Genomic DNA, 288,358 nt, shown 5'->3' on the forward strand with positions numbered 1-288,358 from the left:
AGTTTTTTGGATCATTTAAATCAGAATGATTATAATTTGACTTTCACGAGCACTTTTCATTCCTCTACGATCACATTTTTGGATATCAGACTTAATGTCATTGAGGATATCATTCAAACTAGCACCTTTCAGAAAGATGTTGATACAAATAATTGTATAGACTACACTAGTAACCACTGCCGGAATTGGCTTGAGAATATTCCATCAGGCCAATTCAGAAGATTACGTCGCAACTGTTCATCTAGGGATGTTTTCACCACACAGGCCACCCAACTGATGGAGGTTTTCAAAAATAAAAATTATCCTGAATCTCTATTAAAGGAAGCTTGGAGATCTATGGAAGAAATTGATCGGGATATATTGTTGAAACCTTCTGTTAGAAAGAAATCTGCCTTTGCTGTAGATAAATCCAGTCTTTTTATTTCAAAATATAATAGCTGTTCGTCTCAGACACGTAAGATCTTTACTAAAAATTATAATATGTTACTTTTGGATCCACTACCGAGGAATGAATTGGAAACCAAACCCACAGTAGTGTTTAAGAAGGCTGATAATTTAAATAGAATTTTGGCCCCTAGTTATTTTCATAATAAGAGTAGGGTTTCCAGTTCACGACCTGAATCTTTAAGGTGGCTATCCAAAATTAATGGGTGCTTCAAGTGTGGGAGCACACGTTGTCTAACATGTGGACACATTAAACATAGAAGCACTTCATTTTCTTCTTCATTATCTGCTATTGAATACACTATTAGGTCTTTCATCAATTGTAAAAGCTCATATGTAATTTATATGTTACAATGTCCGTGTCATCTTAGCTGTGTAGGGAGAACAACCAGATCTCTTCAAACTAGTTTCCTGGAACATCGTAGCAATGTTTTGAATGGTTTCAGTAATCACAGTGTCTCCAGACACTTTGCATCACAACACTCCAGGGATCCCAAGTCCTTAACAGTAGTGGGTATTGAACATATTCCCCCTTCAGTTAGGGGAGGAGATAGGTTCCGCAGGTTGTGTGTACTTGAGGCCTTTTGGATACACACTCTGCGGATGTTAGTCCCGGATGGACTGAATGAAATAGTTGATCTAGATTTCTAGGTATTTTTTATGGGTCATTCTTCCTGAATGTATAGATCACTGTCTTTCATCTTTTTCCCCCTCCCTCCTTTTTTTGTATGAAACTTTGCTCTGTGACTGGATTATCGAGTGTGGTACTTATTAGTATGAAGATTGGTTAACCTTTCCCTTATTGGTAAAGGGTTTTTTTCTCCATGTTATTGATTTCTATTGCTCCTGGTAGTAATGTATTAGAAGTATTCATGTCTTAATAGGTCAATATGTGTGAGTTTAGCTATTTGTTCATTTGTTTAATAATTTATAGTATGGGGATTAATTTAATCTTGGTCTCCTTTTATTCATTTATTTATTATATTTATATATTTATATGTCTTTCTGTTTGTTTTGAATATCTGTTGCCATCAGAAATATATCTATTTATTTATTTTTCATTTTTTATTTTTTGTTTCAATATTATTATCATATATATATATATATTTTTTTAGTTTTTCGGTTCAAATAAAAAATTTTTTAATGTAGTTTATATATATTTTTTATATATATTCATTAATGCTTTTTTATTCTGAGTACCCTTACTGAGTAATTGAACCTTTGAACAAACAAACCAGCAAGTATTGTTTTATATATTCTATGTTCAGAACATAAAAAAATATTGTAAATTGATTAATTGTGTTCAGCTTGATTTGAAAGTCTGCTATTGGTAATTGTGCATTTATAATCTCCTCCCAAGAAGGAGAGATCTATCTTGCCTTTTGAAAAACCTCAGTTAATGAGGAGAAACGCGTCAAGGTGTTGACCTTTTATCCTGAACTGCTGCCTCATATCCAGACGGACCTTTGCCGCTGTGGGAGATTGAACACACTGGAGTGTGCATCCCGGATACAGACCATTGCGGACTTCGCGGCTTTCATCCTCCACCCTGCGGCTTCCCCTGCTGATAGCACCGCTTACATTTTTCAGCTGATCCCGGGTACCGGAGTTCACATCACTGCTCCTTGCCCCCTGTTGTCCGCAGGTGACAGGCATCACCTTCTTCACGGGATTCACCCTCCGACACTGTGACAACCAGCCCTGAGTCTGGAGACTCTCGCTACGGGTAGGCTGAATTCCTATTGCCGACTGTTGCCCCTGTGGAATGTCTTGTTGGCCGGGCTCCCATTAACAATTGTATATGTCCACCTGCTTAGTTGGTTCATTTGGGACATTATTATATCAGCGGTGAGTGGCCTTTCTTGCATACTGAGATACAGATAACTCTGCTACTGGGAAAAAGTACTTGCTATTTATATTGAATCATCACCTTCTTCACGGGATTCACCCTCCGACACTGTGACAACCAGCCCTGAGTCTGGAGACTCTCGCTACGGGTAGGCTGAATTCCTATTGCCGACTGTTGCCCCTGTGGAATGTCTTGTTGGCTGCACTCCCATTAACAATTGTATATGTCCACCCGCTTAGTTGGTTCATTTGGGACTTCATTATATCAGCGGTGAGTGGCCTTTCTTGCATAAGGAGATATGGATAACTCTGCTACTGGGAAAAAGTACTTGCAATTTATATTGAATCATTACACCCAGTCATCAGCATCTAGAGGAACTTTGTCATCCACTAAAGGAACTCATATATTTTATTAGCTCTTTTTATTTCATTCTTATTTTATTTAGGTGTAAGAGTGGTATATTGTATCACTGCAATTTTAAAAAATTTTATGTCCTGAGGAGCTGCAGTTCTAACAGGTTTATTGATATTGCAAATAAATATAATATATGTTACATTTCTGGTTTGTTTTTATGGTCAAGTGATTTTAGGCGCAGACACTAGAGTTTTTTCATTGTTATTTAGAAGATCGAAAGTGGCCCTGATGCCTTCCCTATGCGGTATATTGGTGTACAGGCTGGTAATATCTAAAGTACACATCCACATATTAGTTGGAAGATCATGTAGATCTTGAAGCTTATTTAGCAACATTGTAGTATCTTTAAGATAGGTATTCTCAGCCTGTACACACGGCTGAAGGTAATGATCAAGATACTCCGATATAGGACTGAGCAACGAATCCCTTGTGGTAATAATTGGATGACCAGGTGGTCTGTCCAAATTCTTATGTATCTTAGGGACACTGTAAAGTAACGGGACCCTAGGGTACTCAGTTTTAAGGAATTCACAGGTTTCACTATTAATAATTTTATTAGACACTGCTGTATTAAGAATCATGTCCAACTCTCCTTTAGATTCAATAGTAGGATTACTGTCCAGTTTGATGTACACCATCTCATCAGCTAATTGTCTCTCTATACTGGTTATGGTCCTGTATGACGAGGCCTCCGCCTTCATCTGCTGGTCGATACACAACATCCGAGTATGAACTGAAATTAGTAAGAGCACTCCGTTCCTCACATGTTAGATTATATCTAATATGACCCGTCTGGTTGTTGACAGTTTCTGTGACTTGTACATCAAGAGCTCTCATGAAACTTTGTATGGCCACATTATTAGACACCGGATCAAATTGGGATTTTTTTCTAAATCTCATGTCTTGTATATCTGGAATCATGGTGTCCATAGTTCCAAAAAATTCTTTCAATTTCAATTGTCTGCATAACAAATGTTGCTCCACCTTCCACTCAAAGCTGTCAAAAGGAGTAGTTGGTATGAAGCTAAGTCCCTTATTAAGGACCTTCATCTCAGTATCCGCGAAGATTCTAGAGGACAAGTTGAAGACTGTATTCATTTCTTGTAGGCTCTGTTCCTGCCTCTCTTGTCTATTCCAGCGGCATTGTCCACCGCGCCTAGTACTGCTCCACCTTGACCGCGTCCTGCTCGAGTATTTACCCCTAAAGGGGGTCTGCGGGAGTTTTGAGGATTACCGATGGCAGTTGATTATCATCACCAGATGAGGAGCAGGCTTCACTTGAAGATTGTGCATCCAAGTTAAAATGTTGACTGCGAGTCATGAAGTACCGAGATTTGCCCCTTTCTACATTGGATCCTGTCAACCATCTGTAGACATGTTGTTCAGAATAGTCTCTGTTGAATTTCTCAAATTTGTCCTTTTTAAAATTAACTAGATCCTTTTTGTATAGTGCTAATTGCTGGGTGAGTTTATCACACCACTGATTAGGAACATCTTTGACCAGGGTATTTAAATGCAGTTGTTCAAACTCTTTGATTTTCTGTTTATACTTGGTTAATTCACGTGCTGCTTCCTCTATGACCAATGTCATAAGGTCAAAGGCACATTTATTAAGCACGGCAACCTAACAACGGCAGAATTCATTATTAAATCTGCCAATAGTCGGTACATTTTTTACCCTGAAACCCCTTGGTATCTTTTTTTCGCGGTGATACTCAGATAATGTGATACCATGGAGTAAAAAGTTTGTTTCCTTTTTCTTTAGTTTTAACAGTGTGTGATATATTTCCTCAGGAGTGAGTTCTCCGCTCTCATCTAATAGCCTCTCGCTAAACCATACTGCCTCACTTTCACTATCAGTAAAAGATAGTGTTTCCCCTATGGGTAGATTAAGTCTATGAAAGCCTCCTGTGTCAGTATTGGCAGTGGTTTGCAACATGTTCATCAAAATGTAAAGCTGGCACTGAGATATAGTGACACAAATTCAAACAGTGAAGTTAAAAACCACTCTTCCACTGTGTATGAACACAGACAAGTTGTTAATCAGTGGTAGTATGCGTGGCACTGATGAGAGATGCAGAGTAAAACAATGTGGGGTGCTCATGCAAAGAATAAAGCATCAGGAGGTGGCAAGCCTCTGGTGCTAATATAACATACAGTTCCATGTAGTGCAGGCACTCCCAAAACAGCGTTCTCTGGCCGTGGTGCTCACTGAAGAAAATGGATAGTAATGAAAAGCAGTGTCACTCTCCGGACTTCAAAGAAAGGTCTCACTCCAGTCACTAGCAGTCAACATTTCAAGTTTTAATAACAACTCGTCATCAGGACATAAAGAAACATACAGTGTGTTCATACCTTTATACCCCTTCCCTCATCGTGCGTGCCGCCAAACTGGCCCGCTTCCGGTTCACCTCCGCACGCTCGGCAACTGCCAATGACGTCAGAGCTAGACGGAGTGTCGTTAGGGCAACTAACACAATGTCAACAAAACCACGTGTGTATGCGTATGTAGCACACACATATCATACAAATTACAAAAGTTAAAAGATACAAGTGCAATAAATATCAAACATCTCAGGCCCAGTACTTACAGCATTGTAGTAATCAGACATGCATATAATCAGTCAAATAACATAGATAAGTGATTCATCACTAATATATAAATAGCAAGTAAACAATTGATACATGTACTAGAGTATCCATCTAGGCCAGCGGCGGATTGGGCCGCCGGGACGCCGGGCTACTTCCCGCTGGGCCGGTCCCCTTGGTGGCCGGCGGCCGCCCTGCCCACCCAGCCCTCACCTTACAATTACCCAGCTGCGGCAGCGGCTCTCCCCCATTGCACTGCCGCTGCGCGATCAGTTCCGATCGGGCAGCAGCAGCTGAACTTTAACACGGCAGGCGGCAGCTGCCCGGCCCTTCCACATGCTCACGCTGGCTGGCCCGACATCCCGCGTGGACTCCTCTTCCCCGGTGCGGCAGTTCTCGCTGCCGCGATCGGAACTTGGTTCCGATCGGGCAGCTAAACAGCACAGCGCCCGCCCGGCCTGGCTGGTCCACACCTACCGCGCTTCGCTTCTCCCCATCTGTCCCACTGCCGCGATCGGAGCTAGGCTCCAATCGGGCAGCAGCAGCACGGAGTGACTGGCTTTAAAAAAAAAAGAATTAAAAAAAAATATGGCCGACGGGGGAGCTGCTGCGCATGCCCAGCAGCAGCAGCTCCTCCCATAAGCCTTTGCGGAGCTCGGGGACGTCAGTCAATTCTGACAGCCCCGCCTCCAGCCCCTCCGCAGCCTGCCTCCAGCCACAGAGAGTCAGGGAGTAGGGACACAGGAAGCAGAGGCAGCGCTGCTAAAGAAAGCAGGCGAGGAGGTGGCGACTGGGCCTGGCTTGAAAAGTTTACTGCGTCACCAGCAGAAAAATAAAAAATTAAGTAAGTTTAAGATATTATTCTAGAATCATGATATGCTATATATATATATATATATATATATATATATATATATATATAACTATATATATATAACTATATATATATATATATAACTATATATATAACTATATATATATATAAATAACTATATATATATATACATATATATATATATAAATATATATATATATATATATATATATAAAACTATATATGACATTGATATCTATATATAGATATCATATATAGTGATATATATCTATATAGTCAGAGATATACATATATATGTGTAGTTATATATATGAAAAGTAATATACTGTATAATCTATCATATATATCGTGTGTGTATATATATATATATATATATAGCTTTTCTTATCTATACCTGTATATAAATATGTATATTGAATTATATATATATTTACTTTAAATATATATATATATATATATATATATATATATATATATATATACAGGTTGAGTCTCCCATATCCAAATATTCCGAAATACGGAATATTCCGAAATACGGAATAATTTTGGCATGACTGGGATAATGAAACCTTTGATTTTTGATGGTTTAATGTACACAAACTTTGTCTAAGGGACAAATTATTAAAAATACAGTATAAAATAACCTTCAGGCTGTGTGTATAAGGTGTATATGAAACATAAATGAATTTCATGTATGTACACAAACTTTGCTTAAACCACAAAATTATTAAAAATATTGTATAAAATGACCTGCAGGCTGTGAGTATAAGGTATATATAACACATACATGCATTATGTGTGTATATTGGGGTCCTATTCCCAAGATATTTAATTATGAAATGCAAATATTCCAAAATACGGAATATTCCGTTATCCAAAATACCCCTGGTCCCAAGCATTTTGGATATGGGAGACTCAACCTGTATATATATATATATAGTCTTACAATGTGTTGCGGCACTCCTGGTACAAACAGCGGCTAATGCACAGCGTTAATGGTCAACGTTTCAAAGCCTTTTAATAGTGCTTTTTCATCAGGACAGTCCTGATGAAAAAGCACTATTAAAAGGCTTTGAAACGTTGACCATTAACGCTGTGCATTAGTCGCTGTTTGTACCAGGAGTGCCGCTACACATTGTAAGACTGTGTCCTATGCTCTTTGCGGACACCTGGTCGAGTAATGGTGTATAGGGAATGTCGGACCTGCCTGTGTGTGTGTATATATATATATATATATATATATATATATATACACAGCACAGTATTGCAGTGTTATATATATATATATATATATATATATATTATATATACATATGTACACATATTGAAGAGATGGCACTCACCAATCATTGCAGCTTATTTAATGTTCAATGTAATATAGGCTTACATATATAGCAACGTTTCAGTCCTCCAATGGACCTTTCTCAAGCAGTCAAGCCTCATAGGAAAACAATAGGTACAGGTCCCAATGTCAGAATCACGTGTATATATATTTATAGCAAGTGGATGGGCAGCACTATCCCAAAATAATCTGGCTTTGTATATAATTTTAACCATCTAAAATGCAGTACAATCATACATCCACTTATTATATGTTCCTGCTGAGCTAATTAGGAGGGCACCAGGTCATATTTAACTTAATAAATATATATAGATAGATATATATAATAGTCTCATGAGGACCATACATGGTGCGATGGTACCTTGCGATGCGACGGCATCAGACATATTGGGCGCAACGGGCGGTCCCTATACACGGTGCGATTGGGTGGCCAACCGCCCAATATGCCGGCTCCCCCCTTCCTCACCTGCATATCACTGCATGGGATCGCACATCGCATCCCCTGATCAACTAATCCTGCAGTGCGATCAGGCGATGCAATGTACGATCCCACGGGAGTGCACTCAGTCTGACATCAGGCCCATACACAAAGTGCGATATAGCAACCAAATTGTGCAAATCAGTCAGATCGGCTGCTTTATTACACCGTGTATGGCCCGCATAAGTAATAACGTACAGCACTCAGGGACTCACAAAATGTCTAGATTCACATGAGGTCTTGATAAAAGGGCACACGCCCTGAAACGTTGACTTACGATACACTGAGTCTGTTGTGAATTTTGTGAGTCCCTGAGTGCTGTCCGTTATTACCTGGACTACATACCACCAGTAAAGCGGCCCATACACTGTACGATTTTTTGCACGATGTGCACGATTTCGATCGATCGCAACGATCAATCGTGCTTATCTTGTGCTGTTTTGAAAGGTTTACGATGCCAATGCGCGTCCCCACCGTCGTATAGTTGGTTTGTACATCTTACGGAAAAACCGTAAGATTACGATCTATCAGGTAGGATATATGATGGTGTATGTATGATCGTACAGATCAATCATACACCATTTGACCACATCGTACAAAGAATTTCAAGGGCAATCGTACAACACATCTTAACACTGAAAATCGCACCTTGTATGGCTGGCATAAAAGGTGGATTGGGATCCAGATTCATCTTCGTGTTTTGGTTATGCAAAACCACCCTCCAGTGTTTTGGCTTGGATTTGGTTTTAGTTTGGTTTTGGATTCCTTTAAAAACAGGAAAAACAACAAAAATTACATCATTTTGACCTGTTTACATGCAATCCAAAAGTCCAGTTTGTTTTTTAAATCTGAGTTCCTAACCAGGGAAAGATAAGAACCACGACTCGGATTTACCCTGATTTATGAAATTCTATACACACCATACTCTGGACATTACATGTGATGCTAAACGCAGAATATAAGGTTATCAAATGATTCGTATCAGTGTGTTTGCTGTCATCAGCATCACAAAAAAAGCAAGTAAAATGTATTTAGTGTTATTTGTATAGTCCAGAATGCCACACCACTGCATTTGTATTGGTCTCTCTGTGGCGGCAACACACACAGCTGCTATTAGTCATTTGGGTTACAGGACCAGCAAAGTGTGTATCTATATATCATGACGGAATAAAATTAATCTGAGACGCCGGATTGCTTGTGTCCATGCTTTATGAAGTCCGATAAGTGTCTTTTCTGTAAATAACTGTTTAATAATTTATATATATACTGTATGCATTCTAGTGCTGGTGCCCACAAAATCTATAGTGGAGAGTGCCTCTTACAGGGGTATTCAATATGGGTGCGATAACATCGTTTTTGCGTTAATATCGGAGCTATGACGTCAGGTTTTAGTTTTACACTGTATTCAATATCAAAGACGTATCGCAGTTTTGAAAAGTATTTGATAAAAAACGGGGATAACTTTTCACCATTGAATAGGTGTCAAAAAAAAGTGCAGAATTGGGGTTTAGGGGTGCAGGCTTAAAAAAAATAGCCTGCACCCCTGGGACTGACATTTAAAAAAGAACTGTGTCAAAAAAAGTTTTAAAAAAAAATAGGGACACACCAAAAAATGAATTTAAAAATTGAGGTGATAAAAAAAAATTTTGGAAAAAATTGTTTAACAATAGGGTAATAGGTTCAGGGCTATTCTGCAAGTATGCGGCAGGTGTTTTGAAGAATAGAATTATAGCGGCAGGTGCACAAATGCAGAATTTTTAAAAACTTACTTTAGGGACATTAAAATATGTTAGTACCCATTTTCATGTACCCCAAATTTGATGGGACCACTGAAAAAAACGAAAAAATTAACCTAAGTGCTCTTCTGCTTCACTTCTTCAATGTCGGGAAAAAAACACCTGCTGCGGCTATTTAAATCCCCGACTTTCAATTAAAGGCTAAACGGGGGTACCCATAGTGTTCCCCCATGTTTTTACAACTTTAGGGGGATCTTACAATTATTTTAAGGAAAAATTCATAACTTTACGCAAATCCAACTTCGGAGTTTCCCGTTTTCGTTAATTTTATATTGAATACGGGTATAAGCGGGAGCGCGCACCATACTTTAACGCAGGAAAAAACTCCGATATGAAACGTAAACTTCGACAGTGAAGTTAAAGTTTCATATTGAATACCCCTCTTAGAATGGATCTTTATTATTATTGCTGAACCAGTATGGGCGGTATTCAATTATTTTGCCTGTTTACGCACCTGACAGGAGTTATTCAATTGTAGCTCCTGTCAGGCGTGATCAGCTGCCGGCGCTCCATTTCAGCTCGCAGCCCCAGGGGTGTGCGAGCTGAAATGGGCGAAAAGTGACCTGTTTGGACACCCAAACAGCACTTTTCACGATCGCGCCCTGCAGTTTGGTCAGGGGTAACCATTTTATGTGGCTAAACCTGACCACTTTAGCTGCAACAATTGAATAGCGCCCCGCGATCTCCCTTCACTTCAGATGGAAGATCGGGTGCGCGTAATCAATTGAATACCACCCAATGTGTTCTATTCAGAGGTGTTTGTCACGTTTGAAGTGCATATGTAATAATGTTAATATCTGTATATACTCTTTCATATCACATATTTACAGTTGGATTTGTTTACGATGGTGCTGTGACAGTTGTCAGTAGTGCAGGCATGCGGTTATGCTGGAAACATCGGTCGTTGAGCAATAATGCAAAGTCATATGATCTATGGTATCCAATCATTTCAGTGAGTTTAAATATATTATTCTTATTATTATTCGTATCATATTATTACGTTATAAGCTTTGACTATTGTGTACATAGATAAATTATATGTGACATATTTTCAGTACATGATGATGTTTGTATAGAGGGCAGTACAGATTCAGACACACACACAAAGAAGTGCATGAAAAATGTGTTGCTCATTCCTGGGTGGTGATGTCAGTGGGAGTGCTGTCAGTGGGAGTGCTTTTGGCTCTGATAGAGCCAAAAGCACTCCGGGGCTTGCGGCAGACGAGACCCTACCACAAGGGTCTTGTCGCAAACCCGATGGTCGCGATGGTCTTGACCATCACGACCATCTCTTTGGCCGCTCGCTATAGCTGTGGGTAGTCACCCACAGCTATGCAGGCGGCCAGGAGGCCGCTCTAAAAAAGAGGAGGGCCCTGATTCAGAGCGAGCGCTCTGAAAGAGTGTCCGGCTCTGAATCAGGTCCTAAATTCCTAATTTATTAATATACTAGTGGGAAAATGATTGATTGTTATAAAGAGAGAAATCGTATTAATTAATTATATTGACGTGTCAAGATTGATAATTGGTGTTTAAAATGTTTGGACCGGGGCAACATTTATTATTTTATGGCTTTCTAAATGGTGCCCATTTGCTGAAACAACTTGTAAATATGAACTGGGGCATGATTCATAGTATAATGTTAACTGACAGCACTGTGTGACTTATTGTTCTCTGCCATGCCCTCTGTATTGTATGTCAGTCTCTGTTAGGTTTTTATTGTTCAGTGGCCTCGGGAAAATAAAAGAAAAATTGGCAGCTTTTATAGATATATTTTGTATTTAGCACCTCTTTTAGCAATTTCTTTCTCATGCATAAAGACACTTCAATTTATATTAGGTAACGTTGTCTAAAGTACCCTAGCCCTTACAAAATCTTAATCCAGCTATGGGTATAGTATGTGATGTGAGACTACCCTTTTTGGGGTTGGTCCTTGCTTGATACTGCGGGTGTACACTTGGGCTTTTTCTGGTAATGGCTTGGGCTTGTTTTGGAATTCAGTTTTGCCTTTTTCCCCTCATACAGTTGGTAACACTGACCGCCAGGTGTCAACGACTCACTGGCAATGGTGAGTCAACTGATTTATTCATCTTTATCAGAAGAATATGCTTTCCTGTACATATAACACTGGCATAGATATGTCAAAATGACATTTCTTGCACGTCCATGTTTATCCTGATCCTAAGCAATGTGAAGGCAGCCATATACACAATCTTTAATCATCATTATTATGAATTAAAACTGCACATGTGCTATTAGTAACAAAAGTATATGTTAAATTTAATGTATGTCCAGCTCTGATTACGTATGGAGGTTGCTGTGCCAGACACAGCAACGTATCAGAGAAGCCAGCAGTGGATATCTTTTTATGCAAGACACCACCTGCTGCTTTTGCATATTTATGCACAGATGCTGTGTACAAAGATGCAGATGCTTTGCCATTTACATCCACATATGAATCAGGCCTAGAGACAGAGGGGGCGATTAAAATGTTTAGCAGGCGGCTGTTTTTTTAAGACGTCTGACTGAGCAATTCAATTGTTGCACCGTCAGGGCATAATAGCCGCTGGTGTCTGCATTTCTGCTCGCACCCTCGGATGGGTTTAGCAATTTTACACAACTAAACCCGGTCTCATAGGTCGGGAAGAGAGCTATAATTAATGAGCGACCAGAATAATTGAATTGCATAACTGGCCACTTATTAATTATCGCCGCCCATGGAACATTTGAATCATCCCCTACAGGCTTACAATGACAGTAGTTTAAATGGTCTATTGTTGGCTACCTTGTAATTTTTTCCAAATTACTCTGCTGCTAAATATCCACACCCTCGTACAACAGTATACACTTTACAGTACTATTATACATTGAATTAATTTTCATTGTATAAAAAAATAATTTAAAACATTTCTTTAAAGGAATCCAAGAAAGTTAAAGGGGGAGCAGAAAAAGAAAGAGAAAAGAAAAGAAGAAAATTACTAGAAGCTGCCAGTCAGTGTGTTACGTTGGATCGTTTTACTGTAAAACAACCTAGTGCTACTCAGTCTTTTCAGCCAGTAGAAGTAGATTGTGTACAGCCAGAGGAGCAACTGCCATCAATTGGCCCTGTTGCTACTTCATTGTTTGGACAGTCTGAATCTGAAACTCCAAGTAGCTCCTCATCTCTGTTGGATATCTATGTGCATCCTGATAAACCTGGCCAATCAACAGATCATAGTGACATAATGTTATCTGTAGGCTCTGCTGTGCCTGGAATGGGGAGTGGGGAGAATGTTGAAAGTTCTGCTAGGTCAGTAGAATGTGCATGTAGTGTGGATGATGTTGAGACTGTCTATAATCTCTTTGCAAGACCACAGGTGGGTGAGAGGCCATTCTTTTTTCAAAAACACCCTATTCAACCTTTTGACAGCTCCGATTTGCCATTTGCACCTAAAAAAGTGTTTAAGAGAAAAGATGGCTCACACCGTTTTTGGATTACTTATGACCAAGCTTCAAATGCTCTGTATTGTTCAGTATGTTTAGCATATAGCAAAGATACAGAAAGCAATGCATTCATTGTAGGTATGAAGTCATGGTCACATGTTTATCAAAGAATTGATGAACACGAACAATCTAAGCATCACAATAACTGTGCTGAGGCCCATATGTATAGTGTAATGCACAAAGATGTTGCACAACTGGTATTCTCTGTACAGAAAAAAAAAAATAGAGAAGAAGTTATAGGTAACAGAAAAATTGTGGAATGAGTGATTGATGTGATAAAGCTTATTGGTAAACGAGGTCTCAGCTACCGAGGTAAGACAGCAGAAGATGCGTATACATTGGATGATCCTGTTTTAGATCACGGTAACTTTCTAGAGCTAATTATTCGACTTAGTAAGTATGACACACTGCTGAAAACCCATCTAGATAAAGTTATTAGTAGCAGTCAAAAAGCTCATAATGCAGGCAGCAAAGGCAGAGGAAACCTTGTGACATTTCTGTCAAAGACCACAGTGAACCAAATCATAGTTGCTGTTTCATCTTTGATAAAACAGTTTATCTCTAATGAAGTCCAAGAAGCTGGAATATATTCCGTACAGTTAGACACTACCCAGGACATTTCTGTGAAGCACTGTGAAGTGCTCTGTGATTATTCGTTACATCACTGATCAAGTACATGAGCGTCTTCTGTCTTTGGTCAACTGCACAGACTCTTCTGGTAAAGGATTTTTGGAATTATTTAAAAAAGTCCTTGGAGAAAATGGGTTAGATATTACGAAGTGTGTGGCAAATGCAACAGATGGTGCAGCAAATATGCAGGGCATATACAAGGGGTTTTCTGCTTGGTTAGGCAAAGAGTCACCAAATCAAGTTCATGTGTAGTGTTACAGTCACATTTTAAACTTGGTTATTGGTGATGCAACTTGTTCCCCCTTAGCTGCAGCCTCACTCTTCTCCTTGCTTAATGCAGTTGGTGCCTTTTTCAGGGAGTCATATATCCGTATGGACATACTGGAAAGCTTAACAGCTGATAAAAGTGGAAACAAAATGCGATTACAGACCATAGGCCAGACACGTTGGTGGGCTAAAGATGCAGCATTATCCAAAACATTTTTACCTATAAAAACAGAGAGAAAGCACTCTTTGTTGATGTCATACTAGCCTTGACCAATGTTGAGGAGTCAGAGAAATTTGCACCTGATCTATGTGCCAAAGCCAAATCACAAAAAGAAGCCCTACTAAAATACGAAACCATCATGACTGCGTTTATGTACTTACGAATATTTCAGATAATAACACCCTTATCTAAGTATTTACAAACCAGTGGACTTGATTTGTTGAAGGCTCAACAGATGGTTACTTCTTCTCTAGAGCAACTGGTAGAGATTCAGCGAGACCTTGCAAATGTAAAGCTTGAAGTTAACAACTTTATCACAAAGGTAAAAGAAGAACTAGCTAGAAGGTTACCTAAAAACATAGTAGAACTCCAAGAGGATTTCCCTGAGAAGAGAATCAGAAGGAAAAAAAGAATGCCTGGAGAGCAAAATCTGGATGATGTCATTACTGATCCTCTGAAAGATTTTGAGGTTAGCATTTACAACAGGGTCTTAGATGCAGCAATTGAAAGTCTGAAAAGCAGGTTTGAAAAGAATAGTGCAATTTACCGGGATCTAGCTTGTTTATCTCCTACACAGTTTGATGAAGTAAAAGTACATTTACCAGATGATGCCTTAGAGAAACTTGGAGACATTCTGACACAATATGATGAGGAAACAAACAAAGCCAATCTGCAGTTTGAATTAGTCAGTTTAGCTAAAAACTGGGATCGATTAAAACTTACACTACCAGAGGAGTATCGTCTTACCAGGCTTAATGAAGAGGTAGATGAAATTGAAGAACTGCCATCCACACACAGTTCTGAAGATACTTATGATGAACAACACATTCATTGCAAGAGATGCCTAAACTGTGCTGTTTGTGTATATGACACTCTGAAACGCTACAGCTTATATTCAATGGCATACAAGAATATAGGCCTAGCTTATTAATACTTGCTAACACTCTCGGCAACACAGGTAGCTTGTGAGAGGACCTTTTCAACATAAAAGTAGTGAAAAACAGGTTACGTTCCAGTCTTGGAGCAACACATTTAGAAGCTTTTATGCTGATGGCTGTTGAGAGAGATGTTTTGATGAACAACGTGGACAGTGAAACTGTCATAGACAATTTGGCTACACAGAGAGCTTTGTTACGAAAATAATTATTTTTGGATTAAGCTAATGGAGGCCAGGTGTTATATATATTTTTGCCTGTTTTTCATCAGTGTCTAAATCCGCTGCTCAGTAAATACAGGGTTCTAAATCTGTACTTATAATGGTAAAACATTGCTGGTGAGCATATTTTCAACTGTATGCTTAAGTCTGGATACTCTGAAGTTTTCTGTCAGTTTGGGCTTCATTAAATCAGTGACATGCAATCCCACAATTAAATAGCCTAAAGCCAAAAGTGAAGCTTAGTAGGTAATAATACTTGTTTCTTTAATTTTCTACTAAATGGATGAAAACAAGTTTAACATTTTTGCACTTATTTATTAAAATTATGCTGTGTTGAAGTTTAAAATAGTATTTTTTTGTTGATTTTAATCACTATACCCAGTGTTTACATTTTTGGCACTTTATTGTAATTAAAATATTGCAGTTTTGCAGTTAATTTTTTTGGTGATTTTAGTTATTATGCACAGTGTTTACATTTTTCTGCACTTTATTATTAGTGAAATATTGCTATTTTGAAGTTTAAACTTTTTTTTTATTAATTACTATGCACAGTGCATTTTCAGTACTTTTCAATTGTTGTTTACATTGTCTGTATGTGTTATGTTATACTGGAATACAAATAAATTATTTTATCTGATATCCATATCTGGACAATATTCATAAAAAAAATATACTGTTGATGTAGATTAGAATAGCTACAGGTAAAGTTTATTGTGTACAGTCTTCCACTGAAGCACCTTACATGAGGTAACCCATATGTATCCCATCAGATTTCATAAAAACAAACAATGGCAGTTTCACTTTTGTCAAAGTTCTTGCTTCTGAGAAGAGAGAATCTTGCCTTCTCACCAGACCCCGCCCCTCAAAAGACCCCACCCCTAAACAGACCCCATCCTCATTAGGGCTGCATCCAGAAATTTCCCGGGCTGGTGTTCAGACCCAATCTGCACCTGATCTAGGCTACGGAGAATACTCACAGAGAGGAAAAAACAGTCACAGAATGAGACAAACACTAGTTAGCGGTAGGGTAATCTATGTCACCAATCATCTAATGCTATAGAGAGCCTTTCTTGTTGGCTTAGCATAACAAAAAAGTTTAACCATGTCAAAGCACTCAATACATATCTGTATGGCAGTGAATTTAAAGGTCATATATCAGAATTACAAATATATATGCTGGAGATTAAGATGAACCTAATCAAACAAATGAGGTAAGTGATAAATGGTCATTTAAACCTTTTGGCTTGAACGTATCCAACATATATATCCACCTTGCTTCCAAACACAATAGAGCATTGCGTCAATCACCCCCACGGGGGGTTTCAGGGACTTGATCAATTATCATATGTCTTAAATTAGCCATATTATGTTTGTTCTCAACAAAATGACCGGTCACAGGTTGTTCAGAAGGTCTGCCACTCAGTGCAGATCTTATAGCAGATCTATGCAAGGCCATCCGCTACTTAAATGAGCGGATGGTCTTGCCTACATAATAAAGGCCACATGGGCACTTGATTAAATATACAACATAGGAACTAGAGCAAGTTAATAGAAATCTTATATTATACTTTCTACCCATATGTGGGTGTGTGAAATATTTACCACAAATCATATGGCTACATGTGATGCAACCAGTACATTTGTGGCAACCACCACTTTTTCTTTGGATATTTCTTGATGTATTAACAAGCTCAGTAATATCAGATTTGACCAAATGGTCCCTAAGGTTTTTGCCTCTTTTGAGACACGAGAGTATCTTAGTTCGTTTGAGGCTTTTAAGTTCTCTATCTTGTTGAATAATAGGCCATAGATTCCGTGTGGTCTGATTAATGATACTATTAGCCAGCGTGTATCTGCGTGGCCAATGTATTTTTGTATCAGCATTCTCTTTGACACCCTTGCGTCGATCACCCGTGGGGGTGATCGACGCAAAGCACTATTGTGTTTGGAAGCAAGGTGGATATATATGTTGGATACGGTCAAGCCAAAAGGTTTAAATGACCATTTATCACTTACCTCATTTGTTTGATTAGGTTCATCTTAATCTCCAGCATATATATTTGTAATTCTGATATATGACCTTTAAATTCACTGCCATATAGATATGTATTGAGTGCTTTGACAAGGTTAAACTTTTTTGTTATGCTAAGCCAACAAGAAAGGCTCTCTATAGCATTAGATGATTGGTGATATAGATTACCCTACTGCTAACTAGTGTTTGTCTCATTCTGTGACTGTTTTTTCCTTTCTGTGAGTATTCTCCGTAGCCTAGATGGATACTCTAGTACATGTATCAATTGTTTACTTGCTATTTATATATTAGTGATGAATCACTTATCTATGTTTTTTGACTGATTATATGCATGTCTGATTACTACGATGCTGTAAGTACTGGGCCTGAGATGTTTGATATTTATTGCACTTGTATCTTTTAACTTTTGTAATTTGTATTATATGCGTGTGCTACATACGCATACACACGTGGTTTTGTTGACATTGTGTTGGTTGCCCTGATAACGCTCCCTCTAGCTCTGACATCATCGGCAGTTGCCGAGCGTGCGGAGGTGAGCCGGAAGCGGGCCAGTTTGGCAGCATGCGCGATGAGGGAAGGGGTATAAAGGTATGAACACACTGTATGTTTCTTTATGTCCTGATGACGAGTTGTTATTAAAACTCAAAACGTTGACTGCTAGTGACTGGAGTGAGACCTTTCTTTCAAGTCCGGAAAGTGACACTGCTTTGCATCCATTTTCTTCAGTGAGCACCACGGCCAGAGAACGCTGTTTTGGGAGTGCCTGCACTACGTGGAACTGTATATATATATATATATATATATACACATATACACATATATATATATTGTGACAGGATCACCAAAGATGGTGATAGTGAGCCATGGATTCAGGGTCTCATTCAGACCCGTTCGCAAGCGCTTGAGCGCTTGCAAGCAGGTTGATGTTGGGCTCTGCGCATGCGCAGCGGCCGCACTGCACATGCACAAGCCCCGGAGCGAGAGAGAAATTCTCTCGCTCCGAGCCTCACTAAAAAAGGCGCGGCTGTCGATGGTGATTGACAGCTCGCACCATTTTGTAGGCGGGGCAGGGTGGTGGCTAGCCAAAGGGAGGCATTCCCGATGGAATGCCTGCCATTTGGGGATGGCCCCACTGACATTACTCATAATGTCAGTGGTGAGCTTCTGGCTCTAATAGAGCCGAAAGCTCACTGGGGCTTGCGGCAGACGAGACCCTACCACAAGGGTCTCGACCATCGCGACCATCATTCTGGCCGCTTGTTAAAGCTGTGGGTGGGAACAGACTAGCGAGCGGCCAGGAGGCCAGATAATTTTTTAGATGCAACCGCCCTCATTCAGAGCGAGCGCTTGCATTTTGCGAGTGCCTCTGAATGAGGTCCTCTGTGTAGGACTGGAGGGATCTTCCCACACAGGGAAGAAAAGGCAGGTGTTAGCTCACCTATTTGCTGCCCAATGGATTCAGTCTAGGGAGGACTGAGGCAGACCAGTGTCGAAGTCAAATAATTGGTTATGATCGTTTGTAATTATTATCTGACGATCTAGTCGTTTATGGGCTGATAAAGAGTAAATCGGATGCTACTCTGCGTCGGAAGCAAGCAGATGCACACAAATGCATATATATATGTATATATATATATATATATCATTCAAGGTTTAGTCAAGTGTGTGAGAAGCAGGAGTATGTCTGTGACTAGTAATTCAAAATACACAAAGATACTTTGAGTGTTTGCATATATATTGAGAAGCTCTGCATACAGATACACTATGTCTGTGGCAATTGAAGTGTAACACAGACACTCATATGCTCAATTGAAGTGTTCTGAATGTAGAGTTAGAAACAATTGTCAGAAGCATGACTATCATTAGCAATTGTATGCCTTGTGTCCAATGCTAATATGGTTAAGAAGAACTGACAATTGTATTCTAAATAAGCTTAGGAAAGCCTTTGTTAAAGTTATCAGACTTCTTGCCAAGGCTTGCTCCACCAGTGAGTAGGAGGACAAACTTCATTTTATATGACCTTTTGTAATTAGATTCAGACAGATATAATATCAAAAAATACCAGTTACTGGATAAAGATTATATATATATATATATACATATATATATCTATATATATAGATATATATATACACATATATACAGTCAGGTGCATACATATTGGGACATTGACAGAATTTTCATATTTTGGCCTCTAGTCACCACCACAATGGCTTTAAAATGAAACAAACAAGATGTGCTTTAACTGCAGACTTTCAGATTTAATTTGAGGGTAACTATATCCATATCAGGTGAACGGTGTAGGAATTACAACGGTTTCTATATGTGCATCCCACTTTTTAAGGGGCCAAAAGTAATGGGACAAACTAAACAATCCTAAATCTAACTTTCACTTTTTAATACTTTGTTGCAAATCCTTTGCAGGCAATTACAGCCTGAAGTCTGGAATGCATAGACATCACCAGACGCTGGGTTTCATCCCTGGTGATGCTCTGCCAGGCCTCTACTGCAAATGTCTTCAGTTCCTGCTTGTTCTTGGAGCATTTTCCCTTCAGTTTTGTCTTCATCAAGTGAAATGCATGCTCAATCAGATTCAGGTCAGGGGATTGACTTGGCCATTGCATAACATTCCACTTTTTAGCCTTAAAAAAACTCTTTGGTTGCTTTTGCAGTATGCTTCAGGTCATTGTCCATCTGCACTGTGAAGCGCCGTCCAATGAGTTCTGAAGCATTTGACTGAATATGAGCATATAATATTGCCCGAAACACTTCAGAATTCATTCTGCTGCTTTTGTCAGCAGTCACATCATCAATAAATACAAGGGAACCAGTTCCATTGGCAGCCATACATGCTCACGCCATGACACTACCACCACCATGCTTCACTGATGAGGTGGTATGTTTTGGATAATGATCAGTTCCTTTCCTTCTCCATACTCTTCTCTTCCCATCACTCTGGTACAAGTTGATCTTTGTCTCATCTGTCCATAGGATGTTGTTCCAGAACTGTAATGACTTTTTTAGGTGTTGTTTGGCAAACTCTAATCTGGTCTTCCTGTTTTTGTGGCTCACCAATGGTTTACATCTTGTGGTGAACCCTCTATATTCACTCTTGTGAAGTCTTCTCTTGATTGTTGACTTTGACACATATACACCTACCTCCTGGAGAGTGTTCTTGATTTGGCCAACTGTTGTGAAGGGGTTTTTCTTCACCAGGGAAATAATTTTTCTGTCATCCACCACAGTTGTTTTCCGTAGTCTTCCATGTCTTTTGGTGTTGCTGAGCTCTCCGGTACGTTCTTTCTTTTTAAGAATGTTCCAAACAGTTGATTTGGCCACACCTAATGTTTTTGCTATCTCTCTGATGGGTTTGTTTTGATTTTTCAGCCTAATGATGGCTTGCTTCACTGATAGTGACAGCTCTTTGGATCTCATATTGAGAGTTGAGAGCAACTGATTCCAAATGCAAATGTCACACCTAGAATCAACTCCAGATCTTTTACCTTCTTAATTGATAATGAAATAATGAGGGAATAGCCCACACCTGTCCATGAAATAGCTTTTGAGTTGATAGTCCCATTACTTTTGGCCCCTTAAAAAGTGGGAGGCACATATAGAAACCGGTGTAATTCCTACACCGTTCACCTGATTTGGATGTAATTACCCTCAAATTAAATCTGAAAGTCTGCAGTTAAAGCACAACTTGTTTGTTTCATTTCAAAGCCATTGTGGTGGTGAATAGAGGCCAAAATATGAAAATTCTGTCAATGTCTCAAAATTTATGCACCTGACATGACACAAACACTAATGCACATTTGCTCACACATGCTTACACATAGACAATCGCTTGTGTATCCACAATGCAAACACATAGACGTTCTTATGCATATGCACATACCTATGAACATACCCTGTAACTATTTTAATATAAAGATGCACAATGCACAATAGCGTATGTAATATAAAATGCACAAACACACAGTGCGCAATCGTGTTGTGCATAATACATACACGCAACGCAACATTTGCTCTGTGTTCAGACGCACAAAGCATACTTATGTATTTCTGTAAATATCTCACTATTACTTATGCAAGCACATATAGAAAAGGTTTTGTTAGACAATCATTATGGTATAAAGTGTGCATATATGATATTTAAGGTATACAACATGGTAGACATGGCATGTTTGGTACTACACTGACACCCTGTTTATTTCCAGATATCTGAATCTATCAGCGAAGGAGTTGCATCTTGCGTTCGATGGTTATGGATTATAGGAAATTATTGTTTAGAATGTATACTCTGTATGTAGTGCCTTTAGCTAGTTTAAACCAGTTAAAGAAAGACAATGTGATCTCAAGAGACCGTTGAAGAATTGGGACATACCCCTAGTGACAACATATGAATTGTCCTATGTACTACAGCGTACTACAAAGACCAAGAACCAATGAAATTATGTTTGTCTGTCTACATTGTTGTTATCATGATCTGTAGGGTATATAACCGGTGTCCTGGTCCCAGTCAGCAGCCATTCTCATGGATGACCACAGACCTCAGGATTGACGACTGTATATTGGGACTGGTGCGCATGCATATGTATCAAGCTATAACTTTTGTATTTACTTGCTTCTTTGCGCTAATTGTTTAGATCAAAGCGCGTATTATCCTTTATGTGAATAATATAACTTTTGTGCTTTGGAACCACAGTTGAGCTGGAAAGCAATTATTTCTTATGCGACTTGCAGCGCTAAAAGCGGCTAGCGATTAAGGGGTATACATAGTTGGGGGCTCATAGTTTGGAGGCCAAGCTACCAAGAAGTTGCACAATATCGACCGGATCTCGATTTCGCAACAAAGGGTGGAAGGGCGCCATATGCAGGAAAGAATGCACTGTGTTTAAAACCTGCACCATTCAGTGTTGTGAAACCGATATCTGCTGTTGTGTACTTTCAAGGAGCGCTGGCTAGAACCTGGGACAGGAGAGAAAGTTTGTTTCTTTTATTGTTTGTCTCGACTCTAAAGTGCGATTCACATAATAGCATATACTTGTTTCCTGTACTGCTGCCACGTGTTTCAAACAATTGTTCTGACAGTATTGTCATATTGATAGTGATTACATTGTTTAAACCTCTGTATCATACTGCCATACTAGTGAAAAGTTTATTTTCTGCGCAAAAAACAAAGTGTGTGTGAGCAAACGTGTGCTTGTAAATTGAAAGATAGGGACTGTGGACCTCATTCAGAGTTGGTCGTTGCAGCTGCACGGTCGTAGGGGAAAGGGGCCGGATATGCAAATGAAGCGATCACAAGTTGCGGTCCTAAGATGAGATCGTTAGCTGAACGACCGAGGGTAAGAAGCGGCAGTAAGACTAAATCACGCCCCCTTCTCGATCACAACACACGTCATCTCCTGGGGTATAAGGATTAATCGCGACCATCGGGAACCATCGGAGCTGGTCATAGAGCTTAAGGTTGACCATACCCTCTCTTAAGCACTACGATCAAGTCAGTGTAAAAACCTCCCATGTCACATGTGCCATGACACTACTTTGTTAATTATGCACTCCCATTAAACGCCGTTCGCATAAGTAGGCACGCCTGCGTTTGGATCTCCACTCCCCCATTTTCAAGCACCTTCCCCTGTTACCACCCACAAACGGTTCATTCTGTCACTCAAACTAACGACCTGGCTGTGTTCAAGGAGAGAGAAATTTCTGATCGTAACAGCTAGTTAGAGCACACGCATTGCGAACTTTACGACCGACTCTGAATGAGGTCCCGTGTGTCAGGACCTATAGACGAGGTACTGTGTGTCGGGCCTAAAAGACTCAGTAGGTGTCTGACAAGGCAGAAAGCTACTGAGTATGTACACATAGCAGGTGTATTGCAGCAAGGACAGGGATTTTGTACCTTGAAGAAAACAAGGGGTTTTCAAAATCGGCCCCCAATTGTAGTCACAGAGGCCCTGATTCAGAGCTGGATGCTCTGACAGAGCGCTCGCTCTGAATCAGGGCCGGGCTTTTTTTTTTAAGAACGGCCTCCTGGCCGCTCGCATAGCTGTGGGTGACCACCCACAGCTATAGCGAGCGGCCATGATAATGGTTGCGATGGTCAAGACCATCGCGACCATTGGGCTTGCGATGCGACCCTTGTGGTAGGGTCACGTTGCCGCAAACCCCAGAGAGATTTAGGCTCTAACAGAGTCGGAATCTCTCCACTGACATCACTTGTGATGTCAGTGGGGCCGGCCCCAAACGGTAGGTGTTCTCATGGGAACGCCTCTGTCTGGGCAGCTACCCCCCCTGCCCGCCCACCAAAGGGGGCGTGCTGTCACTCAACATCGACAACACGCCTCTTTGGTGCGAGACCCAGAGCGACAGAGTGCCCGTCGCTATCCGGGTCTCGCGCATGCACACGACGGAGCCGGCTCCGTCGTGCGCATGCGCCCTGGGCCACCATCGACCCGGTTGCGAGCGCTTAGAGCCCATTGATCAGTTAGGTTCTCTGGACACTGTGACCGGACCACACAGTTGGGCAGACCGTGATTGTGGCTTGGGGGATAGTGGAGGAAATCACTGGAAAGGGTAAGTGTTATTAGAACACTTAAACTCTAACAGGAGAGAGTAGTCACAAAGGGTAAGCTAGCGGACAAGGGCTGAAAGGTGTCCGGAAAGACAGTCTAATCATATACGACGTTATTCCATACATGCCTACCCTCCCGGTTTTTGCGGGAGGCTCCTGATTTTTCGGGTGCCCCCCGCACCCCCGGAAGGGTAGGCAATTCTCCCGCATTCTGCCTACTTCCTAGTGAAGTGGGCAGAATGAGGAGAATACCCGCGGCGATCGCGGGTCTCCGTGAATGGGGCGGGGCTTAAGATGTGATTCTGCATGAATCACAGCATTTGGCCCTGCCCCCTATGTAAATTTTACCCAATCGCGGCAGTTTTGCCGTGGGGGGGCGGGGCTTAATGACACAAATCATTAACTCCCTCTCATCGGCTCCCTGCTGCTTCTCTTACCCGGGCTTCTCCCGGGAAGAGATTATTAAAGGTAGGTAAGTATGCGTTATTCTTTACCCTGATTGTGCAAGCCGTCCATAACGGTTAGCAGGCCGGCTGTGCACAACGGGATAGGAGTACGTGAACATAGCTCTATTGAATCGTTCACCGGTACACATACTAGCAAAAAGTGCTTAGCGTTTTCCCAGATGGGTGCCAGGCTGACGCTGGCAATTGTGGATGATGTGCTGCTTTTGGAAGGGCCAACAGGTTCGGCAAGGCATATAATGTAAACAAAATATGGTGCGTATGCAACTGCATACTTTGATGTATGGGTTAAGATGACCAAGGAATATGTGAAACCTTTTCCTAAAATTGGCAGTTTTGATATGGAGATGTTGAATAATGTTAGGGATGGAATCTGTATGGTGAAATCTCTAAAGAAACATGTAAAGTATAATGACTGTTTAAAATTGTGGCAGCATGAGAGGAACACGTGGTTAAGTGGAGTGCTTGCACTGCTAAGTAGCGTCGCGAGCACAACACAAAAGAGCATGCAATGCAAAACAGTGTTGCGCATGCACCACAGGGAGGCGTGCCCGCGGTGCTGGTTAGCGTCGAGTGCACGCCTCAAGGGAATGTGCATGCACCGCAAGGTAGCGGTGCACAAGGTTAGCGGTGCATTAGTGCATGCACGCCCCCACTGCCCTATGCAGTGGAAGGCAACAGTACAGCCGATACTAAAAATTATAAAAATGTAACAAGTAATTTGTACCCTATCCTGAGTAAACATAAGGAAAATGTGTATATAGATGATGAACCTGTTGAAATTTCAGCCATTGCACATGCAGTAAATCTGTTAGAGACAGCACTGAACCTAGAAAGGGAACCAACTGTATCAGCAGTAGTGACCCCACCAAATGTAGCAACAGAAATGATTCCACCAGCTGTATCAGCCATGGAAACTGATGAAGGTAATATAGTGCGCCAAAGTAGCAGATTGAACCCCCAGAGTACCAAGATAAAAGTTCCCATAAGTAACCTAAAAAATAGTAAAGTGGAAGGTATGCATCCTGTCCGGACAATAACAGTTCCCAATGGGAATCCGGATGGACATGGTGTAGTACCCACAAGGGATGTAGCAATGCATTGTCCATGGACAAGAGCAGAGCTGCATTCAATAATGACAGATTTTCCCGATCCTAGAAAAGAATTAGCTAAGTGCCAAAAATTTGTAAAAGATTTAGGTAATGCTCATGAGCCAACCCACAAAGATTGGCGAGTGTTATTACATGCATGTCTTCCAGCCAATACCGACGTGAAAAAGTTTATCACGGTTTGTGTATTGGACGGAGATGGCCCTTTAACTGATGAAAATAATCAAAGTAATATCACCCGTATAGTTACCCAATTCGCTGTATATTTCCCAGTTGTAGTGAACTGGAGTAAAATCTTTACCATTAGACAGAAAAAGAGTGAGTCTGCAGCAGAGTATTTCACCTGAGCGCTGCTGACAATCACTCAATATACAGGTATAGAAGATATAAAAGATAACACCCACCATAGGGAAGTAGCTGTCACGGTACTCATGGATGGTCTTAAAGACAATCTAAAGACCAGGGTTCAAACCTCTCAGCCTAACTGGAGGGGGATTACTGTAGAAGCCCTCAGGGAATCAACTATAGAACACAATAAAAACATCCTCAGGAAGAGAAAAATGCAAAGTAAGAAGCTTATGGCTGTTAGCATTCAAGTTTTAGAAGGATTGTACACACAGCCACAACACCCATACCTAACACAACAACAAAACACATATCAACATGCCCAGCCATAAACCCCACACAATTGGACACTATGGCAAGATCACTCCTAACGTGTTTAAGAAGTGTAGAAGCGACCGCTATTCTGGTCAATAAGAGTGAGGATGTAATATTACATTATGATATGATTCTTTATACACCACATGCTGTGTCTGCACTGCTGAATTCTGCCCAAACTCGACATGTTTCCTCAGCTAGGTTCACAAAATGGGAACTAGCTCTAATGGCACCTGCAAATATTACCATTAAATGGTGTAATACATTAAATCCAGCAACATACTTGCCATATGTGCCTAGAGATGCACAAAGGGTGGAGAGAGGTGTGTTGCTGATTGAAGGTGAGTTTTGCAGGTATAGTGACACATATGATTGTATGGAGTATTTAAATCAGACCTTAACTGCTAGACCAGATATACGTGATACACCATTAGTAAATGCAGATTTTACGTTTTACACGGATGGGAGTTGTCATAGACAAACTGACACAGGAGAATTATGCACAGGTTATGCCGTTGTAAATGATTATGATGTTGTAGAAGCCGAACCATTTGGTCCACCTCACTCAGCACAAGTGGCTGAACTGGTGGCACTAAAGAGAGTGTGTGAACTGGCGGAAGGTAAGTCAGCTAACATCTACACTGACTCCAGGTACGCCTTCGGGGTAGTAAATGATTTTGGGGCTCTATGGCATCTTTGAAATTTTATGATGGCAGCAGGTACACCAGTCGCACACTCACACCACATAAAAGGACTGTTGACAGCAATTCAGCTACCAAAAGAAGTAGCCATCATCAAATGTAAAGCCCATACATGTGAAGAAGACCCCGTGTCACTGGGCAATAGCAGGGCAGACGAAGCTGCCAAATGGCCAGCAGGGTTAAGAATTAACATGCAAATTATTAATCAAATGATGGTTTTTCATGTAATTGATATGCAGAAACTAATTGAGATGCAAAATTTGTGTTCCATTCAGGAAAAGGCAGTCTGGATATCAAAGGGATGTGGACAGGAGTCCTCTGGACTCTGGAGAGATGGACAAGGTAAGCCGGTGGTGCCCAAGGCATACTACCCAAGCTTTGCTGAGGCAGTGCACGGTCTGACTCACCTGGGAAAGCAAGGTATGTGCAAGTTGGTCAGGGCATATTGGTGTGCACCAGGTTTCTCTTCCCAAGCCAAAAAGAGGGCAATGTCCTGCTTGACATGCTTGAGGAAGAACGTTGGAAAAACAATACCAACCGAGCCATCCCACATCCCTCTGACAGACGGACCTATTCAGGTAATACAAACTGAATTCTTCCAATTACCACCCTTAAAGGAATCTAAAGTATGTATTAGTTTGTACAGATGTGTTTTCTAATTGGGAAGAGGCATATCCAGCTGCCACTAATACTGCTGCATTTACTGCTAAAAAGATTGTTCAGGAATTTGAATGCAGGTACGGTATCCCTAGAATCATAGAGAGTAATAGGGGTACTCATTTCACAGGTGATATCTTCCAGAAAATGTGTAAGTTGATGGGTATTAATAGTAAACTTCACACCCCGTATCGACCACAGGCCAGTGCGAAGGTGGAGAGAGTGAACGGTACTATTAAAAATAAACTGAGTAAGATCATGGCAGAAACTGGATTAGGATGGCCAGAAGCCTTACCGCTAGTTCTTCATAGCATCAGGAAAACTCCAAGACCCCCTTTTAATCTATACCCCTTTGAGATACTGTTTGGTAGACAATCTCATTTGATTGTAAGTCCACAGGAAGATTTGAAGAGTAATACTGTGAAGTATCTTATAACAATGAGTAAACAGTTGAAACAGCAGCAGCAGAAACTGAAATTGTTGTCACCTGATATGCTAGAAACAAACTGTCATGATGTTGAACCTGGAGAATTTGTTATGATCAGAAATTTCTTACGTTCAGGTTGTCTGACAGATTGGTGGGAAGGTCAGTATCAAGTCTTGCTGACAAGTACAACATCCTTGAAAGTGACAGAGAGAGATACCTGGGTCCATTCCACTCACTGCAGAAAGGTCAACCAAACAGTGGAGATACAAGCGGAGTCAAGGCAGATAACGCAGACCTGTCAATTGCGAGCTTGTTCCGGGAGAGTTAAAGACTGCAGTGAGATACCTGAGCTAGAGAAATTTGCAGTCCACTGTTCCAGCAATGGAATGGTGGGCTGGGTTTGCGTTCCTATTTTCTTCCAGAATTCTCATCATCCTTGTTTGGTTCAGGATGTCCTGTTTCTGTAACGGTGGGCAGATGATGGAGGGAGAGGTCAATGGTGATATCGATGGAGTGGAATCGGGAGAAGGAGCCATACATTCACAAGGTCAGTATCAGTACAGTAATTGCTAAGAGATCTGTTATCCCAGAAACTAAGAGACAGTGTGAGGGGTTATTGTCTGAGGAATACTGTATTTGTGAGTACTGTGGGTCCCTAATCAATGAGAGATGTCTCCAACGGTGCCAGCCCAAGTATAACCAGTATTGGGGTGGGCCATATCCTTTAGAGGATTATCATGCCTTGGTGGGCAAAGTCTTAAATCAGACTGAATGTTGGGTATGCTCTCACGTGCCTCAGGGACAACATTATGTAGTACTAGTACCACTCCCGTTAAATGTCTCTGAGGTCCTTGAATTACATAAAGGGGAAGAAGCTGGATGCAAAATTTATTAAGTCCAAGCCTCCAAATTTTAAGCTTCATCAGTACCAGGTGGATAGATCCCTGTTATGTTTAAACATCACCAATTCCAATAAACCAGGAAATTGGGAGGTGTCCTGGAACAATCAGACAATGACCTTTTCACACAGAGCTGATAATGAACCAGTAGATGGTGGACTTATACACAACATTACCAGTGGAAGACACTTCCGGTATAAGTATACACTTAGGGCCTGAATCAGAGCCGCTCGTAAGCGGCCGCTCGTTCACTCCGAGCGATGTTCGCACATCTGCGCATGCGTATGGGTCATAATGCACATGCGCCAACCAGTCAGTGCGGTCGGAAATCGTGTGCTCGCAAAATAGCGAATGCCTGTTAATTTGAGTGAAAAGATGAGGCGTTTGTGGGTGGTAACAGGGGAAGGTGCTTGAAAATGGGGAGTGGAGATCCGAACGCAGGTGTGCCAAACGGTCAAAACGGGCGTTTTAAGGGTGTGCATAATTAACAAAGCAGCGTCATCGACCACGTCACTTGGTTGTCTTTTAGCTTGAACTGCTCACATGATTGCGGTGGGAAAATGCTACCACAACAATAGCGAGCAGTTCATACGCCTTTCGATGTACTCGATAAATCAAGTAAATAGCGGAGATGACGTATGATGCGAGCGGCCAAGGGGCGTCTTTACATAATAGCGAGCGCATGTTTCGTTCACTCGCTCAGACATAGAGGCGTCAACAGACCGCAAAGAGCGAGCGCTCAATTTAAATAGCCAGCCCCTTTTTCTGAACGAGCGTCCGCAAATAGCATCAGGCTCTGAATCAGGCCCTTAGTTCCACCAAAGTAATGGTTGGCAGAGTGCCAGAAGGGTACTGTGCAGTTATTGTACAACCTAAAACATGTATTAGTCAAATGGGAAAATCTGGGGTAGGATTATTTGTCAGAGAATTGTGGCCGATGATAATGATGCATTCTATTCCTTATGTACTCCCAGATGATGTGTATTTTATTTATGGAAGGAAAGCGTATAAGTGGCTCTCTCCAAGTTCCAAAGGTTTATGTTATCTTGGAAGGGTACTTCCAGAGGTTATGACCTTACACATGGTGAAATGCTTGGTATCCATAAAAACACACCATCTCCATATCTTCATACGCATTATGAACACTGTGACAAAAGAAACATGATACCTGGTGACATACATGCAGCTACATAGTTGATTAGTGAAACAACTGCTTTCCAAGTTTTGGTAGCACTAGATCCCACCAGGATCGCTCGGGGTACTTTAAATTTTAGATACATCCAAGATCTTGCTAAATTAATAGATAATATCACCGAGATGTATGATGACATGTTCAGGTATACAGGTAAAGAGTTACAGGCTTATAAGAAAGAACTTGTGCAACATAGGCTAGTGTTAAATTATTTAACAGCTGTCACTGGAGGGTACTGTGTGACTTTAGCCACCCAATTTGGTGTCAAGTGTTGCACGTACATCACAAATAACACAAGTGACTCCAAGGAGGTGATAGACCGGAAGATGGATGAAATTCTGCAGCTGAAATGGGAATTTTGAAAGAACCATAATGCTTCACTAGCTGAAGTAGAGGAAAAGATAGAAAAGTGGTTCTCTTGGTTGAACCCTGTGAAATGGTTCTCCGGTCTAGGAGAGTGGGTCCAGGAACTGGTTGCTATTGTGGGTAAGCTCCTGATCCTCATATTTATTGTCATCTTAGTAATTGGCTTATGTGTCAGATGTGTTCCTAATGTATTGAAGTGTGGAAAATGTACAAGGGCAAACAGAGAAACAGAGATGATGGTAGTAAGCAATGATATTATGGATACCAAGGTCAAGGAAGAACTGTATTACAACCCTGAATTAGAGTGTACCATCAGATGATGAAATATAAAATTGTGTGGTCATGCATAGATGTATTATTAATGTTATTTGTAAACATCCTAGATAATGTAGTCTCAAATCCCAAAACTTCCTTTATAGGTTCGATGAGATCCCACATCCCACCATTGATCCCTATAGACTACCCTCTTGAAACACATTATTTAACAGTTCAGTGACTTACTTGTGTCACACCGTTTATAACCTTGAATAATACATTATTATGCATGACTACAAAAGGTTAAGATCAGAGTGTGATAGCGTATTGTTTGCTATAAAAGGATGGACTGTCGAAGTCAAATAATTGGTTATGATCGTTTGTAATTATTATCTGACGATCTAGTCGTTTATGGGCTGATAAAGAGTAAATTGGATGCTACTCTGCGTCGGAAGCAAGCCAATGCGCACAAATGCATATATATATATATCATTCAAAATTAGTCAAGTGTGTGAGAAGCAGGAGTATGTCTGTGGCAAGTAATTCAAAATACACAAAGATAATGTGAGTGTTTGCATATATATTGTGAAGCTCCGCATACAGATACAATATGTCTGTGGCAATTGAAGTGTAACACAGACACTGATATGCTCAATTGAAGTGTTCTGAATGTAGAGTTAGAATCAACTGTGAGAAGATTGACTATCGTTAGCAATTGTATGCCTTGTGTCCAATGCTGATGTGGTTAAGAAGAACTAACAATTGTATTCTAAATAAGCATAGGAAAGCCTTTGTTAAAGTTATCAGACTTCTTTCCAAGGCTTGGTCCACCTGTGAGCACAACAAACTTAATTTTATATGACCTTTTGTAATTAGATTCAGACAGATATAATATCCAAAAAAATACCAGTTACTGGCTAAAGCTATATATATATATATATATATATATATATTAATATGTATATATATAATTTTAATCCTTGACACAAACACTAATGCGCATTTGCACACACATGCATACACATAGACAATAGCATGTGCATCCACATTGCCAACACATAGACGTTCTTATGCGTATGCACATACCCACGAACATGAACATACCCTGTAACTATTTTAATATGAAAACGCACAACACACATTAGCATATGTAAGATAAAATGCACACACAGTGCATAATTGCGTTTGCATAATACATACATGCACCGCAACATTTGCGCTGTGCTCAGACGCACAACGCATACTTATGTATTTCTGTAAATATCTCACTATTACTTATGCAAGCACATATAGAAAAAGTTTTGTTAGACAATCATTATGGTATAAAGTGTGCATATATGATATTTAAGGTATACAACATGGTAGACATGGCATGTTTGGTACTATACTGACACCCTGTTTATTTCCAGATATCCGAATCTATCAGCGAAGGAGTCGCATCTTGCGTTCGATGGTTATGGATTATAGGAAATTATTGGTTAAAATGTATATTCTGTATGTAGTGCCTTTAGATAGTTTAAACCAGTTAAAGAAAGACAATGTGATCTCAAGAGATGTTTGGAGAATTGGGACATACCCCTAGTGACAACATATGAACTGTCCTATGAACTACAGTGTACTACAAAGACCAAGAACCAATGAAATTATGTTTGTTTTTATGTTACATTGTTGTTATCATGATCTGTAGGGTATATAACCTGTGTCCCGTCCCAGTCAGTAGCCATTCTCTTGGATGATCACAGACCTCAGGATTGATGATGGTATACTGGGACCGGTCCGCATGCGTATGTATCAAGCTGTACCTTTTGTATTTACTTGCTTCTTTGTGTTAATTGTTTAGATAAAGCGCGTATTATCCTTTATGTGAATAACATAACTTTTGTGCTTTGGAACCACAGTTGGGCTGGAAAGCAATTATTTCTTATGCGACTTGCAGCGCCAGTCAGGCAGTCCAGGTGGTACAGCAATTGGAGGCCACTATATATATATATATATATATATATATATATATATATATATATATATATATATATATATATATATATAATGAGTAAGCTTTAGCTCTGGTCTATGTTATAATTTGAAAAAGGGTTGTATGAGTGCTTAAGCAAGCACTATTGTAAAATGAAGACTGTTAAGCAGGAAATTTGTAGGTTTATTAATGCACTGACATTGTAGGAACTGACAATGTACTGCTAGCTTTATCTGCTGGTGAGTATGCAATATTACTTAAAGATGGGTTTTTATTAGGAATGGAGTGTGGGGTAATATTATTCAAGAGTCCTGGCATACCTTTTTAAGCATACAGTGTTGCACAATAACATTACATTATTTCTGTATTTTTATGTGAAGTGTTTTTTAGAGCATATATAACTTCTAAAGATCAACTGCACACACAGTTCTTGTTCAAAGCACATATTTCCTGTTTGTTTTCTGCAGCACCACATCCTCTAACTATTTTTTTTAAATGACTCTTAACAGATGGACCTTTCATGATAGTTTGGTATATAATTTGAGAAAAGGAACATACTGAATTTGTTAATGCTAGTAAAAAATAAAAATAAACAAAGGAAACAAAATCATTCAACTAGTACAGTACATTAATTTATTAACTGCTATTAGATATCTAAAATGATGCAAGAAGACAGTGTTTGCACAGTGACTGATATGCACACTGGTGACCAGTGCCCTTCAGTGTACACTATACCCTAACTCCATATTTCCCACTTTATCACTTTAAGGGACAATTCAATTCTTGCCAATGTGCAGCAAAGGTTGTGAAGGCACTCATTGGCAATGTATCTTTCATCACCACCTATGTCAAAATGTGCTAAAAAGCAGGGCTGCCATCAGAAATCGTGGGGCCCAGTACAAATGAAAAAGGCAGGGCCCCCCACCTCCTTGGTTCCTCCCCTCAAAGGTCCGGTGGACGCAGACGTGGTGCAGTGTTGAGCTTTGGAACTTGAAGCAAGTGCATGCAATGAGTTCCCACCACGAGATATGCGTCTTTATAATGGGTGCAAGGTGTGCGGTGCACACGGGCCCCTGGTCCAGGGGGGCCCACACCGCACACCCTGCACCCATAGGTAATCATACTTACCCCTCTGCTGATTCCCGAAGTGCTGCTCCGCAGCGCTGGACTGGCGCTGCAGAGCAGCAAACACACCCTGGGAAAATGGTGGCGGCTATTTTCCCAGTGTTCTGCGCATGCACAGAAAAGATGTCCCCGGGAAAGTAGGTGCGGGCGCCATTTTCCCGGAGACCCGCGCATGCGCTGTAGATTCTGCCGTAAAGCCAGAATCTACAGCGCTCAGTGCCGCGCTGAGCTGCTGATGGAGAGGAGGGGACCCAAATGGAGGCTGCACACAGGCCCTCTCCTCTCTTAAAATGCCCCTGCACCACGGTACTGACGTGCCTCACATGCCTCTCAGACTCACACATACACGTGCAAAATAAGAGTCCATCCACAAATGTAAAATAGACAGCAATATTTGACATGGACATGACACAGCTTACAGATGGGTATGTACTTTACTAATAAATTTATCTGATTGCATAGAAGAGAGTGCTGCTTATTCTAGGTTTATGAATGAACTCTGCTAGATAGATTATATATAAAATAAACAAATTAAGATATTTCACTTTAAAGATTACAAAGGAATAAAGGATTTTTTTAAAGTGAGAAAAGCCTAATTATAATTACATAAGACTGTGCCTACCTGCCATCCTTAGATTCGGATACTGTATGTGGCTTTGAACACAGCACAGATATGGCAAGGGGGCAGAGGCACACGTGGGGAGAGGTACACCATGGTAAAAGGGGCAGAGGTGCAAATGGGCAGAGGCCCACTTGGGTAAAGGACACAGAAACAGGAAGGGAGCAGAGTCAAAGGTAGGGAGAGGGTAGAGGCAGAGATATGTAGAGGGGCAAAGGCACAGGTATGGGGCAACAGGGGCACAGATATGGGGGGAGCAGAGACACATGTGGGAAGGGTGCAGAGTTACAGATTTTGGGAGGGAGGGAGGGACAGAAGCAGGATTCTGCAACAGTAAAAGGGGCAGATTGTATAGGGGGGAGGGGGCAGAGGCAGTATTCAGGAATAATACAGGAGACAGTGGGGCAGATTGTTTAGGGGTATGAAGGGGGCAGAGGCAAGATTAAGGAATAATACAGGGGACAGTGGGGCAGATTGTTTAGGGGGGCAGAGGCAGGATTTAGGAATAGTAAAGGAGGCAGGGGGCAGAGTCAGCTCTGTGTGTGCACCGCAGTCGCTCTCTCACATTTTCTTCTTGTCAGTGCAGTCACACAGTTACTGTCCAATGAGAGCTGGGGGAGGAGAGTAGGATTAGCTGAGGGTGGAGCAACTATCGAGGCAGCAGCTGCAGTAGTGAAGATACTAACTTATTTTGTGGGGTCCTGAGAGGGGAAACTGTCTGTGAGAGGGGGCCCAGTGCAACCAACTTTAATAGAATCTTGTCCTCCTGCAGGTGCAGCCAGACACTGGTGCCGGGTAGGTGTGTGCTTTAGCTGTGCTGCTGGCTGGAGAGTTAATGAATGACTCATCACATCACACACAGCGGTGATGACTCATTCATATCTCTGGACAGCACTAGCAGCTCAGCATGAGGGTGAATAATTAACTATTAATTAAGTCTGCAGATTGCCGGGCCCCTCAGCTGTCCGAGCCCGGTACAGGAGTACTGGCTGTCCCCCCCTGATGGCGGCCCTGCTTCAAAGTAATGTAGTGACACACATTGTCACAAATTTAATTCTCCCAATGTTTGCTTTCCATTTATTCAGTGCAACAGCTGGGAACCATTAGAATAAATTTTCACTTTTTTTTTGCTTTCTGTCCATAGCATTCCAAAAGACTATTACAGTGAGTTGCATTTCGAGATTCACAGGAAACCCTCCAACTGTCATTATGGGTGGGATGTACTAACCTTGCAGAGTACATCCAGCCATGCTTCGCATCCCTACTGATTGCATATGCACTAAAATATGCGATCAGTAGTGCAAAGGACAGCTCTTCTGATAAGAGCTGTCCTCTGCAATGTGCGCTGTGCCATGGACTTCCAGGTTTATGACCCGGTAGTCCATCTGCGCATGCGCAGAGTGGCGCGGCGGCCGCGGGGCATGTTGGGAGGGATCCGATCGGATCCCTCATAGCAGCGCAATGTGGTAGAAGACCATAGGCTTCTATAGGGTAACATCAGCAAAAGCTGGCATTACCCTCCACATCAGAGACCTGGTGGCCAGGTGATGATACATACGGAAAATGCGGTAAAAGCCCAAAAATTGGGTTTTTACTGCATTTTCCATTTAGTACATCCCACCCAATGTCACAGTATGCTGAAGACCAGCTCCTTCTTACCACGTACTGGTTCCCCTGGGGGCAGTGGTGGCTCTGCCTATCTTTTGCTAGCCTACACCTGCTGCAGTGTTGAATGCAATTTTAAATTCAGGCTGTCAACTTGCTGACAGAAAGAACAAAGGTGGCCTACATCATCTCTTTGTTGTCTGGGCAGGTCTTGGTCTGGGCCTCTTCCTTATGGTAAAGAAACAATCCTTTGGTGCACAATAGTGTGAATAACCTTGATGGCTTTAAAAAAAATTTTACAAGCCAGGACGAGTGATGTCTGCAGCTTTCGCCATTTTGCACCTCAAACAGGGGTCCGAATACTTCACGATTTCTCTTCAGTATAATTAGAGTAGATGGAAGAAAACTTCCTACTGCTACCTTTCATCATCAGATCCAATGTCTAACCTTGCAAGTTTCAGTTGTTGTAAACCCAATTATTTTGGGCCTCTCATGGGTAAGTTTACACACTTCCACCCTTGATTGGAGTAAACCCTTAATCCTGTCTTGGAGTCCTCGCTGCCAGAAGTGCTTCAAATCAGTAATTAATCGATGTTGGATTTTCAAAATATCATCATCAGTCAAGTCATCTCCTTGCCTCTACCTTACCAATCATTTATTAATGTGTTCAGCAAGAACGTGGCAGAGACCCTACCTTCCCACCAAGATTGACCTTGCCCCATTGATTTATTACCTCTGTAAATGCTTCCTCGAGGACTAGTCTTTCCTTTGTTGCCTTCTGAGACTCAAGCGATAACAAGAAAATATCAAATGAAGCTTCATCAGAGAATCAAGTCACCTGCAGGAGCTGGGCTCTTTATATCAAAAACAAAGAAGGGGGTATCAGATCCTGCATTGTAAATGCCTTTACAATGAAGGATTGATATCAGCTACATTTCATCTTTGAGATCTTTGTTCAAATTAAGGGGCCCAGAGTTTTTTCAAAGTTGGAATTACTCTGGCCTTCACTTGATAAAAATTAGGGATGAGTGGTAGATGGCATTGAACACCTGTGAAGGGTTTTAAGAATACTTTGTAATGCCACTCGAATTGTGTAATGCACCAGCAGTTATTTTCTGGGATCTTCTGCATAAATATGTGGTGGTCTACCTAGAAAAATTCAGATTTGTCTCCAAGATTTTGGCCTCTCGTTACTCGGTATTATGGTTAAAAGTAGCAGTGTCCAGCAGGATTAATAATAACCTGCAGCTTGTGCAGTCACTTGGCTGTAGTAAACTCCCATAGACAGATGGTTCCAGATTGGCTTGTCTTTAGATCATTTATATTATAAGTCTTTTCCCAGGAAAAATAATTTGTAGTGGAATGTCCAGCAATAAAAAAGGGGTCCTCTTTTTCCTCTGGTGGTCTGGATATATACTCCAAACATATATTCAATAGGTGGAATCATTAATCATGTGATAGCTATATGTTGATGTCTTAAGTTTGCTTTGCATGGAATGGGTATAATATCCCGCCTGCTGTCAATATACCGACAGCGGCATCCCAATGCTCAGGATCCGGATTAGGGTCGGGTAAGTATAGTAACCCTCCCCCCTTTTCCTCCTAACCCTGTGTTCCTACATCCTAACACTAACCCTCCCCCCACCCCATTCTAACCCTCCCTGTTAGTGTCTAAACCTAACCCCCCCCAGTGGTGCCTAACCCTAACCCACCCGCGGGGGTGCCTAACCCTAAACTGCCCCTCCCCTAGCCTAACCCCCCCAATGACGCCTAAACCTAACCCCCCCATGCGGCTAAGTCCTAACATTTACTTTCAGCATTCCAGCTGTTGGGATTCTGGCATCAGCATGACACCTACTGTCGGTTTTCTAGCGCCGGTCTTCTGGCTGGGTAGTGGCAGCCGGGTTGCTGCATGTAGATCAATTAACTACATCCTGAATTTGCATGTACTTTTCTGCATGACAGTCTTTTTAGATTGCATATGTACTTATTAAATGTTTTTTATCTTTTAAAGGATGCTCACACAGTCTTTTTTATTCATATGTTATTCCTTTGAGAGGATAGAGGTTGCAATTAGTGTACTATTAGTTATATGTGCCGTTTTGTCTATTTTTATAGTTTTTTGTGTGATAATATCCTCTGTGGTAGCTACCAAATCATATGGTAGCATTTTTTCACATATATATGTATATACTGTATATCCTTGTTTTTATCATTGTTTAGCTTACAGCTGAATTGACTCTGTATAGCGCCTCTTACTGTGCATTGTTGTACTTTCTATTTGTGTCTGAATTGTTTACTATAGCCACAATTTATGCACCTACAGGATCCAATAATGCTTTCTATGCAAATATTTATTCTCATTTACCTGACTGGTGGAGGGCGTATTCATTTTGGGGGTGAAATTAATGTCACTTTATCCCTGACTCTGGATAAATCTGGGTTATCTGATGGATATGGCAGTAATCCATTGGGTTTGATGCATAGATGCTGACTTTCTGGCAGCCCCTTCTGGGAGGGGGCTGCCAGGTCGGTCCAGCAGGGAGCGGCTGTAATGGGCAGAGCAGGGGCGTGTCCACGCATTCGTGTCATCGCAGCCCTGCCCCCGCTTTATAATGCCGATACTACTGGCAATACAAAGCAGGGGGCGAGGTTATGATGACGCGATTTAGTGCGAATCGTGCCATCATCACCCGAATCGCCCACTTTTATATGCGGTCACTGGGGGTGTTGCGGGGGTCGGCGGACAATGCGGGAGACTTGCCTCCTCTTGCAGGGTGTTGGGAGCGGCACCTAATTTTTGAGAGGCTCCCGACAGTCCCGGGAGAGTGGGCAAGTATGGTTTGACGAGGCTAGTGAATTTGCTACAATTGATAGACCCATACTTTTTAATTACATCTGCACCAATTTCACCTAGAATAGATTATTGTCTTATATCTTCTAGCATGCTTTCTAGGATACATGAATCCCATGTAGAAAATATTGTTCTGTCAGATCATGCCCCTACTTGGTTTACCCTGTCCCTTTCTATCACTAAAGATACATCTTCTAGTTGGAGATTCCCTACATATTTATTTACCTATCCTGACTTTAAAGTATACTTAGAACAACAATTTTTAAATTATACAGATGACAACATAGAGCACACCGAGCAGCTTCAAAACCGGTGCTGCGAGGACATATTATTTCCTAGGTGATTAGTAAGTGGAAGCATTGGAACCGCGCTGAATCACATCATCATGTCTCTGCCCCCTACTTCACAATGCCTTTATTTTCGTCATGGTGAGGAGTGGGTGGGGCCACAGTGACGCATTTGCGTGGCCTCGCCCCAATATGGACCCATTGTCTGGCCACGCCCCCCACTGTATGCAGGCATTCATTCCCTCCCGGAAGGAGGGAGCTGAATGTCGGCAAGTATGAACTAATCAGATTCTACTTAACATTTACCTAGCACCTTCTAAGATAATAGCTAGAATCTGATTGGTTGCTATCAACATTATCTCCACTTTCGTAAATATACCCTTAATAGGGGTATTCAATATGGGTGTGATAAGTCAGATTCTGCGAGGTTAACGCAGAAATTACGTCATTTTGGGCGATGTGACTTTTACACCGTATTCAATTTCGAGTTTACGCAAAAAAAAATGCGTAAACTTTTCGGCAATAAGGCTTTTCGGCGGGCGGTACATCTCCTATTGAAATTAATTGCTTAACACCGTTTCCGTATTCAATATGAAAAATACGTAAAAGTATCGGAGTTTTGAAGTGACTTATTGCCGGTTTTTTACGCCATTCGGAGGGTGGTGAAAATTTCGAAAACATTTTTTGGGGTGATTTTTAGCTGTGGTATTGAGGTGGTAGAGGGATTTCAGTAATGGGTGTTTTTTTTTTTTTTTTTACAAAACGAGTTTTTGGGACTCTTAAATCAGCGTTTTTAATATTACCTCACCACACTTCCTGGTTTGACCTCAGGAGTATTTCCTGTCACTGACAGGAAGTCAATCACTCCTGGGTAGGGACATTCAGGGAGAAGCAGCATCTATGCAGTCAGCTGTATCAACTTTGCGTTTTCCGACACTTTTGAGGTATTTTACTTACGAAAAGTACATTTTTTTACACCAGCTACAAAGATGGAGCAGCATACTGACACCATCTGGATGTTCATGGTCCGTGCATCAGTGGGGTCTCATCTGGCCATGGATGAAGGTGGTGATCAGGAGGCAGCTCCATCGGGTGAGTTGGTCCGTGAGTCAATTCCACACCCGTGTCAGTTTCGCACTAGACGTGAGCTGGACGGTCTCCCCGAGGTAGAAGTGATAAGGATTTATCACTTATCTAGCCCATTAATCTATGCACTGTATGATCAAATGGAGCCGGACCTGCAACCACGGAAGCGCTCAAACAAGGCAGTCAGTGGCATGTCAAAGCTGCTGGCTGCCTTGCATTTTTTTGCGTCAGGCACTTTCCAGCCGACCCTGTCCCAAGTCGCCGGTTTTTCCCAACCAACATTTTCGCGTATTTTAATGCAGGTCCTCAAGGCATTCCTCAAATTGACGACCCAGTACATAAAATTTCCTGATCACGATAGTGAATGGAGGGAGACCAAATTTTTTTTTTTTCAAATTGCTCAGTTCCCCAACATTCTGGGCGCGATAGACTGCACCCATGTGGCTGTCCAACCACGCAGACATTCGGAGGAATGTTATCGAAACCGAAAACATTTCCATTCCCTCAATGTCCAAATGGTTTGCGATGCCAACTTAAGAATTACCAATCTTTTGGTGGGCTTTCCTGGGTCGGCCCATAACTCCTTCTGGCTGGCTGTTGGGTGAGTAGCATTTATTTCATTTTTTTGGGAAAATGTCTTAAACATTGTGTCAGAAAATATTAAAAAACTGACGTTTGTGATTTGAATTTGGCACCAAATAATTTGATGTTGGTATTTTTTTTTTTGTTTTATTTTTCAAATCATGTTATGTCATTGATTACTCTAACTTTTTTTTTTCCTCCAATAAAAGCTGGTTGTTGACCCCATTATCCAATCCCCAAAGTGATGCTGAGAAAAGGTATCAGGCAGCACACATAGCATCGAGGGGTGTAATAGAAAGGACCTTCGGTGTACTTAAAAGCCGCTTTCGGTGCTTAGACTGCAGTGGCGGTGTGTTGCTTTATTCACCGGAAAAGGTTTGCAGCATTGTTAATGCATGTTGCATTTTACACAACATTTGTGTTGCAAACCGTTTTCCGGTGCATATTGATCCTGAGGTTTGCCAGGATGCTGACCTTTCCTCAGCACCGCCGGAAGGTATGGACGACGGAGTCTTTTCGCGTCAAAGACTTAATTGTAAGTATGAATTTTTTTTTAAATTAAGTGTATTTTTCCAAAATGGATTAATTTCAAAAACTAATATTGTTGTTCAAATTTTGTTTTGGTTGCTGTTTAGCTTGATGGTCCTTTGGGATTTTTTTGGTTTGGAATTATTGCCGCTCATTTTTTTGTTGATGTGGAAGAGTTGGTTTTTTTCCGCCAGTTGTGGAAGTTGTTTTTTGTTAAGGTACGTTTTGAATTTGAAAAACAAACAAAATATGTGTCTTATTGTAAAATTTATTACATTTTTCTATTTTGTAGTTCTGTTCCTGTTTCAAATTATTATTTTGGGATGGTTGGTTGCTGTCTTTGTGCGATTGGAGAAAGTATCCTGAGGCCTCTACAGTTCCCCAAGCTAACCTTATCCACTCGGCTTCCATGACTACTTGTGAATGCCTCCAAAATGTGGGTCTTCATGCTGCATGTGTGTTTCCAAGGCTCGTTGCTAAGAAGAACAAAGATGCAGCACTTTGAACATGGTGAGTTGCAGTGTTTTTTTTTTACTTTTTTTTTACTTGGTGCAAATGTAAATTTGTTGGCTAATAAAGTTTTCCTGCCTTTTTATTTTGTGGTTTGTTTTTCCCTGCTACTCCTATGTTCATCTATTTCAGTTAATCGTACTGTTATTCGAGGACCTACCCATGGAGAGTGCATTTCACCTGAGTTCAACAATGCCCAGCCTGGCTTGAGTGCATTTGGAGAAAGTATCCTGAGGCCTCTGCAGTCCCCCAAGCTAACCTTATCCACTCGGCTTCTGTGACATCCTCTTGTTTGACCATCGCAAATGAAGGTCTTCAGCCTGCATGGTTGTTTCCAAGGCTGGGTGCTAAGAAGAACTAAGAGGCAGCAGTCTTATACAGGTATGCTATAGTGTCAAATAGGTTAGATGGCTTATGTTGTAAAGCAATTTGTTATATGTTTTATCTTCATTTGTTTAATCTTTCCCCTATATTTTTTACCAAAACAAATATATTCCAGAATACACCCCTTCCTTTGAAAACCCACCCTGTGAAAGTCACACTCAGGACTTTTGAAGAATCTCATGGCAGGCAATGTTGCGTTTGGTGAATGTATGTTTAAGCCTATGCAGTCGGAAAATCCACTTTACTAACTCTGATACTGTAAGTATTTCTTGCTACACCAATCAAATAAGAGCTTGCACCCTGCTTCTATGTTTACAGGCTCAACGCTGATAGGACGTAAATCGCTGCAGAATAATGTTGGGGAGCTGAAGTCAAATAGAGGCATGGAGCTGTTGGTTTTTAGTAAATGTCCAATTTTAAACTCTAATTTGATGTATGTGTTTTTTTGTTTCTTATGGTGGAGTTTTACCTGATGTCCTATGGGATTTTTTTCCTTTTTGCTTGCTGTTTTCCTGGCCATCGCCCTTTGGACAAAGAAAGTCATTGGATTACTTGAATTATAAATTTGCCTTTTCAATTATTGCCAGTAAGTATCCTCATTCTTGTGTAGTACCGTAAAAATATCTATGCCACATCGCTTCTATGATGAATTCTCCTCTCAGTATGTAAATGAGGACCTTTAATATTTGTATGCACCATTTGTTTATGGGCTAAATTGAAGGTATTGTCATTTAATCTTATTATGGTATTTTACACTATCATTACAGTGTTAATATTTTATTTTTTTATTTTTTAACTCAGAATGGAACAAATACCTTGTGAAGATATTGACCATCAAATTGCTACTTTCAAAAACAAATCCATTTCATGTGTCATCCTCTTGGAAGAGACACTGCCTGGTTGTGAACCTTGGAAAATAGGATTTGTTAGATACAATTAAAGGTATTTTTGAAACATTTACTTTGCAAATCTTATGTGTTAACATAGTGCATGCACCAATATAGCTGTCATTGGGTTGGTTTTTTTTGGAGAAATGTTAAACTCATTTTTTTTTTGACAAAACAAATATAATAATTTTTATGTGAAGTAAATAGTCGTTACCGTTGGTAGTAGTGGCATTTTTGTTTTCCAAATATTAATAGATTTGTCAAGGCACAACATGTATGGCAGATATTAGCAGCAAGCATGGATAATTGTGTCTGTACATTGCACTAAATGGCTAAGTAGTATGTACATATGATCTAAGTAATCTCCATTTTGGCCACTGTAGTTTGCAGCTTTTGAACGTAATGTTACCCACTGTAGACATTGGATATTTCCATTTTTATCACACCAACGTAGGTTTATCCAGAAATTTGTGTTCTAAGGTCATTTTCCATCTTAAGTTCCTGGCCGTCAACATGCTGCTAAGCTGTAATTTTTGACATCCAACAAAGTATGTCAGGTTTTATTTTATAATAAAGTTTAGCAGCATAAACAGGTTCTTAATTTAAATGTGGGGATGTTTTTTGTAAAATTTTAAACCTACGCAGTAAATGGCATCGATATCAAAATAAACAATGTGGTCTATGTTTTCATCTACTTAAGATATGTAAAATAATTGATTTTGCTTACATATTATATTGTTTACTACATTTATAGTAATTTCAATATAGATAACTGAAGTTGAATTAATGCTTTTAAAATTGTTGCCTATTCACCATGCCAACGATGTAGAATTTTAAATTTTTTTGTTTTTTCCTAGACCACCTTAAACAACTGTATTGAAGAATTGGATGAAGTCACATCTGTACTGGTGTTATTTTAAAAAGAATAAAAATCTTTTTCTCTTCAATAAAGTGAACATTTTTTTTGTAATTTACATACGAAACTACAAGTTGAGCTCAATGTCCACTGTGTGTAACTTTGTGAAAATAAACCTTCAAGTTTTTTTTGGAAATTTTTGTTTGTCTTTTATTATATGAAAAAAACATATGTAGGGTTGCCATTTATCAGTTATTGTATGTATCTATTACTTAAATGTCGAATAACTTCTATAAAGGAATGTTTTAGCATTTATCTACGTGTTTTTCACAATTATGTTTTGCAGTGGAATACGCCAACAATGTTTAAAGGCAGCAGTAGCGGGTGCCACTCCAATGAACACAAACACGGACACACCGTGAGTCTAGACTAGATTCACGGTGTATCCATGTGGTTTTTGATTAACCATTTGAGTCAGTGGTCAAAGTGAGAAATATGAAGTGGGGGTATGGAGGTAGTCTGCATGTGCGCCGGGAAGGCATATGCCAAAAATGAGTTTGGATGTTTTGAGGAGAGTGGCTACTCAAAATGGGGGTGTCAGCATCCATCACTTACCCTTTGCACCCATAGGAAATAAAACGACCACAAATAAAACACAGACGGGGTGAATTCAATTGTTCAGGGTGGCGTCTATGCTAATGGGTGTCCGATTGAGCAATTCAATTGCTGCTCTGTCGGGCTCCCATTAGCTCTCGAAGACACATTTGTTCTTGCAGTATCCTGACGTGGCGAGAAGAAAAGTTTGTGGTTTGTTTGGCAAAATGGTAGTTTGGGTGTTGAAACTTTAGAGAAGTTGAGTCGTGCATATTTTGCTTCTGTGTGCTTCAAAAATAATGGGTCAGCGAAAATTTGAATTGCTCTCTTGGGCGCCTGGTACTTTAGACACCCAGAAGAAGTGAATTTCCCCCTATAGACTTTCCATAAAAGAAATGTACACATTGGCACTGATAGGAAAATATAAATATACATAGGCCACCCCTGATGGATAGGAAAATGTAGTGGGGTAGACAGAGGTAATAAGGCACACAGGAGTGATGGGATACACAGGGGTGGTGAGGGACTCAGAGGAGGCCTGGGACATGGGTGGCAGGGTACACAAGGGATGGTAGGGTACACTCTACACAAGTGTGGATTGTGGTATTAGCCACCAGTTAATTTGGTACAGACCTATGGAGGAGACTGTGTGAGCTAAGGAGGAGACTGTCTGACTATGATTGAGGCCTGTAATGGTGTGGAGTGGAGAGGTATCCATCCGGAAGATTGTGCAGGACTTGGAGGGAAGCAGGTGACAGTGGGTGGCAGCAAATACTATACTTAGAGGCCGCTGCATCAGGAATAACTCCAGGGCTCAGCCATCCGCACCAACAGTCTTAATGGGGGACCTGTATTGACCAGCTCTCCTGTCACCAGCGGTGGAAAGGCAACACAGGCGGCAATCTGGAGGGATTTGCAGCGTGGTTGAGTGAGGCACACCCGTCCGGCAGGGGAAGATGCGCAAACAGGCGGGCCACGGAACACTGCAGGAGACAGACACACAAAGGCCAGCAGCAGTATGCTACAGGTCCCGCAACATGGTAAGAGTTATTGAATAACAGCAAAGGTAGCCATATCCAGACTGTGCCGCAGTGGCCACTAACAGATGCGGTCAGGGTGGCGGGGGCCGGCCGGCACAGCAGGGCTCCAGAGCATGCCTGAGTGAAACTGAGTCTGTCAGTCTGCACTCAAGGCACGCCTCGGCACTCAGCTGTGCAATACTGACAATTGAAAAAAAAGAAACTAGTGCTGGAAGTGGCGGTATGTTATTCTGTTGCATACCGGCACACTTCAAGCACTGATTTGAGTGCCACCCACTCCTGTAGCTTGTCTGTTTATTGTATAATGGGAAGGCAGCTCCAATTACTAATATATAGGTGTTAGTGCCAAGTATTGACACTAATATATATATATATATATATATACACACATATATACACACACACATATATACACACAGACACTAACTAACAGCTCTGTAAGAAAATTATTATTTGTTGAACCCTATTAGGAAACGATAGGTTTTTAAAGGAAAAAAATTTAGAAAAAAAGCCTTACTGTATTTGCTTTTAACGTGTGATTATATATATATATATATATATATATATATACGCACACACACATAGAGATATATATATATATATATATCTCTATCTATCACAGGTTAATAGCAAGTATGCTCAGGATATTGTCAACATTATTTTTAACTCAAAATGTACACTTTCCCAAAAATCTTCTTCAAAATTTGAGTTTATTACAAAACTGTTATTGTGGGTGTATATATATATATATATATATATATATATAAATAAACACACGTTAAAAGCAAGTACGGTCATGGTTTTTTTCCAATTTATTTTCTATCAAATCCTCTTTTTTCCTAATAGGCCTCAAAAAATATTACGTTTCTTACAAAGCTGTGTGTGTGTGTGTATATATATTATACACACACACACTAGCACCATGTACACTCTGGTTATTACCAAATTTCACATTATTTAATATAGTTAACAGACTGAAAAACCAACATTTATTAATGATTTCATTTTGCAATGGGATCAGGGCATCCAGTACTGCCCATGTTCGCATTGCCAAATGTGATCATACAGGCTGAATGTACTATCCGGGACATTCAGGGATACGGGCTCCGCCGGTGGAAGGATCTAGGATATCCCTCCGCTGGCTGAAATGCGGTAGGTACCCATAGGCTACAATGGCTAATGCTATCTTCAGATGGCGTTAGATGCTGGGGACAATATCGGGAATGCTTTGCATTCCTAATATTGATACATTTTCCAGCATCGCATCCCGTATAGAAACCTATGGGGGATGCGGCTGCGGGCAGCAATGGAGGGATCACAGTAGGTTTCGGATAAACCTGCTGCGCTCCCTCTTTCATACATGCGGGGGGATACTGAAAATTTGAAGTAAACACTGGAAAACAGGTGTTTTCGGGGAAATTACATTAAAGTAACGTTAATAAGTGTGCCCCTATGTCTTGTCTACCACAAGTAAAGCACCTTAATACAACACTGTAGTTTGTGGCTGATTTTGCATACATCCCTTTAACGTTTGGAGGCACACAAGCCTCATACAAATGACCCATGTGCGCCTCAAAACAATATAAAAACTTGCAAAATCAACCACAGAATACAGTAACCTAATGTAATATACCAATACTTACAAAACACCCATAAATTACTTAAAAAAATCTATTGGAATAAATTGAAACAGAAACAGTAATGAAAAAAAAGAAGAATTTTATTTTTAAAAAAATTGTTAATGGAGCAATACGAAAAAATTTTTAGAGACGTTTAAAGATCATATTTATTAATTTTATTTCTAAACACTTTCTTGAACATGTTTTCTTTCTTGGGGGTCTGTTTTTTTTCTGAACAGCCAGTAATCTAAAAAAAACCACAAATATTATATCAGAAGATTAATTTTTAAAACATCATTTTACAAATAAACATCTGGACGAAAGACTAAAATATAATGAATATGTACATTAATACTCACCAATGTATAAATATTCTAAATGGGTGTTATCATGGAGTTCTCGCCAAATAACGTACTTGAAAGATGGTTCACTAAAAGGCTCCCGGGGAAAAAATAAAAAGGGAAAAAAAAATGTAATTATTTGTTTACAAAAATACACACAAACAATATTAACATACAATCATAGGATAAACATTTAAATTTAAAAAAATAAAAAAAGTGGGCTCAGAAAGCAAGTATATGACCATTTTGAAAATAAGTCAATATTTTGGGAGCTGTCATCATTTACCCACTTCACATACAATCCCATGTATGTATTCGAAATGCCCCAAACTCCCATTAATTATCCTGTTTTGAGGGGGGGGTATGGAAGGAAGTTACATGTTAAGTAAAATAATTACACATTAAAAAAAAAAGAAAGATACAACCTGATATTTGTTAGGAAATGTCATATCTTCATGAGGGTCCTTCATCCTCCTCTTCTGCTCTTCTGACAATTGCTCCTGGTGGGTCTGGCGTTGTTGGACAGCATGGTCGTGATGGCCGTGCCGGTGCTACCCGTTGGTAGAGATATGCTGGTGGATGAAACTGCTGGGCCTCCTGATCATGCCATGGCTGTTGCGTTGAATGGGCATAGGCTCGTGGAGCTCCATGAAACGTTGTTGTCCTGTGTGTTCCAAGGTACATCATCATGTTCTGTGTTATTTGCTGAAGAGATGTGGCGATCTTCCGGGGTTTCTTCCAATCCAGGTCCTCTTGTATTTTCTTCAGTAGTCGACTCTTCTAATTTTAACAAGGGTTACAATTAAACATAACTTGGGGTTGTAAGGGTATATAATAAAATACAGATAAACATTCAACACAAATCAGTATTAATAATATGATTTAAGATTAACTTTGCAGGATCCTCCAGGGAGACCATAAACCTTGAGCAGATCACACATTTTATTTATTAATTTTACATTTGCTCATGCAGACAAAAAAAAAAAGTCTAAAAAAAACCTTTTAATTTCCAAAGCTAAACAAACTACTCACTATTAGTAAGCAATCAACTTCTTTTTTGATAATGTTAAAATATTACCCTGAATCCTTGTGACACTTTGGGGTCTTTGCTCCACAGATTGTGTGATGGTGACATCTGTTCCTTCTTCTTCTGGACCTCTGATCCTGGCGGTCTTGTCTGCTGCGATGTGAGAAATCTTCTTTGATGGTTTTTGAGCTGTAGTTTAGTGTAAAAATTAACATTTTCATTTGAGAAAAAAAAACAAAAAACATTAGACATTACTTTTTTCAACTGTGGTCCCTCTGGGCACATCTGGAGCAATCATACTTGTCCTCCGAACTGTGGTTCCTGCTCCTGTGTCTTCTGTTGTACCTCCAGCGTTCACTTGTCTTCTTTGAGGTCTTGTCTCTATTTTTTTGGGAGTTTAAATAATCTTGTAAATACTATAAATGTATACTGAAAATCATTAAATAAATGAACAGAAAAATTACCATCCACACGAGGAGTAGCGCAGTCACAGCTATCTATTAAGCCTCCGACTCCAGAAACCATTATTGGATTCATCTGTTTCCGGATCTCTTCCTCCCATGGCAGCCAATGCATGGTGAGTTCTGGTCCACCGTTGGTTCCTCTCTGGTGCTGTCTCTGCTTCTTCATCTTCTCCTTTGTTTGGCGTTTGCAGTCTCCATATCTATAAATTAAAAGAACATTGGTTGTAAAACATTTTAGACCAAAAAATTTAACCTCAAAAAATTTTCCATGCATCATCCAAAAATTAATACTGTCAAAAAAAACATTTTACATTGGTAACAAATATATTACACATAATACATTAGAATCAGATAAAGACCAGTGATGTGTGTACATCACATTTTGTCCAATGCTACAATCGGACAATAAAATCTTTAAAAAAATTATGCTTTAAGTTTACCTCTTCTTGCACACGGCTCCATCACGTGTACGGCCAGATGTTGCTGTTACCCTGGAGGCAATCTCTTCCCAGATTGCCTTCTTCGCCCTTCCAGTGGTTCGCTGGGCTCGGTCGCCGAAGATCTTCGCGTAGTTTCGGTGCACGCCTTCAACGAGGGTGTTATTTTCCGCCTCACTGAATCGGATTTTTCTTCTTTTCACTGTTTTTTCTACAGTCTTCCTTGTCTCTTCTGCCCGGCGCTAAAACGAAAAATACAAGATTTTAATTGTGGTGATGTACATGTTCTCTAAAAAAAAATTACACAAGTAATTTTTTCTTAATAAAAAAACCATGCATTTAGTTTGTGACACCAGGAAAATTACGTTATCTGAAAACTGAGATTTCGGAAAGTATCCTTACAAACTAACATTACCGTACTTTCATAAAGCAGATTGTAATTAAAAAAAAAAAAAAAAAACAGACAAGGAAACTGTCACTTGCACCATCCAAACAGCAGGCGCACTACAGTCATTGGTGCCGCTAATTACCTAACGGGACATGCACACTCCATGCACTTTTGTAAGTGGCCATTGGGGAGTTGTTGGGACACATACTAATAGCTGGTATGTGGATTTCCACATACCACTAGCCTGTGGTGCTCGGAAATGGGGCTACCCTTTTTTGGGTAGTCTCCCATTTCCCCAAGATCACCGGCTTGCTGTGACCAACTTGGGGTGTCAAGTTTTGCACCTAGACCCCTGGTGATTGGGTCTCCGGCCTGTGTCAGTACACGGCGGTACGTTTGGGTCTGGTGCTAGTCTTTAATATAGGGGGGGACCCAACCTCTTCTTTGCCCCCTATATTTAAAACCCGCACTAGTCCCTGCAGCCTTGTGGTGCTTTCTTAAAAAACGGTCAAACACTACACATTGTGTTGCCCATTTTTTAAGAAACCACCACCGGCTGCCAAGCCTGTGGGGTTTTTTTTTTGTTGGGGGGGGGGGCGGCATAATGTCACTTTTCTTTTATTATAAATTATTTTTCAACAAATAACCCTACGGGGATAAGCGTAGGGTTATTCAATATGAAATGTAAACTTTGTTGTTGAATTTTACGTTTCATATTGTAGCTTTTTCCTAGGTTAAAAAAAAAATCGGCCGCGCCACCGCTTATCCCCGTATTCAATATGAAACCTACAAAAACGGGAGCCTGCGAAGTGGGATTTCCATTCAATTATGATATTTTCATTTAAAAAATTGTACCACCAACCCTAAAGCTGTAAAAACATGGGGGATCACTATGGATACCCCCGTTTTTAGCTTGCAAATGAAAGTCGGGGATTTAAAAAGCTGTAGCAGGTGTTTTGATTCCCAACATTGAAAAAGTGATGCAGAAGAGCACTTAGGATATTTTTTTTCGTTTTTTTTAAAGTGCTCCCATCAAATTTGGGGTACCAGAAAATGGATACTAGCATATTTTTATGTCCCTAAGGTACTTTTTAAAAAAATCCTGCAACTGTAGACCTGCCGCTATTAATCTATTCTAGAATACACCTGCTGCATATTTACAGAATAGCCCTGAACCCATTTTCCTATTTTGAAACAGCTTTTTCCTTGTTATTTTTTTTTAACCCAAAGTTGAAAACAATTTTTGGGGTGTCCCTATTTTTTGATTTTTAAATTTTTTTTGACACAGTTCTTTTTAAAATGTCATTTCCCAGGGGTGCAGGCTATTTTTTTAAAGCCTGCACCCCTAAACCCCAAATCGGCACTTTTTTTCCCCAAATATTCAGTGGTGAAAAGTTATCCCCGTTTTTTTTCAAAGACTTTTAGAACCTGTGAAAAGTGCCAAATAGAAAATAGTGTAAAAGTCAAACCTGCGATAATGACGCCATAGGTGCGATATTACCGGAAAAAAAGGAGTTATGGCTCCATATTGAATTAACCACTGAGCAACAACTCCGTTTTTGCGTTAACGCACCTATGACGTCATATTGGCAGGTTTTAGTTTTACACTGTATTCAATTTCATCGACTTTTTGCAGATTCAAAAAAAGTCTAGCAATAAAAAGGAGATAACTTGTCACCACTGATTAGTTGGGGAAAATAGTGCAGAATTGGGGATTAGGGGTGCAGGTTTAAAACAAATAGTCTGCGCTCCTGGGAATGACATTTTAAAAAGAACTGTGTCAAAAAAAATGGGACACCCCAAAAAAAATTTTACAACATTGAGGTAAAACAAAAAAACTGTTTCAAAATAGGGAAATAGGTTCAGGGCTATTCTGCAAGTATGCAGCAGGTGTATTGTAGAATAGGTTATTTGCGCAAGGTGCATAGATGCAAAATTTTTAATAAAGTACTTTAGGGACATAAAAATATGCTACTACCCATTTTCATGTACCCCAAATTTGATGGGAGCACTTACAAAAAGGGAAAAATAAAAACAAAGTGCTCTTCTGCAACACTTCATCAATGTCGGGGGAAAAAAAAACCTGCTGTGGTTATTTAAATCCCCAACTTTCATTTGCAGGCTAAAACGGGGGTACCCATAGTGATCCCCCATGTTATTACAACTTTAGGGGGGCCTACCATTTTGACAAGGAAAAAATTTAAATTTTTCACACATATCCCAATACGCACCTTCCCCTTTTCCTAGATTTGAAATCTGAATACTGGTATACAGCGGGCGCGCGCCCGTTACTTTATCCCAGAAAAAAATCCAAAATGGAACGTAAACTTCGACAGCCAAGTTTATGTTTCATATTGAATACCCATTGAATACCCCTACATGTGTGAAAAAAGAAAAATTACCTCCGAAGGCTGATCTCCACGGTCCTGTGATGTCGTCGTCCCCACCGTACCACTCTCCCTCTGTCTTGACCCATCTTCCTGTGACGCCTGCCACTCGTCACCGGTGTCCGGAGTCTGTTCAGAGGATGAGGACGAGAGGGGTACTCGGCCTCTCTTCTCCCTTGACATTTCTTCTTTTCGGTACCTGAAATGACAAACAATTATTAATATTTTTATAGTGGTCAAGGATATTATATGCAAATACATTTGTAACTGTTGCTCTTAGCCTAACGCATAAAAAACAATTTAAAAAAAAACTATAAGGGTGTACACCGAAATTTGTCAAATTATAAGTCAGTGAGCTATGGACACAAATGTAAGACATTAAAATAAAGAGGCTGAAAATAAAAATACACCCCTCCATTTTTTCAAATGGTATCAAATGTTATCATGTACAGTTAAGCTAGGCAAATTTATTTGTTGTGGTAAATGCGGCCCTGCCATTCATGTACTTACTGCGGTTTGTAACCGTCAGGGCTGTAGCTAGGCTAGTGCGGCCGGTGCCATTGCAAAGGGCACCACAGGTAAGGGGGTGTTGTTTGGGCCTGTGAAATTTCTGATTATTATCATTCTACCTTATAGCTTCCACTTATTTAATCTTCTGCATCTCCTGGCCTCCCATATCTCTTCCCTGACCCTTCCCCATAAGGCCATTCTCCATTTGTACTTTGTGCATTATGTCCCTTTAAAAATTGTGGGGTGCACCAATGATTTTTCATGCAACAGGGCACCAGAAAGTTATGGTACATACCACGTTAAACACAGCCATACCTCTACATTTTGGTAGCCTGTGTCAGATAAAAACAGACGCACCCCACAATTTTAAAATGGACTTAATGCACAAAGTACAAAGGAGAATGGCCTCATGGGGAAGGGTCAGGGAAGACATATAGGAGGCCAGGAGATGCAGAAGATTAAATAAGTGGAAGCTATAAGAGAGAATGATAATAATCAGAAATTTCACAGGCCCAAACAGCACCCCCTTACCTGTGGTGTCCTGTGCGATGGCACCGGCCGCTCTAGCCTAGCTACAGCCCTGACGGTAACAAACCGCAGTAAGTACATGAATGGCAGGCCACATTTACAACCACTAAAAAAAATATTAGCCTAACTTAACTCTACATTATAACATTTAATACCATTTAAAAAAAATAAATAAATTTACAAAGCTTTATAAACATTTTAAATACTGAAAGTGTACATATGTTTGGACGGAAAAGGGCATTATACATGTACATCACTGCATGAGTGCATGAGCCAGGTGACAGTTTGGTATTGCAGTGCATGGGCTTACAGGGGACAAGGCACTATACGCTTAATAATATGGCTTGAGTACATGGATCAAAGTTGACGTAAGTGTGCATGTGCTTAAAAGTGACTAGGGCACTTCTGTTCAATATAAAATATTACAGTCAATGGGTCAGGATGGACTTAAAGGCAAGATGTTAGTATTTATTAACGTTTATTAAAACAGTGCCAGGGTCAGGGTGCTGTTAGTGTGCATGGCTTTACATTACAAAACACTTATGGCCCTCCAGCTACTGTAGAACTACACATCACAGCATTCCCTGCAAATATTTTTAACATAACACCATGCTAACATTATAGCAGGACATCCTGGGATCTGGAGTCCTACAAAAACTGGAGGGCCATAGGTTAAAGATCCCTGCCATCTAGCATGTGGGAAGAGGGAGGGGGGGTGCTGGCTGGAGGGTGGGGGGGGGAGAGAATAGGGGGCAATTTTCTAAAACTGAAAAAAATATTAAAAAAGGGGCAAGGTGTGGCTAAGGTATGCACTATAGGGTATAGGGACAGATTGCACTTACCTAAAACAAATAGAAATATGACAGATCTCTTCCTCCACGGGCTGACTCCTCTGCTCCCAGTCACTGTATTCTCTCCTCTGGGTCCTGGATTGCTGGTCACTGCTGCTGCTGTCTCTCTTGCCAACTTTGTTCACCAACAGGTGCCTTTGTCAGCAAGCCAAATTGATCAGGGACACTGCACTCTCCACACTGCAGGCTGATCAAAATGATGGCTGACCAACAACCAATCAGAGCCTTATGTAGTCCCTGTGGAAAAGGGTGCCAGGCCAGCCCTCAGTTACCCACCCCCTTGCAAATCCTGCCTGACGTACAAGTCCCCGTCGAAAAGTCTCCACCTCCCGATTCGCGGCATTGGCTAGTTTCCGCATCTTTGGGCATTTTGACTTTTTCAAATTGAATACGGGGATAAGCGACGGTGCGCGCGTAGCTTTAACGCAATTTAAAACTGCGATGTGCGGCGTTAACTTCACCCATCAAAACGGCGAAGTTTACGATTTTATATTGAATATGGCTGTGAGTCTCTTGTCATGCTTCACTCACTGTACCAGTTACTTAACAAGAGGTTTTAAAGATAATTCAGACTCTAGCCAGGGGCTCCGATAGGGGGGGGAGTGGGTACAGATTACCTGGGCCCATATTCTGATGATGCCAAACCTGGGTAAAGGTCCTACATTAGTACAGTCATATCGACCAATATCTTTATTGAATAAGGATCGTAAGATTATATCCAAGATTGTGGCAAAGAGGCTACAAGTTCTACATCCCAAATGACTACATCCCTCAGAAATGGACTGTTGGCCTGATTCAGACCCACTCGTGAGCGCTATGCACTTGCAAGTGGGTCGATGGTGGCCCAGTGCGCATGCGCACGACGGAGCCGGCTCCATTGTGCTCATGCGCGAGACCCGGATAGTGACGGGCAATCCGTCGCTCTGGGTCTTGTACCAAAGGGGGCGTGCTGACGATGTTGAGTGACAGCACGCCCCCTTTGGTGGGTGGGCCAGGGGCGCGGCTGCCCAGATGGAGGCGTTCCCATGGGAACGCCTTCCGTCTGGGGCCAGCTCCACTGACATCACAAGTGATGTTAGTGGGTGTGCTTTCGGCTCTGTTAGGGTCTCATCGCAAGCCCAATGGTCACGATGGTCTTGACCATCGTGACCATCATCCTGGCCACTCGCATTAGCTGTGGGTGGTAACCCACAGCAATGCGAGTGGCCAGGAGGCCGCTCCATAAAAAAAAAGACGCTCTGATTCAGAGCGAGCGCTCTGAATCAGCTATGCGAGCGGCCAGGAGGCCGCTCTGAAAAACAAGAAGGATGGCCCTGACTCAGAGCGAGCGCTCTGTCAGAGCATCTGGCTCTGAATCAGGGCCTGTGTTTGTAAGGGTTGTACAAAATATGTGTCCATCCAGGGCAGGGGTAGCTGTGTCCATCAGGGGTTGCTGTATCCATTCAGAGGCAGTGGTTGCTGTGTCCATCCAGGGGCTGCTATGTCTATCCAGGGGCAGTGGCTGATGTGTCCATCTAGGGGCTTCTGTGTCCATCCAGGTCAGGGGCTTCTGATTCCATCCAGGGGTTTCTGTGTCTATAAAGGGGCAAGGGCTGCTGTGTCCATCCAGGAGCTTCTGTGCCCATGCAGGGGTTGTTGTGTCATCCAGGTTCAGGGGCTGCTGTGTCTATCCAGGGACAGTGGCTGTTGTGTCTATCCAGGGGCTGTTATGTCCATCCAGGTCAGGGGCTTCTGTGTCAATCTAGGACAGAGGTTTCTGTGTCCATCCAGGGGCTGCTGTGTCCATCCAAGGGCTGCTGTGTCCATTCAGTGGTGCTCTGTCCATCTATGGGTGTCCAGTGTAAAAAAAATGAAAGCTTATAATATAATTTAAAATATAATAAAAATATAAAAAAAATATATTTTTGTGCTGTATCCCAGTGTACTATATTGTTATTTTTTTTACTGTGATGCTGCCAGTCAGACCGCAGTGTAATATTCATACACGTATTGTGACACTAGAAGTTGTAGCCAGTGTAATATTCATACATGTATTGTGACACTGTAAGTGGAGCCGTAGTGTAGTATACACGTATTGTGAGACTGTAAGTGGTAGGGCAGTGTATTCAAAAAAATACTGTGATGCTGTAAGTGGTAGCACAGTGTTTTATTCATAAAAAATATTGTGACACTAAGTGGAAACAGTGTAATAATCAACACATACTGTATTGTGACACTGTATATCAGTGATTGGAAACCTCAGGCCCGGGGGCCGTATAATGCCCCCGGAATCATTTTGTATGGTCCTCTGAGCCTTTTTCAGCTAGCTTCATATGGCTAAAGGGTGCCTAGAATGGCATCCTGCAGCCAGAATCTATGCAGCAATGCCGCATGGAGCATCCTTAGGATGGTCACATTACTGCCCTTACAGCTCCCCAGAGCATCCTCAGGATGTTTCAGGCATTGCTGTAATCACTGGTGAATGTGGCCCCGCTCCATGTGATGTCACATGGAGGGTCGTGGCCTGCACCTGGCCCGCATATAATATATATATCAAATGGCCCTTGGCAGAAAAAAGGTTCCCCACCTCTGCTGTATATGGTAGCGCAGTGTTTTAGTCATATAAAATATTGTGACACTGTAAGTGGAAACACAGTGTAATATTCAACACGTATTGTGACACTATATGTCAAAATGTAGTGTAATATACATGTATTGTGACACTATAAGTGGAAAGGCAGTGTAATATTCATACATGCATTGTGACACTATAAGTCATAGCACAGTGTAATATCCATACATGTATTAGACACTGTAAGTGGAACCGCACTGTAATATACACATATTGCAACACTGTAAGTAGAAACGCAGTGTATTATTATTATTATTATTATAATACTTTATTTATATGGCGCCACAAGTGTTCCACAGCGCCTTACATAGTAAATAGAACTAATAGGTGAACAAGAAACAAGTAACTTACAGTACATTACAGTGCAGGACAAGGACACGACTCATATACATTGCTGAAATAGTGATTAAAGCACTCACAATAAGCTGCCAGGAGTATGCAGTCCCGTGTTAGGTCCTGTTTTAGGTGGGGAGTAGAGAGTAGAAGAAAATGTAAAAAGAAGCACATGAGGGAAGAGGACCCTGCTCATGAGAGCTTACATTCTAAGGGGAGGGGCAGACAGACAGGCGTGACACAGAAGGGGAAGATAGGAAGGAAAGAGCATGAGGTGGGTTAGGATGAGTGCTGAAAGGCCTTGATGAAGTAGTGGGTCTTGAGAGCCCGTTTGAAAATTTGTAGAGAGGTGGAGAGTCTGATAGTGAGAGGGAGAGCATTCCAAAGGTAGAGAGCATCACGGGCAAAATCTCGGATGCGGGAGTGTGAGGAAGTAATCAGTTGGCAAGAGAGGCAGCATGTATTAGTTGAGCGAAGTGGACGGGCGGGAGTGTGAAGGGAGAGATGGTCAGAAATGTATGCGGGAGAGGATTTGGTGAGGGCTTTGTAGGCGAATGTAAGAACCTTGAATTGGCATCTGAAGGGGAAGGGGAGCCAGTATAGGGCTTAAAGGAGAGGGGAAGCAGATGTAGAACGTCTGGAGAGGAAGATGAGCCGAGCAGCAGCATTGAGAACCGATTGTAGTGGAGAGAGGTGAGAGACTGGGAGGCCAGCTAGGAGAAGGTTACAGTAGTCCAATCTGGATATGACCAGTGAGTGGATGAGGGTTTTAGTGGCATCCAGGGTGAGGAAGGGTCTAATCCTGGAGATATTTTTTAGGTGAAAACTGCCGGACTGCGTGAGGTGGTGAATGTGCGGTTTAAAGCAGAGGGAGGACTCTAGGATAACTCCAAGACAGTGCACTTTGGGGCTAGAGGAGATAGTTGTGCCATCAATAGATAATGAAATTGTGGGAAGTGATGTAGTGAGAGAGGGTGGGAAGATGATCAGCTCAGTCTTAGACATGTTAAGTCTAAGAAAGCGCTGGGATATCCACGAAGATACAGCAGAGAGACAGTTACGGGTAAGGAGCGAGGGGCAGAGCTCAGGGGTGGAAAGGTAAATTTGAATACCATCAGCATAGAAATGATATTGAAGGTCAAAAGAGTTAATGAGTTTTTCTAAAGAGGATGTATATAGGGAGAAAAGGAAAGGTCCAAGAACAGAACCTTGGGGAACTCCTACTGTTAGTGGAAGTGGGGGGGAAGAGGAGTCATGAGAGGACACAGTGAAGGAATGATCAGAGAGGTAGGAGGAAAGCCAGGAGAGGGCAGTGCCATGTAAACCGAGAGAGAGGAGAGGTGTAATATTCATACACTTATTGTGACACTATAAGTCGTAGCACAGTGTAATATTCATACACATATTGTGACTGTAAGTGGAAACGCAGTGTAATATTCAACACGTATTGTGACACTGTAAGTGGTAGTGCAGTGTATTCATAAAAAATATTGTGACACTAAGTGGTAGTGCAGTGTATTATTCATATAAAATATTACTTTTAAAGTATGTACATTTATATTACCATTTTTAGACTAATTACTAATCAATCAAACCACACAGACAGAGATACTCTCAGAGGGACACAGAGGGCAGAAGACTTTCTCTCACAAGGCTGCAAAGATGCAACTTCAATCAACAGGAGGCCTGGAAATTTATCCTCTCAATCTATGCTAAGTATCAAACTATATAGAAGCATTCTAATGGATAGAAAATGGTTTAATGTCATAGCATAGTAAATATGTGAAATTTGGCTTACTTGAACATAGAGAAATAATGTAGTAGTCTGAACAGTTTTTAACTAATATGTGTGTCCGTAGTGATTTGTGTTAACATGCAGTAGATGTATAATAGATGCTATAGTGTGATTTAGGATGTTTTTGCTTTTGTAGTTGTAAAGATAGTAATGTTTGTGGGCAGCATGCATGAAATTGATTTGTAATGGAGTTTTTGGACTATTCTGTGAAACAGCACTGTGATAGTGAATAAACAGCAAGATATGTTGTTTATTGTGAAGTTCTGTAGTTGTCAATTATATTGTAATAGGCTCATAAGTACTATACACCAGGGTGGCCTACCTTTAATATTCTCTTCCCGGGAGAAGCCCGGGTAAGAGAAGCAGCAGGGGTCCGATGGGGGCGGGGCTTGATGATTCGCGTCATTAAGCCCCGCCCCCTCACGGTAAAATTGCCGCAATTGGTCACAATTTACATAGGGGGCGGGGCCAAATGCTGTGATTCATGCAGAATCACAGCTTAAGCCCCGCCCCCTTCACAGAGACCCGCGATTGCGGCGGGTATTCTCCTAATTCTGCCCACTTCACTAGGAAGGGGGTTACCCGAAAAATCGGGAGCCTCCCGCGAAAACCGGGAGGGTAGGCATGTATGCTATACACTGATAGTTTATGCCTTCTGAAATATTATATAATGTAATCTGGTTGAAATATTGTAGTCTGTAGAATGTGTATATTTCAGTTTATTATCAGGTAGTAAATATAGTTTGTTGAAAGAAAATGGTGACTGCCATGTTTCCATAAGGGGTTGTGAATTACTAGTCACATTATGATAATATTGTAAAGTTTGTATAATGTGATATACTATCAGGCTTGCCTACCCTCCTGATTTGGCCATGAGCCTCCCGAATATCGGGTGCCGCTCCTGCCCCCCGGAAAGGCAGGAAAGCCTCCTGGTGGCCGCCGACCCTCCTGACCCCACGCAGAGTAAATATAGAAATTCCCGCTGCTAGGGGTGACAACATGTGGCTTGAACGAAGGATCCATATTATCTCCCATCCCCCTTACATTTCTCTGCATATATCTATCTATATATATATATATATATATACACACACATCCCCCTTAAGTGATTTAGATGAATGTGGCCCAATAGTCATTAAATAAATATAGTATTTGTGGTATTGAAAAAGGCCTTGAAAAAGAGACTCCGTCTCGAAATGCGTTGGCTGAGAAGGGGACATTCTCATCTGGACCACTGCAACTGTGTATATACCAGAGGTAGGTGCGGAGGGTTGTGTAATTTTTCCATCTATTCACTATTGTTGGGGATCCGGACCCCCACCACCTCCACACCCACTATACCTCAGTTGCCCACAGTGCAGTTTTCCATTTCCTCTGTATATTATAATATTTGTTTGCCTCAAGTATTGTTATATTAAATTACATTTTTATGGAAAAAGAGAAATATCTACTGTCAGTTATGGAGGATTGAAAAAGATACCTTTACATGCATATAACCATTTGGAGTCCTGTGAGTACTGGTACGCTCCTTCATTTCCATGTAGCATCAAAGATACCTTTATATGTTGTGCACCACCTGATAGGACTGTAAGTTCTAGGTGTGTTTTCACACTTCACGTTGTACTAAAGATACCATGATAGGAGTATCCCCATCTCTTTGAATAGTGAGTCGGGGTATGCCTATATTTTCTCCATTCAAAACTCGGAAAAATTGTATATCACCAAATTTATTTCACATCTCACACTGACGTCATATATAATCCCTTTTCCCAATGTTCCTGGGACCTTGGGTAAAGATAAAGAAAGAACACTAGGATTGACGTTTAATACTGCATCTTAACGGATAAGTATTTTTTCTCCATTTGTTTCAATAAGCACTAAACACTAGCAGCGCCAATTTTCACTAAATGTTTATACTCCCATTAGTAGTGCCCACTGTAGTAATGCCCTCTGTATAAATGCCCCCAGTAGTAATACCCCTATAGTTGTGCCCGAAATAGTAATGCCCCCCAGTAGTAATTGGGCATGTGCCCAATAGTAATGCCCTAGTAGTAATGCCCCCTGTAAAAATTCCTCAGTAGTAATACCCATGTAGTTGTGCCCCCAATATTAATGCCCCCAGTAGTCATTCCCCCTTTAGTAGAGCCCTCTGTAGAAATGCCCCCAGTAGTAATGCCCCTCTATTAGTGCCCCCAATACTAATGCTCCCTCTCTAGTAGAGCCCCCAATAGTAATGCCCCCTGATTAATGCCCCCAGTAGTAATGCCTCCCCATCTGAGTAATGCCTCCCCCCGAGTAATGCCCCCTGTAGTAATTCCCCCCTCAGTAATGCCCCCAGTAGTAATGCCCCCCACCAGTAATGCCCCCAGTAGTAATGCCTCCCCCCTCCCCGAGTAATGCCCCAGTAGTAATGCTCCCCCCTGAGTAATGCCCCAGTAGTAATGCTGCCCCCCGAGTAATGCCACTCACCAGTAATGCCCCCAGTAGGCCGCTTGCACTTAAAAAAAATATAAAATAAAGCTCATACTTACCTGAAGATAACTTACCCGCTGCTGTCCGCTTGGCTGCTCCTCTGCACTATGGCAGAGACGTCATGACGTCTCTGCCATAGTGCACTGCGTGACCCAGGGGCTGGAGCTCACATGAGCTCAAGCCTCCGACTCCGGCTGCCGCTGCGGGGAGGGAGCCAGGCGCCCGCTGGTTACAGCGGGTGCCTGGTAAATGGAGCCTCCCTGCGGCGCCGGGGTTAGGTTGGCCGGAGGAGGTGGAACTAGTTCCGTCTCCTCCAGTCCTCTTTAATCCCGATGGGTGTGGGGGCCCTTAACATGTGGGAACCCAGGGACGATCGCCCCTGTTGCCACCCTGTTAATCCGTCCCTGTTCTGATCATTTAACTGAAATTGACAGAATACATGTACTAGAGTGAAATTCCACAGGGTGCTCAGTTTATGACTGCGATTACTGCCCCAAGCAGCTTTCACTGGAGTGGGATTACCTATGGGTAGCTCCATTCTTAGCTATGCTCCTACTTCACAAATATACATTGCACCTATATTAATGTGAGTACTACTAATCATGTTCTGTCTACCACCATTATTTTAGGTCTCAGAATATACAGTAATTTTTTTAAAAAAACCTTTCAAATAACACTTTGAGGTCATGCCTAGGAACACCTCATTACTTTACATGGCAAAGCAGTGACTTTTTTTTAAAGTCATACCTGCCAATAAGAAAAGGAGTGGAGAGGGGTGGTAATAGAAGCCAATAAGAAAGGAGAGGAGAGAGGTAGTGACAGAAGCCAATGAGAAAGGAGAAGGGAGGGACAAAGAGTTGATCAGAGAGGGATGGTGGCATAAGCCAATAAGAAAGGAGTGGACAGGGGTAAAGAGCCGATCACAGGGTAGAGAGGGGATGGAATTAAAGAGGTGAGAAGTGAATGTAATCAATCTGACAGGAAAGGGGAGGTGACAGAAGATGATCACAGAGGAGGGAGGGCCGGAGGGGAGGCAATATGGGCAGCTTGAGGGAGCATGGAACTTAGAAATGGATCTCAGATCCTTAACATATTTATTATATAGTGCAAACAAACCGAGAAAAAACTAACAGTTGGACATCATACTGTGCAGCGCCCCATGAATTCCAGTAAACTGGAAGGTGCCCTCTGTCCATTTTGGTGCCCGGAGCTCATGCTCCACTGGAACCACCCTCGCTACTCCCCTGCTAACACCCCCTCCCTGGTGCCTAAACCTAACCTCCCCCTAGTGCCCTAACCTAACCTCCCCTTCACCGCACCCTAATCCTAACCCTCTCTACCCAGTTCCTAACACTAACCCTCCCCCTAGTGCCATACTCTATCCCTGATCCCTAATGCTACTCTCCCCCTGCACTCCGATACTTACCTTCGGGATGCCGACGGTCGGGATTCTGGTGCCAGGATCCCGACCTGACGGGTTTTTGGCGCTGACTACATCCCATTTTATAATATACTATACTGTATGTGGACTTTATGAGCATCAATTTACACTTTTACTTTAGTACATTTGGTGTGCAATGTGTTATTGAAATTAAATTATCCTAATGATTTAAAAACTCCTGGGTAAAACTTTGCAAGTTAAAATAATAATTATGATCTGTTAGTAAAGAATAAATATTTGCTTCAGACATTAAAACAAGCAGCAAAGGTACAAACGAAGGGAAAAAAGGAAAAAAAAAACATAACAATGGTGCCCGAACAGATCTGTTTAAAATAGTGATTCCCACAATTAAAAAGGCAGAGAACCTGTTTTTTTTTGTTTGTTTGTACACAAGGATACCACTTGTACAATGGCGATCCAGAAATGGCTACTTTAAATGTGATTCTCAAAGTACAGTACTAGAGACCAAAATTTGTTTGTTTTAATTTTTTTACACGAGTTATTTAACAGTTTATTTCCAACAAGAGTATTTTGCAGGATTGCCAAGAAGTCACACTGAACAGCAGACTCTATTGTTGAAGAAATGCTGGCTCCTAACCATTCACCAAAAAGTATGATGGTAATACTGTATCACTCCATTTATTAGGGATTTCCCTTTTCAATCCAACCTGCAGTATATCTGCAGTGAAACTTTTGTGTTAATGACACACAACATTACACAAATTCAGCATCCACATGCACAGCCCATGACACCAGTATTTGTAACTGCACAGTGCACATTGGCACATGCACAGTGCATGTTTTAAAGTACTAGATAATTCATAATTAATTGCAGCAAACCCAAATATGAATAATAATATTTTTTATATAAATATACATTTTTCATATTTTTGAAGCAAATGAATGTAAACTGGAAATTCATTTAGTGATGGTAAAATTATTTTACCTATTAAACTGAAATGCATTGTTGGTGTGTTCCAATGTGTTGTGTGAAGATAATGTCACAAACATTAAAAATGTTATGGTTTTTTTAGAATATTCATAGAATACATTTTATGAAGTTTTTTTAGAATAATCATGATTCATACAGGAGCTGGAATTCAGCACCAATGTGAACCATTGCATTAATTACCTTCTGTTGTTTTTCTCAATGCCTGATTGCAACAAAAGGGGGGCTTATACTAGGGGTGTGCACCGGCCACTTTTCGTGTTTTGTGTTTTGGTTTTGGATCTGGATCTTTCTTCGTGTTTTGGATCTGGATTGGTTTTGCCAAAACCACCCTTCCGTGTTTTGGGTTCTGGGTTTTGTGTTTTGGATCTGTATGTTTTTTAAAAAAAGCATAAAAACAGCTAAAATCACAGAATTTGTAGGTTTTTCTGCTCCTATGCTATTATTAACCTCAATAACCTTAATTTCCACTCATTTCCAGTCTATTCTGAACACCTCACATCTCACAATAGTGTTTTTATGTCCAAAAGGTTGCACCGAGGTAGCTGGATGACTATGCTAAGCGACGCGAGTGGGCGGCACAAACACGTGACCCATCTAGGCGTGATACTGCAGTAGCAGACAGGATGGCAGTTTGAAAAACTAGGCCCTAAACTGTACATAATGCAAAGAAAAAAAAGAGGTGCAAGATGGAATTATCCTTGTGCCCTCCCACCCACCCTTATGTTGTATAAACAGGACATGCACACTTTAACAAACCAATCATTTCAGCACCAGGGTCTGCCACACAACTGTGGCTGAAATGATTGGTTCGTTTGGGCCCCCACAAAACAAGCTGGCAATTAATCTGTCCCTGCACAAACTGGCTCTACGGAGGCAAGATGTCATCCTCATCCTCCTCATCCACCGATTCCTCACCCTCTTCAGTGTGTACATCCTCATCCTCGCAAAGTATTAACTCGTCCCCACTTGAATCCACCACCACAGGTCCCTCTGTACGTTCTGGAGGCTGGTCTCCCTGGAAGAGCTGATAATTCATTTTGATGAACATCATCTTCTCCACATTCTGTGGAAGCAACCTCCTACGCCTTTCGCTGACAAGGTTCCCGGCTGCACTAAACACTCTTTCGGAGTACACACTGGAGGGGGGGCAACTCAGGTAAAATAGAGCCAGTTTGTACAGGGGCCTCCAAATTGCCTCTTTTTCCTGCCAGTACAGGTATGGACTGTCTGACATGCCTACTTGGATGCTGTCACCAATGTAATCCTCCATTCTGTCAATGGTGACAGTATCATATGCAGTGACAGTAGACATGTCAGAAATTGTTGCCAGGTCCTTCAGTCCAGACCAGATGTCCAAACTTGGTCCTGCCTGCCCTGCATCACCGCCAGCGGGTTGCTTAGGATACCTACGTTTTTTCCTGGCAGCCCCAGTTGCGGGAGAAAATGAAGAAGGAGCTGTTGACATGTCACGTTCCGCTTCAGCTGACAGTGTGTTCACCAGCAGGTCTTTGCACCTCTGCAGGCTTGTGTCGGCCGGAAAGAGAGACACCACATAGGCTTTAAACCTAGGATCGAGCACGGTGGCCAAAATGTAGTGGTCTGATTTCAACAGATTGACCACCCTGGAATCCTGGCAAAGCGAATGAAGGGCTTCATCCACAAGTCCCACATGCCGAGCGGAATCGCTCCGTCTTAGCTCCTCCTTCACTTTCTCCAGCTGCTTCTGCAAAAGCCTGATGAGGGGAATGACCTGACTCAAGCTGGCAGTGTCTGAACTGACTTCACGTGTGGCAAGTTCGAAGGGCTGGAGAACCTTGCACAACACGGAAATCATTCTCCACTGCGCTTGAGTCAGGTGTATACCCCCTCCTTTGCCTATGTCATAGGTGGATGTATAGGCTTGAATGGCCTTTTGCTGCTCCTCCATCCTCTGAAGCATATAGAGGGTTGAGTTCCACCGCGTCACAACCTCTTGCTTCAGGTGATGGCAGGGCAGGTTCAAGAGTGTTTGCTGGCGCTCCAGTCTTCGGCACGCAGTCGCTGAATGGCGAAAGTGGGCAGAAATTTTTCGGGCCACCCAAAGCGTCTCCTGCACGCCCCTGTCGCTTTTCAGAAAATTCTGCACCACCAAGTTTATTGTGTGAGCAAAACATGGGACGTGCTGGAATTTGCCCAGATGTAATGCCCGCACAATATTGGTGGCATTGTCAGATATCACAAATTCCCAGGAGAGTCTAAGTGGGGTAAGCCACTGTGCGATGATTTCCCTCAGTTTCTCTAAGAGGTTGTCGGCGGTGTGCCTCTTACTGAAACCGGTGATACACAGCATAGCCTGCCTTGGAACGAGCTGGCGTTTCTGAGATGCTGCTACTGGTGACGCTGCTGTTGTTGCTACGTAAGGTGATACATCTACCCAGTGGGCTGTCACAGTCATATAGTCCTTAGTCTGCCCTGTTCCACTTGTCCACATGTCCGTGGTTAAGTGGACACTGGGTACAACCGCATTTTTCAGGACACTGAGGACACTTTTTCTGACGTTTCTGTACAGTCTCGGTATCGCCTGCCTAGTGAAGTGGAATCTAGACGGGATTTGGAACCGGGGACACACTACCTCCATCAATTGTCTAAATCCCACTGCACTAATGGCGGATACCGGACCCACGTTTAACACCAACATAGCAGTCAAGGCCTCAGTTATACGTTTTGCTTTAGGATGACTGCTGTCGTACTTCATCCTCCTCGCTAAGGACTGTTGGAGGGTCAATTGTTTAGTAAAAGTAGTGGTGTTCCTACTTCCTCTCTGGGATGATGAACGACTCCCAGCAGCAGCAGCAGGAGGCGTAGCAATGCAGGATCCTCCGGAGGAATCCCGGATAGGAGAGTCAGTCATGCCAGTGACATGGCCTGCAGGACTACTTCCGATCCTGACTAAGGAGGAAATTGACGAGGAGGGAGTTGACGGTGTGGTTTGCAGGCGCTTGGATACAACAGGACAACGGGATTTAGGTGTCCCTGGACTGCTTACGGTCTTAGCCAAAGTTTCTGAACTTGACAGTACCTTATTATGAATGCGCTGCTGGTGCCGTATAAGGGAGGATGTTCCTAGGTGGTTAACGTCCCTACCCCTACTTATTCCACCTTTACATAAGGTACATATGGCAAGACAGTTGTTGTCCAGATTTGGATAGAAATATTGCCAGACCAAAGAGGTGGAATGTTTGGTCTTCTGCCCAGGCATGACCGTGATGGGCTTTTTCATCTCACGGACAACAACTGTCTCCCCCGGAGCCTGATTTAAACAAACCACATCACCATCAGAATCCTCCTCGCCAACTTCCTCCTCAGCGCCAGCTACACCAGTATCCTCATCCTGTTGTACTTCAACAGTGACATCTTCAATTTGCATATCAGCAAGTGGAATGTGGGTGTTCTTTTCAGCACTTGCAGGGGGCGTGCAAATGGTGGAAAGAGCCACCTCTTCCCGTCCAGTGCTGGGAAGGTCAGGCATCGCAACCGCCACCACACTTGGACTCTCCTTGGGGATTTGTGATATCTTCTTAGAACGCACAGTTCTTCGCTGTGCTTTTGCCAGCTTAACTCGTTTGATTTTTTTAGTGGGAGGAGGGCTTCCATCGTCATGTGAAGCTGAACCACTAGCCATGAACATAGGGAAAGACCTTAGCCGTTCCTTGCCACTCCGTGTCATAAATGGCATATTGGCAAGTTTACGTTTCTCTTCAGATGATTTCAATGTTTTTTTTAAGGTCATTTTCCTGAACTTTGTCATTTGGGATTGTATGTGGCTCTACTATGACATTGGGCATCGGCCTTGGCAGACGACGTTGATGGCATGTTATCGTCTATGTCATGACTAGTGGCAGCAGCTTCAGCACTAAGAGGAAGTGGTTCTTGATCTTTCTCTATTTTATTTTTATCGGAGAAAGTTTGGTCCTCCATTTATGTTATATCGATTTGATATATACGTGCGGCTAAGGCGAACACAAACACAGAAAATATTTTTTTATTTTTGCTGGAGAGTAGTGCACTTTGTGGGTTACACCACCCTTTAAGAAATGAGCCAGCCGGCTCTTTACTTATGGGACACAGGCGCACGCTTGGCGCTGCTCCTTTGTTGATGCACGTGCGGCTACTGCGCACACAATTCACAAACACAGAAAATATATATTTTTTTGGTTTGGACTGGAGTGTACTTTGGGGGTTACAGCACCCTTTAATTGTCAAGCCAGCCGGCCCTTTACTTATGACACAGGCGCACGCTTGGCACTACTTTGTTGATGCACGTGCGGCTACTGCGCACACAATTCACAAACACAGAAAATATATATTTTTTTGGTTTGGAGTGTACTTTGGGGGTTACAGCACCCTTTAACGGTCAAGCCAGCCGGCCCTTTACTTATGACACAGGCGCACGCTTGGCACTACTTTGTTGATGCACGTGCGGCTACTGCGCACACAATTCACAAACACAGAAAATATATATTTTTTTGGTTTGGAGTGTACTTTGGGGGTTACAGCACCCTTTAACGGTCAAGCCAGCCGGCCCTTTACTTATGACACAGGCGCACGCTTGGCACTACTTTGTTGATGCACGTGCGGCTACTGCGCACACAATTCACAAACACAGAAAATATTTTGTTATTTGGTTTGGAGTGTACTTTGGGGGTTACAGCACCCTTTAACGGTCAAGCCAGCCGGCCCTTTACTTATGACACAGGCGCACGCTTGGCACTACTTTGTTGATGCACGTGCGGCTACTGCGCACACAATTCACAAACACAGAAAAAATATTTTGTTATTTGTTTTGGAGTGTACTTTGGGGGTTACAGCACCCTTTAACGGTCAAGCCAGCCGGCCCTTTACTTATGACACAGGCGCACGCTTGGCACTACTTTGTTGATGCACGTGCGGCTACTGCGCACACAATTCACAAACACAGAAAAAATATAATTTTTTTAGCACTTGGGGGGAGCACCCCTGATGGACAGAGCACCCCCTGGACAACACTACAGCACACCTTAATAGGTGAGTTGCTTCTCTTGAATGAAGTTAAAAATTCATATGTGAAAGAAAGAAATGGATAAACATAGTGTGATATCGTAAAAACAAATATTCTGGCAATTTAATGAAATAAAATAGAAACAATAAAAGTAAATGGAATTCACTTGTGCCAAGATGCACAAAGTAACCACTGGTGGCAATAAAATAGCATACAATAAATATATTCAATACTGGGTGGGGTACAACGAATAATACTGATGTAAAAAAAGGTCCAGCTAAATAGTCTGGGTACTCAGTACCATGTGGCCTCCCATGATCACGTGATGTGCACGCAGAAGGATCCCAGTTCCAATCTGCGTGTTTCACTGATGTGAGTCTGTGAAGTCCAAGAGTTGTAGAATAGCAGCATTCAGTAGGTCCCATGCATTTCGAGCAATCTTGCTCTTCCGCAGGGATACTGGTGCTGCTAGATGCGTGGGTTTATATAGGTTGTCAGGATCATGTGGCCAGAACCGGAAGTCATGCGGCGCTTATCTTTCCATTATTCTGACTGCGCTGGGAGTGAGCATAATGTTAGCTAGTAATTGTAGAAAGTTGAAAAAAAATGGTGACTGCCATGTGCTTTTCCCCTTAATAATAAGGCATTGAGTCAAGTGCTTGTTTCCAAAGGGGTTATGAATTACTAGCCACATTATGATAATATTGGGAAGTTTTGTATAATGTGATATACTATCATAGATATAATCCTAGGCATTAATTGGTGTAATCGATTGAATAGTTCAAATAGGTTTGTTATAAATAATAACTGTGGGGACTGGAGTCTGCAGTTTGTTAAAATGGCCAACAACATGTGGAATGAGCAAAGGATCTATGCTGTCTCCCATCCCTAGGGGCAGGCTGGACCAGGCGGCAAGGTGCCACCTGCCCCTCAGGCTGGTACAATTGTGCAGCACTATGACCGGCACTTCACTCTGTATGGGATGGCTGAGCCAGTCCCATGCTTCCCCCTCTGGGCTGGCTCACACTGCTGCTGGCCTGGATTATGGCTACCATGATCGCAGCTCATCTGACCTCTGATCGGGAAGCGATCAGAGTCCGCTCATTCTATAGTTAAGATAAAATATATGGCTGCGGGAGGGCTGCTGCGCATGCCTAGCTGCAGCTTCTCCCATGGCCTTTACCCCATGTCGAGAGCTCTGGCAACACGTGATCCCCTCCCACCAATTTCTCCTTCCCATTCATCTCCTCCTTCCTTTTCTTTGAATCCTCTGAGAGTCAGGGTGGTGTGCAAGTCCCTGGCTCCCTTTATCGATCCTGACTGCTCCGCCTCCTGAGTCCTGCCTGTGCAACAAGAAAAAATGTGCAGAGAGGAGTGCCTGCCCTAACCAGTTAGCCCAGCATAAAGTAAGTTAAAAGAGTACTTAAAATATATAGATGGGTGATGGGCAAAAAACATATATGGGAGGTGATGAGTCTAAAATATATAAGAGAAGGAAGGTAATAGGTATAAAGAATATAAGGGTAGGGAGGGATGAGTTTAAAATATATAGCGGGATGATGGGCAAAAAACATATGTAGGAGGTGGTGAGTCTAAAATATATAAGGGTAGGGAGATGATAGGTATAAAATATATAGAGGGAGATGGGCAAAAAACATGTGGGAGGTGGTGTGTATAAAATATATAAGGGAATGGTGATGATAGGTATAAAATATATAAGGGAAGGAAGATAATAGGTATAAAATATATAAGGGATGGGAGATGATAGGTATAAAAAATATAACCAAAGGGAGATGATAGGTATAAAATATATAAGGGAAGGGAGATGATAGGTATAAAATATATAAAGGAAGGGAGATGATAGGTATAAAATATATAAGGGATGGGAGATGATAGGTATAAATATATAACCAAAGGGAGATGATAGGTATAAAATATATAAGGGAAGGGAGATGATAGGTATAAAATATATAAGGGATGGGAGATGATAGGTATAAATATATAAGGCCCTGGGTAAGCTGGTGGCAATATATAAATAAAAGAAGAATGTTTTGTGTAAAGTGTAATTCCACTTATCGGGGGCAAAGTACATTTCTTGCCAAGGGTAAACTTGGAACGTATTTAAATTTATAACTTGATCACAATGACATTTCATTGTGAGTAAGTTATGAGAAAAAAATAAATTATTAAGAAAAAAAGGGACTTCCTCTAACTCAGTGTTTCCCAACCTCGGTCCTCAAGGTACACCAGGTTTTTGCGATATCCATGCTTGAGCATAGATGGTTAAATCAAAATTACTGAGCCACTTCTAATTAAGAAACATATGCTCATGTATGCTATCCTTGCCTGGACTGTTAGTGTGTTCTAATTACTTAACATACCTTGCTGCTGTTACTGACACCTACAGACAGGCACACCACTGCCTGCAGGCAGGAGGCAGACAGAAGATACTCCCCGGCCACAATTAGGGCAGTCGACCAGCAGTCTGTCTGCCTGGCAGTTAGCTATGTCCTGTCCACACTCCGACACTCCTGTTTTTTTATTTATTTATCCTTAAGATAAGGGTGTTGAAAAAAATGTGAAAAAGTCAACCAAGTTTGCTTTTTTGTTTTGCTGCTGTAGTTCATAAAGGGTCTCAGAGGAACCTGTATAAAGGAGTATTGGCTGCGCCTGTCCTATTACAGGTGACATATGATGTGAAGTGATGTTTTCCATCTGTGCATGCATCTGAGTTCCACCGTACATAGATCCCGATGGTGTTAACACAGAGTTGCAGTACAGACAGACGCATGAAGAAGTGTATTAGAAATGTGTTGGGCATTTCTGGATGATTACAGATGGTTGGCTAAATGGATGCAGTGTAATATGGGTGTGTTATTGGAGTCAGGGCCGCAACTGGGGGGGGGGGCTAGAGGTGAACGTGCACCGGGTGCCGGAATGCAGGTGGTGAAAAAGGGTTGACTCAGCCCCTGCCCATCCCACGCAGTCTTGTAATGTGCAGTGACTTGGGGGCTGCAGATTCCATGCAGACGGCTCCATCCACATGGGCTCTGCAGAAAAATGCCATCCAAAAATGGCCGCCGCCAAGGAGAAGACAGATGCTAGAAGTCCTACTGCACCTCTATTGTGTGTTAGGCTAGCGCAATGCACAAAGCGTTCCCAGAAGTGCCAGGAACGCTGGCGCTGCTGGGAGAAGATGCAGAAGGCTGCATCTTCTCCCATGAAACCCCCTGGCAAATAGCATAAACCCCATGGAAATGAGCATGAAACCCCCTGGCAACGAGCATGAAACCCCATGACAATGAGCATGAACCCCATGAAAATGAACATAAAACCACCTGGAAACGAGCATGAAACCCCTGGCAACGAGCATGAAACCACCTGGCAATGAGCATGAAACCCCCTGGCTATGAGTATGAAACCACCTGTCAACAAGCATGAAACCCCCTGACAATGAGCATGAAACCTCCTGGTAATGAGCATGAAACCCCTTGACAACGAGCATGAAACCCCTTGACAATGAGCATGAAACCCCCGACAACGAGCATGAAAGCCCCGACAACGAGCATGAAACCCCCGACAGTGAGCATGGAACCCCTGGTAATGAGCATAAAACCCCTGAGCAGGTAATTTGAAAGTAATTAGAAGCCTTACTGTGGGGCATAAAATGGTGTCGGGCAAATATGTAAGTGGCACTTTGGTAATAGGCATTACAGTGTGTGGCATAATGTGTAATGGGCATTATGGTGTGTGGAATAATGTAAGTCACTATACCAGGGATGTCTAGTGCACTGTCTTATGGAGGAGCAAGGACAAAATCCAGGTACAGGAAGGAAGGAGGCGCAAAATGACTGCCTTGCACCGGTTGACAGAAATCCTAGTTTCAGCCCTGTTGGAGTGACACAGGTGTGTTGCTGAAAGTGATTGCATATTGAGATGTGTAATAGCTCACATTGGAAGCCATACTCAGGTTGATGATCTGCACCTATAATAGGGCAGGTGTAAGTTTTGATGGTGCGACCGATGGTGGTATCTAAAGAAAGACTAAGCGGTACTGCGTTGTCTGTAGATGCTGAAATTGGAGATGGCGTTACCTTAAAGGCGCCAAGCACCACAATGTACTAGTAGAAAAGCCAGGGCCACTTGCTTGTGTTTGACCCCCAGGCTAAAAGTTAACAGCCAGCCCTTGCCCATCCACCTTACATTTCTCTGAATATCTGTATATACACAAACACACATACACACAGCTATCCCCCCTTAAGTTTTGATAAAAAATTAGCGCCATTATTAAGATGTGTAAAATGTTAAGAAAATATTATTAATGTGGCACCTGTAAAGAAAAACTTATGATGTGTTAATATAAACATATGTTTATAGCTTCTCTTTGAGTAATTGCTTATTGGATTCCAAAACACAGTCACTGTTGTCCCGTTGTTGTAAAACCCTGACTTTCCCTACCTTTCCAGTCTCTGCCTTCCCGATGCCTGATAATATTGGACCTAAGTTTGATCAGAACTAATTTGTCAAAATATATTGATTCCATTTTACAAAATTTAGGGCCTGATTCAGACCCACTCGCGAGCGGCTGTCCGCTCGCAAGTGGGTCGATGTTATGGACTGAGCATGCGCACGACGGAGGGAGCTCCGTCGTGCGCATGCGCCAGACGCGACGAGCGAAGGAATGTCCTTCGCTCGTTGTGTCCGATCAAAGGGGGCGTGCTGTCAATGTTGATTGACAGCACGCCCCCTTTGGTAGGCGTTCCGGGGGCGTGCCTCCCTGACGGGGGCGTTCCCACGGGAACGCCTCCCGTCAAAAGCCGGCCCACTGACATCACTAGTGATGTCAGTGGGAGTGATTTTGGCTCTGATAGAGCCAAAATCACTCAGGAGCTTGGGGTTGAAAACCTCAACCGCAGGCTCCGGCTCGCAATTTCGATGGTCGAGATGGTCACGACCATCGCGGCCATCAAAATGCACGCTCGTATAGCCTGTGGGTGGTGACCCACAGCTATACGAGCGTCCAAGAGGACGCTCCATTTTAAGGTAGGAGGGCCTTAGGCCCTCATTCAGAGCCGTACGCTCTGAGCAGAGCGCATGCTCTGAATGAGGGCCGGCCTCCATGAAAATGGAGCGTCCTTCTGGACGCTCATATAGCTGTGGGTAACCACCCACAGGCTATACGAGCGTGCATTTTGATGGCCGCGATGGTCGAGACCATCGCGACCATCGAAATTGCGAGCCGGAGCCTGCGGTTGAGGTTTTCAACCGCAAGCTCCGGAGTGATTTTGGCTCTATCAGGGCCAAAATCACTCCCACTGACATCACTAGTGATGTCAATGGGCCGGCTTCTGACGGGAGGCGTTCCCGTGGGAACGCCCCCGTCAGGGAGGCACGCCCCCGACACGCCTACCAAAGGGGGCGTGCTGTCAATCAACATTGACAGCACGCCCCCTTTGATCGGACACAACGAGCGAAGAACTTTCCTTCGCTCGTCGCGTCTGGCGCATGCGCACGACGGAGCTCCCTCCGTCGTGCGCATGCTCAGTCCAGAACATCGACCCACTTGCGAGCGGACAGCCGCTCGCGAGTGGGTCAGAAGCAGGCCCTTAGTTTCTTAGCAAAGAAGTTACCTCAAATACACCATAAGCATAAGCATACTACAATATTGGAGAAGTAATCTAATATGAAATTTATTGGTGATAAAATCTACTAAAAGGAAACTTTGGATTTAATAACGATTAGGTAGGTTTATAAAGTTATAAAATTTGTATACTTTACTTAAAAAATATATACAAAAATGTAAATACGTGTATCAATTCGTTAAAACTGTATCTGAAGTGCAAACACCTAATACTGGTATACAAAACACATGAAATTACCACATGACAACATATATCACGTTAACATAAAAAATGCAACATTGGTACAACATATAAAATCTAGAAACGTATGAATAACTTTTGTGTATACTGGAATAACCCCACTTGTAATAATGTCTGTCGGGGATAATGTCCTTATGTATAAATATCAAAAATATCTGGTGGTGATACACTGAGTGCGTTTTACTCACCCCAGTAAAGGTGTCTTTATGATTTGCTCCCAATGGTAGTATTTAGAAGAAAGGGACACAGGACCTCATTCAGAGTCGGTCGAAGCGGCCGCACGGTCGTACGGGAAAAGGGGCCGGATATGCAAATGATGCACTCGCATGTTGCGTCCCTAAGATCGGATCGGCAGCTGGTCGACCAAGGGGAGGAATCAGCCGGAAGACAAAAAATACGCCCCCTTCTCGTACGCATTACACGTCATCTCTGGGCATATAAGGATTAATCGAGACCATCGGAAATGGTCGTAGAGCTTAAGGTTGACCATACCCTCTCTTAAGCTCTACGATAATGTCAGTGTAAAAACCTCCCATGTCACGTGTGCCATGACACTACTTTGTTAATTATGCACTCCCATAAAACGCCGTTCACATAATTAGGCATGCCTGCGTTCGGATCTCCACTCCCCCGTTTTCAAGCACCTTCCCCTGTTACCACCCACAAGCAGTTCAATCTGTCACTCAAACTACCGACCTGGCTGTGCTCAAGGAGAGAGAAATTTCTGATCTTAGTGGCTAGTTTGCGCACGTGCATTGCGAACTTTACACATGCGCAGTTTAGCGAACATCGATGGCATACGACCGTGCGGCTGCTTCGACCGACTCTGAATGAGGTCCAGTGTGTGGTCAGGTGCTCAATATCATGCCTCTGAAGGCTGGTCAACCTTAGTTCCCTTGGTTTCCAGGTTCTGTATGGCTACTGATGTACAGGCGCTGTGGTCACGCAGGTGTATTCAGTAAGCTGGGTGTGCATGATCTGCTATGGTGGTATGTGGAAGGGTCTGCCAGCAGACTTACCAGTGTCTCCATCTCCTGCGCATAACAGTTTATGGCGGTAGATGCGGAATCTATATGTTCCACTTGCTTCAATGTTTCACCTGATCACAGGCTTCTTCAGGAATGTAGAGTTGAACAAACCTTCTCTCCTGTACCGTCCAAATAAAACGGTCAGCGGCTATGAGTCCTTGCAGAGTCAATTCCACCCTTATGGTGCTGGTGTGGGGTTTTATCCACCCTGCCTTGTGTTAGGGAGAGTTATGCTCACCTAGCTGTTTATGGGGGTAGTGCATAGTCCTGCATTGATGGTTATATAAAATGGCATTGAATGAAACACAGTTATGTGACAAAAGACTACATATAAGACTGATCTCAGCAAAACATAAATATGTAAATTAATGCAAAAAAGGGGGGTTATTAAGAGAATAGTGGGTTTATAAAAGAATGTAGGAACATTACATACATGAATGATGGTAATGATGAAAGAATCAAGTAGTAGAAATGGTACTAATAATACTTGGGAAAAATGAGAGTTAAGAGTGTACAAAAAGTACACTCTTAACTCTCACTGTTCCCAAGTGTTACTACATCAACAAAACAAAATGAATAAATAATTTACAACAACAACCAGCATAGTTAATGTAACATTTCTTGATTTGGAGATTTATGTTAAAGAAAACGAGCTTCAGTCCAGAACACACATAAAAAAAGACAACAGAAATAACGTGCGACCAGTATCAAGCAATCATCACAGGAACTGGATTAAAAACATAACGGGAGACCAGTTTAGATGAGTAAAACTAAACTGCACGGAAGATTCAGTTTACTGTCTACAAAGTGGAGAGGTAAAAACTAATTTTAACAATAAGGGATACTAACCTAGTACTCTGGAAACTCAATTAAAAAAGTGGAACAATTGGAAGGAAAGGATCTAATCACATAGAAACAAAAGAACAAAGATGAAAAAATGGACCTCTCATTCATAACACAATGAAACAGCAATAGCAATGCCATAGAAAACCTCATGAGAAAACATTGGCACATTCTGAAGTTAGATACAGAACTGAACTTTATACTACCACAAAATCCTCATTATCTACCAGAAAATGAGGAATATGAAACAGGAATTAGTGAAAAGATTTATTCCTTTAGAAGAAAAAACTTGCTCTCTAAATAAAGGATATCATTATTGTCTTAAATGTGCAGCCTGTAAAAACTTAAAGAACAATACCACAAAACCATTACAGGAATTTAAGTCCAACCGCACTGGAAAAACATACTTCATTAAAGAATTCTTATCATGTGAAAGTGAAGAAGGAATATATTTGCTTAGTACACAATATTTAAATATTTCAATATATACATAAAAAAAACACTTAATAATTCATATATAGTGTTTCTTAGTTGAATCAATCATGAACACAAGCTCATAAATAAGTGCAAATATAAGTGCATAAAGTGCTGAGTGAATAAATCCGTAAATAATTATATGCTGGCCTCCAACCATTAATAACTAATTAAAAAAAAAGTGGATATGTGTGCTTAAAAGTTGTTTAGTAATTAAATAATAAACCCAAGGAAGTACCTTAACTAAAATAAAAGGTAATACATAATTGATAAAAAATATATATAATTTAATTCACAGACATGACACCTAAAGTAATAAAAAACATAAACGAAGTACATAAGAATATATAACAAGGTAATAATGGTTCTAGAGATAAAAAAGAGGAGGGAACTGCAATATGCTTATCTTAGGTAAGACAAATTGAAGAGTTCATGGAGATGAATTGTAGTCAGCTTCCCAACGCTTTTCGTCAACCTATGACTTCATCAAGGGGATACCTAGCTGTTAATGCCCTCCGGCTTATAAACCCCACTAATAGGGACAATTGGCACTTATTATGACCTAACTTCCTGTAAGTGACTTTGATCATTATTATTGCTTGCATATTAAAATGAATACATATGATCTATAATAACATTATGTCCATCAGTCCTGAAAGATTGTCAATTGATAGTTTGGAATTGTCAAATACAATAAATAAACTAATAGAATAGCGATGTCAACGGGCTAACATCATTTCTGCCCTGGATCTGAGTCTGAAAGTTCAGCCACTTCTGCCCTGACATACAGTCCTCATCATAGCGTGACACGTCCAGTCACGCTGATTACACTGTAGAAGTACGTACACCCGTATTCAGTGTTGGCATTTCTGCTCCTGGTCTCCAGTGCTTCCACCCATCCTGGCTTCTATCCTTCTACTCCTGCGCATGCGTGGTGCCTCCTGGCGGCGGCCATTTTTATGGATTCTATTGAAACAGATACGCTGTCTTGTAATGGTGGCCATCTTTATGGATCCTTACTAACAGTTTGTCCAGCACACGGTCGCCATATTTGAATCTCCGGGTCTCATGTAGCAACCTATGCAACTCCGGGCATTGTAATTAAAGAGTAAATGTTCAATAAAATCCATCTCTAAAAGAAAAATAAGGATTAGGATATTAATAAGCAACTATCCTAGTAAAAGAAATACCATTATTGTCTTTCAACTATATAGACACATAGGCAGCTTATACATTTTTATGGCTAATCAATGAAACAAAGTTGACACACACATGTATTACTAAATATGTATATGTGTATATGTATAAATGTATACATCAGGATAATCCACAGTTATAAGACTGATTGTACCAAAAGGATATTTTTCATACAAAAAAAGGGGGGTACTAACTAATCAAAAAATATATTTATATATTCACGCAGTTTCATAAAAAGGCATAGTGACCACAGCAGATGTCCTGAATCATAATATTTAAAACACACAAAAACCCAATATTATACTGTATAAAAAACTATATAAGAATATATATATATAAATAAGATTATCTTAAGAGCAGTATAAAACTCATGAGATTATCATTCTTCCACTTCAAAAATTATCCAAGCATGTATGAGATGTGGCCTTTCTAAGTCCTTCAATTTAATGAATGTCTCGTTCTATAACCATTTTCCTTATTCTTGGAACGACGCTCTTCCTTCATATCTTCATTCCAAATTTTACCATGGGATTCAAGGGATTATGCTTAACTGTGCACTTACTTGTCACTACAGTACCCGGTATTCCCTGGAGGTCTCCCATCCAAGTACTAACCGGGCCCATTTGGACTTAACTTCCAAGAGCAGACGAGATTGGGTGTATGGAAAATGGTTTGACTGTAGGAAAGTAGCTCATACAGTAGCATGTCCCATATCCCATGGACACTAAGTCGGAGTCAACAATCTTTTTATATAAAAGGTGCAATTTCATAGTTATCGTTGAATCCGAGTGGCGCCAATGTTCTCAATTCAAAAATCCAATACATCTCCCTTTTAGATAACTTTTATGCCAAATCTCCTCCTCTCTCTCCCAAGAGCACCCGTTCAATAGGTTTAAATGTGAGGTCCTCTGGGTTAGACTTATGGTGAAGTACTAAATGTTTCACCACAGCATGACCCTCCAGTTTATTCCGGATATTCCTTATGTGTTCTTGAATACGTAGTTTAAGAGTTCTTTTCGTCTTTCCAATGAATTTTATGCCACAAGTACACTCCAGAAGGTAGATAATAGAGGTAGAATTCCAGTTCATATGTTGTTTTATTGTGTATTCTTTAGAATTATCTGAATTCATAAAATATCTTCTTTGTGGATGAAGATATTTACATATATTGCAGCTCCCGCATTTATAACTTCCTGTACATTTTGGTAGCATATTATTGTTATTCGATGTAATATCCCATATCATACTTGGGGCTAGTGAGTCCTTAATGCTCCTGGCCTTCCTAAAGACCAACGGGGGTTTAGGTGGAAGAAAATCTTTAAGAATTGGGTCCATCAATAAGATATGCCAGTGTTTATTCAAAGTATTCTTAATTATCTTTTCCTGATCATTATACGTGGTGACAAAGGGGATGAATTTATTATCTCATGTATTTCTCTCCTTATTTTTCAGTAACTCTGATCTTTCCTTTTGGTTAGTTTTCCTTGCTGCTTCCATCAAAAGTTCTTTTGGATAATCCTTCCCCATGAACCTATCTGCATACAACCTTATTTGTTCTTCCGTTGTAACTGGATCACTACAGTTCGCTTGATCGTAGAGAACTGGGAATGTGGTATATTGTCTTTCCATTTCTTTAAATGTCAGCTATTATAATGGAGATAACTGTTTGTGTCGACTTTCTTTATATAGTTCCTAGTCACAATTCTGTTTTCTTCATGCATAAGTATTAGGTCAAGAAATTCAATGGATTCTTCACTGATGTTAAATGTGAAGTTCAAATTCATATTGTTCTTCATAATATAAGTGAAGAACATCTCAAATGACTCCCTTGTTCCATTCCACACAATTAAAATGTCATCAATATAGCTTTTAAATAAAATAATCTGTTCTTTAAAAGGGTTATTGTTATAAATATGATCTCTTTCCCAGCAGCCCATAAATAAATTGGCGAAGCTGGGCGCAAATGTTGTCCCCATTGCCGTGCCACATATCTGCCAATAAAACTACTCTAAGAATTTAAAACAATTATGGTTTAAAATAAACTTCATACGATCATAGATACAATTTCTATGTTCATTATTAATTGTTGCATCAGCCTCCAAAAATTCTTTACATGCATTTATCCCTTTGTCATGCTCAATACATGTGTATAACACCTGGACGTCTATTGTTGCCCATAAGTAATAGCTCTTCCACCTTAGGGATTCTATAATTTGAAGAACGCTTGTAGTGTCCTTTAAGTATGACTCCAGTTCCTTTACATATTTTGATATAAAAATGTCCACGTATTCCGACAGATGTGACTTAAGGGAATCTATTCCCACTATGATGGGTCTTCCCGGAGGTTCTATTAGCGATTTGTGAATCTTCGGAAGGAAATAGAAGATGAGGGTAGTGGGACTAGTCTGGAAAAGGTATTTGAATTCATCTTTCGTTAATATTTCGTTATGAAGTCCATATGCCAGGAGCTTCCTTAGTTCATCTATATAGTCATCCAAGGGGTCCTTACTCAATTTGATATATGACACTTTATCATCTAAGAGTCTATTGGCTTCTTTTATATAATAAGTCCTGTCAATGATCACTAATCCCCCCTTTATCTGCTTGTTTAATAATTATATCTGTATTCTTTTGTAGATTCTTCAATCCTTCCTTCTCTCTATTTGTTGAATTGTGTTTAACTGCTGGATGTACATCATTTTCACAAAGATCTTTCTTAACAAGTTCATAGAACATACTCAGGTAATTGCCTTTAGATTCTAGTGGGTAATACTTTGATTTACATTTGAGTCCAGATTTGGATTCCCTTTCATTAGAATTCATCACTATTGCATTGTCCTTCTTGTGACATTTGTAACAAATTTATTCAAGTCAATAAATGTCTGGAACTTGTTCATACTATTCGTTGGAGCAAAATTCAAGCCTTTACTAAGGAGAGTTAATTCCGGTTTAGTAAGGACATGTTTAGACAAATTAAAAATCCCTTTTTCTTCTGGTCTTATTGTAGGTACCTTCTTTTGTGGCTTCTCCATCCTACCGCCACATTTTCCTCTTTGTCTCTTAGGTTCCTTTTGAGAGGGGATGCTAATCTTGTCATCTCTTTGATGATCTCCCCACACCATGGGGAGATCAACCTTAAGAATAGATTTTCAACATTACAACGCATGGACTCTGGAAGTGACACTGAGAATTTTTTATCTCCGGACACAGAATTCACTATGCAAAATCCAAAGAGAACATTCTTCAAAGAGACGACAAAATTAGCATCCTCTCTCAAAAGGAACCTAAGAGATGAAGAGGAAAATGTGGCGGTAGGAGGGAGAAGCCACAGAAGAAGGTACCTACAATAAGACCAGAAGAAAAAGGGATTTTTAATTTGTCTAAACATGTCCTTACTAAACTGGAAATAACTCTCCTTAGTAAAGGCTTGAATTTTGCTCCAATGAATAGTATGAACAAGTTCCAGACATTTATTGACTTGAATAAATTTGTTAGAAATGTCACACTAAAAAGACATTTTATCAGGAAGGACAAGGCAATAGTGATGAATTCTAATGAAAAGGAATCCAAATCTGGACTCAAATGTAAATCAAAGTATTACCCACTAGAATCTAAAGGCAATCACCTGAGTATGTTCTATGAACTTGTTAAGAAAGATCTTTGTGAAAATGATGTACAACCAGCAGTTAAACCACCAGTCATTTAATGAATAGAGAAGGATTGAAGAATCTACAAAAGAATACCGATATAATTATTAAACAAGCAGATAAAGGGGGGTGATTAGTGATCATGAACAGGACTTATTATATTAAAGAAGCCAATTAACTCTTAGATGATAAAGTGTCATATATCAAATTGAGTAAGGACCCCTTGGATGACTATATAGATGAACTAAGGAAGCTCCTGGTATATAGACTGCATAACAAAATATTAATGAAAGATGAATTCCAATACCTTTTCCAGAGTAGACCCACTACCCTCATCTTCTATTTCCTTCCGAAGATTCACAAATCGCTAATAGAACCTCCGGGAAGACCCATTATAGTGGGAATAGATTCCCTTATGTCACATCTATTGGAATACGTGAACATTTTTTTATCAAAATATGTAAAGGAACTGGAGTCATACTTAAAGCACACTACAAGTGTTCTTCAAATTATAGAATCCCTAAGGTGGAAGAGCTCTTACTTATTGGCAACCATAGACATCCAGGCATTATACACATGTATTGAGCATGACAAAGGGATAAATGCATGTAAAGAATTTTTGGAGGCTGATGCAACAATTAATAATGAACATAGAAATTGTATCTGTGATCTTATGAAGTTTATTTTAAACCATAATTATTTTAAATTTTTAGAGCACTTTTATCGGCAGATGTGGCATGGCAATGGGGACAACATTTGCGCCCAGCTTCGCCAATTTATTTATGGGCTGCTCTGAAAGAGATCATATTTATAACAATAACCCTTTTAAAGAACAGATTATTTTATTTAAAAGCTATATTGATGACATTTTAATTGTGTGGAATGGAACAAGGGAGTCATTTGAGATGTTCTTCACTTATATTATGAAGAACAATATGAATTTGAACTTCACATTTAACATCAGTGAAGAATCCATTGAATTTCTTGACTAATACCAGGAATACCAGGTACTGTAGTTACAAGTAAGTGCACAGTTAAGCATAATCCCTTGAATCCCAAGGTAAAATTCGGAATGAAGATATGAAGGAAGAGCGTCATTCCAAGAATATGGAAAATGGTTATAGAACCGAGACTTTCATTAAATTGAAGGACTTAGAATGGCCACATCTCATACATGCTTGGATAATTTTTGAAGTGGAAGAATGATAATCTCCTGATTTTTATACTGCTCTTAAGATAATTTTATTTATATATATTCTTATACAGTTTTTTATACAGTATAATATTGGGTTTTTGTGTGCTTTAAATATTATGATTCAGGACATCTGCTGTGATCACTATGCCTTTTTATGAAACTGCGTGAATATTTTTTTTTTTTTGATTAGTTAGTACCCCCCTTTTTTTGAATGGAAAATATCCTTTTGGTACAATTAGTCTTATAACTGTGGATTATCCTGATGTATGTTTATACATATGCACATTAACACATTTAGTAATACATGTGTGTGTCAACATTGTTTAATTGATTAGCCATATAAATTTATAAGCTGCCTATGTGTCTATATAGTTGAAAGACAATATGGGTCTTTCTTTTACTAGGATAGTTGCTTATTAATATCCTAATCCTTCTTTTTCTTTTAGAGATGTATTTTATTGAACATTTACTCTTTAATTACAATGCCTGGAGTTGCATAGGTTGCTACATGAGACCCAGAGATTCAAATATGGCGACCGTGTGCTGGACAAACTGTTTGTAAGGATCCATAAAGATGGCCGCCATTACAAGACAGCGTATCTGTTTCAATAGAATCCATAAAGATGGCCACCACCAGGAAGCACCACGCATGCGCGGGAGTAGAAGGATTGGAAGCCAGGATGGGTGGAAGCACTGGAGACCAGGCGCGGAAATGCCAACACTAAGTACGGGTGCACGTACTTCTACAGTGTAATCAGCGTCCCTGGACGTGTCACGCTATGATGAGGACTGTATGTCAGGGCTGAAGAAGCCGGACTTTCAGACTCAGATCCAGGGCAGAAATGACGTTAGCCCATTGACATTGCTATTCTATTTAGTTTATTTATTGTATTTGATAATTCCAAAACTATAAATTGACAATCTTTCAGGACTGATGGACATAATGTTATTATAGATCATATGTATTCATTTCAATATGCAAGCAATAATAATGATCGAAATCACTTACAGGAAGTGAGGTCATAATAAGTGCCAATTGTTCCTATTAGTGGGGTTTATAAGCCGGAGGGCATTAACAGCTAGGTATCCCCTTGATGAAGTCATAGGTTGACGAAAAGCGTTGGGAAGCTGACTACAATTCATCTCCATGAACTCTTCAATTTGTCTTACCTAAGATAAGCATATTGCTGTTCTCTCCTCTTTTTTATCTCTAGAACCATTATTACCTTGTTATATATTCTTAAGTACTTCATTTATGTTTTTTTATTACTTTAGGTGTCATGTCTGTGAATTAAATTATATATATTTTTTTATCAATTATGTATTACCTTTTATTTTAGTTAAGGTATTTCCTTGGGTTTATTATTTAATTACTAAACAACTTTTTAAGCACACATATATCCACTTGTTTTTTAATTATTTGTTAATGGTTGGAGGCCAGCATATAATTATTTACGTATTTATTCACTCAGCACTTTATGCACTTATATTTGCACTTATTTATGAGCTTGTGTTCATGATTGATTCAACTAGGAAACACTATATATGAATTATTAAGTATTTTATGTATTTATTGAAATATTTAAATAATGTGTACAAAGCACTTTTGTCACTCACCTTTCAACCTCTGTGTACACTATTCTAATTTTCAGTTATGGCGGTTAGCCACCACCATTCTTTTTGTTGATAAGAGCTGACACTTATTATTATTGAGGAGTGCAATACACTGAGATCTACTATAAATATTATTATATATACCTGAAAGGGATACAAGGGTGTTAATTTTTCTCCTGTTGGCGCTGGGAACATCTACAATATCAAAGGAATATATTTGTTGGAATGCCCATGTGGGCTACAATTTGTAGGTCAAATGAAAAGAAGGTTCAATACCAGATTGGCCGAACATATTTATAATATAAAAAGAGACCTAAAAACACATAGTGTCTCGAATCACTTCTTAGAAGTTCATAACAAGAACCCAGAAGGTTTGAAGTTTACAGTAATCCAGAAAATACACAGACATTGGAGAGGTGGAAATGTAGTGAAGAATCTAAAAATGGTTGAGACAAAATGAACTGAAGACCCTACAACCTCATGGTCTTAATATAGATATTGAATTTAATGCTTTATTATGATTTTTTAACACACACTTATTTTACTATTTATGTGGCACCTTTATTATATATGAAAAAATTATTTTATTAAAATATCTTTACAATAACCTACCAATAGAGAGAATGGAAGGTAAACACATCGATACCACATTTTTATAATAATTTCCGGTCATTAACTTCTGGTTTTTAACAAAATTGAATAAAGTTGCTTAGGTATTTAAACCCCTTCTAAATGGATCTGATGCTATCCTTGACAAAGTGCCTGAAGGCACGAAATGCATTGGTGGCATTTACTCATCCAAACACTGGACACTCCAGCTATATGGCCGTTCACTCTGCCCGCCGCCACCCGTGTGACATCATCATACATGGCTGCAATTGGTGGCGTGCCAAAATACACATGGGGAGCTACAGCTGAGGCTAGGACTCTAAGCACTGGCTTCCCCATCAGCCCGAACCTGCCTGACAAGACATCAGGAAGGCAGAGACTGGAAAGGTAGGCAGTCAGGGTATTACAACAATGGGACAGCAGTAACTGTGTTTTGGAATCCAATAAGCAATTACTCAAAGAGGAGCTATAAACATGTTTATATTAACCCATCATAAGTTTTTCCTTACAGGTGCCACATTAATAATATTTTCTTAACATTTTACATATCTTAATAATAGCGCTAATTTTTTATCAAAGTCTATACATTATTTATATTGAGCTGCTTTATAATCACACAATTCAGCGCGGTAGTTGCAATTTTTACATATTCCCCCTTAAGTGTTATTTTAGATGAATGTGCCCCAACAGGCATTAAATAAATATAGTATTTGCGGTATTGTGAAAATAAGTCTTATCCCCTATAAACATACATCATTATTTCACAACATACACACACCTCCCACAATGCTTCCTAGCAACCATCTTGAATTTTCTTTCTCTTTCTCTCTCTCTCTGTAATTATCTCTGTATATCTTATATTGTATTTGACTAATACTGTTTTATGATATACTATACTGTATGCGGACTATGAGCATCAATTTGATTATATCAATACACTTTTACTTTAGTACATCTGGTGTGCAATGTTTTATTGAAATTTAACTATCCTAAAGATTTAAAGATTCCTGGGTAAATCTTTGCAAGATAAGATAATACTTATGATCTGTTAGTATATAATAAAAATGGAATATTTGCTTTAGACATTAATAGGGGTATTCAATATGGGAGCGAAAACATCGTTTTTGCATTAATATCGCACCTATGACGTCATTATCGCAGGTTTTAGTTTTACACTGTATTCAATTTCAAAGACTTTTCACAGGTTCGAAAAGTCTTTGAAAAAAAATGGGGATAACTTTTCACCACTGAATAGGTGGCGAAAAAAAGTGCAGAATTGGGGTTTAGGGGTGCAGGCTTAAAAAAAATAGCCTGCACCCCTGGGAATGACATTTAAAAGATAACTGTGTCAAAAAAAGTTTTTAAAAAAATAGGGACACCCCAAAAAATTATTGAAAAAATTGGGGTGAAAAAAAAAATGGGGAAAAATTGTTTAACAATAGGGAAATAGGTTCAGGGCTATTCTGCAAGTATGCGTCAGGTGTTTTCTAGAATAGATTTATAGCGGCAGGTGCACAAATGCAGAATTTTTAAAAACTTTCTTTAGGGACATCAAAATATGCTAGTACCCATTTTCATGTACCCCAAATTTGATGGGACCACTTAAAAAAATGAAAAATATAACCTAAGTGCTCTTCTGCAACACTTCTTCAATGTCGGGAAAAAAACACCTGCTGCGGCTATTTAAATCCCCGACTTTCATTTGCAGGCTAAAACAGGGGTTCCCATAGTGATCCCCCATGTTTTTACAACTTTAGGGGGGGTCCTACAATTTTTTTAAGGAAAATTTCATAACTTTACGCAAATCCCACTTCGCATGCTCCTGTTTTCGTTACTTTTATATTGAATACGGGGATAAGCGGGCGCGCGCCCGATACTTTATTCCAGGTAAAATCTCCGATATGAAACGTAAACTTCGACAGCGAAGTTTACGTTTCATATTGAATTCCTCTCATTAGATTAAAGCAAGCAGCAATGGTACAAACAAACAAACAAAGGAAATAAACTAAAAAAAAAACATAACAGTGACACTTTAGGTCATTGATACCGCAGTGTAATATTTAAAATTAGTACAAATTGATGTTTGTGCTGTACCCCACTTCGTTTGTTGATATGGAGAATGATCAGTTGAGCGGAAAGCAGGAACCACATACTAGAGCAGGAGATGCTGCCAGTGCCACCAGTTATGACGATACTAGTCTGTCTACGTCATCTACTAAAGCCAATACTCAAGGGCATAGAGGGCATAAATCAGGGCATCCAAAATCAAATAAGCAATCTTTTATGTTGGTAAAGAAAAAAACTTCAAAGGTAAAGTTAGCTGCAGCAAGACATAAAATTGGCAATATGCCTTTACTTATGACTGGTGGTTCTGCCTTTTATGATGATGTAAGCACAAGTAAAAACATGCTGACATAGAAATCGAGGATGCTTCTATGGAAGTGCACCAGGGTGAGGAGGATATTTGAGTAACTGACACTAATAAGGATGTTGATGATGTTGTTTGTGTAAATCAGGCACCAGTGGAAGAAACAATTGTTGCTCATGATAAGGAAAAGCCCATTGTCATGCCAGGACATAAGACAAAAAAATCCACTTTTAATGTGTGGAATTAATTCTACTCAAATCCGGACAACAATTGTCAAGCATCTGGACCCTTTGTAAAGCCAGAGTAAGTAGAGCTAGGGACCTTAAACATCTAGGAACATCTTCCCTGTTACAGCATCCATCCAAAAAGTTTTTGTAAAATTCAGAAACTTTGGCTAAAAAAGTAACAAAAATCAGTCCTGCATCAGCTAGCTCCCTTCTCTCTGCTAGATTCAAGCACCTGCCATATTCACCACCAACGCCTTCATCAGGAATATCCTCAATCATGAAGCGATTGGTTTGTTGGGGCCCCCACATGACAGCATCTCTAGGTGCACAAACTGGCTTTACAGAGGCAAGATGTTGTTACCATCATCAGTAGATTCCTCTCCCTCATCAGTGTGTACATCATCTTTCTTCACACAATATTATTTCCACCCCACTGGAATCCACAATTATAGAATCTTCTCTAATTTTTGGACATAATTGGCGGTAAAGGTCTTCATGTGGAATTTGAAGTTCATTTTGATGAACAATATCTTTTTTCACATTTTGAGGAAATAGCCTACTATGCCAATCGCTGACAAGGTTCTCGGCTGTGCTGAAAACTCTTTCTGAGTAACACACAGGAGTGTGGGTAGCTCAAGTAAACCAAAGTCAGTTTTGGCAAGGGCCTTGAAATTGCCTTTTATTCCTGCTAGTAGTCAAACGGACTGTCTAAAATGCCTATTTTGATGCTATCATTAAAAATAGTTCTCAACAATTCTTTGAATGGTGACCATATCAGATGGAGTCATGGTAGAGGTCTCATTAATTTAATTGTAGGCAATTCTTTTAGACCCAACCAAATGTAAAAACTTGGTTGTGTTGACTCATCTGCATCACCAGTGGGTCTCTTGGGAAGTTTCATGTTTCCTGCACTTGCTGGAGAAACTGAAGGAGCCATCAGTGCATCACATGCCACTTTAGCAGACAATTTGCTTACCAACATGTCTTTATATCTCTTCAGATCTGTTTCTGTTAGGAAAAAGACATAATGTATGACTTAAACCTAGGATCGAGCAAGGTCGCCAAATTGTATTGATCCGATTGGAAGGTCCTGACAACCCTTGGATTCTGGTGAAGCGAATAAAGGACTTGAGCTACAAGTCCAATGTACTTTGCAGAATCACTTTGTTTCAGCTCCTCCTTCAGTTTTTCAGGTTGCTTTTCCAACAGTCTAATTAGGGGAATTACCTGACTCAAGCTGGCAGTATCTGAACTCACTTCACAGGTGACTACTTCGAAGGGTTTCAGCATTTTGCACAATACGGAAAGTTTTTTTCACAGAGCTTGAGTAAGGTACCTCCTCTTCCTATGTCATACTTCACTGTGTAGCTTTGGATGGCTTTTTGCTGTTCCTTCATCTGCTAAAGCACATAAAGGTTGGGGTTCCATCCTGTTACTACCTCTTGGTTAAGATGGTGGCAGGGAAAATTAAACTGTTCTTGCAGGTGCTGCAATCTTCTATATGCAGCTGCTGAATGCCAAAAATGTCCCGAAATTTTCAGGGCATCAGCCAGCATCTCGTGCACCACCCTGTCATTTTTAAAAAATTCTACACCATGAATTTATTGTGTGTGCAAAACATCGGACATGTTCAAAATCACCCAGCTGTAATGCTCTCACGATATTTGTAGCATTGTCAGAAATCACAAATCCAAAGGAGAGTCCAAGCAGGGTAAGCCATTTTGCAATAATTTTTTAGTTTTTCTAAGAGGTTGACACTGGTACTCCTCTTAGTGAAGCCAGGGATACAGAGAGTAGCCTTCCTCTGAATGAGCTGGTGTTTGTTAGATGCTGCTGCTACAGGCAATAAACCAACTCATTGGGCTGTCATAGTCATGTAATCTTTAGTTTGCCCTCTTCTGCTTGTCCACATTTCTGTGGTTAAGTGGACATTGGGTACAATGGCATTTTGGAGGACAATAATTAAATTTTTTTAATGTCCCCATAAAGGCTGGGAATTGCTTTTCTAGTGAAGTAGAAGATGGGATTTGGTAGTGGGGACATAGGACCTCAATTGACTCTGTAAAACCAACTGCATTAATGGTGCATATTGTTATTCTAACTCAATCAGCATGACAGAGTGATCTACAGCCTTGTCCTCATCAACACTGGTCCTTTTGTGGCAGGGCTGAGATGCAGTGGAAATTATGTTTTTGGGATTAAGGGCCTGATTCAGACCCGCTCGTTAAGCTTTTCCAGGTGCTTATTAACTGATAGCCCTGGGTGCGGTCCTGTCTCTTTAAGGCAGGACCCAGTTTCATGTTTAAAATGTATGCAAGCTTGAGCCCAAGATGGCAGATCAAGTTCATTTATCTGAGAATCAGTGTAGGGACTGGCTAGATGGGAATGACCGTGAAGCGGTGGCCAGCTTAACAAATTATTGCAATATTTTGGAACCAACATTCCCTATGTTCAAAGGAGTTGCAGTTTGAAAAGCATGTGAGTGCCGAGTTTGTATGATATTTTTTATGTAGATGGTGTGGTCACATACCAAGGGCACCCCAGATTGTCGAGTGCCGTGGATTGAGCCTGTCGTATATATATAAAATAATTCAAGCAAGGGGGCATCAGCCAAAATTTTGCCTAGGGCACCGAATTGGCTAGGGCCGGCTCTGCCAGAACCCACCACCCAGGGGTGCAGGGGATAGCCCCAGGCTATCAGCCTAGGCCTGTGGTGCCCTGGAGAGGGGAACCCCTTTATTGGGGGAGGCACCTCCCCAGGGATCCCTGGGCTGACTAGCGGTAAGGGGTATTGCTTTGCCCAGGGAAACCAGTGAAAGGTTTTTCCTGGCTGCGGCATTACCCCCTCCACTAAAAAGAGTCCGGTGCTGGTGATGGAAATTACAGGGGACCCCTACTTGTTATGTCCCCTGTTTTTCCACAACCAGGACCGGCTCAGCAAAGCCCCATGCTGGTACTTAATATATAGAGGCCCCCTATGCATTTTGGTCCCTTTATTTTTAGAACCAGGACAGGCTGTACAGAGCCCGGGGCTGCTTATGCTTCTATGGGAGGGGGTGCATGTCATTTAAAAAAAAACACAACATATTTTCATATATACACATAGAAACATATGTATCTCATGGATATGTGCATGTTTCTGTGCTACTCTGACCTGTTCAGGATAAACTCGCTATCCTGAAGCTGGTCTATTATTTGGTGTGTTTTGGTAATCTTTTTTTGGCAAGTCTGAAACTCGCGCCATATTACATTAGGTGAGTTGTATGTTTTAAATGGGAAAACATCTGGATGCGAATTTGTACATGGTGATTTTTAGTGACGGCAAATTTTTTTTTAGTTTTAATGAACTGATATCCTATTAGATGGGTGAGTTGCAAAAAGTGTGAGTTTACCGCAAAGCTCGCAATTTCCAAAAACAGACACCCTATTACATTTGGCCCTTTATCTTTGACACTGTAAAAACCTAGAATAGACCATTTGTTCCATATGGACTGGCTAGAAATGTCCATTAACAAGAAAAGTACAGTAGAAAAGTGTTTTGACACTTGGCTTCAACATATCCACACTCTTGAATCTTCTGTGAAATATTCTCTCCGTTTAGCAGTCAATCTGACTTCTTAGTATAATTTGAAATCATGTGAGAAAGTCACCGTTTTAAATATTTAATGATTATTGTGTATTGTGTGATATGTTTTCACTATATAATGTAGGAAAGTTTTGGAATAATAGTCCAATTCCCTTCTATTGTTATGTGATTCATGTGTGGATCCCTCACTCCCAAACTATGTGTTTGTACTAGAGAGAGTACTTAATTTTACATTTTTGTATAATGTTATTATGACCTTCAGTTGGATTGGGGGTCCCTCTCCTGGGTAGAAGGACTCCTTTCTTACACACACAGCAGCCGGGAAGCAGTACACCAGTCTGGATGCGAGTACAAGCTGGTCGGCGCCAGTCTTTATTGTACAATGTCAGAAATTACATAAAGAAAACATAAACATAAATCCTAGCCCTGTCTGGGCTCTAACTTTACAAGTGATTTCCCTCACTTCAAGAACCTGGCAGGGCCTAATACCCTCACCAACAACAAAAGCACAGCATAGTCCTCACAGCTAAGTTTCCCAGGGTCTCTGAGCAGACTCCCTGTCTGCTCACCCAGGTGAGACCCTCAGCCCCAAACAAACCAAGCATTTCTTAGCCATCTCCAGCTGCAAGCCCTAATGAGCCTGTTACCAGGCTGAAAGGCCCAAAACCTGGAGTGGGCATGGGTGGAGCTCTCCCTCTCACCCACAACTCCCAGGACCCAAACCGGCTTTTCAAAAAGCCGAGACTCAAGCCTGCTACACTGCAGACTTTCTCCTGGGGATTTAACACACATAGGACAGGAATCTAGAACAAACGTCCCTGCCACAGACCACTTTACAAGTGATCCTATCACATTATATATACTCTTATTTTGTTTATTGACATATTCTCTGTATATTTTGTGCAGTTCCATAATAAAGTATTTTGAAAAAAAGTTATTCAGCGATCCTTGGGATTCTTCAACTTTTACAGACAAATTATCAGGAATTATTCAACGATACTTACCAGGAAGTCATATAATTCCAATGATTGGCCTCCTAAAGCTAAAAACATGTTTTCTCAACTAAAACAACTTTTACATCAACACCAAATCTAAACCAACCAAGCACTAATTAGCCTGTCTTCTTAGAAGTGATGTCCCTGACAGTTGGAGTTAGGGCTGTTCTCCCTCAAAAAGTGGTACCCCTCTAGGTTCTCCTCCCGCAAGTTTTTAGTTTCTGATAAGAACTATGCTGTTGGGGACAAGGAATTTTTAGTGATTAATCTTGCTTTATAGGAGTGGCAGCATCTATAGGAGTGGCAGCATCTGTTAAAAGGAGCAAAATTCCCTGTTTACAGATGTGTCCACATACATCTTACCTGCGCTACAAGTCTCGTTAAACATAACACACAAGCACTGTGCAACTCAGATGCACTGAGCAGAGGTGCTGGGCTCGGGTGGAAGGGGGCATGAGCTATTTGCGGGAGGTGTGGCCATGCCCCTTAGGATAAAGAATAGAAAAAATAATTATTTGCGGTGCCACTTAGCAGCACTGCGCGCAAGATAGAGGGGCACTGTGAGCCCCCCAGCGATCAGTGTGATCGCTCCCCCTATGGCATGTGCTGAGCTGCTGTGAATAAAGAGTGAAGGGGGGTTGAGTGTCTTTTTGTGCAACTTTTATCTTCAAATGCAATTTTCCCCACCAGCAGCAAGAAAATAGCTGGGTGTATCTGTATATTCTGTGTGAGACTGTGGGTGTATTTGCATGTGAAATGCTACGTTACAGTGTCAGTGACTGTGACACTTTAACGTTGCATTTTGCATGCAGATACACACGCAGTTGCATACAGAATATAGGCATACCACATATAATTTATACATCAGAAGCTGCATTTGTGTCCTATTCACATTGCTTTGTGAATAAGACGCATTTGAAGGTAAAAACTCACACGAAAAGGCACTTGGTGCTACTGGGAAATGCGCAAGGAAGTAGGATGTATGTAGACACATATGTAGGTCTCCACTGACCATAAAAATCCGCTGCACCTTCAAACAGTTCACTGTTTGCTTTGAACTATTGCCAGGCCAGATGGTCGTTGTTCTTCAACCATTTTAATCTTGTCATCACATATTGTGCTGGAAACAAACATATCAAGGCTAATGCATTGCTTCACGCATTCTGTACCACTGAAGAAGTTCTTTGCAAGAATAAACCTATTCTGAATTCAGTTTGCTATATTACTGTTAAAAATAAAGTTAAAATATGCACTGAAAGTAATTGGTTTTACCTGAGCTTTGTCCAAAACTACTCCCATTGGCACATGCATAACATTTTGCTGGGTTTGTACGGGTAAAGAAGACTTTGAACCTGATTCAAAGGAACTTCTGTTGGCTGTCAGTGCATCTTGAAGTAAAACATTTTGTAGCAGATTGCTCTATTTCTGTTCAGCATGAAATACAAACTCAGGGGCAGCAGTGGCTCTGTTGCAGGGAGGTGATGGCAGCTACTACTTCTGATGGCAGCTACTACTGTAGGTGGCTTGTGAGTGCTGCTCTGTTTAAAATATAAAGGCACAGGTGCACCAAACTGTGACATCACTTTGGCGTAACGCCTCCCTACATAAGGAAGTATTTGGGCACTATTCAGTGCCAGAGTTTTAGGCTCACATCCTGAACTCCAGCATCTGTTGTGCTAGAACCCTTGCATACTTACCTGTGTTCTGATTTAGTCCATTTGACTATTCTCCTTACCAGCTCCACTGGCACTGCTTCTTGATATTTCGAGGTTCTGAATGTCACAATTCTGGGTCTTAACATTTCTGATATACTCTTGTCATGGGGTTCCAATTGCTCCAAGTCCAAGCTTCTGAATTACCTGCACCTTATAGACAATTAAATGATGTTTTCAATAGACCTTGGGACCAGTTACGTCACAAGGGGGGTGTGCAGGCTCCCCTTCAGTGACAGGAGCTGGATGCTGCACTGTAGCATTAAGTGCAGCACTCGGCTCCTGTCACAGTGGGAAAGCTGGCACTGCCCACACCTCTGGCACCCCCCACCACACCATTGATGAGTTTAACCATGGGCCGGGGAGTCGGGGACTGGATTTGGGTCGCAAGGTCATGCCCCCTTTCCTGAGGCTACACCCCTCCACTCAAGGCCACGTCCCCTTTTCGGCAGTGGAGTGGATTGCAGTCCCTCCCTATGGTGACACCCGGTACGGGGAGGGATGCCACTGCTTGGGACTGTACCATCGATCCAAATCCTGACAAGATATCAACCGGTTTGTGTCCTATTGTGCCATCTTTGTCCAGCACAGGAACTCCAGTTACTCAAGTCATCAATTCTGTATCATGCTAAGCCCCATCCTAAGTGTCCAGTGGCCACTTGTGAATGGAGGGGTACTGTCACAAATCTGGGTCGTAGCATTTCTGATATACTCAGACACTCCTTTATTGCTGTCTCCAGGCCTATGCAGAAACATTCCATTGCAATTACCTGATGCAGCTCAGCAGTGCTCACCTGATCCTCTACTTCAATGGGGATAGACTGTCTGGTATTAAAATCTTCATCTGGAGTGAGCACATTGCCTGCACAATGTGTTCCTTTCCCAGGATAGTTCTAGGCTTCAGATTTACTCATTGTATCCTGATATCATGTCTCCTGTGATTTCCTTTGCTATTTTGTGGACGACTCGCTGGTTACCATCCTCAGCTATTTCTGCCAGTGATGCAACTTCCACGCTGCATTCAGAATTATCCATTTGCTATTGTTACCTGCATTCTATCTGCTATACTACAGTTTCCACACTGCCATGCTCCATACAGACCTGCTGGTAGTACATCTCTGTGGACTCAACTCTATAGCAGTGCTGCTAGGACAGTGCATCCAGGTTATTTGGTTATACTATTGAGTTGACCCTGTATTGGTTTTCCTGTGCTGTGTGTTATTTTCTTGGGCTGGAGAAGAGAAGGGTGCTCACTATAGGGCTAGGGTTCAATGTGCAGTATACGGTCTGTACACCAAGGTCTCCAGTAAGCTGTATTACTTATCCTGATTCTCAGTTTCTGAGTTCTTCACTGGGTTCCATTTCCAGGTCTTGTATCAGAGCAGAGTTGCAGATTCCTCAAGCTCTACTCTGACTACATTAGACTCCAATTCCTGGCCTAAGTTCTGAGTTCCAATCTACCAGTACTATATTGTTCTGAGTTCCAGAGGTCACCTTTGTCCCTGGAGTGTATCCCTGGTCTTGCTGGCCTTCACAGGTCATAGGCGAGGAATCGCCCAGTGTATCTGGTCTGTTCACTCCGGTTCCAGTTCAGTGTCTATGCATATAACAGGTCTGTGGTTCCTTCACCGTCAATAGTCTACCTACACTCCTGTTTATACTCATGCACAAGAACTTGATTCATCTGCAAGGGTCTAAAGCAGGATCTACAGAATACCAAGACTGTGACACTCACTTTCTCCTGACATGATTCTGCTTGTGCCCTGGTACCAAATTGTCTGGTTCTGACCTGTTCCTGATGACTCCGTTTCAGTATGCCTCACAACAACCAGTCTTAGAGGTGAATTTACTAAGAATCGAGTTTGGGTGAGTTTGCAAACTCTGAAGAGTTTGGGCTTTTTTTTCCCACTCACAAATTTTCTAATGTAAAACTCAGGAGAGAAATCTCCTTTGCTACGGGTAAATACTGAAGAGTTAGAAAACTCTCTTCAATTCACCAGCGGCTAAACTCGAGAACCTTTTCACTAGTGAAGATAGGATTCGGGAATTTACCAAGCAGAGAGTTTCTAAACTCTCATGAGAAGGGACAACTCTCCTGTAAAAACTCGGGAGAAAAATTCACCTGCCTGTAATCTGTGAGTTTAACAGAAACATTCACAGATCACTAAGATCCATGTATGTTTCTGCCTGGAAATAGGTTAAACATGGGTTAAATGTTAAAAAAAAAAATGACATAGAGTCTCCCCCAAAAGCTTAACCAGCAACGGACTTGCCAGCCAGTCCTAGTTTCTAAAATTACGGGGAACAAAATGAGTAGGGTTCCACTGTAATTTAGAAACCAACACCAGGCTGCAGGGCCAGTCCTGGTTTTATTTATAGCGGGGAAAAATTGTGTAGGGTTCCCCCTATAATTAAAACCAGCACCGGACCCAAAATGGCTAGGTTGTAATGCCACAGCCCAGGGAGACCCTATTACCGGGGCTCCAGGGCCTATGTAATTTTTTTAACATTTAACCCATTTTTTTACAGCTACAACACAAGCAGCTTACACATATCTCACTGATATGTGCAGGCTGCTTCCTCGGGAGAGTTAGCCAGAGAGAAAAATCTCGGGTGAGTAATCTCCTGCAAAACGTGCTGCTCGGGGGAGATATCTCATTCTGCTTCACCATCGGACATCTCACTCTCAGCTAAACTCACATCTTGGTAAATTGAGAGTTTCAGGAGCCTCAAATCACCTGAGTTTTTTTCGAAGCTAATCAAGTTAAAAAAAAAAGCAAACTAGTCCAGAATCGATTCTTAGTAAATGTACCCCTTAATGTTAGTCTTCGTATCCACCAGCCCATACACGGAAACCCAGAGGCCCACGACCTGCATATCAGGTGCAGCAAAGCCCAAACCCCCTTGCAGGTGTCACTGGTGAAAGTTAATGATACTGTATGTTAGACTCCATGGGGTAAATATACTAAAGTGAGTTGTTAGAAGTGTAGATGTTGTCCATACCAACCAATCAGATTCTAGCTAATATCTTCTAGAAGGTGCTAGTTAAGTGTTAAGTAGAATCTTATTGGTTGCTATGGACAACATCTCCACTTCTAAAAACTGTCACTGTAGTAAATATACTCCACGTCTCTGTTTTGGGTCCACGCCATTTTTATTTGTATGATCAGCATCCATATCATCCAAGCGAGAGTTGTGACACATTATTAGGGTTTCTGTGCCATATTCTGTGTAAGAAGTGCCGGTTCTGCTATAATAGTACACTGTTAATAGGAACAATAGATGCGGGGACCCAGTTCATAGAGAGGAAAATGTTTTAAGGCCCACATTCATGGGCATATGGCTGACTATTGTGTTTAGATATAGATAAATATGGGCACCAACTTTCTTAATATGAGACTGGTGTGAAAGGGTTGTGAGGTTAAATAAGGACACAGGTTCAAAGTTTTTGTTTAATGGTTAGGCAGCAGAGAATTACCCAGGGCAAATAGGAGATAGGTACTAGAGAGACAAAGATCAATGACTTTGCAGTATAAGTAGAAATATTATGTGGGTGAAGATATGGTAAAATGAGATATCAGATGGATAAAAGTTGATTGGCTTTGGTTTTAATAACAGTATAGCATACAGATGTGTATACAGACATCTTACTTCCTTGCGCATTAAACAGCCCTTTCAGTCATGCCATACCTTGGCGTGATTCGGTAGTGTTTTAGATATGCAGCATGCCTATATAGATTATTAGAAGGCCACAGTTGTGGCCTTATATTAAGGCTGCATCTAAAAAACTGCAATTCTCCCATAGATAATTCTGGAGGGGGGGGCATGGTGTTTAAGGGGCTACACCTCAAAAGCTATTAGAGGTACCATGCTGAAATTTGGCAGGGATGGGTAGAACTGTCGCTTGATGCTGCATGCCAAATTTCTGGGCAAAAACATAAAAAATTTAGGATTTGGGAGTAATATAAAGTACCAACTGTCATTTTTTTCTGACAATCTCCATTAGGACCACTTTTCTGCTGTTCTCTATGATTTTTTGGGGGGAAAGCATAACTCAGGGTAGGGGGCAAATTTAGACTTGGAGTTTGTTTTATTAGGTAGCTATTGTGCCAGGGTATGTGCTTTTGGGGTTCAGGTAAATTAGAAAGTTACAGTTTTAAACTATTACCTCAAGAATGTGCCATTGAATAGATAAGAAATTTCAAATTGTTGCGCATCCACAGTAGGAGCCTCCACCACTCACTGTGGCTTCACTTGGGTGCACAAAGATGGCCGTCATTTGTGGGCTTTAGCAGTGGTGGGCTCGGGGGAAAGAAGCGGCCATTAGCTGCAGCTGGACCGGGGGAAAAGCACGGGGGTGTAGCAGGCGTTAGCTGCAGCCACAACCCGGGGACAGTAGCAGAACTTAGTGGCGGCACTGTGCGGTGGCAGTGCAGGCAGCAGTGGGGCAGGCATTAGGACCTGGGGGAGGTAGCAGAACACAGATGCAGGCTGGGATCTGGAAGATCCATGATACCTGCTTCTGTGTTTTTTTTTTAAAAATGGCATGGACCCGCTCCCCAAAAAACAACCAGCACCGGCCATTGGAGACCCAGTACTGGTTGTGCTAAATACAGGGGAAAAATTACATACGGGTCCCCCGTATACAGCACAACCAGCACTGGGCTCTGAGCCAGCCCTGGTTCTGGAAATACAGGGGAAAAAAATGCATAGGGTCACTCTGTATTTACCAGAACCAGCACTGGGCTCTTTCTAGTGGGGGGGGGGGTGATGCCACAGCCAGGGGAGCCCTTTCACTGGGTCTCCCAGCCGAAGCATCACCCTGACCGCTAGTAAGCCCATACAGGGGATCAGGGGATCTGTCCTCTTCTCCAAGTAGATAATCCTATGGATTACCTGTAACAAAAATTCCATACTCACCTCCTCCTATGCATGGATCTGTTCTCTTCAGGCAATCTAGGGTCTTTTAAAAAAAAAAAATGCACTTACGCAGACCCTCGTACATTAGTAGTGTACTCTAAGGATACAACTACCTGAATGACAGGTCTGCCCGGGATTTCAGTACAGAAATCCTGATGCGGAGCGCTCAATGGCTTAGAGAGGCGAGCCTTCCGCCTCTCAGACAAGGCATTGACTTCAATGGTGAGAACCGAGCATGCCCTTTTCAAAAATCTTGCCTCAGCGCCATTTTTATAATTCAAAGACGGATGCCATGAGCCTATCACGGCTCATGACATCATTGCCCCGCCCCCTCAACTGGCTTATATACAGCCGATGCATGCACCGTCCACTTGGTCTATGAGCCGGGGAGCTAGAGAGAAGACCAGCTGAAGCAAGTAGATGCCGCGGAAGCCCTTGATGGGCGGCGGCCGTGCAAAAGAGCTTAAAGGCTGCCGCCCTCCAGGTGAAGATGCCGTAGAAGTCCTGGGAGAAGCAGCAGCCATGTAAAAGAGCTTAATGTCTGCTGCCCCCAGGTGAAAGTGCGGTATAATAAAAGTTTTTTTTTAAATTGTTTTTTTATATTTTGATATTTCTTTTGCAGGGGTACTATAGGTACCAGCAGGCCCTTAATGCTCCATCTGCTGGTACTTGTGGTTCTCCAAGTGCCAGTATGTGAGGATGCCTCATGGGACCTGTAGTACTACTGCATATGACAATATTTATATTTTCATATGCACCACACAACACAATCAACCCAGCACCCACTTGCCAGGGGTGCTGCGGATAGCCCCGGGCTATCAGCCTGGGCTGCCCTGGAGAGGGGTCCCCTTTATGGGGGAAACCCAGATCCCCAGGGATCCCTGGCCTAGGCTGACTAGTGATGCTTCGGCTGGGGGGCCCGGTGAAAGGGCTCCCCTGGCTGTGGCATCACCCAACACTAGAAAGGGTCTGGTGTTGGTTCTAGCAAATACAGTGGGGCCCTACATATTTTTTTCCCCCTGTATTTTTAGAACCAGGGCAGGCTGCGCTAAATATGGGGGACCCCTAGGTCATTTGTCCCCTGTATTTTGGCAACCAGGGCTAGTTCTGACTAACCTGGTGCAGGTTGTGCTTAAGTACAGGGGACCCCTACATCATTTTTCCCCTATATTTAAACACAACCAGGACTGGCTGTTAAAAGCCCGGTGCTGGTTGTGCTTTGGGGGGGCACCTTTTTTATTTTACACATTCAATTTTTAACATAGATGTGTAGATGGATCTCACTGCTGCGTTTGTGCAACTGTGACTTATTGATTTTATTTTCTCAGGTGCATGCGCACTACCAGTGAGCCCTCTGTCACCCTCTGATGCTCCCTCTGCACTGCACCGCTGCCACTGCTCTCCACCACCGCTGCTGCCACTAACCCACATGCCTACAGCCTGCCCCTGCAGCCATCTCGCACTCTGCACCTCCCAAACCACCTCCTGTGTGCTGTCCCCTCTTTCACCTGCGTTAGTGTACCATTTTGTTGCCCTTCTCCTCTGCAGGTGGCCCGGTTTGCTCAGCCAAACCCTGATAGTTAATACATTTTAAAAAAGCTATGAAATTCCATAGAAAAAAACCTTATGGTTTAACATGTCCCATTAAGGCTGCTTAAACATGATCTGAAAGTTCACAAAACCTCCAGAGGACAGTGGCAGCTGGGGAGTTTGACTGGGGCGGTACACCTGTCGAACAGTAACACGGCATAATAAAAGGCAAACTCAGGGAGGACAGAAACCTAATGTGGAGCAGAATTTCTGACACTCAAACTCCAAAAAGCAATGAAAACAAGAGATATGGTAAGAATTTACCTATGTTATCTCTATTTCTATTAGGTCTATAGGGTCCACAGGGTTGACCTTGGGGTATAGTTGGGTCTGGATCGACGGGCACCATGCAGTTAAAGTTTTGCTGCTCCCAGGATGCACTGGGTCCATCCCCCTATATACCCCGCCCCAGCCAAAGGCACCTCAGTTGGTAAGTAGACAAGGCCGGAGGATATAAAAACAGAGAGAAGGAAGACTGGAACACACAAAAACCATACTCACAGAAAGGGAGATGGAAAACCGGTGACCAGCCACATAGCCCATATGAAACCAGGTGCGTCAGGGCAGGCACTCTGTGGACCCTATGGACCTCGTAGAAACAGAGATAACAAAGGTAAGTTCTTACCATATCTCTTGATTTCTACTTCAGGTTCCATAGGGGGTCCACAGGGCTGACCTTGGGGATGTCCCAAAGCAGTACAACTAAGGGCGGGGACGCTCCTGTGCTGAAAGGAGAATCCAGCGCTCGAAGGATGCATTCTGAGAGGCGAAGGTTTCAAACTTATAGAACTGAAGAAAAGTCTGTATGGAAGACCAGGTGACCAGCAGCCCACGAGTGACCCACAGAACGAGTGAAATGAGCCTTAACAGAGGCTGGAACAGGTAAACCCTCCTGTGAATAAGCCTCACAAATAACTAAACAAAGCCAAAGGGCCAAATTCTGCTTGTTGGCAGGCCAACCCCTCTTGTGAAAACCAAAGAGGACGAAGAAAGAATCAGGCTTCCGAATGGAACTAGTCCAGTCCACGTAAACTTTGAGAGCACGGACAACATCTAAGGAAGCCTCACCAGCCGAGAGATCAGATGACTGAAATGCCGGCACAACAATTTCCTGATTAATGTGGAACTTTAAGACCACCTTAGGAAGAAAACCCGGATAGGTGCAAAGCACTACACCTGTCCTGGTGAAAAATCAGAAAAGGAGAATGGCAAGAAAGTGCACCTAGTTCTGACACTTTTCTGGCCAAAGCAATACCCAGGAGAAAAACAGTCTTAAGTGTCAACCACTTGAGTTCCACCGACTCCAGAGGTTCAAATGGAGGACCCTGCAAGGCCTGAAGCACTACTGCCAGATCCCAAGGAGCCACTGGTGGAACAAAGGGAGGATGTATCCTGAGGACACCATGGAAAAAGGTACAGACATCAGGCAGCGAAGCGATTCTACGCTGGAACCACACAGAAAGTGCAGACACATGAACTTTCAATGAAGTGAGGCGTAAACCTAAGTCCAATCCAGACTGAAGGAATGCCAAAATCCTAGAAACACGAAACACTCGTAGTTTCTGGACTCTCATAGTTTCTGGACTCACACCATTAAAAATAAGTATGCCACACCCTGTGGTAGAACCTGGCGGAAGCAGGCTTGCGCGCTTTTAGCATTGTGCTGATGACTGAGCTGGTAAAACCCTGGGCCCTTAAAATGGATGTCTCAAGAGCCACGCCGTCAAAGACAGACGCCCCAGGTCCAGGTGTAGGCAGGGCCCCTGAGACAACAGGTCCCAACATTGAGGCAGAAGAAACGGAACGTCTATGGATAGTCCCCGAAGATCGGAGTACCAGGGACATCTGGGCCAAGCCGTTGCCACCAGCAGACGCGTGCTGCCATCCTGTTTGAACCCGAGACAGCAAGGCTATCGGAGGGAAGAGAAACGCCAGTTGAAAGCGCGTCCACCAGGCTTGTGCCGGCGTCTCTTGTCCTGGACCTGTACACTGGCAATATGGCTTTCTGGATCAACAATGCCTTGGTCTTGTCTTGGGAAAGGCTCATACAGAAGAACTGTTGAGGGGTCTGTACTGGAAGGACAGGGCATACCCATGAGAGACCACTTCTTGTACCCAAGCATCCGTGGTGGTATTGCACCAGCATTGGATGAATTGAAGAAGTCGGCCCCCCAACTCTGGGATCCCCCAGAGAGAGGCCCATCCCATCAGGCTGAAGGCTTATCTTTGGGCTTGGAAGCAGGGTGTCTAGTGCTCCAAACCTGCTTCTTTGGTTTAGGGGCAGTCTTGGTTGACGTCTGTCTTGGGAAGGATTGACCCTTGGACTTACCCTGAGTCTGAAAGGACCGAAAGGCTGATGTCTGAGCTTTAGAAGGTGCAGCAGCTGATGGTAAAAATGCCGACTTAGACTTTGCCAAGGCATCCACTATTTTGTTTAGATCAGGACTGAACAAAATTTCCCCATTAAAGGGTAAGGCCTCTAGGCCTTTCTTGGAATCCGCATCCACTCTCCAAGAACAAAGCCACAAAGACCTGCAGAGACCACTGCTGCAGACACTCTACAAGTGAGAAGACTGGCATCTAAAGACGCCTCCCCAATATAGGAAGCGGCATCCCTCATTTGACCAATCAAAGCTCTCTGAACTTCTGGAGCTTCCTCAGGAAGCATATACGCCAGTACATTGGCACAGCTCTCAATAGCTTTAGCCACCCAAGAGATGGCCATGGATGGATGGGCCACTGCCCCCGAGAGAGAATAAATGGACTTTAAACAAGTCTCCACTTTCCTGTCCATTGGGTCCTTTATGGATGAAATGGACATCATTGGTAAGGTAGCTCTTGATTAGGCGAGTGACGTGAGAATCCACCATTGGCGGTGTTTCCCACTTCTTGCAATGACTAGCTAGACACGGATAACTACTGCTTAAAACGTTTCTGCGGCTGTAACTTCTTACTAGGTGACATCCGCCATATGATCAGTCAGTTGGTCAGATAAAGGGAAGACAGCCGACATCACTTTCGCCTGTTTAAAATTGGGATATTTGGACTTAGGGGCCGCAGCATCATCCTCTATATCCCGAATGGACTGCACCGCCCGCACCAACGCCGGTACATTAATGGTAGACTTTGCCTCCACTTCCGGAGCAGGGGAATCTGAATCAGAATCCTCATGCAATTCGTCCTCATCCGAGGACACATCTGAGTCTGATAACTGCGCAGACTGGGATGACAGAACAGTGCATTTTGACACTTTGTGAGGCTTGTCACAACGCAACATGGTTTGAAAAGCTGAAGAGGAGGCCGCCAAACTCTGGACAGAATTGGAGAGCACATCTACCCACAGTGGATTAGCTTGCGGGAGACCTTGAAAGGGGGGACATACTGCTACGTCATCAGAGGAGACTGAACATTAGGGATTAGGGATACATAGGGAACCCCGCATAAGGATGAACTGTCAGAGGCCCAGGGGAAGACTGCAATAATTGTGGTACACCCGAAGGAGGGATGGCGGGTTGTGGTAACCCCTATGGGGGAGGGTAGTCGGAACCGCCAGACGGTCCGCAATGGAAGCCAGCACCTGGGAAAATGCCGCCTGAAGTTGGGGTATTAGAGGGACCAGGTAACTGATGCCACCTCTCACACACACCATCCTATAATAAATCCTCCACACTCCCCACAGCATCTGCAAGTGATCAGAGTGGGAGCCGCAGAGCACTCAACTTCCTCATCAGACATGCTAAAATACATATATGTATATATATATATATATATATATATATACCCAAAGATAAATAGCAATACAAATGGGAAGCTCTCACTCACAAGTATGCAGCACACAAGTCCACAAATATGGCAACGTGTAGCACACAACAGTATGTGACCGACCTCACAAAACAATTAATTTATAAAGCCCATCCCACAAACACCTGCCAGGGCTGGAGGAGAAGAAAAGGGATAGGTATAGACTGACAGTAAAGTAGAAATACAGCAGATACAGTCAGCACTAGCAAAAGTCACATACCATGCAGAAAGTTGAACAGCCAGCTCTTTGTCACTACAATCAACCGCCGGAGACATCTGCGCTGCCCACCAAGGAAAAGATGGCCACCGGAGACCTCAGAGGGGGAGTGGCCACAGGAGGAAGCAGCTTAGTGTCACCAGAACCCAGGAGAAAAGGCGTGCTGAGCTGAGGGGAGGAGCCACTAAGCAGGGAAGGCTCTCTCCCCTGTGTAGCGGTTAACCCCTAGGACGCCAGTTCCCGCTTACCGGCACTTGTTCCCTGGTGGTCTGGTGGTCTCACAGGGTATGCCTGCTGGGAGGGGGAGCCCGCCGCTACTTGCTACCACCTCCGGTCTATCGCCAGAGACCGGAGGCAAAGGACTGCATTTAGAAGGAAGTACATGCGGGTCACCATAAACAGTGACCCGCGGTTTACCTTGTCCCCGACGCTTCTGGCAGCAGTCCATGGAGAGGCCGGAGCCCGTGCTAGTGCAGACTCTGAGGTCCCGCCGCGATCCCCAGATCTGTACTGGCGTCACGGCGCCAGCCGGGTTGGAGGAGCAGCAGCTTAGATGTCCAATGGACAGTCTGAAGCTGCCACACTGAAAAGTGTTAAAAAAAAAAAGTACACTAAGTTTAAGCTTAGGGGCTGCCCAGCAGCCCCCCTGCACTAGGGTGACCCGACTCCGGCCGGGCACAACTAAAACTGAGGTGCCTGTGGCTGGGGCAGGGTATATAGGAGGATGGACCCAGTGCATCCAGGGAGCAGCAAAACTTTAACTGCATTGTGCCCGTGGATCAAGATCCAGCTATACCCCAAGGTCAACCCTGTGGACCCCCTATGGAACCTAAAGTAGAAATTACAATCATTAAGGCTGCCTCCTTATTGGACATGTTCCTTGCGTAATACAGATATGGTATGCCATGACACCATGTGGTTAACTGCAGACTCAGCACTCTCACAGAGTGAGATTGCTGTCACTCACAAAATGGTGGAGCTGCTAATTCACAGAATTGTGCACTCATTGAATACACTCATGCAGTCTATGCAACTGAGGTCTGAGCAGTTATGTGGCACACATGGAATAAACTATGAGCCTAGTCATGCAGGTTACATGGTGCCGTATATTAAACTTGGCACCAGAATACAGATGGAAAAATATCGATCCTGTTTGTAAGAACCTACAAGTTGTACAATTGGAGCATTTAAAACACCCCAATTTGGGATTACCCAAAAAAGTTGTTTTACTACTTTTGCCTAGTTGTGATATATAATTGTGGGCTAAATAATCTAACTTTTTCCAGATGGATCTACTGCACCAATGAATGGGCTAGTGAAAATGTATGCTGATAGTGATGACAGTCACTTTCATAAGATAGATATCCGTATTTAGGGCCTGATTCATCACGGATCACAAACGGCGTACCCAGATCAGACAATAGCGCCCTTGTCTTTTACCATCCTGACTCTCAATCATACATGGGGAGAAGCGGTATCAGTGCAAATGACATCTGCTGATGCCGCTTTGGTGGTTAATTCATGTCCCCCATTGTGAGCTCAGAGTGATTATAGTGGAAAGCAGGGAGAATAACAAATTGTATAATGTGGTTTTGGAGGACAGAGTCATAGCAAATTATGGGGCAGCTGAGTTGTGAGAGTAATGCAACGAGTCAGCTGCTGGTACCAGAGCCAGATTTAGACCTCATGGGGCCCTGGGCAAGATACCTGTTTGGGGCCCCCTTCCCTCAAACAATCCTTTTTGTTGGAGCAAGATACACATATCATATTGTATACACACATCTTAATATATATATATATATATATATATATATATATACAGTAATATATTTGTACTGTATATTGCTCCAGTGACACCTACTGTAATATATTCACAGTTATTACAGAAGGTGTTACTATATCATATTATGTAATGTATATATTTATATCAAGCTTGCCTACACTCCCGATTTGGCTGGGAGCCTCCCGAATACCGGGTGTCGCTCCCGGCCCCCCAAGAAAAGCAGGCAAGCCTTCCAGTGGCAACCGCCCCCCTGGTCACCCCTGCAGAGTAACTATTGTAACTATTGAAACCCCCATAGCGCAGGGGGTGGGATTCGCACTGAGCCGTTTCATCATGGCCCTTCACAACACTGTTATTCCGGCATTGTGAAGAGGGGGCAGGGCCACAATGATGAGATCATGTGGTCATTCCATGGACCCGCCCCCCAATACAACATTATTGTCCGGCCATGACCCGCGCTGTAAGCATACATTCAGCTCCCTCCCAGAAGGAGGGAGCTGAATGTCAGGAAGTTTTATTTATATATACATGGGACAGGGGGACACACAGAGGGAGACAGGAGGAAAGGGAGAAAAATAGAGCAAGATGAGAGGAAAGGGGACAGGACAGAAGGAGATGAGAGGAAAGGGGGATGGACAGAAAGAGATGAGAGGATAGGGAAGGACAGTGAGACGGGAGGAAAGGGGGATAAACAGAGGGAAATGGGAGTGGAAAGGGGGACAAACAGAGAGAGACATGATGAAAAGGGGAAGAACATGGCAAGAAAGAAGGAAAGAGAGAAGAACAAAGAAAGAAGGAAAGAGAGAAGAACAAAGTGATACAAGAGAAGGTGGGTGAACCGAAAATACTGTAAATACACAATAGCTAGTGACTCGCGAATATATATATATATTTAAAATAAAGTCTGTACACATACACACATATGGTAAGTATTACACAAATACCGTAAACTTACCCAGAAAGCCATTTCCTGTCTGTGCTGGGTCATGTTGCAGTTGCCTTCATAGGCGGAAGGTTAAATCAGTAGTGGGAGTGGAAGAATCTGTCACGACCAGTTGTATGGATTCCCCTACTGTGGGGTGCAAGCTGAGGTTCAGGACTGAAGGGGGAATCTGAGACATGGGGCCTGTACACAAGATCTACTCAGTACAAAGGTGCAGAGTCTAACCAGCCGGGAGGTGTTCGCCATTGACCCCTCCAAGCAGGACATGGGTTTAGCTGCACCCAGCTGGCAGGTCATGGTCCTTTGCACTGGTGACTGATACCAAGGGAAATGGAGAATCTCGTTACAGTGGCCCTAGGGAATATTTCTACAAGAAATATGCTATACCCTTGTATAGCTTACAATATATACCGAGGGTTCTGGGAGGCATAATGGCACAGAGGATTGGATGCTGTAGTGACAGAGGCTGGATGCAATAGTAACTGCAGAACTGAGACAGGATACTGTGGTGACAGTGGTATTTGAGACCGGATGCAGTAGTGACTGCAGAACTGAGACCGGATGCAGTAGTGACTGCAGAACTGAGGCTGGATGCAGTAGTGACTTTAGAACTGAGGCTGTATGCTGTGGTGACAGCGGTATTGAGGCTGGATGCTGTATTGACAGCGAACTGTAACTGAATGCAGTAGTGACTGCAGAACTGTGGCTGGTAATTGCTGCAAGCACTGGAGAGATATTCTGAACTCACTGTAGCACAATGCTTTGGTATTGCTGCTGTCACAGGAGAGATTCTCAGAACAAACTGCAGCACAATGAACTGGTGATTGCTGCAACACAGGAAAGATATACTGAATACACAGGAGCACAATGATTAGGTATTTGCTGCTAGCACAGGAGAGATGGAATCGGTATGTAATACCGCCAGCCGCAAGGCCGGCAGTTCGATTCCCGGCAGCGTCAGGCCAACAGTGGAACAGATCCCGGCAGCAGCAGCCCAACAATGCTGGAAATCCCGATCGTCCACAGGTAAGTATGAACTAACCTAACCTACCCCCCTAACCCTAACCCTCCCTTAGGGGTGCCTAACCCTAACCTCCCCCCCAAGTGCCTAACCCTAATCCCCCCTCTAAGTGCCTAAGCCTAACCAAAGTCCCCCCGGGGGTGCCTAACCCTACCCTCCCCCTGGGGGTGCCTATCCCTAACCCTCCCGGCATCGGTGAAATGAGCGACGTCTACATCTAGACGCTGGTAATTTCACCCTCGCCTGGATATGACAGTTGGGAAGCCGGCTGTTGGTATAATGTCAGCCGGCTTCCCGATTGAATCCCGGAGAGATACTCAGAACACATTGCAACACAATGAATTGGTGATTGCTTCAACACAGGAGAGATATGCTGAATACACTGGGGCACAATGATTATGTAATTGCTGCAAGCACTGGAGAGATATTCTGAACTCACAGTATCACAATGAATTGGTGATTGCTGCAACACAGGAGAGATACTCAGAACACACTGAAGCACAAGAGTCAGCACTCGTGAGCACAGGAGTAACACAAGGACAGACCTGGAATGAAGTAGCATCAGCAGACACTGGAAAATGACAACATTGTTCAGGTCACTTCCTGAAGTTCTGGAGCTGGATATATACCCAGGGGTAGCAGATGATTGGAGCACAGCATCAGCTGACTGAGATCATGCTACCATTGGTTGGGATACTGTCACATGATAGGAACTGTCATGGCAGCGCCCATGCTAGGAACTCCGATCCCCAACACACACAGCCGACCAGGGCCGCCATCAGGGGGGGGACTATCGGGACCACTGTCCCGGGCCCTCCACCAAAAGAGAGGGGCATGGCCTGCTCCTACCACCCACCCGCCGCTATTGTTGCTAGGGCAAGGCAAAGGAGCCTGTCGGCTGCCTGCCTGCCCGCCCTTCCGCCTGCTGTAAATGAATAGGGCCCCCGCTGCTACTAGAGCAAGGCAAAGGAGCCTCCTGTCAGATGGAAGGAGCTAGATCCCTGACCGTAAATGTACCCTACTGACATCACCGCGTGTCAGCAGAGCACGTGATCACAACACGTGAATGCTGCTGCTCATAGCGTCATGTTCTGTAGTGTTTTGCGGGCTTAGTTAGTTGCAGTTGGGGCTGATGCCGGGCAGGTGTTCCGGACGGCTGGTGCCGAGCAAGTGTCCTGGGTGGCTGGTGCCGGGCAGGGGTTCCCGTAGCGGCTGGTGCCGGCCATGTGTTCCCGTACTTGAGATTGATCGATACCCACCTCAAAGGTGAGAAACTGTGTCATGTGTGGGAGATGCTGGGGGTAATTGGGCACACTGTCGAAGCGTGTGTGAGAAACAGGCAGCGGGCGGGGTGTGGCAGGTGAAATAGATGCTGGGAGCAATTGGGCACACTATGAGAGCATGTCAGGGAATCGGGGGGGCAAGTGAGTGATACTTTGGCAACTGTGCACACTGAGGGAGCAGGGGTGTGGCAGGTGAGTAATACTTTGGGGGCAATTGAGCACACTGAGGGAGCATGTGGGGGGCAGTTAAGGGAGACTCTGGGGGCAATTGGGCACACTGCGGGAGCATGTATCTGAAGCAGGGGGGGAAGGGCAGGGGAGTGAGACTCGGGGTGCAATTGTGCACACTGAGGGAGCATGTGTGGGAATCAGGGGTGTGGCAGGTGAATGATACTTTGGGGGCAATTGGGCACACTGAGGGAGCATGTGTGGGAGCAGGGGTGTGGCAGGTGGGAAGGAGCTAGATCCCCGACCGTAAATGTACCCCACTGACGTCACCGCGTTTGCCTGCCTGCCCGCTGCAAATGAATAGGGCCCCCTGCCGCTACTGCCTCGCCCGGTACATGTCCACATGAACAATAAAGTTTATTATCTGGCGCGCATGATGACGTCACCGCACCACTAAATGATAGAGAGAGAAGCCGCAGCGCCCTCCCAGACAACCCTAAGCACAGAGCAGAAGCCTGGATCTAACGTGAAACAAAAGGTAAAATAAACAATCTGCTGCCTGGCTGAGGAAGACGGGTCTGGCTAGACCAACTCTGAGGCTGCAGTGAGGCAGAAGGGGGATAGAAACGTCAGAGTGCAGGACTGAAGAGACAGACTGTACTCACATAGGCTATATAAAATTAGACAAACTATATATAGTGTGTGTGTGTGTATATATATATATATATGCAACAATGATCCTCCTGTGTGAGGTGCAAAGACCCCACAGAATCAACAAAAAAAGGAGGCACTCCCTTGTAAATAAGAAAAAAATCATGTAATTATAACATGGTGAGAATTAGTACAGTGACATGCCTCTGTACTAATTCTCGCCATGTTATAATTACATGATTTTTTTCTTATTTACAAGGGAGTGCCTCCTGTTTTTGTTCCGATTCTGTGGGGTCTTTGCACCTCACACAGGAGGATCATTGTTGCCTATATTAATTATTTAGGAGGGCACCCCGGTTTTTGCACCTTTATCCAGAGTGCCGAACCTCTGCACCATATATATATATATATATGTACAGTATATGTGTGTTTCTATTTATCTGTTTGAGGGCATATCTTTGGCATCTAGCAGCAGCAAACCAGGCAAATATGCTGCATGTACAGTTGCATCTCTATATACAGGGCTGTAAGGAGGGGTGTACGGCCGCACAACGCGGACTCGACTGGGGGTGTGCTAGCTGTACCTGCCGCTGGCTGCAGCCCACACCCTCCTCCGCCTCACGGTGTCTGTACTATATGGGAAGGGGGGGGCCCTGCCTATTTTGACTGTCCCGGGCCCCACAATTTCTGATGGCAGCCCTGCAGCTGACCATGGAAGTTCGCAAGCACCTAAGGCAGAATGCTCAGCACCTCACCCATCACTGCACCAGAATCTTACCAAATGAGAAGTCAGGGGAAACCGGCGCAGAGGTGAGAGGTAGCCGATACTAGGCTGAACCCTGACAGTATCCCGCATTAGAGGCTGGCTGCAATGCACACTGGGGGAGGAGGAACACTCACTGTGACTGCGAAGGAGCACTTACTGTGACCACCGGGGAGGGGGAGTTGAGAGCAGGGTATGCTGCAGGGGGTTGGGTACATTCCGAGGACGAGGGCTGCAATCGAGGAGGAGGCTAGCTGCAGTGCAGTAATTGTGACTGCGGGTGGAGAAGGGCTGGGTGTTGGCTGGCTACAGTTATGGAGGAGGCTGGTTGGTTGGAGGAGCTGGGCTAGATCAGCGCATGCTACAGGGAGGGGGACTGGCTACACTGTGGAGAGAGGATCTGGCCGGTGGTTACACTGCAGGGATGATGGTACATGGGATAGGAGACTGGCTGGCGCATCACTAGCTATTAATGTAGTGACACATCACGTGGACAAGAGTAGCGCTGATTGAGACGAGGAGCAGGCAGGAAATTGAGCCGGGCTGCAGTACTGCTGCTATACTGTCTTTGTGTCCAGACACCAGATGCAGCTGTTCAAACACAGTGTAGCAAATTATCTCCAGGGCCAGATATTGTGGAAGGGGGGCCCGGCCACGGGCCCTAGGCATGCATCTAGGTTCCCTAATGGTAAATCCGGCCCTGGCTGGTATTAGCTACTATATTATGAATGAGGAAGAAAAGAAGACTTTTTTGTGGGGGCACTCTATGTAGTTATGATCAATATAAAATGTAACTTTTATTAATTACAGAATAAAAAATAATGGTACACACACATACCACATGACATATAACATTGAGATACATATACCCACACATGTACAGTCAGGTGCATAAATATTGGGACATTGACAGAATTTTCATATTTTGACCTCTATTCACCACCACAATGGCTTTGAAATGAAATAAACAAGAGGTGCTTTAACTGCAGACTTTCAGATTTAATTTGAGGGTAATTACATCCAAATCAGGTGAACGGTGTAGGATTTACAACGGTTTCTATATGTGCCTCCCACTTTTTAAGGGGCCAAAAGTAATGGGACTATCAACTCAAAAGCTATTTCATGGACATGTGTGGGCTATTCCCTCGTTATTTCATTATCAATTAAACGGGTAATAGGTCTGGAGTTGATTCTAGGTGTGACATTTGCATTTGGAATCAGTTGCTGTCGACTCTCAATATGAGATCCAAAGAGCTATCACTATCAGTGAAGCAAGCCATCATTAGGCTGAAAAATCAAAACAAACCCATCAGAGAGATAGCAAAAACATTAGGTGTGGCCAAATCAACTGTTTGGAACATTCTTAAAAAGAAAGAACGCACCGGAGAGCTCAGCAACACCAAAAGACCCGGAAGAACAAGGAAAACAACTGTGGTGGATGACAGAAGAATTATTTCCCTGGTGAAGAAAAACCCCTTCACAACAGTTGGCCAAATCAAGAACACTCTCCAGGAGGTAGGTGTATATGTGTCAAAGTCAACAATCAAGAGAAGACTTCACAAGACTGAATATAGAGGGTTCACCACAAGATGTAAACCATTGGTGAGCCTCAAAAACAGGAAGACCAGATTAGAGTTTGCCAAACAACATCTAAAAAAACCATTACAGTTCTGGAACAACATCCTATGGACAGATGAGACAAAGATCAACTTGTACCAGAGTGAAAGGAAGATAAGAGTATGGAGAAGGAAAGGAACTGCTCATGATCCAAAACATACCACCTCATCAGTGAAGCATGGTGGTGGTAGTGTCATGGCGTGGGCATGTATGGCTGCCTATGGAACTGGTTCCCTTGTATTTATTGATGATGTGACTGCTGACAAAAGCAGCAGAATGAATTCTGAAGTGTTTTGGGAAATATTATATGCTCATATTCAGTCAAATGCTTCAGAACTCATTGGACTGCGCTTCACAGTGCAGATGGACAATGACCCGAAGCATACTGCAAAAGCAACCAAAGAGTTTTTTAGGGCTAAAACGTGGAATGTTATGCAATGGCCAAGTCAATCCCCTGACCTGAATCCGATTGAGCATGCATTTCACTTGATGAAGACAAAACTGAAGTGAAAATGCCCCAAGAACAAGCAGGAACTGAAGACATTTGCAGTAGAGGCCTGGCAGAGCATCACCAGGGATGAAACCCAGCGTCTGGTGATGTCTATTCGTTCCAGACTTCAGGCTGTAATTGCCTGCAAAGGATTTGCAACAAAGTATTAAAAAGTGAAAGTTAGATTTAGGATTGTTTAGTTTGTCCCATTACTTTTGGCCCCTTAAAAAGTGGGAGGCACATATAGAAACCATTGTAATTCCTACACCATTCACCTGATTTGGATGTAACAACCCTCAAATGAAATCTGAAAGTCTGCAGATAAAGCACATCTTGTTTGTTTTATTTCAAAGCCATTGTGGTGGTGAATAGAGGCCAAATTATGAAAATTCTGTCAATGTCCCAATATTTATGCACCTGATTGTGTATATATATATATATATATATATATATATATATATATATATATATATATAGAGTAGAGTGTACAGTTCTGTACACCAGAAGGTTTGGATCCTAGTACAGGAAATTCAATGGGCAAATAATTATGCCAAACAAGGGAAGATCAAAAAGACAAAATATTTTTTTATTTATCAGACATATCGACAAAATATATTTGATAATTGTAACAGCCCATTTGATATAGTAAATTTTGTCAAACACAGAATATTGTAACAAGGTTTCAAGAACCTCCTATTACAGCGCACACAAAATGTTTTATGGTCACATACATCCAGTGTAGTATATATCCACTGAGGTCTGCCAGAGACATATCACCATTTTGTAGTACATAGTCAAAACAGCACCATGCATAATTCGTCAAACCAAAATGTTGTTATAAGATTTCAACAACCTCTTGTTGTAGCGTACACAAAATGCTTATGGTCACACATATCAGGTGTAACGTTTGCCAACAAAGTTCTACCCGAGATATATCAAGGTTTCACAGTACATAATCAAAAATACACAGCACATTAGTAAACTGGCAGTGGATGTATTATAACGTCAATCAAGACAAATATCACCTGCTAGTAATTCAGCTATGGTAAGGTTAGGTGATCTTGCTAACCCACTATTGAGATGTAAGCAGGGCCGCAACTAGGGGGGGGCTAGAGGTGCATGTGCACCGGGAGGGAATTGCGGGGGGGTGAAAATGCAGACTCTGCCATCTGAAAATGGCCGCCGCCGAAGAGGAGACTAATGCTAGAGGTCCTTACTGGACCTCTAGCGTCTGTCTCTTCCTTGGCGGCGGCCATTTTTGGATGGCCGTCTTCAGCAGATTCCATGCGGACTAGCCGTCCGCATGGACTCTGCTGAAAACGGCCATCAAAAAATGGTCGCCGCCAAGGAAGAGACAGATGCTAGAGGTCCTACTGGACCTCTAGTGTCTGTTAGCAGAGCGCAATACACACAGCATTCCCGGAAGTGCCGGGAACGCTGGCGCTGCAGGGAGAGGATGCTGAGAGCTGCATCTTCTCCCTTCAAACCCCCCTGGCAACGAGCATAAACCCCCCTGGAAACGAGCATGGAACCCCATGGCAACGAGCATGGAACCAGGGACGTCTGAGTAATGCACTACCTTATGGAGGAGCAAGGACAAAATCCAGGTACGGGAAGGGAGGGGGGCGCAAAATTGCTGCCTTGCACCGGGTGACAGATATCCTAGTTTCGGCCATGATGTAAGGCATAAAGATTTCGCAAAATAGGCTGTGATTTCTGTTGCTCCCAGGAGCATGTGCCCCTATAATTCACTGAGAGTAAAAAACGGAAAAACCAATATGAAATCATCAGACAATTTGTTATGTTTTAATACAGTGTCACCAAGGGAGAAAAAGATTTAGTCATGCAGAGAGCAAGTTAAGTGCATTTTAGCATCAATATCTTAGTACAATACAGAATGAGCCTTCATAGCTAATTTGTGGCTGGAGACTGTGTACATTGGATGGTAGTGCCCAAAATCAGAGAAGATTGAAAGGAAAGGGGCCCAGAGTCTGTCCCCCCCACTTCTGCTTTCGCCACATCTTGAAAAGAACAGAGGACATGGGATGAGAGAATGGGGTTAGCAGCTGGTAAGAAGAAAGAGAAAGGGCACTTCTTCTGTCAGTTTGCACACACCTTGTCTATCCTGATATCCTGGACATTGCAGGACAGGCAAGGGTGGCTGGCTGATGAGAGAGCGCAAAATTAGATAAGTCAGGGTAACCTGAAAAAAAATAATATATTTTTTACTCTACAGGTGAGTGAGCAGGGGTTGTTACCACAGCTAGCTGGCAATCAATTGTAAAATTATTCATATTTTAGAAATATGAGGATTAGAGATATTGCCTGAGTTAAAATACCATTAATGATTGAATGTGATTTATACCATAGTGAATAGTATATATACATTTTGTAGCAAGTTCAGTAGATGTGTTACATTAGTTTATACGAGTATGTATACATGTACCATATACTGTAGGGAATGATTTAAATAATCAAGTTTATATGTCTGATGTACATCAAATATATCAGTTTTGTTAGGGAGGCAGTTTGAACAGGTTTTCCTGTTTGTCATAAAACAATGTAATGGGCACTGGTAAGCACAGGTGGGTAGGTAATACATATAATTAAGATCAGAATCATAGTGTAGCAGACCTGGGGCAATCATAAAACCAGTTCATCCATTGTCCAGGCCAGGGGCAATGACAATAGGGGCAATTTAGCTACTATATTTACAGATATTTTAACATATATATTTACAGATCAAACACAAAGGAATATTAATGAATAGAAATTCCACATTTTATGACACCATGGTTGCTTGAGCAGAAATATCCAACTTGGTCCAGCAAACATGATTTACAACTCCTTGGAGTTTAACTGGCTAACCTATAATTACCTATTGCATTGAAACCTATGAGAATATGCCAGTTAATGGATAGTTAGAAGTATAAATATTAGGCACTGAGAAATAGGTTCAGGTCAGTCTGGAGGAGGACAGAGGGAGTACAGTACAGGACATTGCAGTCCAGAGGGACAGAATATGGATCTGATGACATCAAGGATGAAGGAGAAATGAATAATGATTGCAAGTATATAATCCATGTTATTAATTGTCTAAATTTGTTAATTGTTTATTAAGTTTTATTTATTTTGAAGCATAGATATACTAGTATATATATCACTACTTTGTATAACATATTCTGTAATATTTGATTTGCCTGTAAATAAAATATCAGTTAATCAGAGCTTGAATTTCATTTGAACTCACTGGAATCATAGGACGTCATTCAGAGTCTCTCGCAAGTGGCCGCTTGCTCGTATGCCCAGCGAGCGAGAAAAACAAAATGGTTGCACTTGCACGGCCAGTCGCCCGCAACCAATGTGACACCCATTCCTGAACAACGGACCTCCTCTAGCTAGCGAGTGATAGAAGCTAGCGAACGAGCCACTTGTTTGTATATTTGTTTGTGATGGATGCGCTCGCTTGTGTTTTGGTGCTGCAGACGTCATGTTTCGATGGTCTATTTGTTCATTGCTTGTTGTCAATGATGTAATTAATGATCTTTGTTGAAGTGGTTTTTTTTCTATTTACAATTTGTCAATAAATTTTATTGTTTAGATGTCATTTTCCCAAGCCTTTTTTTCTAATGTTAAACCCTTCATTTTTTTGTTTTTTAAAAAAGGTTTCTCTATTGTTTCATAATGTTTTAGGGCAGCACAGATGGTGTAATGGTTAGTGTTACTGCCTCACAGCACTGAGGTCATGGGTTCGATTCCCACTATGGCCCTAACTGTGTGGAGTTTGTATATTCTCCCTGTGCTTTCGTGGGTTTTCTCCGGGTACTCCGGTTTCCTCCCACACTCCAAAAATATACTGGTAGGTTAAATGGCTCCCCACAAAATTCACCCTAGTGAGCATGTGATAGTGAATATAGAGTGTAAGCTCCATTGGGGCAGGGACAGATGTGAATGGTAAGATATTCTCTGTAAAGCGCTGCGGAATATGTGTGCGCTATATAAATAACTGGTAATAATGTTTTGATGTTGTTAAGTGATTGTTCCAATTTTTTTTTTAAAGTATGGGTATTTTGCACTCTTAAATTTGCATTCGCACATAAACGCCTTGAGCCAATCACATATGACAATATTAATGAATATTTATGTCACATGATTAATGCATTGGCCAATTGATGTTAGCATATTTAAACTATGATAATAAATTAGCCAATAATTTTGCTTTTAAGCCATGTATATTTTGTGTTTACTGTAAAACACGCCATTGCCATGATGAGAGTGTCAGCTTTCACATGGCGGGAGCTGGCCATTTTGGTCGAGATAATGGACAGCCGCTTGTCCACTCTGGCCGTCCCCATCCCCAATTGCATCCAAAGAGAGGCGTACACGGGTGTGTGTAGTCGCCTTCGTATGGCGGGGTTTAGGAGGAGTGTCTCTCAATTAGATAGGAGGTGGTCGGATTTGTGGAGACACTCACCTACACTTCTCACAAATCTGTGTGCACAAATTCGACAGCATAAGTATGGATTTGCAAACTGATTACTTACCTTTTTTTTTTTGGCAATAGTGTTTTGTAAATATGGTAATAAGCAGTCATGTATGTTGCAGCTATTGTCCAGTATGAGCCTACTGTACTTTATATTTTTGTCAGTATGTCTGAATTTATTTGAAGTTAGATTTGAAAACACTACTTTTTTAATGTTGATGTATGCTAATTTCTTGTCTACAATGGAAATGTAAAAATAGAAAATTATTTAAACAAATATATAACTTTACTTAGGACAACAGTGGAGGAGATTGTAGCGAAGAGCACGCCGCAATGAAATTGAGGACACAACTCCACCAATCCACTCCCCTTCCCAACCCTACCAATTTAGCCCTCCCTCCCCTGCCCACTCATCCCAAATTAGCCCTCCTGACCAGGCCCAATCCTCCCAAATTACCCCTCCCTATGCTGATTTCGACAAAATTTCCCCTCCCTCCCCTCACCTCTTGGAAGAGTAAATTTCACCGTCCACGGCCTTGAACTGATTTTTAATGTTCTTGAACTGATTTTTAATGTAATAATATTTTTAACAATGGAACTAGCATGTATGTGTGTAGGTCGACATGGTAGTGTTGATAAGGTTGTCCATATAATAATTGTAAAACAGGCCCTTGTTTACATAATCTCAAGTGTTAGTTTTCTGCAATAATAAGGTACTCAAAAATATTGTGCCTATGTATTAATACTTTAATCCTTTGAATTGGACGTTGCTGCAGGTTTGTAATAGACTTTGTAAAATTACATATGCCAACACTCTTAACAATGTGTTAATGATCAAAAACAAAGAGAAGGCAACCTTGGCTTTGGTGCATGTTGAAGCATACTTTAGTTTTTTTTGTTGAAAAACAAAGGCCTATATAGGCTTAAACCCACTTGTGACCAAAAAGCAAAACAAATTACAACAAACAATAATGTAAATTAGCAATGGTTTAAGAGGTGTTCATATTGTTTACCTTTACTCTCCAACGATACAAGGTTTGTGATGTATAAATGTAACATTATTTTGTAAAAAAAACAGCCCAACACACCAAAAAAGGTTCACATATAAAAAAAGACAAAAGGATGGACACCAAAGAAAGGTTGCACAATCAACAATCAAGAACTGTTTGAAGACGGAGATTCACATGTTGTTCCAATCCAGCAAAATTGTTGGTTTGCAAAATGCAACATACAACGGTAGTGCCAATGTATTGTACATGTTTTTTGGTCAGTAAAAATGTGGTAGGGAGAGGGAAAAAAAAACTTAGTAACATACATGGCATCAATTCCAAAGTCAAACATTGAAAAACAATCACAAAAAAAAGAAAAAACATCCTAAAGAAATTTGAGAACCAATGCTCCAATTTTGAAAAAAACAGTACTAATCCTGTTCGGTCCCCAGGCACCCAGGTGGGGTGAGCAATCCACTTAGGGGTGTGTGTGGGTGGAGACTGGGGAGGTGAGTGGACCCTTTTAGGGGGCTCCTTTCCGTGCAGTTCAATAGACCGGCACGTTACCCCTGCTGGACCTTTGGTCAACAGTCTTATGATGTCTCGGGGGGAGGGGAGTGGTGGGTTGGCAGCGGGTCTGGCGGGTGAGGATGTACACCCTGGCGGTGTCCCGCGCAGGGGTATAAGTCTCGGAGTCACTTACCTACCGGTAGGATTTGTTGGTGAAAAAGGCTTGGGCTGCTGGTAGCTGGTGTTAGAGTTTCCTTTTGCGGATGCGGTGTTGGATGGCTGCTGCAGTGTCAGCAGTTGGAGGAAGCTCTGTGTGTGGTAGTAGTTTGCTGGTGCACTGTGGGGCTTGGTGCACCGCGTTGCTGGTGTTCTGTTCCCACTGCCTGGTGGGTGCCTGCTGGTGTGGATCGCTTAGGGATTGCTGCTGGATGAACAGCTGTGAGTGGAGCTGGTGTTGGTTGCTCCCAGGGGGCGGTGCGTGGTCGCCTGGGTCTAGCAGGTGGAGTGGTGATCAAGAGGGGTGCGCAGGGCTTTGCTAGGTGTGATGCCCAGCGCGGCCCTGCGGGTGGTGTTTTCTTTTCCAATAAACCCTTTGGCCCCCATTTCTGCCTCTGTCTTGAATTCCTCACCCACCACCTCCAGTCCATTAGACCCCCTTCCCTCCCTACACCCCATCACTCCACACACAACATTGAACACAAAAGACCACAACACACTATTACTCCAGCATTACACCCATAGGGCGAGCGCACCCTCTACCCCATTCTATCGTTACACAGGACCCGGTACTCCTGCTTTTAGGAAGGTGCAGCAGCCCGACACAAACAATACATCTCACTTCCCATCTGCCCATACAGCAGAGCGCAGTTCTAACCCATCATTTGCAATGCTCCAATTTGAAATACATACCTGAAAAAACGAGCAACAACAGCATTGCGTATGCCCCCCCGGACAGTCTCATACCACCTACCTCATGGGGGCCATCCTCCGGCAAGGCATCCTCTGGCTGCATTGGTACTCGACTCCTTATGGCGATGTTATGAAATATCTCACACAGGACCATGATCCTCGACACCATATCCGGCGAGTAAATTAGTTCGCCACCAGAGCAGTGACGGCATCTGAATCGTCCCTTTAAAAGGCCAATACAGCGCTCCACCACCTGCCTGGTGGCAGTAGACGTGGCATTATATTGTGTTTGTAGCCCTGGTGTGGGGGCCAAATAAGGAGTCAGCAGCCAGGGCGTGCAAGGATATCCACTGTCTCCTGCAGCAAAAGATCCCAAATTATTTTTTTATTTATTTAGGAGCAGCATAATGGGCTGTAACCCTGCTGACAAAATCAAGATCACTTTGGAATCAGTTGTAATGACTAGAAAATAATTTAAAAAGGCCTAAAATAAATATGATTAGCGGATATTAGAGTTTAACTCATAAGGCTAGCGAACAGATAAGGGAGGATATCATGCTTAAAAATTATTAAAAATATTGAAATTATTGAAATATTCCCAAATAAATGTACCAGATATTAAAGTAACCTTAAAAAAATGGTGTCGAAGCTGGATAATTGGCTGAGACAAGATCAGTATAAAATTGAAACGCAGCGACGTCATCTTGCGACTGGCCGCGAGACGCCATCTTGGAAATGAGATCGCAAGACGCCATTTTGCGAATGGCCGCCCAAGCTCCATTTTAAACTCACAATTATGATACAAATGGTGATATTACTATTAACACCATGCGATTGCATCTTTCACCATTTCTCATTTACACATTAATACGCATAATTGCGCTGTTATCTAGTCGCATATTAGCATTTTATAAACTGTGAAACTAGTTTTGTCATATATATGTTATCATGTAGTTGTGTAAACATGAAATACGTAGGACGTACCACCAGAAACCTAAAAGAACGCTTCTTGGAACACAGAAGAAACATCCCAAAAGGAAATATGCTCCATAGTGTTTCAAGACACTATGCTAATGTACATGACAGAAATGATCATTCACTTAAGATTGTAGGGTTAGAACATATCCCCCCAACCATCAGAAAAGGCGATAGATTCAGATCTCTATGTCGTCAGGAGCTATTTTGGATCTTCCAAATGAATAGCTTATATCCAGATGGGTTAAATGAACAAATAGAATTAAATTCTATGTTCTGAGTCCTCTGTCTTTCCATCATGCTTTATAAAATCTATTTTTAGTTTACTTGCATGTTATATACAATCTATTTTACTTTAATATTATGTATTATTTATCAATATACCACTAGGGTTTAATCTACTTACAATTATAGATTAACCACCCAAGACACTATACATGCACATATGTATATTCTGTGTGGTTTTACTATGTGCAGTATATCTCAGTGCCTTTTTTTATTTTTTTATTTCTCACTTCAATTTAATTTATATTCCCTTTTTCTATGTTAAAACTAATGTTATCTGCATGCAACATGTGTCTAAATTGAATATACATAAAAAATAAAAAGAATATTTTTAACCTATCGATTACCAATTGTATACACTTCTATGTTTAGCTTTTTAAGATTAACTCCTATTACTGCTATCCATTATTGGGCAATTAATTTATATCTCAGTAATGATTTATCATCTCCTAGTTCGAGTGATATATGTAAAGCTTGTCATATATAAATGAGTTTGTATGTTTTATTTCTATTTTTGGTAAATTAAATGTTCAGCTGCATAATATGCTTCTCCCAATCTGATCACACTTATTGACTGACAAGGTTCGTCCCTTTTTTTTCATGTGTTCTGAATTGACCAATTAATTATTCTAAGTGAGCTTGCAGTGCTATAAATTCGAGACAAAGGCAGTTCACCTACACCTTGACAAAGACGCCTGAGGAGCGTCGAAACGCGTAGGTGCAAACATTTGAACTACCCCTGGATCATCACTGCGTTATCCTGATACCTGTCTTGCTTGGCAATCACCATCAAAGCTGCCAGATATATCCACGCATGCCCTGAACCATCTTGGCTGCCACAGAGCACGGAGATTTTCATTGACTCAGGCTACACAGGCATCTCAGCTCCCCTCACCTGGGTTGAGCTGTGCCACTGCAAGCCATCTCAGCGCCTGTACAGCCCGGTCCCTTTGCCGAACACCACAAGGGGAAGGTCAGAAAACACCAGCTGTGCCTCCTGTGCTTTATGCTGTAAGCTGCTCGCGGGGACTGAGTCTCTTCATAACGGGAATTGCTGCCGCTACAGACAGACCCGTCATACGGAGATCCAAGCTCCCTAGACAACAGGTGAGAGCTTTCCATCGTGACGCCGTATCATAGACCGCTCACCCATATAAAAGGCAACACTGGGCTACTTGAAACATTTCTCCTGCTACTCAAAGGATACTTTATAACACAGTGGTGACAAGTGTATCAATCTGTATCTTCATTTTTTGGACACAATCTTTTTACAGCCAGCGGTCCCGCAGCCATTCAATTTGGAAACTGGTATTTCTACAGAAAGATTACTAATGTGATATAATGCATAGTCTTTTTTATTAGACCATCCAGGGATATATGTTTATTTATTATATTATTTTAATTGTCAATAAATTTGTCTATTTTAATACACGTACCTTGTCATATATTACCTATACCCCCTGACACACCGGCTGTTTTTTCATGCATATTAGCGAATGCATAAGATCCTATATGAAAATGCTGTTTATTAGCTAAATGCGCATGCACCTGTCCCAAGTTAACTAGCATCTTTATATCAAACCCCGCATACTCACACATTACATACTCACATAAAAGGTTTAATAAGCTTTAAGGTATAAGATTTAAGTTTGTTCATTTAGTGTAAATGCTGTGAAATAAAGATTATTTGGTAATTAAGGTTTTATACATGATAAGTAAGCCGTGTTTGGTATTGTACTGATGCGTACTCTTTCAACAGAATTCCGGTATTATTGGTGTGGAGATCGCATCATGCATTCTCAACTTATGGACCGCAGAGACTTCAAGCAACAAAATGTATATTATATGAACAACTGTTAGGATGTTGCATGGGGCGGGAAGCCAGAGACCCCCAGATGTTGGAGGCTGGGTTGTGTTTATTTGAACCAGCCTGTTAAATGCTCCGTAACAGATGCATCCCCCTTGGGAACCAATGGCATCAGCAACAAACTTCTCTATTGTTCTGTCTATTCCTGGGGGTATAAATATGTGTGCTCCAACGCTGGGTTTTTAGTCTTCGTGCTGAATGCTGATTGACGAGGGGTTTCTTGCTGATGCCTAACATCTGGTCCGGAAGCGCTGCATATGTATACTGTACTTGGGTCTGTATAATTCCTTTGGCAGAATTGTGTCTGGATCGATAGAGTGTAACTGACTGTACTTTTACTTGAATAATACATTGTGCTTTGGAACCACATGTTCTAAGTCTGGAGTCTCTATTTACTGTATGACTGCAAATGCAAATTAGCGTCATCCTTAGAAGGTATAGGCAGGATATTAGAAGGTATAGGCAGGATATTAGAATGTATAGGAAGAAGTGTATAGAGGTTCTAATTCAGTATCGTTAGTTGGGGGTTCGTAGTGAAGTCACTTACCTGCTCACACGGCACATACGGCTATCGATATCTTAGCAAAGGGGTGAGTGGCCACATGCAGGGTTTACCTGCAACCGCTTTGTGCTGAAAGATCGCTATCCGTTTTCGTGTGAGCCAAGGAAGCTGACTAGAATCCAGGGACAAGAGAGGAAAAAGTTTGTTTTCCTTTGTTGATAGAACCTAACGTTTAAAGGGGTGCCGCAGTATTGAGTACGCGGCTGAGTCACAGTTTTGCACACAGTAAAGATGCACTTTTGCGTACGCAGCTAAAAGAGGTTGTCATACGGTTGTGTGGTAGTCGCATTATTGTGTATGCAACTGGTCGCACAATAGCGTATACGTACTTCCGGTTGTGCTGCCACGTGTTTAAATAAAGCCGTTGAGGTTTACATTTTTCAATTGTTATCAATATCTGGGTTAACATGTATTTTTCTGCGCAGGAAAAACTGTGTAACAGTGAGTATTTGTTGGTAGGGGTAACTTGTTCCCTACAGTTAATGGTATCGTATGATCCTTAGGGGCTAGGTACAAGGGTTAGTCTAGCCGCTCGGTAAGTAGCTTACCGTTCTATACACAGTAGCAGGTGTACATGTTGTCTTTGTTGTAGAGAGGTGCGTGGAAGTAGCCGACTTAAACTTCCATAGGTGTGGAAGTAGCCTTACTAAATCTTATCCGGGTGTGGAAGTTGCCTTTTTAAAATTTTATCCAGGTGTGTGGGCGCTGCCGACTTAAATCGTCCACAGGTAAGTGAAAGTATCTTGATTGTCTTTCACCAGTTTAAATCTTTATTGAAAAGTGTAGGATTTTGTCTCAGAATGGGAGCCGCGCAAACAATAGAGATGTTAGACAATGATGTGCTGCTAATGGAGGAGCCGATTGGATCGGCTCGTCGTATTATGCATACTAAGTACGGTACTTATGCAATAAGGTATTGTGATGTATGGTTTAAAATGATGATGAAGAGTGTTAGACCGTTTCCCAGAATTGGTAGTTTTGATAAAGTTGTATTAGATAATGTCCGGGATCACATCAGTCTGATGCGCTACCGAGAGAAAAAGGTAAAATATTATGAATGTTTAAAATTGTGGCAGCATGAAGGGGATGCGTGGCTTAAAAATGAGCAAGCGACGCAAACTAGCGTCGGGAGCACATTGCCAGAGAATACATCCGCAACGCTAAATTGCAATATGGGCAAGCCGCAAAATGGCGTGCACATGCAGCAAGGTAGCGTTGTGGAGAGTATTGCCAGCAGTTCACGCTCACCTCCTCCACCTTATGTGGATGGAGGTGCAAGTACAGTTACCAAAAATACCCATAAAAATGTAACAAGCAATTTGTACCCTCTCTTAAGCAACCATAAAGAAAATGTTTATGATGTGGATAATGAGCCTATTGTAATGTCTTCCATTTCCCATGCTGTGCAAATGATAGATGCTGCATCACCACATTCACGAGTGGTGCCGCCATCTTCATCGGTAATGGCAAGGGAAGTGTTAACACACTCTACACCCGTAGAGGAATTTGTTAATACCATACATAGCAGCAGCAGATTAAACACCCAGCCAGGTAACCAGGTCAAAAGTAGCAGCGCTACCTGTCTGCATCCCATTCGGACGATAACTGTTCCGAATGGAAATGCAGATGCGAATGGTGTAGTGCGCATGAGGGAAGTAGTAATGCATTATCCTTGGACAAGAGCAGAACTAAATTCCATCATAAATAATTTCCCCAATCCCAAAAAAGAACTAGCCAAATGTCAAAGATTTTTGAGAAATTTGGGTAGTTCACATGAGCCAACTAATAAAGATTGGCGTGTGGTGTTAAGGGCCTGTCTACCACGCAATACCGACGTGACAAAATTTATCACGGATTGTGTATTGAATGGCGACGTTCCCTTAACAGATCAAGTAAACCAAGGTAACATTTCCCGCATTGTAACTCAATTGGGTATGTATTTTCCAATAGTAGTTAACTGGAACAAAATTTTCACCATTAAGCAAAAGGAGAGTGAAACTGCAGAAGATTATTGCGATCGGGCTCTGCAGGCTATCAACCAGTACACTGGGATAGAAGATATTAAAGATAGCACTCACCACAGGGGAATGATAGTCACGGTACTAATGGATGGTCTGAAAGAGAATTTAGAGACTCGGGTTCAGACCTCACAGCCTGGCTGGAGGGGACTCACAATAGATACCCTCATAGAATCTGCCATAGAACATGATAACAACATCTCAAAAAAGAGAGAGACCCAGAGCGAAAAACACATGGCTGTCAGTATCCAAGCTCTGGAGGGAATGACGGTAACATCACAGCCAACGGACACACTCGCACCTGCACACACACTTACACCTGAACAGTTATATGCCCTCACAAACCCCACGCAACAACAAACACAGCTCTATTACACTAACTCAATACAACCACAGGTCCCATACTCATATCCCCCACAATATCCTTACCCTCCCTATCCTTACCAATATCCACCAACTTTACCCTCTGCTCAAACCTCACAATGACACATATTACCCGATCCACGGACATGTTTTAATTGTAAACAAACAGGACACTTAAGTAGAAACTGTACAGTAAAAACAGTAGGAACCCCAAATCAGGGAAGACCTGGATATCCCCATAAGGGATATGCACAGAGACCAGCAAATGTTCAGCTGGCACCAGCTCCAATTGTGGCCGTAAATGCTTTATTGGAGAATGGTAGCCAACGCTAGGGGTCAGGTCATACCTGTAGTCTACAGATAGTCAGGTTAATGGGAAGTACAAGGGAAGAACCGGTCATGATGGTTGATGTAGCTGGTACTGAATATCCTTTTCTTGTAGACACAGGGGCGACCAGGTCAGTGATGAAATCTCCCATTGATTTACAGGTGACCAACGAGACAGTACCAACAATGGGTGTAACAGGTAAAGTGGAACATTATCCTTTAACAAAGTCCACAGAGGTTACTATTGGGCCGTTGCATACCAGACATTCTTTCCTTCTGGCTGCTGCGACTCCTACTAACCTGCTGGGTAGAGACTTGATATGTAAGATGGGATGTGTTATATATTGCACCCCTGATGGTGTATTTTTAGATATCCCAGAGAGAGTTGCACTTGAAGTGTGGGATATATTGGACACTCCCCAAAGGATAATGTATCACTCTACATGTTTAAATGAAAATCCATCTCAGGTAGATGAAATGTTGTCCCAAATTCCAGATTCCCTTTGGACTAAGGATGGACAGGACACTGGATTAATGGCAAACGTAAGACCTGTAATGGTAAATTTAAAAAACGGTAGGCAAGCTCCAAAAATTCCCCAGTACCCACTAAAACAGGAGGTTGAGTTAGGGGTTTTTCCAATAATTGAGCGCTTATTGCAACAGTGAATATTAGTTCGTACAGCTAGTGTAGCCAACAGTCCCATCTTTCCAGTGAAGAGTGGTGGGAGGGGTTATAGGCTGGTACAAGACCTTAGAGGTGTTAATAAGGTGGTATAGAGCCAATTCCCTGTAGTGCCAAAACCAGCTGTCATTCTGATGCAGATCCCACCAAATGCAACCCATTTCACTGTCATTGACCTCTGTTCTGCTTTCTTCTCTGTGCCTCTCCACCCTGACTGTCAGTATCTATTCGCATTTACATACAGAGGTGTACAATATACATGGACACGGTTACCCCAAGGTTTCATAGACAGCCCCAGTATCTTCTCCCAGGCATTGCACGACTGTTTACAATCTTTTCAACCTGCCAATGGATCTGTTCTAATTCAATATGTGGACGATTTATTGCTATGTTCTGACTCGTTTATGTCATGTTTGAATGATACTAAACTTTTGTTACTTCATCTCTCGCATACAGGACACAAGGTGGCTAAGGACAAACTACAGCCGTGCCAATCCAGAGTAAAATATTTGGGACACTGCCTAACCCAGGGGTTATGACATCTTACAAATGACAGAATCCAGGCCATACAAAACATGACACTGCCACAGAATCAACAGCAAATTCATACCTTGTGGATATTGTAGAATGAGGATCCCAAGTTTTTGTATTTTGACCTTGCCTTTACAGGAATTAGTCTCTTCCTCAAAGCCCGATCATGTCATACACACAGAGGAAACAGAGCAGGCTTTTCTTAATCTTAAAGATAGTCTGACAAAAGCTCCTGCATTGGGAATACCTGATTATGAAAAACCTTTTGATTTGTACTGTACGGAAGCCGATGGTTGTGCTGCAGGTGTCCTTACACAAAAACATGGTGATGCCAGTAGGCCTGTAGCATACTACAGTGCCCAATTGGACACTGTAGCAAGATAACTCCCCACTTGTTTGAGAAGTGTAGCAGCTACTGCTCTATTGGTGAGTAAAAGTGAGGACGTGGTACTGGGTCATGATATGATTATCTACACTCCTCATGCTGTATCTGCTCTGTTGAACTCAGCTCAAACCAGACACGTCTCTTCGGCTAGGTTTACCAAATGGGAACTAGCTCTAATCACACCCACAAACATCACTGTTAAACGTTGCAGCATGCTGAATCCAGCAACATATTTACCATATGTAGAACATGATGTACAAAGGGTGGAAGGAGACGAGTTGCTGGCAGGAGGTGAGTTCAGTGGACATAATGATGTGCAAGATTGTATGACGTATCTGAATCAGACCTTTACTGCTAGACCTGACATACATGACACACCTTTAGAGAATGTGGATGTGACTTTTTATATGGATGGGAGTTGTCACAGACAAACAGACACAGGTGAATTATGTACAGGTTATGCTGTTGTAAATGACACAGACATCATAGAAGCTAAACCTCTTGGTCCTCCTCACTCAGCCCAGGTGGCAGAGTTAGTAGCACTAACTAGAGCGTGTGAACTGGCAGCAGGCAAATCTGCTAACATTTACACTGACTCGAGGTACGCGTTTGGGGTGGTGCACGATTTTGGGGCTCTATGGCGTCTGAGAAATTTTATGACAGCAGCAGGCACACCAGTTGCACATTCCCGACACATAAAACATCTTTTAGAAGCAATCCAACTGCCCAAAGCGGTGGCAGTAATTAAATGTAAAGCGCATACATGTGAGGATGACCTGGTGTCACTGGGCTACAAAAGAGCCGATGAAGCTGCAAAATGGGCAGCAGGGTTAAAAATGTTTTCTCCAACTGAAAAAATTATGGGGGTCATTCAGACCCACTCGCAAGCGGCAGTACGCTCGCAAGTGGGTCGATGTTCCCCACTGCGCATGCGCACGACGGAGGGAGCTCCGTCGTGCGCATGCGCGAGACCCGATGAGCGAAGGACTTTCCTTCACTCGGAGTGTCTCATCAAAGGGGGCGTGCTGTCGATGGTGACTGACAGCACGCCCCCTTTGGTGGGCATGCCGGGGGCGTGCCTGCCAGACTGAGGCGTTCCCAAGGGAATGCCTACCGTCTGAAGCCGGCCCCACTGACATCACTGATCTGATGGAGCCAAAATCACTCCTGGCCTTGTGGTTGAGAAACCCGACCGCAGGCTTTTACTCGCAGTTCCGATGGTCGCGATGGTCAAGACCATCGCGACCATCATTTTGCACGCTCGTATATGCTGTGGGTGGTGACCCACAGCTATACGAGCATCCAGGAGGACGCTCCATATTAATGGAGGTGGGCCCTGATTCAGAGCGAGCGCTCTGGACAGAGCGTCCGGCTCTGAATCAGGGTCTATGTCTTTCCAAACAATTGATATGCTGAAATTAATTGAGATGCAAAATTTGTGTTCAATTCAGGAAAAATCCATTTGGAAGTCCAAGGGATGTGGGCAAGAGTCCTCTGGGCTCTGGAGGGACGGACAAGGTAAGCCAGTAGCCCCCAAGGCATATTACCCCAGCCTGGCTGAGGCAGCACACAGTCTGACTCACCTGGGAAAACAAGGTATGTGCAAGTTGGTGAGAGCATACTGGTGCGCACCAGGTTTTTCTTCACAAGCAGAAAAGATAGCAATGGCCTGTCTGACCTGCTTGAGGAAGAACATAGGGAAAGCGATCCCTAATGAACCGTCCAATATTCCACCGACTGATGGTCCTTTCCAGGTGATACAAATTGATTTCATCCAATTACCACCCTTCAGGAATCTTAAGTATGTATTAGTGTCCACGGATGTATTTTCTAATTGGGTTGAGGCCTACCCAGCGGCCACTAATACTGCTGCGTTTACTGCCAAGAAAATAGTTCAGGAATTTGTATGCAGGTACGGTATCCCTAAAATCATAGAGAGTGACAGGGGTACTCATTTCACAGGTGATGTTTTTCAAAATATGTGTAAGCTGATGGGTATTAATAGCCGACTTCACACCCCCTACCGACCGCAAGCCAGTGCCAAGGTAGAGAGGATGAACAGGACTATTAAAAATAAGTTAAGTAAAATCATGGCAGAGACTGGACTAGGATGGCCAGAAGCATTACCTTTGGTCCTACATAGCATAAGGACCACTCCTAGACCTCCTCTAAATCTGTCCCCATTTGAAATACTGTTCGGTAGACAACCTCATTTGATTATAAGTCCACAGGAAGACCTGAAGGGTAACAATGAGGTAACTGTAAAGTATCTTATATCAATGAGTAAGCAGTTAAAGCAACAGCAGCAGAAACTGAAATTGTTGTCCCATGATATGCCTGAAACTAACTGTCATGATGTTGAACCAGGAGAATATGTTATGATCAGAAATTTCTTGTGATCAGGTTGTTTGACTGATCGGTGGGAAGGTCCGTACCAGGTGCTGCTGACAAGTACTACATCTTTGAAGGTGGCCGAGAGAGATACCTGGGTCCATTCCACTCACTGCAAAAGGGTCAATCAACCAGTGGAGAAACAAGTCGGAGACGAGGCTGATAGCGTGGACCTGTCGCTCACGAGCTTGTTCTGGGAGGATTGAAAAGGTCGTAGTGAGATATCTGAACTGAGAGAAATTTGTAGGTCTTGTTGTGAAAATGGACGGGCCTGCTATGTTCATTTTCATATTCTCTTTTAGAGTGTTCACCATCCTGGTCGGTTCGGGGATATCCAGTGTCTGTGATGGGGGACCGAATGAGGAAATGGGAGCTGATGGCAGTGCTGATGGAATGGAGTCAGGAGGAGTGCAATGCCAATCAGAGGAGTGTCTGACCAATCTTAGTACTGTTATTGTAAAGAGAGCTGTTATTCCGGATACTTGGGGATGGTGTCGAGGTTTATCGTCTGAAGATTCCTGTATTTGTGAGCTATGTGGGTCCCTAGTTGATGAGAACTGTATCCAACGGTGCCAACCTAAATATAACCCGTACTGGGGTGGGTATACTTTAAAGGATTATCATAGCATGGTAGGCAAAGTGTTAAATCAAACTGATTGCTGGGTGTGTTCACACGTGCCACAGGGACAGCATATCGTAGGGTTGGTGCCATTTCCACTGAATATCACGGAAATTTTAGAATTACAGAAAGGGAAAACATTGGATGGAAAATTCCTCTCATCCAAACCACCACATTTCAAACTCCATCAATTCCAAGTAGATAGATCACTTTTGTGTTTAAACATAACCCTGGGAGTTGGGAAGTGACGGGGAATAATCAGACGATGACCTTCTCACAAAGGGCTGATAATGAGTCCATAAACCATGATCTGTTACGCTCAATTAAATCTGGTGGGAAACATTTTAGGTATCGGTATACATTGAGTTCCACCAAAGAAATTATTGGTAAGGTGCCAGATGGTTATTGTGCTAAAATAATACAGCTAGAGACTTGCATGAACCAGGTGGAAGACCCAGAAATAGGATTGTTCGCAAGAGAAATGTGCTTAATGATAATGATGCATACCATCCCTTATGTTCTCCCTGATAATGTATATTTTATATGTGGAAGAAAAGCGTATAAGTGGCTCTCCCTGAGTTCTGAAGGTTTGTGTTATCTGGGAAGAGTAGTCCCAGAAATTATGACCCTCACACATGTTGAAATGCTTAGTATACATATACATAAGAACACACCATCACCATATCTTCACACGCAATATGAACACAGAGGCAAAATAAATATGATACCTGGTGACGTGTATAAAGCCCCTCAGTTAATTAGTGAGACAACTGGCTTTCAAGTTTTAGTCGCACTGGATCCCACCAGGATTGCTCGGGGTACATAAAATTTTAGATATATTCAGGAACTTGCTAAATCGATAGATAATATCACCGAGATGTACGATGACACATTCAGGTATACAGGGAGAGAATTGCAAGCATACAAGAAAGAACTGGTGCAACACAGGCTAGTGTTGAATTATTTAACTGCTGTTACTGGAGGGTATTGCGTAACGTTAGCCACCCAATTTGGAGTAAAATGTTGCACCTATGTCACCAATGATACCAGCGACCCCAAGGAGGTGATAGACCGGAAGATGGATGAAATTCTGCAGCTAAAGTGGGAGTTTCGTAATAACCATAACGCTTCAGTGGCTGAAGTAGGGGAAAAGATAGAAGGATGGGTTTCATGGCTGAACCCAGTGAAATGGTTCTCAGGTCTAGGGGAATGGGTTCAGGAAGTGATCGCCAGCATAGGCAAATTCTTGATTCTTATACTAATTGTCATCATAATGATTGGCATACGTGTCCAGTGTGTTCCTATTGTGTTGAGGTGTGGAAAGTGTAAAAATAGAGTAAAACAAAAGAACAAAACTATGATGGTGGTCAGAAATGACAATATGAATGCCGAGGTAAATATAGAACTGCATTACAACCCTGAACTAGGAAATACCATCATTTAATGTATCACATTTAGAAATACATAGAATGTATTATTGAAATGTTATTTTTTAAACACCTTAGATAATGTAAAGTCTCAATCCAGCCTGTTAAATGCTCCGTAACAGATGCATCCCCCTTGGGAACCAATGGCATCAGCAACAAACGGAACCAATGGCATCAGCAACAATCTTCTCTATTGTTCTGTCTATTCCTGTGGGGTATAAATATGTGTGCTCCAACGCTGGGTTTTTAGTCTTCATGCTGAATGCTGATTGACGAGGGGTTTCTTGCTGATGCCTAACATCTTGTCCGGAAGCGCTGCGTATGTATACTGTACTTGGGTCTGTATAATTCCTTTGCACCGAATTGTGTCTGGATCAATAGCGTGTAACTGACTGTACTTTTACTTGAATAAAACTTCGTGCTTTGGAACCACATGTTCTAAGTCTGGAGTCTCTATTTACTGTATGACTGCGTACGAAAATTAGCGTCATCCTTAGAAGGTATAGGTAGGATATTAGAAGGTATAGGCAGGATATTAGAAGGTATAGGAAGGAGTATATAGAGGTTCTAACTCAGTATCGTTAATGGTTAATTCTTTTGGAGAGGATATCTGATAAAACAGGGAATAAATATATAAATATAGCATTGTAAAATATATGCAGTGTTGAATATGCAAAAAGCTGCTGTAACATTTAGGAAAATGCACAGAAGTGCTAATGCAGCCAAAGAGACTGAACAGAAATGTAAAGAGAAATCAGGCTCAAGGCTTTATAATATATGCTTGATAATTAATGCAAAAATCCATTCATTGTTAAAATCCCTCAAAGGGAACAAAAATAAACAGAAACATTTGGAAACAAAAAGCCTGTCAGTTTGTACTCAAACTGTCAAAACCTCTGAGGAGGAGTTTATATAGACACCCAAAACTACAAAAGAAAATATTGTATATTTATTTGAGACTTTGTACATGGAGTCTACTGGAGTCAGGATTAATATTATCAATCAGGTTCCTATAATTGAGAAAGAAAGAAACATTGTGCAGGATGTATTAATCCAAAAAGAGTGTATCGATGCAGAGAAGATCGGAGCAAATGTCTCCTATACTATTTTTGTTGAAGAGAAACATCAATCCAACTCAGATTATGAGACAAAGGGTGATTCTAAATACAGTCTCAGAATTCCCATTATTATTCAAAAATGTTGTAAGCCTTTAGGGAACAGTGAGCAACCAGTCTTAAACCCAACCAATAGCAAAGAAATGCACACAGGGGTAGATACATTTTCTAAAGTGCACATTCCAAGGGTAATTACACTTGTAAACCCTGAAATTAGTTCAGCCACAAACATGTTGACAGAGCTGAACTATGAAATTAGGGCCTGATTCTGACCCGTTCGCGAGCGCTGGACGCTCGCAAGCGGGTCGATTGTGCGTAAGTACGCATGTGCATGACGGAGGGAGCTCCGTCGTGCGCATGCGCAAGACCCGGCGAGCGACGGGGAATCCGTCGCTCGGGGTCTCACACCAAAGGGGGCGTGCTGTCGATGATGAGTGACAGCACGCCCCCTTTGGTGGGCGTGCCGGGGGCATGGCTGCCAGATGGAGGCATTCCCATGGGAACGCCTACCGTCTGAGTCCGGCCCCACTGACATCAGTAGTGATGTCAGTGGGAGTGATTTTGGCTCTGATAGAGCCAAAATCACTCCAGGGCTTGCGGCAGCGAGACCCTACTGCAGGGTCTCATCACAAGCCCGATGGTCGCGATGGTCTTGACCATCGCGACCATCATCATGGCCGCTCGCTATAACTGTGGGTGGTCACCCACAGTTATACGAACGGCCAGGAGGCGCTCCATTTTAAGGTAGGAGGGCCCTGATTCAGAGCGAGCGCTCTGGTCAGAGCGTCCGGCTCTGAATCAGGCGCTTAATTCAGAAGTGCAGACAACTAGTGACACACACAACTCCAACTCCTATGTAAAACCCACACAGCATTCAGAGCCATCTAGTAGTAGAGCAAATGTTTTCAGTCTCTCAGAGAGACCACATGCAGAGTGTCATTCTGAAAACACCATACCAAATGACAAAAAGAATCACCAGGGGAAAAATATTTTTGTGCCTTTGGGCCACAACCATTTTATTACAGTTCTGGACAAAGCCCTGGAACCATCAAATGAATATGGCCCAATCTAACAAGTTTTTCTCCACATGAGAAAATTTTCCAGGATCTCCAAGACTCTTCACGGCTAAGGAGTCCCACTGATGAGGAGTGCGCTCGCAACCGGGTCGATGTGCGTGCGCAAGCCCAGGAGCGAGAGAGAAACTCTCTCGCTCTGGAGCTTACTACAAAAGGGCCGGCTGTCAATGTTGACAATATCATACCTTGTAAATAGTTTTATTTTGTTTTATTTCGTGTACTACACAGTAGGATATTTATGCTTCTGTCTTAAAGGCTTCAAACATAAATTAAATATCTAGTGAAGATGGTATACCCCATTGGGACAAATTTATTAATTGGGAGAAATTGTTCTCTTAATACAGGCCACATAGGGTCTAAGAGAATTTAATTTTAGCACAAAAAGGGTAATTGTAATTATATGCACATTGCAGCATATGGCATAATGCAAATCGGGGTTACACAACCCATTCCTGAAGGATATTTAATGTTTGTATGAAGCATATATGTATAATCATTTATTTTATTGATAGGATGTTATGATGAATACATCTAAGCATTCCAACTAGTATTATTAATATTGTATTAATATTGAAAGTTATTAAATAGGATTATTCTGGTATAGGGTTATTTTAGTTTTAAGTTATATAATTTATACTATAAAGGAACATGCAAGGGCTGGCTAGAAACTTTTAGCCTGGGGACAAATTTAATCCAGTGGCCCCAGCTTTTCTACCAGCGCATTGCAATTGCAAAATAGTTGTGGGGAAGCGATTTAAATGTGTAATGAAATATATTAAAAATCATTTTGTCTAAGGGCACACAACCACTTAAGGATATGAAAATGACTGCACAATTATGACATTGTAATCGTGCAGTCATTTGTCAGTCTGTGATGTGCCTATAATGAGCAAGCATATCGTCAGATTGTTCAGCATGTTTGCCCGATGATAGATGTCTAAACAGCCAGCAGGAGCGCGCATCGCTGATTGTTTAAGACATTTTTGCAAGCGATTTGCAAATGATTTATGAACGATAACGATATCGTTATCATGCAGATAAATCGTCTAGTGCGGAAAGATGCCATTACAGTCCACATTTTAAGGATATCCATGCTTGAGCACAGGTGACTTAATTAGTACCTCAGTCAATTTGATTTAACCAGCTGGACTCAAGCATGCATATCCTTAATACCTTGACTGTAACAGCAAACTTTGGGAACCTCTGGTCTAGTGGATGTGTGCCTTAAGAGTTATAGTCAAATACATCACCTACCAGCCCTGATTGACAGACTATTCTAGTGACCGATATCAAATATAGGAAGCAATATACAGTACGTACAATAACTACCTGACAGCCCCTCCAAGGTCCACCTGAAATCATCACATACTGCCCCATGCCCGATGGGATGCAGAGCCTCAGTAATGCTGGGTACACACTATGCAATATATTGATAGTACAGCTGACAAACTATATTTTAAGTTTGTTTTCTCGAGTGTACACACAAGATATATCGTGTCTGCTGTGCAGCATGACAGATGCACTATATCTTGCAGATACATTGTGCACATCCACCGATCGACACATACACTGGCAGGCAGGAAACGCCGACACTGACATCACAACTGTGCGGGTAAATTTAAATGCACACCCAGTTGTGATGTCTGCCAGACAGATTGAGCATCCCATTGGTAAGTGTGGACGCTTACCAAAATTGTCCGCTCGGTCTGTGGGTTTGTCACTAAATTGGGCCGCTGGCGTAGTGTGTACCCAGCATAAGTTACTGTGATTGTGGCATTTGGGAAAGTATCCTAGATAATGGTCCATAGAGCATGCCTTATAGGTGGATATGTTTGTAACTTAGTAGACTGCTGCTAGGAGTCACAGCCTACCAAAGCTGGGGTATGGTGGTGTGCTCAGGGCTGCGCAGTACTATGATGTGCCCAGTGCTGCCAGTACTATGGTGTGCCCAGTGCTGCACATTACTATGGTGTGCCAGGGCTGCCCAATACTATGGTGTGCCAGTGCTGCCCAGTACTATTGTGTGGCCAGTGCTGCACATTACTATGGTGTGCCAGTTCTGCCCTGTACTATTGTATGCCAGTGCTGCCCAGTACTATGGTATGGCCAGTGCTGCACATTACTATGGTGTGCCAATTCTGCCCTGTACTATGGTATGCCAGTGCTGCCCTGTACTATGGTGTGCCAGTGCTGCCTAGTACTATGGTGTGCCTGTGCTGCCCAGTACTATGGTGTGCCCAGTGCTGCACATTACTATGGTGTGCCCAGTGCTGCACATTACTATGGTATGCCCACTGCCAGTGCTGCCCATTACTATGGTGTGCCCAGTGCTGAATCTTACCTGCTGTCAGTGTGGACCCAGCAGGATGAACATCCCTCTCCCTTTACAGGCAGCAGCAGCATCAGCAGCAATTGTTAATCTAGGGAAGGCATGAGCAGCAGGAGTCCTGACAACCTCCATCGACAAGCCCCGCCCCCTTTTTAGACTCTCCAGCCCCTTGGATTCCTAGGAAAAAAACCTAGCTCTCTATTGGTTGGCGACGGCCATGTTTTTGAAGCCTGCTCGATGGGGCAGCCATTTTTGGTTAGCCACTGCAGCTTCACTTTACACATATAATAGCACAGAGCGACCCTGAATCACTTAAATTTTGCCGGCCTGTGGGGCAGGGTGCCCAGCCCGCCACTGGGAACATGGTAAGAATGTGACCTTACTGTATGGGAATTTATTCAGTGAGGATAATGATATAGATGAATTATGGTAGACTTTATCTACCCCAGCTATTTGGAATATCATTGTTTAAAGAAAAATTAAGATTTATTATCTACAAGAAAAAAAAAGGAGAAGAGACTTTATTTCATATATATATACCTGCTCTCTATTCAACATCAAAACCTCAAAGACTATTATGTGGACACTTGTCATAACTGCATCATTGGATAATCGTAAAGGACGCACAATGCACATTTGCAAAAGGCTATATTACCAAGGGTGACACTGAAGGTACTGAGTGTTACAGCATTGTGGTGAAGAGAAAACAATTAAAAATAACCACAGCACTCAAAGTACACAGCCCTATGCACAGCAAGTGAAATGGCAGCTTCCACAAAGAATTCTACTGCCTCGTGTCTCCAATGGCAAACAAGACATACAGATGACAGTCCAAACAGCAGCAAAATTGTTGTTGGCACAGGACATAAGATGTATCTTAAAAAGACATCAGTAAGATAGAGTGAGCTAAGCTAAAATATCTTAGAAGAAATATGCAACCATCATAAGTGATGTGAACAAGCCTTTCTCTGAAGGCAAAACGTACGTCATCATCTAGGGTCACATGATTCGGCAGGCCGGGCACCATCCCGCCAGACATGCATATGGGAGATTTCCCCTGCTGTCTAATGCCGCGTGAACACTGACCAACATTACAGACTGCCCGTCCTCCATAAGCAGCACAACCGCACAGCCGCTTGAGGCTAATACCATGCATCCACTGCAGGGAACTGGGATTACCCATGAATTGGGGCAGTTGAAGACTCGCTCCACTGAAATACCTGCCTGGACCTCCGCAGACAGACCCTGACACAGGTGACCCAAACACAGGACAAGACATAGAAAGCCAGGCACAGGTGTCCTGTCTTGTCCTGTGTCTGGGCTTCTATGTCCTGAGGAAGAGCACTTAGTATGACCGAAACATCAACTGCCCCCACAAAAAAGTCTTCTTTTCTTCCTCATTCATCATGTTGTACTGTACTTTCTGACTTTGGAGGAGCACCGCCAACATTTAATTGTTACTAACCAATATTGGTATCAATATTCTAGTCAGTTGGCATCTTACACCATTGTTTCTTTCACCTTTCCTCTTGTTTTCATGTGCGAACTCCAAGAATAACATTTATTGGTATAAGATACTGTAAGTACTGTTTGAATACTTTCAAAGAGATTTGGTGAAGTGACAATTTAGCAGTGTTGGATTAAAATTGGTGATTAATAAGAAAAAACAATGGGGGTCAGAGAAATTAAAGGTCACACTGAAATATGTATGTATGGATGGTATAGTGTAAAATAATGTTGTAAGATAAAAAGCCCTTTAACATTATTGATTTATCATATTGGTTATCAATTTAACATCCAATTTAATTTACAAGAAGTGTGACAGAGATACAAAAGAGGAAACATAAAGATAAACAGGATGTGGTCCAGATCACTGAGTAGGATTATATATGTGAACTGAAATTAGTAATACAGAAGGAAGAAAAATAAAAGAACTGAAAGTGTCTGCAAAGATGAGACTAGTAGTTTGGTGTGCTGATTACATGAACCAATGAAAAATTTTGGGCCTAATTCTGAGAAGCACTTTACTGCGACTGCTTTAGCATAATTTGCTGTAGTCGCATGTGCGACTTTGTGTTAATGCTAGTGTCAGCCCTTTCCTTGGTATACAAGCATTGCTCCTGAATGTGCACTGTAAGAAACTATAAATGCTGTAATATCGCTTGGTGCTTGCTCCAGCCCTATGGTAGGTGCAGAATTTCTGAGTATGGAGTGCAATGTAAGTAATTATGCAACCAGGTCAGTGACATGCACATAACGCTCCAATAACATATGAGATGGAGCATTTTTCTGTGTCTGAATAGCCACCTCACATTTCCAGTACATTTCTGATACTATGCCTTTTAATCACAACATGCATAGTGCAAATAACAGTATTAGGGATTTCCCTGCAAGCACAGAAATACACTTAATAAAAGATACCTTTGTTAAATGGTTATAAATTTTAATAACAAAATGCACTCAGAAACAAAAAACTTTATAAGCATATATAGACATGGCTATCTCATATGTGGGGCCACTGATATACTCACCAACCCAGGTGTTATTCAAATGGAACAGGCAGGGCTCCGGATACAAGAAAGCCATGTCTATATATGCTTATAAAATATTAACAAAGGTATCTGCACTACTGGGCTCTCTTTTTTTGCTTTTTTTGTTTCATATATGTGTTGTGCCTTCCACTCTATGAGTAGTACCACATTTAGAGAAAGAACAAAAAGTTTTGAAGTTTTGGCTTATCCTGAGATGGGACCAGTCTATGGGTTAAATTTACTAAGATGGGAGTTCTATTAAGAAGTGATGTTGTCCATAGCAACCAATCAGATTCCAGGTATTATCTTCCAGAAGGTGCTAGATAAATGAAAAGTAGAATCTGATTGGTTGCTATGGGCAACATTACTTCTTAAATAGAACTCCCATATTAGTAAATTTACCCTTATATAATAAAAGTATCCACCATTGAAAGATTACTGGAAGTGGGACTCTAATGTGAAGAACTGCTGGAACCATTTTAGGGTGATTGACGTTTGTACATTATATGAAAATGTGGTTTTTGCACACTGATTGCATTTTATTATGTGTAATATGTAATATTTCTAGGAGTTTTTGTGAACCACCATTTTAATTGCCATCTTGCTGCATTTAATTACTCATTTCTTGCACATATTCACAGTTCATTTATTGTATTACTGCATGCACAGAAGCAAATAATTGCTCAAGTCCGTGAACAGAATCAGGCCCTTTATGTCATTTATTATGCCTACTGTACATTTTGGGGTTTTATTGCTGTCACTGGATGCACTAGGAACCTACAGATGTGTCTTCATACATATAATCTTAATAGGCATGCAGGGCAATTTGCCTGGCGTGAATGAGCCACCAGGTCCTTGGCTACTTTGCGACCATCAGGCATATTTTTTTCTGAAAATGCATCTACGTCGTAATGCGATGCAACTAGAATGCACTGGTAGACTGTGCTGATTAATTTGATATGCAAGACTTGTATATCTGTGTGCACCTGAGTCTGTATATGAAACACAACAGAACTTGAAATGAAAAAAGCTGCACTTTGCAGTACTTAAGGCCCCCCATACACTGAGATATAGCAGCTGATCCAATGTATTGGAACAATATCGCTGCTATATCGTTCCGTGTGTGGGCATGAAATTGGCCAGTGTGAGCTCCCGTAGGATCATACTGTACATCACTCCACCAGATCTTTCTGCATGTTCAGTTGATCTGGGGATGTGATGTACGATCCCATGCAGCGCTATGCAGGTGGGGGATGCTGGCATATCAGGCAGTTGGCCTCCTGATCACACCGTGTGTGGGGACCACCTGATATGTTCGCTGTCAGATCGCAAGGAGCATATTGCACCGTGTATGGGGGCCTTTAGAATTCAGATTCAGAGACTCAGTCACACACAGATAAGTGTTGCATATCAAATTAATCAGCACAGTCTGCTGGAGTCACATCACATTGCAACTTAGCTGTATTTTCATCAATAAACGACACAAAAAAAGACACTCACCGCTAGCAGAGTCTTACGGGAACTGGCTTACCAAAAGGGGCTTTTTAGGGTGACTGCAGCAAATATGTGTAAATACACATCTGTATACTTTGTATAACACAGCAGTGAGTCTGGAAACATGGTGGTCATGCAAAATTGCATCTCACTAATAACATATCTCCTTTTTATTTTGCAATTCTTTTTTACAATATACACTTTACTGATATCATAGGAACAAGCTATTGTTGTGAGCTAGTAACACAACCTCTTTCTCTAGACCTCAACATTGAGCCATGATTTAGCAAAACATGCAAGCTTCCAATGTTTTAAATCTGTACATGCATCTTAGACACACTGTATAAGCATCCCAATGGTTACTGCTGGGGGACACAGAATGCAAATGCATGGAGATCCATGCAATTTCCGATAGGCATTCAAGAGCAGTGACTGGGGGCAGCTTTCATCAGCAGGTATGTTGGGGGTGTGTCATTGTTAGAGACTGCATCGGAAGATACAGTTCTACTGGCACCGACGGCCATGTACCATCGGACACGCTGAACAACTATAGAGTTGCTCTAATGTCCCATGGTGCATTGAATGTTCGCTCAATGGTGTAACTATTTGAGCAATGCAGTGTATTAGTGCCACAGCCACTGGTCAACTCAGTAGACAGTCCATCAGTTGCGCATCACCATAAATTCATAGTAGCGGCTGCAGCAGTGGGTGGTTGCTACTGTATTAGTGTCCGCCTCTGAATCAGGCTCTATGATGCACAATAATCCTTTAGTTTGGCTGTTGTTGTTTTAGCTCTAACATGTCATTTTCACCATTAGATTTGGAGTAAAATTTATGGGGTGATTCAGTACTTGACAGAATTGCAAAGCCATGCAAGCAGATTTGAAATTTCGTCCTTGCAAACATGCATATGCAGCAGGAGATGTATGAGCAGGATCGCTGCATTTGCGATCTCAGCATTACACCTGAGGTTGCAGGTTGGGATAACCATCGTGACCATCGGTCATGATGGTGGATTGCGTCGGGCTGCTGGCCAGCTGAGTAAGCCTTAGCTTACTCAGGCAGGCTGGCTTTTTAGGCCAGGAAACTTCATCCATGGACGTAGCCCTTGGCTTTGCCACTCCTGGAAAAAGGTTTTGACAAGCTCCCGTTTCCCCTGCACCACCCCTTAAATGCCTCTGCCTGCCAATTAGGAAGAGGCATAGAAGGGCTCCATGCAATTACACAGTACAGATTCTGTATATTTACAGAATGGGTCCTGCGATAATCGGGAATCTGCGTTCAGCATTGCACTTGATTGCAATGCTGAATTAGCTCCTTAGTGCATTAGGTCGAAACTTATTTGGGTGCAAACACAGAAAGAGCTGTGGAGCCAGCTGAACCTCTCATTAGATCCAACCTAGGCACACTACCTTTGTAGGGAGAAAGATGTCATACTATACATTATAAAGACTTTGGAAACTGCTCATGTGCTGTAAAGCTGGAGATAGTTAATTTACTTAGAATAATAGTTGCTGGCTGCAACTCAAATATTGAAATAATTAATAGTTTCAAATGGGTTGGGTATCAGATGCCGGCATTCTGGATCCCAACACTGGCATTCTAAAATGGTTAGGATACCGACACCTGTCAGTAAGTATCCTAAACCTACCCTTAACTCTCCCTCCCTGCACCCTAAACCCTACTTCCCCTAGTGCCTAAGACTAACACTTCCCCCTTACTGCCTAACCCTAACCGTCCCCTAGTGCCTAACCCAAACCCACTACTTACTGTTGGGATTCCACCGGTCAGAATGCCGGCATCTGGATTTAGACTGGTGTCGAGATTCCGACACCGGCATTATAAGCGCCGGCATCCCAACAGCCGGGATTTTAACTACCTCCCTCCCTTTTAAACTGCTGCTCAACGATTTTTTGAAACTAGGCATTCACAAAAAATTAATCTCTAAAAAAGACAGATGGTATCAAGAATGTGGCAGAAAAGCGATGAGCATTCCTGAGTGGTAACAGCATGGTGTTTGCATTAGGGGTGAGCGGGTTCGGATTTCTGAAATCCGAACCCCCCCGAGACCCCCCGATCCGAGTCAGGCTCGACTTTTCCCGCCTGACTCAGATCTGAAATCGAGGCAAAACGTCATCATCCCGCCTTCCGGGTCTCGCGGGTTTTGGATCCTATATAAGGTACCCGCGTCGGCGCCATTTTCTCACTCGGCTGTAGACAGTGAAGAGGGAGGGTGGGAGTTAGGGCTGGCCGGGCTGTGTAGTGTAGTGTAGTGCAGTGTAGTGTTGTGCTGCGCTGTGCTGCTGTTGTCCATAGGGACTGTTTCCACTCATTCAAAGTCCATAGGGGCTGGCTGGACTGTGTTGTGCAGTCAGTTGTCCATAGGGGCTGTGTCCACTCCAAAGTCCTGTGCAGTGTCCCAGTCCTAAAGGGGTGCTGTAGTGTTGTCCAGGGGGTGCTCTGTCCATCAGGGGTGCTCCCCCAAGTGCAAAAAAATAAATATTTTTTCTGTGTTTGTGAATTGTGTGCACTGTGGCTGCACGTGCATCAACAAAGGAGCAGCGCCAAGCGTGCGCCTGAGTCCCATAAGTAAAAGGCCGGCTGGCTTGTCCATTAAAGGGCGCTGTAACCCCCAAAGGGCACTCCAAACAAAATAAAAATATATATTTTTTTGTGTTTGTGAATTGTGTGCGCAGTAGCCGCACGTGCATCAACAAAGTAGTGCCAAGCGTGCGCCTGTGTCCCATAAATAAAGGGCCGGCTGGATTGACCGCTAAAGGGTGCTGTAACCCCCAAAGGGCACTCCAAACAAAATAAAAATAAAAATTTTGTGTTTGTGAATTGTGTGCACTGTGGCTGCATGTGCATCAACAAAGGAGCAGCGCCAAGCGTGCGCCTGTGTCCCATAAGTAAAAGGCCGGCTGGCTTGTCCGTTAAAGGGTGTTGAAACCCCCAAAGGGCACTCCAAACAAAATAAAAAAATATATTTTTTTAATATTTGTGAATTGAGTGCGCAGTAGCCGCACGTGCATCAACAAAGTAGTGCCAAGCGTGCGCCTGTGTCCCATAAATAAAGGGCCGGCTGGATTGACCGCTAAAGGGTGCTGAAACCCCCAAAGGGCACTCCAAACAAAATAAACATTTTTTTTCTGTGTTTGTGAATTGTGTGCACTGTGGCTGCACAAGCATCAACAAAGGAGCAGCGCCAAGCGTGCGCCTGTGTCCCATAAGTAAAAGGCCGGCTGGCTTGTCCATTAAAGGGTGCTGTAACCCCCAAAGGGCACTCCAAACAAAATAAAAAAAATATTTTTTTGTGTTTGTGAATTGTGTGCGCAGTAGCCGCATGTGCATCAACAAAGTAGTGCCAAGCGTGCGCCTGTGTCCCATAAATAAAGGGCTGGCTGGATTGACCGCTAAAGGGTGCTGTAACCCCCAAAGGGCACTCCAAACAAAATAAAAAAATATATTTTTTTGTGTTTGTGAATTGTGTGCGCAGTAGCCGCACGTGCATCAACTAAGTAGTGCCAAGCGTGTGCCTGTGTCCCATAAATAAAGGGCCGGCTGTATTGTCCGTTAAAGGGTGCTGTAACCCCCAAAGGGCACTCCAAACAAAATTAAAAAAAAAATCTATGTTTGTGAATTGTGTGCACTGTGGCTGCACGTGCATCAGCAAAGGAGCAGCGCCAAGCGTGCACCTGTGTCCCATAAGTAAAAGGCTGGCTGGATTGTCCGTTAAAGGGTGCTGTAACCCCCAAAGGGCACTCTAAACAAACTAAAAAATATATTTTTTGGTGTTTGTGAATTGTGTGCGCAGTAGCCGCACGTGCATCAACAAAGTAGTGCCAAGCGTGCGACTGTGTCCCATAAATAAAGGGCCGGCTTGATTGACCACTAAAGGGTGCTGTAACCCCCAAAGGGCACTCCAAACAAAATAAAAAAATATATTTTTTTGTGTTTGTGAATTGTGTGCGCAGTAGACGCAAGTGCATCAACAAAGTAGTGCCAAGCGTGCGCCTGTGTCCCATAAATAAAGGGCCGGCTGGATTGACCGCTAAAGGGTGCTGTAACCACCAAAGGGCACTCCAAACAAAATAAAAAAAAAATTTCTGTGTTTGTGAATTGTGTGCACTGTGGCTGCATGTGCATCAACAAAGGAGCAGCGCCAAGCGTGCGCCTGTGTCCCATAAGTAAAAGGCTGGCTGGCTTGTCAGTTAAAGTGTGTTGTAACCCCCAAAGGGCACTCCAAACAAAATAAAAAAATATATTTTTTTGTGTTTGTGAATTGTGTGCGCAGTAGCCGCATGTGCATCAACAAAGTAGTGCCAAGCATGCGCCTGTATCCCATAAATAAAGGGCCGGATGGATTGACCGCTAAAGGATGCTGTAACCCCCAAAGGGCACTCCAAACAAAATAAAAAATGTTTTTCTGTATTTGTGAATTGTGTTCACTGTGGCAGCACGTGCATCAACAAAGGAGCAGCGCCAAGCGTGCGCCTGTGTCCCATAAGTAAAAGGCCGGCTGGCTTGTCCGTTAAAGGGTGCTGTAACCCCCAAAGGGCACACCAAACAAAATAAAAAAATATATTTTTTTGTGTTTGTGAATTGTGTGCGCAGTAGCCGCACATGCATCAACAAAGTAGTGCCAAGCGTGCGCGTGTGTCCCATAAATAAAGGGCTGGCTGGATTGACTGCTAAAGGGTGCTGTAACCCCCAAAGGTCACTCCAAACAAAATTAAAAAAAAATTCTGTGTTTGTAAATTGTGTGCACTGTGTCTGCACATGCATCAACAAAGGAGCAGCGCCAAGCATGCACCTGTGTCCCATAAGTAAAAGGCCGGCTGGCTTGTCCGTTAAAGGGTGCTGTAACCCCCAAAGGGCACTCCAAACAAAATAAAAAAATATATTTTTTTGTGTTTGTGAATTGTGTGCGCAGTAGCCGCACGTGCATCAACAAAGTAGTGCCAAGCGTGCGCCTGTGTCCCATAAATAAAGGGCCGGTTGGATTGACCACTAAAGGGTGCTGTAATCCCCAAAGGGCACTCCAAACAAAATAAAAATAAAAATTCTGTGTTTGTGAATTGTGTGCACTGTGGCTGCACGTGCATCAACAAAGGAGCAGCGCCAAGCGTGCGCCTGTGTCCCATAAGTAAAAGGCCAGCTGGCTTGCCCGTTAAAGGGTGTTGAAACCCTCAAAGGGCACTCCAAACAAAATAAAAAAAAATATATTTTTAATGTTTGTGAATTGAGTGCGCAGTAGCCGCACGTGCATCAACAAAGTAGTGCCAAGCGTGCGCCTGTGTCCCATAAATAAAGGGCCGGCTGGATTGACCGCTAAAGGGTGCTGAAACCCCCAAAGGGTACTCCAAACAAAATAAACTTTTTTTTTCTGTGTTTGTGAATTGTGTGCACTGTGGCTGCACAAGCATCAACAAAGGAGCAGCACCAAGAGTGCGCCTGTGTCCCATAAGTAAAAGGCCGGCTGGCTTGTCCATTAAAGGGTGCTGTAACGACGAAAGGGCACTCCAAACAAAATAAAAAAAAATATTTTTTTGTGTTTGTGAATTGTGTGCGCAGTAGCCGCACGTGCATCAACAAAGTAGTGCCAAGCGTGCGCCTGTGTCCCATAAATGAAGGGCCAGCTGGATTGACCGCTAAAGGGTGCTGTAACCCCCAAAGGGCACTCCAAACAAAATAAAACAATTTTTTCTGTGTTTGTGAATTGTGTGCACTGTGGCTGCACAAGCATCAACAAAGGAGCAGCGCCAAGCGAGCGCCTGTGTCCCATAAGTAAAAAGCTGGCTGGCTTGTCCGTTAAAGGGTGCTGTAACCCCCAAAGGGCACTCCAAACAAAATAAAAAAAAATATTTTTTTGTGTTTGTGAATTGTGTGTGCAGTAGCCGCACATGCATCAACAAAGTAGTGCCAAGCGTGCGCCTGTGTCCCATAAATAAAGGGCTGGCTGGATTGACCGCTAAAGGGTGCTGTAACCCCCAAAGGGTACTCCAAACAAAATAAAAATATATATTTTTTTGTGTTTGTGAATTGTGTGCGCAGTAGCCGCACCTGCATCAACAAAGTAGTGCCAAGCGTGTGCCTGTGTCCCATAAATAAAGGGCCGGCTGTATTGTCCGTTAAAGGGTGCTGTAACCCCCAAAGGGCACTCCAAACAAAATAAAATAAAAATTTCTGTGTTTGTGAATTGTGTGCACTGTGGCAGCACGTGCATCAACAAAGGAGCAGCGCCAAGCGTGCGCCTGTGTCCCATAAGTAAAAGGCTGGCTGGCTTGTCCGTTAAAGGGTGCTGTAACCCCCAAAGGGCACTCCAAACAAAATAAAAAGATATATTTTTTTGTGTTTGTGAATTGTGTGCGCAGTAGCCGCACGTACATCAACAAAGTAGTGCCAAGCGTGCGCCTGTGCCCCATAAATAAAGGGCCGGCTGGATTGACCGCTAAAGGGTGCTGTAACCCCCAAAGGGCACTCCAAACAAAATAAAAAAATATATTTTTTTGTGTTTGTGAATTGTGTGCACTGTGGCTGCACGTGCATCAACAAAGTAGTGCCAAGCGTGTGCCTGTGTCCCATAAATAAAGGGCCGGCTGGATTGACCGCTAAAGGGTGCTGTAACCCCCAAAGGGCACTCCAAACAAAATAAAAAAATATTTTCTGTGTTTGTGAATTGTGTGGGCTGTAGCTGCACGTGCATCAACAAAGGAGCAGCGCCAAGCGTGCACCTGTGTCCCATAAGTAATTGGCCGGCTGGCTCATTTCTTAAAGGGTGGTGTAACCCACAATGTGCACTAGTCTCCAACAAAAATAAAAAATTATTTTCTGTGTTTGTGTACGCCGCACGTATATATCAATATAACATAAATGGAGGACCAAACTTTCTCCAATAAAAATAAAATAGGGAAAGATCAAGAACCACTTCCTCCTAGTGCTGAAGCTTCTGCCACTAGTCATGACATAGACGATAACATGCCATCAACGCCGTCTGCCAAGGCCGATGCCCAATGTCATAGTAGAGAGCACATACAATCCCAAATGACAAAGTTCAGGAAAATGACCTTGAAAAAAACATTTAAATCATCTGAAGAGAAACTTAAACTTGCCAATATGCCATTTACGACATGGAGTGGCAAGGAATGGCTAAGGTCTTTCCCTATGTTCATGACTAGTAGTTCAGCTTCACATGACGATGGAAGCCCTCCTCCCACTAAAAAAAATCAAACGAGTTAAGCTGGCAAAAGCACAGCGAAGAACTGTGCGTTCTAAGAAGATATCACAAATCCCCAAGGAGAGTCCAAGTGTGGTGGTGGTTGCGATGCCTGACCTTCCCAGCACTGGACGGGAAAAGGTGGCTCTTTCCACCATTTGCACACCCCCTGCAAGTGCTGAAAGGAGCACCCACAGTCCACTTGCTGATATGCAAATTGAAGATGTCACTGTTGAAGTACAACAGGATGAGGATACTGGTGTAGCTGGCGCTGAGGAGGAAGTTGGCGAGGATTCTGATGGTGATGTGGTTTGTTTAAATAAGGCTCCGGGGGAGACAGTTGATGTCCGTGGGATGAAAAAGCCCATCACAGTCATGCCTGGGCAGAACACCAAACATTCCACCTCTTTGGTCTGGCAATATTTCCATCCAAATCCTGACAACAACTGTCTTGCTATATGTACCATATGTAAAGGTGAAATAAGTAGGGGTAGGGACGTTAACCACCTAGGAACATCCTCCCTTATACGGCACCTGCAGCGCGTTCATAAAAAGTTACTGTCAAGTTCAGAAACTTTGGCTAAGACCGTAAGCAGTCCAGGGACACCAAAATCCCGTTGTAATGTTGTATCCAAGCGCCTGCAAACCACACCGTCAACTCCCTCCTCATCAATTTCCTCAGTCAGGATCGGAAGTAGTCCTGCAGGCCATGTTACTCTCATGACTGACTCTCCTATCTGGGATTCCTCCGGAGGATCCTGCATTGCTACGCCTCCTGCTGCCGCTGCTGCTGTTGCTGCTGCTGGGAGTCGTTCATAATCCCAGAGAGGAAGTAGGAACACCACTACTTTACTAAACAATTGACCCTCCAACAGTCCTTAGCGAGGAGGATGAAGTACGACAGCAATCATCCTGAAGCAAAACGTATAACTGAGGCCTTGACTGCTATGTTGGTATTAGACGTGCGTCCGGTATCCGCCATTAGTGCAGTGGGATATAGACAATTGATGGAGGTAGTGTGTCCCCGGTTCCAAATCCCGTCTAGATTCCACTTCACTAGGCAGGCGATACCGAGACTGTACAGAAACGTCAGAAAAAGTGTCCTCAGTGTCCTGAAAAATGCTGTTGTACCCAATGTCCACTTAACCACGGACATGTGGACAAGTGGAACAGGGCAGACTAAGGACTATATGACTGTGACAGCCCACTGGGTAGATGTATCACCTTACGCAGCAAAAGCAGCAGCGTCACCATTAGCAGCATCTCAGAAATGCCAGCTCATTCCAAGGCAGGCTACGCTGTGTATCACCGGTTTCAGTAAGAGGCACACCGCCGACAACCTCTTAGAGAAACTGAGGGAAATCATCGCCCAGTGGCTTACGTCACTTAGCCTCTCCTGGGGATTTGTGATATCTGACAACGCCACCAATATTGTGCGGGCATTACATCTGGGCAAATTCCAGCACGTCCCATGTTTTGCTCACACAATAAACTTGGTGGTGCAGAATTTTCTGAAAAGCGACAGGGGCGTGCAGCAGACGCTTTGGGTGGCCCGAAAAATTTCTGGCCACTTTCGCCATTCAGCGACTGCGTGCCGAAGACTGGAGCGCCAGCAAACACTCTAGAACCTGCCCCGCCATCACCTGAAGCAAGAGGTTGTGATGTGGTGGAACTCAACCCTCTATATGCTGCAGAGGATGGAGGAGCAGCAAAAGGCCATTCAAGCCTATACATCCACCTATGACATAGGCAAAGGTGGGGGTATGCACCTGACTCAAGCGCAGTGGAGAATGATTTCCGTGTTGTGCAAGGTTCTCCAGCCCTTCAAACTTGCCACACGTGAAGTCAGTTCAGACACTGCCAGCTTGAGTCAGGTCATTCCCCTCATCAGGCTTAAGCAGCTGGAGAAAGTGAAGGAGGAGCTAAGACGGAGCAATTCCGCTCGGCATGTGGGACTTGTGGATGAAGCCCTTCATTCGCTTTGCCAGGATTCCAGGGTGGTCAATCTGTTGAAATCAGACCACTACATTTTGGCCACCGTGCTCGATCCTAGGTTTAAAGCCTATGTGGTGTCTCTCTTTCCGGCCGACACAAGCCTGCAGAGGTGCAAAAACCTGCTGGTGAAAACACTGTCAGCTGAAGCGGAACGTGACACGTCAACAGCTCCTTCTTAATTTTCTCCCGCAACTGGGGCTGCCAGGAAAAACTTAGGTATCCTAAGCAACCCACTGGCGGTGATGCAGGGCAGGCAGGACCAAGTTTGGACATATGGTCCGGACTGAAGGACCTGGCAACAATTTCTGACATGTCTACTGTCACTGCATATGATACTGTCACCATTGACAGAATGGTGCAGGATTACATCGGTGACAGCATCCAAGTAGGCATGTCAGACAGTCCGTACCTGTACTGGCAGGAAAAAGAGGCAATTTGGAGGCCCCTGTACAAACTGGCTCTATTTTACCTGAGTTGCCCCCCATCCAGTGTGTACTCCGAAAGAGTGTTTAGTGCAGCTGGGAACCTTGTCAGCGAAAGGTGTAGGAGGTTGCTTCCACAAAATGTGGAGAAGATGATGTTCATAAAAATGAATTATCAACTCTTCCAGGGAGACCAGCCTCCAGAACGTACAGAGAGACCTGTGGTGGTGGATTCCAGCGGGGACGAGTTAATACTCTGTGAGGATGAGGATGTACACAACACTGAAGAGGGTGAGGAATCGGTGGATGAGGAGGATGAGGACGACATCTTGCCTCCGTAGAGCCAGTTTGTGCAGGGACAGATTAATTGCCAGCTTGTTTTGTGGGGGCCCAAACGAACCAATCATTTCAGCCACAGTCGTGTGGCAGACCCTGGCGCTGAAATGATTGGTTTGTTAAAGTGTGCATGTCCTGTTTATACAACATAAGGGTGGGTGGGAGGGCCCAAGGACAATTCCATCTTGCACCTCTTTTTTTTCTGTGCATTTGTATTATGTACAGTTTGGGGCCTAGTTTTTCAAACTGCCATCCTGTCTGCCACTGCATTGCCACTCCTAGATGGGCCACGTGTTTGTGCCGCCCACTCGTATCGCTTAGCATAGTCATCCAGCTACCTCGGTGCAACCTTTTGGACATAAAAACACTATTGTGTGGTGTGAGGTGTTCAGAATAGACTGGAAATGAGTGGAAATTAAGGATATTGAGGTTAATAATAGCATAGGAGCAGAAAAAAACCACAAATTCTGTGATTTTAGTTGTTTTTATGCTTTTTTAAAAAAAAAATACAGATCCAAAACACAAAACCCAGAACCCAAAACACGGAAGGGTGGTTTTGGCAAAACCAATCCAGATCCAAAACACGAAGAAAGATCCAGATCCAAAACCAAAACACAAAACACGAAAAGTGGACGGTGCACACCCCTAGTTTGCATGGCATTCTGCGATGCAAAAGAGATTGCTACTTCACAGAGAAAGAGCAAATACGTTCTGAACATGTGCAGAACAGATTTCCTCTTTAAAGGGGGTATTAAGCAGGATGGCATGCTCACATGGGGTGCAAACATGTCAGGGAAAGCCCAGGTGGCTGCAGTCACATCACATAAAACTGTGCCAGTTACAGTAAGTGATTAGTTGTATAAGGTTAAACCATAAAATATCAAAATTAGACACAAAAATTAAATATAGAATATATATATAAAACACAGGTGCTGGTCATTCCTACCCTGCAGCTCCCAATTAGTAATCTGGAATACTACAGTTAAACAGGAAATAACAAAAGCACATAGGGAGCGCAATTAAAGATACATTATATAATTTAATATAATAAAAATACTTGTTTACCAACAAGCACTAAAATATACATATATTAATAAGAAACCACCTATTATGGCCTATATAATAAAATATATGAAGTTCGTAGAACAAAAAAAAAATAATATATATTCACTTTGAATTTTAAAAGCTCCGGTGTTATGTCGCTTTAATAGAGATCCACATTAATTTTGAAAGATGACAAATTATTTGCATTTAAACAGCATTAAGAGCTACAGTAGCTGTATGCATTGTACTCAACATCCCTACCATTTAGTCAGCTCACCACTTGTGTAGAGATCGCCTGCAGAATGCAGTCCCAATGCGGCCACCGCACTAAGGGCCTGATTCAGAACCGTTCGCTAGGCTGTGTTCGCACGTAGCCTATGTTTGCAATCTGCGCATTCGTATAGGATGCAGTGTGCGCATGCTGGTGGGCGTCTAAATACATACCGCGATATCATGGCAAGACATAGTGGGCGTGCTAAGGTCTAGCTAGTGATTGCGGCATTTGCATACTTTTACTTTGGCAGCTGACGGCTGCGTGCTAACACATCCTAGCAAACGGGTCTGCATCAAGTGGGCTGTTTCTGTGATTGGTGCTGAGCTTACCTAGGATTCTGCCTCCCACTATCACCGCATTGGGACTGCATTCTGCGAGCGATCTTTACACAAGTAGTGAGCTGACTATATGGTGGGAAGGTTGAGTACAACGCATGCTGCTAGCTCTTAACACCGGAGCTACTAAATTCAAAGTGGATATATATATATTTTTTTTGTTCTCGGGACTTCATATATTTTTTATACTGGCCATAATAGATGGTTTCTTATTACTATATGTATATTTTATTGTTTGTTTGTAAACAAGTATTTTTATTAAAATTATGATATAATGTATCTTTAATTGCGCTCCCTATGTGCTTTTGTTGTTAATTGTATAAGGGCCTGATTCACTACGGATCTCTATTGCGATCGCAACTGTGATTACACACAAATATCTGCTGCGAAAATATGCTAATGTCTGCAAAAGCAAAGCCAGCATAGAGACGCCCACTACCGCTTTCGCACATCCGTAATACCTTGCAGTCCAGCGTATACATTGGGAACATCCAGTAAGACCGGCCCCTCATGCACAATTACAACAGGTCTGACCTTACTCAGAAATTGCAAACAATGTCGCAGGCAGTGAGTACTTAGGCTGCATATGCTGTTGCAGTGGCTAATTTATGCACGCCCCTGTAAAGGCGTTCAAACGGTCAGGCATACCTGCGTTTCTCCTACCATTACCCCATCACCACCCCAAATGTTGACATCCCATCCCTCAATTTGTGATGGCTTAGTATCTGCAATGCCAACTCACATGCATTGTAGTGCATACGCATTCGCAGTATGCACCATCGGCTGATCTGCGTATGCTGTTGCAGTTGTGATCCATATTGAATCAGGCCCTAAATCTTTACATGCCACAGCTGACTATGACTGTCCTGTAGAAAACTGAGGGCTGCAGTAAAACAACTAGAACAAGAGCTCCCTATTTATGTTAGCTTCTAGATGTGGTGGAGCAGTCAGTGAGGACAATGGATTGGCTAAAGAGGAATCTGCATGGTCAATATTAAGACATAGGGCCTGATTCAGCTTGGATCACTATTGTGACTACAGCTGCTAATACGCACACAGGGCCTGATTCAGACCCACTCGCGATCGCTGAGCGCTCGCAAGCGGGTCGATGGTGCCCTAGTGCGCATGCGCACGACGGAGGGAGCTCCGTCATGTGCATGCGCAAGACACGCATAGCGACGGCCAGACGTCGCTATGGGTCTCGCACAAAGGGGGCGTGCTGTCGATGGTGAGTGACAGCACGCCCCCTTTGGTGGGCGTGCCGGGGGCATTGCTGCCCAGACGGAGGCGTTCCCTACCGTCTGGGCCCGGCCCCACTGACATCACTAGTGATGTCAGTGGGAGTGCTTTTGGCTCTGATAGAGCCAAAATCACTCCTGGGCTTGCGGCAGCGAGACCCTACCGCAGGGTCTCGTCGCAAGCCCGATGGTCGCGATGGTCTTGACCATCGCAACCATCCTTTTGGCCGCTCGCATATGCTGTGGGTGGTCACCTACAGCTATGCGAGCGGCCAGGAGGCCGCTCCAATTTTAGGTAGGAGGGCCCTGATTCAGAGCGAGCGCTCTTGTCAGAGCGTCCAGCTCTGAATCAGGCCCACAGTTCAACTGCCATGATATGCTAATCCTTGCTAATACATTGCGATCACAATACCCTTGCAGCACTCCACAGGGACACCCACTTTACCTTACACACATCCATAATACTTAGCAGAATAGCAAAACAATCAAGTACCATCGCAGCCTCACGCACAGTTGCACTAGCCCTGACCTTACTCAGAAATTGCTAACAGCCACGCACGCTATTAGACCTCAGGCTGCATAGACTATTGCATTAATTTATGAATGTCCCTGAAACGGCTTTTCCCGACCACCCCCCATCACCACCAACAAACGGCACTTCCTAACAATCACTCTGCGATGGACCTGCGTAGCCTCTATGATCGCAGTCCTGATCGTAGTGGCCAGTTTGCACACACGCACTGTGATGCATACGCAAGCGCAGAATGCAGCAATCAGCTGATTGCGTGCACATTAGCAACTGGGATCCAAGCTGAATCAGGCCAACAGAACACTATATACAGAATGTAATCACATTGTACTGGGCGCTTATTAAATGTGAATCTTTAATGTATAAAAAAATAATGATTATATTTTTTTACAGAATAGACAATAGCAGCTCACTAGTTAGAGAGTTAGAGAGTCTCTACATACAGTATAAAATACATAAACGAAGTAAGGGAAAGTAGTGGCGCTTATGATATTCTGTATGAGTAATAGCAATAGACTGCTTTAAAAGAGATCAGTAATATTAAAATTTATAACAATTTAATAAAATGAAATACAAAATGGTTAGAACTATAACAATGAGTCTAACATCGATAGTGTATACAATGTAATAAACCTCTGAGAGTTACTGTATGTAGGGTGTTTCTGTTAATAACATCTGCAATTTGTCCATACTGTAGGCTGTTAAGAGTTGTTGCTTGTTTCTTGCAAAAATTATACAGTCTGATATATTAATTTAGGGTATCCCAAGCTACAGATTTGTCCACATATATCTATCCTCCATGCACTACAAGTCGAGCCACACATAATGCGGGAGCTCAGTGTGACTTGGTAGCGCCAAGCTTTATTTTGTGCGTCTTATTATCTTCAAAAGCACCTTTTCCGCACAATGATGCGACTAGATAGCACAAGCAGCTTCTGCTGATTAAAATGATATGCTGCATGCCTGTGTTCTGTATGTGACTGCGGGTGTATCTGCATGCTAAACACTATGGGCTCTATTTACTACAATCCGCATTTGTAATGCAGATTGTAGTGTAATATTTCCGAGTGAATTCGTACTGCGAATTCAGGCAATATCACAGGGATTTACTACAAATCCCTTGCAGGGACATAGCATGCGAGAAAGCTCTGTCCCTGCAAATCCCCTCCGCAGCCATATCATGGTAGCCCCTGTCAGGATACTGCATCAGGATTCCAGCATCAGGATTTGAACCACTGGCAATTCATCCGCCAGCATATCACAACCATGCCCCTAGTTATTATGGCCTCAATTAACATAACATATAATTTTATAATTAAGTTTGGGCCTAGTACTAGTAGCAAAGTAATTTATGATTAATGTGACTCTTTATTATGGTGTTCCAGGACATACAGGATAGCTCAAATGCTTGCAGTTTAATGAATCTCACTGCCAATGTGCCCATATATTGTTTCACGCATATTTCTGGTGCATTTGTGGCAAGTTTTCTACTTGTAGAATATTACATCTGATGATTTCTAACTTTAACACTGGAAGGCAAGTTGCAAGTTTGATGGAGGCGTGATCCTGGCGAGTTTGCCAGTAGTCTTAATCTATTGCATATGGCGTTTTGAAACTCACTGTAAATACGTTTTCCTATTGAGCCAGTTTTGAAAAATCACAACCTACAGTATTACATATACCATCTATTTCCTATAAATACACGCTCATTAAACTATTGCAATAATAATATAGAATGTTAAATGTATTGAATAAAATATGTATAGAATGATAAATCATATTACTCCCACATAATATATAGTGACTTATAGATTTGGTAGGTAGACTAAACAATAGCAAATATCAGTCAAACATAATATAGAAGATAAAACGATCTACTCTTAAACTTCATCCTTGCACTGAAAACTATATTAACTTTACAATAAAAAAAATATAGATGAAGTTACCTTTTCTATTAATACAATGCTTTCCCATTTAGAGTCAAGCACCAAGAACTAGCTACGAGGTGATATAATGGACATTGTTTAATCTGGGATAGGCTTCTATTTTGGGTCTAATTTATACATATAGAGGCATATTCAATTGGGCATGGGGTTTAGCGAGGCAAAAAAACTTGCGCCCCTTGTGCCCAATTTTAGATTACCGCAGTTATGCAAGCTCCAGATACCCAGATTTAAAAAAATTGGTTGCAGGGCCACGTAAAAAAAAATGGCACTTACTTGCCCGGGGGTCACCGGTGGTCTCCGCGGCTCCCGGTGGTCTCCCCTCCATCTTCTCAATGGGGAGGGGGCTGTTGGGCGTCCCGGGGGCTGCTGGAAGGCTTCAGGGAGGCACAAATGCTGCTGGGAGATGTAGTTCTCCCATCACCCGTTATGAGGGTGATTGTCAGGGAGACTCCCTGAAATAGTAACCAATCTCCCTGGCTCCCCCATTATGTAGCTGTTATATATAAAATAACAGATATATTATACATTCTAATGGGATCTTTAATATAATTTCCCTGCATTGATTATAAGGCACAATGGCCCTCATTCAGAGCCGTACGGTCTGAGCAGAGCGCACGCTCTGAATGAGGGCCGGCCTCCATAAAAATGGAGCGTCCTTCTGGACGCTCGTATAGCTGTGGGTCACCACCCACAGGTTATACGAGCGTGCATTTTGATGGCCGCGATGGTCGAGACCATCGCGACCATCGAAATTGCGAGCCGAAGCCTGCGGTTGAGGTTTTCAACCGCAAGCTCCGGAGTGATTTTGGCTCTATCAGAGCCAAAATCACTCCCACTGACATCACTAGTGATGTCAGTGGGCCGGCTTCTGACGGGAGGCGTTCCCGTGGGAACGCCCCCGTCAGGGAGGCACGCCCCTGGCACGCCTACCAAAGGGGGCGTGCTGTCAATCAACATCGACAGCATGCCCCCTTTGATCAGACACAACGAGCGAAGGACTCTCCTTCGCTCGTCGCGTCTGGCGCATGCGCACGACGGAGCTCCCTCCGTCGTGCGCATGCTCAGTCCATAACATAACAGATATATTATACATTCTAATGGGATCTTTAATATAATTTCCCTGCATTGATTATAAGGCACAATGGCCCTCATTCAGAGCCGTACGGTCTGAGCAGAGCGCACGCTCTGAATGAGGGCCGGCCTCCATGAAAATGGAGCGTCCTTCTGGACGCTCGTATAGCTGTGGGTCACCACCCACAGGTTATACGAGCGTGCATTTTGATGGCCGCGATGGTCGAGACCATCGCGACCATCGAAATTGCGAGCCGAAGCCTGCGGTTGAGGTTTTCAACCGCAAGCTCCGGAGTGATTTTGGCTCTATCAGAGCCAAAATCACTCCCACTGACATCACTAGTGATGTCAGTGGGCCGGCTTCTGACGGGAGGCGTTCCCGTGGGAACGCCCCCGTCAGGGAGGCACGCCCCTGGCACGCCTACCAAAGGGGGCGTGCTGTCAATCAACATCGACAGCATGCCCCCTTTGATCAGACACAACGAGCGAAGGACTCTCCTTCGCTCGTCGCGTCTGGCGCATGCGCACGACGGAGCTCCCTCCGTCGTGCGCATGCTCAGTCCATAACATCGACCCACTTGCGAGCGGACAGCCGCTCGCGAGTGGGTCTGAATCAGGCCCAATGATCCCTATGGCTACATGCGTTTTTTGAAAAGTATCAGTGTGTTTTCATCAACATCTAGTTCTTCCTAACTTCTTTTTGTGCTAATTTACATTTGGTTGTAAGTCAATTTTATGACACGCCTCTCTTATGTAGCAGTACACATCCACTCTAATTCCGTGCTCATAGGTGTTGCTCTTACAGTCTCCCTGCAATGCTTTATCAAAAGTAGGTAAGTATGACTTACACATGGGGACACACAAACACCGGGAGTCACACACTCTCACTTGTACACACATACAAACACTAACAAACACTCACACATACTTGACGTACTCACCGCTGCTGCAGGAGACCGGGTCCCGACACTGGAGGGAGAAGACAGCTCTTCGGAAGGTGAGTATTACTGACTAATTAAGCTAAATGGAAACTTTCAGTTGCTTAATTAGTCATTAGGAGGTGTGCCGCTGGGGTCCCAGTGCATTCCCCGACCCTGTTTCCTAAAATTATGGATTTTAGGAAAAATTGGTTATTCTCTGGAGGTGCGCAAAACAAAACCTCTTGGTGCTCAAAAAATGAAAAACTCAACTCCTAATTGAATAGCAAAAATCTAGCACCTGTAGGCAAAACCCTGCAGGTGCAGAGTTTTTGCTATTCTCGCCCCCAATTTAATATGACCATAGGGATAGATTTACTGAAGTGCATCAGCTTTCAAGTGGAAACTGCACTTTACTTTTACTTTTCCATCTACAGCCACAACCATCATCATTAGTATTGGCACTTGACCTGCCCTATGCTGCGTGCAAGAGATCATGCATCTCTTCGCTACTGCATCTCAGAATAACATTTACAAGCTGTAGAAAAGCAATAATTGATAGATAACAAATCTGAGATAAAGAGAGATTATACAGAGATATTTTGCACCTTTTGTAGCTAAAATGAAGCTAACAAACATTTGTTAGTAAAAACAATTGTTTTCACTTTAAGTTAAGGAAGCTGGGACACTTCCCAAGGTAGCAGCTAGTGGTGATTAATCTACTCCACCCTAGGAGCGCTGACCACCCACCGAATTTGTCACTAAAAGTTTGTTAGTGGTTGGTTTCTAAGGCTACTATCTGAATTTGAGTTTTAAATTTGTAATCAGGGCCGCCATCCTGGCCAAGATAGAGAGGTGGGGCCTGTCCGCAATCCACCCCGCTGTCCACCACCCATCCATCCACCTGCTGCCCGATCCAGCCCACCTATTGCCCGATCCAGCCCACTGGCATTGCTGACCGCTGTATAATACAGGATTGTGTTTTTTGGAGTTGGCGTGTAACATCCTCATGTCACACTGCGCCACTAAGGAGCTTCATCGCATGAGGAGTAGGGCTTAGACGGAGTAACAAGAAGGTAAGTATGTGGCTGGGGACACAGAAGGGTGCTGAAAACACAGATGAGGGCTGGGTTGAAGACACAGAAGGGGGCTGGAGAAACAGAAGGGGGCTGGACTGGAGACATAGAAGGGAAGCTAGACTGGAGACACAGAAGGGGACTGTGGTAGCTTCAAAACTTCCCAATATATGTAGGAGTCAGCTCAATCAATAGAGGTATAGCAGTGGCAGTCTGCTATATATGTAAAAAGTGTAAAAAATGGAATGGAGTGCTTACAAAGACAATATAAATAAATATGTAAACTCATAAATAAGTAATAAATATTATGTTATGTAAACAATTTAAAAAAGTGCAAGGTGCATAATGTGACAAACAGCAATAAAGTGCTTCAAACAGGGGAGGGGAAAATTGCCTTAGGTATCCATATCACAGTATGGGCCTGATTCATTACCAATTGCAACTGCGATTATGCACGCAATTAGGCAATTGTTGCATTCTGCATATGCGTACACATCACAATACACGGGCTGGCCAGTGCGATCAGGACTGTGATCGCAGAGGCTACGCAGACCCAACGCAGAGTGATTGATAGGAAGTGCCATTTGTGTGTGGTCACATCTGTACACCAATGTTCTGGTGTATATAATGCATAGTTGCCTACCTTTAATACTCTCTTCCCGGGAGAAGCCCGGGTAAGAGAAGCATCAGGGGGCCGACGGGGGGCGGGGCTTGATGATTCGCGTCATTAAACCCCGCCCCCTTGCGGGTAAATTGCCGCAATTGGGTACAATTTACATAGGGGGTGGGGCCAAATGCTCTGATTCATGCAGAATCACGGCTTAAGCCCCGTCCCCTTCACGGAGACCCGCGATCGCCGCGGGTATTCTCATTCTGCCCACTTCACTAGGAAGTGGGCAAAATGCGGGAGAAGTGCCTACCCTTCCAGGGGTGTGGGGGGTTACCCAAAAAATCCGGAGCAAATTCTTGGAGGGTAGGCATGTATGATATAGGGCCTGATTAACTACAAATCTCAATACTGTATACGCATGCAGTTCAACTGTGATAGCAAGCCAAACCACTGCAATCACAATACAAACTCAGCACCACATAAGGACGCCCACTTTACTATATGCACATCTGTAATACTTAGCAGAATAGCAAAACCAACTGGTATAATCGAGTACCATCGGACCCATATGCACAGTTGCCTCTAACCTGACCGCATGCTATGAGACCTCACACTGTGCATTGCTTCGCAGTGTATAATTTATGTACGCCCCTGGAATGGCATGTGAACGTACTGGCACGCCTGCATTCGCTTGATCACCCGCCCATCATCACCCACAAATGGCACTTTCTGTCAATCACTCTGCGATGGGTCTGCATGGTTTCTGCGATCGCAGTCCCGAATGCTTTGGCCAGCTTGTGCATGCACACTGCGGTGCATACGCATGTGCAAAATGCAACAATCCGATTGCATGCGTATTAACAAACTCCGATCCAAACTGAATCAGGCCCTATATGTATTATCTCATGTTATTACATACTTGCCTACTTTTGATAATTAGCTTCAGGGAAATAATAGTCAGCACTGTCGAGGGAGTGTGCCATGTTCCACCCAAAGGCATGGCTCGCTTCACCCATGGGCAAATATATTGCCACTCATGGGTGTGTCTTGCAGTGGCAGTCCACAGGACTTGCATCTGTTCTATGCTATGTGCTGAATCTCTGTCAGAGTATGGCAGCCAATAAACGCAGTTAAGCGCCTGTCCAAAAACACTCCTAACGACATACCCAATACATTCCAATAACATGTGAACCAAGCACTCACCAATTTTGGTGGTGGCTGGCGGGAGAATGTATAGAAATAAATTGGACAAATGTACCGATAGCTATTGGCACAATATACAATAGCAAAATATACACTGGAAAAATATAATGAATAACAGGATGAACTGACAATGGGATTAATAAGGTGAATAAAAACAGATTGGCTTTTACTCAATTAGATACAGCTATATATTAGCATTATAACTACACTATAGTAAGCGTGGCTGTAGATAATATTTAGTGATCAGTTGGGATCATGAGGTATGATGATGCTCATTCTATATCAGTAAATGTATGACTGAGGACATACATGAATATAAAACAGCATATACATGACTATAGGACATGACTATGAGACAGCACATATATGACTATTGGACAACAAGAATATGACCATAGAAAACTACAACATGACTACAGGATACATGACCAAGACCAGGAACACAGCAGACGTGTAACGAGCCTAGCAGAGCCCAAGAAGAGGTGTGTGCCCTGCGGTACAGTCCTGCACTAGAGACAGCCGTGGCGAGCACCACCCAGAAAAGTGGACACTCCCACTGGATCGAAGCCCTGATGGTGATCCCCACAAAGAGAACCACCGCCAGCATCTCCACCTGAGAAGTGAACCCGCTAAAACTCTGCACCAGGTGGCACCTGCACACTTGATTGGCGACACTGCCATCCACCACCGCATGTCTTGCAGCCCAAGCAGCACCACAGCACCAGGTAGAAAGCACAGCAGTTTAGCGGGATGCCGCTTTCTGCACACCATTAAGGTACTGTTTAGACTTTACTCTACCCTACGGGTAGCAACTACCGTTCGTCCACATGGAGACTATACTTACCACGACACATACACAGAAAATTTAAGGCACACAGATGCCCAGCAACTCTGTGAAGATTCAATGACTTTCCCCTATACTACAGGAACTGTTTAAACCTTGGACCAGAGGTTACCATTGTACCCTGTTATGTTGCTATAAAACAGGGTCACAACATTGTATACACTGCTTGTCAGTGGACATATATATATATATATATAAAAGTTGTATAACATTACCCAATAAAGATACTATTCACCTATTACAGTTCTTAGCAGATTTTTGATTACACTCACACATGCCATAGAAAGGGGTTGAGTGCAGTAGACTTGCTATAATATGACTACAGGAAAGTACATACATGACTATAAGACACTACATACATGGCTGAGGACATAACTACAGCACAGAACATACATGACTATAGAACAGTACATACAGTATTTTGTCCTCGATGTTATGGAACACACTGACCATGCCCTCACAAATTTTTGTCATCCAATTCAGGCTAGTAGCTGGCCAATGGACTACCCGCCCATATGCTAGGTGACAGCTGAGGAAGCCAATGAGAGCAGGACCAAGTGTCATGCACTTTGCTCTCATGGACCCCGAGGACTGTGGATTGGGCATCACCCTCCTTCTGAAAGCACAGGCACAACAACATGAATGGAGGGTCATCCACTATGACTACTGTGAAGGATATGTGTGTGCTGGGAACTGCAGTCCTTGCAGAGAATCCCCAGTTGCCTGCCCTCATTCCCAAGCCACTGTGTGACTTGGGGATGAGCCGCCTGGATGGAATTTCTGCCCATAGCATGTAACATCCAGGAGATGTACTTTCATGGCCTTATCAAGGACTCACACCCTCCCGCCTTAGCACTGCTGCTAGTTGAGGCAGCCTCCTCTCATCCAGACCCCGCCTCTATCACATCTGGCCTCATGAATGCACAGTCCAGATTCCCAAAGGGGCATTGTCAAATCCGGGGGATTTATTTAATTTCCTGGGGAATCAGGAGACTCTAATAGGAACCAGGAGTCTCCCGCAGGTTGCGAGAAGGTAGGCGACTATGTGTTATTAGCTATATTTTGCCTTTGCTTTTTTCTGCAAAATAGTATGTATTGTAAATATAAAGTATGTATTGGAAATACAAAGACCATTGCCATATTATGTGAAGACAGCAGAAGCCATATTGTATGACAGGATGGAGAGCTAAGCAGTTCTGTTAGCTAAATTAAATCATACTTTCCTACTCTGGAACAGCCGCGAGTCTCCTGAAAATCGGGTGGCACTCCTGGCCGCTCAGAAGAGTGTGCAATTCTCTTTGCTGGCAGCCACTTGCCCGCCCGCATACACCAACGCCAACCACTTACCTCCCATAGCTTATTGAAAACAAGTGGGCGGATGAGGGGAGACAATAATGCAATTCACCTCATCGTGGCCCCGCCCCTGCTGCACAATGCCAGTAAACTCGGCATTGTGTAGTGAAGGTGGGGCCGCAATTGTGTGGTCCCATCCCCGATCCAACCCAATAATGTGCTACACCCCCTCACCACACTGTGCCAACTTGGCTGCCTTGTTCCAGGGGGGGCAGCCAGATTGTTAGCAAATATGAGTTAATTACAATTTGTCTCATATTCTAGCTATTATCTTCTAGGAAGTTCTAGTTGAATGTTAAGAAATATCTCATTATGCATTGTTTGGGGCATTGCTGATGGTTTGTTTGCATAGATGACAAACATTTTTATAGTTTATAAAACTGTCATCCTGTCTGCCACTTCACTGTTTCCTATGTTGGAAGTTGAACTGTCACTGAAATCTTCAACATGCAGTTGCTGAATATGTCCAGAAATTTTTATGGGCAAGGACATTATCTATTGCAATAGCTTTACTGGAAACATTTTCTCTGTAAACCACTCTCCTCCTCCCTCCTAAATTTGGTTTGGAATCTAAAAATTTTATTAAATTTACAAACAAATTAATTCTTATTTCCTTTCACTGCCTTCAACTACATGCATACTCCATCTCCCTCATGCCTCTGATCTGGTTCTTGATTAATGAAAACATTGTTGGTTTCTAATATAGCATTGTATAGCTTACAAAACTGCCATCTTGTCTGCCACTGCAGTGTCATTCTATTTATTAGATGTGCCATGTTGGAAGTTGAACTGCCATGTGTTTGTGCCACCCACTTTTAACCAGAAAAAAAAAACCATTTTAATATCCAAGAATTCCTGACAAGGGTTGACAAGAAGTCAAGAAAATTAATAGTTGCACTGCAGAGCTGGAATCTCCAAATCAGCCTATCTTACACGTACAAATATTAAATTAGGTGGCTGGCCATACTAACCCCCCTCCTCTGTCATATTTTTTTTATTATGTGATTTTAGCTGTTTTTATAAATTAAAAAAAAAAAAGATCTGAAACCAAAACAGGTGAGGGTGGTTTTGGCAAAACCTAAACCTGATGACAAATTAGAAACAAAACAAAAATCAAAACATGACAGTCAGTGTAAAATCTATAGTCTACATTCTGTACATCTATCTTCCGCGTGCTACAAGTTATGTTAGCATGGGAGTGCCATGGGACACGGTAGTGTCGAGAGTCCTTTTGTGCAACTTTTTCCCTTAAAATGCATTTTATATGCAAGGCATGCCTATTTTCTCTTGCAACTGCAGTTATATTTGCATGCAAAATGCTATGTTATAGTGTCAGTGGCTATGACACTTTAACATACAGTAGCATTTCGCATGCAGATATAGCCACAGTGGCACACAGAATATAGCCCCTCCACATAAAATTTTATTCAGCATGAGCTGCTTGTGACTCTTGTCCACATGTAAGAATCATAGAGACATCTATTACATAGGAACTATAAGTAAATATTACAAAGGAAACCCCTATTTATCAACTTAAATCTATATAGATATTTATATGTATCATGGGGTGTTACCACAGATAATAACATACAAGTAGGAACAAGAAGGAAGGATCTCGCAAGCGCTTGCAAGCGGGTCGATGGTGGGCCAGTGCGCATGCATGGTGTGCACACTGCGCGTGCGCGAGCCCTGGAGCGAGTGCAAAAAGCACTCGTTCCGGCGCTCACATCCAAAAGGGGCTTGCCCCATTTGGAAGGTGGGGAGGGAGGGTGGCTGGGCAAATGGAGGCGTTCCTGCAGGAATGCCTGCCATTTGTGGGAGGCCCTACTGACATCACTCGTGCTCTATTAGAGCAGGAAGTCCACTGGGGCTTGCAGCCACGAGACCCTACCGTAAGGGTCTCATCGCAAGCATGATAGTCACGATGGTCTTGACCATCGTGACCATCACTTGGCCGCTCACATAAGCTGTCACCCACAGCTATGCGAGTGGCCAGGAGGCCGTCTTTTTTTAAAAAAAAAAGGGACACCCTGATTCAGAGCGAGCACTCTCAAAGAGCATCCGGCTCTGAATCAGGCCCACTATCTTTTATATGAGGACTTGACCTCCTAAATGTCTAATAATGTTAGAATGTAAATATATAATCAATGATGCATTTATATCCTACTATATTGATACCTTGTATTGGCTTTAATTACTAATGCTGGCCATACACTCTGCAATTATCGGGACGATCCGCCCGATATCGGCGGATCGCCGCGATAATTGCAGCGTGTATGCGGGCGACCGAGGGTTAAATATTGCTCGGTTGGGCATGCTGGATTGTCCAGCATGCCCGTCCGATGCGATATTTACCCGGGAAACTGTCGGCCGCATCGGGCAGTGTATGGCCAGCGCAGCCGACAGATGGACATTTCCTGTGTTCCTTCCTACGGAAGGAACAGGGAAATGTCTCCGCCCCCGGGGGCGGAGCGCGGATGTCGGGCTATACACTGTGAGATTTCTCTCACAGTGTATGCCGGCGACCTCTGCGGCTGGCAGGCTGCCAGATAAAATGTCTGTCGGTCTGACAGACATTTTATCTGGCAGTGTATGCCCAGCATAAGGATATATTGTGTTAGTTGTTTTATTTACTCTTTCTCAGCATTAAACAAACAATTCTGACACTGCTTTTTACACTGATATTCCGATGATTGCATAGTTCTGCTGCGTGTCTGACACACATTGTAAATCCAAATTTGGGAGATAAGGACTTTATTATTATTATTATTATTATTATTATTATTTATATGGCGCCACAAGTGTTCTGCAGCACCTTACATAGTACATAGAACTAATAAGTGAACAAGAAACAAGTAACTTACAGTACATTACAGTGCAGGACAAGGACACAATTTATATACATTGCTGAAATAGTGATTAAACATTTACAATAAGCAGCAGGGATGACACAGAAGGGGAAGATAGGGAGGAAAGAGCATGAAGTGGGTTTGGATGAGAGCTGGAAGGCCTTGATGAAGTAGTGGGTCTTGTGAGCCCGTTTGAAGATTTGTAGAGAGGTGGAGAGTCTGATAGGGAGAGGGACAGTTAAAATCTTGGATGCGGGAGTGGGAGGAAGTAATCAGTTGGCAAGAGAGGCAGCATGCATTTCTTGAGTGAAGTGGATGGGTGGGAGTGTGAAGAGCAAGAAGGTTAGAAATGTATGTGGGAGAGGATTTGGTGAGGGCTTTGTAGGCAAGTGTAAGAACCTTGAATTGGCATCTGAATCGGAAGGGGAAGCAGATGTAGAACATCTGGAGAGGAAGATGAGCCAAGCAACAGCATTGAGAACTGATTGTAGTGGAGAGAGATGAGAGACTGGGAGGCCAGCTAGGAGGTTACAGTAGTCCAATATGGAGATGACCAGTGAGTGGATGAGGGTTTTAGTGGCATCCTGGGTGAAGAAGGGTCTAATCCTTGAGATATTTTTTAGGTGGAAATGGCAGGACTGCGAGAGGTGCTGAATGTGTGGTTTAAATGAGAGGGAGGAGTCTAGGATTACTCCAAGACAGCACACTTTGGGGCTAGAGGAGATAGTTGTGCTATCAATAGATAATGAAATTGTGGAAAGTGAGGTAGTGGAAGAGGGTGGAAAGATGATCAGCTCAGTCTTAGATATGTTAAGTTTAAGAAAGTGATGGACATCCATGAAGAGACAGCAGAGAGACAATTGGAGATATGGGTAAGGAGCGGGGGGTGAGTTCAGGGGTGGAAAGGTAAATTTGAGTATCATCAGCATAGAGATGATATTGGAGGTCAAAGGAGTCTATGAGTTCACCTAAAGAGGATGTATATAGGGAGAAAAGGAGAGGTCCAAGAACAGAACCTTGGGGAACTCTTACTGTTAGTGGAAGTGGGGGGGAGAAGAGTCATGAGAGGATACAGAGAAGGAACAACCAGAGAGGTAGGAGGAAAGCTAGGAGAGGGCAGTGCCATATAAACCAAGAGAGTGAAGGATTTGCAGGAGGAGAGGGTGGTCTACAGTGTCAAATGCAGCAGAGAGGTTAAGGAGAATGAGCAGAGCCTTTCATGAGGGAAGTATCAGTGGAGTGGAGAGAACAGAAGCCAGATTTAAATGAATCAAGGAGGGAGTGGGAGGAAAGGTGGTAAGGTTGTTGTAATCAATGCACTCAAGGAGTTTGGATGCAAAAGGGAGAAGAGAGATGGGTCGGTAGTTGGAAAGTATGTTAGGATCAAGGGTAGGATTTTTAAGAATGGGGGAGACAAGGGCATGTTTCAGTGCAGAAGGGACAGTGCCAGATGATAGGGAGAGATTAAGGAGGTGAGCAAGATGGGAACAGGCAGAAGGAGACAGGTAACTGAGGAGACGGGAAGGGATAGGGTCAAGAGGGGAGGTGGAAGGAGGGGAGGCCTGGATGAGGGCCATGAAATAGGGGAGAAGGATGTCAGAGTTGGTGAGGCAGAAGAGGCGGGGTGGGCAGGGAAAGGAGGGGGAGGAGTGCTGAGGGTCTGATGGGATATGATGTCCTCATGTATGGAGTCAATTTTAGATGTAAAGTAGGTGGCAAAGTCAAGGGCAGAGAGGGATGAGGGGAGGTGAGGAGCAGAAGGGCAGAGGAGGGAGTTGAAAGTGGAAAAGAGACGCTGGGGGTTTGAGGACTGGGAGATGAGGTTCTTGAAATATGTTTGCTTGGAGAGGGACAGGGCAGCACTGTAGGATGAGAGAATAAATTGGAAATGGAGTAAGTCAGCCTTAGAGCGTGATTTTCTCCACTGACGCTCGGCAATTCTTGAACAGTTTTGCAGGTACCTGGTGCATTTGGAATGCCAGGGTTGTGGTGTGGATCTGCGAGGGTGAGTAGTTATTGCCGGAGCAACAGAGTCAAGAGCAGAAGTAAGGGAGGAATTGTACAGGGAAGTAGCATGTTCAGGCCAGGAGAGAGAAAGGATAGGGGAGAGAAAAATGTCCAGCAGGGAGGAAAAAGCAACAGTGTCAATAGCCTCAATGTTACGCTTAGTAATGGTAGCCTTAGGAGGTAAAGGAGGGGAAGGAGAGAGGCATAGGTTAAAAGAGAGAAGGTTATGGTCAGAGAGGGGGAATGGGGAATTGGAGTAATCAGAAATATCACAACGGTGAGTAAAGACCAGGTCAAGTGAGTGCCCACTCACATGGGAGGGTGATGAGGTCCATTGGGCAAGACAACATGAGGAGGTGAGGGTAAGGAGTTTAGCTGCAGAGGATTCTGTAGGAATGTCAATAGGAATATTAAAATCACCTAGGATAATGGAGGGAAGATCTGAGGAGAGAAAGTTAGGAAGCCAGGAAGCAAAGTTGTCAAGGAATTTGGAGGGAGAGCCAGGGGGACAGTAAATGACAGCTACTCTTATGTTTACTGGTTGGAAGAGGCATATAGCATAAACCTCAAATGTGGGGAATGTAAGGGATGATTCAGAGGGTATTAGCTGGTAGGAATACATGGTGGATAGAAGGACCCCAACACCACCATCATGGCAACCCCCAGGCCAGGGGGTGTGGGAGAAGGTGAGGCCCCAGAGGATAGTGCAGCAGGAGAAGTGGTGTCAGGTTTCAGTGATGGCTAGGAGATGAAAAGGTCATGAGTGGGGCCAGTTTATTACAGACTGACCTGGCATTGTGGAGGGCATTTGGATAGAGAGATAGCGTTTGTGGGGGAGATGTGAATAAGATTATCCGGGTTGCTGTAACGTGGAGGTAAATTTGGGGGACCAATATGAATAGAGTTTAGTGATGGTGAGCTAGAAAGGGAACCTGTAGGAGGTGGGCAGGGAGGGAGATGTGGATGGCAATGGGGTGAAGTGACTGGGAGAGGAGTGTAGGAGGAGAATTTGGTGGTAAGATAGTAGGACACAGGGGGGTAGAACAGGAAGAAAGTGGAGTAATGGGAGAGGAGGGAAGAGTAGGCAGACAGAGTAGGGGGGAGAAGGGGAGGAGGAGGTGGAAGAGATAAGGGGGAAAAGATAAAGGTGGAAGCAGGGGGCAGAACAGAGGATAAGGTAGAGACTGATTGAAGGAGGGAGTTGAAGAAAACCTTGTCATGGTGTTTATAAGTAAACAAGAGGAATGACATTTGGAAATGTAAATGAAATATGAGTGCAAGAGATTTGTAGAAATGCAAGTGAAAGAACAGTGATGGTACTGTAAATACTCCAGCCGCTCAGTATGATGGCTGAAAGTGTCAGAAGCTACATGCTGTGCTGTTCAATGTAGAAGCATATATTACCAAGTGTGCAGTGATTATTAATTAGTTTGGTCACAGACACGCTGACATGCTGCTATGTAATATCTATTGTCGGTGTTCGTTTCACCGAGACAAGAAGGTGAAACCCCCAGGAAGGGGTGTCAAGTCCCATACCCCAGGAGGAGGTTTCAAGTCTCGTACCCCAGCAGGGGGTTCCAAGTCTTGTACCCCAGGAGGGGGTTTTCAGTTTCTCACCCCAGGAGGGGGTCTCAAGTTTCTCACCCCAGGATGGGGTCTCAAGTTTTTCACCCCAGGAGGGGGTCATTTGTTACTCACCCCAGGAGGGGGTCTCAAGTTTCTCACCCCAGGAGGAGGTCTCAAGTTTCTCACCCCAGGACGGTGTCTCAAGTGTCTCACCTCAGGATGGGGTCTCAAGTTTCTCACCCCAAGAGTGGGTTTTGAGTTTCTCACCCCAGGAGGGAGTTTCTATTTTCTCACCCCAGGAGGGGGTCTCAAGTTTCTCACCCCAGGAGGGGGCCTCAAGTTTCTCACCCCAGGAGGGGGTCTCAAGTTACTGACACCAGGAGGAGGTTCCTTGTTACTCAGGAGGGGGTCTCAAGTTTCTCACCCCAGGAAGGGGTCTCAAGTTTCTCACCCCAGGAGGGGGGCCTCAAGTTTCTCACCCCAGGAGGGGGACTCAAGTTTTTCACCCCAAGAGTTGGTTTCAAGTTTCTAACCCCATGATGGGGTTTCAAGACCCATACCCCTTTAGGAGATTTCAAGTCTCATACCCCAGCAGGGGGTTCCAAGTCTCGTACCTGAGGAGGGGATTTTCAGTTTTCACCCCAGTAGGGGATCTCAAGTTTCTCACCCCAGAAGGGGGTCTCAAGTTTCTCACCCCAGAATGGGGTCTCAAGTTTTTCATCCCATGAGGGGGTTCCTTGTTACTCATCTCAGGAGGGGGTCTCAATTTTCTCACCCCAGGAGGGAGTCTCAAGCTTTTCACCCCAGAAGGGGGTTCCTTGTTTCTCACCCCAGGAGGGGGTCTCAGGTTTCTCACCCCAGGAGGGGGTCTCAATTTTTTCACCCCAGAGGGGGTTCCTTGTTACTCACCCCAGGAGGGAGTCTCAAGTTTCTCACCCCAGGAGTAGGTCTCAAGTTTCTCACCCCAGGACAGCATCCCAAGTTTCTCACCCCAGGAGGGGTCCTCAAGTTTCTCACCTCAGGAGGGGGTCTCAAGTTACTCACTCCAGGAGGGGGTTCCTTGTTACTCACCCCAGGAGGGGGTCTCAAGCTTCTCACCCCAGGAGGGGGTTCCTAGTTTCTCATCCCAGGAAGGGGGGTCAAGTTTCTCATCCTAGGAGGGGGTTTCAAGCTTCTCACCCCAGGAGAGGGTCTCAAGTTTCTCACCCGAGGAGGAGGTCTCTAGTTTCTCACCACAAGAGGGGGCTTCAGGTTTCATACATGAGGAGGGATTTTTCAGTTTCTCACCCCAGAAGGGGGTCTCAAGTTTCTCGGCCCAAAAGGGGGTTTCAAGTTTCTCACTCCAGGAGTGGATCTCAAGTCTTTCTCCCCAAGAAGAGATCTAAAGTTTCGTACACCAAGAAGGAATTTCTAGTTTCTCACCCCAGGAGGGGATCTCAAGTCTTTCACCCCAAGAGGAAGCTTCAAGTAGTCTGCCTACTCCTGATGGGTATTTTCCTTTGTTCACTTTTGAATGCGCTTCACAAGCTTCATTTCCTTAGAAGCTCACTCCTAAAGTTTTTTGTATCAAGCCAATTCCTCAGGGAGCAGATAATTGCATGGAACCTTTGTAATCACAGGAGTCTTGAAATCTATTAAGAATGATGAAGCCAAGTTATTAACAGAGAGCTATGGAGCAAGGTTTCTGGAAATATTAGCAAAAAGACCAACTACCTTCTCATGGGTCGTGACAGTGGAGAATCCAAGTGAGTGAAGCAGTGAGTCTTGGAGTTAAGCTTATTGATCTGGATGGCTTGTTTAAATTAATTGACACCTCGTCTGACAAGGAGTCATCTTCTTAGCAAAGCATCTCAATGAACAACAGTTTGTGTAACATTAATTGGATTCTACCAATTTTGTAATACAGGACTCATCTGATTCTTTGACGTCTATAATTTTCGATGGAGAAGTGTCCCAGTACACTTCATTACTTAAACAATATGAAGCCCTAATGAGAGCTTATCCATCTTGATCCTTCATGCGGTATTACAACCTCCAACTTTGTTAAATTCCTTCTTCTTAACTTCAGAGGAAAGGTGTTAGAGTGGGTTAATCCACTCATAGGGGTAAATTTACTAAGATTCGAGTTAGGTTGATTGACTCTGGCTCCTGGCTCACTGACCAGCCCACGTGGGAACTATCAGGACCTGGAGCCAATCAGCATCTGCTCTACAGTTAGCAGCCACTGATTGGTTGGCAGCTCCTGACAGTTCTCACTGATCAGTCAGGAGCCGGTTAGTGGTATATGTGGTCACACACATACACCGCTAATGGTAAGTATATGGCTCGGGTGGCAGTTTGTTTTTTTGCAAAGACTCCCCTGGATGCTACGGAGACCAGCGTAAGGATGGAGGTGAGTATAGGATCTTTTTTTTAGGTACATTCAAGCGGATTCTACATACATGGGACAAGTGGAAGCTAATTTCTGGCAGCAGGTAAGTATGTGTGATTGAGGTAGGTGTGTAATAAATGTATACTATCTACAATATGTGTGTTGTGTCTTTTTTAACTATTTATTTTACAGTGGGGATTTGGGTGCCAGCCACCTGCTGACACTTGTAGTTCCACAAGTGACAAAGGGCAGGCATGCTGGCACCTGTAGTTTCACTGTAAAATACAAGTTTACTACTATTTAACACTTTATTACACCCGTACCCACTGCTCTAGGGGTGTGGGGAAGAGCACCGGGTGCGGTACACCTGTCAAACCATAACGCAGGTATCCTAAGGCAAGCACAGGGAAGACAGAAACCTCCCGCTTTTGGGAGAGAGGTGACCCCTTTTTTGGGTGGTCCCCACCTCTCCTGAGAACCCTGGCTTGGCCTGACCGGCTTGGGGTGAGAATGCTTTCACCATGGAGACCTGGTAATAGGGTCTCCTAGCTGTGGCATTACACCCCAGTTGGTTTGGGTCTGGTGCTGGTTTTAAATATAGGGGGACCCCTATGCAATTTTTTTCCCAGTATATTTAAAACCAGCACTGGCCCTGCAGCCTGGTTCTGGTTCCTAAATTACAGTGGAACCCTACTCATTTTGTTCCCCATAATTTTTGAAACTAGGACTTGCTGACAAGTCCAGGGCTGGTTATGGTTTTTGTGGTGGACCCTACGTATTTAAAAAAAAACAACAACACTATTTATAATATTTACAGGCAAAAACATTCACAAATCGTTTAAATCTGAGGGCTCCCTCATGTCCGCCTTTTGGTACCTCCTCTGATGAAATTTCTAGTACAAGTTTATCATCCTCAGACATTAAACTCAGATACACCACTTTGCTCCCTTCTCAAGATTGTAAAGTACAGGATCAATCAATCTGAAAGAAGAAGTCTCGAAGAAATATTAAGAACCAACAGTCTAAACCTATCAGAGTTGGTTATGCTTCCCTCTGTTCATCTCCAGAGTCCTCCATGATTTCTAGTCATATCAATTCTTCCATTCTTCCATTTGATACGGAATTTGGGGTAAATTTACTAAGATCCGTGTTGGTCCTGATTTGCATTTTCGGGATATAATATCACTTTTTGAAAATCGGGAATTTACTATCATTAAAGTCGGGTTATTTCTTCATTTTTTCTGCTTGAAAGCAGGTGGTTTAATGCCACAAATTTCGCCATTTTGAACAATAGAAATGATATCACCATTGGCTCAAATCAGAAGTACTTTTCACTTTTTTAATACAAATCGTGAATTTACCATTATTCATTTTGCTATAGTCACCTGTTTTACACTCAAATTGGGGACTCAATAGCAGTTTTCAATGCACCACCTCCTGAGCTGCAAGTTGCCATCGAACATACACAAATCAGTGTGATTTGTGTATGTTTCTGAATGGCAAGTGTGTTGTACGGGTTAACTTAAAAAAAAATTGATGTAAGGTCCCCCCCAAAATGCTAATTACATTTCTTAACAGGTAAACTACAGGTACCAGTGGGCCATTAATGCCCCACATGCTGGTACTTGTGATTCTCCAACTATCAGCATGCGGGAGATGCTTGCTGGTACCTGTAGATCCACTGTAAAGACAATGTCGTTAATTCTATTTTTTACACACTACATACACTATCAACCTGCCACCCACCACCCTAGGGTGGTGGGGATAGCCCTGGGCTATCAGCCTAGATCAGGTGTTCCCTGGAGAGAGGGACTCCTTTATTGGGGGAGTCCCCAACTCCCCAGGGATCCCTGGCCTGGGTTGGCTAGTGGTCATGACTAATGCTGTGGCTGGGGGGCCCAGTAAAAGGACTCCCCTGGCTGTAGCATCAGCACCCCGCTAGAAAGGGTCCGGTGCTGGTTTTAATTATAGGGGCACCCATATGCAATATTTTTCCCCCTATATTTAAAACCAGGACTGGCCCTGCAGCCTGGTGCTGGTACCTAATCTACGGTGGAACTATACACATTTTGTTCCCGGTAATTTACCGGGACAGGCTGGCAAGCCCGGGCTGGTTAGCCTTTTGGAAGGGGAGCTCACTTCATTTTTTTTTTCAAGATATTATCCCTAAAAGTAAAAAAAATGTAAAAAATAGTCTGCACATATTTCACTGATATGTGCAGCCTGCTTGTTCGGGAGAGAAATTCAGCCGTTTAAATCGGGACTTCAAAACAGATAGGATTGACCAAATACACCATTCATCAAACCAATCATGTCAAAACCAGGAGCTTGGTAAATTCCCGATTTTTAAGTGAAAAAAAAAGACCATTTTTGATCGATCCGATCCGATTTGAAAAATGGGAAAATCGAATCTTAGTAAATTTAGCCCTTGGAGTCAGAATTCGATCCTACATGAGGCAATGTCCTGTTTTCTGAGGATTCTCTGTTGTCTAAGTCTATCCTTCTGAGCCATATATTCCCAAGGAGTTACCTATGAGAACTATGACTGTTTGGAAGAAAAATCTATCCTTTTAGATATCAACTAAAGATTGGTAAATCTACAATTTCCTCATACCAAGGCTGAAAATTTTTTATTTGTTTTTTTTCAGTTTTTATGGTGTCTCAAGTTTCGAGTTCTTGAGGTTTTTCTAGTGCACTTCCTAGGTGTCCAGAGTACTGTCAGGATGTGGCCTGGGATCAGCTGCTACTCACCTCTGTGCCGGCGTCTTTGGGCTTATCTGTTCAGACACTGGGAGTGGAGGTGAGTGGTGACTGAGTATTCTCCCCGGGGTCTGCTAGGGCTTCAGTGTGTGCGTCCTGGTTCATTTTGTAGAAGGCATGGGTGCAGCCATGTTGTTCCATATCACCTGACTAGTTTCTCCCAATGGTAGTCGTACGGTCAGTCAGCTGACCCTCTGATCCAATGACCAGCTACCTAAATGTATTTACTATAATTCCAGGTGCAGGAAGTTGCTGTTAAACTTTGCTTTCCCTGTGACTAAGATGCCAGTATTTGTTCCAGGCTCTAGGTTACTTTTCAGTGTATCCCACAGCTAGTCTGGCTCTTTAATAACATTGGAGCCAGCTCACATCTCCGTGTTTTACTTCAAGTCTTGCCTCAGTTTATCCTCCTGTGTTTATCCAGCTCTGCCTCATTTACCTAGTTTCCTAAGTCTCCTCATGTAATATCCCCAGCACTAGTTTCAGTAGCTTTCCCTGTGTCATTGTTCCCTGTAGTTTTATTTTCTGTGACTGGATCTACAGTACATCAAGTTACTAACCTGCATTATATGTAGCAACTCTCTCACTGAATTCCAGCATGCAGTACAGCTCTCAATGCTATTTCCTGTGTTACATGTTTCAGTTCCTATACCACTGTGTCAAGTTCCTTCCTTATTGCTTAATTGCAGTTCAGCTCTTTTCCTGTGTTACTTGTCTTAGCTGTTAAGCTGATTACCAAAGTTCAAGTCTCTCCTCTTCTGCTAAAATTCCTTGCACAGCTATTTGTATCCTGAAACTATTTCCAGTGTAACAAGTTAATTCACCAGCGTCTGTGTCCCTTGCACAGCTACTTGTATCCTGAACCTATTTCCAGTGTAACTAGTTAATTCACCAGCGTGTGTTCCCTGCACAGCTACTGTATCCTAAAACTATCTACAGAGTAACAAATTCATATCTGTTCATCACTTCTCCCATTATTGCAATGACATTTTCTAGTCTCCTTGTCTCTCCCAGGTACCTAGCCAGAGGGCTGCGACCTGCAAACTCAGTGCGGCAAAACCCATATCCCAATTGGAGGGGTCACTGGTGAAGACCACTGAGTGGGGTTAGACTCTGCACCTCTGGCTAGGTCTAGCAAACACCTGGGACTGACCTTTATTGAGGACACTAGCACTGTCACTTCCCTTGCTGCCTCCTAGCCATCCTACACCCCCGGCACTCTGTCCTCCACAGAGGAATTCCCAGCTGCGGATGGTGACACAAACTTGTCTATTTTTGAAGCATTTCAGGGAGATTCTGAAAGCAACACCTATGAGCACGGCGGTAATGTGGACATGTACTGCTACATCTGAGAGGCATGTCATAAAGTTGACTTACATCCTAATGTAAATGAGCTCCAAAGCAGCAGTTGTTGCTCAGTAAGCTCTACTTATTGATAAAACACACTGATACATCATTGTACCAAATAACCAATGCAGGGAAATGTCACTGAAGCTCCCATTTGAATACATATATGTATACATATATATATATATATATATATTAATATTATTTCTGTTTTATGTATGTCTAAGTATAGCTACATAATGGGGGTAAGATGCAATCAGGGAGATTTATGGACTCTTCACGGGGATTGTTACTGTTTCAAGGAGTCTCCCTGACAATGAGGGAGAGTTGTCAAGTATGAAATGCTCATTTTCATATCTACACTGTTGTATATTAGTGTTTATAATCTTTTAAACATTGTAGAATTTCCTTCATAACACTGTGTAAATATCTCACTGCAATAGATTTGATTTTGTAAGTGATCACAGATTTGTGAACATTTGTTTAATTCAAGGCTGTTTGTAGTTACAGCTTGTTTGTTAAATGCATATGTTCCCAATAAGGACCTCTTGTATCTGACACTTTGCCAATATGAGTAGTGACTGCCTTAGGATACACTGTAAGCATACAGTAAATGGATATGACTAAAATGACAAGCAAGAGGTTACCATGATTGAGGAAGGCATTTGAAAGCTTGACCAAATGCATTGTTTTTACCTGTAACCTATAGTGTGGTGACTAGTTTATCTAAACTTAACTGTGTGTCTCTAAGGTTACTCATATATTTTGTGTTAAAATGTTAACACACTGATCCTTGCAAGTCAGTGCTTTCAGAATTAAAGCCTTGCGTTGGTGCCAACCATGAATGAACACTGTATTGTATTTTTTGTGAATAAAATTTTTGGACTTTGGGACTCCAAGTAAGCTGATCGGACTTCACAATTATTTTACTTTAATAGGTCATACCTCCCAATTGTCCCAATTTTGTCAGGCAATCCCACTTTTTGAGCAGTTCTGCCATCCTACCCATGGGCTGCAGTGACCCAGGGTGGGGGGGATTGAGATGTCCTCTCTCAACCGCTGCTCTACTTAGCAGTGCACATGGTGAATAGATGTCATGCACATGCACGTAGTGTCTATTCGTTGGAGAGAGGGACTGGGGCAGCCCAACAGCTACTAGAGCACTGGGCATGCCATCAGGTATGTTTTTTCTCCTTTTATAGGCAGGTCCCTTTCTTTTTTTTGGAAGTTTACCAGGACAGGGAAGTGCTACCTTTGTGCAAATTCATAGTTTGCATACTATTAATTATGTCTATATCATTTTCTTTTTATCTTTTCCCCTTTGGTTTTTTTATTTACTTAGATTTAACTTTTTTTCTTACTGTATATATTGTTTATTTTCCCCCTATTGCTCTTACTATCATTTCCCTTTATTTTTTTTATTCCTTTTATATTTTATATTGTTTCTATGTTTCCCATCTGTGCATTTCAGCCTCCTTCTCATTTTTGGGTGCCTGGCTCACTTTAGTGTGGCCTTTTGCAATTTGGCAGGGGGGAAGTCTCACTCCCTGGTCAGGAAGCAGCCAATTATGGCCTCACTTGCCCTTAACCAGCCTTGGTTTGGAGGTCCAGGACCCAACAGCTGAGCAGCCCAGGTTCCTGTGGCCATTGCTGGGCAAGGAGAAGCACCTGCCTCCACCCAGATGATGGTTGCAGGGACAGAAGTAGCAGTAATGACAACTCCTTCCATGCCTCTTCTTCCCTGATGTATACCTCTGCTTACCAAGGGGATCATGGAGGGACCTAGGCCATGGGTAGGAGTGCTTCTAAACACTGCCAAACTCAGCCATAGTGTCCAGCAGTAGCTGGTCTCAACCACCTCTTTAAAGATGGTGGCAGCGGGATTGGATGTCAGGGACACTGTGTTGCCAAGAAGTGTGCAGCAAGAAGAATTTCCAACTAGGAACAGGCTCCAGAGTGATACCACCATCACAGCCTATTTCAGCAGCACCTGCGACAAATCATTTGGCTTTGGCTAATCCTTTGATGGGTTTGCTTCATTTAAAACAACTTGCAACAATACATCCTAAAATACCATAAATACATAAATCACATGGTGGCATTAGTGGGAGTAGTGGCTCATTTGCTGGCCACACAAGCATTGTCCAGATGATTCAGACTCCTTGGCCCAAATGCAGCTGGTTCCTGTTAATGGTAAATTTTTGCAGGCTTTGGGTGCCAGTGTGCCCAGATGCCCCCACAATTCTCTCTGTTGCTAAGACTGTTTTTGCTTTTATCTGTCACCTGACCCCTGCTTAAGGAGAGTTGGGTGTTGCCTCTTTGTCTCTCTTGGCAGGTCAGTTGGTGATGACACCATATCAAGTCCTTCCAGTGATTTGGAGACCTCAATGACCGATGATAGTGTGGTTAGCTTCCCTATCCAGTACTTACTCTCATGAGTCAGTGCTAGGTTCAAAAAGGCCTAAGCCTAGGTGCCATAAGTACAAATGTCAGCAGCGAAGATCTTTGCCAACAAGCTCCGGCAGTTCAGGTTTAGCAGTGCTGCTTCATTGTAGCATTGTCCATTTTGACAATATGGTTATCTTGTGAGGTTTCTGTTCCCATATGCATTACCACATAAAAAAATATAAATATGTTGATGTATTTGCCCATAATTCCAAAGTTAAAGCAGACCTGGAAGCTTCTAAGTGTAAAGGTGAGGTGGGCAAAGAGACCTACCAGTTATACAAAAACTGGTTGATGGTAATGAATTTGTTTTCCACAGCTGATTTGGAGATTCAATACTTTTAAGGGATTGTAGGATGAGAGCTTCCTCATAAGAAGTCGGGTTTTGTGGCATTGGATGTAGGCAAAAAGCATGTCAAAGTCTTGCTGGAAGTCACACAGCCAGATTTGGTGACTGATCCTACATCTGCATTCTTGAAGAAGACTCCTCCTATGTGAATGTTTGGAAGCAGCAGGACGGGGCCATTGTTTTGCCTTTAATGGCTCCATTTGTTGCAATCGACTCTGATGTCAGCACATTTGTTTCAGATGTGGGGGCCCATAACACACCATTTAAGGCCTCCAGCCTGGAGACCTTGTAAAAGACAGTTAACTTGCTACGGAGCAAAATAAGGCCCCATCTCCTATATGCCTTGGATCATTCAAAAGATGGTTTTCAATGTACCTAGACAGAGCTGTGGCAAATATTCTGAAACTGTGTTTAATGGAAGTTTTCTACCTTCCCAGTGCGAGGCCTGTGCTGACTGGAAATCCCTGTAATTTAAAGTATGCTGTTCAATTGTCACATGTGACAATGGAGAATGTCATAAGGGAGGTGAACATGGGATGGAAGGATGGCTGGCTGGCCCTTTTGCTTCGCCTTCTTTGTCAGATTTGGTACTTTCCACCATAGGTGTGATTCTTGAAAAGGCATCAGATAAATAGAACTTAATAATGTGTTAGTATTACTCTCTTGGTCAGTCTCTTTATTCCTATTGAATTGTGTCAAATTACTATTACTATCATTGATAGTGCTCTGAATTTAAGAGCTCATTCAGACCCGCTCGCTAGATTCATTCTCTCGCACCCAGCGTATGCAAATTCGGCTAAGTGATCGCACGGCAATGCATAAGTGCGCCCACTATGTCTTCGCGTGTGATCGCTCTGTGTATGTAGATGCCCACCAGCCTGTCTTAAGATGCCCTCTTGCACATGTCCTCTCCAAGAAGTGTATGCAACCATCTGTACATCGGTTACCATTGGATGTGATTGCAGCACTTGAGGTTGACTATACCCTACCGCAAGAACTGTGATCACTTCAGTGTGAAATACAACCAGGTGATGTGCACTATGACGCTGCCTTCAGTACACTTAGACTTCAATACATTTTCAAAGTTATTAATTCTGTATAAAAGAGAAATCCAGGTGCAAGGACAGTCAGGGTATAGAAGCTGTTAATTCCTGATTCTGCTACTCCTCACCCAGAACTAAGTCCATCTATGAGGAGCGAGTGACCATAAAAAACGGGTTGCCCTTAGAAACAACAGGATAACAGTGATTTTTCTCAGCTGTTCATTTCTTCTTTTGTGGGTCTTACTAATTGAGCATTGGACCCTCAATGAGAGAATTACTAATCCTGAGGTAGTCAGCAGTTAATAGAGGGACAGAAAGCAAGATTCTGTATACATATGAGCACAGATTTTCTGTATCGTACAATAACCATCCATCTATGCTTTTAGAAAAACATACTACCATGAACCACATTCTAATGATGAATCTCCCTACTAACTGATGCAGAATGACAATAAACTTTACTGTTTCTAAATGTGAGCTGATCTGTTACATTTGACAGGAAACAAAATTATACATAATATGTGCTGGAAAAAATAGCAGAACATACTGTACATCTGAATAAATTCAGAAAGGAAAACACTTTTGATAATAAAATCCTGTAACTGTTTCAAAAATAGTGTAAATGGACAACCTCATTCTTATATATCTCACATAATATTGTGTATTGCCCAACTGTATTTATAAGTGTTACTGCAAGGGTTTATTCAAAGAAATTATTCTCAGTAACAACTCTCAGTTATAGCTATAAGCCACAATTGCATCAAATACCAGCTGTTATATTGCAGTTGGTACATTCAGTATACAAACAAATCAGTTAATGAATGAAATGAAAATGAACCAGAGTAGCCGTTATAGGTTTGATACGTTCTGTATTCAGAGAACATTAACAAATGAGTAAAGTGAGCTTTATAACCCTGATAGGTCCGCACGCTATGCATGATGTATAGATTACTTAAATGCATACAAACTTGAAGTCGGGGTCTCCCGTGCTGCGCAGCCACGGGAACCCTTACTGTTGCTGGTGCTGCTGCCGACGCGCGTTTCGCCAATGTGGCTTGATTACGGGGGAATGGTGTAGGATTCCCCCGTGATCAAGCCATAAACATAATTTTTAGTATTATTCTATTACATAAATTGAGTGCTCACAAAACAGAGTTCCTTTCTATCCCCCTTTTTTGATTTCTGTGGATGTCACCAATGAGTACAAATTCAGATTTCCAGCTCTTCACTGATGCTGCTGTCTCTTCTGGTTTTGGTTCATACTTTGATGGGTCATTTTGTGTGGCCAGAGGAATGGGTTAGAGAGGAACTAGCCAGGCTTTTACTCCTGCTTAAACTTTTTCTGATTATTGTGGTATTGGAACTTTGGAGGGAGCATACAGTTATCATGTCGGTACACACTGACAGGTACATTGGCCGATCAATTGATTGGCCAATGTATCTGCTGCCTGTTGGGCAGTGTGTACCCGCGATATGTCGATGAATGTCGGCATTCACCAACATATCGCATTGGCTGTGCTGCACAGCCGATGGACAGGTATGTCTGGAAACATATCTGTCCATCGGCAGGTGTGTACAGGAGGTCGGCAGACTGCCAGTACACACACAGCAGCAGCCGCGAGGAGGGGGATAGAACATGCACCCTGGCCGGCGGGACACTCCCCCAACATGCCCCCTGTTTCCCGTGACCTGCAGGCAGACACAGATGATGGTTGTTCAGTGTGTACGAACCATCATCTGCAGATATATCTGCAGATCACTCAATCTGCAGATATATCTGTATAGTGTGTACCCACCATAAGTTGCCAGTGGTTTGATTGATTGCTAGGTTGATCCTGCTTTGTTTGGTCTAGATTTTCCAGGCTAAGCATGTCTTTGATGTGGAGAATTCCACTGATGGCACACTTTCTATGTGTAACTAGGTTAAATTTAGAGAGCTAGCACCTTTTGCTGAGATTGAATGTTAAGGTATGTACTCCTTATATTTAACAGGTAATTCAGATACATTGGAGGAATTAGTAAGGTGCTCAGTAGCCTTGGGGGCTGTCTGTTCCTATGAGATAGCATAGTTATAGTCAGTGGGAACAGTATTGTGCCTCTCTATCAAATAAAGGTAAGAGTAAGCATCAGCTGATACTCTCTTTTTGTCTGGAATTATTTTCATGCAGGCCGTTTGCTATCTGTTATCATAAAAAAAAACTTAGGATATTTTAGTGCAGAATGTTTTGCTGTATAAACTTAAGAACTCTAAATCTGAGTATCCTCAGCACATGCTCATTTATCTCTGCATTCCGAATCTGCCAGGGCCTGTTTGATCAACCTGGATGGATCTCCTCTTACCAAGTACCAGTTTGGACATGTTTTGAAATCCTTCTTGATGATTTTGGCACACATTCCTTCCGGTTTGGTGGAGCCACTTTTCTACTTCCGAGATTCAAGCTTTGGGTTTGGGTCTTTGGAAGTTGGCATTTTTAGGCACTACCTCTTGCATCTTTGCAGATCACACTGCAAACATGCACACGCATCAAGTCATGTGATTAGTTGCAACCACGTGCACCACACTACACCGTGTAGAGCACTGCGTTTGCAACATGCAACCCTATGAGTCGCGGGTGTGAATGCAGTGCATGTACCCATTCATGGGTGCATGACTCTTGCCATGTGTGGTGTGATTTCCCGCACGAGTGGCAAAGATGCAAGAGGACACATCTGTATGTGTTGTACAGTCAGGCAAAGTGATAGTTCTTCCACCTTCAGCATGACAACCAGAGGCTTTGCACTACTCACTGTGTTTTACAGGGTTATGTGTGAGATTTGTTTTCCCCAACACAAGAGGCATCAAGTAATTTTAGGTTTTGATGAAGCTAAGGTCCTGTAGATTTTAGTATTATCTCCAGTCTGGTTACCATGCCTGGTCTTACTAAATATTTTGTTGTGTACTGTTCATTCTAGGGAACCAGACCTTGAAAGGGGCACTCCTGTGCGTGCCTTTGGGCGTGCGCACACAAAGGGGGATGAGAACGGGGCATTCCTTTAAAATGTGACCTATTTTCATCACTCTTGGGGGCTTGCACGGCACTTATGGCTGCCCCCAATTGCTCCTTTCTCAGTGAATATGATCGGTGATCACTGCACCGCTATTTTCCCCAACCACAGAACACTTCATCCCACCAGTGGGGATGGCACCCGCAGGCTGTTTTAGAGGGGCAGGGTGCATTCTGCCCTTTAGAAATCGGGCAGGGCACGGCACCCCGCTAAAACAGCCTAGCGAGAATGCTAGTTGTGTATTTTCTGTGTCATTCACCAGTTTTGCCTTGTGTGAACAAGTTATACTCCTCTCTGTGGCTACCCTATGAATCTGCTTATTCAAATGCCAGTAATCATGCAGTGCACACTTACACCAGCCCCATATTTGGTGAGAGAGATCCATCTGAAATCGGACTGATTTCTGGCTAAACACAATTCTACATATCCCACAACATGCCCTTATTCAACTTAACCGAATGTCCCATGCCCCATTACCACCGAGTTACTGTATACTCATTCCAGTGCAGTAAAGATGTGAATAAGATACATAAGACCCTGAACTGTAGACATGTGCACATGGCTCTGTAACATGATTAATGTTAAAAATAGAAAATCTGTCTGCAAAATGGACTTGCGTGTTACTTTGAATCAGTCGCAAAATGTTAGATTAATATCAAATATTTCATAAAAAATCGGATTTAAGGACCCTGACATTATCTGTGTAGTGACAGTAATAACTAACAAATTGGAGAGCTGCTGTTTATGATAGGTAAAAAATGAAGAACTATTTATTTGAAAAAATGGGCTTGATTCAGAGGTGGATGCTAAAGCAGTCATGACTGTATCTTTTCACACAGCCCTACTTGTCTTTATGCTAATGCCACAGGCAATGGATTTCGTATAGAGATGTCCACTGGCTGTGTCTTTAATCCACCACATTGCATAAAAAGTTGCACCATTGATCGCACAACTATTGCAGCATCGATCATTAGAGCAGCCCTATGAGTACTGACAAAATCTGCCAAAATGTGTTTACCCAGGCCATTGCAACTTTATCTTTGGATGCAGTCGCTGGCTGTGAAATGCCCACATATGGATAGCCACCACCCTGTAACCACCTAGAAACACACAGTGAAATACTGTTCTCTGCATCCAAAATTGCACTGTGTCCCCCAGCTGTAATCATCGGAATGCATGTGTAGTGTAACCCAGATGCATGCACAGTAAAAAAAACATTGGCATACACCTCTGGCCCTGATTCCGATCTGGATGCAAAGTCGAAGTTTCATTCATATTGAGTAATTGTCCTCCACATTGCACATGTGTAAAAGCCACACTATGCACAAGCAGCAATTCAATTGTGATTTTAGTCACAAAGAGGATTTACTCGTAAAGTGATTCATAGGTAGTAATGGGGGTGACTACAGAAACGCAGGCATGTCAGGTTCATTTAAACACTGTTTATGGACATGCATATATTAGCCACTGTGATCTTGCTCGCATCTGGAGACCCCTATATGTGTCAGGAGAGCTGCTCTGTTTGAGATAAGTCAGACTTATTCAGAAGGTTTATGGGTGCCCTATCTACATCAATGTTTCCAATATTGCATGTCATTTGATGGATATGAGAAGGCAGCAGTTGATGTCCATATGCTGTAATCTTCTGACTCATTAGCATATATTCACATTTGCAGAGTAAAATCGCAAATGCAATTGCACTTGAGTTTAGATCGAAATCAGGCCCTCTGAATCAGGCTCAATGTCATGTGGATTATTAGATAATGTCTAAGTATTAAATAATGTCTAAGGTACAATGTCATGTGGAGTATTAGATTATGGTATCCATTCTGATAACTCACTCGCAGCAAGAACTGTTTCCTGTTAGAAAACCACAATGTATTTATTACCAGTTACTATATAGTGCACACAAATTCTGCAGAGCATTACAGAGAAAATTTGGCCATTCACATCAGTCCCTGCCCCAATGGAGCTTACAATCTATATTCCCTACCACATGTTCACACACATACAGTCTAGGGTTAAATTTTGTTGGGAGCCAATTAACCTACCAGTATATTTGGAGTGTGGGAGAAAACCAGAGTACCTGGAGGAACCCACGCAAGCACAGTTAGAATATACAAACTCCACATATTTAGGTCCATAGTGGGAATGAAAAGGGTTTCAAATATAGGCCCGTATTCAATTAGAGGCGAAAAGTCGGAAAAGTTATGCCTATCAGACTTTCCGCATCCTTCACCTGTTTCAGAGGTGCACTTTGTCCCCGCTTGTTGCCCTATTCAATTCCTACACAGCCGAAAATGGAAAGCGGTGAATGCGGAACAGGCGGAAAGTACTGTCAGAAGTGGGGAAATCAGTCTGTACTTTAAAAAAAGATGCACTAACATAGGGAAATAATGTACATGTGTACTAATAGCCCTAATACAAGTGTCTGGGGTGCTTAAGTAGTTTAAATTGCTTCTTATTAGCATCTTTGTAAAAGTGGTGAAGAATGGCATAAAGCAGTATTCTTTGGTGAAAATAAGTAGTCCAGTCAAATTTGGGGTACTTGAAAATGGGTGCTAGCATATTTTTCTGTCTATAAAGTGAATTTTTAAAAAATGTGAAAAACCACCCTCATACATACACCTGGAATCCCATATACACTTGGCCCCTCCTTACAGCACCCCAAGAAGTCTATTTTGGTAGTTTTTTTAAGTTGTCCCTGCACTTTTTACTTTGTCGCCCCCAAAACAAAAGTACTTTTTTGGGGTGTTTTGATGTCATTTTTTGCTGATTTGTCCTTTGGGGGGCTGTCCCTAGGGTTCTTCTTCTTATTATTATTATTATCCTTTACTTATATGGTGCCACAAAGGTTCTGCAGAGCCTTACACAGGTCATAAATTTGCATGCAAGAAAAACAGTAATAGTAACACAAAACAATGCAGGACAAGGACATAGTTTATAAACATTGCTGCATAACACAAGCAGTTTGGCGTTAGCAACCAAGTGTTAGGTGCCAATTGAGGAGTCAGGAGTAAATGATAGTGTAAGTAAGGGGAGGCAAAGCACTTGAGGGATGAGGGCCCTGCTCGTGAGAGCTTACATTCTAAAGGGGAGGGGCAGACAGACAGGGGCAAGACAGATGGGTAGATAGTGAGGAAGGAGCATAGAGCAGTGGGTTAGGATATACAGTATGCCACGGAATGTGTGTGTTTAAGATGACCTTGTGTTATGTCAAAATTAAGTCCTTCGTTCATCTATCTCTTTGACAAAAATAGATTTTATTTATATGTTATTTGCATGAGAAATGTACAAAATAAAGTAGTTGCACTTTAATTTTTGTCTGTTAAATTTTAGCATCTAAATACATCAAGCTAAAAATGAGTAATTTCCCCACGTTTGCACCCCAAAATAATGATTTTGCACTTTTTTTCACCTGCTATTCATAGGAACTACTTTTCCGCCTATTACAATGCATTGAGTTTCTGCTTAGGCAAAATCATCCTGTAATGATTATGGAGAAACTTTGTAAACAGGCGGAAAGTCTGAATCTGCAGCAACTTTTCTCCAAATGGCACTTTTCGCCAATTGAATCCGGGCCTTAATCTTGGTTTGTCTTTATAATATTCTCTCTCTTTTCTTTAAATGGTGACAAAATGTATAGTTGGGGTCTGTATGGGTCTAGAACCATTCTGAAAAATATTGCTGCAAGAGATTGATTATAAGATTTTCATTGAGTTAAGTGTCTCCAAATACTACATAGGTGGACATTTGCAAATATGCAATTTCTATGCTATTATAATTTGTAAATGTTTGAAAATATTCAGTTTTGTTAAAAGATGGTAGAATGAGCTACTTACTGTACATCGTATTTTATTCCATTGGTATCTATTGCACAGCACCATCTGTACTAAATGTGCTTGAAAGCAGACTGCATTAGAAATCAAATACACTCCGGTTCATTTATATGAGAGACAAGTAAGGGTTTTCCGTACATTATCAATGATTAGCAACCATTGATGTTTTACCATCGATGGCAGAGGTCCAATGCATCTCTGCCATCAATTGCAGAAAGCACAGCATTTTTTTATATGGCAGATGGGCATAGCTGTCTCCCCCCCATTATTTGTCATAGCTCTTCCCTCTTTCTCTGATTCCAACTGAGCGGAAGACCTTGTCCTGCCTCCCACTACTCCCATAGCTGCTTGGGACTGTGGGCCTGATTCAGACCAGTGCGCTTGGTGTGCTCTGCGCATGCGCAGCGGCCGCAGAAGAAATTCTCTCGCTTCGTGGCTCACTACAAAAGGGGCGGCTGTCGATGTTGATCGACAGCTCGCCCCGTTTTGTAGGCGTGGTGGGGGGGTGGCTTCACAAACGGAGGTGTTCCCAAGCAAACACCTGCCATTTGTGGGCGGCCCCACTGACATCACCATTAGAGCCACTATTAGAGCCAGAAGCTCTCTGGGGCTTGCAGCCACGAGACCCTACCACAAGGGTCTCATCGCAAGCCCAATGGTCATGATGGTCTTGACCATCGCGTCCATCATCCTGGCCGCTCGCAATAGCTGTGGGAGGTCAAACACAGCTATGCGAGCGGCCAGGAGGCCGCACCAAAAAAAAAAAATGCCCTGATTCAGAGCGAACACTCTTTCAGAGCGTCCGTCTCTGAATCAGGTCCTGTGTCTGAGAGTAGTGATGGCCATAAAAGGTATAAACAAAGATTGAAAGATTGTCATTGGTAAGCCTTTTGTCGGCCATCTCTAATCCGCAGTCAAACAGGTCAAATCTTTTTATAGTACTTTCTCCTTATTTTATCAGTTTAATGGTAAAATCTTCAGTTCAGTTTTAATATATTTTATTTATGAAGTATGTAATTCTTACCTAATTTAAGGCTTCAATTCAGCTGTTAATGGATTAATTTGGATAGCTAGTTGGTTCACTTCCCCTTAAACACTGGAGTTTAAATATTACTTTTAGTAAGTACATTGAAAGATGTCAAGAAGTCTCAATTACAGCTTTCAACAAACTCTACTTGTTTATGACACTGATATATTCACAGTGTTGGACAATTACGTTGAAGTAATCTTCAATATATGGGAATGTGCATCACACAAGCTTTGCTTAGTACAATAATTAGAGATGTGCGCTGACCTCCGTGTTTTGATTTTAATTAAAACCACCCCACGTGTTTTGGTTTAGGATGTGTATTTTTTTAAAATAGATAAAAGCAACAAAAATCACATAATTTGGGCCTGTTTTTGTTCCTACAGTATTACAGCTCACAAAATAGTTTTCATTGTATTTAGGCCAAAAGGTTACACCAAGCTAGTTGGCTGACTAAGCTATGTGACAGTAGTGGGCGGCACAAACACATGGCAGTTCAACTTCAAACATGGCAAATCTACTATAGGAAACATACAAAAGACAGGATGGCAGTTTAATATAAACTACTGTATATGATGCTATAGAATGTTTAATTAATGAAGAACTACAGTAGATCAGAGGCCTGAGGGCAGTACAGGGAAATGGAGGTGGAATATGTAGTGGAAGAGAGACTGAGTGATTGATTCATAGATAACTCATTATTGTATTACTGCTATAAAAAAAAGCAGAGAAATGGAAAATTCTGTTAAAAAACAAGCACCCAACATAGATCAAAGTGGTGCATTAATTATTTGATTGATTAATTACTTATACTAGATTGATTGATTAAGAAAATTAAATATAAGGCCATAAAATATTACATTGTCAATAGCCAAGAATTCCTCACAAGAGTTAAAAGAGAAGCCATGTTGCTCTGCAGAGCAGCTAACTCCATATCTTATACTAACAAATATTAGGAGGGTGGTGCACCAGAGAGTATGATGGATAATACACACAAACAATATAAATTTGATAAAAGTAAGACAAATAAAAAAAAAACTGTCCATCAATTGCAACGCACTGTGCAGATATTTGTCACGACCAGAGTTTCTCGGCATGGTGGTCAGCGGGTGTTACCTGTGAGGATGCTATGGCAGGGGGGCGTCTGCCTGTGGTGCTGGTGCCTGGTAGGTGGCATTGGCTGTGCGTGGTCCTGTATGGGAATATTGTCACTCTTTGCTGGTTAGGCCTGGTGGTGCTTCCGTTCCACTTTTGGCCATGTGACCTAGTTCCCCAATCCTGGTGTGTCACATGCTCACTCTCTGACCAGTCATGGCTAAGCACTGGGTATAAAAGGGAGTTCAGAGTACCCTTGCATTGCCAGTGCAACGTGTTTCTCAGCGCAAGCTGAGAGAGAGTTCCTGAGCTTGTCCGCCTGCCTGTTGGATCTCTGCCTAAGCCTGCTTCACCTAAACTGCTCCTTACCCTGCTGGATTCCCCTGCCTCCTCCTACTGCCTCCTCCTATTATGATAAAAAAAACGTGCGCTCTTATTAAAAAATTATTTACACGAAGCGGGACCCCGTATTGACGTCATTTGACAGAGGAAGCTCGAGCAAACGAGGAAGAAGATTCCCGTTTTCTGCGTGACACAAGAAGCCAGAGAGAAAGCATATCCCGGACAAGCACAAGCAGGAGGCTCACAGCGTGCAGCAGATCACACTCATTCTGTTAGCTGCTTGTCATTTGCCGCTCTTGCTGCCGTCAGGGAAAGATAGGGTGTGTCCACCGGTGCTCCGGATCCCTTTCTAATAATCTGTAATACGGGACTCCCAACTGACAAACAATTCACCATAAGAGCTATAAACATCTTACCATTTATGTTTTATATTTAGCGCACAGGTTGTCAGACTTTGCCGGTCTATCTTTATATTTACACAAAGGAATTTTTTTTTTTTGTTGAATTTTTTTTTTGTTTTGTTTTGTTGTATTTCATTCATTTTATTTCATTTTATTATATTCTATTTAGTTTTCATATTTTTATTATTTATGCCATGTTTGTTCCACTGATACAATTTATCATTGCAGCTACATAGTGGTTATATTGTATCATAGTGTATCAGTTAAGGATTGCTCACAACACACTTAATAGATACATTTAATTTTTCTTAATACAAGCGCGTCTATATTGAGGTCTTGCCTCCTCCTATTGCCTCTCCCATTGCCTGAGCTCCTGAGTCTGCTGTCACCCTGCACCGTGCCTCCACTTGCACCCCCTCTGGATTTTACTGCTTCAAGCCTGCACTTATTTCAGCCTCATAACCTGGAATACTGGACTGCCCCTACCTGTCACTTTCTAGACTTTTTTCCCATTACCACACTACAGTTACCAAGACCTGGACTTTTAATTCTTCATACTCATGTCTACTAAACCACTTATTAAAAGTTCCACGTTTTCTTTTAAATCTGCTCCTATTACCACCCCGGGTCCACAACAAAACCAGAACCTCATAATATTAAGCCAGTGGCCCTTTACCTACTGACCATTAGTATTCTTAAACACTTCAGTATCATGGCCTGAATATTTTAGAACACACAAAAAATTTTGATTTTAATAAAAGACAAAGAAAAAGAAACTGGCCACCACCTGCAACACACTTACAGTAGCTCACACTGCGTGGAGACACAGCACTTTTATTTTTACATGTGAACAAAGGCAATGGGGAACAGTGCACAGGCTTAGTACAAACAATAGAAAATATATGTTTTTGACTTTTTCTTAATTCGCAGCTCAGCTCACACTGCGTGGAGACACAGCGCTTTTAAATGTACATGAACAAATGCACTGGGGGACAGCGCTTAGACATAGGTACAAACAATAGAAAAAAATATTTGTATTCTACTTTTCACAGCTCAGCTCAGACTGCATGCCGTCACTTGTATGTACATGAACAAATTAACTGGAGGACAGCACACACAGGTTGTGTTAAAAAAATAATTAACTTTTCATTTTTTTAATGACTTTTTTCACAAATGACAACTGCAGTGGGGTATGGCCTGCGGAGTCCCAGTGCAGCACCACTGTGTGACAGTTAGGGGTCTATTTACTAAGCAGTGCTAGAAGCCACAGTTAAAAGTGATAAGGTGCCAGCCAATCAGCTCCTAACTGCCATCTCACAGGCTGTGTTTGAAAAATGACAGTTGGGATCTGATTGGCTGGCACCATATCACTTTTCACTCTGTCTCCTAACACTGCTTAGTAAATAGACCCCTTAGACTTGTAAAGGAGTGGATGGACACAGAAGTCAGTGGACATAGGAAGTGGATGGACACAACACAGCAGTAGCCACTAGAGGTGGAAGGATGGACATAGCACAGTAGTAGGCACTGGTCACAGGGAGTAGATGGGTACATCACAGCAGCAGTTACTGGAGGTGAAGAGGATTGACACAGCACATCAGCCTCTGGACTCAAGGAGTGGATGGACACAGCACAGCAACAGCCACTGGAGGTGGAGATGATAGACACAGCACAGCAGCCACTAGACACATTAGCACACAGCACAGCACAGACTGGAGTCAGTGTGAAATGGCGCCTAAATCACCATGGGAGAGACTTATATAGAATCCAAAACTCGTGAGAAACCGATGCCAGGATGAAGATTTTTTTTGTCTCGATTTGGAATCCTAGCAAAGTGGGAAACCCAAGCTGCCTCGCGGATTCACTCAGATCCATGAAGTTCAGGTGGGCTGTTTTCTGACAACTGAGCCCGCACATCTCTCACAAGAATATGGTTGTTTCTTACAAATTGTAGACATATCAGCCTACCACTAAAAAACATTATATTTTACTGAACTCTTATTGATAGGAATGTAGATTATTGCTATAAACACTTTTGAATGACCAATAAATAATTGTATAAACCAGTCTGACAAATATAACTTGCATTGGTTGATTACAATAATAAAATATGTACATTTTTTTTAGCATATATTAAATATTAGCATAACCTACCAACATTCTATCAGGGGTGAAAAACACTAAGGGTATATTGACTAAAGTGAGAGTTTTTAGAAGTGGAGATGTCTCCCATAACAACCAATCAGATTCTACTTCACATTTAACTAGCGCCTTCTTCAAGATAATAGCTAGACTCTAATTGCAGTTGCTATGGGCAACATCTCCACTTCTAAAAACTCTCACATTAGTTAATTTACCCCTAAGATTCTATAATGGAATATATCTATTGTTTACTCAATTACAAATAATTATTAATATACGAGAAGGAGACTGACTGGTGATCAAATAAAATAAACTGTATTATTTAAATGGTATATGAGTATGATTCAGTGCACTGCTGATCTCAGATTCCCGGGAATCTGCACATGCGCCAGACCCGTCAGTTATTGACAGTCTGCTGCCATTTCTGGGCAGGGAAAGAGTAGTGACGGCCTCCATTTTCCAAAACAGAGGCATGTCGCTGCTGTTGGGGGAGGGTGGAGAGGTCAGGATCTCCGTCAGCCCCATGGTCACTCAGCCGGGTGATGGGATCACAGATTATCCAATGCTGCTCAGATCAGTAATGCTGTATCACCGTATTAGTGCTATCACAGCTGCTACCATTAATAACTGAATACTCTGTCTCACTTCTAGGACACTAACGGATTATTCAGAGACACAATAAGGAAAACACTACTGTGCTAAAAAGTTTAACATAAATCATCATAGACTCCAACTTTCTAACATGATTGGTGGTGCTGATGTTACCACCACCCCTTCATGTGACTGATAAATGCCATAGATAGTCATGGTTAGTGGCAGCAAAAATATACCAATATATCTTGCTCCTGTGATTGGTATGGTATGTATATGAAAAAATGTAGGGGGAGATATATCAAATCGTGGTGAGAGATTGTGATAGCACTCTTACAAACAGCAAGTGTGAAAAGCAAGTGGTCTTTATTGCACGTGCAAGTGAGCCTTGTAAAGAGCTTACAAGACTGTTCACAGTTCAGTTTATTACAGTATATATACATTGCTTAAACATGTCATGACAGTACAATACGTCTTAAAAAATACGCCCTATAAGACACGTCTTCATACTGGAATATAAATAACACAGTTACTTTACAAAAACGGAGCTTCTAGCATCTTCTAAGACTGCTCTTACACAGCCTAAAATTGAACTGCAAGTTTCTTCTATTTTAAACACACACACTGTTACTATAAGTAACATGTAGTTTTAACTAATACATGGTCTTTTTTTTAATCCCTTATATACTTCTAAACTGATAATGATTTCATCCAACATATATTTATTATGCCACAAATATACTTTATCAGAGATAAAATGGAGAAGTTGCTCATATCAACCAATCAGCTTCTCTAATTTTGCTAGCACAGCCTGCTCAATGACAGTTAGAAGTTGAGGTTGGTATGGACAACTTCTCCATTTAATCTCTCATCATAATTTGATAAATCTCCTGCTTAAAGTGGAAAATTAACTTTATTCTATATCACTGACTCATAAATGACACAATATGGTATTTTATGCTACTATATTTCATACTTGCCTTCTCTCACGGGACCTGCGGGAAGCTCCCAATTTTCCAGGTAACCCCCTGCACACCGGGAAGAGTAGGCACTTCTCCTGCATCCTGCTCAGTTCCTAGTGAAGTGAGCAGAATGGGGAGAATTTTTCGAGGGATCGGCAGTCTGCAAGTAGGGGGCTGGGCCCAATGAAGAAATTCTAAAAGAATTGCTACATTTTGTCCCGAATCTATTTAAATATATGCCATATGCTGCAATTTACCATGAGGAGCGGGGTTTAATAACACAAAAACCGCAGCCTGTCTTTCCATCACCTGCTTCTCTTCCCCAGGCTTCTTCCAGGGAGGAAAAAAAAAGTAGGCAAGTATGCTTTATTTTCAACTGATTTTCACTACTTGCTCACTACAGTTTTTAAAACCTTATAGACATCTTATAATCGAGTCATTTTTGTACACTTATACAAAAGTTCAACATTTGTTTCTCTATTACAGACTGCTGCAGCAGAGCCACAGTTTTACACAAACAGAACCTATATAACTGTACACTCACAAACCCCAAAAATTATTTAATAAGAATCCTACCTGGTCAATAAGTTTCATGACAGCCATTATGGAACAGGTTGCTCACATGCAAAAATCTAATCAAGAAATGGTATTCAGTTTCAAGATTGTAACACTACTGCCTCTGTCTGTCCCCAGACTGCTGATACAGGAAGTATACACAATCTGCTGCCTATGACATCATCACATACAAGACATCCTTATTCATTTTTTCCCTGTCTTCTAAATCTCACATAAGGATTGTTGCCATCTGCTGGCAAGAAAGATAAGACATAGAACAGCTCTTGTGACTTGCATAAGGACTAAAAAATGCTGTCTGTAAAAAGCTTAAGGTAAAGTTAAGTAAAGCAAACAGATAGCATGGTGCCTGCATTTAACTATGTTTATGTACTGTATAGTGTAGCACCAAAGGAGAGTACTGCACTCATTATGGGCTCTATTTATTAACATTATTTTTACTAAAATAAAGTGAAAAAGGGTGTTTTCACACCCTTTTCACATTATTTTAGTATCACCTACAGTTACTAAAGGGCAATTTGGCTAGAATTTGTAAAATTCTACTCCAACCCCTAAGTATCACTTATTTTTAGTAATCAGATCGCATTTCCCATATTTGTAATGGGAAATGTGATCTGACCAAAGTTACTAAAAATAAATTGAGAAAAAATACTGGGGAAAGCCCTGTGATATCCAGGGTCTCCCCTGGTTACTGGACTCTTGCTTCGCTCTGACGGGGAAACAGACCACACACTAATGCACTGCAAAAAAAAGTAAATACAAAAAGTAAAAAAAAAAAAACTTACCTGACTCCAGGGACCGGTGGTTGGGGCTCCAGTGATGTCCTCCCTCTGGTCAGCTGGTCTCCCATGCTGCACTGCGACCCGGTCGTCACCTGACAGGATCCCAGTGCAGTATGGGATGTCAGCTGACCATAGGACATCACCGGAGCCCGGATCATGCAGGTAAGCGTAATTAAGGGAGAGGGGGGGTCGTGGTGGGGGAGGTGGGGTTGTGGAGGGGTACACGAATGCGGGGGGGTGGGGCTCAGTGCTGAGGGGGGGTAAGAGCAGCGGCAGCCGGTCGGCGCATGCGTGGGGCTCTTGTCATGGTATTTTTTTACAAAAATACCGTGATAAGGCCTCGGAGGGGATTCGCAGGGACAGAGCTTTCTCGCAAGCTCTGTCCTTACAAGGGATTTATAGTAAATTCCTGTGATATTGCCTATATATCACACTACAATCTGCATTACAATTGCGGATTGTAGTAAATAGAGCCCTATATGCTGTTAGCTATATTGTTATATTTATTCTCTCTCTCTCTCTCTGTATGCATCCAACAGTGTGTGCACACAAAGTTGCAGGACCGAGTAAGCTGCATGGACTCTCTAATGAATGGGGCATTCCTGGCAGAGATTATAGGTGGTTATTCAGACACACAAAGACCTTGCATCTCATCTGAATGTTATGGTTGTGTCTTGGCTGTGTTACAGGTTTAATTATGGACTCGGCCTGATTCATTACCAATCACAAATGCAATTATGCATGCAAATGGACAATTGTTGCAATCTGCACATGCTCAAACTAGCCACTGCGATTGGGACTGCAATCACAGAGGCTATGCAGATCCATCACAGAGTGATTGACAGGAAGTGTTGTTTGTGGGTGGTGATGGAGGGGTGGTCAGGGAAACGCAGGTGCACCAGTGCATTTGCACCAGTGCATTCGCACTCTGTTGTAAGGGCATGCATGAATTATACACTGTGATATCCTACGCAGTGTGAGGTCTCATAGCATTGTGTGGATATTAGCAATTTCTGAGTGAGGTCAGAGCTTGTGCTACTGTACGATGGTACTCAATTGTACCGATGGTTTTGTTATTCTGCTAAGTATTATGGATGTCCCTATGGTAAAGTGGTCATCCTTTTGTAGTGCTGAGTTTGCATTGTGATCGCAGTGGTTTGGCTTGCTATTGCAGTTGAACTGCGTGCATACGCAATAGTGTGATCCGTATTGAAGCAGGCCGTCAATCGCTTATTGGCATGCTTTGGAGGCCATTTTCATTCTGCACCTAGCATGGGGCATGTGGAAGTCATGATGGTGCTTCAGATGAGACTGCAGCCACCCAGAGTGGCCCTTGCACATTCAAAGGCACAGATGTGACTATGGCAAAAGACGCTGACGGTGTCACAGCAGCGTCCGAATCAGAATGACCTCTCTATTTTGAAAGAAATAAAATAAATTGCTGACATAAGCCTGCAACACACAATTTTCTTCTTCAGGGTCCATAGGGATCCACAGGGATACTATGGGGTAATGTGGTTGGAGAGATCAAACAGTTAAACACCAAACAGTTAAAGCTTTCAGCCACCAGGATGCCTCAGGTCCATCTCCATATATATATACCACAGCCACAGTTGTTTGTTTGGTGTGGCAGGATTCAGATGCACCTTTGTAACAGGGGACTGCACAGGCAGTCCTAAGCTTTTATTTTATGTTTTATCTTATTTTCTATGTTTTTCGGTTGGCAGTACTGATCATCTGAATTAAGACGCATGTACTGCGACTCCGTCTACCTCCGCCGGGCCGCAACACCAGTAACAGGGTGAGTGATTTCGGCGGGTCTTGGCTGAGCTTGCTAGCAATGATACTGGGACCGGGACTGCAACCGGATGCACAAAGATGTCAGGTAAGATGATTCCTTGCTTACAGGGAATTGCACACAGCGGTCCTTGCTTCCGGTGCCAGAGATGCATCGGAAGCCACTGCAGTCAGGGCCTGGAGCATATGCATCCTCACTAGACCACCGGGGCCTTATCATCTGATGCTGGGGATCGGCAGCAGATGCTTCTGCTGCAACGAGGCCAGTGTACAGTACCTGGCCGGTTGATGCAGCTTTGGGGAGGTAGGCGCTCCCCTGGGAAGCTCCTCCCCCAACCCAGACGCTGTCCCTTCAAAGGTTTTTGCGCGTCTGGGTCGCTCCTCCTACCTGCCTCATGTATATGAGATGCTTACAGTCCACTATTGGTGAGCTGATGTAGCTGTTGGTTTCAGGAGGTTTTGGGTCAGTCTCCCTGTATACCTCTCCCATGGGCCAGGTATATAGTGCTCTATACCCTACCAAGCATTGTGTTTTGATTAGTTGATTCATTGCCCACTCAATTGCATATGCATTGTATGTGACTGTTTGCTAACTGCTGTGTTGATACTGCCTTTTATTTCTGACTGTCAGTTATAACTATCACTGTTTTTCTCTTCATCCCTCTGTTGCAGGTGGGTGGGGGGGTTTCTTTATACTGTACTTCACATTTATTTGATATTTGTTAAGGTTGTCACATTACATTGCCTTGTTACCTTTATAATTGATATGTCAAAAAGTAAAGGGAATCAGGAGGGGGAGGCCCCTGTGCTGGTTTCATGTAAAGCCTGTTTGGCAGTCTTGTCCTCTTAGGACTTTATTATGGATGGTTTGTGTGCTGTCTGTTAAAAAGATCCACCTCACCAGTCCAGTAAACCAGTCCCTGTACAAGAGCCATCTTGGGTGTCCTCCTTGTCTCAGATTATAAAGCAGTTTGTTGGTCATATGGCTACTCCCATACTGCCTCCTTGTATGGGAAACCTACAGCATGCTATATTTGCACCTCCTATACATCCTTCCTGGATAGATGCTTATGCCCACTCAAGCCAGAGTATGGCTCAGTAAGCTGTTGCAAGCAGACCAGTAGTTACTAAGGTGCCTAAACACAAATGATCTTTTTATCAGTCTGCTCAGCATATGGATTCAGAAGCATCATCAGAGGAATCAGATGATGCACAGAGTTCTTCTCCGGGGTCTAGCTCGGGAGTGGAGGACCATCCATCCACAGTGGATGTTCCTTCTTTGGTGAGAGCAGTTGAATCAAACCTAGATATTCAGGCTGATGAACCAGCCCCAAGTAAGTAGGCTCCATTGTTTATATGGAAGTTGGCCAAAACTGAGTTTCCTAATTCCGACCAACTCATTGAGCTTATGGAAGAGGCATGGGGTAACCCAGATAAACAGTTTTATGTGAATAAAAGATTAACCTCATTGTATCCTTTCCCATCTCCTGAATGTGGGAGATATCTCCTACTGTGGATGCTCACGTTACACACTTAGTCAGAAATGCCAGGTTGCCCCTTATATCAGCAGCTTCTCTTAATGATTCTGCAGATAGGAAAATTTAAACATGTCTTAAGGCAATATTTTTATAATCGGGAGCTGTTACTCATCCTGTTATGGCTGGAGCCTGGGTAGCCAAAGCTGTTGAAGACTGGACAGTGGCATTGGAAGACTCTATACCAGATGCTACCAGAGAACAGATGATGTATATATCCCACATAGGGGAAGCAGCCTCCTATTTAGGAGGAGCTGCAGTAGATACTTGAATTTTAGCTTCTAAAGCATCAGCAGCTTCAGTAGTGGCATACAGGGTCCTTTGATTAAGATCCTGGAAAGCTGATACCAGATCAAAGAAGGCTCTGGAAGTATTACCTTTCTATGGAAATATACTTTTTGTAACAGAGTTAGATAAGATAATAGCTACTTTTGTGGCTTCAAAGTTTGCACGTCTGCCATCTACAGTTACAATAACATGTAGGCAGTTTTCTTTTCGGTCTTTTTGTCCTCAGGGATGAGCAAAGGAACAGTCTTCCTCCAAGCTGTCTAGTTTTCACAGGACATCCAGGCGACAAATTAAAAGGTCAGGGCCAGCTAGATGTCCAGCTTCTAAGCTGGATGACAAACCCTCGGCCTGATGGGGCGGACCTCCCCCAGGGATATCCCAGGGTGGGAGGCTGACTTATTCAGTTTGCAGATTACTGGCATCAAACAATAACAGATGCCTGGGTCTGAGAAGTGGTCTTTGGGGGTATGCCCTCACTTTTCAGAGGCATCCTCCCCAGAAGTTTTTTTGCACAAATCCTTCATCAGGTGCAGTCAAAGTGGCCCTTCAGGAGACCATTAATTCCCTGCTGCAGGCTGGGGCAGTAATCCTGGTTCCTGTGCTGCAACAAGGAAGAGGTTGTTAATCCAATCTATTTTTGGTTCAGAAACTGAATAGGTCTCATCAACCTATTCTAAATCTAAAAACCCTCAACAGGTTTATCCATGTACCCAAGTTCTATATGGAAACTCTCTGGTCAATTATTTTGGCAATGGATACTGGGGATTTTATGGTTACATTCAGGATGCATATCTGCTTGTTCCTGTTATGCCATCCCACCAACAATTTCTACGGTTTGCTGTCCTACAACAACATTACCAATTTCAGGAATTGCCCTTTGGCCTATCAATCGCCCCTGGGTATTTACCAAGATAAAAGCAGTCATGACTGCCTATCTCAGGAATCAGGGAGTCTGAATACTGTACTACCATATCTGGAACACCTTCTGATATTGGTACAAACTCCAGTTATTTTACAACACTATCTTCAACTGACTATAGCCTGCCTACAAAAGCATGGCTGGATCATCATAGCACAGGACCTGCTCCATGGCAGGCCGGTCCAGATCCAGTCCAACAATGTAACCACAGTGGCCTACCAAAATCATCAGGGAGGGAAGCGAAGTCAAGCAGCCATGAATAAGTGACAAATATTCTGATTTGGGCAGAACATCATCTTCCGGCCATCTCAGCAATATTCATACTGAGAGTCCTCAATTCAGAAGCAGACTTCCTACATTGTTAGAACATACATGTGGAGAATGGTCACTCCACCCAGGAGTGTTTCAGCTTTTGGTGAACAAATGGGGTCTACCAGACATAGACCTTATGGCATCAGGTCATAACCACAAGGTCCCCAGGTATGAGTTCAGGTACAGAGACCCATCATCAGCACTTGTGGATGCACTGGCAGTAAGATGGGACTTAAAGCTGGTGTATCTCTTTCCACCAAATTCCCTCCTCCCAAGAGTCATCAGGAAATTCAAGCAGGAAGACAGAACAGTAATACTAGTGGCTCTAGCTTGGCCCAGACGTCATTGGTTCACGACATACAGAATCTTATCTATAGACTTTCCGTATCCTCTTCCTCTATGGCAGTATATATGTTAATGCAGGGTCCCTGTCAGCGTCTGGACTTACCTTGTCTGGCTTTGATGGCTTGGCTCTTGAGTCTTCCATCTTAAGAGCCAAAGGTTTCTCAATTTCTGTGATTCAAACGATGCTTAGGGCACAAAAGCCTGCCTCTGCCCACATCTATTACAGGGCAAAGCATTATTTTGGTTAATGATGTTACCACAGGAAGTATGACTTTAAGGTGTTTAGGGTTTCCTGGGTACTGGCTTTTCTCCAGGCTGGTTTAGATCTTGGTCTCCACCTGACCACTTTGAGAGTGCAGGTTTCTGCATTGTCAGTCTGGCTCCAGTAAAAGATTGCTTCATTTCCAGATGCTAGAATTTTTTTTCAGGGAGTTCTGCGAGTTCAGCCTCCTTTTATCCCACTGGTAGCACCGTGAGGTGGGATCTGTTTTTGGTTCTTAAGGGGCTACAAGCCCCTCCACTTGAAACTCTGGACTCTGCAGACTTGAAATGGTTGACAGCAAAGACACTTTTTCTCCTCGCTATCTCTTCTGCACGCAGAGTCTCTGATTTGGCAGTGCTCTCTTCTCACTCCCCATTTTCGATTTTTCACCAGGATAGAGCTGTTTTTCGTACAAAGGAGGGTTACCTTCCTTAGGAAGTGTCCTGTTTTCACATAAATGAAGAAATTGCAGTTCCAGCTTTTCAGGCTCTAGACCTCTCTGTAGGTGAAACCTCTCTGGATGTAGTTCATGCTCTCCATATCTATGTGGAGCATACAAACTCGGTTAGAAAATCAGATGCTCTTTTTGTATTATATGGTTTTCACAAACGAGGATGGCCAGCTAACAAGCAGACCCTGGCTCGATGGTTACATTTTATTAGAGTTGTGGTGTACCTGCACTCTTACCACGTCTGGGGGTATAGTCACTAAGCTGCAGTACCTTATAGGTAACCCAACCTTATAAGAGATATTAATTGACCGATATCAGGTTCTGCGGTCAAGTATCTTGTGTATTGTGTTAGTATTGGTCTAGTATGAGTACCGACCAGTAACCGGTACTCTAAATCTTGTAAACTCCTATATCTTATCAATTAACTGCTGAGGCTCAAAAAGGGAGAGGTAAAAGTGTATTTATTATCATCGGAGTCACAATGCTCCTTCTTAGAAAATATGCAAATATGACTAGTCGGGTATATCATGCATGAATCAGTAATACATGAGTTGGTAGTTTAAAATGAATAAATCAATCTGAGCATATTTGGAACACATAGATATCCTTCTATGAATAGTTTGTTTAGCAGTTAATGTACTTTGAATCAATCTGGAAACATTAACTATTGAATAAGTAGTAGATGAGTGAATAGGTTGATGTTAGCATATACAAGGTAAGTAAGAAGAAACACAGAGCATACCAGGAGGTGTGCAGAGAGGACATGGAGGGTAAGTTAGTGCACCAGGGGGACATGGGACATAGGAAGACATCCGTATATGCTAAGGCTGGGTACACACGTAAAGATTTTCTGTCCAACCATCCAACTAGTTGATTGGTTGGAATGAAAATCTGGTAAGGTATGAAAGCAAATGACAATCAGCAATTTGCTCCCAAACACTGGAAAATGGGCAAAAACTGTTGTTTGAACAAATTGTATAGATCAAACATTTAACAAACTTGTCTAAATGACCATTTTCATCTGTTTTCTGGCATTTAGGACCAAATTGCTGATCATCAGTTACTCCCATACGTTACCAGATTTTCATTCCAACTAATCAACTAGTTGGATGGTTGGACAGAAAATCTTTACATGTGTACCAAACTTAACATCGACCTATTCACTCATCTACTACTTATTCAATAGTTAATGTTTCCAGATTGATTCAAAGTACATTACTGCTAAACTAACTATTCATAGAATGATATCTATGTGTTCCAAATATACTCAGATTGATTTATTCATTTAAAACTACCAACTCATGTAGAAAGCTGGAGAGGAAGATTCTATATAGTAAGCTGCCTCCCATTGCAGTGACAGACAGGCTTACAAAATTCCCTGCATACTTTGGCTTCATATACAGTAAAAGGTCCTACAGGATAGAAAATAGCACTTGGAAATATAGCACCATATTTCATATGCTGAAAAAAAACTATTGCTATATTTCTAGCTGGATCTAGAACAGAAGCTGTCAGTTTCAGTTCATTTTTACTATGTAAGAGGTAAAAGACTTCAGTATTTCCCTGTAGGTGTTATACGTAGTGGTAAGGTGACTGCATATCACACCAGGAAATTAGGGTTTGAATCTCAGTGTAAACCTATTTTTTTCTCCAAAAATACATTTTTATGATTCAATATATATACAGTATAATTCAAAAACTGACCATCAGTAATTTACTATATGTTTATGTCCTTCTCCAGGTAAACCCTTTGCTTTTCTCAACACAGAGGGGAGGGAGAGGAATTCATTTTGTAAAGGCTGCACATTTTCCACAGACAATAAATCACATTTTCATTAGCCCTCCCCCTGTCTTTTGTTACTGCTCATTAATGTTGCCCTTTGTGTATTGAGACACTTCTGTACGTTGACACAGAAGCACGGATGGGTTCAGTGAGACCCCTCTGTGCTGCTATGCATTTCAATGACACAGATGCACGCATGGACCAGTAGATCCATGCTACATGCTTCTGGGTCATTGACACAGAGCATAGATGGGATCAGAGAGACCCGTCTGTGTTGCTGTGGTAAAAAAAAAAAACCTGTGAAAACAAATAAATAAAAAATAGCATTTTAGTGACTGGGCTTTTAGTGACCCAGTGCTGGTTTTGATTAAATACATGGGACAGATGACATAGGCGTCCCGTGTACTTAAGCACAACAAGTACTGGGCTAGTCAGAACCAGCCCTGTTTGCAAAACTACGGGGGACAAATGACATAGGGGCAGTGTGCCTCTAGCACTGGGCACTGATCTGGTTATGGAAATACAGGGGGAAAAATGAGTAGGGTTCCCCTGTATTATTCAGAACCAGCACCAGACTTTTTCTAGTGAGGGGGCTAATGCCACAGCCAGGGAAACCCTTTCGCTGGGCCTCCCAGTTAAAGCATTAACCATGACCGCTAATCTGCCCAGGCCGGGGATCTCTGGGGAGCTAAGGACCCACTAATCAGGGCCAACTCTCAGTGCGGTCGAACGGGGCGCTGACCCATAGAGGGTGCACCCCTACTAATATCCCATTTTCAGCAGGGCAGCACTTTCCTGCTGTTCCACCCATGGGTCAAAGTGTCCCGTGGGTGTTCTGGTTGGGAGATTGGGCACTGCCACCGCTGCAGCTGTGTGGCGGTGCCAGATCCCAGAGTAGCTAAATGGATGCTGCGCGTATGCAGGCAGCATCCATTCAGTGCCAGGAGAGGGCTGGGGGAAGCCTAGCTAGTGATGAAGTACTGGGCTCAGCCCCAGCCTGACATTACAAGGGTGCATTTGACCTATCCAGCACAGGGCGCGGCTACCCCTGGAGCCGACCCTGTCCCAATAAAGGGGTCTCCCTATCCATGGGTAGGTTGATAGTGTAGTGCATTTCAAATAGTTACATATATTTATTTTGCTATGAAACTGCAGGTCCCAGCAAGCATCCCCCGCATGCTGGTACATTACAGGCTTGCTGGTACCCGTAGTTCCACAGCAAATGCAATATTAAAAAACCACAGAACACACACACTGTAGACAGTAACATTTTATTAAACATACATGCACTCACACAAGTACACTGGTTCTGACTTCTGGTTCTGAATGTGTCAGGAGGGCTGCTTGTAGCATGCTGCCTAAGAAGTACCAGGTCTTTACAGATCTAATAAAGGAGTTTTGCAATATTTAAGTCCTCTGAGTGCTGCTGTTTTTTTGAACTGCTGGACTGTATCTACTGCAAGCCTCTATAAAATAAACATTAAATAAGTATGATTTCAGAAGTCTATTAGTGTATTATATGTTTAAGAACCTACAGGTACAGTAGTTTACTTTAAAAAATAGAAACATCAGTTAACATTGATGTTCCCGAACCAATGTTTAGGTATAAACAGTCTTTGTAGTCAATGTTAAAAACATTGGTACTTCAGTTCCAATGTTTTCTTGTGATATCCTATGTCTTGTGCAAACGCTCCAAGCAGCTATCCTTCCTCAATCCCCATAATTGGCTCTGTGTGTTCCCCTTTCCCACCCACAGCAATGTGATAGCAGCAGCTCTCCTCCTCCCTCCCCCTCTCTGATCATAGCTGCAGTGGCTCTGTGTGTCTCCTCCCCTACCCAAGAAAACAGCAACAGCCTTTCTACACTCCACTTCCCCGAACCCCGCCACCAACCCTTGGTCTTACCTTGCACACAAGTATATAATTTTCCTGCTTGCTGAACAACTAGTTCCAGCTAGAAATATAGCAACAGTTTTTTCAGCATATGAAATATAGAGCCATATTTCCAAGCATTATTTTCTATGTCATTTATCTAAAATGTGATTTTTTTGGCTCCAGTATATTGGATCTGAATCTGGTTTTAGAATTTTTTCCTTGGTGTTTTGTTTTTCAGTTTTGGATCTGGATATTTTCTTAAAATATCATAAAAACAGCTAAAATCACAAAAAATTGGCCTGTTTTTGTTCCTACAGTATTATTAACCTCAATAACATTTATTTACAGTCATTTCCAATCAATTTTGACCACCTCAGAATATGATTTTTTTATCTAGTTAAGGCCAAATGGTTGCATCCAGCTAGCTGGCTGACTAAGCTAAGTGACACAGTGGGCGGCACTAACATGTGGTATTTCAGCTTCCAGTTTCCAACATGGATAAAGTGTGTTATACAGTGTGGGTTGGATACACCAATAGTGCACTTACTGTGACAGCAGTGTCGGCAGAGCAGGGTTGCTGACAGTGTCCTCAGTACATGGAATGGCAGTGCTGTGGTGCTGGCAGTGTCCTCAGTGCAGGGTACAGGTGGTGTCAGCAGGGCAGGGGTGCCAGCGGTGTCTTTAGTGCAGGTTTGCTGGCTGTGTTGGTATTGCGGGAGTTGGTGATGGTGTCCTCAGTACATGGAATGGCAGTGCTGTGGTGCTGGCAGTGATCTCAGTGAAGGAATGCCGGCAATGTCGGCAGCACCAGTGGTGTCTTCAGTGCAGGTTTGCTGGCTGTGTCGGTAGTGCGGGGGTTGCTGATGGTGTCCTCAGTACATGGAATGGCAGTTCTGCGGTGCTGGCGGTGTCCTCAGTGAAGGATACCAGCAGTGTCGGCAGTGCACGGGTGCCAGTGATGTCTTTAGTGCAGGTTTGCTGGCTGTGTCGGAAGTGCGAGGGTTGCTAACGGTGTCCTTATCATTTTATCACCATCATCGGTGTTCCAGTAATTTTAAAATACTACACTATGGGCCTCATTTACTAATGAGTTTTAACACCAAAATGAGTGATACATTTCACTGTGTATGATAAATGTGATCCAGCCAATCAGCTCCCAACTGTCAACTGTTAGAAAAGTGACAGTTGGGAGCTGATTGGCTTGAGCAACATTTTTCATACACAGTGAAATTTATCACTCGTTTTGGTGCTAAAAATTGTTCATAAATTGGAGCATTTGAATGTTTCTTTTTGTTCTCATCATTTTGAGGTAAATAAAGGACACAAAGGGCCTGGATGGAATTGCAGAACAGCACATAAGCACACACAAGCGACTGTGCAATTCTATCCATTTAAAATGCAAATGCAGAAGGAGGTGTCGCACACCTCCTTGCTGCATTTGCGTGATCTCAGCTCTGCGACCGAGGCCGCAGCCTGGTGTCACCATCAGAACAGTTGTGACTGATGGTTGCCGATGTTCCTTAGGCCAGGCTATGGGAGCTAAAGCTTCTCACAGCCTGGCCGAGTCCTGGCAGCTTGCGAGGCCAGAAAGTCTGCGTGCACCCATACAGACTCTGGCCTCATCCCTCCTGGAAAATGGGGGCAACATGCCCCTGTTTCCAGGAACGCTGCCAGGGAACATCCCTGCTTCACCTCCAAAACACCACAACCTGTCAATCAGGCTGCGGCCGGGAGACACTGCAAGCGGACTCGCAGTCAGAGGGCTGCACATGCCTTGTACACCTACTGCGCATGTGCAGTCCTCCCACCATCGGAGATGTGCACTAACCATCGGGTTAGTGTAGATCTCTGAATCAGGCCCAAAGAGTGCCATTCCAAGGGAGTGATAAATGTGGGACTATAGATACTGTAAGATAACATAAAATAAGTATGATTTGAGAAGTTTATTAGTGTATTATATGTTTAAGTACCTACAGGTACAGTAGTTTACTTTAGAAAATAGAAACATTGGTTAAAATCAGTTAACATCGATGTTTCTGAACCAACGTTTAGGTCTAAACAATGTTTTGTAAGTAATGTTAAAAACATTGGTACAGTACTTTCAATGTTGTCTTTTTATGTCCTATCCTTAGTGCACACACTACAAGCAGTTCTCCCCCTCCCCCCATCCCTGATAACAGCATCACTGGCTCTGTGTGTCACCCTCCCCCACCCACAGCAGTGTAACAGCAGCAGCTCACCACCTCCTCCTCCTCCTTTCCCCTCTAAGAACACAGCAGTGGTGGCTCTGTGTGCCCCCCTCACCCAGGGCAAAATGAAAGTCTGTGGGGGCCCCTGGGCAACAAACATGCGGGGGCCCCTAACAATAAAATGTATATATATATATATATCCAATACAAGTTTGCACTCCCTTAACAAATCACAAATGATGAGGTGCGCACTCTAAAATGGCCAGCATAATACTAAGCTCACTCAATAATAGATCCAAAGTCCAGAGGGCACTCTCTTACAAAAATGGAAAAAAAAATATTAAACTGTATGAATATAGACCATATTTATTCACAATCAATGATTCAATGTTGTCAGGCAACTCTTCATCACCACCCAATGCATTATAATCAGCTTAAACCTCCCGGCATAATCAGAATGTAGCAGCCATCAGGCTAATCCATATTCAGTGCATATCACTACCGCACGTTGATACTCAGAATGTCTGTCGACCTCGGTCCTCTAATCTCCGGACCTTTAAAAGACCAGCAGCAGCACATCACAACTTCATGCTATGGAGAAAGCGCCTCATTACTCACCCCCAGTGACTTCTCCATTTATGCGGTCCCGGCTACACGCTGCTATCCTGCAGCTGTGGTGAATCACTTCCACCCACATGTCTGCCGGACATGCGGACATGACGACCTTCTGTCCTCCAATTTAGCATTCCACTCATCCATTCCAACTAGGTAACGCATATCATAGAATAACATCTCCCAGAGCCCGATGTTCCTGCAGACTGCACATGCTAATAAACCATCAACATGTGTGCCTAAACTAGGACACAATCTACCACCAAAGTCCAAACAGTGGGAGGAAAGTGACTGCAATGCAATACTCATATTACAATAATCCCATATTATCAATATTCATCCTTATTACATTGCATTCTCCATAGCCTAATCGCACATATATACTGTCACTGGAGGCAAGTAACAACCTAAATACATTAATTGCACCATATTACTAACACTAATGACCCCACAATGCTAATCAAATCAACAATGTCACAAATCCCAAAAATACATATACAAACATAATACTCATAAACAAAAATCAAAATATAAGCATATGCAGACAACACCTACTTCCTATCCTAATGACCCCTTCCTTACAATTATATATAATTATTTATAAAAAACACCTATAATTAATATTCTCATATATACACCTACTGTACATATATTAGGGATGAGTGGGAGGGAGAACCGACCCACCCGAATTTCGGGGATCTGGGGTGATCCGAGCCAAGCTTGGATCTCCCTGCCTGCCCTGAATCCCTAACCCGAGGCAAAACCCTGCAATCCCACTCTCGGGTCGCGAGGTTGTGGGGTCATGAGGTTGTGTATTGAGCGGGCTTAACGCTGATTAGCTGAGAGAGCCATCTGTCACAGCTCTCAGCCAATCAGCATTAAGCCCATTTAACATGCACACAGGAAGCAAAAGAAGATGGCACCCACCATCTCCCGCTGCCCTACACCGCCTGCACCCCACTGGCAGCATCCCCCACTGCTGACACCACCACTGTCGACACTCCTGCACTGCTGCCCCACATACTGAGGACACTGTCAGTGACCCCCACACTGCCAACACTGCCAGCACTCCCACACTGAGGACACCACAAGCACCCCTCACTGCCGACACCTTCAGCACACATGCACTGAGGACACTGATGGCTCCCCCACTCTGCCGACACCGCCGGAACCCTGCATTGAGAACACCCCTGCACTACCGACACAGTCAGCAAACCTGTACTGAGGACACCGCTGGCACCCCCGCTCTGCCGACATTGCCGGCACTCTGCATTGAGAACACCCCTACACTGCCAACACAGAGCCGGACGCTCTGACAGGGCGCTCACTCTGAATCAGGGCCATCCCTCCTAGTTTTTGGAGCGGCCTCCTGGCCGCTCGCATAGCTGTGGGTGACCACCCACAGCTATAGCAAGCAGCCAAAATGATGGTCGTGATGGTCAAGACCATCGGGCTTGCAAGCGACCATCGGGCTTGCAACGAGACCCTTGCGGTAGGGTCTCGCTGCCGCAAGCCCTGGAGTGCTTTTGGCTCTATCAGAGCCAAAAGCACTCCCACTGACATCAACAGTGATGTCAGTGAGGCCGGCCCCAGATGGTAGGCGTTCCCATGGGAACAGCCATGCCCCCGGCATGCCCACCAAAGGGGGCGTGCTGTAAATCACCATCGACAGCACACCCCCTTTGGTGCGAGACCCATAACAACGGCTTGGCCATCATTATTCGGGTCTCGCGCATGCGCATGATGGAGCCGCCTCCGTCGTGTGCATGCGGACTTGGGCAACATTGACCCGCTTGCGAGCGCTGGCGAGCGGGTCTGAATCAGGCCCACAGTCAGTAAACCTGCACTGAGGACACTGCTGGCACCCAAGCACTGCCAACATCGCTGGTACCCTTCACTGAGGACACTGCTAGCACTACATCACTGCCATTCCATGTACTGAGCACACCACCAGCAACCCCCACACTGCCGGCACAGCCAGCAAATCTACACTGAGGACACTACTGGCACCCCCGCTCTGCCGACATCGTCGGCACCCTGCATTGAGAACATCCCTGCACTGCCAACACAGTTAGCAAACCTGCACTGAGGACATTGCTGGCACCCCCGCACTGCCAACATCGCCGGTACCCTTCACTGAGGACACTGCCAACACCGCAACACTGCCATTCCATGTAATAAGGATACTGTCAGCAACCCCTGCACTGCCGACACAGCCAGCAAACCTGCACTATAGACAATGCTGGCACCCCTGCGCTGCCGACATCGCCAGTACTCTTCAATGAGGACACTGCCAGCACCTCAGCATGGCCAATCCACATACTGAGGACACCGTCAGCAACCCCTGTAATGCTGATTCAGCCAGCAAACCTGCACTAAAGACACCACTGGCACTGCTGACATCACCAGTACCCTTCACTGAGGACACTGCCAGCACCAATGCACTGCCATTCCATGTACTGGTATGCCAACACCGCTGTCACAGTAAGTGCACTATTGGTTTATCCAACCCACACTGTATAACACACTGTATCCATGTTGGAAATTGGAAGATGAACTGCCACATGTTAGTGTCGCCCACTGTGTCACTTAGCTTAGTCAGCCAGCTAGCTGGATGCAACCTTTTGGCCATAACTAGATGAAAAAAATAATAATGTAAGGTGGTCAAATGTATTGGAAATTACTGTAAATAAGTGTTATTGTGGTTAATAATACTGTAGGAACAAAAACAAGCCCATTTTGTGATTTTAACTGGTTTTATGATATTTTAAGAAAATATCCAGATCCAAAACCAAAACACAAAACACCACAAAACACCAAGGAAAAAAATCCAAAACCAGATTCAGATCCAAAACCAGGAGAGATCCAGATCCAAAACCAAAACATGAGGGTGGGTGCACATCTCTCTCTCTCTCTACATATATATATATATATATATATATATATATATATATATAGCAACTGACATACTGTGTATACTTTACTGTAATAACAAAGTGGAAAACAAAACATTGTGGTTCCAGCTACATTACTGGTCAATGAATGTACAATATAAACATGCAAAATGAGTACAGTTTTGGGAGGAAGGGAGGAACCAAAAGTACAAAAGTGTCTCTAGACACAAAGGGCAACATTAATGAGTAGTAACAAAACACAGGAGGTGGGCTAACTAAAAATTGATTTGTTATCTATGTGAAATGTGCAGCCTTTACAAATGAATTCCTCCTTCCTCCCCCTCTGTGTTGAGGCAAACAATGGGCAGGGTTATTCTGAAAAAGGACATGAACAAACCGTAAATTGTTGATGGACAGTTTTTGAATTATAATGTATATCTAGAATCACTACTGTATATGAAATATGGAGCCATATTTGCAAGCATTATTTTCTATGTTTATCTAAAATGTTATTTTATGGCTCAGTATATGAAATATGGAGCCATATTTTCAAGGGGAAATTTCTACACTAAAAAATCACTACACAAACATGCCGTGTTCACACCCTCTAAATGAAATATGATATTATTCTAAAAAGTTTTATTGTTATTACAATAATATTATTGATATTATATTATTGAATTATATAAATTTATTTTTGGAGCAAAAAAAAAATGTTTACACTGGAATTCAAACCCTAACTGCCAAGTGTGATGTGCAGTGACTTTACCACTATGCCACAATACCGGTGGATGGGAAGTACAGAATCTGTCTTTTCAGGAACTGATGACAGTTTCCTAGTAATAGGTTTTTTGGTGCTAGTACAGTGTTTCAGTGGCTAGTACAGTGATTTAGCCACAAATGCATATTGCACCTTAACATACACACTCCTCAACACTCCTCGTTTGCCCTCTATTAAAATCCAAAGGAGACCACTACTGTATCTTTGCTACAAAGGTGGAACACTATTAAGTGCTACATTACATGTTGCACTGGCCATCCAGTGGTGAAAGTATGAATTGCAAAAAGATTATCCAATGCGCTGTTATTTGAATCAGCCGGAGGGGGTTGTCAGCCCCTAAAAATATATAAAATACAAATGTTGGATACTAGCGCTATATAGAGTTGTTGTGTACAACTAAAACATGGATGTGTGTTCAATTAATATCACATTTATTTCATCACAATTAAAATTGATAAATGGTTATATACTTAATATTACCAATAGATATAACATATATAATCCATGAACAATAGGAGCATGTAAATGTATATCCAATGAAATTGCTACTGGGGGAATTGAAGATCCAAATAGTATGACACTGGTTGTAGGACAATTGTTATTCCATGTATAGGGTTCAGCAAATATTTACCAAGTGGATTGTCCTGAATTCTCAGTCCAGATGATGTGTCATGTGTCCAAATCCTGTTGGTGTATTCACAGAGTGTAGACTGGATAGGACCCACTTGTAGCTGTTATCCTTTGGTGTTGTAGCCAATGTCCCAATATCAAACTGTGTGTCAGGATGTCTCAGATGAATAGGTAGCATGATCCCCAAAGAAGGTAGCGGTTGGAGAAAAGCTTAACGTGTTTTGCTGGCAAGTATATATCCAGCTTCTTCAGAAGCATATTCTCATCTGAACTGAGAATTCAGGACAATCCACTGGGTAAATATTTGCTGAACCCTATACATGGAATAACAATTGTCCTACAACCAGTGTCATACTATTTGGATCTACAATTCCCCCAGTAGCGATTTCATTGGATATACATTTACATGCTCCTATTGTTCATGGATTATATATGTTATATCTATTGGTAATATTAAGTATATAACAATTTATCAATTTTAATTGTGATGAAATAAATGTGATATTAATTGAACACACATCCATGTTTTAATTGTACAAAACAACGCTATATAGCGCTGGTATCCAACATTTGTAAAGTATGAATTGTACCTTTGCTGCACCGCAGACAGCACAGCACAACAACATCTGAGAATTGATGTCATGCCAAATTGAGAGCCATGGCACAATTTTCAGAAAGGTGTATGTGGACACATCTGTATATATATATTGCACTGAAAGCCCGGCACTCTGCAGACCACAATGAGGGTCTTTACTTTGCTCTGGGTGCCCTCAGAAATGGAGAACACTCCCCTAATATAAGCAGCAACACATCAGCAGCACTCCGGAGACTTGAATAATGGTGAAAAATAAAATAAAAGACACCTTTTTTCACCATTATTCAAGTCTCCGGAGTGCCGCTGATGTGTTGCTGCTTATATATATATCTATATCTGTATATATATATATATATATATATATATATATATATATATTTTGTGAGAAAGACATTACTCAGTTTCTTTTTGCTAATACAGAATCCCTTGAATTTGATGTGGATAGCCCGAGTGAGATATATAATGATTTACTGAAATTAAAGAAAAGGCATGTTGAGTTAACACTACATGGTTTAACATTATCACAATATCACAAGGAGAACTTTATCCCATAAGGCTTTAGAATTAAAAATCAACCAACATTAAGAAGGAATAACAAAGATATGTGTCGCGAGTGGTGCTTGATTTTAAATCAATGTTCTTTTGATTTGATGATTCTGGTGATCCAACAAGTTAATACAGAAATTGTGTATTTGGAGAGAGATATTAATTTATGTGAAGATACAGGTTTGAATGTGTTATCTTTAGATACAGAAACAGAGTGGTTGAAAAAACTGGAAACAGCTGTGAACAATTTTAAATCTGACTTACTAGTGTTCAAAAAGAATAAATACAAACGTGTCCGTGAGGACTGTAAAGATCACAAGATTTTTCAATGGTTAACCGATAATGAAGTCAGACGTCCTTGGAGGATGACTGCAGGGTTTAAGAAAAATTGCAGTTATAGATCCTTTATGGATCTAGACTCAAACATCTCAGAGTGACTCTGATAATTCACATTCAAAAAAATCTTTTTTAAGGGAGGTTGTAGGAACTCGGAGCAAACTACAAAAAAAGTAGGTGCAGAAGGGGAGCAACACAATCCACGTCTCAAAGAAGGGCTAAACAGGAACAAAAATCGAAACAAGAAGTAGTTATCTTTAACCTCTCTAAATATATTCAAATAGATGCTGAAATATCAGTGCTATCTAAAGGCTTAACTTTTGTCAAAACCTTTAAGCAAAAACCTTTTGACTTAGAGATAGATATATATAAATTTCAGAGACAGTTGAGATTGAGACTTTTTTTGACTCTAAAGTAACCAGAAAATGAAACATGATTTTAAACCTAAGAGTACATTTGACCCTATAGTTAACAACCCTTATATAGATACTTTCATCAATCTAGTTAATACTTTCATCAATCTAGTTAAAAGGGACACCATACCCATTACCAAGCAACAAAAGACCTCATTTTCAAATTTGTCAAAAATACAAATTGATGTTATTAAAAGTTTAAAAGATAATAACGACATCATTATTCACCCTGCCGACAAAGGCAGGGGTATTGTGATCCTTGATAGAGAGAAATATATATACTGTATGAGGTTTATAGACAACTAGTGGATGTTGGTTGTTATAAAAAATTATTGAGTGATCCCACTACCAATTACAAAAAAGAGATAGCTAATGTGATTAATATGGGTCTAATTAACTCATGGTTAAATGAACAAACAGCAGCCTTTTTGACACAAGAGTATCCTCTTGTACCTCTTTTGTACATTTTGCCAAAAGTCCACAAAACCTTACATGACCCACCAGGGAGACCTATTATCTCCTCACATGGGTCTTTATGTCAGACACTATCTCATTATATTGACTTTATTCTACAGCCGTTAGTCCAAAATACTGAATTTTATCTGAGAAACACTACCCATTTTTTTAATAAACTGACAAACTTGCCGACACCTGGTGATGGTACTATTCTAGTTACACTAGATATAGTTAATTTGTACACCAATATTCCCCATAATTTATGGATGGAGGCTATTAGAAACATCACTACTGTTAATCCTTATTATTCTGAGCTGCCAGTTGATTATTTGCTTTTGCTTATTAATATTATATTACATAAGAATTATTTAATGTTTGATAATGCCTTTTATTTGCAAGTACAAGGGACTGCGATGGGGTCTATTATGGCCCCATCGTATTCTAAACTTTTCATGCATGAATTTGAGAAATAATCAATTTGAAACACCATCTGGCCAATTATATTCAGTTTTATGTTTGGTTTATTGATGACATCTTTATAGTTTGGACAGGTAGTCAGATGGAATTGTTCACATTCCTTGAAGGTCTCAATACTATCAGTGATGACATCAAATTCACCTTAAACTTTAGTGACAAGGTTATAAGTTATTTGGATGTCAACATTGATATATCCACTGGACAGTACAAGACCACTGTATTTACAAAAATGACTGACAGGAATACACTGTTAGCTGCAGATAGCTTTCTACCAATGCCACTCAAAAGGGGATTGCCTTTCTCTCAAGTGGTTGGAACAGTAAGAATCACTTTGGACAGAGATAAGTTACCCTCAGCCTTGAAACATATGTGTGATACATTTTTACAACGTGGCTATGATGATAGAGAGATCAAAGACGCCACTGAAAAATGTCTGAAACTGGACAAAAGGGAATTGCTTACTAAAACCAAAAGCATAGAACAATCGGAGCATATGATCTTTTCAACTACATTTTCCATTGGATTTCACATTGTTAAAAGAGCGGTCATGAAGCATTGGCATATCATTCAGTCGGATCCTATACTGGGCAAAGTGTCACAAGAGCCACCAATGTTTTGTTATAGACGCAGTAATAATATTAAAGATGCAATAACTGCTTCAGACATTGGACAGAGGAAACAAGCTGGTTAGGTATCCCTAAAGCAAGGGGCATTCCGATGTTCTGGATGTATAAATTGTCGCTTCATGCTTACGGGCATGGAATTTAAGGACAACAACTCCGGTAGAGTTGTCAAAATCCAACATCGATTGAACTGCAAAAGCAGAAATGTTATTTATATCATTGTGTGCCCTTGTAAACGTCTATACATTGGAAAAACTATAAGAATGCTCAAGGAACATATAGCACTTCACAGATCATCAATCAAAAAGGCTTTTGAGTGTTTAGATACAAATACTCCTCCAGTGGCAAGACACTTTGTCTGAATGAAACATAATATCATGGACTTTCGCGTCATGCCCATTGATCATGTTCCTCCTTTAAAAAGAGGGGGAAATAGGGAGAAATGACTCCTACAATGGGAAACTAGATGGATATATGAGCTTAAGTCCATGTCACCAAATGGTTTGAATGAGGAATTTAATCTGTCCTGTTTTCTTTAGATTAACATTTATCTATCTCTAATTAATTTCCTGTTTTGCTTCATTTATGATACATTGCAAATAGATTGTTTTTTTTGTGTTAGGTATTTAGGGTTTTATGTATGTATTTACACCTGTGAGTGAGTCCACATATTGATTGCTCTACACTTGACTAGTTCCCCGCCTAGACGCTAGATGAGCGTCCTGGTTACTATGGCAACTAGACTTACAGCGCTGGTATTGAGTAAGTTTTTCACGCCGATTCGACCCATAGTGGAATGCAAAGGTGAGTTCCGGGTTTTGTGAATGAACTGCAGACGTCATTTCTGGCACACTGGTTTGCCGATTAGACAGATGCGGGGTCACCATTCAATATGCTGGGGGTATACACACGTTAAGGTGAGTAATCATGTGTACTCTCAATACAGGTATAGCAATTGTTGTACACATTTATTGTCAGGTTTGCTGCAGTGTTGTCATTCCGTGCCCCATGATGAAGGTGTGAGGAAGCACCGAAACAGCTGTTGGGCTGTGACATGCTGGCTATGATTTGCTTATATGCTAATTTCCTTGTGAATAGTGCATTGTGACTGATGTGGTGTTTGCACTTTTTCCCTGCATGGTTAATAAATGGGAATCAGTAGATGGTGATCGGTATCTGGTGGGTATTATGGGGGAAGAGATATATTAGAAAAAAAAAGGAGAAATATTTATTCTCTCTAATTGTAAATGTTTATGTTATAAAGGGACATATAAGAAGCCTGACACATGCTAGCAAAATAATGGTGAAGATAGGCAAGAGCAAAGGAGATGATTGGTGATCATTTGCCTCTGATGTGGTAGGCTAGGAGAGAGCTGCACATTAATAACCACCTGTACATCTGCATTGGCTGACAGTGCCCCCCTCTGTTGGTGCCCAGGGCACGTGCCTTGCTCGACCCCCCTTAGTTACACCACTGCAGATTAGTCATATTTGCATTTTTTTCTAAGAAGGAGCATAGTGACTCCAATAATAATATACTTTCACCTCTCCCTTTTTGAGCCTTAGCAGTTAACTGATAAGATATAGGAGTTTAGAAGATTTAGAGTACAGTTTACTGGTCGATACACATACTAGACCAATACTAACACAATACACAAGTTGCTTGAGCACAGAACCTCATATCGGTCGATGGTTACATATGACTATCTCTCAGGTGTACACACAGGCTGATCTCCCTGTCCGAAACATGGTGAAATCACATTCTACTTGGTCTGTAGGGCCATCTTGGGCATTTAGTCGTGGTGCCTCTGCTGATAAATTGTGCAAGGCAGCCATGTGGTCTTCTGTCGACACTTTTCTTAGGTTTTACGCCTTTGCTAATTTTGCCTCTCAAGATGCTTCCTTTTTATGACAAATTCTCCTTTTTGCTCAGGAGCATCCCCCACCCTTAGGGGTGGACATCCTTATGGTATCCCTGTGGAGAGTAATGGTAGACTTACCTTTAATAACTCTTTTTCTTCAAGGTACATAAGGTCCACAGGGCACCCACCCTGAAGTACCTGGCTGCATTGGGTAAATGTTCTTTTCTTTTGGTCATGGATTCTCTCATCTTGTGTGAGTGTTTCTGGTGTATGATTGTTCTTCCTTTTGCTCATTCCTTCTCCTGCTTTGGGGCTTGTTTACAAAACTGAAGGCCTGTGGCTGGGGTTGGTATATATGGAGTAGAACCCGAGGCATTGTGGGAACAAAGCTTTAATGTTTTGTACCTGGATCTCCCCAACCACATTACCCCATGTTATCCCTGTGGATTCTATGGAACTCAAAGAAAAAGAGTTAACAAAGATAAATCTACCATAACTCTTATTTTTTTATGCATGGTTGTCATAAATGGTCTGATTCAGAGGTGGACCCAAATCCCATCAGAATAGCCCTTATGCATTCAATGGCATGGATTTAGACAAGGCTTAAAGTCACAGAAGCTACTATGGCAAAAGACGCTAACGGGGTCACAGCAGCTTTTGACTCAGAATGATCTCCTCTATGTTGGTGAAAGCTAAATAAATTGCTGAGATAAGCCTGCAACACACACTTTTGTTGTAGTCCACTTTTTACATGTATATAAGCATGGTTGTCACAAATGGCCTGATTCAGTGGTGGATGCAAATCCCAGTAGGTCACTACAGAGATGGTAGAGTGACCTGGTTAGAAGGGAGGAGAGGAGGCTAAAGAGACTTTGGGGTATATTTACTAAAGTGAGAGGTTTCAGAAATGGAGAAGTTGCCCATAGCAACCAATCAGATTCATCTTAACAGTTATCTAGCACCTTCTAGAAGATAATAGCTAGAATCTGATTGGTTGCTATGGGCAACATCTCCACTTCTAAAAACTCTCACTTTAGTAACTATACCCCTAAGGGTCTGCATACAAAGGGGTACAGTATAATTTTACTTATTTATTTTTATAATATCCTGTTGTACATGTTTTAAATACATTTCTTAACCTAATTCAGTCATAAAAATATGACAATATGGGTTGCCAATGTGTATTTTTATCCTGTTGGTAGAAATTTGTGTGCATCTATTTCCATGTGGGCAGAGCCAGCCCTAGCCAATTTGGTGCCCTAGGCAAAATTTTGGCTGGTGCCCCCTAGCAGAAAATTTTACCACCAATCTTATGCCAGGTACCTACTAGACAATATGACATCCAATCCGGCCAGATCGCATGACATATTGGGCACATCATCTAGTGTGCACCTGCTATGCTGCTGATGATGCGCACTTCCGCGCGACATCGCCCATAGGACCTACTTGCAGGCCCGATGGGCGGGATAATTATCAAGGGCTATGCTGCCGAATGCAGCATGGTGCCCACCTTCAGTCTGTCCCTGCCAAAATCGGCAAATGTGTACGCACTTGCCGATGCCGGCACCCCACCAAACATACAGATATAAGGGTCATATACAATTGGGCATGAGGTTTAGCGAGTTAAAAACCTCACACACCTCGTGCCCAATTCTGGAATGTTGCAGGTATGCGCGCTCTCGCTACCCGCGATATTTAATTAAAAAAATTGTGGTGGCGGGGTTTTCAGCTCTGAAATCCCTGCGCCACATAAAATGAAAAAAAAACACACCTACCTAGCGGGGATCTCTGCGGCTCCCAGTGGCTTCCCCTCTCTCTTCTTACTGGAGTCCCGGGGGCTGCTGGGAGTCCCGGGGGCTGATGAGAGGACCAAGGGCTACTGGGAGATGTAGTTCTTCCAGCGCCCATTCCAGGGGTCACACACACCGCTCCGGGGGTCACACACACACACTCACTCATACACACTTACATACAGCACACACACTGACATACTCACCCTGCTGCAGAAGAGCTGGCTCCTGACGCTGGATGCAGAAGATGAAGAAGACAGCACTTCGAAAGGTGAGTAATTAAGGACTAATTAAGCTAATTGGTTACTTCCAATTGCTAAATTAATCCTCAGGTGGGGGTGTCAGACCAAGTCCCGAAGATTTTTCCTAAATTCATCGATTTTAGGAAAAATCACTCTTGCTCAGGAGGTGCGTGGAAAAAAACCTCCTGGTGCGTGTTTTTAAAAAAAACATGCACCTAATAGAATAGCAAAAAACCCGCACCTGCAGGAAAAACCTAGCAGGTGCGGGTTTTTTATTATTCTCGCACACAATTGAATATGCCCCTATATGTCTAAGACTGTGCGTGCCGCAAGAAAAAAAAAAAGCTTTGTTATTCCCCCTCATATATCGCTGTATGACATTTCCTCCAGTCCAGCGGCAGCTGGTACAGCAGCCGGAACTCATTGCACTTTCACTAGTATAAGTAAAGTGGGCCGCAAAATATGGGTGCCAAGGCTAAAGGCCATTATTCACTTCTTAAGCTGCATATACACGTAAAGATTTTCTGTCCAACCATCCAACTAGTTGATTGGTTGGAATGAAAATCTGGTAAGGTATGAAAGCAAATGACAATCAGCAATGTGCTCCCAAACACCAGAAAATGGACAAAAACTGTTGTTTGAACAAATTGTTTAGATCAAACATTTAACAAACTTGTCTAACGACCATTTTCATCGGTTTTCTGGCATTTAGGAGCAAATTGCTGATCATCATTTCCTCCCATACGTTCCCAGATTTTAATTCCAACCAATCAACTAGTTGGATGGTTGGACAGAAAATCTTTACGTGTGTATGCAGCTTTATTCTTTTAGATCTCTCTTCTGCTTTTGACACTCTCTTTTCATACAAACACTACAATCCCTAAGTCTTAAGAACACAGGACCCGATTCAGACCCAGACGGTAAGCCGCAGATGCATGCTATGGGTGATTGTCACGTGTCTGCGCATGTCTATGCATCGCAGTGCACATGCGCAAACCAGTCACTGCGATCGGAAATTGTGCACTCATTGTTCACAGACTGAGCACTACTTTGAGTGACAGATCGTGCCATTTGTGGGTGGCAACAGCAGAAGGTGCTTGTGAACGGGGGAGTGGTGCTGCGAATGCAGGCATGTCTGGGTGTCAAAACTGAGTTTTATGGGTGTGCATAATTAGCATGGAAGCATCATTGTACATGTCACTTGGTTGTATTTCAGCCTTTGTGGTTGAGTAGGGTTTACCTCAAGTGCTGCATGCAGCTCCGATGGCTCTCAATGGTTCTGATTAATCATACACTTCCTGGAGATGATGTGTGCTAAGAAAGAAAATTGGGCATCTTTAAACCAGCGTGCACTTACTCTGCTGTTGCTCTCTAACACATAGAGAGCGTCCTTACACCAGACAGAGCGATCGTAGAATTTGCATACCCAGCCCCTTTAGGCAGCAAGAGAGCACAGCTTAGCGTCTGGGTCTGAATTGACCCCAAAGCCCTTTCTTGGTTCCTATCCTACCTATCTAATCGCTCTTTCACTGTTCTTTTTTCTGATTCTGCCTCCTCTTCATTACCTCTATCAGTTGGAGTACCACAAGGCTAAGTCTTAGGTCCTCTGCTTTTCTCAACCTGCAGATGTGTCCTCTTACATCCTTACCGATCACATTACAAATGTGGTTTTCCACAGCTGCGTGCACTATGGTACACCCGGTGCGGTGTGTGTGGCCCCCGGAATGGGCATTGGGAGAACTACATCTCCCAGCAGCACTTGCTCCTTCCATCAGCCCCCAGGACTCCCAGCAGCCCCCAGGACTCCAGTAAGAAGAGAGAGGGGAAGCCACTGGGAGCCGCGGAGACCCCCGCTAGGTAGGTGTTTTTTTTTTTTTCATAGAGCACACTGCTATTGCATAATGCAATCTAATGGGGTCACGGGTGCAAACTCTGTGCGCGTATCCGCTCAATGGTGCACGCTTAGCGCCATGCATGGTACGATTTGCCACATACATAGCAAATATGCAAGAGAACTTATCTGTATACCACCTCTCTTGGTGAACTAATCAGCTCTTTTGGATTTAAGCATACCTCCCAACTGTCCCGCATCCAGCGGGACAGTCCAATTTTTATCGACTATCCCGCTGTGCCACCCACGGGCCGCAGTGTCCCGTGGTGGGGGGGAAGTTGGGGAGAGTTCAAACTGCTGCTCTGCTATGCAGGTGTGCAGGAGGAGAACAGATGCCGTGCGCATTCGCATGTCATCTGTTCTGATGTGCGCAGACTGCCTGGGGGCTGCCCAGCATCTCAGAGAGTGCTGGGCACACCCCCAAAATGACAATAATGGAGAAAGCCGTGAGGCTCAGCCCCATTTTCATAGAATCCACCCCCTTTTTTGTAAGCCACACCCCATTTTTGGCATGCGACCTGTCCCTCATTGAGAGGTACAAATGTTGGGATGTATGATTTAAGAAAAGAAAATAAACTGGTGCGCTAATCACTCAGGTGTTGTCTAATATAGAGACTTGCTGCTGACACCAGAGGGATACCTGCAAATCACCCTCAAAAAGGAATAAGAATACAAATAAGGTGTCTGCTCTAATCACTATATAAAAAACATAGGCTGTGAAAATTATAAATATATTATTTTATTGAACATGAAATAATGAACTGCAGTTCAACTCTAAAAACATATATAAACATTGCACATTGAATGAAGAAAGAGATTAAATTTTACATTAATAATCTAAACACATTCAGGTGTTCTCTGGACTGCTTTTCCAACTCTTGACCATACTACACTGCTGTACTCCATCTGTGGAAACATTGCTTGATGATTTGCCATACCTGCATATTAATACCCACCAGTGTTGCTGAGACACACTGACTGACATTGCTGAGCCTGTTTGTGCGGACCATCATTCCTGCTATCTGTTGCCTCCGCTGGATGGGGGGATTCCACACAGAGGCAGACTGTCCAGCCTTCACCCCTTGCCTCCTGATTGGGAGTTGCTGAGGCGTGAACGGCTCACCATCCTGCACGACTTCCCTGCTTGTGAGTTATTGGAGCCACGCATAGTCCCACAGTTAGACGCCGAAGCGGTGCTGGTCACAGGGACCAACATCACATCTACTTGTCTCATTTTGTCTGGGAGTCGCAGGAGCAGTTGGTTCCTAGGGAGTCTTTGGAGCTTTGAGTCCACCATAACAGGTGAGATACTGGACTGCGGGTTTGGTCTGGAGACCCCCCGCTATTATATTCACCATACCAAGATTTTTATTAGCTCCACGGCTCCACAATTTAGGGAGTCACTATACCCTATATCAGGTTCTAACAGAGTGACTATACCTACTATACAGATTGATATCATTCTGGTTGCTAATAGATACATATGCTGATTACCATCAAGACTCTACATAGAGTTTTAAACATCCATATTTTTTCTCATGATATATTGGAAACAGTATGTGTTTAGATCATTAATGTAACATTTAATCTCTTCATTCAATGTGCAATGTTTATATGTTTTTAGAGTTGAACCGCAATTAATTTTTTCATATGTTCAATAAAATAATATATTTCTAATTTTCACAGCCTATGTTTTTTATATACTGACACCTTATTTGTATTCAGGTATGATTTAAGTATCATCTGTATGTGACTGATACTCAAATTTACCTATCCTCCCCAGATTTGTCATCATCTGTATTGGTCCATGTCACTGAATATCATTCTGCCATTTCACCTTGGATGTCATCTCACCACCTTAAACTTAATATTTCCAAAACAGAATTAATAATATTTCCATCCCACCAATAGTAGTTACCAACCTGATCTCTCTATCACAGTTGATAACTTTACAATCCACCCTACCCTACAAGTTCACTGCCTAGGTGCCTTGACTCTGAACTGTCCTTTGTTCCCCACATTCAGTCTGTCACAAAATTATGTTACATACATCTAAAAAACATATACAAAATTCGACCATATCTTACACAAGACACTGCAAAAATGTTTAATTTCCCGCATAGAATATTGCAATCCATTGTGAATGCAGCAGCAAGGCAGATCTTCCTCACCAGACATTCATTTTCTGCTGCTCTGCTCTGTTAGTCCTCCATTGGTTACTGGTTTTATATATTTTTTATATTATTTTATATTATTTTCAATACAAAATACTTTTACTTACACATACTGTAAGGCTATTAACCAAACCACATCGACATACATCTCTTCACTTATCTCAAAGTATCTCTCAACCCAACCTCTCTGCTAAGCACAAGTTCTGTGTCTCTCATCCACATAGATTACTTGTTCCCATTCTATGTGGAATGCCCTCCCAAACACAATAAGACTTTCCTCAAGTCTGCAAACCTTCACCCTGAAAACTCACCTCTTCAGACAAGCTTTTCAGATTCCAGAACCGCCTTCATGAACTACATAGCTTCCATATCGAATTACATCCTCTTTTACAGTCCACACATAATGGGAGCCGAGGTGCCGCGAAGATGGCGCTGGAGCGATTTAAGGGAGGAGGGGCACCCCACGGGCCAGCGGCGGGAAAATGGGAGGGTGGGCAGGGTTTAAATCGGGAGGAGGGTGGGGGACCAAGGCATTCGTGGGTAGCAGCGCACAGAGCATTTCCCCTTACCTTCAGTGGCATGGAAGTACAGCAGGCACGTGCGGCGAGGAAGAGGGCCTTGCCCCAGCATTTTCGGGAGGCATCCGAGCAGCGAGACTTGCAGCCCAGAGCAGTGCCGAGAGGAAGAAGCAGGCAGCAGCAGAGCTCTTCTAGGAAGCACATGGTCGGAGCTCCCTCTGGTGGCCGGAGAGGTGCAAAGCGGCTGCACAAAAATAAAAGGACAAGCATCAAGCAGCCAGATGGGGCTTCTAAAACCAAAGGGCGAGGGGGAGTACTTTCCAGCCAGGAGCTTTCGCAAGGGGTGAGTGGATGGCCGGCAATGTCAGATGATGTTCCGGTGGCTACAAAGTCAGATGGCCCTGAGATGGGAGGGGAAGAGCAGGACTGTTACCGGCGCCCACAACCTTGGATCATCCCCAGCTCTCCCATAGTGCCGGCGAGGCTAATTTCCACATTATATCCAGAACACAGAGACAATTCACCAAGAGGGTCAGAGGGGCAAGCGCAAAGGTTTGAAGATGCAGATGGTGAGCAGGATGCCACAGCAGGCTCACAGGGGACATGGGTGTACCTCGCCAATACACAGTTATTTCAAAGGGCAGCGCAGCCACCTTGTTTCACCCCGAGAAGCAGGGGGCAGCAGAGTGTGACCCACCACAGCCAGCGGGAGGGCCAGTTGAGCAGTACCCAATATCAATATCATGCCTCCCCACAATACCTCTCCCCCCCAGGAGCAGGCACCATTTCCATCCCCCCATGGGAGCCTAAGGAGTCAATTATCGCCCGCAAGGTCAGCCCGCCAGCAGTGCGCATCACCACAAGGGAGCAGTGCGCAGGACCAAGGCTGCCAATGCTGCTGCAGGCATTCAGACAAGCGTTTAACACAAGGGATGCAGAAGGACGTTCAGCTGTTTTTACAAAGTAGCAGAGACAACCACTGCAGCAGTCCACAGCGGCATGGCAGCACAAAAGGGAGAAGCACCAGGGAGCACTAGCAGCGGAGCGTATTTGCAACACGGCCCACGGCACACGCGACGGGGCTCCTACAGCATCAGGACAGGCGTGCAGCCATGATCCCACCCAGGCGGTTTTTCATGGCACCGCAACCTTCGCCGTGCCCAGCAGGACAGCACAAGGAGACATCGACATGGTCCACGCCTCATTCAGCGGGACTCCAGTACCAGCACTGCAGGCCGAACAGGCCGCGACGAATCCAGCCACCGCCATTGCCAGCGGGGCCGACGATCCTGCTCCGCACAGGAAGGGTGAGAACATCAATAGTACTTGCAATGCTCATAATTTAAATGTTAATGCAGGGATTGTGCAGGGTGTTAGCGAAGGCAATAATACTGGCAATTCTCATAATGTAAATGTTTATCCAGGGATTGCGCAGGAGGTTAGTGAGAGCAATAAGGTGTGCGATGCTCATATGGAAAATGCTAAGGCGGGGGTTACGCGGGATGTTAGCACTGCCATTGTAACATTTACGGGAGTGACTAGTGCTAAGGCAGCAGTACAAGGCAACACACCGGAGGGTAGTTCGTCAGAGTCAGACGAGGACGATGCGTATAGGGTGTTGAAGGAGCAGCTGACGCTAGCAAGGGCAAACAAGAAAAAAGAGAAGGCGGCCATCCCAGGTGCGGACGCAGTTAGAGACCAGATGGGGCAGGTGCAGCAAAAGAAGTTAGGAGGGTTCCTACAAGAAGGGGTGTCAGTAGGCTGCATCCTGGGGTCAGTGGCGAGGCACTTGCCAAAGCAAACTAGGAAAGAGATTGTGAAAGGCGCATTTGTGTACATTTGTTCATTGACGGAGGTGGGCTTGAAGGACAAGGAAAGAGCTGCGGTTAGGGGAGGGCAGTCTGAGGCATACAAGACCATTGAGCACTGGCTCAGCGGCATGTTTGCCTACACAGGCTGTTATACAGAGGCCTACCCAGAGGTAGGAGTGGGCTTGCTAAAGTATACAGATTTCATTTATTCTGTGTACAAGGAATATAGAGGATCAATATGGCGCAGGTATGATGAGGCGTTCAGGCAGAAAGTACAGGGGGGAACGCCCATCGACTTCAGAGTCAGAGATGTGGACGAGTGACTCAGGGCGCAATCTAGCGGGTTGGTGGAAAAGGGCCCACCAGGGCAAAAGTCCTGGGCCGGGAGGCCTGGCACACAGAAGCAGGATCTCAAATGCTGGGCTTTCAGTGAGTCACAGTGCGCATGGGCACAGTGCAAGTTTAAGCACGCCTGCACATTCTGCAGTGTGAACCACTCCGCCAGGGACTGCAGAAAAAAAAGGGCTTGTCACGCACAGAAGCTACCCGCAGCGGCAGGGCTTAGCAAAGACAATTAGTTCAGTAAAATTAGGTAGGATCCTGGAGTGGCTGTCCAGGTACCCAAAGCCAGATGAAGCTGAGCTGTTAAGGGCGGGGTTTAGGGATGGTTTCAGGATTCCGGTGGCGAGAGCGGTTCCTTCCTCAGTTAGCAGCAGGAATTTGAAATCCATCGCGGAGCAGCCGCTGGTGGTGCAGGGCAAGATTGTAAAGGAACTGGCACTAGGCAGGATGGCGGGTCCATTCAGTGCCCAACCGGTGCCAGAGTTAGTGATTTCACCTCTCGGGCTGGTCCCAAAGAAGGTGTTGGGAAAATTTATGCTCATTCAGCACCTATCGTATCCAGATGGGGCATCAGTGAACGATGCCCTAGACACGGACCAGTGTTCAGTGCAGTACCAGTCATTTGACAGAGCGGTGCAGATTGTGAAAAGCCAGGGCAGGGGAGCACTCATGGCAAAGCTGGATATTGAATCCACTTTTAGATTGCTGCCACTGCATCCCGAGAGCTTTAGACTCATGGGTTTCCGTTACGACGGATATTTTTTCATAGACAAGTGCTTGCCCATGGGTTGCGCTATTTCATGCGCTTTCTTTGAGGTCTTCAGCTCTTTCTTGCAGTGGTGTTTTCAGGAGCGCATAGGTTCCAGGGCCATAGCACATTACTTAGACGACTTCATGCTAGCAGGCCCCCCGAGGTCATAAGTTAGCGGCCAACTCCTGCAGGAGCTCCAGAGAATGCTAGGGGAATTTGGCGTCCCTATTGCACGAGAAAAGAGGGGCCGAAGACCATAATGGCATATTTGGGCACAGAGATCGATTCAGAGAAGCTAGAGTGCAGGCTCCCAGCGGAGAAGGTGGTAAAACTAGGTCGCGAGATCGGTTTTTGCGCAAGGGCAAAAAAGGTCACTCTAGCGCAGATGCAGTCCTTGTTAGGGAGGCTCAACTTTGCATGCCGGGTAATACCCATGGGCAGGATTTTTAAAAGGCGGCTGGAGCAGGCCACGGCAAGTATTAAGAAGAAGCACCATTTTATTCGCATCTCCAAAGACCTATGAGATGACCTGACAATGTGGGAGGAATTCATCCAGCATTTCGTTTGTATCTGGCAAGCGCCAGCAGCAGGCAACCATGCGTTGCAATTATTCACAGATGCGGCGGGTGCAATAGGCTTTGGGGCCTACCTGCAGGGGGAATGGTGTGCCCAGCAGTGGCCGGCCAGGTGGGTGGCCACTGGGTTGACCAAAAACCTGGCAGCATTAGAATTGTTCCCGATAGTGGTAGCAGTGGTTATCTGGGGCCACAGGCTGGCCAACAGACGTATATAATTTTGGTGTGACAATATGGGGGTGGTGCAGATTGTAAACAACCAGCGGGCATCATCTCCACCGGTTATCAGGTTAGTGAGGAGATTAGTGGCGGCCTGCCTACGGCACAACATCACATTCAGAGCCAAGCATGTGCCGGGGGAGCAGAACGTCATAGCAGACGCGTTGTCTAGACAGAAGTGGAAGACGTTTAGGGCAGCGGCGCCGCAGGCACAGTTGACAGGTTTAACATGCCCCCCCAATCTTTGGCAGATAGTCGAGCCGATCACGGTCTGAGTGCCCTCATGGTGCAGTCCCTGGCACCTCGGACATGGACAGCATACAGAGCCGCCTGGGAGAAGTGGCAGCAGTTTGCGAGTGCAGAAGGACTAGAGGGTAAGGACCCTCACCAGAAAATGTTGGGTTTCCTAGGCAGGCTGAGAAGGGAGAAGTTTTCCAGGGCAAGGGCAAATACGACGTTGGCCAGCATATCATTTTGTGCAAAGTTGACAGGGGAAAGGGACGGGACCAAAGATTTTGTGGTCCGCACAATAATGAAAGGGTGGGCCAGAGCAGAGGGGCAGAGGCTGGACAGTAGGGAACCAGTGATGAGTGAGAGGCTGACAAAGCTAGTGAGCATGGTGCCAGGGGTATGCAGAGACGCGGGCGAGGCCACATTATTTAGGACAGCTTTCATCATGGCATTCAGGGGAGCGTTTATGGTGAGCGAACTGGTGGCAGAGTCCAAAAGTTCTCGTGACTCAGGTCTGCAGAGCACGGACGTGACGCTAGCTGACGACACAGTACTGTGCAAGATACAGAGGTCAAAGACTGACCAAACCGGCAGGGGCAGATGGGTCCAGTTAAGAGCACAGCCGGATGCAAGGGTATGTCCGGTGAAGGCGGTCAGGGAATTTCTGGTTAGTAGACCCAGGGAGGGTGACAATTTTCTCATCCATACGGATGCATCCCCGCTAACTAGGTTTCAGTTCTCAGCGGTATTTAAGAAATGCGTAGGAAAATTGGGTTGGGATATGCGCAAATTTGGTACCCACTCTTTTAGGATAGGGGCAGCTACCTCAGCGGCCAGCGAGGGGCGTCCAGTGGATGATATCAAGGCATTGGGCAGGTGGAGGTCCAACAGCTACAAGGCGTATATCAGACCTGTAGGAGACAGCGCGGCAGCAAAATGATTAATCGGATAACCCCGTTAACCAAGCCCCCCCACATTTTTTTTATCTCCTCGCAGGGTGCAATGGAGGGAGGCGGATATGGATTGTCAGGCACTCCTTTATTTATTGGGCAGTAGCCAGGGCCGCCACCAGGCCCTACGGGAGGCAATTGGGGCTGCTGCCCGAGGTCGGGAAGGTATTCTGGTTTGGGAAGAGGGGAATGAGATGGTACGAGCTAAGAAGGGCCCTATTGCTCACGGAGGATGGGGCGGGATGGCCAGACGCGATAGTTCTGCACCTGGGGGGCAATGACCTGGCCAAGGTGAGGTCCCTTGACCTGCTGGCAGCCATGCAGGAAGAGTTGGCATGGATTAAAGACCGCTGGAGTGCGGTGCACATTATCTGGTCTAGTATCATACCTAGGCTGACGTGGTATGGAGCATGGTGCGGGGCGGGGGTGGAGAGAGCCAGGAAAAAGGTGAACGCAGCAGTCAAATAACTGGTCACCGCGGCGGGGGGTGAGGTCATACAACATGGGGACATAGTGAACAATAGGGAGGGCATGTACAGGAGGGATGGGGTGCATTTGTCGGATGTCGGCATTGACCTGTTTAACAATGCATTCCAGGAAGCGCTCGAGGCCGTCATACACCTGTAGTGGCAGGGTGGGGGCTTCAGTTCTGAGGCTGGCCCACAGAACCTCGGGTGGTGGAATGAAGCAGTGCGCAAGGCAGAGGTAAGGGGGGAGCCAGCCGAGGTTTGCAGATTCACCCTCGGCGAATGGCCGCAAGCTCGGTTCCAGCTTTGGATGGTTGGGCCGCTGGGGCTGTGTGCCAGGTGAGCGTGATATGCGCCACAGGGGCGGCTCCCAAAACAGGCATAGCCTGGGTGCCTACTGGGTAGGTGGGGCTCGCCCCGGAAAATAATCTAGTGAAGTGAAGATAGCCTTGCCCACTGCTCATTTTGGTGCCCTGCAGCGTATGCTAATAAGGTTGAAAATAAAGCTGTGGCCAGTTTGGTATCCCAAATTTCCTGTCTCTGAGTTTGATTTATGGGTGGGACAGCTGGGTAGCGGGACACAGGCGGGTCGGCCTCTCCCCCTTACCTCACACATTTCTTTCACATTCTCCTGAACTCTGGGCAACATTCCTGTGTGACAAAATCATACAGCCCACCAAGAACCGCTGCAATCTGGATGGACCAATATGCAATATACTGATGTGCCCAGCTATAACGTGGCATCACAGCGATATCTCTCACGCCACGCATGGCGCGCCACACACCACGCCATGAGTCGCGCCACAAAGAAAGTTTATTAGTGAAAAAAGTCATTACGTGTAATACATCATTTTGCCCACCAGATGTCACTTTTCCTAAACTACATAGCGCATGCGTGTGATTTCATTACGTGTAATACAACATTTTGCCCACCAGGTGTCACTTTCCAATGTACCGTACGGTATGTTCTGTATCACCGGCCGATGATTGTTTGACAGAAGCTTAGACATTAGACTTTACAAACTACAGAACTCTAGAAATGGGTGAAGCGTGTGGCCTAGCGGTCTAATGCCAAGTCTCACTGCTTCTCCTCTCTTCTTGTTCCGTGGGTTCGAGACCTTGAAAATACAGTATGTTTTTTAATTTATTTTTAAAATCTTCACTTAAAATATTCAGTATTCAATACAGTACATGTGGAGCGCATGTCTGCCCAGTGCTTCAGGAGTCAAACAGCGAAACTAGGATTTTTATTATTGTACATACAGTACTGTACCTTAGAACGCAAACTTGCGTCAATGCCGGCGCTGACATGAACGCGGACATTATAGTGATTTATTATGACCATCAAGTGGCAATGGGCCCTGTTAAAGAGACTGGTTTCTGTATATCAAACTGACTGCGCATTTAAACCGCAAAATTGCGTCAATGTCTGCGCGTGCCCAGTGGTCGGATTTTAATCACAATGGAATGTGTGCCCCATGTCCAGTGGAGCCAAGCCATACATTAAGTAGCACTATTTTATGGCGCATGTCCAGTTGTCTGTATTGCTAACAGTACTGTTGAATTTTCACACTAGTGCCATTCTGCACTGTCCGAGACTTACAGTACCGCACAGTATACACAATAGTAAATTCATTACTACATAAGGTGCTACAGTAGTGGACTAACAGCAGTTTGTAGGGCAGATGCAGAGCGCAAACTTGCGTCAATGAAAATGCTGTCCTAGACTTGGTAACATTAGTAATTTAATATGTTTAGTAACTGACAGTTGACTGTGTATAAGAGAGGGGTCTCTATAGTACAAACTGACTTGGCGTTTAAACCGCAAAATTGCGTCAATGTCAGCACAGTTTGCGTTGTGGTAACTTATAGCCAGTTCTGATGGGTTACGGTACAAATAGGATCTCTGGCTTGTGCCCAGTGGCGGGGTTGCAATGCATTGCCAGTGGTGCTGTGCCATAGCCATACCCTTGTAGCGCTATGGCTATGTACTGTACGCCATGGCGTACAGTATGGAATATCATACTGTACAGTACCGGGTCATGATTCACACACAGTGAAAGTGTGTTATTATTACACTGACTGTGTAATAATAATATTAAAAATAAAAAGTGTAACCTTGACTGTCTAATAATAATGAAAAGCTTCATTATTAAGCTTCCTGGTTTTGAACCCGGGTTGTACAGACGTCTGCAATGTAGAAGTTCGATTTCTTACCTCTACGCTACAGACGCCTGAGTACTGTACTTCATCGTATGGTACTGTAGATGTCACATAAAGTACTGTAGAAGACTATGAGAGACTTGTGAGCAAGGGCTTAGGTGATCCGTCTTGCTTACACTTCTCTCCTTATGTTCGAGACCTTTATAATTTAATTTATTTTTTTAATGTTCACTATAGTACTGTAGTTCAGTCTTGTTGTAGATGTGCCCAGCTACAGTACTGTAGTTTGTTGCTCCATACGGTATGCCATACAGTATACTGCATTGCTAGTTGCGCGCTACACTGTGGCGTATTGAGTCTCATAGCACTGCGCATGCCCAGTTGTCTGTATTATACGGTACTTATAACTATAGTTGTAAGTACAATACGGTAGACATTGTAGTGATTCCCTGACTCTAGGAACTACAGTACAGTAGATGCAGTAGTCTAGGGGGCTAATGCCTAGCCCTACTGCATCTACCATTTTCTTGTCCCGCTGGTTTGAGACCTTTAAAGTACATACTGTATACGGTAAATGAACAACACTGTATAATGAACAATATTGTTAGCGTTCATCCAAATCATCTAGCATGTATGCACCTAAAGACAGGTCACCAAAACATACTGTACAGTACTGGAAAATAAGAAAAACACAAGGAGAGAAAGAATTAGCGTGTATTGAGAAGAGGTTGGAGATGCATGTAGAGAGAGAGAGAGACAGTAAGTATACAGTGGTAGAACAATGTAATGTACAGTACACTACTATACTTACAGATCGGGGCAGGGCTGCTGCCTGCCTCCACGATAAAGCAGTCATCTGTGTGTCAAAGAAAAACAAATGTTGACAAGTCAAAAAATTAATGAAAACACACGACAGAGAGAAAAAAAAGAGAGAAAGAGACAGAGAAAGAGAGAGAAAAAGAGAGAGAGAGAGAAAAAAAGAGAGAGAGAGAACAATGTACTGTAGTGTTCAGTACTGTACTTACGCAGACTCTCGCTGGGGGCCACTGGGGGTACCGTCTCTGGCACTGTGGGAAAAAAAACATGTAAAGAGAGAAAGAGAGAGAGAAAAAAAGAGAGAGAGAAAGAGGGAGAGAGAGATAGAGGGGGAGAGAGAAAGAGAGAGAGAGAGGGTGAGAGAAAGAGAGAGAGACTAGCGAGAGAAAGAGAGAGAGACTAGGGAAATAAAGCAGAGAGATACAGTACTGTACTTACATGGCATTGTGAGGCCACTGGTTGGTGATGCTGTTGAAAAAAATTACAGTATGTTACAGTAAAGAGAGAAGACGTTGGAGATGTTTAAAGAGAGAGAGAGAGAAACAGAGGGAGACAGGGAGAGAGAGAAAGAGAGAGAGATAGGGGGAGAAGGAGAGAGAGAAAGACAGAGGGAGAGAGAAAGAGAGATAGAAAGAGAGGGAGAGAGAGAGGGAGAGACAGAGAGAGAGAGAGAGGGAGGGAGAGAAAGAAAGAGAGGGAGGGAGAGAAAGAAAGAGAGAGAGAAAGAGAGAGAAAAAAAAGAGAGAGAGAGAGAGAAAGATAGAGGGGGAGAGAGGGATAGAGAAAGAGAGAAATGGAGGGAGACAGGGAGAGAAAGAGAGAGAGAGAAAAAGAAAGAGAAAAACAGGGAAAGAGAGCGAAAAAGAGAGAGAAAGATAAAGAGAAAGAAAGAGGGAGAGAGAGAAACAGAGAGAGAGAGAGAGAGAAAAAGAAAGAGAGAAAAACAGAGTGAGAGAAAGAGAGATAAAGAGAGAGAGAGAGAGATACACTACTGTAGAAAAAAATGTGGTGTAGTGTACTTACGCGGCCAGATGAGGCCACTGGAGCCAGGGATTTAGGCTTCCGTTGGTGATACTGTTGAAAAAAAATAATGTTACTATTACACTAGTACAGAAAAGAGAGACACTGAGAAAGAGAGAGGGATAAAGAGAGAGAGAGAAAGAGATACCGTAGGTAGAGAGAGAGACTGACAAGGGAAGAAAAGGAGAGATCTACAGTGCTGTAGAAAACAATGTGGTGTACTGTACTTACAGGGCAGGGGGCTTCCTGCAGCCTCCTCATCAATGACGAGTCTGTCTGTGTGTACAGTATAAGAAAAAAAATATTATACAAAAAATCAAAAAGGCAGTAGCATGACACTATTGTGTCCATACTGTAACTGTTGTAATCATTACCACTGTCATATGAGGAGGCTGCAGAAGGTGGTGGTGCTGGTGGTCATGGAAGTAGGACTGTGGAAAAAGAACACTGTACTGTCAGTTTCCCTCAAATCCATTTTTAAACAAATAAACTGTACAAATTTTGTCCAGAGTCTCCATAACACCAAAAACAAGCACACAAATGAGAGAGAGAGAGAACAGTGTAGAGTAGTGTGTACTGTACTTACTCCGAAAATTCACCCCACTGGGCCCGGCTGCTGCCGGTGGTGGTGGTAGTGTCGGCGGTGGTGGCGCTGCCGGGGCAGGGGGGGCTTCTCGCCCTGTGGGGAAAAATACATGTCGTCATTAAGGAGAATTTGAAAACAAGAGTTCAGACCTCTATTCCAATTTGGAGAGGGATTACGGTACAGTACTGTAGATGGCCTTAGGAAATTAGCTATGGATTAAAATACAAACCAATACAGGATACTGTAGTACAAAAACTACTGTAGTCTGTGAAGCTGGCATTGGGCCCAACATAAAACAGTATGGTACTGTACTGTCCTGTATATAAAAAAATATACAGTCCAGTAAAGTACTGTATGACCAAGTGGTGCAACATCACATATACTGTAGGCTATGTGGGTGGCACTGTCGCCTCCCCACGAGCTGTACAAGATGGCACATGCGCATGACACTGGAGCCCGAACCCAGCGGAGGACCCCGCTGAGGACTTTGCGAGACCTCGCCGGAGGGGTACGTACGGTATGAATAAATACAGTACCAGTGGAATTTTCGTTTGTATCACAGTGATACCAAACGAAATTTCCCCCTAGTATTTCCGTTCGTTTGTAAATGGGGCACAGAGTGAGAAGTGAAAAGATACCAGTCAATCAGCTCCCAACTGTCATTTTTCAAACACAGCCTGTGAGATGACAGTTGGGAGCTGATTGGAGACCCCTGAATCTGTCCATGATGTACAGTAATAATGTCAGACTTAAAGGGGGCAGGGCCAGCACAGAAAAATAGTGTGTACAGTACTGTAGGTTAACATAGATTTGGTCGACAGAGATTAGAATGGTGGATCAATCAACTTGCCTTTTGTTACTGTAGGTTTATTAATCAAACAAGCCATGTCGACCAATAGTGTGTAACCCTTTAGTCCATGTACAGTACTGTAGATTTAATCAGCCTGTCAATCAAATGTCTGCCTGTCATGTCAGTATGTGTTAACAACTGTCAGTCATCGTCAGATATTGTACTATCCAACACCCTACAGTGCAGTGTACAGTAATGTAGCGTATGTCAGAGTCATGCATTGTACTGTATTCGTTATTGTACAGTATACTGTAATTCATGTGATTATACAGCAATACTGTACTTACTTCGCCTTATACGCCTCCGGATGCGCTGTAGGCGAGGCCTATCCCTCCTCAGCAGGTCCGACCACCTGCGCTGCAGTGAGCGAACGTTGCGGCGCAGGCCGTATAGCCTGTGTATTTCACGGCTTGCACTTCTGTAGGCGAGCTCTTTGTCTTGGTTAGTGGCGAACGCTTGGTCCCGCCACTTAACCAACACAAAGAGCTCGCCGGATGAGTAGCATCTTGCCCTCATAGAAGCCATTTTGACTAGCCAGTGACGCACATCGTACTTCGCACGACGCACAACGCACGGCGTCCTCCTACTGGGCATGCGCCCGCCAGAGATGGAAATGCAACAGCATAGAGTACAAATACTGTAACGACTGCAGTAATACAGCCAAATGCGCATGCTCAGTGATAGCATAGCGCTACATGGCGTATGGCTTGGCGCCACAGATCCCATTGTACCCCCCTCCATTTGTAATCCATCGCAGATGGCTGACAGCGACCACAGGGTGTGATTCTGACCCACTCGCGAGCGGCTGTCCACTCGCAAGTGGGTCAATGGTGTGCACTGAGCATGCGCACGACGGAGGGAGCTCCGTCGTGCGCCATGCGCCAGACGCGACGAGCGAAGGACTTTCCTTCGCTCGTTGTGTCTGATCAAAAGGGGCGTGCTGTCGATGTTGATTGACAGCATGCCCCCTTTGGTGGGCGTGCCGGGGGCGTACCTCCCAGATGGGGGCATTCCCAAGGGAACGCCTACCGTCAGAAGCTGGCCCACTGACATCACTAGTGATGTCAGTGGGAGTGATTTTGGCTCTGATAGAGCCAAAATCACTCCGGGCCTTGCGGTTGAGAAACTCAACCGCAGGCTCCGGCTCGCAGTGGCGATGGTCGCGATGGTCAAGACCAACGCGGCCATCAACCTGCACGCTCGTATAGGCTGTGGGTGGTGACCCACAGCTATACGAGCGTCCAGGAGGACGCTCCATAATTATGGAGGACGGCCATCATTCAGAGCGTGCGCTCTGCTCAGACCGTACGGCTCTGAATGAGGGCTATAGCGCCAACCATGTGATACAGAGAGCTCTCTCTCATACAGATCCCACTACTACCATACTTAGTGTGCAAGGTTGGAGCAGCACCGCCAAGGCTGAGACCGCATATGCGTTGTCGCATGTTTGCGTTTTGCGGTTTTTGGGTGCACAGTATGTGATGCAGAGCCCTGTCTCACATTCTAGACAGTAGATTCACTAGCAGTTTCTGCAGTTATGAAATCACTATTCTGTGGTGCTAAATTGTACGGCATCATCAGTTTTGAATATTCAGTACAGCACATTCATAGCAGCACACTATTTGTCCTAGCAGACGGGGGATGGTGTCGTTGGCAATGGTGACAATTCGTAGCATTTTTCAGGACAATAGGGCAGAGCTGACTGCTTACAGTAAATGGATTAACAATACTTCCTTTATTTTGGTAATGTGAGGCTCTTGGCTTGCTTTGGGGGAAGGGACCTGATGCACTGTGTATGACTGTCGGCCCACTGGGCATGCGCCAGAAATCCTATCGCAACCCTCCTACTGGGCATGAGCCCGCCAGAGATGGAGATGCAACAGAATACAATACTGTACCGACTGCAGTAATACAGCCAACTGCGCATGCTCAGTAATAGCATAGCGCTACATGGCATACAGGTTGGCGCCACAGATCCCATTGTACCCCCCTCCATTTGTAATCCATCGCAGATGGCTGACAGCGACCATAGAGCCAACCGTGTAACACAGAGAGCATTCTCTCATACAGATCCCACTACTACCATACTTAGTGTGCAAGGTTGGAGCAGCATCACCAATGTCATAAGTTTGCGATGCAACGCTATTTTGCGCTTCAAACGCACAGTCAGCTTTGAACACAGAGCGCTCTCTCACAGACGGAAACCACTCTCAGACACAGTCCAAGGGACGTAGCCATAGTGCACAAGGCTGAGACCGCATATGCGTTGTCGCATGTTTGCGTTTTGCGGTTTTTGGGCGCACAGTATGTGATGCAGAGCCCTGTCTCACATTCTAGACTGTAGATTCACTAACAGTTTCTGCAGTTATGAAATCACTATTCTGTGTTGCTAAATTGTACGGCACCATCAGTTTTGAATATTCAGTACAGGTACATTCATAGCGGCACACTAGTTGTCCTAGCAGACGGGGGATGGTGTCCTTGGCAATGGTGACAATTCGTAGCATTTTTCAGGACACTAGGGCAGAGCTGATTGCTTACAGTAAATGGATTAACAAAGCTTCCTTTATTATGGTAATGTGAGGCTCTTGGCTTGCTTTGGGGGAAGGGACCTGATGCACTGTGTATGACTGTCGGCCCACTGGGCATGCGCCAGAAATCCCATCGCAACCCTCCTACTGGGCATGCGCCCACCAGAGATGGAAATGCAACAGAATACAATACTGTACCGACTGCAGTAATACAGCCAACTGCGCATGCTCAGTGATAGCATAGCGCTACATGGCGTACGGCTTGGCGCCACAGACCCCATTGTACCCCCCTCCATTTGTAATTCATCGCAGATGGCTGACAGCTACCATAGCGCCAACCGTGTAATACAGAGAGCACTCTCTCATACAGATCCCACTACTACCGTACTTAGTGTGCAAGGTTGGAGCAGCATCACCAATGTCATAAGTTTGCGATGCAACGCTATTTTGCACTTCAAATGCACAGTCAGCTTTGAACACAGAGTGCTCTCTCACAGACGGAAACCACTCTCAGACACAGTCCAAGGGACATAGCCATAGTGTACAAGGCTGAGACCACAGATGCGTTGTCGCATGTTTGCGTTTTGCGGTTTTTGGGTGCACAGTATGTGATGCAGAGCCCTGTCTCATATTCTAGATAGTAGATTCACTAACAGTTTCTGCAGTTATGAAATCACTATTCTGTGGTGCTAAATTGTACGGCACCGTCAGTTTTGAATATTCAGTACAGGTACATTCATAGCGGCACACTAGTTGTCCTAGCAGACGGGGGATGGTGTCCTTGGCAATGGTGACAATTCGTAGCATTTTTCAGGACACTAGGGCAGAGCTGACTGCTTACAGTAAATGGATTAACAGCACTTCCTTTATTATGGTAATGTGATGCTCTTGGCTTGCTTTGGGGGAAGGGACCTGATGCACTGTGTATGACTGTGGGCCCACTGGGCATGCACCAGAAATACCATCGCAACCCTCCTACTGGGCATGCGTCCGCCAGAAATGGAAATGCAACAGAATACAATACTGTACCGACTGCAGTAATACAGCCAACTGCGCATGCTCAGTGATAGCTTAGCGCTACATGGCGTATCGCTTGGCGCCACAGATCCCGATGTATCCCCCTCCATTTGTAATCCATCGCAGATGGCTGACAGCGACCATAGCGCCATCCGTGTAATACAGAGAGCACTCTTTCATACAGATCCCACTACTACCGTACTTAGTGTGCAAGGTTGGAGCAGCATCACCAATGTCATAAGTTTGCGATGCAACGCTATTTTGCGCTTCAAATGCACAGTCAGCTTTGAACACAGAGCGCTCTCTCACAGATGGAAACCACTCTCAGACACAGTCCAAGGGACGTAGCCATAGTGCACAAAGCTGAGACCGCATATGTGTTGTCGCATGTTTGCGTTTTGCGGTTTTTGGCGCACAGTATGTGATGCAGAGCCCTGTCTCACATTCTAGACAGTAGATTCACTAACAGTTTCTGCAGTTATGAAATCACTATTCTGTGGTGCTAAATCGTACGGCACCGTCAGTTTTGAATATTCAGTACAGGCACATTCATAGCGGCACACTAGTTGTCCTAGCAGACGGGGGATGGTGTCCTTGGCAATGGTGACAATTCGTAGCATTTTTCAGGACACAAGGGCAGAGCTGACTGCTTACAGTAAATGGATTAACAACGCTTCCTTTATTATGGTAATGTGAGGCTCTTGGCTTGCTTTGGGGGAAGGGACCTGATGTACTGTGTATGACTGTCGGCCCACTGGGCATGCGCCAGAAATCCCATTGCAACCCTCATACTGGGCATGCGCCCGCCAGAGATGGAAATGCAACAGAATACAATACTGTACCGACTGCAGTAATACAGCCAACTGCGCATGCTCAGTGATAGCATAGCGCTACATGGCATACAGGTTGGCGCCACAGATCCCATTGTACCCCCCTCCATTTGTAATTCATCGCAGATGGCTAACAGCGACCATAGCACCAACCGTGTAATACAGAGAGCACTCTCTCATACAGATCCCACTACTACTGTACTTAGTGTGCAAGGTTGGAGCAGCATCACCAATGTCATAAGTTTTTTGATGCAACGCTATTTTGCGCTTCAAACGCACAGTCAGCTTTGAACACAGAGCGCTCCTTCACAGACGGAAACCACTCTCAGACACAGTCCAAGGGACGTATCTATAGTGCACAAGGCTGAGACCGCATATGCATTGTCGCATGTTTGCGTTTTGCGGTTTTTGGGCACACAGTATGTGATGCAGAGCCCTGTCTCACATTCTAGACAGTAGATTCACTAACAGTTTCTGCAGTTATTAAATCACTATTCTGTGGTGCTAAATTGTACGGCACCGTCAGTTTTGAATATTCAGTACAGGCACATTCATAGCGGCACACTAGTTGTCCTAGCAGACGGGGGATGGTGTCCTTGGCAATGGTGACAATTTGTAGCATTTTTCAGGACACTAGGGCAGAGCTGATTGCTTACAGTAATTGGATTAACAAAGCTTCCTATATTAAGGTAATGTGAGGCTCTTGGATTGCTTTGGGGGAAGGGACCTGATGCACTGTGCATGACTGTCAGCCCACTGGGCATGCGCCAGAATTCCCATTGCAACCCTCCTACTGGGCATGCGCCCCCCAGAGATGGAAATGCAACAGAATACAATACTGTACCGACTGCAGTAATACAGCCAACTGCGCATGCTCAGTGATAGCATAGCGCTACATGGCGTATGGCTTGGCGCCACAGATCCCATTGTACCCCCCTCCATTTGTAATCCATTGCAGATGGCTGACAGCGACCATAACGCCAACCGTGTAATACAGAGAGCACTCTCTCATACAGATCCCACTACTACCGTACTTAGTGTGCAAGGTTGGAGCAGCATCACCAATGTCATAAGTTTGCGATGCAACGCTATTTTGCGCTTCAAACGCACAGTCAGCTTTGAACACAGAGCGCTCTCTCACAGACGGAAACCACTCTCAGACACAGTCCAAGGGGCGTAGCCATAGTGCACAAGGCTGAGACCGCATATGCATTGTCGCATGTTTGCATTTTGCGGTTTTTGGGCACATAGTATGTGATGCAGAGCCCTGTCTCACATTCTAGACAGTAGATTCACTAACAGTTTCTGCAGTTATGAAATCACTATTCTGTGGTGCTAAATTGTACGGCACCGTCAGTTTTGAATATTCAGTACAGGTACATTCATAGCGGCACACTAGTTGTCCTAGCAGACGGGGGATGGTGTCCTTGGCAATGGTGACAATTTGTAGCATTTTTCAGGACACTAGGGCAGAGCTGATTGCTTACAGTAATTGGATTAACAAAGCTTCCTATATTAAGGTAATGTGAGGCTCTTGGATTGCTTTGGGGGAAGGGACCTGATGCACTGTGCATGACTGTCAGCCCACTGGGCATGCGCCAGAATTCCCATTGCAACCCTCCTACTGGGCATGCGCCCCCCAGAGATGGAAATGCAACAGAATACAATACTGTACCAACTGCAGTAATACAGCCAACTGCGCATGCTCAGTGATAGCATAGCACTACTTGGCGTATGGCTTGGCGCCACAAATCCCATTGTACCCCCCTCCATTTGTAATCCATCGCAGATGGCTGACAGCGACCATAGCGCCGACCATGTAATACAGAGAGCACTCTCTCATACAGATCCCACTACTACCGTACTTTGTGTGCAAGGTTGGAGCAGCATCACCAATGTCATAAGTTTGCGATGCAACGCTATTTTGCGCTTCAAACGCACAGTCAGTTTTGAACACAGAGTGCTCTCTCACAGACGGAAACCACTCTCAGACACATTCCGGGACATAGCCATAGTGCACAAGGCTGAGACCGCATATGCGTTGTCACATGTTTGCGTTTTGCGGTTTTTGGGTGCACAGTATGTGATGCAGATCCCTGTCTCACATTCTAGATAATAGATTCACTAACAGCTTCTGCAGTTATGAAATAACTATTCTGTTTTGCTAAATTGTACGGCACCATCAGTTTTGAATATTCAGTACAGGCACATTCATAGCAGCACACTAGTTGTCCTAGCAGATGGGGGATGGTGTCCTTGGCAATGGTGACAATTCGTAGCATTTTTCAGGACACTAGGGCAGAGCTGACTGCTTACAGTAAATGGATTAACAACGCTTCCTTTATTATGGTAATGTGAGGCTCTTGGCTTGCTTTGGGGGAAGGGACCTGATGCACTGTGTATGACTGTCGGCCCACAGGGCATGCGCCAGAAATCCCATCGCAACCCTCCTGCTGGGCATGCGCCCACCAGAGATGGAAATGCAACAGAATACAATACTGTACCGACTGCAGTAATACAGCCAACTGCGCATGCTCAGTGATAGCATAGCGCTACATGGCTTATGGCATGTCGCCACAGATCCCATTGTACCCCTCTCCATTTATAATCCATTGCAGATGGCTGACAGCGACCATAGCGCCAACCGTGTAATACAGAGAGCACTCTCTCATACAGATCCCACTACTACCGTACTTAGTGTGCAAGGTTGGAGCAGCATCACCAATGTCATATGTTTTTTGATGCAATGCTATTTTGTGCTTCAAAGGCACAGTCAGCTTTGAACACAGAGCGCTCTCCCACAGACGGAAACCACTCTCAGACACAGTCAAAGGGACGTAGCCATAGTGCACAAGGCTGAGACCGCATATTCGTTGTCTCATGTTTGCGTTTTACGGTTTTTGGGTGCACAGCATGTGATGCAGAGCCCTGTCTCACATTCTAGACAGTAGCTTCACTAACAGTTTCTGCAGTTATGAAATCACTATTCTGTGGTGCTAAATTGTACGGCACCGTCAGTTTTGAATATTCAGTACAGGTACTTTCATAGCGGCACACTAGTTGTCCTAGCAGACGGGGGATGGTGTCCTTGGCAATGGTGACAATTCGTAGCATTTTTCAGGACTCTAGGGCAGAGCTGTCTGCTTACTGTAAATGGATTAACAAAGCTTCCTTTATTATGGTAATGTGAGGCTCTTGGCTTGCTTTGGGGGAAGGGACCTGATGCACTGTGTATGACTGTTGGCCCACTGGGCATGCGCCAGAAATCCCATCGCAACCCTCCTACTGGGCATGCGCCCGCCAGAGATGGAAATGCAAGAGAATACAATACTGTACCAACTGCAGTAATACAGCCAACTGCGCATGCTCAGTGATAGCATAGCGCTACATGGCGTATGGCTTGGCGCCACAGATCCCATTGTACCCCCCTCCATTTGTAATCCATCGCAGATGGCTGACAGCGACCATAGCGCCAACCGTGTAATACAGAGAGCATTCTCTCATACAGATCCCACTACTACCGTACTTAGTGTGCAAGGTTGGAGCAGCATCACCAATGTCATAAGTTTGCGATGCAACGCTATTTTGCGCTTCAAACGCACAGTCAGCTTTGAACACAGAGCGCTCTCTCACAGACGGAAACCACTCTCAGACACAGTCCAAGGGACGTAGCCATAGTGCACAAGGCTGAGACCGCATATGCGTTGTCGCATGTTTGCGTTTTGCGGTTTTGGGTGCACAGTATGTGATGCAGAGCCCTGTCTCACATTCTAGACAGTAGATTCACTAACAGTTTCTGTAGTTATGAAATCACTATTCTGTGGTGCTAAATTGTACGGCACCGTCAGTTTTGAATATTCAGTACAGGCACATTCATAGCAGCACACTAGTTGTCCTAGCAGATGGGGGATGGTGTCCTTGGCAATGGTGACAATTCGTAGCATTTTTCTGGACACTAGGGCAGAGCTGATTGCTTACAGTAATTTGATTAACAAAGCTTCCATTATTATGGTAATGTGAGGCTCTTGGATTATTTTGGGGGAAGGGACCTGAAGCACTGTGCATGACTGTCAGCCCACTGGGCATGCAACAGAATTCCCATCGCAACCCTCCTACTGGGCATGCGCCCCCCAGAGAAGGAAATGCAACAGAATACAATACTGTACCGACTGCAGTAATACAGCCAACTGCGCATGCTCAGTGATAGCATAGCGCTACATGGCGTATGGCTTGGCGCCACAGATCCCATTGTACCCCCCTCCATTTGTAATCCATTGCAGATGGCTGACAGCGACCATAGCGCCATCCGTGTAATACAGAGAGCACTCTCTCATACAGATCCCACTACTACCGTACTTAGTGTGCTGGGTTGGAGCAGCATCACCAATGTCATAAGTTTGCGATGCAACGCTATTTTGCGCTTCAAACGCACAGTCAGCTTTGAACACAGAGCGCTCTCTCACAGATGGAAACCACTCTCAGAAACAGTCCAAGGGACCTAGCCATAGTGCACAAGGCTGAGACCGCATATGCGTTGTCGCATGTTTGCGTTTTGCGGTTTTTGGCACACAGTATGTGATGCAGAGCCCTGTCTCACATTCTAGACAGTAGATTCACTAACAGTTTCTGCAGTTATGAAATCACTATTCTGTGGTGTTAAATTGTACGGCACCATCAGTTTTGAATATTCAGTACAGCACATTCATAGCAGCACACTATTTGTCCTAGCAGACGGGGGATGGTGTCGTTGGCAATGGTGACAATTCGTAGCATTTTTCAGGACAATAGGGCAGAGCTGATTTCTTCCAGTAAATGGATTAACAAAGCTTCCTTTATTATGGTAATGTGGGGCTCTTGGCTTGCTTTGGGGGAAGGGACCTGATGCACTGTGTATGACTGTCGGCCCACTGGGCATGCGCCAGAAATCCCATCGCAACCCTCCTACTGGGCATGCGCCCGCCAGAAATGGAAATGCAACAGAATACAATACTGTACCGACTGCAGTAATACAGCTAACTGCGCATGCTCAGTGATAGCATAGCGCTACATGGTGTATGGCTTGGCGCCACAGATCCCATTGTATCCCCCTCCATTTGTAATCCATCACAGATGGCTGACAACGACCATAGCACCAACCGTGTAATACAGAGAGCACTCTCTCATACAGATCCCTCTACCTCCGTACTTAGTGTGCAAGGTTGGAGCAGCATCACCAATGTCATAAGTTTGCGATGCAACGCTATTTTGCGCTTCAAACGCACAGTCAGCTTTGAACACAGAGTGCTCTCTCACAGACGGAAACCACTCTCAGACACAGTCTGGGACATAGCCATAGTGCACAAGGCTGAGACCGCATATGCGTTGTCGCATGTTTGCGTTTTGCGGTTTTTGGGTGCACAGTATGTGATGCAGAGCCCTGTCTCACATTCTAGACAGTAGATTCACTAACAGTTTCTGCAGTTATGAAATCACTATTCTGTGGTGTTAAATTGTACGGCACCGTCAGTTTTGAATATTCAGTACAGGTACATTCATAGCGGCACACTATTTGTCCTAGCAGACGGGGGATGGTGTCCTTGGCAATGGTGACAATTCGTAGCATTTTTCAGGACACTAGGGCAGAGCTGATTGCTTACAGTAAATGGATTAACAAAGCTTCCTTTATTATGGTAATGTGAGGCTCTTGGCTTGCTTTGGGGGAAGGGACCTGATGCACTGTTTATGACTATTGGCCCACTGGGCATGCGCCAGAAATCCCATCGCAACCCTCCTACTGGGCATGCGCCCGCCAGAAATGGAAATGCAACAGAATACAATACTGTACCGACTGCAGTAATACAGCTAACTGCGCATGCTCAGTGATAGCATAGCGCTACATGGCGTATGGCTTGGCGCCACAGATCCCATTGTATCCCCCTCCATTTGTAATCCATCGCAGATGGCTGACAGCGACCATAGCGCCATCCGTGTAATACAGAGAGCACTCTCTCATACAGATCCCACTACTACCGTACTTAGTGTGCAAGGTTGGAGCAGCATCACCAATGTCATAAGTTTGCGATGCAACGCTATTTTGCGCTTCAAACGCACAGTCAGCTTTGAACACAGAGCGCTCTCTCACAGACGGAAACCACTCTCAGACACAGTCCAAGGGACGTATCTATAGTGCACGAGGCTGAGACCGCATATGCGTTGTCGCATGTTTGCGTTTTGCGGTTTTTGGTGCACAGTATGTGATGCAGAGCCCTGTCTCACCTTCTAGACAGTAGATTCACTAACAGTTTCTGCAGTTATGAAATCACTATTCTGTGCTGGTAAATTGTACGGCACCGTCCGTTTTGAATATTCAGTACAGGCACATTCATGGCGGCACACTAGTTGTCCTAGCAGACGGGGGATGGTGTCCTTGGCAATGGTGACAATTCATAGCATTTTTCAGGACACTAGGGCAGAGCTGACTGCTTACAGTAAATGGATTAACAACGCTTCCTTTATTATGGTAATGTGAGGCTCTTGGCTTGCTTTGGGGGAAGGGACCTGATGCACTGTGTATGACTGTCGGGCCACTGGGCATACGCCAAAAATCCCATCGCAACCCTCCTACTGGGCATGAGCCCGCCAGAGATGGAAATGCAACAGAATACAATACTGTACCGACTGCAGTAATACAGCCAACTGCGCATGCTCAGTGATAGCATAGCGCTACATGGCTTACAGGTTGGCGCCACAGATCCCATTGTACCCCCCTCCATTTGTAATCCATCGCAGATGGCTGACAGTGACCATAGAGCCAACCGTGTAACACAGAGTGCATTCTCTCATACAGATCCCACTACTACCGTACTTAGTGTGCAAGGTTGGAGCAGCATCACCAATGTCATAAGTTTTTTGATGCAACGCTATTTTGCGCTTCAAACGCACAGTCAGCTTTGAACACAGAGCGCTCCTTCACAGACGGAAACCACTCTCAGACACAGTCCAAGGGACGTATCTATAGTGCACAAGGCTGAGACCGTATATGCGTTGTCGCATGTTTGCGTTTTGCGGTTTTTGGGCACACAGTATGTGATGCAGAGCCCTGTCTCACATTCTAGACAGTAGATTCACTAACAGTTTCTGCAGTTATTAAATCACTATTCTGTGGTGCTAAATTGTACGGCACCGTCAGTTTTGAATATTCAGTACAGGCACATTCATAGCGGCACACTAGTTGTCCTAGCAGACGGGGGATGGTGTCCTTGGCAATGGTGACAATTTGTAGCATTTTTCAGGACACTAGGGCAGAGCTGATTGCTTACAGTAATTGGATTAACAAAGCTTCCTATATTAAGGTAATGTGAGGCTCTTGGATTGCTTTGGGGGAAGGGACCTGATGCACTGTGCATGACTGTCAGCCCACTGGGCATGCGCCAGAATTCCCATTGCAACCCTCCTACTGGGCATGCGCCCCCCAGAGATGGAAATGCAACAGAATACAATACTGTACCGACTGCAGTAATACAGCCAACTGCGCATGCTCAGTGATAGCATAGCGCTACATGGCGTATGGCTTGGCGCCACAGATCCCATTGTACCCCCCTCCATTTGTAATCCATTGCAGATGGCTGACAGCGACCATAACGCCAACCGTGTAATACAGAGAGCACTCTCTCATACAGATCCCACTACTACCGTACTTAGTGTGCAAGGTTGGAGCAGCATCACCAATGTCATAAGTTTGCGATGCAACGCTATTTTGCGCTTCAAACGCACAGTCAGCTTTGAACACAGAGCGCTCTCTCACAGACGGAAACCACTCTCAGACACATTCCGGGACATAGCCATAGTGCACAAGGCTGAGACCGCATATGCGTTGTCACATGTTTGCGTTTTGCGGTTTTTGGGTGCACAGTATGTGATGCAGATCCCTGTCTCACATTCTAGATAATAGATTCACTAACAGCTTCTGCAGTTATGAAATCACTATTCTGTTTTGCTAAATTGTACGGCACCATCAGTTTTGAATATTCAGTACAGGCACATTCATAGCAGCACACTAGTTGTCCTAGCAGATGGGGGATGGTGTCCTTGGCAATGGTGACAATTCGTAGCATTTTTCAGGACACTAGGGCAGAGCTGACTGCTTACAGTAAATGGATTAACAACGCTTCCTTTATTATGGTAATGTGAGGCTCTTGGCTTGCTTTGGGGGAAGGGACCTGATGCACTGTGTATGACTGTCGGCCCACAGGGCATGCGCCATAAATCCCATCGCAACCCTCCTGCTGGGCATGCGCCCACCAGAGATGGAAATGCAACAGAATACAATACTGTACCGACTGCAGTAATACAGCCAACTGCGCATGCTCAGTGATAGCATAGCGCTACATGGCTTATGGCATGTCGCCACAGATCCCATTGTACCCCTCTCCATTTATAATCCATTGCAGATGGCTGACAGCGACCATAGCGCCAACCGTGTAATACAGAGAGCACTCTCTCATACAGATCCCACTACTACCGTACTTAGTGTGCAAGGTTGGAGCAGCATCACCAATGTCATATGTTTTTTGATGCAATGCTATTTTGTGCTTCAAAGGCACAGTCAGCTTTGAACACAGAGCGCTCTCCCACAGACGGAAACCACTCTCAGACACAGTCAAAGGGACGTAGCCATAGTGCACAAGGCTGAGACCGCATATTCGTTGTCTCATGTTTGCGTTTTACGGTTTTTGGGTGCACAGCATGTGATGCAGAGCCCTGTCTCACATTCTAGACAGTAGCTTCACTAACAGTTTCTGCAGTTATGAAATCACTATTCTGTGGTGCTAAATTGTACGGCACCGTCAGTTTTGAATATTCAGTACAGGTACTTTCATAGCGGCACACTAGTTGTCCTAGCAGACGGGGGATGGTGTCCTTGGCAATGGTGACAATTCGTAGCATTTTTCAGGACTCTAGGGCAGAGCTGTCTGCTTACTGTAAATGGATTAACAAAGCTTCCTTTATTATGGTAATGTGAGGCTCTTGGCTTGCTTTGGGGGAAGGGACCTGATGCACTGTGTATGACTGTTGGCCCACTGGGCATGCGCCAGAAATCCCATCGCAACCCTCCTACTGGGCATGCGCCCGCCAGAGATGGAAATGCAAGAGAATACAATACTGTACCAACTGCAGTAATACAGCCAACTGCGCATGCTCAGTGATAGCATAGCGCTACATGGCGTATGGCTTGGCGCCACAGATCCCATTGTACCCCCCTCCATTTGTAATCCATCGCAGATGGCTGACAGCGACCATAGCGCCAACCGTGTAATACAGAGAGCATTCTCTCATACAGATCCCACTACTACCGTACTTAGTGTGCAAGGTTGGAGCAGCATCACCAATGTCATAAGTTTGCGATGCAACGCTATTTTGCGCTTCAAACGCACAGTCAGCTTTGAACACAGAGCGCTCTCTCACAGACGGAAACCACTCTCAGACACAGTCCAAGGGACGTAGCCATAGTGCACAAGGCTGAGACCGCATATGCGTTGTCGCATGTTTGCGTTTTGCGGTTTTGGGTGCACAGTATGTGATGCAGAGCCCTGTCTCACATTCTAGACAGTAGATTCACTAACAGTTTCTGTAGTTATGAAATCACTATTCTGTGGTGCTAAATTGTACGGCACCGTCAGTTTTGAATATTCAGTACAGGCACATTCATAGCAGCACACTAGTTGTCCTAGCAGATGGGGGATGGTGTCCTTGGCAATGGTGACAATTCGTAGCATTTTTCTGGACACTAGGGCAGAGCTGATTGCTTACAGTAATTTGATTAACAAAGCTTCCATTATTATGGTAATGTGAGGCTCTTGGATTATTTTGGGGGAAGGGACCTGAAGCACTGTGCATGACTGTCAGCCCACTGGGCATGCAACAGAATTCCCATCGCAACCCTCCTACTGGGCATGCGCCCCCCAGAGAAGGAAATGCAACACAATACAATACTGTACCGACTGCAGTAATACAGCTAACTGCGCATGCTCAGTGATAGCATAGCGCTACATGGCGTATGGCTTGGCGCCACAGATCCCATTGTACCCCCCTCCATTTGTAATCCATTGCAGATGGCTGACAGCGACCATAGCGCCATCCGTGTAATACAGAGAGCACTCTCTCATACAGATCCCACTACTACCGTACTTAGTGTGCTGGGTTGGAGCAGCATCACCAATGTCATAAGTTTGCGATGCAACGCTATTTTGTGCTTCAAACGCACAGTCAGCTTTGAACACAGAGCGCTCTCTCACAGACGGAAACCACTCTCAGAAACAGTCCAAGGGACCTAGCCATAGTGCACAAGGCTGAGACCGCATATGCGTTGTCGCATGTTTGCGTTTTGCGGTTTTTGGCACACAGTATGTGATGCAGAGCCCTGTCTCACATTCTAGACAGTAGATTCACTAACAGTTTCTGTAGTTATGAAATCACTATTCTGTGGTGCTAAATTGTACGGCACCGTCAGTTTTGAATATTCAGTACAGGCACATTCATAGCAGCACACTAGTTGTCCTAGCAGATGGGGGATGGTGTCGTTGGCAATGGTGACAATTCGTAGCATTTTTCAGGACAATAGGGCAGAGCTGATTTCTTCCAGTAAATGGATTAACAAAGCTTCCTTTATTATGGTAATGTGGGGCTCTTGGCTTGCTTTGGGGGAAGGGATCTGATGCACTGTGTATGATTGTCGGCCCACTGGGCATGCGCCAGAAATCCCATCGCAACCCTCCTACTGGGCATGCGCCCGCCAGAAATGGAAATGCAACAGAATACAATACTGTACCGACTGCAGTAATACAGCTAACTGCGCATGCTCAGTGATAGCATAGCGCTACATGGTGTATGGCTTGGCGCCACAGATCCCATTGTATCCCCCTCCATTTGTAATCCATCACAGATGGCTGACAACGACCATAGCACCAACCATGTAATACAGAGAGCACTCTCTCATACAGATCCCTCTACCTCCGTACTTAGTGTGCAAGGTTGGAGCAGCATCACCAATGTCATAAGTTTGCGATGCAACGCTATTTTGCGCTTCAAACGCACAGTCAGCTTTGAACACAGAGTGCTCTCTCACAGACGGAAACCACTCTCAGACACAGTCTGGGACATAGCCATAGTGCACAAGGCTGAGACCGCATATGCGTTGTCGCATGTTTGCGTTTTGCGGTTTTTGGGTGCACAGTATGTGATGCAGAGCCCTGTCTCACATTCTAGACAGTAGATTCACTAACAGTTTCTGCAGTTATGAAATCACTATTCTGTGGTGTTAAATTGTACGGCACCGTCAGTTTTGAATATTCAGTACAGGTACATTCATAGCGGCACACTATTTGTCCTAGCAGACGGGGGATGGTGTCCTTGGCAATGGTGACAATTCATAGCATTTTTCAGGACACTAGGGCAGAGCTGATAGCTTACAGTAAATGGATTAACAAAGCTTCCTTTATTATGGTAATGTGAGGCTCTTGGCTTGCTTTGGGGGAAGGGACCTGATGCACTGTTTATGACTATTGGCCCACTGGGCATGCGCCAGAAATCCCATCGCAACCCTCCTACTGGGCATGCGCCCGCCAGAAATGGAAATGCAACAGAATACAATACTGTACCGACTGCAGTAATACAGCTCACTGCGCATGCTCAGTGATAGCATAGCGCTACATGGCGTATGGCTTGGCGCCACAGATCCCATTGTATCCCCCTCCATTTGTAATCCATCACAGATGGCTGACAGCGACCATAGCGCCATCCATGTAATACAGAGAGCACTCTCTCATACAGATCCCACTACTACCGTACTTAGTGTGCAAGGTTGGAGCAGCATCACCAATGTCATAAGTTTGCGATGCAACGCTATTTTGCGCTTCAAACGCACAGTCAGCTTTGAACACAGAGCGCTCTCTCACAGACGGAAACCACTCTCAGACACAGTCCAAGGGACGTATCTATAGTGCTCGAGGCTGAGACCGCATATGCGTTGTCGCATGTTTGCGTTTTGCGGTTTTTGGTGCACAGTATGTGATGCAGAGCCCTGTCTCACCTTCTAGACAGTAGATTCACTAACAGTTTCTGCAGTTATGAAATCACTATTCTGTGCTGGTAAATTGTACGGCACCGTCCGTTTTGAATATTCAGTACAGGCACATTCATGGCGGCACACTAGTTGTCCTAGCAGACGGGGGATGGTGTCCTTGGCAATGGTGACAATTCATAGCATTTTTCAGGACACTAGGGCAGAGCTGACTGCTTACAGTAAATGGATTAACAACACTTCCTTTATTATGGTAATGTGAGGCTCTTGGCTTGCTTTGGGGGAAGGGACCTGATGCACTGTGTATGACTGTCGGGCCACTGGGCATACGCCAAAAATCCCATCGCAACCCTCCTACTGGGCATGCGCCCGCCAGAGATGGAAATGCAACAGAATACAATACTGTACCGACTGCAGTAATACAGCCAACTGCGCGCGCTCAGTGATAGCATAGCGCTACATAGCGTATGGCTTGGCGCCACAGATCCCATTGTACCCCCTCCATTTGTAATCCATCACAGATGGCTGACAGCGACCATAGCGCCAACCGTGTAATACAGAGAGCACTCTCTCATACAGATCCCACTACTACCGTACTTAGTGTGCAAGGTTGGAGCAGCATCACCAATGTCATAAGTTTTTTGATGCAACGCTATTTTGCGCTTCAAATGCACAGTCAGCTTTGAACGCAGAGCGCTCTCTCACAGACGGAAACCACTCTCAGACACAGTCCAAGGGACGTATCTATAGTGCACAAGGCTGAGACCGCATATGCGTTGTCGCATGTTTGCGTTTTGCGGTTTTTGGGCACACAGTATGTGATGCAGAGCCCTGTCTCACATTCTAGACAGTAGATTCACTAACAGTTTCTGCAGTTATGAAATCACTATTCTGTGGTGCTAAATTGTATGGCACCGTCAGTTTTGAATATTCAGTACAGGTACATTCATAGCGGCACACTATTTGTCCTAGCAGACGGGGGATGGTGTCCTTGGCAATGGTGACAATTTGTAGCATTTTTCAGGACACTAGGGCAGAGCTGATTGCTTACAGTAAATGGATTAACAAAGCTTCCTTTATTATGGTAATGTGAGGCTCTTGGCTTGCTTTGGGGGAAGGGACCTGATGCACTGTGTATGACTGTCGGCCCACTGGGCATGCACCAGAAATCCCATCGCAACCCTCCTACTGGGCATGCGACCGCCAGAAATGGAAATGCAACAGAATACAATACTGTACCGACTGCAGTAATACAGCTAACTGCGCATGCTCAGTGATAGCATAGCGCTACATGGCATATGGCTTGGCGCCACAGATCCCATTGTATCCCCCTCCATTTGTAATCCATTGCAGATGGCTGACAGCGACCATAGCGCCAACCGTGTAATACAGAGAGCACTCTCTCATACAGAACCCACTACTACCGTACTTAGTGTGCAAGGTTGGAGCAGCATCACCAATGTCATAAGTTTGCGATGCAACGCAATTTTGCGCTTCAAACGCACAGTCAGCTTTGAACACAGAGCGCTCTCTCACAGATGGAAACCACTCTCAGACACAGTCCAAGGGACGTAGCCATAGTGCACAAGGCTGAGACTGCATATGCGTTGTCACATGTTTGCGTTTTGCGGTTTTTGGCGCACAGTATGTGATGCAGTGCCCTGTCTCACATTCTAGACAGTAGATTCACTAACAGTTTCTGCAGTTATGAAATCACTATTCTGTGGTGCTAAATTGTATGGTACCATCAGTTTTGAATATTCAGTACAGGCACATTCATGGAGGCACACTAGTTGTCCTAGCAGACGGGGATGGTGTCCTTGGCAATGGTGAAAATTCATAGCATTTTTCAGGACACTAGGGCAGAGCTGGCTGCTTACAGTTAATGGATTAACAACGCTTCCTTTATTATGGTAATGTGAGGCTCTTGGCTTGCTTTGGGGGAAGGGACCTGATGCACTTTGTATGACTGTCGGCCTACTGGGCATGCGCCAGAAATCCCATCGCAACCCTCCTACTGGGCATGCGCCCACCAGAGATGGAAATGCAACAGAATACAATACTGTACCGACTGCAGTAATACAGCCAACTGCGCATGCTCAGTGATAGCATAGCGCTACATAGCGTATGGCTTGGCGCCACAGATCCCATTGTACCCCCCTCCATTTGTAATCCATCACAGATGGCTGACAGCGACCATAGCGCCAACCGTGTAATACAGAGAGCACTCTCTCATACAGATCCCACTACTACCGTACTTAGTGTGCAAGGTTGGAGCAGCATCACCAATGTCATAAGTTTGCGATGCAACGCTATTTTGCGCTTCAAATGCACAGTCAGCTTTGAACACAGAGCGCTCTCTCACAGACGGAAACCACTCTCAGACACAGTCCAAGGGACATAGCCATAGTGCACAAGGCTGAGACCGCATATGCGTTGTCGCATGTTTGCGTTTTGCGGTTTTTGGGTGCACAGTATGTGATGCAGAGCCCTGTCTCACATTCTAGACAGTAGATTCACTAACAGTTTCTGCAGTTATGAAATCACTATTCTGTGGTGCTAAATTGTACGGCACCGTCAGTTTTGAATATTCAGTACAGGTACATTCATAGCGGCACACTAGTTGTCCTAGCAGACGGGGGATGGTGTCCTTGGCAATGGTGACAATTCGTAGCATTTTTCAGGGCACTAGGGCAGAGCTGACTGCTTACAGTAAATGGATTAACAAAGCTTCCTTTATTATGGTAATGTGAGGCTCTTGGCTTGCTTTGGGGGAAGGGACCTGATGCACTGTGTATGACTGTCGGCCCACTGGGCATGCGCCAGAAATCCCATCGCAACCCTCCTACTGGGCATGCGCCCGCCAGAAATGGAAATGCAACAGAATACAATACTGTTATAACTGCAGTAATACAGCCAACTGCGCATGCTCAGTGATAGCATAGCGCTACATGGAGTATGGCTTGGAGCCACAGATCCCATTGTACCCCCCTCCATTTGTAATCCATTGCAGATGGCTGACAGCGACCATAGCGCCAACCGTGTAATACAGAGAGCACTCTCTCATACAGATCCCACTACTACCGTACTTAGTGTGCAAGGTTGGAGCAGCATCACCAATGTCATAAGTTTTTTGATGCAACGCTATTTTGCGCTTCAAATGCACAGTCAGCTTTGAACACAGAGCGCTCTCTCACAGACGGAAACCACTCTCAGACACAGTCCAAGGGACGTATCTATAGTGCACAAGGCTGAGACCGCATATGCGTTGTCGCATGTTTGCGTTTTGCGGTTTTTGGGCACACAGTATGTGATGCAGAGCCCTGTCTCACATTCTATACAGTAGATTCACTAACAGTTTCTGCAGTTATGAAATCACTATTCTGTGGTGCTAAATTGTACAGCACCGTCAGTTTTGAATATTCAGTACAGGCACATTCATAGAGGCACACTAGTTGTCCTAGCAGACGGGGGATGGTGTCCTTGGCAATGGTGACAATTTGTAGCATATTTCTGGACAATAGGGCAGAGCTGATTGCTTACAGTAATTGGATTAACAAAGCTTCCTTTATTATGGTAATGTGAGGCTCTTGGATTGCTTTGGGGGAAGGGACCTGAAGCACTATGCATGACTGTCAGCCCACTGGGCATGCAACAGAATTCCCATCGCAACCCTCCTACTGTGCATGCGCCGCCCAGAGATGGAAATGCAACAGAATACAATACTGTACCGACTGCAGTAATACAGCCAACTGCGCATGCTCAGTGATAGCATAGCGCTACATGGCATATGGCTTGGCGCCACAGATCCCATTGTACCCCCCTCCATTTGTAATCCATTGCAGATGGCTGACAGCGACCATAGCGCCAACCGTGTAATACAGAGAGCACTCTCTCATACAGATCCCACTACTAGCATACTTATTGTGCAAGGTTGGAGCAGCATCACCAATGTCATAAGTTTGCGATGCAATGCTATTTTGCGCTTCAAACGCACAGTCAGCTTTGAACACAGAGCGCTCTCTCACAGACGGAAACCACTCTCAGACACAGTCCAAGGGACGTAGCCATAGTGCACAAGGCTGAGACCGCATATGCATTGTCGCATGTTTGCGTTTTGCGGTTTTTGGCACACAGTATGTGATGCAGAGCCCTGTCTCACATTCTAGACAGTAGATTCACTAACAGTTTCAGCAGTTATGAAATCACTATTCTGTGGTGCTAAATTGTACGGCACCGTCAGTTTTGAATATTCAGTACAGGTACATTCATAGCGGCACACTAGTTGTCCTAGCAGACGGGGGATGGTGTCCTTGGCAATGGTGACAATTCGTAGCATTTTTCAGGGCACTAGGGCAGAGCTGACTGCTTACAGAAAATGGATTAACAAAGCTTCCTTTATTATGGTAATGTGATGCTCTTGGCTTGCTTTGGGGGAAGGGACCTTATGCACTGTGTATGATTGTCGGCCTACTGGGCATGCACCAGAAATCCCATCGCAACCCTCCTACTGGGCATGTGCCCGCCAGAAATGGAAATGCAACAGAATACAATACTGTACCGACTGCAGTAATACAGCCAACTGCGCATGCTCAGTGATAGCATAGCGCTACATGGCGTATGGCTTGGTGCCACAGATCCCATTGTATCCCCCTCCATTTGTAATCCATTGCAGATGGCTGACAGTGACCATAGCGCCATCCGTGTAATACAGAGAGCACTCTCTCATACAGATCCCACTACTACCGTACTTAGTGTGCAGGGTTGGAGCAGCATCACCAATGTCATAAGTTTGCGATGCAACGCTATTTTGCACTTCAAACGCACAGTCAGCTTTCAACACAGAGCGCTCTCTCTCAGACGGAAACCCCTCTCAGACACAGTCCAAGGGACGTAGCCATAGTGCGCAAGGCTGAGACCACATATGCATTGTCGCATGTTTGCATTTTGCGGTTTTTGGGTGCACAGTATGTGATGCAGAGCCCTGTCTCACATTCTAGACAGTAGATTCACTAACAGTTTCTGCAATTATGAAATCACTATTCTGTGGTGCTAAATTGTACGGCACCGTCAGTGTTGAATATTCAGTACAGGTACATTCATAGCGGCACACTAGTTGTCCTAGCAGACGGGGGATGGTGTCCTTGGCAATGGTGACAATTCGTAGCATTTTTCAGGACTCTAGGGCAGAGCTGTCTGCTTACAGTAAATGGATTAACAAAGCTTCCTTTATTATGGTAATGTGAGGCTCTTGGCTTGCTTTGGGGGAAGGGACCTGATGCACTGTGTATGACTGTTGGCCCACTGGGCATGCGCCAGAAATCCCATCGCAACCCTCCTACTGGGCATGCGCCCGCCAGAGATGGAAATGCAACAGAATACAATACTGTACCAACTGCAGTAATACAGCCAACTGCACATGCTCAGTGATAGCATAGCGCTACATGGCGTATGGCTTGGCGCCACAGATCCCATTGTACCCCCCTCCATTTGTAATCCATCGCAGATGGCTGACAGCGACCATAGCGCCAACCGTGTAATACAGAGAGCATTCTCTCATACAGATCCCACTACTACCGTACTTAGTGTGCAAGGTTGGAGAAGCATCACCAATGTCATAAGTTTGCGATGCAACGCTATTTTGCGCTTCAAACGCACAGTCAGCTTTGAACACAGAGTGCTCTCACGGACGGAAACCACTCTCAGACACAGTCCGGGAAGTAGCTATAGTGCACAAGGCTGAGACCGCATATGCGTTGTTGCATGTTTGCGTTTTGCGGTTTTTGGTGCACAGTATTTGATGCAGAGTCCTGTCTCACATTCTAGATAATAGATTCACTAACAGCTTCTGCAGTTATGAAATCACTATTCTGTGGTGCTAAATTGTACGGCACCATCAGTTTTGAATATACAGTACAGGCACATTCATAGCAGCACACTAGTTGTCCTAGCAGATGGGGGATGGTGTCCATGGCAATGGTGACAATTCATAGCATTTTTCAGGACACTAGTGTAGAGCTGACTGCTTACAGTAAATGGATTAACAACGCTTCCTTTATTATGGTAATGTGAGGCTCTTGGCTTGCTTTGGGGGAAGGGACCTGATGCACTGTGTATGACTGTCGGCCCACTGGGCATGCGCCAGAAATCCCATCGCAACCTTCCTACTGGGCATGCGCCCGCTATAGATGGAAATGCAACAGAATACAATACTGTACCAACTGCAGTAATACAGCCAACTGCGCATGCTCAGTGATAGCATAGCGCTACATGGTGTATGGCTTGGCGCCACAGATCCCATTGTACCCCCCTCCATTTGTAATCCATTGCAGATGGCTGACAGCTACCATAGCGCCATCCGTGTAATACAGAGAGCACTCTCTCATACAGATCTCACTACTACCGTACTTAGTGTGCAGGGTTGGAGCAGCATCACCAATGTCATAAGTTTGCGATGCAATGCTATTTTGCACTTCAAACGCACAGTCAGCTTTGAACACAGAGCACTCTCTCACAGACGGAAACCACTCTCAGACACAGTCCAAGGGACGTAGCCATAGTGCACAAGGCTGAGACCGCATATGCGTTGTCGCATGTTTGCGTTTTGCAGTTTTTGGCACACAGTATGTGATGCAGAGCCCTGTCTCACATTCTAGACAGTAGATCCACTAACAGTTTCTGCAGTTATGAAATCACTATTCTGTGGTGTTAAATTGTACGGCACCGTCAGTTTTGAATATTCAGTACAGGCACATTCATAGCAGCACACTATTTGTCCTAGCAGACGGGGGATGGTGTCATTGGCAATGGTGACAATTCGTAGCATTTTTCAGGACAATAGGGCAGAGCTGATTTCTTACAGTAAATGGATTAACAAAGCTTCCTTTATTATGGTAATGTGAGGCTCTTGGCTTGCTTTGGGGGAAGGGACCTGATGCACTGTGTATGACTGTCGGCCCACTGGGCATGCGCCAGAAATCCCATCGCAACCCTCCTACTGGGCATGCGCCCGCCAGAAATGGAAATGCAACAGAATACAATACTGTACCGACTGCAGTAATACAGCTCACTGCGCATGCTCAGTGATAGCATAGCGCTACATGGCGTATGGCTTGGCGCCACAGATCCCATTGTATCCCCCTCCATTTGTAATCAATCACAGATGGCTGACAGCGACCATAGCGCCATCCATGTAATACAGAGAGCACTCTCTCATACAGATCCCACTACTACCGTACTTAGTGTGCAAGGTTGGAGCAGCATCACCAATGTCATAAGTTTTTTGATGCAATGCTATTTTGCGCTTCAAATGCACAGTCAGCTTTGAACACAGAGCGCTCTCTCACAGACGGAAACCACTCTCAGACACAGTCCAAGGGACGTAGCCATAGTGCACAAGGCTGAGACCACATATGCATTGTCGCATGTTTGCATTTTGCGGTTTTTGGGTGCACAGTATGTGATGCAGAGCCCTGTCTCACATTCTAGACAGTAGATTCACTAACAGTTTCTGCAATTATGAAATCACTATTCTGTGGTGCTAAATTGTACGGCACCGTCAGTGTTGAATATTCAGTACAGGTACATTCATAGCGGCACACTAGTTGTCTTAGCAGACGGGGGATGGTGTCCTTGGCAATGGTGACAATTCGTAGCATTTTTCAGGACTCTAGGGCAGAGCTGTCTGCTTACAGTAAATGGATTAACAAAGCTTCCTTTATTATGGTAATGTGAGGCTCTTGGCTTGCTTTGGGGGAAGGGACCTGATGCACTGTGTATGACTGTTGGCCCACTGGGCATGCGCCAGAAATCCCATCGCAACCCTCCTACTGGGCATGCGCCCGCCAGAGATGGAAATGCAACAGAATACAATACTGTACCAACTGCAGTAATACAGCCAACTGCACATGCTCAGTGATAGCATAGCGCTACATGGCGTATGGCTTGGCGCCACAGATCCCATTGTACCCCCCTCCATTTGTAATCCATCGCAGATGGCTGACAGCGACCATAGCGCCAACCGTGTAATACAGAGAGCATTCTCTCATACAGATCCCACTACTACCGTACTTAGTGTGCAAGGTTGGAGAAGCATCACCAATGTCATAAGTTTGCGATGCAACGCTATTTTGCGCTTCAAACGCACAGTCAGCTTTGAACACAGAGTGCTCTCACGGACGGAAACCACTCTCAGACACAGTCCGGGAAGTAGCTATAGTGCACAAGGCTGAGACCGCATATGCGTTGTTGCATGTTTGCGTTTTGCAGTTTTTGGGTGCACAGTATGTGATGCAGAGCCCTGTCTCACATTCTAGACAGTAGATCCACTAACAGTTTCTGCAGTTATGAAATCACTATTCTGTGGTGTTAAATTGTACGGCACCGTCAGTTTTGAATATTCAGTACAGGCACATTCATAGCAGCACACTATTTGTCCTAGCAGACGGGGGATGGTGTCGTTGGCAATGGTGACAATTCGTAGCATTTTTCAGGACAATAGGGCAGAGCTGATTTCTTACAGTAAATGGATTAACAAAGCTTCCTTTATTATGGTAATGTGAGGCTCTTGGCTTGCTTTGGGGGAAGGGACCTGATGCACTGTGTATGACTGTCGGCCCACTGGGCATGCGCCAGAAATCCCATCGCAACCCTCCTACTGGGCATGCGCCCACCAGAAATGGAAATGCAACAGAATACAATACTGTACCGACTGCAGTAATACAGCTCACTGCGCATGCTCAGTGATAGCATAGCGCTACATGGCGTATGGCTTGGCGCCACAGATCCCATTGTATCCCCCTCCATTTGTAATCCATCACAGATGGCTGACAGCAACCATAGCGCCAACCGTGTAATACAGAGAGCACTCTCTCATACAGATCCCACTACTAGCATTCTTAGTGTGCAAGGTTGGAGCAGCATCACCAATGTCATAAGTTTGCGATGCAATGCTATTTTGCGCTTCAAACGCACAGTCAGCTTTGAACACAGAGCGCTCTCTCACAGACGGAAACCACTCTCAGACACAGTCCAAGGGACGTAGCCATAGTGCACAAGGCTGAGACCGCATATGCGTTGTCGCATGTTTGCGTTTTGCGGTTTTTGGCACACAGTATGTGATGCAGAGCCCTGTCTCACATTCTAGACAGTAGATTCACTAACAGTTTCTGCAGTTATGAAATCACTATTCTGTGGTGCTAAATTGTACGGCACCGTCAGTTTTGAATATTCAGTACAGGTACATTCATAGCGGCACACTAGTTGTCCTAGCAGACGGGGGATGGTGTCCTTGGCAATGGTGACAATTTGTAGCATTTTTCTGGACACTAGGGCAGAGCTGATTGCTTACAGTAATTGGATTAACAAAGCTTCCTTTATTATAGTAATGTGAGGCTCTTGGATTGCTTTGGGGGAAGGGACCTGAAGCACTGTGCATGACTGTCAGCCCACTGGGCATGCAACAGAATTCCCATCGCAACCCTCCTACTGTGCATGCGCCCCCCAGAGATGGAAATGCAACAGAATACAATACTGTACCGACTGCAGTAATACAGCCAACTGCGCATGCTCAGTGATAGCATAGCGCTACATGGCGTATGGCTTGGCGCCACAGATCCCATTGTACCCCCCTCCATTTGTAATCCATTGCAGATGGCTGACAGAGACCATAGCGCCAACCGTGTAATACAGAGAGCACTCTCTCATACAGATCCCACTACTAGCATTCTTAATGTGCAAGGTTGGAGCAGCATCACCAATGTCATAAGTTTGCGATGCAATGCTATTTTGCGCTTCAAACGCACAGTCAGCTTTGAACACAGAGCGCTCTCTCACAGACGGAAACCACTCTCAGACACAGTCCAAGGGACGTAGCCATAGTGCACAAGGCTGAGACCGCATATGCGTTGTCGCATGTTTGCGTTTTGCGGTTTTTGGCACACAGTATGTGATGCAGAGCCCTGTCTCACATTCTAGACAGTAGATTCACTAACAGTTTCTGCAGTTATGAAATCACTATTCTGTGGTGCTAAATTGTACGGCACCGTCAGTTTTGAATATTCAGTACAGGTACATTCATAGCGGCACACTAGCTGTCCTAGCAGACGGGGGATGGTGTCCTTGGCAATGGTGACAATTCGTAGCATTTTTCAGGGCACTAGGGCAGAGCTGACTGCTTACAGTAAATGGATTAACAAAGCTTCCTTTATTATGGTAATGTGATGCTCTTGGCTTGCTTTGGGGGAAGGGACCTTATGCACTGTGTATGATTGTCAGCCTACTGGGCATGCACCAGAAATCCCATCGCAACCCTCCTACTGGGCATGTGCCCGCCAGAAATGGAAATGCAACAGAATACAATACTGTACCGACTGCAGTAATACAGCCAACTGCGCATGCTCAGTGATAGCATAGCGCTACATGGCGTATGGCTTGGTGCCACAGATCCCATTGTATCCCCCTCCATTTGTAATCCATTGCAGATGGCTGACAGCGACCATAGCGCCATCCGTGTAATACAGAGAGCACTCTCTCATACAGATCCCACTACTACCGTACTTAGTGTGCAGGGTTGGAGCAGCATCACCAATGTCATAAGTTTGCGTTGCAACGCTATTTTGCACTTCAAACGCACAGTCAGCTTTCAACACAGAGCGCTCTCTCTCAGACGGAAACCCCTCTCAGACACAGTCCAAGGGACGTATCTATAGTGCACAAGGCTGAGACCGCATATGCGTTGTCGCATGTTTGCGTTTTGCGGTTTTTGGTGCACAGTATGTGATGCAGAGCCCTGTCTCACCTTCTAGACAGTAGATTCACTAACAGTTTCAGCAGTTATGAAATCACTATTCTGTGCTGGTAAATTGTACGGCACCGTCCGTTTTGAATATTCAGTACAGGCACATTCATGGCGGCACACTAGTTGTCCTAGCAGACGGGGGATGGTGTCCTTGGCAATGGTGACAATTCATAGCATTTTTCAGGACACTAGGGCAGAGCTGACTGCTTACAGTAAATGGATTAACAACGCTTCCTTTATTATGGTAATGTGAGGCTCTTGGCTTGCTTTGGGGGAAGGGACCTGATGCACTGTGTATGACTGTCGGGCCACTGGGCATACGCCAAAAATCCCATCGCAACCCTCCTACTGGGCATGCGCCCGCCAGAGATGGAAATGCAACAGAATACAATACTGTACCGACTGCAGTAATACAGCCAACTGCGCACGCTCAGTGATAGCATAGCGCTACATAGCGTATGGCTTGGCGCCACAGATCCCATTGTACCCCCTCCATTTGTAATCCATCACAGATGGCTGACAGCGACCATAGCGCCAACCGTGTAATACAGAGAGCACTCTCTCATACAGATCCCACTACTACCGTACTTAGTGTGCAAGGTTGGAGCAGCATCACCAATGTCATAAGTTTTTTGATGCAACGCTATTTTGCGCTTCAAATGCACAGTCAGCTTTGAACACAGAGCGCTCTCTCACAGACGGAAACCACTCTCAGACACAGTCCAAGGGACGTATCTATAGTGCACAAGGCTGAGACCGCATATGCGTTGTCGCATGTTTGCGTTTTGCGGTTTTTGGGCACACAGTATGTGATGCAGAGCCCTGTCTCACATTCTAGACAGTAGATTCACTAACAGTTTCTGCAGTTATGAAATCACTATTCTGTGGTGCTAAATTGTATGGCACCGTCAGTTTTGAATATTCAGTACAGGCACATTCATAGTGGCACACTAGTTGTCCTAGCAGACGGGGGATGGTGTCCTTGGCAATGGTGACAATTTGTAGCATTTTTCTGGACACTAGGGCAGAGCTGATTGCTTACAGTAATTGGATTAACAAAGCTTCCTTTATTATGGTAATGTGAGGCTCTTGGATTGCTTTGGGGGAAGGGACCTGATGCACTGTGCATGACTGTCAGCCCACTGGGCATGCAACAGAATTCCCATCGCAACCCTCCTACTGGGCATGTGCCCCCCAGAGATGGAAATGCAACAGAATACAATACTGTACCGACTGCAGTAATACAGCCAACTGCGCATGCTCAGTGATAGCATAGCGCTACATGGCGTATGGCTTGGCGCCACAGATCCCATTGTACCCCCCTCCATTTGTAATCCATTGCAGATGGCTGACAGCGACCATAGCGCCAACCGTGTAATACAGAGAGCACTCTCTCATACAGATCCCACTACTACCGTACTTAGTGTGCAAGGTTGGAGCAGCATCACCAATGTCATAAGTTTGCGATGCAACGCTATTTTGCGCTTCAAACGCAAAGTCAGCTTTGAACACAGAGCGCTCCCTCACAGACGGAAACCACTCTCAGACACAGTCCAAGGGACGTAGCCATAGTGCACAAGGCTGAGACCGCATATGCGTTGTCGCATGTTTGCGTTTTGCAGTTTTTGGCGCACAGTATGTGATGCTGAGCCCTGTCTCACATTCTAGACAGTAGATTCACTAACAGTTTCTGCAGTTATGAAATCACTATTCTGTGGTGCTAAATTGTACGGCACCATCAGTTTTGAATATTCAGTACAGGAACATTCATAGCGGCACACTAGTTGTCCTAGCAGACGGGGGATGGTGTCCTTGGCAATGGTGACAATTCGTAGCATTTTTCAGGACACTAGGGCAGAGCTGACTGCTTACAGTAAATGGATTAACAAAGCTTCCTTTATTATGGTAATGTGATGCTCTTGGCTTGCTTTGGGGGAAGGGACCTGATACACTGTGTATGACTGTCGGCCCACTGGGCATGCGCCAGAAATCCCATCGCAACCCTCCTACTGGGCATGCGCCCGCCAGATATGGAAATGCAACAGAATACAATACTGTACCAACTGCAGTAATACAGCCAACTGCGCATGCTCAGTGATAGCATAACGCTACTTGGCGTATGGCTTGGTGCCACAAATCCCATTGTACCCCCCTCCATTTGTAATCCATCGCAGATGGCTGACAGCGACCATAGTGCCGACCGTGTAATACAGAGAGCACTCTCTCATACAGATCCCACTACTACCGTACTTTGTGTGCAAGGTTGGAGCAGCATCACCAATGTCATAAGTTTGCGATGCAACGCTATTTTGCACTTCAAACGCACAGTCAGCTTTGAACACAGAGCGCTCTCTCACAGACGGAAACCACTCTCAGACACAGTCCGGGACATAGCCATAGTGCACAAGGCTGAGACCGCATATGCGTTGTCACATGTTTGCGTTTTGCGGTTTTTGGGTGCACAGTATGTGATGCAGATCCCTGTCTCACATTCTAGATAATAGATTCACTAACAGCTTCTGCAGTTATGAAATCACTATTCTGTGGTGCTAAATTGTACGGCACCATCAGTTTTGAATATTCAGTACAGGCACATTCATAGCAGCACACTAGTGGTCCTAGCAGATGGGGGATGGTGTCCTTGGCAATGGTGACAATTCGTAGCATTTTTCTTGACACTAGGGCAGAGCTGACTGCTTACAGTAAATGGATTAACAAAGCTTCCTTTATTATGGTAATGTGATGCTCTTGGCTTGCTTTGGGGGAAGGGACCTGATGCACTGTGTATGACTGTCGGCCCACTGGGCATGCGCCAGAAATCCCATCGCAACCCTCCTGCTGGGCATGCGCCCACCAGAGATGGAAATGCAACAGAATACAATACTGTACCGACTGCAGTAATACAGCCAACTGCGCATGCTCAGTGATAGCATAGCGCTACATGGCTTATGGCTTGTCGCCACAGATCCCATTGTACCCCTCTCCATTTGTAATCCATTGCAGATGGCTGACAGCGACCATATCACCAACCGTGTAATACAGAGAGGACTCTCTCATACAGATCCCACTACTACCGTACTTAGTGTGCAAGCTTGGAGCAGCATCACCAATGTCATAAGTTTGCGATGCAACGCTATTTTGCGCTTCAAACGCACAGTCAGCTTTGAACACAGAGTGCTCTCACGGACGGAAACCACTCTCAGACACAGTCCGGGAAGTAGCTATAGTGCACAAGGCTGAGACCGCATATGCGTTGTTGCATGTTTGCGTTTTGCGGTTTTTGGTGCACAGTATTTGATGCAGAGTCCTGTCTCACATTCTAGATAATAGATTCACTAACAGCTTCTGCAGTTATGAAATCACTATTCTGTGGTGCTAAATTGTACGGCACCATCAGTTTTGAATATACAGTACAGGCACATTCATAGCAGCACACTAGTTGTCCTAGCAGATGGGGGATGGTGTCCATGGCAATGGTGACAATTCATAGCATTTTTCAGGACACTAGTGTAGAGCTGACTGCTTACAGTAAATGGATTAACAACGCTTCCTTTATTATGGTAATGTGAGGCTCTTGGCTTGCTTTGGGGGAAGGGACCTGATGCACTGTGTATGACTGTCGGCCCACTGGGCATGCGCCAGAAATCCCATCGCAACCTTCCTACTGGGCATGCGCCCGCTATAGATGGAAATGCAACAGAATACAATACTGTACCAACTGCAGTAATACAGCCAACTGCGCATGCTCAGTGATAGCATAGCGCTACATGGTGTATGGCTTGGCGCCACAGATCCCATTGTACCCCCCTCCATTTGTAATCCATTGCAGATGGCTGACAGCTACCATAGCGCCATCCGTGTAATACAGAGAGCACTCTCTCATACAGATCTCACTACTACCGTACTTAGTGTGCAGGGTTGGAGCAGCATCACCAATGTCATAAGTTTGCGATGCAATGCTATTTTGCACTTCAAACGCACAGTCAGCTTTGAACACAGAGCACTCTCTCACAGACGGAAACCACTCTCAGACACAGTCCAAGGGACGTAGCCATAGTGCACAAGGCTGAGACCGCATATGCGTTGTCGCATGTTTGCGTTTTGCAGTTTTTGGCACACAGTATGTGATGCAGAGCCCTGTCTCACATTCTAGACAGTAGATCCACTAACAGTTTCTGCAGTTATGAAATCACTATTCTGTGGTGTTAAATTGTACGGCACCGTCAGTTTTGAATATTCAGTACAGGCACATTCATAGCAGCACACTATTTGTCCTAGCAGACGGGGGATGGTGTCATTGGCAATGGTGACAATTCGTAGCATTTTTCAGGACAATAGGGCAGAGCTGATTTCTTACAGTAAATGGATTAACAAAGCTTCCTTTATTATGGTAATGTGAGGCTCTTGGCTTGCTTTGGGGGAAGGGACCTGATGCACTGTGTATGACTGTCGGCCCACTGGGCATGCGCCAGAAATCCCATCGCAACCCTCCTACTGGGCATGCGCCCGCCAGAAATGGAAATGCAACAGAATACAATACTGTACCGACTGCAGTAATACAGCTCACTGCGCATGCTCAGTGATAGCATAGCGCTACATGGCGTATGGCTTGGCGCCACAGATCCCATTGTATCCCCCTCCATTTGTAATCAATCACAGATGGCTGACAGCGACCATAGCGCCATCCATGTAATACAGAGAGCACTCTCTCATACAGATCCCACTACTACCGTACTTAGTGTGCAAGGTTGGAGCAGCATCACCAATGTCATAAGTTTTTTGATGCAATGCTATTTTGCGCTTCAAATGCACAGTCAGCTTTGAACACAGAGCGCTCTCTCACAGACGGAAACCACTCTCAGACACAGTCCAAGGGACGTAGCCATAGTGCACAAGGCTGAGACCACATATGCATTGTCGCATGTTTGCATTTTGCGGTTTTTGGGTGCACAGTATGTGATGCAGAGCCCTGTCTCACATTCTAGACAGTAGATTCACTAACAGTTTCTGCAATTATGAAATCACTATTCTGTGGTGCTAAATTGTACGGCACCGTCAGTGTTGAATATTCAGTACAGGTACATTCATAGCGGCACACTAGTTGTCCTAGCAGACGGGGGATGGTGTCCTTGGCAATGGTGACAATTCGTAGCATTTTTCAGGACTCTAGGGCAGAGCTGTCTGCTTACAGTAAATGGATTAACAAAGCTTCCTTTATTATGGTAATGTGAGGCTCTTGGCTTGCTTTGGGGGAAGGGACCTGATGCACTGTGTATGACTGTTGGCCCACTGGGCATGCGCCAGAAATCCCATCGCAACCCTCCTACTGGGCATGCGCCCGCCAGAGATGGAAATGCAACAGAATACAATACTGTACCAACTGCAGTAATACAGCCAACTGCACATGCTCAGTGATAGCATAGCGCTACATGGCGTATGGCTTGGCGCCACAGATCCCATTGTACCCCCCTCCATTTGTAATCCATCGCAGATGGCTGACAGCGACCATAGCGCCAACCGTGTAATACAGAGAGCATTCTCTCATACAGATCCCACTACTACCGTACTTAGTGTGCAAGGTTGGAGAAGCATCACCAATGTCATAAGTTTGCGATGCAACGCTATTTTGCGCTTCAAACGCACAGTCAGCTTTGAACACAGAGTGCTCTCACGGACGGAAACCACTCTCAGACACAGTCCGGGAAGTAGCTATAGTGCACAAGGCTGAGACCGCATATGCGTTGTTGCATGTTTGCGTTTTGCAGTTTTTGGGTGCACAGTATGTGATGCAGAGCCCTGTCTCACATTCTAGACAGTAGATCCACTAACAGTTTCTGCAGTTATGAAATCACTATTCTGTGGTGTTAAATTGTACGGCACCGTCAGTTTTGAATATTCAGTACAGGCACATTCATAGCAGCACACTATTTGTCCTAGCAGACGGGGGATGGTGTCGTTGGCAATGGTGACAATTCGTAGCATTTTTCAGGACAATAGGGCAGAGCTGATTTCTTACAGTAAATGGATTAACAAAGCTTCCTTTATTATGGTAATGTGAGGCTCTTGGCTTGCTTTGGGGGAAGGGACCTGATGCACTGTGTATGACTGTCGGCCCACTGGGCATGCGCCAGAAATCCCATCGCAACCCTCCTACTGGGCATGCGCCCGCCAGAAATGGAAATGCAACAGAATACAATACTGTACCGACTGCAGTAATACAGCTCACTGCGCATGCTCAGTGATAGCATAGCGCTACATGGCGTATGGCTTGGCGCCACAGATCCCATTGTATCCCCCTCCATTTGTAATCCATCACAGATGGCTGACAGCAACCATAGCGCCAACCGTGTAATACAGAGAGCACTCTCTCATACAGATCCCACTACTAGCATTCTTAGTGTGCAAGGTTGGAGCAGCATCACCAATGTCATAAGTTTGCGATGCAATGCTATTTTGCGCTTCAAACGCACAGTCAGCTTTGAACACAGAGCGCTCTCTCACAGACGGAAACCACTCTCAGACACAGTCCAAGGGACGTAGCCATAGTGCACAAGGCTGAGACCGCATATGCGTTGTCGCATGTTTGCGTTTTGCGGTTTTTGGCACACAGTATGTGATGCAGAGCCCTGTCTCACATTCTAGACAGTAGATTCACTAACAGTTTCTGCAGTTATGAAATCACTATTCTGTGGTGCTAAATTGTACGGCACCGTCAGTTTTGAATATTCAGTACAGGTACATTCATAGCGGCACACTAGTTGTCCTAGCAGACGGGGGATGGTGTCCTTGGCAATGGTGACAATTTGTAGCATTTTTCTGGACACTAGGGCAGAGCTGATTGCTTACAGTAATTGGATTAACAAAGCTTCCTTTATTATAGTAATGTGAGGCTCTTGGATTGCTTTGGGGGAAGGGACCTGAAGCACTGTGCATGACTGTCAGCCCACTGGGCATGCAACAGAATTCCCATCGCAACCCTCCTACTGTGCATGCGCCCCCCAGAGATGGAAATGCAACAGAATACAATACTGTACCGACTGCAGTAATACAGCCAACTGCGCATGCTCAGTGATAGCATAGCGCTACATGGCGTATGGCTTGGCGCCACAGATCCCATTGTACCCCCCTCCATTTGTAATCCATTGCAGATGGCTGACAGAGACCATAGCGCCAACCGTGTAATACAGAGAGCACTCTCTCATACAGATCCCACTACTAGCATTCTTAATGTGCAAGGTTGGAGCAGCATCACCAATGTCATAAGTTTGCGATGCAATGCTATTTTGCGCTTCAAACGCACAGTCAGCTTTGAACACAGAGCGCTCTCTCACAGACGGAAACCACTCTCAGACACAGTCCAAGGGACGTAGCCATAGTGCACAAGGCTGAGACCGCATATGCGTTGTCGCATGTTTGCGTTTTGCGGTTTTTGGCACACAGTATGTGATGCAGAGCCCTGTCTCACATTCTAGACAGTAGATTCACTAACAGTTTCTGCAGTTATGAAATCACTATTCTGTGGTGCTAAATTGTACGGCACCGTCAGTTTTGAATATTCAGTACAGGTACATTCATAGCGGCACACTAGCTGTCCTAGCAGACGGGGGATGGTGTCCTTGGCAATGGTGACAATTCGTAGCATTTTTCAGGGCACTAGGGCAGAGCTGACTGCTTACAGTAAATGGATTAACAAAGCTTCCTTTATTATGGTAATGTGATGCTCTTGGCTTGCTTTGGGGGAAGGGACCTTATGCACTGTGTATGATTGTCAGCCTACTGGGCATGCACCAGAAATCCCATCGCAACCCTCCTACTGGGCATGTGCCCGCCAGAAATGGAAATGCAACAGAATACAATACTGTACCGACTGCAGTAATACAGCCAACTGCGCATGCTCAGTGATAGCATAGCGCTACATGGCGTATGGCTTGGTGCCACAGATCCCATTGTATCCCCCTCCATTTGTAATCCATTGCAGATGGCTGACAGCGACCATAGCGCCATCCGTGTAATACAGAGAGCACTCTCTCATACAGATCCCACTACTACCGTACTTAGTGTGCAGGGTTGGAGCAGCATCACCAATGTCATAAGTTTGCGTTGCAACGCTATTTTGCACTTCAAACGCACAGTCAGCTTTCAACACAGAGCGCTCTCTCTCAGACGGAAACCCCTCTCAGACACAGTCCAAGGGACGTATCTATAGTGCACAAGGCTGAGACCGCATATGCGTTGTCGCATGTTTGCGTTTTGCGGTTTTTGGTGCACAGTATGTGATGCAGAGCCCTGTCTCACCTTCTAGACAGTAGATTCACTAACAGTTTCAGCAGTTATGAAATCACTATTCTGTGCTGGTAAATTGTACGGCACCGTCCGTTTTGAATATTCAGTACAGGCACATTCATGGCGGCACACTAGTTGTCCTAGCAGACGGGGGATGGTGTCCTTGGCAATGGTGACAATTCATAGCATTTTTCAGGACACTAGGGCAGAGCTGACTGCTTACAGTAAATGGATTAACAACGCTTCCTTTATTATGGTAATGTGAGGCTCTTGGCTTGCTTTGGGGGAAGGGACCTGATGCACTGTGTATGACTGTCGGGCCACTGGGCATACGCCAAAAATCCCATCGCAACCCTCCTACTGGGCATGCGCCCGCCAGAGATGGAAATGCAACAGAATACAATACTGTACCGACTGCAGTAATACAGCCAACTGCGCACGCTCAGTGATAGCATAGCGCTACATAGCGTATGGCTTGGCGCCACAGATCCCATTGTACCCCCTCCATTTGTAATCCATCACAGATGGCTGACAGCGACCATAGCGCCAACCGTGTAATACAGAGAGCACTCTCTCATACAGATCCCACTACTACCGTACTTAGTGTGCAAGGTTGGAGCAGCATCACCAATGTCATAAGTTTTTTGATGCAACGCTATTTTGCGCTTCAAATGCACAGTCAGCTTTGAACACAGAGCGCTCTCTCACAGACGGAAACCACTCTCAGACACAGTCCAAGGGACGTATCTATAGTGCACAAGGCTGAGACCGCATATGCGTTGTCGCATGTTTGCGTTTTGCGGTTTTTGGGCACACAGTATGTGATGCAGAGCCCTGTCTCACATTCTAGACAGTAGATTCACTAACAGTTTCTGCAGTTATGAAATCACTATTCTGTGGTGCTAAATTGTATGGCACCGTCAGTTTTGAATATTCAGTACAGGCACATTCATAGTGGCACACTAGTTGTCCTAGCAGACGGGGGATGGTGTCCTTGGCAATGGTGACAATTTGTAGCATTTTTCTGGACACTAGGGCAGAGCTGATTGCTTACAGTAATTGGATTAACAAAGCTTCCTTTATTATGGTAATGTGAGGCTCTTGGATTGCTTTGGGGGAAGGGACCTGATGCACTGTGCATGACTGTCAGCCCACTGGGCATGCAACAGAATTCCCATCGCAACCCTCCTACTGGGCATGTGCCCCCCAGAGATGGAAATGCAACAGAATACAATACTGTACCGACTGCAGTAATACAGCCAACTGCGCATGCTCAGTGATAGCATAGCGCTACATGGCGTATGGCTTGGCGCCACAGATCCCATTGTACCCCCCTCCATTTGTAATCCATTGCAGATGGCTGACAGCGACCATAGCGCCAACCGTGTAATACAGAGAGCACTCTCTCATACAGATCCCACTACTACCGTACTTAGTGTGCAAGGTTGGAGCAGCATCACCAATGTCATAAGTTTGCGATGCAACGCTATTTTGCGCTTCAAACGCAAAGTCAGCTTTGAACACAGAGCGCTCCCTCACAGACGGAAACCACTCTCAGACACAGTCCAAGGGACGTAGCCATAGTGCACAAGGCTGAGACCGCATATGCGTTGTCGCATGTTTGCGTTTTGCAGTTTTTGGCGCACAGTATGTGATGCTGAGCCCTGTCTCACATTCTAGACAGTAGATTCACTAACAGTTTCTGCAGTTATGAAATCACTATTCTGTGGTGCTAAATTGTACGGCACCATCAGTTTTGAATATTCAGTACAGGAACATTCATAGCGGCACACTAGTTGTCCTAGCAGACGGGGGATGGTGTCCTTGGCAATGGTGACAATTCGTAGCATTTTTCAGGACACTAGGGCAGAGCTGACTGCTTACAGTAAATGGATTAACAAAGCTTCCTTTATTATGGTAATGTGATGCTCTTGGCTTGCTTTGGGGGAAGGGACCTGATACACTGTGTATGACTGTCGGCCCACTGGGCATGCGCCAGAAATCCCATCGCAACCCTCCTACTGGGCATGCGCCCGCCAGATATGGAAATGCAACAGAATACAATACTGTACCAACTGCAGTAATACAGCCAACTGCGCATGCTCAGTGATAGCATAACGCTACTTGGCGTATGGCTTGGTGCCACAAATCCCATTGTACCCCCCTCCATTTGTAATCCATCGCAGATGGCTGACAGCGACCATAGTGCCGACCGTGTAATACAGAGAGCACTCTCTCATACAGATCCCACTACTACCGTACTTTGTGTGCAAGGTTGGAGCAGCATCACCAATGTCATAAGTTTGCGATGCAACGCTATTTTGCACTTCAAACGCACAGTCAGCTTTGAACACAGAGCGCTCTCTCACAGACGGAAACCACTCTCAGACACAGTCCGGGACATAGCCATAGTGCACAAGGCTGAGACCGCATATGCGTTGTCACATGTTTGCGTTTTGCGGTTTTTGGGTGCACAGTATGTGATGCAGATCCCTGTCTCACATTCTAGATAATAGATTCACTAACAGCTTCTGCAGTTATGAAATCACTATTCTGTGGTGCTAAATTGTACGGCACCATCAGTTTTGAATATTCAGTACAGGCACATTCATAGCAGCACACTAGTGGTCCTAGCAGATGGGGGATGGTGTCCTTGGCAATGGTGACAATTCGTAGCATTTTTCTTGACACTAGGGCAGAGCTGACTGCTTACAGTAAATGGATTAACAAAGCTTCCTTTATTATGGTAATGTGATGCTCTTGGCTTGCTTTGGGGGAAGGGACCTGATGCACTGTGTATGACTGTCGGCCCACTGGGCATGCGCCAGAAATCCCATCGCAACCCTCCTGCTGGGCATGCGCCCACCAGAGATGGAAATGCAACAGAATACAATACTGTACCGACTGCAGTAATACAGCCAACTGCGCATGCTCAGTGATAGCATAGCGCTACATGGCTTATGGCTTGTCGCCACAGATCCCATTGTACCCCTCTCCATTTGTAATCCATTGCAGATGGCTGACAGCGACCATATCACCAACCGTGTAATACAGAGAGGACTCTCTCATACAGATCCCACTACTACCGTACTTAGTGTGCAAGCTTGGAGCAGCATCACCAATGTCATATGTTTTTTGATGCAACGCTATTTTGCGCTTCAAAGGCACAGTCAGCTTTGAACACAGAGCGCTCTCTCACAGACGGAAACCACTCTCAGACACAGTCAAAGGGACGTAGCCATAGTGCACAAGGCAAGACCGCATATGCGTTGTCGCATGTTTGCGTTTTACGGTTTTTGGGTGCACAGTATGTGATGCAGAGCCCTGTCTCACATTCTAGACAGTAGCTTCACTAACAGTTTCTGCAGTTATGAAATCACTATTCTGTGGTGCTAAATTGTACGGCACCGTCAGTTTTGAATATTCAGTACAGGTACATTCATAGCGGCACACTAGTTGTCCTAGCAGACGGGGGATGGTGTCCTTGGCAATGGTGACAATTCGTAGCATTTTTCAGGGCACTAGGGCAGAGCTGACTGCTTACAGAAAATGGATTAACAAAGCTTCCTTTATTATGGTAATGTGATGCTCTTGGCTTGCTTTGGGGGAAGGGACCTTATGCACTGTGTATGATTGTCGGCCTACTGGGCATGCACCAGAAATCCCATCGCAACCCTCCTACTGGGCATGCGCCCGCCAGAAATGGAAATGCAACAGAATACAATACTGTACCGACTGCAGTAATACAGCCAACTGCGCATGCTCAGTGATAGCATAGCGCTACATGGCGTATGGCTTGGTGCCACAGATCCCATTGTATCCCCCTCCATTTGTAATCCATTGCAGATGGCTGACAGCGACCATAGCGCCATCCGTGTAATACAGAGAGCACTCTCTCATACAGATCCCACTACTACCGTACTTAGTGTGCAAGGTTGGAGCAGCATCACCAATGTCATAAGTTTGCGATGCAACGCTATTTTGCACTTCAAACGCACAGTCAGCTTTCAACACAGAGCGCTCTCTCTCAGACGGAAACCCCTCTCAGACACAGTCCAAGGGACGTAGCCATAGTGCACAAGGCTGAGACCACATATGCATTGTCGCATGTTTGCATTTTGCGGTTTTTGGGTGCACAGTATGTGATGCAGAGCCCTGTCTCACCTTCTAGACAGTAGATTCACTAACAGTTTCTGCAATTATGAAATCACTATTCTGTGGTGCTAAATTGTACGGCACCGTCAGTTTTGAATATTCAGTACAGGTACATTCATAGCGGCACACTAGTCCTAGCAGACGGGGGATGGTGTCCTTGGCAATGGTGACAATTCGTAGCATTTTTCAGGACTCTAGGGCAGAGCTGTCTGCTTACAGTAAATGGATTAACAAAGTTTCCTTTATTATGGTAATGTGAGGCTCTTGGCTTGCTTTGGGGGAAGGGACCTGATGCACTGTGTATGACTGTTGGCCCACTGGGCATGCGCCAGAAATCCCATCGCAACCCACCTACTGGGCATGCGCCCGCCAGAGATGGAAATGCAACAGAATACAATACTGTACCAACTGCAGTAATACAGCCAACTGCACATGCTCAGTGATAGCATAGCGCTACATGGCGTATGGCTTGGCGCCACAGATCCCATTGTACCCCCCTCCATTTGTAATCCATCACAGATGGCTGACAGCGACCATAGCGCCAACCGTGTAATACAGAGAGCATTCTCTCATACAGATCCCACTACTACCGTACTTAGTGTGCAAGGTTGGAGAAGCATCACCAATGTCATAAGTTTGCGATGCAACGCTATTTTGCGCTTCAAACGCACAGTCAGCTTTGAACACAGAGTGCTCTCACGGACGGAAACCACTCTCAGACACAGTCCGGGAAGTAGCTATAGTGCACAAGGCTGAGACCGCATATGCGTTGTTGCATGTTTGCGTTTTGCGGTTTTTGGGTGCACAGTATTTGATGCAGAGTCCTGTCTCACATTCTAGATAATAGATTCACTAACAGCTTCTGCAGTTATGAAATCACTATTCTGTGGTGCTAAATTGTACGGCACCATCAGTTTTGAATATACAGTACAGGCACATTCATAGCAGCACACTAGTTGTCCTAGCAGATGGGGGATGGTGTCCATGGCAATGGTGACAATTCATAGCATTTTTCAGGACACTAGGGTAGAGCTGACTGCTTACAGTAAATGGATTAACAACGCTTCCTTTATTATGGTAATGTGAGGCTCTTGGCTTGCTTTGGGGGAAGGGACCTGATGCACTGTGTATGACTGTCGGCCCACTGGGCATGCGCCAGAAATCCCATCGCAACCTTCCTACTGGGCATGCGCCCGCCAGAGATGGAAATGCAACAGAATACAATACTGTACCAACTGCAGTAATACAGCCAACTGCGCATGCTCAGTGATAGCATAGCGCTACATGGCGTATGGCTTGGCGCCACAGATCCCATTGTACCCCCCTCCATTTGTAATCCATTGCAGATGGCTGACAGCTACCATAGCACCATCCGTGTAATACAGAGAGCACTCTCTCATACAGATCTCACTACTACCGTACTTAGTGTGCAGGGTTGGAGCAGCATCACCAATGTCATAAGTTTGCGATGCAACGCTATTTTGCGCTTCAAATGCACAGTCAGCTTTGAACACAGAGCACTCTCTCACAGACGGAAACCACTCTCAGACACAGTCCAAGGGACGTAGCCATAGTGCACAAGGCTGAGACCGCATATGCGTTGTCGCATGTTTGCGTTTTGCGGTTTTTGGCACACAGTATGTGATGCAGAGCCCTGTCTCACATTCTAGACAGTAGATCCACTAACAGTTTCTGCAGTTATGAAATCACTATTCTGTGGTGTTAAATTGTACGGCACCATCAGTTTTGAATATTCAGTACAGGCACATTCATAGCAGCACACTACTTGTCCTAGCAGACGGGGGATGGTGTCGTTGGCAATGGTGACAATTCGTAGCATTTTTCAGGACAATAGGGCAGAGCTGATTTCTTACAGTAAATGGATTAACAAAGCTTCCTTTATTATGGTAATGTGAGGCTCTTGGCTTGCTTTGGGGGAAGGGACCTGATGCACTGTGTATGACTGTCGGCCCACTGGGCATGCACCAGAAATCCCATCGCAACCCTCCTACTGGGCATGCGCCCGCCAGAAATGGAAATGCAAAAGAATACAATACTGTACCGACTGCAGTAATACAGCTCACTGCGCATGCTCAGTGATAGCATAGCGCTACATGGCGTATGGCTTGGCGCCACAGATCCCATTGTATCCCCCTCCATTTGTAATCCATCACAGATGGCTGACAGCGACCATAGCGCCATCCATGTAATACAGAGAGCACTCTCTCAAACAGATCCCACTACTACCGTACTTAGTGTGCAAGGTTGGAGCAGCATCACCAATGTCATATGTTTTTTGATGCAACGCTATTTTGCGCTTCAAATGCACAGTCAGCTTTGAACACAGAGCGCTCTCTCACAGACGGAAACCACTCTCAGACACAGTCCAAGGGACGTATCTATAGTGCACAAGGCTGAGACCGCATATGCGTTGTCGCATGTTTGCGTTTTGCGGTTTTTGGGCACACAGTATGTGATGCAGAGCCCTGTCTCACATTCTATACAGTAGATTCACTAACAGTTTCTGCAGTTATGAAATCACTATTCTGTGGTGCTAAATTGTACAGCACCGTCAGTTTTGAATATTCAGTACAGGCACATTCATAGAGGCACACTAGTTGTCCTAGCAGACGGGGGATGGTGTCCTTGGCAATGGTGACAATTTGTAGCATTTTTCTGGACACTAGGGCAGAGCTGATTGCTTACAGTAATTGGATTAACAAAGCTTCCTTTATTATAGTAATGTGAGGCTCTTGGATTGCTTTGGGGGAAGGGACCTGAAGCACTGTGCATGACTGTCAGCCCACTGGGCATGCAACAGAATTCCCATCGCAACCATCCTACTGTGCATGCGCCCCCCAGAGATGGAAATGCAACAGAATACAATACTGTACCGACTGCAGTAATACAGCCAACTGCGCATGCTCAGTGATAGCATAGCGCTACATGGCGTATGGCTTGGCGCCACAGATCCCATTGTACCCCCCTCCATTTGTAATCCATTGCAGATGGCTGACAGCGACCATAGCGCCAACCGTGTAATACAGAGAGCACTCTCTCATACAGATCCCACTACTAGCATTCTTAGTGTGCAAGGTTGGAGCAGCATCACCAATGTCATAAGTTTGCGATGCAATGCTATTTTGCGCTTCAAACGCACAGTCAGCTTTGAACACAGAGCGCTCTCTCACAGACGGAAACCACTCTCAGACACAGTCCAATGGACGTAGCCATAGTGCACAAGGCTGAGACCGCATATGCGTTGTCGCATGTTTGCGTTTTGCGGTTTTTGGCACACAGTATGTGATGCAGAGCCCTGTCTCACATTCTAGACAGTAGATTCACTAACAGTTTCTGCAGTTATGAAATCACTATTCTGTGCTGGTAAATTGTACGGCACCGTCCGTTTTGAATATTCAGTACAGGCACATTCATGGCGGCACACTAGTTGTCCTAGCAGACGGGGGATGGTGTCCTTGGCAATGGTGACAATTCATAGCATTTTTCAGGACACTAGGGCAGAGCTGACTGCGTACAGTAAATGGATTAACAAAGCTTCCTTTATTATGGTAATGTGATGCTCTTGGCTTGCTTTGGGGGAAGGGACCTTATGCACTGTGTATGATTGTCGGCCTACTGGGCATGCACCAGAAATCCCATCGCAACCCTACTACTGGGCATGTGCCCGCCAGAAATGGAAATGCAAGAGAATACAATACTGTACCGACTGCAGTAATACAGCCAACTGCGCATGCTCAGTGATAGCATAGCGCTACATGGCGTATGGCTTGGTGCCACAGATCCCATTGTATCCCCCTCCATTTGTAATCCATTGCAGATGGCTGACAGTGACCATAGCGCCATCCGTGTAATACAGAGAGCACTCTCTCATACAGATCCCACTACTACCGTACTTAGTGTGCAGGGTTGGAGCAGCATCACCAATGTCATAAGTTTGCGTTGCAACGCTATTTTGCACTTCAAACGCACAGTCAGCTCTCAACACAGAGCGCTCTCTCTCAGACGGAAACCCCTCTCAGACACAGTCCAAGGGACGTATCTATAGTGCACAAGGCTGAGACCGCATATGCGTTGTCGCATGTTTGCGTTTTGCGGTTTTTGGTGCACAGTATGTGATGCAGAGCCCTGTCTCACCTTCTAGACAGTAGATTCACTAACAGTTTCAGCAGTTATGAAATCACTATTCTGTGCTGGTAAATTGTACGGCACCGTCCGTTTTGAATATTCAGTACAGGCACATTCATGGCGGCACACTAGTTGTCCTAGCAGACGGGGGATGGTGTCCTTGGCAATGGTGACAATTCATAGCATTTTTCAGGACACTAGGGCAGAGCTGACTGCTTACAGTAAATGGATTAACAACGCTTCCTTTATTATGGTAATGTGAGGCTCTTGGCTTGCTTTGGGGGAAGGGACCTGATGCACTGTGTATGACTGTCGGGCCACTGGGCATACGCCAAAAATCCCATCGCAACCCTCCTACTGGGCATGCGCCCGCCAGAGATGGAAATGCAACAGAATACAATACTGTACCGACTGCAGTAATACAGCCAACTGCGCATGCTCAGTGATAGCATATCGCTACATGGCGTATGGCTTGGTGCCACAGATCCCATTGTATCCCCCTCCATTTGTAATCCATTGCAGATGGCTGACAGCGACCATAGCGCCATCCGTGTAATACAGAGAGCACTCTCTCATACAGATCCCACTACTACCGTACTTAGTGTGCAGGGTTGGAGCAGCATCACCAATGTCATAAGTTTGCGTTGCAACGCTATTTTGCACTTCAAACGCACAGTCAGCTTTCAACACAGAGCACTCTCTCTCAGACGGAAACCCCTCTCAGACACAGTCCAAGGGACGTATCTATAGTGCACAAGGCTGAGACCGCATATGCGTTGTCGCATGTTTGCGTTTTGCGGTTTTTGGTGCACAGTATGTGATGCAGAGCCCTGTCTCACCTTCTAGACAGTAGATTCACTAACAGTTTCAGCAGTTATGAAATCACTATTCTGTGCTGGTAAATTGTACGGCACCGTCCGTTTTGAATATTCAGTACAGGCACATTCATGGCGGCACACTAGTTGTCCTAGCAGACGGGGGATGGTGTCCTTGGCAATGGTGACAATTCATAGCATTTTTCAGGACACTAGGGCAGAGCTGACTGCTTACAGTAAATGGATTAACAACGCTTCCTTTATTATGGTAATGTGAGGCTCTTGGCTTGCTTTGGGGGAAGGGACCTGATGCACTGTGTATGACTGTCGGGCCACTGGGCATACGCCAAAAATCCCATCGCAACCCTCCTACTGGGCATGCGCCCGCCAGAGATGGAAATGCAACAGAATACAATACTGTACCGACTGCAGTAATACAGCCAACTGCACACGCTCAGTGATAGCATAGCGCTACATAGCGTATGGCTTGGCGCCACAGATCCCATTGTATCCCCCTCCATTTGTAATCCATCACAGATGGCTGACAGCGACCATAGCGCCAACCGTGTAATACAGAGAGCACTCTTTCATACAGATCCCACTACTACCGTACTTAGTGTGCAAGGTTGGAGCAGCATCACCAATGTCATAAGTTTTTTGATGCAACGCTATTTTGCGCTTCAAATGCACAGTCAGCTTTGAACACAGAGCGCTCTCTCACAGACGGAAACCACTCTCAGACACAGTCCAAGGGACGTATCTATAGTGCACAAGGCTGAGACCGCATATGCGTTGTCGCATGTTTGCGTTTTGTGGTTTTTGGGCACACAGTATGTGATGCAGAGCCCTGTCTCACATTCTAGACAGTAGATTCACTAACAGTTTCTGCAGTTATGAAATCACTATTCTGTGGTGCTAAATTGTATGGCACCGTCAGTTTTGAATATTCAGTACAGGCACATTCATAGCGGCACACTAGTTGTCCTAGCAGACGGGGGATGGTGTCCTTGGCAATGGTGACAATTTGTAGCATTTTTCTGGACACTAGGGCAGAGCTGATTGCTTACAGTAATTGGATTAACAAAGCTTCCTTTATAATGGTAATGTGAGGCTCTTGGATTGCTTTGGGGGAAGGGACCTGATGCACTGTGCATGACTGTCAGCCCACTGGGCATGCAACAGAATTCCCATCGCAACCCTCCTACTGGGCATGCGCCCCCCAGAGATGGAAATGCAACAGAATACAATACTGTACCGACTGCAGTAATACAGCCAACTGCGCATGCTCAGTGATAGCATAGCGCTACATGGCGTATGGCTTGGTGCCACAGATCCCATTGTATCCCCCTCCATTTGTAATCCATTGCAGATGGCTGACAGCGACCATAGCGCCATCCGTGTAATACAGAGAACACTCTCTCATACAGATCCCACTACTACCGTGCTTAGTGTGCAGGGTTGGAGCAGCATCACCAATGTCATAAGTTTGCGATGCAACGCTATTTTTCGCTTCAAACGCACAGTCAGCTTTGAACACAGAGCACTCTCTCACAGACGGAAACCACTCTCAGACACAGTCCAAGGGACGTAGCCATAGTGCACAAGGCTGAGACCGCATATGCGTTGTCGCATGTTTGCGTTTTGCGGTTTTTGGCACACAGTATGTGATGCAGAGCCCTGTCTCACATTCTAGACAGTAGATCCACTAACAGTTTCTGCAGTTATGAAATCACTATTCTGTGGTGTTAAATTGTACGGCACCGTCAGTTTTGAATATTCAGTACAGGCACATTCATAGCAGCACACTACTTGTCCTAGCAGACGGGGGATGGTGTCGTTGGCAATGGTGACAATTCGTAGCATTTTTCAGGACAATAGGGCAGAGCTGATTTCTTACAGTAAATGGATTAACAAAGCTTCCTTTATTATGGTAATGTGAGGCTCTTGGCTTGCTTTGGGGGAAGGGACCTGATGCACTGTGCATGACTGTCGGCCCACTGGGCATGCACCAGAAATCCCATCGCAACCCTCCTACTGGGCATGCGCCCGCCAGAAATGGAAATGCAAAAGAATTCAATACTGTACCGACTGCAGTAATACAGCTCACTGCGCATGCTCAGTGATAGCATAGCGCTACATGGCGTATGGCTTGGCGCCACAGATCCCATTGTATCCCCCTCCATTTGTAATCCATCACAGATGGCTGACAGCGACCATAGCGCCATCCATGTAATACAGAGAGCACTCTCTCATACAGATCCCACTACTACCGTACTTAGTGTGCAAGGTTGGAGCAGCATCACCAATGTCATAAGTTTTTTGATGCAACGCTATTTTGCGCTTCAAATGCACAGTCAGCTTTGAACACAGAGCGCTCTCTCACAGACGGAAACCACTCTCAGACACAGTCCAAGGGACGTATCTATAGTGCACAAGGCTGAGACCGCATATGCGTTGTCGCATGTTTGCGTTTTGCGGTTTTTGGGCACACAGTATGTGATGCAGAGCCCTGTCTCACATTCTATACAGTAGATTCACTAACAGTTTCTACAGTTATGAAATCACTATTCTGTGGTGCTAAATTGTACAGCACCGTCAGTTTTGAATATTCAGTACAGGCACATTCATAGAGGCACACTAGTTGTCCTAGCAGACGGGGGATGGTGTCCTTGGCAATGGTGACAATTTGTAGCATTTTTCTGGACACTAGGGCAGAGATGATTGCTTACAGTAATTGGATTAACAAAGCTTCCTTTATTATAGTAATGTGAGGCTCTTGGATTGCTTTGGGGGAAGGGACCTGAAGCACTGTGCATGACTGTCAGCCCACTGGGCATGCAACAGAATTCCCATCGCAACCATCCTACTGTGCATGCGCCCCCCAAAGATGGAAATGCAACAGAATACAATACTGTACCGACTGCAGTAATACAGCCAACTGCGCATGCTCAGTGATAGCATAGCGCTACATGGCGTATGGCTTGGCGCCACAGATCCCATTGTACCCCCCTCCATTTGTAATCCATTGCAGATGGCTGACAGCGACCATAGCGCCAACCGTGTAATACAGAGAGCACTCTCTCATACAGATCCCACTACTAGCATTCTTAGTGTGCAAGGTTGGAGCAGCATCACCAATGTCATAAGTTTGCGATGCAATGCTATTTTGCGCTTCAAACGCACAGTCAGCTTTGAACACAGAGCGCTCTCTCACAGACGGAAACCACTCTCAGACACAGTCCAATGGACGTAGTCATAGTGCACAAGGCTGAGACCGCATATGCGTTGTCGCATGTTTGCGTTTTGCGGTTTTTGGCACACAGTATGTGATGCAGAGCCCTGTCTCACATTCTAGACAGTAGATTCACTAACAGTTTCTGCAGTTATGAAATCACTATTCTGTGGTGCTAAATTGTACGGCACCGTCAGTTTTGAATATTCAGTACAGGTACATTCATAGCGGCACACTAGTTGTCCTAGCAGACGGGGGATGGTGTCCTTGGCAATGGTGACAATTCGTAGCATTTTTCAGGGCACTAGGGCAGAGCTGACTGCTTACAGTAAATGGATTAACAAAGCTTCCTTTATTATGGTAATGTGATGCTCTTGGCTTGCTTTGGGGGAAGGGACCTTATGCACTGTGTATGATTGTCGGCCTACTGGGCATGCACCAGAAATCCCATCGCAACCCTCCTACTGGGCATGTGCCCGCCAGAAATGGAAATGCAACAGAATACAATACTGTACCGACTGCAGTAATACAGCCAACTGCGCATGCTCAGTGATAGCATATCGCTACATGGCGTATGGCTTGGTGCCACAGATCCCATTGTATCCCCCTCCATTTGTAATCCATTGCAGATGGCTGACAGCGACCATAGCGCCATCCGTGTAATACAGAGAGCACTCTCTCATACAGATCCCACTACTACCGTACTTAGTGTGTAGGGTTGGAGCAGCATCACCAATGTCATAAGTTTGCGTTGCAATGCTATTTTGCACTTCAAACGCACAGTCAGCTTTCAACACAGAGCGCTCTCTCTCAGACGGAAACCCCTCTCAGACACAGTCCAAGGGACGTATCTATAGTGCACAAGGCTGAGACCGCATATGCGTTGTCGCATGTTTGCATTTTGCGGTTTTTGGTGCACAGTATGTGATGCAGAGCCCTGTCTCACCTTCTAGACAGTAGATTCACTAACAGTTTCAGCAGTTATGAAATCACTATTCTGTGCTGGTAAATTGTACGGCACCGTCCGTTTTGAATATTCAGTAAAGGCACATTCATGGCGGCACACTAGTTGTCCTAGCAGACGGGGGATGGTGTCCTTGGCAATGGTGACAATTCATAGCATTTTTCAGGACACTAGGGCAGAGCTGACTGCGTACAGTAAATGGATTAACAACGCTTCCTTTATTATGGTAATGTGAGGCTCTTGGCTTGCTTTGGGGGAAGGGACCTGATGCACTGTGTATGACTGTCGGGCCACTGGGCATATGCCAAAAATCCCATCGCAACCCTCCTACTGGGCATGCGCCCGCCAGAGATGGAAATGCAACAGAATACAATACTGTACCGACTGCAGTAATACAGCCAACTGCGCACGCTCAGTGATAGCATAGCGCTACATAGCGTATGGCTTGGCGCCACAGATCCCATTGTATCCCCCTCCATTTGTAATCCATCACAGATGGCTGACAGCGACCATAGCGCCAACCGTGTAATACAGAGAGCACTCTCTCATACAGATCCCACTACTACCGTACTTAGTGTGCAAGGTTGGAGCAGCATCACCAATGTCATAAGTTTTTTGATGCAACGCTATTTTGCACTTCAAATGCACAGTCAGCTTTGAACACAGAGCGCTCTCTCACAGACGGAAACCACTCTCAGACACAGTCCAAGGGACGTATCTATAGTGCACAAGGCTGAGACCGCATATGCGTTGTCGCATGTTTGCGTTTTGCTGTTTTTGGGCACACAGTATGTGATGCAGAGCCCTGTCTCACATTCTAGACAGTAGATTCACTAACAGTTTCTGCAGTTATGAAATCACTATTCTGTGGTGCTAAATTGTACGGCACCATCAGTTTTGAATATTCAGTACAGGTACATTCATAGCGGCACACTAGTTGTCCTAGCAGACGGGGGATGGTGTCCTTGGCAATGGTGACAATTCGTAGCATTTTTCAGGACACTAGGGCAGAGCTGACTGCTTACAGTAAATGGATTAACAAAGCTTCCTTTATTATGGTAATGTGATGCTCTTGGCTTGCTTTGGGGGAAGGGACCTGATACACTGTGTATGACTGTCGGCCCACTGGGCATGCGCCAGAAATCCCATCGCAACCCTCCTACTGGGCATGCGCCCGCCAGATATGGAAATGCAACAGAATACAATACTGTACCAACTGCAGTAATACAGCCAACTGCGCATGCTCAGTGATAGCATAGCGCTACATTGCGTATGGCTTGGTGCCACAGATCCCATTGTATCCCCCTCCATTTGTAATCCATTGCAGATGGCTGACAGCGACCATAGCGCCATCCGTGTAATACAGAGAGCACTCTCTCATACAGATCCCACTACTACCGTGCTTAGTGTGCAGGGTTGGAGCAGCATCACCAATGTCATAAGTTTGCGATGCAACGCTATTTTTCGCTTCAAATGCACAGTCAGCTTTGAACACAGAGCGCTCTCTCACAGACGGAAACCACTCTCAGACACAGTCCAAGGGACGTAGCCATAGTGCACAAGGCTGAGACCGCATATGCGTTGTCGCATGTTTACGTTTTGCAGTTTTTAGCACACAGTATGTGATGCAGAGTCCTGTCTCACTTTCTAGACAGTAGATTCACTAACAGTTTCTGCAGTTTTGAAATCACTATTCTGTGGTGTTAAATTGTACGGCACCGTCAGTTTTGAATATTCAGTACAGGTACATTCATAGCGGCACACTATTTGTCCTAGCAGACGGGGGATGGTGTCCTTGGCAATGGTGACAATTTGTAGCATTTTTCAGGACACTAGGGCAGAGCTGATTGCTTACAGTAAATGGATTAACAAAGCTTCCTTTATTATGGTAATGAGAGGCTCTTGGCTTGCTTTGGTGGAAGGGACCTGATGCACTGTGTATGACTGTCGGCCCACTGGGCATGCACCAGAAATCCCATCGCAACCCTCCTACTGGGCATGCGACCGCCAGAAATGGAAATGCAACAGAATACAATACTGTACCTACTGCAGTAATACAGCTAACTGCGCATGCTCAGTGATAGCATAGCGCTACATGGCGTATGGCTTGGCGCCACAGATCCCATTGTATCCCCCTCCATTTGTAATCCATTGCAGATGGCTGACAGTGACCATAGCGCCAACCGTGTAATACAGAGAGCACTCTCTCATACAGATCCCACTACTACCGTACTTAGTGTGCAAGGTTGGAGCAGCATCACCAATGTCATAAGTTTGCGATGCAACGCAATTTTGCGCTTCAAACGCACAGTCAGCTTTCAACACAGAGCGCTCTCTCACAGATGGAAACCACTCTCAGACACAGTCCAAGGGACGTAGCCATAGTGCACAAGGCTGAGACCGCATATGCGTTGTCACATGTTGGCGTTTTGCGGTTTTTGGCGCACAGTATGTGATGCAGAGCCCTGTCTCACATTCTAGACAGTAGATTCACTAACAGTTTCTGCAGTTATGAAATCACTATTCTGTGGTGCTAAATTGTATGGTACCATCAGTTTTGAATATTCAGTACAGGCACATTCATGGAGGCACACTAGTTGTCCTAGCAGACGGGGATGGTGTCCTTGGCAATGGTGAAAATTCATAGCATTTTTCAGGACACTAGGGCAGAGCTGGCTGCTTACAGTAAATGGATAAACAACGCTTCCTTTATTATGGTAATGTGAGGCTCTTGGCTTGCTTTGGGGGAAGGGACCTGATGCACTTTGTATGACTGTCGGCCCACTGGGCATGCGCCAGAAATCCCATCGCAACCCTCCAACTGGGCATGCGCCCGCCAGAAATGGAAATGCAACAGAATACAATACTGTACCAACTGCAGTAATACAGCCAACTGCGCATGCTCAGTGATAGCATAGCGCTACATGGCGTATGGCTTGGAGCCACAGATCCCATTGTACCCCCCTCCATTTGTAATCCATTGCAGATGGCTGACAGCGACCATAGCGCCAACCGTGTAATACAGAGAGCACTCTCTCATACAGATCCCACTACTACCGTACTTAGTGTGCAAGGTTGGAGCAGCATCACCAATGTCATAAGTTTTTTGATACAACGCTATTTTGCGCTTCAAATGCACAGTCAGCTTTGAAGACAGAGCGCTCTCTCACAGACGGAAACCACTCTCAGACACAGTCCAAGGGACGTATCTATAGTGCACAAGGCTGAGACCGCATATGCGTTGTCGCATGTTTGCATTTTGCGGTTTTTGGGCACACAGTATGTGATGCAGAGCCCTGTCTCACATTCTATACAGTAGATTCACTAACAGTTTCTGCAGTTATGAAATCACTATTCTGTGGTGCTAAATTGTACAGCACCGTCAGTTTTGAATATTCAGTACAGGCACATTCATAGCGGCACACTAGTTGTCCTAGCAGACGGGGGATGGTGACCTTGGCAATGGTGACAATTCGTAGCATTTTTCAGGGCACTAGGGCAGAGCTGACTGCTTACAGTAAATGGATTAACAAAGCTTCCTTTATTATGGTAATGTGATGCTCTTGGCTTGCTTTGGGGGAAGGGACCTTATGCACTGTGTATGATTGTCGGCCTACTGGGCATGCACCAGAAATCCCATCGCAACCCTCCTACTGGGCATGTGCCCGCCAGAAATGGAAATGCAACAGAATACAATACTGTACCGACTGCAGTAATACAGCCAACTGCGCATGCTCAGTGATAGCATAGCGCTACATGGTGTATGGCTTGGTGCCACAGATCCCATTGTATCCCCCTCCATTTGTAATCCATTGCAGATGGCTGACAGCGACCATAGCGCCATCCGTGTAATACAGAGAGCACTCTCTCATACAGATCCCACTACTACCGTACTTAGTGTGCAGGGTTGGAGCAGCATCACCAATGTCATAAGTTTGCGATGCAACGCTATTTTGCGCTTCAAACGCACAGTCAGATTTCAACACAGAGCGCTCTCTCACAGACGGAAACCCCTCTCAGACACAGTCCAAGGGATGTAGCCATAGTGCACAAGGCTGAGACCACATATGCATTGTCGCATGTTTGCATTTTGCAGTTTTTGGGTGCACAGTATGTGATGCAGAGCCCTGTCTCACATTCTAGACAGTAGATTCACTAACAGTTTCTGCAGTTATGAAATCACTATTCTGTGGTGCTAAATTGTACGGCACCGTCAGTTTTGAATATTCAGTACAGGTACATTCATAGCGGCACACTAGTTGTCCTAGCAGACGAGGGATGGTGTCCTTGGCAATGGTGACAATTCGTAGCATTTTTCAGGACCCTAGGGCAGAGCTGTCTGCTTACAGTAAATGGATTAACAAAGCTTCCTTTATTATGGTAATGTGAGGCTCTTGGCTTGCTTTGGGGGAAGGGACCTGATGCACTGTGTATGACTGTTGGCCCACTGGGCATGCGCCAGAAATCCCATCGCAACCCTCCTACTGGGCATGCGCCCGCCAGAGATGGAAATGCAACAGAATACAATACTGTACCAACTGCTGTAATACAGCCAACTGCACATGCTCAGTGATAGCATAGCGCTACATGGCGTATGGCTTGGCGCCACAGATCCCATTGTACCCCCCTCCATTTGTAATCCATCGCAGATGGCTGACAGCGACCATAGCGCCAACCGTGTAATACAGAGAGCATTCTCTCATACAGATCCCACTACTACCGTACTTAGTGTGCAAGGTTGGAGAAGCATCACCAATGTCATAAGTTTG

General features: G+C 43.9%; 1 protein-coding gene and 1 pseudogene across 2 annotated transcripts; both read right to left on the reverse strand.

The window, feature by feature from the left end:
* Positions 1-47,476: 47,476 nt before the first annotated feature.
* LOC148477771 (uncharacterized) lies at positions 47,477-194,730 on the reverse strand. 2 transcript variants are annotated; one of them, XM_088456236.1, is made up of 8 exons: positions 194,606-194,730; positions 52,453-52,636; positions 49,666-49,904; positions 49,226-49,425; positions 49,062-49,142; positions 48,813-48,950; positions 47,753-48,514; positions 47,477-47,640 (listed from the first exon to the last, which is right to left on the reverse strand). In XM_088456236.1, exons 2-7 carry the CDS (start codon positions 52,618-52,620, stop codon positions 48,336-48,338), a joined length of 1,005 nt encoding a protein of 334 aa, XP_088312362.1. In that variant the 5' UTR covers positions 52,621-52,636; positions 194,606-194,730; the 3' UTR covers positions 47,477-47,640; positions 47,753-48,335. The 2 variants fall into 2 exon arrangements, with proteins under 2 accessions (XP_088312362.1, XP_088312361.1); XM_088456235.1 differs by having other exon boundaries at positions 49,017-49,142.
* LOC148477772 (5S ribosomal RNA) lies at positions 78,937-79,055 on the reverse strand (annotated as a pseudogene).
* Positions 194,731-288,358: the final 93,628 nt, after the last annotated feature.

Source organism: Taudactylus pleione, unplaced genomic scaffold (genome assembly GCF_031769625.1).
Source record: "Taudactylus pleione unplaced genomic scaffold, aTauple2 ptg000690l, whole genome shotgun sequence".
NCBI lineage: Eukaryota > Metazoa > Chordata > Amphibia > Anura > Myobatrachidae > Taudactylus > Taudactylus pleione.

Coding starts and splice junctions, on each gene's coding strand:
- LOC148477771 (XM_088456235.1), bottom strand. CDS start 52,620: ATGTCAAGGGAGAAGAGAGGCCGAGTACCCCTCTCGTCCTCATCCTCT. Junction 49,905..52,452: donor GTGGAGATCAGCCTTCGGAG/GTAATTTTTCTT, acceptor TTTTCGTTTTAG/CGCCGGGCAGAAGAGACAAG. Junction 49,143..49,225: donor CGCTACTCCTCGTGTGGATG/GTAATTTTTCTG, acceptor CCAAAAAAATAG/AGACAAGACCTCAAAGAAGA.